General features: G+C 34.2%; 38 protein-coding genes, 1 long non-coding RNA gene and 3 other non-coding genes across 65 annotated transcripts in view; 21 read left to right on the forward strand and 21 right to left on the reverse strand.

The window, feature by feature from the left end:
• LOC116344543 (moesin/ezrin/radixin homolog 1) overlaps window positions 1–2572 on the reverse strand; it is a 20139-nt gene extending 17567 nt beyond the window's left edge. Inside the window, exon 1 of one of the 2 annotated variants that reach the window (XM_031773155.1) lies at window positions 2286–2572. The gene's annotated coding sequence lies outside the window, so the exon portion shown is untranslated. Of the gene's footprint in view, window positions 1–1708; window positions 1822–2285 lie in introns of those variants that run through there. The other variant, XM_031773153.1, reaches the window with a different exon arrangement.
• A 1277-nt stretch (window positions 2573–3849) lies between these two features.
• LOC116344391 (integrin beta-PS) lies at window positions 3850–13774 on the forward strand. 3 transcript variants are annotated; one of them, XM_031772897.1, is made up of 11 exons: window positions 3850–4080; window positions 6224–6822; window positions 6912–7140; window positions 9343–9427; window positions 10263–10311; window positions 10374–10495; window positions 10571–10834; window positions 10904–11295; window positions 11355–12083; window positions 12157–12268; window positions 12347–13774. In XM_031772897.1, exons 2-11 carry the CDS (start codon window positions 6258–6260, stop codon window positions 12413–12415), a joined length of 2616 nt encoding a protein of 871 aa, XP_031628757.1. In that variant the 5' UTR covers window positions 3850–4080; window positions 6224–6257; the 3' UTR covers window positions 12416–13774. The 3 variants fall into 3 exon arrangements, with proteins under 3 accessions (XP_031628757.1, XP_031628755.1, XP_031628756.1); XM_031772895.1 differs by lacking the exon at window positions 9343–9427 and adding an exon at window positions 7398–7482 and having other exon boundaries at window positions 3851–4080; XM_031772896.1 differs by lacking the exon at window positions 9343–9427 and adding an exon at window positions 7398–7482 and having other exon boundaries at window positions 3867–3908.
• Window positions 13775–14143: 369 nt separating this feature from the next.
• Window positions 14144–20093, reverse strand: LOC116344392 (V-type proton ATPase 116 kDa subunit a). The gene is made up of 11 exons (XM_031772899.1): window positions 19859–20093; window positions 17344–17497; window positions 16751–17261; window positions 16407–16672; window positions 16004–16325; window positions 15391–15940; window positions 15194–15333; window positions 15023–15132; window positions 14630–14954; window positions 14492–14561; window positions 14144–14400 (listed from the first exon to the last, which is right to left on the reverse strand). The coding sequence occupies exons 2-11, from the start codon at window positions 17458–17460 to the stop codon at window positions 14304–14306; spliced, it is 2508 nt and encodes an 835-aa protein (XP_031628759.1). The 5' UTR covers window positions 17461–17497; window positions 19859–20093; the 3' UTR covers window positions 14144–14303.
• Window positions 20094–20510: 417 nt separating this feature from the next.
• On the reverse strand, window positions 20511–23647 carry LOC116344321 (E3 ubiquitin-protein ligase RBBP6-like). Of its 2 annotated transcripts, XM_031772802.1 has the most exons (5): window positions 23346–23647; window positions 22658–23254; window positions 21473–22603; window positions 21246–21392; window positions 20511–21182 (listed from the first exon to the last, which is right to left on the reverse strand). In XM_031772802.1, the coding sequence occupies exons 2-5, from the start codon at window positions 23241–23243 to the stop codon at window positions 20914–20916; spliced, it is 2133 nt and encodes a 710-aa protein (XP_031628662.1). In that variant the 5' UTR covers window positions 23244–23254; window positions 23346–23647; the 3' UTR covers window positions 20511–20913. The 2 variants fall into 2 exon arrangements, with proteins under 2 accessions (XP_031628662.1, XP_031628661.1); XM_031772801.1 differs by having other exon boundaries at window positions 21473–23254.
• A 1376-nt stretch (window positions 23648–25023) lies between these two features.
• On the forward strand, window positions 25024–33821 carry LOC116344090 (leucine-rich repeat serine/threonine-protein kinase 1). Its single transcript, XM_031772484.1, is given in 22 exon segments — window positions 25024–25268; window positions 25349–25502; window positions 25643–25808; window positions 25898–26013; window positions 26078–26740; window positions 26807–27373; window positions 27439–27770; window positions 27836–28143; window positions 28206–29020; window positions 29102–29209; window positions 29273–29410; window positions 29501–29737; window positions 29805–29925; window positions 30001–30162; window positions 30246–30311; window positions 30375–31040; window positions 31112–31194; window positions 31335–31434; window positions 31515–31885; window positions 31959–32888; window positions 32960–33266; window positions 33335–33821. Coding segments are annotated over 22 exon segments (6738 nt in total). The 5' UTR covers window positions 25024–25246; the 3' UTR covers window positions 33641–33821.
• Window positions 33822–34548: 727 nt separating this feature from the next.
• Window positions 34549–40490, forward strand: LOC116343766 (kinesin heavy chain). The gene is made up of 10 exons (XM_031771988.1): window positions 34549–34565; window positions 34730–35474; window positions 36800–36971; window positions 37043–37598; window positions 37705–38372; window positions 38448–39162; window positions 39255–39356; window positions 39417–39534; window positions 39619–39958; window positions 40030–40490. Exons 2-10 carry the CDS (start codon window positions 35328–35330, stop codon window positions 40134–40136), a joined length of 2925 nt encoding a protein of 974 aa, XP_031627848.1. The 5' UTR covers window positions 34549–34565; window positions 34730–35327; the 3' UTR covers window positions 40137–40490.
• A 1752-nt stretch (window positions 40491–42242) lies between these two features.
• LOC116344553 lies at window positions 42243–42361 on the reverse strand. Its single transcript, XR_004201420.1, has one exon. It is a non-coding gene; the product is annotated as a 5S ribosomal RNA (ribosomal RNA).
• A 375-nt stretch (window positions 42362–42736) lies between these two features.
• LOC116344557 lies at window positions 42737–42855 on the forward strand. Its single transcript, XR_004201424.1, has one exon. It is a non-coding gene; the product is annotated as a 5S ribosomal RNA (ribosomal RNA).
• Window positions 42856–45017: 2162 nt separating this feature from the next.
• Window positions 45018–45136, forward strand: LOC116344558. The gene has a single exon (XR_004201425.1). It is a non-coding gene; the product is annotated as a 5S ribosomal RNA (ribosomal RNA).
• A 1481-nt stretch (window positions 45137–46617) lies between these two features.
• Window positions 46618–55204, reverse strand: LOC116343949 (basigin). 2 transcript variants are annotated; one of them, XM_031772280.1, is made up of 8 exons: window positions 55085–55204; window positions 51165–51449; window positions 48291–48405; window positions 47997–48163; window positions 47498–47608; window positions 47177–47395; window positions 46967–47102; window positions 46618–46880 (listed from the first exon to the last, which is right to left on the reverse strand). In XM_031772280.1, the coding sequence occupies exons 2-8, from the start codon at window positions 51250–51252 to the stop codon at window positions 46856–46858; spliced, it is 861 nt and encodes a 286-aa protein (XP_031628140.1). In that variant the 5' UTR covers window positions 51253–51449; window positions 55085–55204; the 3' UTR covers window positions 46618–46855. The 2 variants fall into 2 exon arrangements, with proteins under 2 accessions (XP_031628140.1, XP_031628141.1); XM_031772281.1 differs by lacking the exon at window positions 55085–55204 and adding an exon at window positions 52992–53012.
• Window positions 55205–55384: 180 nt separating this feature from the next.
• Window positions 55385–60154, reverse strand: LOC116344326 (rab3 GTPase-activating protein regulatory subunit). Its single transcript, XM_031772809.1, has 10 exons — window positions 59996–60154; window positions 59684–59895; window positions 59399–59624; window positions 59194–59332; window positions 58916–59092; window positions 57493–58812; window positions 57210–57420; window positions 56484–57122; window positions 55727–56422; window positions 55385–55623 (listed from the first exon to the last, which is right to left on the reverse strand). The coding sequence occupies exons 1-10, from the start codon at window positions 60069–60071 to the stop codon at window positions 55426–55428; spliced, it is 3894 nt and encodes a 1297-aa protein (XP_031628669.1). The 5' UTR covers window positions 60072–60154; the 3' UTR covers window positions 55385–55425.
• An 8132-nt stretch (window positions 60155–68286) lies between these two features.
• Window positions 68287–79360, forward strand: LOC116344227 (protein mab-21). The gene is made up of 3 exons (XM_031772681.1): window positions 68287–69689; window positions 69788–69982; window positions 78419–79360. The coding sequence occupies exons 1-3, from the start codon at window positions 69137–69139 to the stop codon at window positions 78766–78768; spliced, it is 1098 nt and encodes a 365-aa protein (XP_031628541.1). The 5' UTR covers window positions 68287–69136; the 3' UTR covers window positions 78769–79360.
• Window positions 79361–85655: 6295 nt separating this feature from the next.
• Window positions 85656–86559, reverse strand: LOC116344305 (cytochrome c oxidase subunit 6B2). The gene is made up of 2 exons (XM_031772783.1): window positions 86424–86559; window positions 85656–86083 (listed from the first exon to the last, which is right to left on the reverse strand). The coding sequence occupies exon 2, from the start codon at window positions 86057–86059 to the stop codon at window positions 85799–85801; it is 261 nt and encodes an 86-aa protein (XP_031628643.1). The 5' UTR covers window positions 86060–86083; window positions 86424–86559; the 3' UTR covers window positions 85656–85798.
• Window positions 86560–87014: 455 nt separating this feature from the next.
• Window positions 87015–88847, forward strand: LOC116344304 (pentatricopeptide repeat-containing protein 2, mitochondrial-like). The gene is made up of 8 exons (XM_031772782.1): window positions 87015–87119; window positions 87200–87274; window positions 87342–87679; window positions 87742–87939; window positions 88002–88042; window positions 88168–88405; window positions 88473–88580; window positions 88648–88847. The coding sequence occupies exons 2-8, from the start codon at window positions 87217–87219 to the stop codon at window positions 88729–88731; spliced, it is 1065 nt and encodes a 354-aa protein (XP_031628642.1). The 5' UTR covers window positions 87015–87119; window positions 87200–87216; the 3' UTR covers window positions 88732–88847.
• A 1280-nt stretch (window positions 88848–90127) lies between these two features.
• LOC116343560 lies at window positions 90128–99374 on the reverse strand. Of its 2 annotated transcripts, none has more exons than XM_031771690.1 (9): window positions 99138–99374; window positions 97383–98411; window positions 96860–97157; window positions 94998–96750; window positions 94445–94920; window positions 93998–94379; window positions 93819–93936; window positions 92898–93752; window positions 90128–92777 (listed from the first exon to the last, which is right to left on the reverse strand). In XM_031771690.1, exons 2-9 carry the CDS (start codon window positions 98307–98309, stop codon window positions 90204–90206), a joined length of 7383 nt encoding a protein of 2460 aa, XP_031627550.1. In that variant the 5' UTR covers window positions 98310–98411; window positions 99138–99374; the 3' UTR covers window positions 90128–90203. The 2 variants fall into 2 exon arrangements, with proteins under 2 accessions (XP_031627550.1, XP_031627551.1); XM_031771691.1 differs by lacking the exon at window positions 99138–99374 and adding an exon at window positions 98481–98821.
• Window positions 99375–99796: 422 nt separating this feature from the next.
• Window positions 99797–100445, reverse strand: LOC116344413. The gene is made up of 3 exons (XM_031772935.1): window positions 100230–100445; window positions 100046–100167; window positions 99797–99989 (listed from the first exon to the last, which is right to left on the reverse strand). Exons 1-3 carry the CDS (start codon window positions 100435–100437, stop codon window positions 99849–99851), a joined length of 471 nt encoding a protein of 156 aa, XP_031628795.1. The 5' UTR covers window positions 100438–100445; the 3' UTR covers window positions 99797–99848.
• Window positions 100446–102463: 2018 nt separating this feature from the next.
• Window positions 102464–103705, forward strand: LOC116344154 (ribonuclease H1-like). The gene is made up of 4 exons (XM_031772579.1): window positions 102464–102678; window positions 102769–102880; window positions 102952–103190; window positions 103277–103705. Exons 1-4 carry the CDS (start codon window positions 102638–102640, stop codon window positions 103671–103673), a joined length of 789 nt encoding a protein of 262 aa, XP_031628439.1. The 5' UTR covers window positions 102464–102637; the 3' UTR covers window positions 103674–103705.
• A 314-nt stretch (window positions 103706–104019) lies between these two features.
• On the reverse strand, window positions 104020–107355 carry LOC116344153 (solute carrier family 35 member E1 homolog). Its single transcript, XM_031772578.1, has 4 exons — window positions 106604–107355; window positions 105312–105646; window positions 104870–105109; window positions 104020–104754 (listed from the first exon to the last, which is right to left on the reverse strand). Exons 1-4 carry the CDS (start codon window positions 106923–106925, stop codon window positions 104524–104526), a joined length of 1128 nt encoding a protein of 375 aa, XP_031628438.1. The 5' UTR covers window positions 106926–107355; the 3' UTR covers window positions 104020–104523.
• A 974-nt stretch (window positions 107356–108329) lies between these two features.
• Window positions 108330–123120, forward strand: LOC116344104 (death-associated protein kinase related). Its single transcript, XM_031772515.1, has 6 exons — window positions 108330–108891; window positions 118760–118943; window positions 119559–119947; window positions 120207–120307; window positions 120546–120766; window positions 121157–123120. Exons 2-6 carry the CDS (start codon window positions 118807–118809, stop codon window positions 122595–122597), a joined length of 2289 nt encoding a protein of 762 aa, XP_031628375.1. The 5' UTR covers window positions 108330–108891; window positions 118760–118806; the 3' UTR covers window positions 122598–123120.
• Window positions 123121–124266: 1146 nt separating this feature from the next.
• Window positions 124267–134722, reverse strand: LOC116343637 (myosin heavy chain, non-muscle). Of its 4 annotated transcripts, XM_031771832.1 has the most exons (18): window positions 134044–134722; window positions 133434–133986; window positions 133203–133279; window positions 132721–133057; window positions 132567–132627; window positions 131840–132487; window positions 131465–131768; window positions 130843–131277; window positions 130603–130745; window positions 130343–130495; window positions 129680–130192; window positions 129267–129379; window positions 128114–128216; window positions 127780–127941; window positions 127154–127662; window positions 126387–127065; window positions 125973–126227; window positions 124267–124955 (listed from the first exon to the last, which is right to left on the reverse strand). In XM_031771832.1, exons 2-18 carry the CDS (start codon window positions 133610–133612, stop codon window positions 124854–124856), a joined length of 4773 nt encoding a protein of 1590 aa, XP_031627692.1. In that variant the 5' UTR covers window positions 133613–133986; window positions 134044–134722; the 3' UTR covers window positions 124267–124853. The 4 variants fall into 4 exon arrangements, with proteins under 4 accessions (XP_031627692.1, XP_031627694.1, XP_031627693.1 ...); XM_031771834.1 differs by having other exon boundaries at window positions 132570–132627; window positions 133434–134722; XM_031771833.1 differs by having other exon boundaries at window positions 125973–126224; window positions 133434–134722.
• A 185-nt stretch (window positions 134723–134907) lies between these two features.
• Window positions 134908–136624, reverse strand: LOC116343638. The gene is made up of 5 exons (XM_031771835.1): window positions 136606–136624; window positions 136123–136420; window positions 135896–136037; window positions 135514–135669; window positions 134908–135331 (listed from the first exon to the last, which is right to left on the reverse strand). The coding sequence occupies exons 2-5, from the start codon at window positions 136416–136418 to the stop codon at window positions 135161–135163; spliced, it is 765 nt and encodes a 254-aa protein (XP_031627695.1). The 5' UTR covers window positions 136419–136420; window positions 136606–136624; the 3' UTR covers window positions 134908–135160.
• Window positions 136625–140169: 3545 nt separating this feature from the next.
• LOC116343804 (prostaglandin reductase 1-like) lies at window positions 140170–141588 on the reverse strand. Its single transcript, XM_031772048.1, has 3 exons — window positions 141374–141588; window positions 141190–141292; window positions 140170–141049 (listed from the first exon to the last, which is right to left on the reverse strand). Exons 1-3 carry the CDS (start codon window positions 141570–141572, stop codon window positions 140248–140250), a joined length of 1104 nt encoding a protein of 367 aa, XP_031627908.1. The 5' UTR covers window positions 141573–141588; the 3' UTR covers window positions 140170–140247.
• A 486-nt stretch (window positions 141589–142074) lies between these two features.
• Window positions 142075–143858, reverse strand: LOC116343698 (perlucin-like protein; the record flags this gene model as incomplete). Its single annotated transcript, XM_031771907.1, has 5 exons — window positions 142075–142430; window positions 142500–142608; window positions 142773–142888; window positions 142991–143021; window positions 143820–143858. Coding segments are annotated over 5 exons (582 nt in total), but the record flags the coding sequence as incomplete, so codon positions are not given.
• A 79-nt stretch (window positions 143859–143937) lies between these two features.
• LOC116344139 lies at window positions 143938–146033 on the forward strand. Of its 2 annotated transcripts, none has more exons than XM_031772559.1 (8): window positions 143938–144085; window positions 144146–144268; window positions 144332–144461; window positions 144531–144705; window positions 144788–145015; window positions 145085–145172; window positions 145234–145502; window positions 145617–146033. In XM_031772559.1, the coding sequence occupies exons 1-8, from the start codon at window positions 144026–144028 to the stop codon at window positions 145819–145821; spliced, it is 1278 nt and encodes a 425-aa protein (XP_031628419.1). In that variant the 5' UTR covers window positions 143938–144025; the 3' UTR covers window positions 145822–146033. The 2 variants fall into 2 exon arrangements, with proteins under 2 accessions (XP_031628419.1, XP_031628418.1); XM_031772558.1 differs by having other exon boundaries at window positions 144329–144461; window positions 145617–146032.
• Window positions 146034–146656: 623 nt separating this feature from the next.
• LOC116344102 (multidrug resistance-associated protein 4-like) lies at window positions 146657–155623 on the reverse strand. The gene is made up of 18 exons (XM_031772512.1): window positions 155030–155623; window positions 151768–152095; window positions 151635–151706; window positions 151423–151573; window positions 150826–151334; window positions 150268–150505; window positions 149894–150185; window positions 149631–149835; window positions 149176–149576; window positions 148904–149092; window positions 148692–148835; window positions 148435–148631; window positions 148090–148364; window positions 147879–147962; window positions 147616–147784; window positions 147370–147553; window positions 147093–147311; window positions 146657–147024 (listed from the first exon to the last, which is right to left on the reverse strand). The coding sequence occupies exons 1-18, from the start codon at window positions 155212–155214 to the stop codon at window positions 146745–146747; spliced, it is 4122 nt and encodes a 1373-aa protein (XP_031628372.1). The 5' UTR covers window positions 155215–155623; the 3' UTR covers window positions 146657–146744.
• A 480-nt stretch (window positions 155624–156103) lies between these two features.
• On the reverse strand, window positions 156104–158105 carry LOC116343699 (zinc carboxypeptidase-like). Its single transcript, XM_031771908.1, has 9 exons — window positions 157819–158105; window positions 157551–157752; window positions 157278–157481; window positions 157132–157219; window positions 156701–156858; window positions 156593–156631; window positions 156444–156528; window positions 156288–156377; window positions 156104–156221 (listed from the first exon to the last, which is right to left on the reverse strand). The coding sequence occupies exons 1-9, from the start codon at window positions 158103–158105 to the stop codon at window positions 156112–156114; spliced, it is 1263 nt and encodes a 420-aa protein (XP_031627768.1). The 3' UTR covers window positions 156104–156111.
• Window positions 158106–159207: 1102 nt separating this feature from the next.
• On the forward strand, window positions 159208–160148 carry LOC116344142 (protein CREG1-like). The gene has a single exon (XM_031772565.1). The coding sequence runs from the start codon at window positions 159375–159377 to the stop codon at window positions 160068–160070; it is 696 nt and encodes a 231-aa protein (XP_031628425.1). The 5' UTR covers window positions 159208–159374; the 3' UTR covers window positions 160071–160148.
• Window positions 160149–161089: 941 nt separating this feature from the next.
• LOC116344341 (sulfotransferase 1 family member D1-like) lies at window positions 161090–162339 on the forward strand. The gene is made up of 3 exons (XM_031772831.1): window positions 161090–161300; window positions 161389–162024; window positions 162131–162339. The coding sequence occupies exons 2-3, from the start codon at window positions 161435–161437 to the stop codon at window positions 162249–162251; spliced, it is 711 nt and encodes a 236-aa protein (XP_031628691.1). The 5' UTR covers window positions 161090–161300; window positions 161389–161434; the 3' UTR covers window positions 162252–162339.
• A 226-nt stretch (window positions 162340–162565) lies between these two features.
• On the reverse strand, window positions 162566–165403 carry LOC116343879 (heparan-alpha-glucosaminide N-acetyltransferase). Of its 3 annotated transcripts, none has more exons than XM_031772172.1 (6): window positions 165259–165403; window positions 164815–164964; window positions 164412–164536; window positions 164202–164320; window positions 163630–164036; window positions 162566–163564 (listed from the first exon to the last, which is right to left on the reverse strand). In XM_031772172.1, the coding sequence occupies exons 2-6, from the start codon at window positions 164935–164937 to the stop codon at window positions 162614–162616; spliced, it is 1725 nt and encodes a 574-aa protein (XP_031628032.1). In that variant the 5' UTR covers window positions 164938–164964; window positions 165259–165403; the 3' UTR covers window positions 162566–162613. The 3 variants fall into 3 exon arrangements, with proteins under 3 accessions (XP_031628032.1, XP_031628030.1, XP_031628031.1); XM_031772170.1 differs by having other exon boundaries at window positions 164815–165028; XM_031772171.1 differs by lacking the exon at window positions 165259–165403 and adding an exon at window positions 165029–165249.
• A 191-nt stretch (window positions 165404–165594) lies between these two features.
• On the forward strand, window positions 165595–170271 carry LOC116343950 (syndetin). The gene is made up of 8 exons (XM_031772282.1): window positions 165595–165824; window positions 165898–166191; window positions 166358–166973; window positions 167041–167132; window positions 167206–168393; window positions 168455–168781; window positions 168994–169106; window positions 169178–170271. The coding sequence occupies exons 1-8, from the start codon at window positions 165777–165779 to the stop codon at window positions 169530–169532; spliced, it is 3033 nt and encodes a 1010-aa protein (XP_031628142.1). The 5' UTR covers window positions 165595–165776; the 3' UTR covers window positions 169533–170271.
• An 11-nt stretch (window positions 170272–170282) lies between these two features.
• On the reverse strand, window positions 170283–173498 carry LOC116343951 (serine hydroxymethyltransferase, cytosolic). 2 transcript variants are annotated; one of them, XM_031772284.1, is made up of 4 exons: window positions 173095–173498; window positions 171871–172076; window positions 170768–171704; window positions 170283–170696 (listed from the first exon to the last, which is right to left on the reverse strand). In XM_031772284.1, exons 1-4 carry the CDS (start codon window positions 173311–173313, stop codon window positions 170433–170435), a joined length of 1626 nt encoding a protein of 541 aa, XP_031628144.1. In that variant the 5' UTR covers window positions 173314–173498; the 3' UTR covers window positions 170283–170432. The 2 variants fall into 2 exon arrangements, with proteins under 2 accessions (XP_031628144.1, XP_031628145.1); XM_031772285.1 differs by lacking the exon at window positions 173095–173498 and adding an exon at window positions 172200–172333.
• LOC116343955 lies at window positions 172972–174569 on the forward strand. Its single transcript, XR_004201364.1, has 3 exons — window positions 172972–174127; window positions 174223–174291; window positions 174374–174569. It is a non-coding gene; the product is annotated as an uncharacterized LOC116343955 (long non-coding RNA).
• Window positions 174570–175183: 614 nt separating this feature from the next.
• On the forward strand, window positions 175184–177699 carry LOC116343953 (fatty acyl-CoA reductase 1-like). Its single transcript, XM_031772287.1, has 7 exons — window positions 175184–175380; window positions 175444–176127; window positions 176611–176927; window positions 177010–177080; window positions 177156–177349; window positions 177424–177490; window positions 177549–177699. Exons 1-7 carry the CDS (start codon window positions 175308–175310, stop codon window positions 177661–177663), a joined length of 1521 nt encoding a protein of 506 aa, XP_031628147.1. The 5' UTR covers window positions 175184–175307; the 3' UTR covers window positions 177664–177699.
• Window positions 177700–177764: 65 nt separating this feature from the next.
• Window positions 177765–180331, forward strand: LOC116343952 (putative fatty acyl-CoA reductase CG5065). The gene is made up of 7 exons (XM_031772286.1): window positions 177765–178259; window positions 178322–179005; window positions 179247–179563; window positions 179646–179716; window positions 179795–179988; window positions 180062–180128; window positions 180196–180331. Exons 1-7 carry the CDS (start codon window positions 178187–178189, stop codon window positions 180308–180310), a joined length of 1521 nt encoding a protein of 506 aa, XP_031628146.1. The 5' UTR covers window positions 177765–178186; the 3' UTR covers window positions 180311–180331.
• Window positions 180332–183344: 3013 nt separating this feature from the next.
• Window positions 183345–190488, reverse strand: LOC116343954 (actin-5C). 2 transcript variants are annotated; one of them, XM_031772289.1, is made up of 3 exons: window positions 190218–190488; window positions 184475–184987; window positions 183345–184274 (listed from the first exon to the last, which is right to left on the reverse strand). In XM_031772289.1, the coding sequence occupies exons 2-3, from the start codon at window positions 184977–184979 to the stop codon at window positions 183649–183651; spliced, it is 1131 nt and encodes a 376-aa protein (XP_031628149.1). In that variant the 5' UTR covers window positions 184980–184987; window positions 190218–190488; the 3' UTR covers window positions 183345–183648. The 2 variants fall into 2 exon arrangements, with proteins under 2 accessions (XP_031628149.1, XP_031628148.1); XM_031772288.1 differs by lacking the exon at window positions 190218–190488 and adding an exon at window positions 186431–186595.
• An 8565-nt stretch (window positions 190489–199053) lies between these two features.
• On the forward strand, window positions 199054–200953 carry LOC116343847 (39S ribosomal protein L38, mitochondrial). Its single transcript, XM_031772118.1, has 6 exons — window positions 199054–199263; window positions 199395–199559; window positions 199623–199768; window positions 199865–200073; window positions 200143–200298; window positions 200395–200953. The coding sequence occupies exons 1-6, from the start codon at window positions 199119–199121 to the stop codon at window positions 200831–200833; spliced, it is 1260 nt and encodes a 419-aa protein (XP_031627978.1). The 5' UTR covers window positions 199054–199118; the 3' UTR covers window positions 200834–200953.
• LOC116343846 (xenotropic and polytropic retrovirus receptor 1) lies at window positions 200843–206172 on the reverse strand. Of its 4 annotated transcripts, none has more exons than XM_031772116.1 (9): window positions 205922–206172; window positions 204542–204900; window positions 203159–203561; window positions 202787–203038; window positions 202548–202719; window positions 202269–202467; window positions 202045–202192; window positions 201618–201982; window positions 200843–201525 (listed from the first exon to the last, which is right to left on the reverse strand). In XM_031772116.1, exons 2-9 carry the CDS (start codon window positions 204608–204610, stop codon window positions 201109–201111), a joined length of 2025 nt encoding a protein of 674 aa, XP_031627976.1. In that variant the 5' UTR covers window positions 204611–204900; window positions 205922–206172; the 3' UTR covers window positions 200843–201108. The 4 variants fall into 4 exon arrangements, with proteins under 4 accessions (XP_031627976.1, XP_031627977.1, XP_031627974.1 ...); XM_031772117.1 differs by lacking the exon at window positions 205922–206172 and adding an exon at window positions 205610–205915; XM_031772114.1 differs by lacking the exon at window positions 205922–206172 and adding an exon at window positions 205552–205915.
• Window positions 206173–206958: 786 nt separating this feature from the next.
• Window positions 206959–209134, forward strand: LOC116344003 (transcriptional protein SWT1). The gene is made up of 4 exons (XM_031772361.1): window positions 206959–207409; window positions 207498–208121; window positions 208199–208345; window positions 208700–209134. Exons 1-4 carry the CDS (start codon window positions 207169–207171, stop codon window positions 208894–208896), a joined length of 1209 nt encoding a protein of 402 aa, XP_031628221.1. The 5' UTR covers window positions 206959–207168; the 3' UTR covers window positions 208897–209134.
• A 201-nt stretch (window positions 209135–209335) lies between these two features.
• Window positions 209336–211453, forward strand: LOC116344037 (transcriptional protein SWT1-like). Of its 3 annotated transcripts, XM_031772402.1 has the most exons (6): window positions 209339–209516; window positions 209600–209899; window positions 209963–210231; window positions 210301–210481; window positions 210574–210726; window positions 210970–211453. In XM_031772402.1, the coding sequence occupies exons 1-6, from the start codon at window positions 209465–209467 to the stop codon at window positions 211164–211166; spliced, it is 1152 nt and encodes a 383-aa protein (XP_031628262.1). In that variant the 5' UTR covers window positions 209339–209464; the 3' UTR covers window positions 211167–211453. The 3 variants fall into 3 exon arrangements, with proteins under 3 accessions (XP_031628263.1, XP_031628262.1, XP_031628261.1); XM_031772403.1 differs by lacking the exon at window positions 210970–211453 and adding an exon at window positions 210830–210933 and having other exon boundaries at window positions 209336–209516; window positions 209963–210481; XM_031772401.1 differs by having other exon boundaries at window positions 209963–210481.
• An 8094-nt stretch (window positions 211454–219547) lies between these two features.
• LOC116344314 (potassium voltage-gated channel protein Shaker) lies at window positions 219548–261603 on the forward strand. 3 transcript variants are annotated; one of them, XM_031772793.1, is made up of 13 exons: window positions 219548–220117; window positions 229646–231251; window positions 246724–246847; window positions 247066–247234; window positions 247472–247568; window positions 248138–248333; window positions 248630–248751; window positions 248892–249045; window positions 249148–249319; window positions 250362–250491; window positions 256078–256268; window positions 256359–256622; window positions 256827–261603. In XM_031772793.1, exons 2-12 carry the CDS (start codon window positions 231106–231108, stop codon window positions 256613–256615), a joined length of 1758 nt encoding a protein of 585 aa, XP_031628653.1. In that variant the 5' UTR covers window positions 219548–220117; window positions 229646–231105; the 3' UTR covers window positions 256616–256622; window positions 256827–261603. The 3 variants fall into 3 exon arrangements, with proteins under 3 accessions (XP_031628653.1, XP_031628650.1, XP_031628651.1); XM_031772790.1 differs by lacking the exon at window positions 250362–250491 and adding an exon at window positions 252685–252814; XM_031772791.1 differs by lacking the exons at window positions 219548–220117; window positions 250362–250491 and adding exons at window positions 220145–220383; window positions 252685–252814 and having other exon boundaries at window positions 229890–231251.
• A 6876-nt stretch (window positions 261604–268479) lies between these two features.
• LOC116344315 lies at window positions 268480–271580 on the forward strand. The gene is made up of 5 exons (XM_031772794.1): window positions 268480–268576; window positions 269678–270320; window positions 270541–270711; window positions 270831–270908; window positions 271122–271580. Exons 1-5 carry the CDS (start codon window positions 268562–268564, stop codon window positions 271307–271309), a joined length of 1095 nt encoding a protein of 364 aa, XP_031628654.1. The 5' UTR covers window positions 268480–268561; the 3' UTR covers window positions 271310–271580.
• Window positions 271581–272144: 564 nt separating this feature from the next.
• LOC116343882 (inositol polyphosphate-4-phosphatase type I A) overlaps window positions 272145–279119 on the reverse strand; it is an 8470-nt gene continuing 1495 nt past the window's right edge. For 2 of the 3 annotated variants that reach the window (XM_031772180.1, XM_031772179.1), the window contains 11 exons: window positions 278475–278576; window positions 277385–277543; window positions 277057–277257; window positions 276489–276643; window positions 275926–276321; window positions 275741–275841; window positions 275324–275671; window positions 273680–275264; window positions 273399–273613; window positions 272777–273337; window positions 272145–272672 (listed from right to left, as the gene is read on the reverse strand). In XM_031772180.1, the coding sequence (XP_031628040.1) occupies window positions 272540–272672; window positions 272777–273337; window positions 273399–273613; window positions 273680–275264; window positions 275324–275671; window positions 275741–275841; window positions 275926–276321; window positions 276489–276643; window positions 277057–277257; window positions 277385–277543; window positions 278475–278576 (3956 nt within the window). In that variant the 3' untranslated portion in view covers window positions 272145–272539. The remainder of the gene's footprint in view (window positions 272673–272776; window positions 273338–273398; window positions 273614–273679; window positions 275265–275323; window positions 275672–275740; window positions 275842–275925; window positions 276322–276488; window positions 276644–277056; window positions 277258–277384; window positions 277544–278474; window positions 278577–279119) is intronic. The other variant, XM_031772181.1, reaches the window with a different exon arrangement.

Below are 279119 nucleotides of genomic sequence, written 5' to 3' on the forward strand. Positions count from 1 at the left end.
GCCTCTTGCGAATCGACAATATCAATTTTACATATTGCAATTGTTCCGATTATCCAACAGTCAAAGTCTAAGAGCGATACGCCTTGAAAATTAGATTACTGTTCACAACTCTTTGTTTAAATCTTCTTTATTTCTCCTACAAATATGAGCTCTAAAATCAGAGGTCTTTATGAATACATGTAATATGAAATAATGTATTATGAAATTTTCGAATATTGTGATAAAAAAAAGTTGTGTGATTTAAAAACACATCAAAGATAAGAAGCCAGAGTATGTTGAAATTCAACAGTTGAATGTATATTTTGAAAATATTTGAACGTCACATATTGAAGAAATCATAAATTCAGTAATTTCAGCACAAATGGTAATCGACGGAAACCACCGACAATTTGCACAAAAAGTGATTTGTATGCAAAATTCAAAGCACTCACACTTCAACATACGACGTTAATAATTACTTTTTCACAGCTTGAAAATTTCACTCTGCACTCACAATATAGTGGGTCAAATAAATATGCGTTTGACTAAACACACATATGAATAAGAAACAGTAACACGTTCGTTAAAGTTTGCACATTCGACCAAATTAGCAGATCATAGTAAATGAAACAAAATATCATTATAATAAACTTAAAATAAAACAGAAAAACTTCCACCTCATTTCTTATGTCAAATGTTGTTGTATTAATATTATTTTTTGTGTGTTTCTTTTTATGTTTCGAATTGAAATGCACAAACAATAGCGCAGAGTCGATGCAACTGATTCATACTGTTGATATACGCCTTTCGTTGGTTGTGTGAATTGTACACGAGTATTGTGCAGACGTGCACGTTGAGCCATACGATTGAAAAAGACAGCAGATTTCGCTTTTATAACAAAAAAAAAAAACATAATGCACACAAACGAAATGTTTCGTGGCGAGCTCGATGTACGATTTCATGAAATGAATCCACACAGACGTACTTACACACCGCCACTCACATGATCATCGTTAATTGCTATTCAAAACATCATATATATATATATATAAATACGTGAATAATCAAATCAAATGATTTTTCTCTGTGCGCCACACTGACACAATCTCATCTACACACCAAACTGAACTAGGTGATGCTGTTGTTTTATTCGTTACGGATGGATAGAGGATCTGCTACTAGATTTGTTTTCAATGATAAACGGGGAAAAAATGACCGAAAAAAACATGGGAGGATACACCAATTTAATTTAATTATGATCAAATTTGTCCATAGCGGAATCTTTTGAGGTGAAATGGCACACTCTGTTTTTTTTCTATCATCAAAGAATGATGATCATTCCACCATTCGCAAGGTAAGAGAAAATTGAACAATTTCAAATCATCACGTGCTCCATATGGCACTTTCAGTTCCATTTTTCATTATTTTTGGCCATAAAAAGTGGGTAATGATGATTATTTTATTCTGGTGCGATCATAGTTAGGCAAACTAAGCAATGCAAGTCCATTGATGACGAAAGCGCGCACATTAAAAATGCTAAGAAAGGCGAGGTTCATCTTTCAATGTATTCGAATATTTTTTTGCTGAAGAAGGTTTCGTTGGCACAAGAAATTTAAAACACACAATTATAATATCGTCGTCACAATAAATTTAATCGTTAGCATAATTAAAACACAAAACAAAAAAAAATAACTTTTTCACATATAAAAAAAAAAACGTAACGAAATACCTGTTGTTTCGATCGAATGTTATAAACTAAATAGCACTTAATGGAATAAATCCGTGATTTTTGTTTCTCAAACGATATACAAAAACACGTATAACAACCAACCGAAACTCTATAACTAACTTTGCATGAGAAACGAATAGCGATAACAACTCTTCGGTTTCGATTCAGTCGGTCTCCGTGAATATTTGTCATACATTTTAATACAGTTGTATTAGCCGTTTTCTATTAGCTATACGTGTGCACAGTGCCATGAATATGTGTATATAATTGGCTGTGCGGTATGTGTATGTGTGTGTGTGCTACTCACATACATGCACACACAAATCGTTTCGTACCGACATTTCAAGTAAGTGGAAAAAACCTCATCACAACAAAATATTATTAAAATAAAAAAAAAACTTTGAAGTGAAGAGACAAGTGAAATGAAATGATCAAATTGTTTTACATGTATTCTGTATCTTTAGATGTAAATCAATGCACTGATAGCGGCAAGAATGTTCTTTATAACAAATTAAGTTGTGGCAAGCAAAAAATATCTAAATCTTATTGTTAATTTTGATAGTATAGAATATTTTACCTTAAAATATGGATCGATTTGATGTGAATTGTGTTTAATTCGCTTTTGATCGTTTTCGATGCACTTTAATTCTTTCTATGAATGCACTAAGCCAAATAAGTCAATGAAGACAAATCTGCAACAATAACAACAACAACAATTTTTCCTTAGCGGCTTAACAATGTCGATGTTGTGTATCTATTTCTGACACACTAAAAACGTTCAACAAAAAAGTGAGAATAAAAAACGTATCAAAAATGTTACAACAACTGTTAATAAAAGATTAAAGAATCACAACAAACAGAATTCACTGAATTTAAAAAATAAAATCAATTAAAAATTGATTTTTGGATTCTCGGTGTAAATGCCGATGTTCTGTATCCAACAAACCGCATTTGAGTAATAAAAAAATGTGTAGACTCCGCATACAAATACACTTTGACAACTCATTCCATGCAGATGGATACACATTAGTGTACAAAACGAATGTTCGACCGTTGCAACTGATGCTCGATAAATTCACCGCAAGCAAGCAAACGAAACCAGACACACAGTGTCATGTGAATGCTAAAGAATGAGATGGCATGCATTTTTTACAATCAAACAATGTTGATCATTTTAAACAAACAGTATGCTTCCTTTGCAATAAGTGAAACTGGTAATTTTGTGTTTAAATAATTTTCTCAGTTTCGAATGAAGGCTTTATATTGTTCTCGTTTATTTAACAAATATTTGAATCGGGTTTTCAGATAAAATATATCTTACTGACTGAATATATCACTTACTGACACATTGAAATTTCTACTGTGAATAGATCATAAATGATTTGGTTTGAAATGCACTTAAATTTCTATGAAAGCCGTTAGATAAATAAAAAATTGCATTTAAACTCTGAAATAGATGTAAAATTACTTGTTAAATTTATTACAATTTCTTCTGAAAAGGCTGTACATTTATTGTTAATCGTACAACAATAAATTAAATTTATCATATATTTCTCCTACATTTTGTAGATGGGACAGAAAAAATTTCAATGGAACTTTAAACATCTTCAATGTATGATTAAGAAATCAAGGGACTTATCTCTAAATGACGTTCTTTTAACTGTATATTTCCAAATATTTGTTTACTCTATACCTAAAAAGCAAGCTAAAAAGAGATTGAATTCATTTATTCAATCTAAAACAAAATATGTAATTGTGTACCCAATAAGAATCGAGAGCGTTGAAAAATTGTTTTTTTTTTCATAGTTGGTCAAATTTCGAAATACATTTAAAAAAAACGGGTTGTATAAGTCATGTTAATGTTATCTCTTGACGATTTGATGAGACGAATTCCAAAAACATGAGATGATTCATTTGTTTGACTCCAAATTGACACTTGGACATATCCATTATTGTGAATGGTGCATACTGAATGATTTCATAGTTTATTTCGATATCTGTCAAAACTGCTTCTATTGAATGCACATGTGTGTGAGATACATACACGCACAACTACACTCAAATTTTCAACACACAACATACTGAAACACCAAAACCGACGAGACATGTTCGAAGTCTGACATAATAACATTCATCGCCATAAGACATTTATATTTAGTCATCGTAGTAAAGCTGTTCGAGTGCAAGCATTCAAGTCCAAGTGAGTGTATAAATCACCATACGAGTGAAGTAAGAAATATGAATAGTGGGCGACAATAATTACGGATTTTTTTCCACCATTTTTTGGTTCATATTTTCGACAAATTCGATAAATTTATCGAAGGAAAAAATACGATCGTGTGTATTTCAATTGAAATTTCCGTCTGCTGAAGGTAATTTCTTGAACGGTGTTGTTTGATTCAAAACAAGAAAAAAAAAATTTGTTTATTTAAAGAAAACAGGAAGAGTTGTAATAATATTCGTCAAGTATTAGTAAGACATTTAAAAAATTGCAATTGGTGTTGAAATATATTGTGTGTTTTGTAAATTGAAAGAAAAATATCGTCAGCAAGTATTTTTTTGAAGCAAAAAAAGTGAAGCGCGTTTGTTGAGTGACGGCAACACATTCCATGGAGGGATTTAAGAAATTCTCCTCTAATTAGAGAAAATCAGAAAGACGGCTACTTTTGATGTAATTATCGTAAAATTTTCGCTTGTACATATGCGTTAGTGCAAATTTCTTTGTACACCGAATACGAACAAGCATAAATTAAAGCATTTAAATACACATACGGGTACTCAAGTCAATTGACAGTGCAATTATGCGATGTGTGTGTGTGTGTGTGTGTATGTGCGGGATGTGTTATTGATATATGTACATTGAAAGAACGTGAAAGAAAATGAGCTACGGAAAAACAAAGAAAACTAACTCCCATTTACGTTCCTAAAATAACAGCACATATAGTTAGTTATTGGTGATAACAGCAACGACATAAGCAGAAGCACAAACGCACAATGATCTCTACACGAAATAAATGATGTAGAATTGACTTGATTCTTCTTTTGCTATGTAGAAAATGATGTTGTATGCCGTGTGCTAAATGCGTGTGTCATCGCCGTTTCATTTGAAACATTAAGTGAACATTCAGCGAATTTTATCGAATGAAACTAGGTGCGAGTGTATTGTTCTGTGTGTGAATGGGTGTATATGAATCGAGAGCGCGCATGAAAAATAAACCAAAATAAATAGAAAAACACAAGCCAAACATAAACACTATGAAAAATGAAGTAAGCCTGCTCGTCCGACTTACTCAACGGAATCTACACATCTATAGAGAACAGTCTTCGGTGTAATATGAATCATTTTCCTTCGTTAATACTGACACCACCATCGCTTATACTCTACAACACACGCATCAATAAACAAAGTCTTGAATACATATACATAGTACTATATATAGCTGATAAATGAATTTGTAAATAGAGAAACGGGATTGGTGCGCCATCGTTTCGTTTTTTTCTTTTTCTCAATGGAATCATAGTATGATTAAATCAGAAAAAAATGAATATCGTCTTTTCGAGCGACTGATTAATTGAATATTCATCACTAAGCCGTTTCATTGGACAATGCTAGTCGAACACAAATCAATGATATCATAGAGAATATATGCGAAAATGCCACATATGTTCGATGTTTCTGAACTAAAAACGAGACACGCTCTCGCATTGTATGGCTTATGGTATTTTTTCGGCTTCGTTGCAGTGAGGTGTTACTTGATTTCTAACACATTGCACCGCACATGCAACTTTATTCCATTCACTGTACTTTGAATAAACAAACTTATTTGAATCGGTATGAATGTATGAATTTTGAGTCTCTCTGTAGAGAAATCGACTGTGTTCAGACTAAGCATGCGAGCACAATCTCATCCAAACCACTTTCAACCCACATAATTTTTATGCTTTCGCTTAAAATGTATTCTATATGCTTCAATCATGATGCCGTGATTGTCTTAAATTGACGGCTTTTTTGTGCATCATTTTTTTGGTTTTATGTTTTTAAAGTGCATCGAATTAATGATCTTGAAATCAAAACCATGAAATTTACTAGCGAAAGTAAAGCGTCAGTTTTGAGGTATAAATTTCGTTCGCTTCATGGCTAAGTTTGTAGAATGAGTAACCAATCTCAACAGGTTTGCACCTTATTTTTAGCTGTTCCAATTTTTTACAAATATTTTTTTTTTTTTTTTCAAATGTTGTTTTCAAAAATGTTGATGGAAAGTGTCAAGCGTCCAATTCTTCACAAAAATTTCAAGGGGGAGCGACAGAAATAGTGAAAAACATAAGCACTACATCGTCACCACACAAACTGCCTTCCATTTTGACCGTCTATTTTAAATGAAATTCAAAATATGTGGGCGATTTTATGAATCAAATGATATACAAGACCTATTATTACAACATCTACGAGCAAAAAGCGATAAAAAAAACCATTCGATTTGTTACATTCGTTTGAATTTTATTTCTTTTTTACAGAGTGCATTTAAATTGTGAGTGTCAAAAAAACCGGATGAATATGGCAATCGAAGCAATATCGAGGCGGAGTCTGTACTCGTGTGCAGTGCTCTTATTAGTTGTTGTATCCGCAAATTTTGTGCAAAGTCAATTTGCAGAGAAACTTATACAGAATCCGTGCGTAAGTAAACAAACGTGTCATGAATGTATGCAAGCAAAGAGTTGTGCCTGGTGCCTACAACCAGATATTGGTGATAAACCACGATGCTTCCAACCCAGCCTTACACCTTTAAGCGGTGGCTGTCCAGAGGAATATATTTTTAATCCGGATAATGAAGAGACATTGGTTGTTAAAAAAGAATTGTCACGTGGCGGCAGTGCTACCGCTTCAAGAGGTTCATCCGGTCAATCGGCGGCTGCTGGCGAATATTGGTCAGCTAATCGCGAGGAAAGCTATAGTAAAAACGAATATACCGAAGAAAGTTGGGATACACAACGACAAGAAGCTATTGATCAATCAAGCCGAAAAAGTGGGAAAAAGGTCAACTATGGCAGTTACTCCGAAAGTGGAAATATTGTGCAAATCTATCCACAAAGAGTTCAACTTAAACTTCGTATAAGTATGTGCAACGCCATTTATATAAATTCAATAAATTTGAAGGTGAACCACCAATTTATGGATTAATCATTTTTGATGGCGAATTTACAGATCAAGAACATCGACTAAACATTCAGTATTCACAAGCTGAAGATTATCCCGTTGATCTGTACTATCTTATGGACTTGTCAAAATCCATGGAGGACGATAAGGTTAAATTGTCAGCATTGGGCGCCAAATTATCAGAAACTATGCAAAATATTACATCAAACTTCCGTTTGGGTTTTGGTTCATTCGTTGACAAAGTGCTGATGCCATACGTTTCAACTGTTCCAAAGAAGTAAGTTTCATTTTCGTTGTTATCTTCTCTGTTTACGAAAATAAACTCACGATTTCATTTATAAGACATATTACAAATACGAATTTTTCGGATCAAAATAATTATTTAGCAGGGAAAATTTAAGATAGGATACCTGCAGGACCGAATAAGATGTTTCAATCATGTCATTGACATCTCAATGCAACCGAATAAGATTTTTTTTTTTTTTTGATAAGATGACTTTTTTTATTCTGATAAAAATTTTCAAATATAAACAGGTTGGAACATCCTTGTGATAAATGTGAGGCACCGTATGGTTATAAGAATCATATGTCTTTAAGTGAAGACACACAAACGTTTACTGTAAGAATCGCCATGAAAATATATTTCGATAATTAAATACATTTAGTTGAATGTTGCTAGATGTTAGTTAGCATATTTATGTGGTTTATGTCTGCGGTTCAGAGGGTTATTCATTTTATTTTTTATCGTTTACCAATGTTTTGGCCCAGAATTATATGGCTGAGTTTATTTTTTCCCATACTGATAATGTTAACTGCTCACAAAAAGAAAGCGGATATTTTAAAGTACAAGACTCGGTACAATGCAAAAATATTGAATAAATTTTTTCGCCTTTTCGACTCTTTTTTTGCTGTTACTGGGCATGTTTATATGAAACTCCAACTCGGCATAATCTCTCAGAAAAGACGGGAAAAAAAATTCAAATATTTTTGTGCATTATACCGAGAGTAGAAAAGACGAAAACAATTTAAATCTCAAATTTAAGTCTTATCTGGTTTTCCGGTTAACTAAAACCCAGAAATCATTCCGCTGTGATTAAAACCGATTTCTGGATTCAAAATATCCGCTTTTTTTCTGCGAGTGCTGAAATTTCGTCTCATTTTATCAAAAAGCATTTGGTTAAATTATTATGGAAAAAAAGACAAATAAATTCAGCACTATATTCACGTTTCAACTGATTTTTTGTCAATTAAAAGGAAAATCATATTTTTTTGATCAAGTTCTTCAAATATTCCAAATCATTTCCTCAAAAAATCGGTTGCATGATAAATTAAAATGAGATTTCTTATTGCTTGCGAAAAAAAAATGAAATATGAAAAATTGAAATGTCATCATCATCATAATTTAACGGAAAAGTCATAAGAATTTCGTTTTCATTAGATATGGCACGATGCACTTTATATTTCAATGAACAGGTTAGCTTATGGTACTGTTTCGAATCTGTAGCATTTTTTTGTCGTGGGTTTATTTCACTGTGGTCATCCTAATTTATATATCACACACACACACCTTGGAATGTTATTTACAATCATGATTTCATATGGAAAAAGGAACATCTGATACATTTTGACTACACTATGTCGGAAATCCATTTAAAGAGATCCACATAATATGCATATTCATCGAACATATTCATTTTGGTTTCAATGGACTATATGTGACTCGCATTTTTAAAATAATCGTTTTTGTTCTATTCAAAATGTCAAGTGAATGCTTTACGTTCAATCGACACTGCACGCAACCGAAACAAACACAATCGATTGTCATTTCTTTCTATTTCTCAAACGATTCATATTCCGTTTTATTGCTCGCTTCAGAATAAAACTATCCCTGTGACTTCGACATGCACAGGAAATACATTTGTTGTCTTTTTCTTTCCGTTTCTTTCATTCCATACCTGTCCACTTGTCTTTTATCAGTTATTATGGGGAAAATATAAATATTTCTTTTTTACTATCTAGCATGTGAATGTTGTCTCGATGTACTATTAGTTTGTTTGTATTTTCTACTATAGACTTCTACATATTTTATTGTATTTACATGTTTGGGCTCTATTTTATAAGTACTATATAGTATATAGATGTTGTGATTCAATTGCGTTTAGCATTTTAAGACTGTATTAAAGTTCGTACTTATTTTATTCTTATCGAATTTAAAAAAAGATTCATTTTGATATGGCATGCAGTAGCCAATGCTCAAAAGTAAACAATTCATTCATATAAAATCGGTTGATTGAATGATCCAATATAAAATATTGTATCGTCAAAAATGAGATTAAAAGGGAAAAAAATGAGGCGATTGAAACTGTTGAGATACGCACAGTCTGACGTCAAAATTACAAATAATAATAATAATCAATAAGATTTTTGGAAAATGTCCTTATTTTTGAACTAACGATTATTTTATATGTATGTAAAATAGCTTGGAAGAGCCTTGTGCTTTTTGTGCCAAACCTTATGGTTTTAGGAATGCAATGGCATTAAGTACGGACACTCGTAGCTTTACAGTAAGTTCCACTAGAAGATAGACCGAAATTAAAAAAAAATACCGAACCACTTACAACCATTTCCAAATTAAAAACAAAAACAACATAAAAAAACTGACCCATAACGTTTCATAATCTTCAGCTTTGCCCACTAAATTGTTTGAATGGCATGAATTTCCCAGCCAATTACCGTAATTCACAAACATTTGATGACAAGAAAAAATCGAATGAAAATCAGCGAATGACCTAATTCCTAATAATAATCGATATAAATCCCATTTTACGAGGATACAACGTCTAATTTCACGTAATTTTATCGTTTGATTAACTTTATCAACATCGGCTTGATGAATTGGCTTGACGAACATAAAAGTATCAGCCTTAGCTAAACAATTAACCGCAAAACGTCCGCAACATATATGCACATCTTAATGCTGTGTCTTTGTAAATATGGCTAGTAGACTTAGCTTGGAACCATTAACATTAGCTTTGATTTTCCCACTAATGAATGTAGCTTTGGCATTGGAGTTTTTTTTGTTGGACTATTTGATTGCATGACTTTATGGTTAATGGTGATGTTTGAATGCTAACATCAAAAATACAACAATATTCTATTTCACTGAAAATCAAAATAAATTGAAGTCAATTCATTTTAAATAAGTCTTTTAATTGACTAAAAAAAAATCTCACTGATTGAAATGGAGCTATAAAAATATGTTTGTTGTTGTACTTTTGATATGAAACAATATTGCTTAATGGGAAACTATCTATGGTGTTTTATGGTTTTCTTTTCTATATTGAACGGAAATCAGGTCTCATGAATGGTTGAATAACACTTTTCAAATAAAATTTACAGACAAACGTCGAAAGAGCTGCGGTCAGTGGAAATCTTGATGCTCCCGAAGGTAAAATTGATTGAAATATCAAAAGAAAATGAATCCAATTATCAATTTGTATCGTTATCTAGGTGGTTTTGATGCCATTATGCAGGCTGTTGTGTGTCGCAATCATATCGGTTGGCGCGACCAAGCACGACGCTTGTTAGTGTTCTCAACTGATGCAGGCTTCCATTATGCAGGCGATGGAAAGGTTTGTTTACTCTTTGACTTCGATTAATGACCGTCATTATTTTATTTTTTATTACATCGTTTTCACATCGTTTAGTTGGGCGGTGTTATTGCACCAAATGACGGACAATGTCATATGAGTTCGAATGGCGAGTACACACATTCACAAATTTTGGACTATCCAAGTATCTCACAAATCAATTTGAAAGTTAAAGAAAACTCAATCAATGTTATCTTTGCTGTGACGGCTCAGCAAACTGGCGTTTATGAAAAGTTATCGAAACACATTGAAGGCTCGACCAGTGCCACTTTGTCTGAAGATTCATCGAATGTTGTTGAATTGGTGAAAGAACAATATAGTGTATGTAGTTCTTTTTCTCCGTTGTTCATTCTAGTTAATTTAACAAATATCTCTTTTTATAATTTATAGAAAATTTCATCTTCGGTTGAAATGAAAGACACAGCTTCAAGTGCGATTAAGGTAACATACTATTCATCGTGTTTGGATGGTGGTGCTTTGACTCAAACATCAAAATGCGACGGTTTAAGAGTTGGTGATGTGGTTAGCTTCCAAGCCGAAATTGTTGTTACTGAATGTCCACAAAATCCAAAAGATTGGCTCCAAACATTCCAAATTTATCCAGTCGGAATCAATGAAAGTTTAACGGTTGATTTGGAAATGCTATGCAGTTGTCCATGCGAAAACAAATTGAATCCAACATATGAAGCAAATTCGCCAAAATGTAAAGGACACGGTACATACAAATGCGGAATTTGTGAATGTGACAATATCCATTTCGGAAGAAACTGTGAATGTTCGATGTAAGTTTATATTGACTTTTTTCGATTTGTTCATTACTGACTTGATTTTTTTCTTCTAGTACCGATGTACACAGTGAATCAGAACGGGATCGTGGCTGCCGACCAGATAATACAACAATGACAGATTGTCATGGCAAAGGGCAATGTGTATGCGGTGTTTGTGAGTGCGATAAGCGAAATAATCCAGAAGAAGTCATCTCCGGCAAATATTGCGAATGTGATAATTTCTCGTGCGAACGTGATCAAGGTTTGTTGTGTGGTGGACCCGAACATGGTATTTGTGAGTGTGGACACTGTAACTGTAAACCAGGTTGGACCGGAGAAGATTGTACATGTCGTGCATCAAATGATACATGTATGCCACCAAATGGCGGTGAGATTTGTTCGGGCCATGGTGACTGCGTTTGCGGTGCATGTAAATGTCAAGAGACAAGCGAAGGACGGTACTCGGGAAAATTCTGTGAAAAATGTCCAACATGCTCGGGCCGATGTCATGAATTTAAAGAATGTGTGCAATGCCAAATGTATAAAACTGGTCCAATGGGCGATAATCCCGATCTCTGCGCCAAAAATTGTACACAATTTGTACCAAAGGGCGTTGAAACACTCAAAGTAAATGAAGAAGACGGTGACCATTCGTGTATGTTCTACGATGAAAATGATTGTCGCTTTGAGTTTGTCTACAATGACAGCAATCTCGATGACATTAAAGTTTCGGCTAAAGAAAAACTTGAATGTCCAACGGAAATTTTCATTCTTGGCATTGTAATGGGTGTGATTGCATCAATGTAAGTTCTTTTTTTTATTTTTTGATAAATCCATTTCGGAATTATTCAACTGATTTGCTTTTCTTGAACGTAGTGTGCTCATTGGCTTGGCATTCTTATTCCTGTGGAAGATTCTGACGACCATTCATGATCGACGTGAATTTGCCAAATTCGAAAAGGAGAGACGATCAGCCAAATGGGATACGGTAAGAATTTTGAATCTTTAAAAAACCTTGTATGTATTCAAATTAATAATCGATTTATGCTTTTTTGTATATTTTCAGGGTGAAAATCCAATTTACAAGCAAGCCACATCCACTTTCAAAAATCCAACATACAATGGTGGTCGTTAGAGTGTGTACCACATAGCCAAGATATACTTTTTTGAATATTCAAATATGAAATGGTTTCGCGCATATATTTTGTTTGTTTCTTAAGCATGATGATTAATTTTAAGATAAATCATCATTATTACCGAGATGAGATCATCGTCAAGTACTCGAATACAATTTTAACCCGACTAATAATAAGTAAGCGATCGAATTCAAAAAAATTTATATACACCGATGTGTGAAAGAGAAAGTAATATTTATACAAGATAAAAGAACGTCATATTAACCAAAGATCGATTTTGAACAAAAGTGCATTGTATTTAATGAAACAAAAAATAAACACAAAAAATTAATATTTTTTTTTGTCGACTTTCTTCGATCGTGAGATCTGATGATTTTGTGCCTTAGAAATTGTACGGGTGAATAATTAAACGCACAATCATAAAGCCCATAAAAATTTCATACTGCCTTATTAACATCAGTCAATACGATCTCTACATGTTTCGAAGAAATTATTATTAATTAAAAAAAAACTAATTCGACTTGAATAAAACAAAATCTATTTTTGTTTTGCTTTGTGAAAGGGTAATAGTTTACAAGAAGTAATTTTTGTCATTTGAGTCAAAATCGCCCGATCAACCGTCTCTTCTTGATCAAGGGCCTAATAATTTTCTTAATTATTTTATAGATATATCGAATTTTACTAAATAACGTGTACGTGCATGTCGTACAATCATTTATTTTGTATAATTTTGCCATATTTTACGGTATTATTTCTTTACTGACATTATAATTTGTATTTAGCATTAAGTGTTTAATGTGTCAAGACTAAAAATCAAATATTTAACAACGCAGATCCAACATAAATGTTAACTATGTAACTGAATTGTTTGTGAACCGTGCGCTTTATAATCATTTTTCTATATATTGAAGGTTAATTAAATAAACGAACATAAATGCTATTGCACGGCCAACAGATTTGAATAAACTAAAGCCTTAAATACTTAATTTTGGTTGTCAAATTAACGTTCTCGTTTGTAGATTAAAACTTTATAACGAATATTTCATAATTTTGTGAAAATCTCCTTTTTGGAAAAATGTTTGATAATTGGTAGAAATAAACATTGACTAATCCTGCCAAATTATTTGTTAATTGCAACGGTTTCAATGTCGTCTTTACAAATTTGATGCCTTGACGTGCTACTTTAGGTGTATAAACATTTGCAAATTTTAAGCTACAAATCAAGATTTATGTCTTTTGAATTGCACCGTGCATAGTAATGCACTGTTGATAAATTGAAAATCGAAATAAATGTAAACTTCCATTGCAAAAATTGTCAGCCGAAAAATCAATTAAAATAAAGATAGGAAATAGTATAATAATTGTTGTTTTATTTTCCTTAATCCTTTGGTGGAACCATTTGCATAGATTCCGAGGCTAGTAAAATAAAACGTATGGTAGAACTTTTTTTTAATTCTGAAGAAGAGCTTGTTCTAGATTTGCAATTGTTCACGATTGCTGCATCATAGATAAGAGATAAATGTCTAATATCAAATGGTTTAAATATGAAATTTTTTGTATCAAATGGTTTCCTCGCAATTTTGGGGACGACATAGATCTTTTCTCTCTTTCACATGACTTGAAATATACTTACCTTTTACTCAATTCAAATATTAAAGCATACTTATAAAGAATTATTGAATATCGAATAATTGAAATATAAAAAAAATTGAAACACAATTTTTGCATCTTTAAACGAACACATTTGTAAATTTATTTTACAATATTGAAGTCAAAGTTAACATTGTCTACTATCTGCACAATTTTAAATACAGATTAATACTTGGACTATGATATAATTTGATTATGTGAACAAAAAATATTCATTAGCATTATGTTTGTGATATTTTATTCGCTCATCTCTTCGCTTTCCAAAATAGCGGTGAAGCTGAATGGCTGGAATGCATATCCGACACCTTGGTAGAATTTGCTCATGAATTCGACCCTGTGAATAAGTTCAAAGAAAATTTGTATGTTGAATAAAACTGAAGTTCAAATGGTTGAACGAACGCATTAATAATGAAATCGATAATTACCAATGCAGACGAAGTGTATGCAAGAAGGCAGAAAGACCTTCCATCATGACCAAAATGGCTAGTGTACAGGCTATTAAATAAACAAAATGATAAGCTTTTTCAAAACCGAAAATCAATAAGTATTAATGAAATACAAACCGGCCCAAACAGCAAAAATGAAATACAAAATGATGGATCCGCTAACATTATCGCTTTGCAATCCTTTTGACAAAACCATGTTCCATAATACTTCTGAGAGTTGAGCATGAGCCAGAGACAAGGCCCACAAACGAAGATAAGATGCCGTGTGCGAAATGGTACTCAAAACGTATTCAATTGTGTGAATGGATTGATGAATGAAAACCTCGCTCAACGAATGATCTTCGTCGTGTCCACCACCAGCGGTGTCATGGTGCTCATTGTCAACAACTGCCTGTGATTCTGACATTTCGATATCTTGAGTGACATTTCCATTTACTTTGGCCTTTTTATTGGAAAAATCCGTTATTAATTGTTATGTTTGAAAAATAAAAACGGTAAAATATCTCATACTTCGTGATTGGTTTTTTTCGAGCACATGATGTACAATGGTTTGCCTAGCAACATCCATGGGATGCAAATCAATGCAACCGAAATAAAGACAGTTTGAACGGTTGCTTGACCTGGAATAAAATTAAAACAGTGTATTAACAACCACAACGAAGACAGTATTTTCTTTATTACCTTCGAACATGAATTCATTGCAGCCGGGCAAAGGCGTCGAATCTTTGAACAACATCATGTTGATGAACATATTCAAAATTGAGGGAGCACATCCTGGCGTATAGATTTGTGGAGTATCGACATTTGATTTAAACAAAACCCTGAAATGGTAAATAATTGAATGAACAAATACAACACATACAAAATGATTGATTTACCATTTCAAGAACATGAGGAACACCATGTATGCAAAAAGCAAAACCAAGAATAAAATTTGTGGCAAGAATTCCAACAAAATGCTCATCTTGTTTCGGAAATGAACCATATTCACTACGCTCATGCAGACACCGAAGATCATATGAATCACACCAAAAATGATGGATAATTTCATTTTGAATGAATTCAAGAAGATAATTTTATTACTGGCAAGTTGCCAGACCGGATCAATACCGAAAGGATAGGGATCATTCCCTGTGTCTTTTGTTGGATTTAATTGGATGTCTTTGGATGTCATAATCTCTTCCGGACTGTATTTATTCAACCATGCCGAATTGAATATATTCGCCGATTTGGAGAATACATCGTTATAAATAGAACCGGTGTACATCGAAAACAGACCCATCAACAAAATGATGTAGCGACCGGAGAAGAAAATATTCCAAATTTCGTTGTTGGTCTTTTTTGCGGACAAAGATTTTTCCCAGATAACCATCCAAGCACCAAAAAGCATCATAATTATTCCATGACCCAAATCGCCGAACATAATTCCTATAGGCAGCAAATTTCATTGAATTAGATGGAATTCATATAAAATAAGAAGAAAAATCTTACCGAACAAGAATGGAAATATAATGATTGTGTAAAGTGCTGGATTCACTTCACGGTACGATGCAACTCCATATGCATCGATCAAATTTTGGAAACCACGTGTAAACTTGTTGGTGCGGTTAAAAGTTGGTGGATTCTCATTGGTTGGGATTAAATTCAAAAATGATTGAATTGTACTTCCGACCGCATTCGAACCATCGGTTAGGGCTTTGCGCACAACTGGTAAATCGTTTACTGGTACCCAGCATTCGCCAATCAAACACTTCTTCGTAACATCCATGTTGAATAAATTCAATGTGTGATAAATGGCCTTCATTTTATGCACCTACGAAAAACAAACATTGATCAATCTTTTATTTGCTCATATTGATTAATTTTTAATTTTTCAAATGAGATTCACTCATACCATGATGATCCATGATGGGAGCTCTTTGGCCACACTCAAAAGAACACGTTGTCGATGATCAAACGTTTGATTCAACACCATTTTCAAGTCTTCCAAACGGGTTTGCACTCCTTTCAACATATCTTCACGTTCTTCCGGTGCAGAGGGACATGGATACAAAGATGCGTGATAACCTGCACATACTTTTTTAATGCGCGATTTCAATTGTTCGCCCTGGAAGAATGCAACGAATGCGGTCTTATACAGTGGATTTCCGGTTGTTGGATCTTAAGTTGTGAAAATGTAAGAAATCGAATAAAATAATCGATGCTGATAAGATGACCGTTTGCAAGAGAATAGTTTACCTTCAAGAGTGGTACCGATTTCAGCTTGTCTCAAAAACACATTACCACGAGAAATACGCCAGAGCATACGTTCGAATCCAGCGACACGTTCACGTTGAATCACTCCCGCCACAAAACCAAGACGCCCTCTGGAACCTTGAACCTGTTGCGTTTCTTCGGGAACCAAAGTTTTGCGTAACGAATCCAAATTCAAAGCGCCCTCTTGTTCAGCAAAAAAACTTTGTGTTTTCTCCAACACTTGCTTCAATTCAGTCAATTCCAAAAAGTTTGATTTTAAATTGACCGCATTCTGCGAAAATTCCAAGATTTCATTTTCCGTTTTTTCGAAACGTGCCTCCAAATTTATTATGTCTCTTGGGTTGGGTGCACGTGGCAATTCATCCAAATCTGGAATATTAACACCATCTTTGCGAACTTCGGCTTCTATATATCGCAATTTTCGCTCCATTTCGTCACAACGGCGCACTTCGTTCACGAATTTACGTTGAAATGAATTGACATCGGGGTTTAACTAAAGATCAAATCACAACATTCGTTTTATAAAAATAATCGCTCATTTTTTTGTGTTGAATCTATAAATTTCATATGCTTACATCACGGAACTGTACGGTACCCGATTCTCCCAATTCAGACACCGACGTATATGCTGCTTCTGGCTGTATAAACAGCTGGCAGAGCGCCATTTCCTCACTCCGAAACATCGAACCCATGACACTTGCTTTTTAAGTTTATCCACACTATCTGAAACTAATGGAAAAATATACATTTACTAAATGGATTAAACTACCGACAAACAAAATTGAATGTCGTCGCAAATGACAGACAGTTGATATTGAATTTTCATTGATTATTTCTCCGAACAAATATCGAGGTATCACGTAAAAACTAATCAAAAATTAAAGATCAAATAAAATTGGGCAGTTCGCGTTTAATATGTTTGTCATTAGTCGAGCGCACGCAAAGCATAGATAAAGTGCACCATACAATCGGTGTGTGTCTTTAAATAATTACTTCACACGTTTTCAAGAAAAACGAAAAATAATGAAATGTTATTAATGTATTTCACAAAACGAATGACGAAATATATATATATAATATACAATATGTAATATTTATAGAATTTTAGTAACTTTTCTTTTTCTTCGCCAGCATTCACACATACTATTCACATTAGAACGATATATATATTTTTTGTCAATTTCGAAATGTGAATCATGAATTAAAAACGAAAATATACTTGAGAGCCAAATTTAACTCATTCTCTGAAATAAGAACTGTCATGGAAAGATAGTCTGGTGACGTATTTTTCTCAACTAAATAAAAATTTCTATTTTGATTTGCTTGCCACAAACCACAAATAGTTGTGGCAATACAATATTGGTTTTCGGTGTTTTTTTTGGAATCATATTTAATGAAAACAAGAAATGTTTCACTTCATCGACTTTTTGAAATTGATTTGATTGTTCCTATTATGCCTACATAGATAAATAGCTGTCTGTCATTTGAGCCTAATTTGCATTTTTACGGGTTTTGGGATCGTTTTCATTTTCGCAGTACGATAAACATTATGTAATTGTCAAGCAATGAAGTCATATGACACAGTATGATGAGTGGACGCATTCAATTCGAACAAATATCCACTTAAATTTTACAAAAAGCTGTTCTTGATTCAACATGCAAATCTTCCTTTAATATTTTCGAATAAAAAACCGACAAATGTTTCGATGTGTGAATTAGCCGCTATAGTTATTCAAGTTACATACTCGTTCTTTTGTCATGAAATTGTGTTAATTTTTGCAATTGAATATAAAAAAAAGTATCATGTGATACGCTTTTGATATGGAATGTATACATGTGAATTGATTTGAATGTGTCAACGGAATGCATGACACAATGAACGTTAATTTATACGTTTTCTTCATACATTGAATAAGACTCTAGTGATCTATGTACTGTATATTAATCTAATACATAGGTTCTTACGCACTATGTGTATTCATGCTGACTGACGAAACCTTGGAGTTTTCATTATCTTACTATATTCAACTTGCTCATGAATTAACCCATCTCGAAATGTAGCCATAAAAACTCGCATATTTAACCAAGATAACCATTTTTTTTTTCAACTAAAGAACTCAAACTATCAAGCAAATATATACGTCAAATGACAATCCACATATCATCCTATCACATGCCATCACATGATTCATTTTGATTTTTCTTTGCACCGTACCGAATTGGGTTAAAAGCGTACATTTTTTTGCTAAAATTTCATTTTGATGTTTAGCTTTGATTGACTGTATCATTATATTTATTTACAATGGCGAATCACAGAGCAATAAAATTCTATCAAATAATAAATGATTTGAAAATCATGTGCCCTTGAGTATATATACTCCAAAATTAAAGCGATTTAAAAGAATGAAAATTCATTCGAATGCATTTTTGAGTAGCGCAAAACTCACTGCACAAATACAAAAGAATGGTATAATGCATCAAAAGTTGGACTATGATCGGATGTGTTGTTAATGATAAGAACAAAAGTGAAAAATACAAAAGTCGCCGAAATACAAAACAAAATCTGTAGGTATAATATTGGGAAAAAAAGAGAAGTATACCTAAAAATAGTTCAAAAGTCATAAATTCGCCTATTTGCTATTGTTTTTATTAAGTCACATGACCATTCCATAAATTACTTTACGTTGCTCCGTCTGAACATTTGATCAATCACGAGTTCCACTCAAGCGCTCACACAGAACAAAACATATGACCGTCCGTATTTTTTTCATTCGTGTCATCCGTATTTTTCTATGTTCGTTCGTTAAATTTCTCAGAAAATTGGAAAATATTAATACTCTCATTAGGTCGATAATTAACTAGACGAGAAATAGATAAAGTCAAAATAAGGCGCTAATTTCAATTAAAGAATATCCTGAGCATTACACATTTTTAAATTTAACAATAGCTCACACATTACAACCGACGATCACGTGACACTCATTTCGAAGAAAAAAAATTTTGCAAATGAAACATTTGCCTATACTTTTATTGTTATTTCATTATTATTAATATTTTTTTTTTTTTGTTTTAATTGTAAGGAAATTATACCTGATTAGTTTTTTGATTAGAGAATCCAAACAAAACAGAAATAATCCGTGCAAAATTCAATTCACACTTGGCACGTCAATCAGTAGTGTGATGTTTATCGTCGGTCGCGCGTTTCACATTCACTGTTGTTATTAAAAATCTTTTTGCCTCTCGTTCTTTGAAAACTTCAAACTGCGTATATGTGGGTACCAGTCCGTTTGCTGCAGACGGCAACTTGTTACTGTGATCTCTCTTGACAAATGAATTGCCCGTTGAGCTTTCTCACTGAAACGCACATCAATGCGACCAGATGCACTTGTGTTAGTGTGACGTTGATGTTGTTGTTTATGTTATTTATTTGTGTATCGGTGTGATGAACGACTCCGACATTGAACCGAACACGAATAGAGACGTTTTCTAAGTCGTGTGTACGTATAGTCATATACTATAGCCGGGTGATAGTTGCGCTTATTTTGCAACTGATATTGCCATTTTATTATGTGATATGTGATAAGAATTGGTATTAAAATAAAAAAGAAAATATGATGATTTCTTTATGGCAGTGTCAGATGCTTGTATTCGTCTGAAGTATTTTTTTTGTATTGAAAACTCAACTTTATTTTTGACAATCAAATTTTTGAATTCATTGGGAATTCCAAGAAAAAGTATTCGGTTGATCATTTGAGTTTTACATTTATTTATTATCTCAAAAACGATAACAACTAGAAATTATTTAAAAATAGAAATTAGGTAAAAAAAATTAGATGATTTTTATGCTTATTATTCGTACTTGATGAATTTTTTATTCTCTTATTCGCAAAATTTTTCTCATTCAGAAAAGTCTTATTCGCAAAACAATGACTCCATAGGTAGACCGAATTGTGTGTTGTAAAATAAGACATTGTACATTTTCAATCAATCGCATTGCTTTGTGCAGTATAGGCCGCAATGCCGAGAAATTTTATTCATTGTGTATTGATCTATATAAATGGAACAGAACTATTTTCTCTTTTTTTTAGTTTTCTTTGAAAATGACAAACTTATTTTATTGAAACGATCAGTACTACCCTGAAGGGTTAATTTTTCTTCACTGCATTGCGATTTTTCATCATTAATTCGAATCGTCGATTCATACGAACTCCTTTTATCTCTGGAACAATATTCTTTGACGCTGTTGTACGTTTCGATCCTTGTTTGAACAATTGCTTGCGCCGTTCTTGACGTTCTTCATCATTCAATCGTTGTCTGTTAACATGTGCCAATGGTTTTCGCTGTACCGCGTTATTATCAGTATTGACATTCAACTGGAATTTTGGAATTTTTGTGGCCGATTTTGGATGGTTTTCTGTAAATTCAAATGACGTCCATTAGAATCTATGTATTTCGTTATTTAAAACAGTTATCTTACTCAGTTCTTGAGGTGGTTTCTTGCCGGAAAGAAGAATTTTGGCTCGTTCAACTTGACGATTTCGGGCTTCATCAATCGATTCGGCTTTCTTAAACATCTGCTTGTGTATATTAGTGAAATTTGGCACTGGTTTGACATTCGGTTTGCCTATTGAATGTGTAGAGAAAAAAAAATCACATTTAATTTACTTTACACATATCAGTACAGAAAATGTTGACAAAACTTACCAATTTGCGGATTTTTCAAATGTTCAGAGACTAAACTGAATCGGAATACGGGATTTTGCTGATTTTCTGTTCCAAATTTGAAAATCTTCGATTTTGGTGATTCAATCGTGACTCTTGTTGCTTTGACCTTTTCAATTTCTTTGTTGACTTTTGTTGAACTTATCAAATTGACGGTGGCTTCAGCAACTTTTGCTTTTTTGGCCGATGACATCTTATTTGATGTATTCAGATTATTTTGGATCTTCGATTTCGAAAACGGTGTATTTTGTAAGCGTTTCAATGGTGGTGAAGACTTCTTTTTGCCAGTAGATTTTGCTTTCGTTTCCAATGAAGCGCGTGTTTTCAATTTTGCTGGCGTTGCCTGTTCTTGTTTCTTTTTCGGTGACTTTTCAACACTAGTTGATGGAACTGGACTGAACGTCTTATCGTTAACTGGTTGGAACGTCGTTTCATTATTACTTTCTTCGGTGAATGTTACATTCAACACACTGGTATTCGGTTTAGCCACTGGCGAATCGGTTAAATCGATAACTGACATACGACTCTTACTCTCCTTAGCTGCCGATGAGTGCTCGCTTGTACGCTTGTTTGGTGTTGAAGATGAACCATCAATTGAGGCAATGCTCAATTTTGATTTACGAGTCCGAACAACTTCACCTAGTGTACTGCCTAATTGGCTAACAGAAGCGAAGTCTTCATCGTTTGACTCGACTGCATTTGTATTATTTGCCTCGATTTGTTCATTGAAACCTTCTTTCGATTGTCGAGGACGAACAAATTTACCAGATTCACGATTCTCTTCTGCTGGTTTATCTAAAGCCAAATCATTGACAATGGATTCGATAGCATTTGTCATGCTTTGATTTGACTTACCAGCAGATAAACGTTTGTTTGGTGTTGGAACCGGAGATGAACGATACTTTGAAGAAATGCTCAATTTTGACTTACGAGTCCGAACAGTTTCATCCAGTGTACTCATGCCCAATTGGCTAACAGATGCCAAGTCTTCATCGTTTGACTCGACTGCATTTGTATTATTTGCCTCGATTTGTTCATTGAAACCTTCTTTCGATTGTCGAGGGCGAACAAATTTACCAGATTCACGATTCTCTTCTGCTGGATCATCTAAAGCTAAATCATTGGCCATGAATTCGTTAGCATCTTTGATGCTTTGATTTGACTTACCAGCAGATAAACGTTTGTTTTGTGTTGGAACCGGAGATGAACGATACTTTGAAGAAATGCTCAATTTTGACTTACGAGTCCGAACAGTTTCATCCAGTGTACTCATGCCCAATTGGCTAACAGACGCGAAGTCTTCATCGTTTGACTCGACTGCATTTGTATTATTTGCCTCGACTTGTTCATTATAATCTTCATTCGATTGTCGAGGGCGAACGAATTTACCAGATTCACGATTTCCTTCTGCTGTTTCATTACCAAAATAGCTTGGTTCATCATTGTCGGGGCGCACGACTGACTTTTTCGACTTTTTCGCCGACGATGTTGATGCAATTGTTTTTCGCTTCGATGGTGTAAAAGCTGGTGGTGGCATATCGTTCAAAGTTACCTTGGCCATCGACCGTGTTGTTCGGCTGGGTGTACATATTGATTCCACATTTATTGATGTCTTCGCATCAAAATCTAGTTGTCCACGTCGCGGTACGTCCAAAAAATTTCTTTCCACGGTTGGTGTACTCAACTTTTTCGGAACGGTTTTCGGTGTTCTCGTTGATTTGCGGATTTTTTCTACAGTTGGTGTCTTTACCATGATTTCTTCGACTAAAACAAATGTAAAATCGAACGAAATAATTAGATATTCATCCGATTAGTTTCAAATTGGTTATTTATTTTATGTTTGTTTGTTACTTACTTGCTTTCGGTCAAAAATATAAAAGAAAATTCAATCCCCGTTCCAAGATGGCGAGAGAGAAAAACACAAAAACTAATGCAACAAACAGATCAAAAACTGCACCAATTGATTTTTTATGACACAATGATGAACACAACTCACAATTTTCTCTCTAGTAATAGAAAACGTTTTTTATACTTAAAAAAACACAACGATACTAAAAATAAAAAAAAAAATCTCTTCGATTCCGTTATTCTTGATTGTATTGATGTTTCGCTGTTTGGCGTTCAGCTTACTATGTTCTGCAATGTTCGGATAAGAAATGAAGATGCATAAAATACGTTTGACTTTAAATTGATTTGAAACTTATCCACCGAACAAAAATTGCGCGCGATACAAGCGCCCGCTATATCACATTTTACCGCTTTGACACATTGTACTAAAACCATCATATGTATTGAAATTCATTCAAAATAAAGAGTAATTTCAACATTTTTTACTCGAAAAATATTTTATTTTAAATTATTTTTCTCGAAAAAAAATGATAATTTTTTTAACGAATTAAAATGTTTATTTTTTCGTACAAAATATCTAAACTAAACGTCTCAAAGCAACTGAACTCAAAGTTGACATTGAAATGTAAAGAAATGTCATATGATTCATAGAACATAACCAAAAACTCACTATTTGTTTTGCTAAAGAAGTAGTCACATACAAACTTTTCGAGTGAAAACTTCAATTCTAGTGGGCTAAGAAGAAAAATAAAGAATCCTCTGTAAATATGAATACTTCTAAGTGTCGTTTAATTTTTGTTCAAGTTTCAATTTTTGTTCCAAGAATCAAAACAATGTCCTTGAACGTGAATTAATGACGTTGTTTGCATTTTTCTTATGCAATTTTAAAATGAATTAACCAATCGATTTTATTCCGACTTTTTTCGCATTTAAACAGATAAACAATGGGCAGTTCTGAATCGAGACCAGCATCGAGCTCACCAGCAGAGGAATCGAGCTCACCAGCGCCAGTAACAGAGAAGCCAAAATGTAAAGCATGTTGTGCCTGTCCAGAAACGAAGCAAGCACGCGATAAATGGTACGTTTGACCGTTTTATGTCATATTACAGAGATATTCCTCAAATTTTAATTGGATTTTTCTTCTCAAATTTTTATTTCAGCATTGTGGAAAAGGGCGAAGAGAACTGCACAGAACTAATCGAGGCGCATAAAAAGTGCATGCGAGAACAAGGATTCAATATTTAAATTATCCGAAGAATAATTAGTCAAAACTATAAGCAGGCACATACTTAGACGATTGTGATACCTTCAATGAAATAAAAAAAAACCTCATTGACAAAAACAAATCGAAGTTTTTTCATTTCCCGCTTTTTAGCTGAAAATACACATCATATTTCAGATTTGATTATAAACTGTTATAAAATGTGCTATCTACAATCGTTCGCTGTTATACGCATCTATCAGTGTGCAATTATCAATGTAAATGTGAAATGTCACATTTGACATCACTTTGACGTTTGGCGTAAATAAATAAAAAAAAAGAAACACTGTGTTTCATTTATCGTCGAAGTGAATTTAGAGAATTGTCGACGAAAAATGTAAAATATGCATATGATATTGCAATAAATTTGAAACGTTTCGTAATATTTCTATTTTAATTCGTTTCGTGCAATTCGCCTTTGTTCGTGTGCATTTTGATTGCCAACAAAGTGTTGACCATTTCATGCAATATTGTTGTGAATGATTTGCGAATATCATATATGACTGTCTCTTGATAATTGGTGCGAATCGGAAATGTTCATCCATCACCAATTAAGTTGAGTGCAATTGTGTTGAACGCGAATTTCGCATAGAATAAAAACAAATTTTCTCAAAATTACGATTTATCGTTGTGTTGATCGTACAAATATGGGAATTGATGAAGAGAAAGGTAGGAATATGGACATTTTTTGCATGCAATTTCCCTTTCTAATCTACAATCACATTTATACTTTGATTTGAATTGTACAGCTTACGAAAATCTTGTCACTGAGTACGAAATTTTACGCAAGGCTATTCTCGAAAACAATGTGAACATTACCAAACGCATAATAAACGATTTAAACATTGATAAGGAGCTCGTTGTAAATTTCACACCAAAAGAAGATAACTCTCTGCTATTCATGTGAGTATGGCACATAATGACAATTAACAGCGTGTTAATTACAAATAAATACACACGTGATTTAGAACCATATTACAAAAACTCACATCTCATTGTCAAATGTAAGCAATTAAGTTTTTGATTCTCATTCATTTTTATAGAGCATGTCAAAATGGTTACCATGAACAGGTGGTTTGTTTAATTAACGCCGGTGCTACATGCACTCCTCATAAAAGTACCAAATGTACACCTCTATATGCGGCAATTCGAGGCGGGCATATTTCAATTGTGAAAAAACTCTTGACTCATTTCCCTGAAGCAATCAATGTAAAAGCATTTTTTTTTTGCAAAACTGTCTTAAATTATCATTTATAGCATCTATATGTAATGATTGAAACTATGGTTTTTCTCGAAAGGTTATGACATCTGAGAATTGGTCACCACTTCATGTGGCTTGTATCAATGGCAAAAACGATGTCGTTGATTTGTTATTGGCGTATCCCTTTGCCAAAGAACTGTCACAAAAGTACAGGTACTGTTCAAAACTAAAATTACTTGAGAAAAAAATGGTTCATTCATAAAAAAATCTTTTCTAGGCTCGGTGAATGGGAGTATGAATGTGCATTCGATCCAAATCAATTGGATAATTTCAATCAGACACCGTTGTACATCGCATGCTTGTCCGGAAATGATTACATCATTGAGTCTTTGCTAAATTGGAGATTAACGTGTACACATACAACAAGACAAGAAAGTCAGATGCTTCTATCTCCAATCGATTTGAATGTGCAGTGTGCGTTCGTAAAAGAGACGGCTCTAATGGCTGCTGTTCGTGGTGGATTTCTTTACATTGTATTTTTCTTGTTGCGAAATGGAATCAATCCAAATATTTACAATAGCAATTTAATTGACGATCTGGGCAGTGAAGACAGCAGCGGAAACTCAGTGCTGATTGAAGCCGTACGCCAAAAATCGTTTCTCATGACTGAGCTTCTTCTTCGATTTGGAGCCCAAGATACAAAATCGTGTGCAATTAAAATTGCATGCACAAACGCAGATGAAGAACTAATTCATTGCCTTCTCGCAAGGCATTCACACGAAGATATCGAGCACAAACTTAATGAAACTGATTTGTTAACCGGCTGCAGTAATTTGGGACAAACGTTACCTTCGTATTGCAATACATATTGTAATTTATTTCCAACGAATCCGACTGTGATCGACTGGAGTTTTACCAATTGTCATTTACAAGAAATCAAGTGAGTCTCTTTTTTCACCCATCGAATGAATGACAATCGATTTTAATTTCTCGTTTGATTTTCCAGAATAAAATGGTTAGTTGGAGCGGTGGCAAATTGTAATCCAAAATTAAAAACGTCCTCAACACTGAACCAAATATCTCTCGGCGCAATAACCCGCATCGATATTTCACACAATTCGCTTACACAGCTTCCACCAGAGATATTCTCAATGTGTAGTTTAACCCATTTGAATGCCGCACAAAATAAAATCGAACGATTACCCTCACCAACTGAATCGTCGTACAATAGTCCCGTTTTGGAGGAGATTTATTTGCAAGACAATAATTTGGAAGAAATTGTAACGCAAATTTTTCGATTACCATCTCTTGCTATTTTGGATATTTCGAATAATAAGTTGCAAAAAATTCCGTTTGATATGTGGAAGTCGCCAAAACTTCGTGAACTCAATATCGCGTTTAATTTGCTCAAAGATCTTCCAACCTCTTCTGAAGCTGTAAGTATATTCAACAGATATGTGTGCAAAAAAATGCAAAAGATTAACTTTTTTTCATGAAAATATTTCCAGAGCGATTCACCGACGATATTCAAATATAAATCGACTGGATTGAAAAGAATTTCCCATCGACCAGCGTAAGTTTTATCGAATTTTGGTATTTAAAATGTTTACTGAGAGATTTTCCTTCTTTGGTTTACAGTAAAAATGAGCTGATTCATCAGAATATTTGGTCAAAATCACTTGAAATTGTCGATCGTGATACAACACAATTTTCAGAGCTTCGAGGATCATCTGCATTGCGCAATTTAAATTTATCAAATAATTTATTCACTAGCATTCCGCCCGCACTTCCTTGCCTTGCCGAAAATCTTTCCCGCCTTAATATGTCTTACAATAGCCTCCGATCAATGGGACATGTGACATCATATCCAGTATTTTTGCGTCAGTTGGATTTAAGTCACAACGAGATTTCATGTTGGCCCAGTTTGGTAACAGTTAATTCAGGAGATCCATATCTTGCTTGCTATAATGGTACATATTAATTTGAAATGAGCTTGTGACAATTTAATGACATTGAAATAAATGTTTGAATTTAGATCAAAGTGGTGGCAGTGATAAATTTAATGGATCACACTCAAACGCTGTATTGGAAAATCCACAAACAGACGTCTATCAAAATTTGTGCTGTCATAAGAAACACTTGAGACTGGAATCGTTAAAAACTTTGATATTAGCCGATAATGCGCTCACAAAAATCCAATTATCAACAGATGACATCACAACATTTAGCGAAACAGAAGAAACGGAATGGACCATGTCAGAATGGACCAATATTGGTGTGACGAAATTAAGACTTATTTATCCAAACCTATCTATGTTAGATATAAGCAATAATTGTTTGAAGGTAATAATTCATAATTCGAAATATATTTCTAAATAATTTCAAATTTTTGATACTTTTTCCAGGAAGTACCGCAATTTCTACACAAGCTTACCAATTTGAGTATATTAAATATTAGTGGAAATGTTGAGATAACGGAATTACCGCCGAATATGGGTCTTTTATATCGCTTATGGAATTTAAATACGAAAGGTTGTTCATTACAAGGCTACTTAAACACAATGATCGAAAGCAAAAAATTCAAAACCATGGAAATAATTGGTTATCTAAAATCAATATACGAGGATGCAAAACCGTATGCGCGAATGAAATTGATGGTTGTGGGAAAGCAGGGAATTGGGAAAACGAGTATTCTTGAACTTCTGCGTGAAATGTATCCAAATCAAAATAAGAAAATTCTCGGCGATCATTGGACCAAGCGAATGGGTGCGACCGCAGTGAATTCAAAAAAGAAAAACTACAATATTTCCACGGTGGGAGTTGACATCGGTGACTTGGTGTGTGAGGAAAAGAAAAAGAATGGCGGATCGTTGTATGGGCCCGTTGTATTTCGTACTTGGGACTTTGGAGGGCAAAAAGAGTATTATGCCACTCATCAATACTTTTTGTCGAAACGAAGTTTGTATTTGGTTGTGTGGCGGATCGATGAGGGCAAAAATGGTTTGATTGAAGTTCTACAATGGCTGGGAAATATTCAGGCCAGAGCACCAAATTCACCCGTCATCATTGTTGGAACGCATCACGATAATATTGGCACAAACATCTCCGAAGTTGAAGCAATCTCTTTGCAACAATATATTCGCGAGCGATTCATTGCTGTTACAGATTCAGAAAAAATTGGCTTGCCCAAAGTTATGAGCTCCATTGAAATCAGTTGCAAGTACGTATTGATGAATTATTTCTTTATTTCGTTTCATTCCATTTACCATTTATTTAAAATGATTCCATTTACCCTTTTCAGAAATCACTTTAATGTCCGCGAATTGGGATCGCTTATTTATGATACCGTGTTTTCACTGAGATCACCCGGCTCAAAGGAATTGCTTTTACATCAGAATGTCCCGGCGAGGTTTGGTTTGATTTCTCTTACTCAAATAAAATGAAAACTAATTTTTTTCTCTATTTTTTTCAGTTACTTGGCGTTAGAAGATGTCGTTGGTAATATAAGCAGTTATTTGAAACAAGTTGGTTCCGATCCAGTTTTGAACTATGAGAATTTCAAGCAAATGGTCTACCAAGAAATGCACTTTCAAAACTTCAAATCATTTCGGTGGGAAATACTTCTTCTTTAAATTTTGAATATATTTTTTACCCAGGCCAAACATTTTACATAAATATATATATAACATAATTTGAATAGAGATACACTCGAGCTGCACAGTGCTGTACTATTCTTGCACGAAAATGGAGTTCTTCTGCACTATAACGATTCGACACTGCGAGATTTTTACTTTTTGGACCCCCAATGGTTATGTGATATGCTAGCTCAGGTTGTGACTATTAAAGAGATTAACCCTTTTGTTAAAAATGGTGTGATGAAAATTGATGATATCAATCAATTAATCAAAACTACTGGACAAGCCGGCACTGACAGAAAGTAAGCCATAGTCGAGCTAATTTTATCAACATATTTCGCATTTTTATTTTCATTTGATTTATTTTAGATACATTTTGAGTTTATTGAATAAATTTGAAGTTGCATTGACTTGGGACCTCCGAACATTGTTAATTCCATCGCTATTGCCGTTGACAGAGGATGAACCGGAAAATACAATCACTCTCAAGGTTAATATCAGGCATCCATAACAATCGATTTTACTATGAATAAAAAAATCGAATAAATTTTCTCTTCACAAAAAGGTTGTGTCAAAATCTCCGAAACGGAAAATGTCAACATCAGAATCGCACTTTCAATTGCAAACGAATAACCGCTCATCTGAATTATTTGGAACATCAACCAAACCGCTTTCCCGCTTATTATTGATTTCATATTTTCCTTCTGGGTTTTGGTCGCGTCTCATGGTAATATATATTTGAAATTAAATTGAAAAGAATGTTGAACTGTTAATCAAACCTGTCATAATCACTTTTTGTAATCAAAACAGATTCGCATACTTGCCGACAATCAAATCGGTGAAATAGCGCAAAATATTTATAAAATGCCACAAGACGTAAGTTTTTTTAAGTGAATACCTTGAATTTGAATACATAATAACTGAAAGAATATTTTCTAGGTATCTTTGACAAATAAAATACATTGGAAGCTTTGGCAAACTGGCATGGAGCTATACGTTGATAATACGCTTATTTTCAAATTAAGAGAGATTGCATTAACATGCTTAAATTCACCGTATCGCAATGAATTGAATAGATTTAAAATCAAAATGGACGGCATTTGGTCAGATACTGATCTTTCGAGGTCAAGTATTTTGGAAATTAATTTTCCACTCTTAAGGTTGATACAAACCGATGATGATGGTGATGGGCACGCATATGATATTCCACCAAATATTCAAGGCATAACAAAATTATTATCTGCTTGTGTCGATCATGTTGATATTTTGTTGGAAGATTGGTATCCTGCTCTTGGAACCAGGTTCGTGCACACTTCTGAAGGCAGATTTTTAGTTACGCGCCTAGTACCGTGTCCAGTGTGTATAGAACGTACACAACGAAAACAAATCAATACAATTTCAATGAATGGATCATTCAGACAATCAAACGAAAACTTACTGGACGGATCGTCGAGCAATGGCATAGATGATAAATCCTATTTGCAAACAACGGTTTGGAACTATCTATGGACCATTGAAGAATGCGTTCTCTCAACATATGATAAAAAAGTTTTAGTTTGTCCCATTCATGGTGACGTTTCTGTCACTCAAATTGCTCCTGATTTGGTATGTATAACGCAGATATAAAACCATTTAAAATAATTTACGATTTTCCTTAATTTTCTTCCATTTCATAGATGTTTTTGGATTTAAATGGAGAAAATCTAATCGAAGTTAATGAAATCAGCAAAGGCAATTTAATTGGAAGAGGGGCTTTCGGGTTTGTACAATTTATTCAGCTCAATACTAGAAATACTAGTAGAATATTTTTGATTGTACACTAAAAAAAAAAAACCTAGAACGAACTAAAAGAAACTAATCGCATATTAAATGAAACTAAATATACTGTCTATCCCCTAGGTTTGTATTCAAAGCAACACTTCACAAAGTGGGCGATGAACCAAGATCAGTTGCGATGAAAATGCTTCAGCCCGTCCAGCCCGGCATACGAACAGGGAAGGTGAGATCAACTTCAATACCACACATCACATGATCAATCAATGTTACGGATTTTTTCAAGAAAAATAAATATCATTTCAGAGTGCATTAATGGCGTATAAAGCTGCATTAGAGAAATGGCGTCGTGATCCATTGGAGAATTCGTGTAAAGCTTATTTTACAGCACGTCAAGAGTTGACGGTCATGTTAAATTTAAGACACTCGAACATAATGTCGTTGATTGGTGTATGCATGCAACCGTTGGCATTGATTTTGGACTGTGCACCAAAAGGTGCATTAGATACAATAATTCAAAAATATCGCCGAAATGGATCACGCATTGGTCCTTATTGTTTCCAGCTGATTGTCCTCCAAATATCTCGAGCCATTGAATATTTGCATCGAAGCCACATCATATATCGTGATTTGAAAGCTGAAAATGTGCTTGTATGGAAGTTACCAGATCCCAACGAGTGAGTTTTTAACCAAAATCGATACTGAATTATATCTTTCAGACGATGTTTTAACCATACCATTTATTCACAGAATTGATTCTCCATATAATCCTGTTCACATTAAAATAGCCGATTATGGCATCAGTCGAATATCATTACCAACGGGTACCAAAGGATTTGGTGGTACTGAAGGTTTTATGGCACCTGAAATTATTTGTCATAATGGTGAAGAGGAATACACTGAAAAAGTCGATTGTTTCTCATTCGGAATGCTCATTTATGAATTGATTACACTTCGCCAACCGTTTGAAGGCCACGAAACGGTCAAAGAATCTATTTTGGAAGGATCACGACCTGTGTTTACATCACGTGAAGTAATGTTTCCCAGCTATTGCCTTGATTTAATGGTTTTGTGTTGGGATCATCAACCAAAAAATCGACCTTCAGCCAGTCAAATTGTTTCAATTGCCTGCGCTCCGGAATTTACACATTTAATTGATGTCATCCTATTGCCACATGGCGATGAAGTGAAGGCAATCGTTACACTAAACAATCAGAAATTCCAACGTGAAAGTTCATTCAAACTTTGGATATCCATTGAACGTTGTGTCGAAACTATCACAGGATTTGAGCATGGCTGGATTTCATATCAACGCTATCAACCATCACAAGTGCTACCGTCGATAAAAGGCGGTAATATGCCATCCAAGATGACGGCAATGTGCAGCGTAAAGTTGAATACAATTTGGTTCGGTGATAATCGAGGATCGATTCATTCGTACAATGAATCCGAAAATACATGCGCATTCTCTTATGAATTGGATGGTGCGGCTGTTATAAAGATTGAGTGTATTGCTGGGACTAATTTTGTGGCAGCCGGACTTGAAAATGGTCGCATCTACATTTTGGATTCGACATGCTATCCGATCAAATGTATGAATGATAAAGATGATTTCGTTCTTGCCGAAGCTTGCATCAATAGTAAATTGTCCAGTATGGCCACATTTTGTAATAGTATGAGGTAAATAATTGAATTTGAAATTAACTCCCAACTGATGTTTTTCAACAAATTATTTTTCGTATTTGAAACAGATCGTGTACCATTTGGTGTGGTCACAACTATGGAAAATTGACGGTTTTTGAATTTAAAATGGACACCTTTGAGTCACGCCAATTCAATTTACAACATGTAAATTGCGGTGCTGAAATATCCGTATCGATTCTTGCCACATCACAAAATTCTATTTATTCATATCCATCGCCTGGATGCACCTTATATCAATGGAGCACGCTGTCGAAGAAGCCGATCAATCAATTGGACTGTTTGAAATTGGTGCCGTGCTCAGAGAGTTTGGGAAGTATAAGTATCGACAAGGCCTTAAGCGTTGGAAGATGTCAGGTAAGGAATTTCAACGAATTTGAAAATGAAAATTTATTTTCATTTTGGAAATTTTATGTCATTTTTAGATTACTGCCGTTTGTGTGCTCAACGACAACATCTACGTCGGTACGTCGTGGGGTTGCTTGATTGTTGCCGAAAATACTACACTTACACCGATCACAGTGTTTCGCCCGTTTGAGGAAGAAGTTCAGTACATAGCGGCAGTACCGCCAGAGTGTTCATCAAATACGCCCGTGATTCTGAGTGTGGGCAAAGGTTACCGGTCACTCATCAATCGTTACACCGATGTTGATCCATCAAAGACCAAAGAAAAGAAAAATTATCAATCCAACTGCATATTATGGCGAGCCGAACATTGGACACCAATTTAAATAGGCAGATTTTTATCGAAAAAAAAACACAATTTCTACCAAAGAAATTTTTCCTACTTTTTGTGAAATTCTCATTTTTTTTAATTTTATTGACTTATTTTCTTAGAAATGAAACATTCCTACATAAAAATACTCATTATCGTAGAACAATTTACAGACAATTAACTTATTTTATTTTATTTGACATTATTTGTCATTTGTAAAATTTAGTTTGAAAAAATATTTTTTTTTGTGTTTTGGTGTGATCGAAATAAATCATGATTTCCTTTTGTATACATAATTGTTTATTTCAAGTGTTATGCATTTCAATTAACATCGTAGTAGTTACAAAATGTGCAGGTGTTTCCCATCGATGAGTCATTCTGATCATTTATTATTTATGCAATTGGAATATCAAAGACACAAACCATTTGCATATGAACAACACCCCAAACGTATTTACAGCTGAGTTAATGTGTTAAAATGGATGTTTATACCTTCATATGAACAGATTCATCAAAAAATTTCGAAAAAATGAGCAAAAACTCACTTGAGTTCAAAGTTTTGTTCATTAATGGATATAATTTGTTACAAAGAGAATGAGACGCACCCATTTGGAATGTTTGTAAAGAGGTTATTTAAAAAATGATGAGCTCACCATTTTCTTTGCGGACATCTTTACTATCGAGCAAAATAAGGGAAATTATAAATTAAAAAATCATTAAAACACTCATTAGGGATGGTTTTCTGTCATTAAAATGTCAAATGTAAAACATTACCACTTTAAACCGCATCGAAAAGAGTTTGGTTTTGGAAACCGACTAACGTCATTTCCATCATATGTGCGCTTCACCGTGACATTCTGGCAAAGTGAGTTTGGAAATCGAATTGACGATTGAGTAGCAGAAAAACGACGACACGCAAATCACACATACTCTGTTCTCTAGTTGGTTTTCCGTGATATGATTAACATTTATATTTCGTTAAAAAAATAGTGTACTATATTGAAAACATAGTAAAACTGTGTTTTAATCAATTTTCAACAAAAATTATTGTGTATTTCAACCATTTTGTTCCAATGAATTGCATTTCACTTCAATTCATTTTCAGATATTATATTTTCGGTTCATTCCCAAATTCCAAATAAAACACACGCATACATTCAAAACTCGATTTGGACGTATCCAAACGAAACAAACACACACACACACACGGTAATCGCATCATCTTATTTGGTGTAGCACACATCGGTTAATGTGTGATGTGTTTTTTTGTTGCTGTCAGTGTTGAACTGTCAGTGTATGTGTAGTAGTTGCCTAGTTGAATTGCGTATAGAAACAAACATAGAAAGGAAAACTCCATACAAACATAGACACGAATATTGCTACGAATAGTGTAATAGAATCATAAGTGTGTGTATGTATCTAAAAAAATTGAAAGAAAGAAATTCAGTCTCAATTCAATAGTCATTCGTTCGTATACAACTCGGAGCTCACATTCTCGATTTTGGAAGTGAAATCTTGTTTGGATTGTGTGGAGAGTGAAACATTTTTGAATAATTACAACGTTTGCCGATTTTTCCCCATAAAATTGGCGGACAGCAGGCAACAAACGAACGCAATTGGTTTTGAGTGTGTACAGAGAGAATCAGGAAAAGAAAAACGAGAACATCAACTTTAGACGAAGTACTAGTGTGTGATAATTAAAAATGTCGGCTGAACGTGAAATCGCAGCCGAGGATAGCATTAGAGTGGTTTGCCGTTTTCGGCCGCTAAACGATAGCGAAGAAAAAGCTGGATCCAAAGTTATTGTCAAATTTCCAAATTCCCAAGAAGAGAATTGTTTATCGATCGGGGTGAGTGTTTTGAAAAACAAATCAATTTCCAATTCAATAGAAACACAATGGCACCGAACATAATATGTGGGCCTCTTCGATAATTTTGCATTCAATGAATTCATAGCAGCGCAGCTTGCAATTGTGTGAATATTCAGTTTTGTGATCGGTTTTGTTTTTTTATTTTATATTATTTCAATCAGCGAATGGTTTTGCCATTTCATCATTCATGTATTACCAAAGGGAATTGTGTATGTGTTCGTATGCATAAGAAACCAATAAACATTCGTCAATATAACTTCGGGGTATACGGTTCTATGAAGTGTGGTAATAACTATTAATGGAATATACAAATACAAAAGTCGTTTATGCAAGTTTAGAATTTCAACAACAAAAAAAACTTATCGTCAACATCAACCTTTTGTAATAAAATGTTATTTCATGTTTGCGCACTCTTCCTCCATCTCTTTCATTCGTCATCTGATCTTTAACCGATGAATAAAGACATTCTCTCTCTGCCAAATGAAGAAATGGTGACGGTGATGAAGATTAAATTTAGTGTGAACAAAAAAAAACCATACCCGAATGAATCATTGTAACTATAGCACACGGTACGCATTCAGTACTGAATTGTTTGCTGTCTACGTAAGCTTTTTCTGTGTTGCTTTTGCTCTTCTATTCTCACCGCGATATGTACTTTTATTCGCTGTCGGTTCCATGTAAACATCTTGGCTGTAACTACAATTTATGTTTTTTTGTTGTTGTTGTCAAATCATATGCTCGGCTATTTTCCGTGCCGAAACAGTTAAAGCTTTTTCAACTACTATTAAGGTCAATGATTTTCTTGAGTTTCTGCATGCATATCGCGCACAGACATACCTACGCTACATTGCATATATTGTGCCATGTATGCATAAGGAAATCATAAAATGTTATGGGCAAAATCGATATTCATCACTTACCATAAAACTGTTTATATTTAATAGAGCCATCGATTTTCGAACTATTCAAATATAAACAACGAATTTTTGTTCTGTATGAATCGACAACTGATGATATTTAAACGAAAACGATTTTTTTTTTCTCGCGAAAAGAATTTATCGTATTCATTGAACTCAATTGAGAATCGAAATTTGAGATGCAAAAATGTCGAAGAGCGAAAATAAACACATGCTGTAACAAACTGAGTTTAATAAAAACAGAAAATATATGTATACAATTTTTATGTGTTTATTATGGCATAGTAAAGGTGTAGTCTCGGCTGTTTCTAAATAATTTTAAATTTCTGGATTTTCTATGAACTAAACAATATCTCTTTCCATTTTTTCGTATTTTCATCACAACAGGGAAAAGTTTATTTATTCGATAAAGTATTTAAACCAAATGCTACCCAAGAAAAAGTATACAACGAAGCAGCCAAGTCCATCGTTACCGATGTTCTTGCTGGCTACAATGGAACAATTTTCGCCTACGGTCAAACATCTTCCGGTAAAACGCACACAATGGAAGGTGTTATCGGTACGTTTTATAAATAATTCAACAATTTCGATCCATAACCTCATGCTGTTCTAATTTCTTGTTTGTTACAGGTGATCCGACGAAACAAGGTATAATTCCTCGAATTGTGAACGACATCTTCAACCATATTTACAGCATGGAAGTGAATCTTGAGTTCCACATTAAAGTCTCCTACTATGAAATTTATTTGGATAAAATTCGAGATTTGCTTGATGTGTCGAAGGTGAATTTGAGTGTGCATGAGGATAAAAATCGTGTGCCTTTTGTAAAAGGAGCCACTGAACGTTTCGTATCGAGTCCAGAAGAAGTGTTTGAAGTGATCGAAGATGGAAAATCGAATCGACACGTGGCCGTTACAAACATGAACGAACACTCATCACGTTCGCATTCAGTGTTTTTGATCAATGTAAAACAAGAAAATTTAGAGAATCAGAAAAAATTGTCGGGTAAATTGTATTTGGTCGATTTGGCTGGTTCGGAGAAGGTATCGAAAACCGGAGCCGAAGGTGCTGTGCTCGATGAAGCGAAAAATATCAACAAATCGCTTTCAGCTTTGGGTAACGTAATTAGTGCATTAGCCGATGGCAACAAATCACACATTCCCTATCGTGATTCAAAGTTGACGAGGTATGGTTAAATTTACCACTTAAAAATTACATTCATAAATATTCATAACGTGTTCGAAAAACCAACAATATTAAAAGTTATTATGTTTTTGTATTTATTTTTGTAGAATTTTACAAGAGTCCCTTGGTGGTAATGCACGTACAACAATTGTGATTTGCTGTTCACCGGCCAGTTTCAACGAATCCGAAACAAAATCTACGTTGGAATTCGGTAAACGTGCTAAAACCGTTAAGAATGTGGTTTGTGTTAATGAAGAGTTGACGGCTGAAGAATGGAAGCGTCGCTATGAGCGTGAAAAAGAGAAAAATGGCCGACTTAAGGGCAAATTGGAAAAATTGGAACAAGAATTGGCCAAGTGGCGTGCAGGTGAAACGGTGTCCACCGATGAACAAGTTAATTTCCAAGAAATCATGGAAGCAAGCACATCGACTTTGGAAGCGACCGAAAACGATGTTGCACGAGCGAATCTACCGAAACCACCTGTAACCGTTATGGAAGGCTCCGTTTCGAACGAAGAGCGTGCTCGCTTAGAAGCAGAACGTGAACGTTTGTACCAACAATTGGACGACAAAGATGAGGAGATTAACCAACAATCACAATATGTGGAAAAACTCAAAGAACAGATCATGGACCAAGAAGAACTCATCGCAAACGCTCGACGGGATTACGAAAACTTGCAGAGTGAAATGTCCCGCATTCAACAAGAGAATGAAAGCGCTAAAGAGGAAGTCAAAGAAGTTCTTCAAGCTCTCGAAGAATTGGCTGTTAATTACGGTTAGTTTTTGTTTGAATATCAATTATCGAAATTAAATTACGAAATTTCCTTTAAAAAAATGTATATATTTACAGATCAAAAGAGCCATGAAATCGAAACCAAGAACAAGGACATTGAAACCATTAGCGAAGAGTTGCAACAGAAACAAACACTGTTAAATACCACAACCACAGAATTCCAACAACTTAAAGACATGTCAGCACACCAGAAAAAACGTATCAACGAAATGCTTACCAATTTATTACGCGATCTCAGTGAAGTTGGTCAATCGTTGGTCGTCGGAAACACTGAAAATGCTGTCGATATGAAAATCAATCCGGAAACCGTTGGCACGGGTAAAATGGAGGAGGAATTCACTGTGGCTCGACTTTATATTAGCAAAATGAAATCGGAAGCCAAGAATTTGGCTCAACGTTGTCAGAACTTGGAATCGAATCAAACCGATTCGAACAAGAAAGTTTCGGAGTATGAACGTGAATTGGGCGAATGTCGACTACTTATTTCGCAGCATGAGGCTCGCATGAAATCGTTACAGGAATCGATGCGCGAAGCAGAAAACAAGAAACGTAGCCTTGAAGAAAATATTGATGCGCTACGTGAAGAATGTGCAAAATTAAAGGCCGCCGAACATGTATCAGCGGTCAACGCAGAAGAAAAACAAAAAGCCGTAGAATTGCGTTCTATGTTCGACAATCAAATGGATGAATTACGAGACGCCCACACAAAACAAGTGGCCGAGCTACGTGATGAAATTTCGGAGAAACAAGAAGTTATCAACGAACTTAAAGAGTATGTTTTGTTAATGCTTCACCATAGCCTACACTAATATTCTCTGATTTATTCGAAACTATTTATTTATTTGTGTGTTTTACCATTCACAGTTTCAATCAAAAGATGACACTCGCTCACCAACAACTCAGCAGCGATTATGAGAAATTGAAACAAGAAGAAGCAGAGAAATCTACTAAATTACAGGATCTCATGTATGTATTTATATATTTTGCGTTGAATTTCAGTTTTAAAATAAAACATTTTAATTTCAGCCTAGCGAATGAACGCCGTGAACAAGCGCGGAAGGACTTGAAGGGTTTGGAAGATACCGTAGCAAAAGAACTCCAGACACTTCACAATTTGCGTAAATTATTCGTGCAAGATTTGCAGGTTGGTTTTTTTTCTTCATTTTTCAAAACCGAACATTTTTCCATTGGATCGTAAAACTAAACTGGCGTTTGTGATATTTTTCAGGCTCGAATTAAGAAGTCAGCTGCTGCTGAAGAAAGTGAAGATGATGGTGGTTCATTGGCCCAGAAACAGAAGATTTCATTCTTGGAGAATAATCTAGAGCAATTAACGAAAGTGCATAAGCAACTGGTTCGGGATAATGCCGATTTGCGTTGTGAATTGCCCAAGCTGGAGAAGCGTTTACGCACCACAATGGATCGCGTAAAGGCATTAGAAACTGCGCTGAAGGAGGCTAAGGAAGGTGCAATGCGCGACCGAAAACGATACCAATACGAAGTGGATCGCATCAAAGAAGCCGTCCGTCAAAAGAACTTGGCACGTCGTGGACCTCAGCCACAAATCGGTATGATTTTATTTAAATCAACACAATTCATAATTTGACATTTAATAAAACGTTTTTTCTTCCTCTTGCAGCTAAACCGATTAGAGCCGGGCAGGGACATGTTCAAGGCGGAATTCGTGCTGGACAAGGAAATCCAGTAGCTAAATCAGTCTTACCAAAAACCTTCTCACAAAACTAAATCAACCAGTGAATGTTTGTATGTTTTACCGATCGAATTGCGATTTAATTTAGTGGCTAATTGTAAGTGACCGAGACACTGAAACACATCGAGAAGGAAGAAAATACAAAAAAAAAAAAAGATGCAATCTACCATAATAAAAAAAAAAACATTTTTTTCTCGCGCTAAAATCGATCGAATCCATTGTTTCGAATGGATCACGTTTCGGTGTTGTTTTTTTTGTAAGCAAACTTGCCGTGCTTTAATTACAATTGCAAATTTATTATTCTAATCGAAAAAAAGAGAAAAAAATCTAGAAGAAAAAATTGTTATAATGTAATGCTTGTTTGAACATCAGCAAAAGAGTAAAAAAAACACAAACACACATACGTATTCACTCATACTCAACCTCACTCACAATTATTACTATATTAGTTGTTGCTTACGACCCAGTTTAGTTCTTTCTTAAAAAGAAATAGCTTAAATTTTTACACTTATTCAGGTAGCAATACTAATCATTGTGAATTGTTTTTACTGATATATTTGTTCCTTTCTCTTCTTTCTTTCAATAAAATGACGGAAAATGTTCACTTTATTCATAATTTATTGAAAATGTGCTGTAGACATTCATTTTCAATTGATTCACGATATTCACTTCTAATGCCTTGGTTAATATGGGTCATCTACTTCACACAGTTTCTGTAATCACTTTAAAAATTCACTAAAATATAATTATAATTTAACGTAGGTCAGTATGATGTTGAGGTATGGAATGTGATGATTCTATTTCAATAGCCGATATTAAAGTATAAAAACACATTTAAAAAATCTTGCGGTCGAATTTTTGTGAACCGATTAGAAAGAGGCCCGTCTTTGTTAGACATGTCGTATGAGATGAGATACAAATAAATTGGCACACGAGGATTCAACAATACATTTATAGACGATACAATTTTTAACAAAATAACAAAAATCAAGCACACAAGCAAAGAACACAAACTATTAACACTAAAGTAAACCACTTCTTATTAAGAGCTGATTAAACCGCAATGAAATTATGAACATATAATTTCAAATTGAAGCTATAAAATGCCAGTGCAGTAGAATTGTTCGAATGAAATGCAATTCATTTAAAAAAAAGATTTGTTTAATTTGTTTAATTAATGAAAAATAAATTGAGAATGCAAATTCGAACGGAATAAAGGCAATTCCGATGGCTGGTGCAAATTTATATATTTATTTACATATTTAATTGAAATTGACTATAATTATAACTGAAATGCAAACAAAAAATTATATGAATAAATGAAAAATTCATTTTTTATGACAAGTTCTGTTTCACTTCTATCACACTCGAATGACCTACTTTTTATTGTATATTCATGATTTGCAACATTCGAAAACAAAAAACTGAAAGAATCGATCGATTTTTTTAAATGTCCTTGGCTTGGTAACAATTCGATGCTTCTGATTTTTTTATAGGCGGCTTTTTTCCTAAAGTGTCAAATAATAATCATATTATGTTAAATTCACATATTATTTTTGATGATATTTACAAATATATAATTGAAAAAATACGAAAACAAAACAAAAATTGCTTATATTTTCTACTATTTGTTTCATGAGTTGTTGCTAGAAAAATAATTAAAATTATTACGATCTTCCTATGACTCTCGCAAAGTAATTGCATCTATAATCTCCCTTTGGATTTTTCGATTTCGACTTTTGAATAGATTTTAAGGTTTTTTTAGTTCTTTATTCAAATCATCTATACATTTATTAGCACCTGGTGATTTTTTGTGGTTGTTCTTGATGATACCTTTCTTTAATTTCTGATTGGACAGTAAAGAAGCTGTTTTGTCTGCTGTTTTGTCGTCAAAAATAGACGCGAAATCCAAACATCAATGATTCTCTGAATTGGATGAGGCCAACAAAAGTAATCAAATTAAAACTCATCACAATTGTCTCAGTTGACCTTTGTTGGTGATGGCTTATCATTTTTAGGTAAAACTTTTAAATCGACGAGTGAAAATTCGGTTTAAATTTATCAACATTTAGATTATATTTGAATGGAAGAATAAAAAAAATAAAAAAAATTATCAAAAAAGAATTAAAAAAAAGAAATGGTGCCAACGACACATGGTGTTCCCAGACGGTCACCCATTCAAGTACTAACCATGCTCAATGCAGCTTAACTTCAGTGATCGGACGAGAACTGGTGCTTTTTACATGATATGGTCGTTGACGAATGTATAACCCTTATTTGCGTAGACATTCTTCAAATATAATATCTAAAACACACTTTTGGAGCATATATAATGTTACTTAAAGACTATTTTTAGTTTTAAGTGAAAGAAGATGCCTTTTACTTACAGTTTTCAATAAAAAATTTACCATAATAATGATTTACGGACACATTTTTCACTTTATTTCACTCATTTTGATTAATAATACCAAGTTAACCATATCGATGATAAAAATTGATTTGAAAACTGCAAGTAAAAGGCATATTCTTTCACTTGGAACCAAAAAAAGTCTTTAAGTAACATTATAATTGCTCCAAAAGTGTGTTTTAGATATTATATTTGAAGAATGTCTACGCAAATAAGGGTTATACATTCGTCAACGACCATATCATGTAAAAAGCACCAGTTCTCGTCCGATCACTGAAGTTAAGCTGCATTGAGCATGGTTAGTACTTGAATGGGTGACCGTCTGGGAACACCATGTGTCGTTGGCACCATTTCTTTTTTTTTAATTCTTTTTTGATAATTTTTTTTATTTTTTTTCAAAAAATGTATGATACTTATGGTTAGTTGGAATGATTTTTTATTATTTTAAAAATCATTTTTTTATTCATTCAATATGAAAAGTATACTTGTGTACCTTTTTGTGTACACCATTTTGATATTAATGATGTGACAAGCCTCTGAAAATCAAGTAATATGAGCAAGCTTGTTTGAAGAGCTAAAAATAAAATTAACAACAGATATTTCATATTTTCAAGTAAATTGTGAAAAGTGAAAATACATACATATCCAAAACTACTCAAAGAACATCTAATAAGATTTAGTCCGGTGAAATATCTTGGCTCATTCGAACACTGAATTATTAAAATGAAATACTTTTGTAGCATTGGGGGATATTGATACCAATTTGAGTCATAACCAACTGCACCAATCGATGAAATCCGTTCAGTTGTTATCGTTGCAAAATAGCAAAATAAATATACCCAAATCAAGGATGCAATCAAGATGACAATGTTAAAGACAAACTTAGCAATGACAAACGTTGACTGAAAATAAATTGGAATATTTAACTAAAAAAACGAGAAAAGAAAAACAAATATCTACGTGTTCCACGTTGTACAATGCCAAAGCCAAAAATAATGTATTAAGTGGAAGAAGTGAGAAAATCGTTCCACTATTTATATCTGCCACCAATTTAAAAACCCTTGTAGAAAACAAAATAGCGCTTAATTCAGATAAAATTTAATTTTGAACATGTATTTGATTCACTTACTTCAGTGCCTTAATATGAATAGCAATGGCTTCTGAAAGTTGATTTCTCATGGAACTTTTCTTAGTCGAATGCATTAATCTTTTGAAATATTTACAAATGCCGTCAATGTAAAAGCAACAACTGATGAAATATGATGTAGTTGAAGCAAGACATAAGGAATATGCCATACCAATATTTGCTTCAATAAACCATAAAAAATACCATCCATATAGAGATTCAGTGCTAAATGGAACCACTAAATTTACTGGTAAACTCCATGTAGAAGTATTGAAATTTCCGTTGAACATATTGTAAATGGATGTCATTGGGCTAACTAAAATCATCAATTCATCATAAACTATGAAGAGACCAATAAATATTGTAATTTTTCGACATTTTTGCTCTACTTTCCAGAATAAATAAAAAATCTCGTCATCAGTGATTTCATCAACAATTCTTTGTAATTTTAAATGTAACAACTTTACACTTCTCATTTTCAATCCAACACTTATAAACACACCAAATGCTTGGCATCCTCCAATGGCAATTAGGCTCGCGCCAATGGCTTCGTCTAACTTTGATAAATTTTGATAAGCAAACAATGAACCAGAAATTGACAGAAATGTTACAAAGAATAAAACATAGTAGGTGACGATTCGCTTGAAAAATTCGTTGGTTGATGAAGTTAAACGATACGAATAAATTCCAATAAGTGACATACATATTTGGTTAATTTTAAGCACATTAAATCGGTCCATTTTCTTCGGTATACTTTCAGTTTTTAATAAAGAAATTAATGGTAGAAATTGAAGAACTTATATGGCTATTAAAATAAGCAGCTGTTTTTAATTGCAGTTGTTTAGAAAATGTCCACTTTCTTGAATGTCTAACAACCAACTATTTTGTATAATTTTGTAATAAAACCTACCGTGTTTAAAAAGTCAAGAGAATAAGATTCCAAACTTTTTAAATTCAAAGCGAATATTTAATTTCATCCGAAAGTTTCGACAATGCTTTCATTAGAAACTACTGCAGTAGTACATGTACATTTAGATGAAATAGAATAATAAAGCATGTAATGTCACATTTGAAATAAGAAAATATTTTTTATGGAATCACAAAGTTTAGAAGAAATAGATTAATTTATATGTAACAGCAAACACGTATACTTATTCCATTTCATGACTTTTATTCTATTTCTGACACTTAAAATATTCAGATTGTAACATTTACATGTTATTGTTCTACTCCTCCTGCATGCAATCAAATAGTTTTTCTAAACTTTACGTTTTGTTGATAACCACTGGAAATGGTGTGTATTTGGAATTTGTACACTTATAAATATGGTAAAATGTATCAAATCGCAAAAAAAATGTCTTCGCAAATAAGAGTTATACATTCGTCAACGACCATATCATGTAAAAAGCACCAGTTCTCGTCCGATCACTGAAGTTAAGCTGCATTGAGCATGGTTAGTACTTGAATGGGTGACCGTCTGGGAACACCATGTGTCGTTGGCACTATTTCTTTTTTTTTTCCTTTTCCTTTTTTTGTCATTCATTTTAAAAAAAAATGATTGCGAGATTTTATGTAATATCAAAATAAATCAAAGAGTTCAAAAAATTATTGAGAATAGCGTTTCAGGACCCTCAGCAAATTTTTACAAAATCTTTCGATTTGCTAGTGTTTTTTGCCGACAGAAATTCTTTCGATTTGCTGAAGTTTTTTGGCCTGGAGACTCCCCCTTTATTTTCGCCTGGGACTCCCTAGATTTGCATTATGCGATAAATATTCTGTAATACGAACGTATAAGCATTTACTCAGGCCGTGTTCTGTGTTCATTCCAATTAAATTTAACACGATAGTTTTAATTGGAATGGAAAAACGTTCATGTGTGTGTGAAAGAATGTGTTATTCTTTGTCCATAGATGTTGACTCGGCCGAATCAACGAGATGATTCAAGCATAACGCCTGCGTGTGCATGACGAATGATATGTCACTCGGGCATGAATTTAAACTAACAAACAGAGTATAATATGATTAACATATGAAATATGATATGTGTGACGAATACTCACACTCGTTGTACTCAAACTAACTGAATTTGAGAATAAAGAATCACAAAATCTATGCTAAATGAAGTAAAATATCAAAAAAAACATGAGTGTTTAGTGGATTTTTTAGTTTTTTTATTTTTGTTGGTTTTTATTTTCAATAAAATACAACTGTTCAAACTTAATTTTATTAATATAATTTAATAATAATAATCATCATCATTATAATAATGGTAATTCCATTTCTACCGAAACAAATGTTTTTTTTTATTCTCAAAGATTTTGTGGCTCAAAATTTAAATATTTCGAATTGGTTGTTGTTTGTTCTGCTTGTTTTTTTAATGTTAAGTTTGGATAAGTTGCATTTTTTTCAGTTGATTTCAATCTATCATATTTAATTATATATACTAGCTGCTATAAATCTGTTTTTATAATAATTAATCTCCCTTTTTTTGTGTAGTTTATTTGTTATTTATTTCATTTATTTTATCTCTTTACGAATTTACTATAAATACTTAGATTTGTTGAAATTTGGTGCGATTTTCGAATAAAATTGTTAAATCTAGTGTTAATTTATCCTCATAATTTTTTTTTTGAGTTCATTTATTGTTGAATATGGCGGCGATGTTGTTTGTTTTAAATTCTGTTTTGTTGTTGGTGTGTTTATAATGTTAGTTAATAAGTGATACATGCCGAAATGTTATTCTCTTATTAATAAATGTCTAGCATGTTGGTTTTAGTTGTTGTTGAAGTTTTTGCTGCTGTTGATCAGAAAGAAGAAGGGTTTTTCAGCATTTTAATTTGTTCTTCATGTATACCAAGTTAGCAAGGGTTCAAAAGTGTATGTGTGTTTGTTTGTGAACAACTTGATGGGCTGCAATTTTTATTTCATCTAATAAATTTTTCTCTTACATTTATTTGAAAACAAAATTCGGTTTAGACCATCGTTTATGCGTGTGTATTTTATTAGTAAATTTCATTTTCTGGTGGCTCATCTAAGAATTGTATTTCTTTGTTTGTTTGTTTTTTTTTTGGTTGTTGGTATCGTTTGCTAATTGTTCTCTTATGAAACTTTATTAAGTTCCTTGCCTCAAAAAATTATAATAATCATAAAACCAAAAATTAAACATTCGTTAAATCATGAAGTGAATTTTAGAGCAAATTTTTTTCTATGATTTACTCAAGTTATTTGCCGGTCTTTAGCTTTTCTCTGTAGGAATGAAACGAAAAATGAAAAAAAAATTGTAAGAATTCATTCGAATGGCTTAATTGCAATACAGAATTGTTCACACTTACTGTTCGGGACTTTGATCTGTATCACTTTCATCTAAGCCTTCCTTGTTACGCCGCTTTTCGTAGACTAAAATAATGGCACATAAGATGAATACTTCGGCGCAAATGCCCAAGAATGGCCATAAGGCAGCTAATTTTCCTAAAGAGATAAACAAAAAACTCAGTGTTAATATGCTGCGCAACGATTAAGTGTAACACACAGATCAATTGTACCTTTAACTCTCACAAATGTATGCTCGGATTCTTCTGTCAATATTTTAGTGACACCTTGTGCATCTTTTAATTTGATTCCAACGGCTTTATTTCTAGCAGTGCACGTGTAATTGTTTCGATCTTCGAGTTCGGCATGTTCAATAATAAGTATCGCATTTTTGACGTTTTCCTCGTCCTCTTTGAATGTAACATGCGTTAGGTTAAGCTCGGCTCCGCCAACTATTTTTTTTTGTTCGTCGTTTCAAATAGAAATATGCAAAAATAGAAAAATATTTTTCAGTCAAATACGTGAAATGAGGCATGTGTTTCTGTCAAACTCACCAAGAGACCATTCGATTTCGGGAGCAGTTCCATATGCTTTGCAATGAATTGTAAGTCTTTCACCCTCAACAACAGACAAATTATTGGGAATTTTCTTCAAATAAACGGCGGCTGAAAAATAAAATGAAGAAAATTGGTTATCTTTTTTTTTGTGTGCAAAAAGGTATGGCTCTGTCGTTGTTTTTAGAGATTAGTTTTTTTAAATGACAAGAGATTATGTTATTTACAAAAGATTTAATTATTTAAAGATTACAGTGTTGAGTGTCTTGATAGTTCACATATCTGATTTAAAGACTCAAAACTTATGTATTCAAAGAGTTTTTAAATACAGTTTTTTTTTAAATATCATAGCTCGTCTCTCAAAATTCAAAGTTTTATAAAAAAAGATCAAATTTTTTTTAAATCTAAAAACAGATGTTATTGCTAGAAGATAAAACATGATCTGATGACGTTAACTTTCAATTATTTTTGCCTTATTATTTCAACATGTTTCACTTACAAATTACTTCAATATGTTGCTCCTCATTAGTTTCATCAATTTTGCAAGTGTAGTTGCCATGGTCATCGGGATCAGTGTTTTCGATTATAAAGTTGCTGTAGTTATCCTTGATAGCATAGCGACCTTTTAAACTGTCAACTTTACTCACATCCTCTCCGTTCTTCTTCCTGTATACGTGGATTAGAAAATGAAAGCAATGATTAAATTTTATTTTATATCAGTCATCATTAACTCTAGCAAAAAAAATGACGTGCGTCGCTCATATGTTTAGCGACGATCTCAAAATATGCTCACCATTTGATCTCGTAGTTACTTTTAGTTTGTTTGCAAGTTAAAACTAATCCACTCTTATCTCTTGCATCGAAATAAACTATTTTATTCGCTTCATCTGTATATTTTGCTTGTAATTCTGAAAAAAAAATTAACAAAATTATTAAAAATTGATTTTTTTGTCTTTCTGTGATTTCATCATTATCTTTTTGGTTTCAAATTTCATCTAAAACATATGCATGTCATAATTTGGGCGTATTCCATTACATAGCATTAAGGAATTACGATCGAAATGGATTAAGTTCCGATGTTTCTAAAATCTAGTTACACGCAACGTTGATTGAACTTGGAAGGTTATGCCCGGATCTAAGGCATCTATTTATAGCACACAAATTATTTAACATGTTTATTCAACTGTTCGGATTTTCAGCATGTAATGATTGAAACTTAAAAAAAAACATGCGTGAAAAGGAATGTGTAACATTTAGATATATTCTATATCCGGAAAACTTTAAATGGATGTAATACGGTCTTTCATAAAAGTGGATCGAGACAATGTCATACACTAGATTAAATCTGCTTGAATGATGTGCGTGATAGCAGCGACAATATATATGATCCACAATAACGACATCGGAATACAATTCGCACGACAGCGAAAAATAAATCCATTTTTAAGCGGTCGTAAATATTTACTAGCGGAATGAGCTCAACGATGATAATTTCCATCGGCTTCGTTTTGTTGAATAAAGAAAATACTGATAAAAAAAAGATAAGGCTGTGGAATAAACACAATGGAGTGATTGATGCGTACGTGATAAACGTGAGACAAATCATGCCGTAATTTGATTTGCTTGCAGTCTGTGTAATGGGAATTTAATTTGTCAGACACTAAGTGCTTATCAAATATCGTAATCAATTTTATTTTCAAAGACGATGTATGTGGGTTGTTTTGGTAGCGAATCTCTCACGTCCTCTCCATGTCTTTACTAATTGTTTATTTGTTTTTTCTCTGTATCATGCCGTCTTTTCAAGCAAAGTTGATAAAATTGAATTGTTAAAACTTTTTAACGGGCCTAATGAGATCAATTAAACTTGTGCAAATACCATTTCTGTGTGCTCTGTTTGAATTCCACTTTGGTAACGAAATGCATTTCCGTGCAATACTGCATTCCTGCTGCACAGCAACATAATGTGGATGATTCATTTCGAGTTTCGATCGAGAATTGCAGCACATCAACAAAACAAAAAAAGCAAACAAATATTTTTGCCATAAAACCGGAGACTCATTCAATTAAAGTTGTCTATTGTTATCGACATGTGCATGACAGCGGGGATATTGTAGCATTCAACACACACCATAACTTGATACCGACACAACGAATGTACAAACATCAATACAGCGTATCTAGCCTAGTACATGTTGACGATGGGAGAGTGAGAGAATGAATGAGAGCATTCAAAGTGAGGCAAGAGTTGAAAGTTCGCTACTTTTAATTGAAACTAACACACACAGAGAAAACCTCAACTTTCACACTGTTAACGACAGTTCATCGTCATGATGTTGTTTTTGTTGCTTTTATCTGTGTTCACATTGGACTGAAACTAAAAGACAAACAGTTATTTGTAGTTTATTTTATGGCATTTTAAAATGTCAATATTGTATACATTCGTTGGAATGGTAATTGTGTGTAAATGTCTTGTCATGTCTCTCTCTCTCTCTCTCTCTCTCTCTCTCTCTCTCTATCTCTGTGCACTTTCTAGGTCATCATTTTTGTTTGAGTTTGAAAAAAAAACAAGTTAAAACTTTGAATTTTAAATGATTCCACATGATATTCGCATTGAGAGTTTTGAATTGAATTGTTTTTGTCATCATGCCTGTGTGCTGTGCATTATATCTGTCGTTTTGGCACAATCAATGGTCGTTGAGTGTTGTTTCATGTGACCACATGTCCAATAAACCAAAATATATTGGAATGCCATATTTTTTTCAAAATGGTGAAAACCAACCGATAAAATAAAACATCGAGAGTGAGTGAGAGAGAGGTTATGTGCAATAAATGCCGAAAAATGAGTGTGTGAGAGAGAGAACGAACATCGAACTTGAACTATTCCGATTATGACGTAATTAATGTTCCCATTTTTATCCCTCAGGTTGCTCTATAAACAACTATTCGCATATCTGAATGTCAATAGACGATGGGTCGTTTGTTGTATGTGCAATATTTCCTGTTGGCTCTCTTTCTCCTTCACACTCTCCATCTCTCGGCATTGATTTGCATTCGGTTGCCAACTTACGCACATCACAACCATCAAAGTATTTAGTGTGGCGTTTTGATTACAATTTATGCCTTGAGAACGCAAACGAACATTTCTCAAGCTGGCGCACTAAATGATGCACACCACATAAAAGCGTAATAAATCAATATGCTTTCTATCTCTTCGTTAACAACGCGAATGACATCATTTTGTATACGTCATTTTTAATGCACATTCGAATCGAATTCAATTTCATTGGACAATAAAAAATATATGTATAGGAAAATAGTGTTCTGTTTTTTCTACTCATTTGAATTCAAACATAATTGTTAAACTGCCATTTTACATGCAACAAACGAATCAAATGAAACAAAAGTGTGTCGTTTCTTTTGAGCAAAATAAAAGGCACAAAAGATAGCACCTATGAAAATGAAATAAGGGCGCGGATTCATCAAATTTACAAAATATGCCTCAAGAGAGACTATAATATGTTAACTTTTAATTTAACTACACCCTCGACAAACACAGTCAATCTAAATGAACATTGCGCTGCTGATTTTCTTTTTTTTTTTTTAAGACGGAAAATTCAACACCCAAAATGACCATCGATAAAAAATAAATAAAAAATGGTTTGCTTACCTGCTTTAACTGTGGTGCTGACTATAAATAAAATCACTGTGATGTATTTTAACATTGAATTCAGTTTAAAATGTTTGTTGAACTCCATTTTTATCGTAAGAGTTTTAGGTTTATGTGTAAGTTTAGATCGTTATTTCTCGAAACAATTGAACGTGTATCGATTAAATTTAAATGTAAAACACAGAAATCGATGAAATGGGCTTAGAATACACTCGCAGGATGTCACTCACTGCACACTGCCGATAATTCATTAACTGATTGCGTTAGTTTTCTCTGTCGTTCTTCCTAATAAGTGTAAAATAAAAAGAAAAAAAGGCTTCCATTAGCGAAATGAACGATAGAAAATGTTATAAATTACGATAAAGTTGCAATTGACAAAGAACATTGAGAATGAGCAATTAACACACACGACTGTATGAATAAGCGAGAAGATAAAAAAAATGTCGCATAGTAAAAATAATAATTTATGCACAACACATTCAAGATATGAATTAACAACAATGTTTTTGTAATTAAACGGAGGCGAGTGAACATATTGAAGGGAAGAAGAAAAAAAACTCGCTCAGAGAGTAGATGCAATATCGCGATGCTTCAAGCTTTCTTTTCGGTTTTTTTGTTGTTGTTTCGACGAAAACGACGACGACTTGTTGTCCCGATACACAATTTATGACACAAAGTGTTGGTGAATCAATCGATGTAAATAAATCGTTCGAGCGAGCTCGAGTTCTTCTTCGCGGCAAGCGCGAACTCATTCTGTCGCATTGTCATTATATATATTTTTTTCTTTTATGCATATACATATCAATTGCTTGTTGAAAAAAGATGATGTACACAAATAAAAACGAAACCAAACTCGTTGCCAATAAAAATGGCAGCCTTATAGTCGTATCGATTTCACCACTTTCGACCATTTTTTTGTTTCTGGAGTTTATTACTGTTGGTTGTTCCATTTCGATTCTAAATTGCTTTTGATCAGCACATCGATTAGTTTGATTGGTATTGATTACGCTGTTTATATTTCAGTTGCGCAACGAATTCAGGCGCTTCAAGTCACACATTATTTTTTTTACAAACTCCATTACTCCATCATTTAATTGATATCACATGAGTGATACAAAAAAAGCGATTAAAACTGAACCTTTCACTCTCTTATCCGAATTGAATCGGCGTCTCATTCATGAATGGAACGATTATTATGCTGGCGCTAGTGTTCGCAAGCCAGGATTTCAATGGCATGAAAATTAGAATTTATATTGAATTTAATTATAAATAAAAAATGCTAATTTTTCTTTCGTCTTCTATTTGCAACGCGCACGCCACAGATTGAATGCCCCAAAGAATATTTCCTTCGCACATTAGCTTACGATAGCTTTTTTTTCGCTTGATGCAAATGAATCGCACATGACAAACAAATATCAACTGCCGCAAAATGAAATAAGAACTAAAAATAAATTCTTCTGGCTTCGTCTGTGTTTCGTCGTTTTTATTATCTTTCTTTCTTCTTTTGTTGTCGCAGTCGTTCTGTGTTTTTTTCTTTTAATTTCAAAATAAAAAACAATGTTCTTCTTTCTCTCTCAATTTCTAAGCGCGGTTGGGTTACACGTTGTACCTCTTTGTCTGTCGATATTAAATGCGTGATTTTATTTTCAAATTTAATAGTATCTTGTTCACAACAATTTGTGTCACTTGAATACATCGTTTTTATTGCAGCTATTTTTTTTAGTATACGTGGTCCTTTTTTGTGTCTGTATTTTTGACCGTGGTCGAGAATAATATGTATCATGCACGTTCAGTCGTTTCGATTACACATATACACGGAGCACATACCAGAAGCAAATTGCTAGACCGCACGATTCGATTGTTGTTGGCAAGATGTAGTGTAATACACTGTTTATTGCCGTCAACCAAAATCAAATGAGAAATATAAAATATAAATGGGATAGCACACAACATACACACAGTGTTTGTGTAATGATTAGAAAATTATGTGCCGACCAAGCGAAAAACACACACACCACTGATGACTTCAACCGTGATGGGACAGTGTGTGGCAAAGGCAGACAAGACTCTGAACTTTCCGATAGATCGAAATTTATATATACATTGGATGGCTATAATTTTTGTACATTAAAAAAGATATATTAGTTTCATAATGTGTGAGCTAACGCGAGCGTCGCTATGACTGTGTATCGAGTGATGACTTATTTTGCAAGAGATAGAGGGAGAGAGAGTAAGCGTTTGGGCGCGTGTAATCGGTCGTCCGCATAGTGGCGTACTAAAAAAGAGCCCATATCGTAACTCACAAACGCTAAGTGAACTCGCTTGTTCACTTGTTATTGTTGCTAGGAATTTTCCTTTTAGCAAATTGTGTTGCACACACATTCGTGAACACATGCAAATGTGCCGAGTTCCTTTTAAGTTGTTTTTTTTTGCTTCTTTTCTCCTTGTAATACACTCTTTCGTTGCGGATACATATTCATACAATCGAAAAATGTTTCCTTCGCAGCCACACACAACAGAAAAAAATGATGAAAAACGAAGAAAATGTCGCTGATAAAAACGTATGCTGATAAAAAGCGATATTTCTCTTTCGTTTAGTACATCGATTTTCTTTATCTTTTTTTTAAATTATCGACTCGATCAAAGTGCACATTTTGTTATTGATTTTTTTTTCTTGGGTCTTCTCGTTGATATTTCATTTTATACGATAAAAGGCATTGAATAGTGTGTTTATTTTTATATATGTATATTCATGAACTCGTTACGTCGTCCAATATTTATTCACTGTGGTGATAATTGGCACAAGTTAATCTTTCCTTTGTCACAAACAACATTTCTGTATCCAAATCAGAAATTCCAATTAAAATGAAACAACAAAAAAACCACTTGACGAGTAATTTACAATGAAACAAATACACATATTGTCACGAACACATAACAAAATACCAGTACAGATTAATATAATTGTGTGTACTTTACGCTTAATTGAAATGCAAAATATATTTTCAACTTAAAAAAGATGGTTTGTGAATGATTGTGAAGATGTGTCATTCAAGCGCAGAAAATGGCATTTCTTTGCTCGTTCGCTATTGTGTGAATCGCGATTTAATGACAACGATGCCTTTCTTTTCGCTTGTTTTTTTATTCGTTTACAGAATTTTGCATATTTCTTCCTTCGGATATCAAACTATTTCTCAACTGTGTTTCCTATTTTCATTTGGTAAGGTGCCTTTTTCCATATTCACGAATACAAGCTCAGCGAGAAAACACTAATATATACCTTTCAGACGCGCTTACTGACACTGACCATACCAAGTGCATGTGTGTGAGGGAGAAAGAACAAGTGGAGGCAGTATGTCGCACATACACTTGCACACACAGAAATACACATACACGTCGGTTTGCGTTTTCCTTGATTTTTCTTTGCGGAATTTATTTTCACTCTTGTGCCGCAGCGCGACGTATCTCCCGTATCGTACAAATACACAAATGGCGACCGATTACGTCAACATTTACCAATATTTGGATACATACGACCAAACCATCAAAAAAAAAACTAGTAAGACAGCTAGCTATGTGTATAGCTCTTCTTTTTTCAATCTTTTTCTGGCTTCTTGGTTGTGTGTGAATATGCTGATCACGAGACCAAAGATAATTTTCTCAATGCAAAAAAACATACACCAACAAAGCAAAATTACACTCGAAATAACTCTCTTTTTTTTGCTTTTTCCGCAAAGCACAGAATTTTCATGGACTCTCTTTTTTCGGATTAAACTTAATTTGCTTTGCAATCAATTCGTTGGGCTTTGTCAGTTGTTGAAATACGATTAAAATGTGCAAACAGATATTATTTTTTTTTTGTTTCTTTTCCTTCTCTCTAGAGATTATAATTTTTTTTTAAATAGAAATATGATTTTTACCACACACACCAACACCGAACACACTTATCTCACACTGTCAAATTCGAACTGACGACAGATGAAAAAAAAATCTATTGTCTTTGCATTTGGATTGCCGTGAAATGCCATTACTTAGCAGTCAATGCGAGTCGACATTTACTCTAGAACTGTCGTGACAAACTTTAAATTAAGTAGCACATGCCGACAGATGGCGATGTTGATGCTTGTCTCTTTGGATATGTCTTTGTTTTGAAAATGAAGAATTTATTCTTATTCGATGTTTAAACTCAATTTCAACTTTTTTTTTTGCTTTATTTATTTAAATATAACAGTAATTGAATTTATTTCATCATTGGAATAATCTAGGGGGCTTCGATTGAATTGAGGTATTCCTTAACTTCAGCACAAGCATCATGCAACTGGGCCGCTAATTTTAGTTCGGAACTCTCTTGTTTGGCCAAACATTCGTAGGTCTTTTTTGCAAGTCGTTGTAATCGATTAATATAGGTCAAATCGTCTACTTCTTCGGATTGAGCTGGCAATTTTAATGACGATTCATCCTGAAAAATGTGCAAAGAAGTTTCTGTTAAAAACGCTCCATTCCCATGTCAAATCTATGGTATCTTGAAATTGACCGAAAAAAATCGATTTTCTCATACATACCAATTGTTCTAAATACGAGCTCACGCGAGTTCCGCTGGTCAAGACTCTTGAATATAAATCGGGTTTATCTTTGACGAAATTATTAAGGCGGGTGCCTGTGATCGACAGCAATATTTTTCCGATCGACGATAGTTGTGAAACTTCTTTTATTTTTGATTCGGCACATTCGTCCCAACCACGCGTATACAATTGAACTACTTGATATTTGACTAATTCCTCCTGATTCAATGTCCATTTTTTGGCTAACAGCATCACTTTTTCAATCCACAAATTGAAATCAGTTAAATATACATCTTGAAAGTCCTTTCGTATCAGGTCTACGGCCACATTTATGGTTCGATGTAGGAAATGCCTGCGAGATTTGTTAATTGCTTCGTCTGGCCTTGAAATCGATTCGTTCAACTCTTTGCTAATGTCACATGCCAATAGTTCACGTGACACTTCATTGAACAATGAATTCATGGTGCCTTTCACACTCACATTCAATGAAGAAATGATCAACATCACCTCTAACAGTTGTGAATGAAGTTCAACGATTTGTGTATTCGCGCGACGCTGTTTATTTGCTTGCGATGTTAATGCGGGCTCGGTACCATCTTGTAGCAGCACTTCAAATTTCAATTCAACCAGTTGACTGACCATAGTTTCGGACATCATATCGATGAACTTATTACAGTGCGTTACGAATTCAGGGATCTAGAATTAAGAAAAATGATATAATCTATGTATGTAATCGAAAACTGAATCTTCTTCTTACCATCGTGTCATTAAATGTTGAGAGTGATTTTGATTCTTCGCTGTTTCGGCCGATGTTATTCAAAAGTTTCATCGACGTTTGAATGTACTTTCTCAAAATATTGTTCCAAATAATGCAACAAATGCCATGTTTCAAAGCGAAATCTGGTTTCTCGAATAAATTCAAATACTCAAGGGAAGTCTTGAGGTATTCAAACTTTTCCGTATTATTATTCCATGCATTCGCATATTCCCATGCTAAGTGGACAAATAAAGCTCCAGGTCGAAGACTGAATGGAAAATGTTTACGTAAGAGATCAAAATACGTAACCGCTGAATGTGGTGTATATTGTTCGGTTAATTCCTCTTCGTTGACGGGAGTGAAAAGTGCGCTCGCCTTTACTCCAGTTGATGCAATCCACTTGGCGACTAATTCAGATACAATGCCATTACCACCGCTGAAAATTGTCATTAAACTTATGTCAGGTATGGTGTAGTCAAGCACAACCACATCAGCAGCAGGCGAAGTGACTTTCGGAGTGAACGAGAGAATTGAACTCAACGCAGCAATGTCATCCAATTTTCCAATTAAAAGAGACCATTGCGCAATTTCCTGAGATACTTGCTCCCAGACCTCATCTTCGCCAGTACTGTCTTGTCCCTTCATGCCGAAAAAAGAGGAAGATTTAAAGCAAAAAACATCGTTTTGAAAATAATAGCCTTTTGAGGGAAATATTTTTGAGCTTACCTCTTTCTGGCGATACAAAACCGATAAATCCCGACATAAAAGCGCTGCCAGAAGGGATTTAAATACATTCGAGCATTGAAGTAGCATCTCACGAATATTTTGCCACCACGGTGATAGGGCACTGTACTGATGTTCGGCGCATCCACGATCCAGATCACAAATGGTTTGGACAATGTGCGTAAAACTAACCAAATGATGGATTACTTCATTTCTGTAAAAAAACAAAAAAGTTTTTTTCCATATCTTGTTTCGTATTCGTTTATTCGTAATTATAAACACTCACTTATCATCATACGCAATGTCATTTTCCATCCAGTACCTTAAAAATAGTCGCAACAGTATTTTATTCTTCAAAGTGGAAATCGTTGCAAGTTTATAAAATCCATCAAAAGTCGTATGATGTTTGATAAAACTATCGAATAGATCAAAGCCAACCGAGGTGAATCGAACACTTTTGGATTCATGCAATCGAATGTGATCACCCGATGCATCAAAAACTGATAGATATTCGATAAAATTATTGTTCGAAGATGATGGACTCAGAATGGAAACTTTTTTCGACTTTTTGAATGTCAAACACCCCTTGTACTGTTCAATAACCTTTAAAATGTCCTCAAATTCAGATTCTCTAACTTCATCCGAATCGTTCAAGTCATCGTGCGTTGCTTTCTGTTTCATTCCGTTGTAAAACAATAACAGTCTTTCGTATTTATGCAGAAATTTTGACAAGCGTGCATCGCTATACGAATCATTTTCCACCGTGGTTGGTGTTGATTCATCTTCTTGATCTGAAGTCTCTGGTGTTCCTTCGATGCTCTTTAAAAATGTGCTTAAAATGATCGAAAATATTTCGGGTGTCAAGTATCGACTTTTTATTAACGATCCGATGCATTTAAATCGCATCTCATTCATTTGGATGCTATCACATAGATCGACCAATTCGGACATATTTTCTTGATCAATTGTTTTGAGGTCGGCTTTAATTTGATTTATAATATGAATATCTTTGGATTTTTTCGTATTCGATGCATCAAGCGCATAATGAAATGGTATGGCAAGCTCTTTAATCGTAAGATCTGTTGGATTCAAAAAGAATGCACCGGTCGATGAATGGTAAGCTGGTTTCAATACAACCGAACTTGTACTAGAACTTGCCGCACTGGAAACGGTTGAATACGAATTTTGTTGAATTAATTGGCCATTTGGACCGGCCGGAAACACAGCCAACTTTCTTCCACGTTCTACATTCCAAATGTCAACAGTGGAACGCTTTGGAGAGTATATTGCTATGAATAAAGCGTGTCGTCGTTTTTGTTGCGTTGAAGTTCTGGAGATTTTTTCATCGACTTTCATAAAACTGCACTGTGCATCACGGTAACCTTTCCAAACACGTAGCACCACATTATATTGACAATCCACCAGAATTACACGACCCAAGTTGTCGGAAACAGCTGCTAAACGATTATACGGTGACAACCAAATTCGATGTCCGGTTCGATGGTCGTCGTAAAAACCATAGCGAAGTATCATTGATTCAGTTGAGATTTGCGGAGCTGGCTCTGATACGGATTGGGGCTTTTGAGCTGCCCCGGGAAACCATGAGCTGTGAACGGAACAAGGAAAATGCAAGAAGTTCATGTTTCGATCAATACAAAAAATCAATATTACATCAAATGGAAAATCAGTTACAAGCTAAGAATACTCACGGTAAAGCATTTTTCACTTGACTAGCAACAGCCTGAACAATTGCCACCGATACTAAAGGTTGAACGATAATTTCTTTGGCATAATAAAATGCAGCAAATGGCCTCATTCCAACCGATAAAACGGCCATTTGTTGTGGTGCTGAACTTTTATACGATGCATAAAATCCACCTTCCATGCTATAAAACCAAATATAATAAGATCATAAGCGATAAATATTGGTTTGAATGCTATTTTATGTGACATTTACAGCTTAAAGTAAATGAAAATGATAAAGTACCTTGCCGCCAATAAATGGTCGAACAAACCAATTTTTTTCGATCCAATAACTGAACTATGAACAACTTCCGAACGTCCGTATGAGTCATCATACTTCCACACCCGACATGCAACACTTCCCAACAGACTATTTGTTCTATCTAAAAAAAGTTTCAGCAGTTTATAACTAAACAGAATGAAATTATTTGGTATGTAGAATGTCTTACTCAATTTCTCGACGTTCCTGAGCGATTGCATCAATTGTTTGCTTTGTAAAATACACACACATGTTTTATACATCACATAAATTTCTTCGATGGATTTCTTTTCATTGGGCAATTGTATACTTTGCACAGCTTCTGGGTACCATTGCTGTGATATAATAACTTGACCACGGGTCGTGATCAACTGGCACAATCCTGAGTTGAATCCAATTAGAATTCCAGCCACAATCTACAAATATTTTCGTTTTTGATTACAATTAACATTGATATACGATTGAAATGTGTTACTTCTTCGGCTTCATTTGTGATGGGTAAACAAAGGACGGCAGTAATGTCATCGTATGGAGGTAGCTCATCGGACCAGGTAATTGAATATTTTGATTGATGCAAACGTGAATCCCATTTCAATGATAAAACAATAATTTTTGTCCGATAAGCAAACACCAGACAACCCGTTTTCACAGATAACGTATAACGAACACTATTTAACCAATTGCTATCTGAAAATTGATTCGTAAAATTTCAATGAATTAATATACGTCACAATTTTTTTTTCTCTCGTCATTTAACACACTGGAATATATTGTACACGTAATTTACCTTTTTGTAAACCAAATATTTCGGGTATTTTCCTTAAACTTTCAACACAACAAATTGATTTTATTTCTAACACCATTTTAACTAAATTCTAAGACAGATGAAACTGAATTGAAAACAAATTAAACACAAATCAATGTTAGACAACGAAAATCTATTCTTTCCAGTTTGGTAAATAAAGAGTTTTTGTTTTGATTCGCATAGACGTCGAAATAGATGAATGTTTTTAAGTATTTTTGAAGGTTTCAGCTGTCAATGAAATGAACACATGTGGTGACATCTATTGTAGGTCAATCTAAGCCCGAGCCATACTCATTGAAATCATGGGAACATTCTTCTATTCAGAACTTTTAATTTGATTGTAATTTAACCCTTTTTTCAATTCATTACACAACTTTATTTGATGCTTGAAACAATAGCAATGCAATCTGTCTCATTTTAAATCACTTGTGCAGTGCAATGAGTTTTTTGCCCCCCGACTATGCAATGCAGACCAAAAATCGATGCGCCTGTACATAACGAGAATATTCACTCGTATTATTCCACAAAATTTTATTGCTTTATGCTTTGCACGCAACGAGACAAGCGATCGTATACTGTTTGTGGGATAAAATTGGCAGGAAACGCCCATGTACTTCAAATTTGCCGCACACAAAAATGGATGCAACACATTTATCGATTGAATTTCATGCGACTTTTCGTTGGATTTATGGTTTATGAACTGAATTAATCGCCGTCAGATTCGAAATCCCTTCATATATACAGCAAGCAGTAGAATGGTTTAATTTATAAGAAAATTGTTTCGTTAAATAAACCAAATGAATAATTTCTTTAAAAAAGTCATTCCAAACTAGAAAAATAAAATCTGATACGATAGCAAAATGTAGAAAACAGTCTTTCAGACTTTAGCAATTACACATTTGTTTCTCAAAATCACATTTCTTTTGGAAAGTAACTAGAAATTTATTTGGAAATTTATAACTGTTTTCAAAACAGCATTTTGGGGAATTTAATTTACTCTTATCTTTTCTGCATAACAATCGATTTTTTTATTTATTAGCGAAGGTTAAATAAATAACTTTTTTACATGTTGGCCGAACAAAGTTCCTTAAAAACGGATTTTACCCGGGCATAAATGATGTCCAAAAGGCATTTTTATCGAGCTAAATTGGGCCGATGGCCGTTAAAGCTGGTCTTGCCGAAATTCGACGGGATTTTTTTATAAAGTATGGTGGAAGGTACCCGTTAACGATAGGTGGTAAAGTGATTAAATCTAATAATTCATGAAGTCTTTGAAATAAATGTGCCTTTTGAACCAAAAGAACCTACAATATGTAGCAAAATTATGAATACACGGCCTACATTTCTAGTACATAATATTTTGATCTGTTAGTTAAAAAAATAGAAAAATCTTCATTTGGTTTTTGCGAATATTGCATTAATAAATAATTGTGTTTAATTTTCAATTAAAATGCAAAGAAATATGTGACATTCACAAATCGTTCGATTGAATGTTGCTTTTAATCGGCGGCAATAATTCACGATTGAAACATAAAATCGTGTCATCAGATAAGCAAGACGTATTTATGGCTTGAATGTGAGCTAGAATTTTACGATACTTCGAGTGAGATCTTGCATTTTGAATGAGAAATGCAATCCAAAGTTAATCGAAGTTAGAAATAATAAAGGTAATAGAATCGCTTTTAAGAAGAAAAAAATGAAACAGAATTAAGAATGTGAAATGATTTTCTTAAGATTGACAAACAATCCAAATACAATTTTTGATTTTTCATATGAACAATACTTCAGTTGAACAAAAAAGATCCAAAATCTACATTTGCATTTTTCTCGAGAAGTAAAGAGATTCTAATAACGTGATTGAATGAGTGCAACATGTAAATGGAAGCAGATGTGAAAATTGTCGCCCAAGATGGAATTTAATAGTGTCATTGCTTTAATTAACGCAACAAATAGCACTTGCATCTTTATGTCAATCTTGTATGGATGAAACAATTTGGCTACGGCATGTACACTCTATGTGTATTCGGATGTCGCTTAATGGTTATATCCCTTTCAAGTCTTGCTTTTAGCTCTCAAGTGCTAATTATGTCAACTATTAAGTGAAAATGAGCAGTTCTGAAGTGCAACATGCCATTTAAATTCCGAAATGTGTAAAAAAAATGAATATTATGTACGATCTAACGAAAGAAAGGGAGCAGTTCTCAGCAGCTCCATGTGTCGGAACGTACAGCAGCAATTGACTATTTGCATTTTGGGCTGGCTTGAGTGCCTTTCGTGTTAAAACGTGTTTAATCGATTCATCTTGCGCACGTTTATGTTTGTTTTCGCTTTTATTTGCTACTTTTTTTCCTTCTCCAGTGCGATTGTATTTACCCACTCAGTCATCGTTGTTGTTGTTGTTTGTTCGATCTTGATATCGTGCGCGGAGTGTTTGATTGAACGTGATTTATCTACCCTAAATTAACATGCACTCGAGAACATTATTACATGCACACCGAAAACAAAATGAAAAAAAAGCCATCCATAGAGAATCAAATATCAATAGACACACGGCAATATCTGAGCGTTATTCGAAAAAACAAAACGGCAGCACATTAAAGCAAGTTTTATTCAAGAAAAAACAACACACAATTCGGTTGATATATTTAAATGCTCGCCGTATTGTGGTTTGGCCATGTGATTCATGGCTATGTCATGTTTTTTGTTAAGTTTATTCATCAAAAAATGTATGTTCTATTCATCTGAAAACTCAAACCAACACATTTCGGGCGATGACAGATGCTCGGTGCAAATTAGAACCGTTTACCGCTTTATACACACATCTTTCGTTTGATCCGGAATTTAAATACTTTCTCATGATTATGTCATGTTTTGTCAACTTGATAACAACATTAAAATCCAAAACCAAGTGAATTTTCTCATTAGAAAACGCATTTGGGGTGTAGCGAACAAGAGTCAAAATGTTACAGATGGTTTTTAATCATGATATTTTTCGCACAATGCGGTTGATATTGTGATAGAGTGAAAGCAAATCATCGCCATACATATCGAATTCGAATAAGTGCCACTGAGCAAACATGCAAAGCAAAAATATGAGCGAGAATTTGTTTTGAGTATATTTGTCATTAGATGCGGAGCAGTGATATGGGTTTTGTGAAGAGCAAAGTGCAATGCCAGTGATGTGATAGATTCGATTAAATCTCTTCGGATGTGGAGGGCGAAATGGCATCGGCTGGTTTGTTTGCTTTGCGTGAGTATACCTTTTTAGTGTTGTTTATTCGTATTTATGACAGTGAAAATCACATTTACCAAACACACACACACACACACACAGTTCGAAAGGGACGAGCGTACGAGTTTAATTTGAAATTGAATGGAGAGACTGGTGTGAGTCGGTGTGCTTGTAGCATATTTAATTGTAATGCGTGTTTCGATGAAGAAAATTGCTGATGTTTGTGTTGGCGAATAAATTCAAGTTCCGTTACAAGCAAAAACACCATGTATCTATCTCCCTAACATCACTTGTACGAGATATAGCACATTCACCGAGGGTCCTATGCTCACAATTTCACCCGATGTACATTTCTCAGCACATTTTATGAGAGGGATGGTGTGTGTTCATCTTGTCACCATTATTCATCGGATATTTTAAGTGCGCGCGTGTTTGCGCCGGAAAATAATCAAATAATATTCTGTTTCCTAAATTGAATTAAGTGTTGTTCTCTTTTGTGTGTGCATAATGCATTTTCTCCCAAAAAACCGAAACGAATTTCACGAAATACTCACAAGAGAGTCAGCGCGAGTACATTAAAGGTTCAGACGATTGGACATTTTATTAAGAAATATGATTTTTGTTTTGTCGATGTTTCTTTTTTCATTTGATAAGTGTTTTACAAACGTTTTGGTGCTCCCAAGGGATGAAAAGGCACATTCAAATACACATTCTGTGGAGAACAACAATTTCAAAGAGTAAAATGTTGTTCCGAAAATGATTTCTCCCTAAGCACAAACAAAATCGACTGCATTTTCCGAAACCATCAATGGGTTTTATGGTTTCTTTTAAATTGAAATACCAAAACACATACACTTTCGTTTGAAGTTAACATTGAAATCATAATTGAAAATATTTGACGACAAATTTTCAACTAAACATATTCAACGGCGACGAATGGAGTGCTGAAAAATTTGTTTCCACAACTTTAAACTAAAGTGAATGGATCGGTTTGAACCGTAAGCATCAGCCATTTAGTCTGGTTTCGCTCAATTTAAATTGGATACAATTAATTTCTTTAATTGATCGATTTTTCTGTACACGTTGAATGAGACGAAATAAATGATCATCACATCGTCTTGCTTCGATAAAGAATCTTTTTTCCGTTCAGAATAGTCTTTTAACTATTGAAAATAGTCAATATCAAATGTGATTCGTCTGAATATTCAATTAATTATAAGTTTTATCTGTCACTTTAATCGGTTGGCTAAGCTCAATATATCCCCACACACACACACACACAGCATATATCTTGCTGAGAATTTTTTTGTTGTTGATGCGGTGCAACAGTCAATCCCATCAATATTATCTCATCGAGTCTATAGTAATATAAAAAGAGAAATCCATTTAATGTGAGACAAGCACACAATAATTAAGACACAAATTCTCTTAACGAAGGCACAACGAATATAAAATATGTGCTTGCACAATTCAATGAGCCAAATCGCTCGTACATACATGATTGCCTTGAAGAGATGAAAGAAAAAACAAGGAATTGTGAATACATTCCTGTTGCTCAAAATCAAAATACACATCATAATAATGTGCAGAATTTTATGCGCGCTTGAATTCAATCGGTAATCTTGCTTGAAAATGTGAACAAATGGTGTGCGACTGTCACAGCGCCGCTCATGAACTATTAATTTTAATTAATTTTCGGTATACGCACTTTTTGTCAATTCTCTCAGAGATTCGGAATCAGATCTGTTTTCTTCCCGCTGGCTTCAACTAAATTTGGCTAATTTTAACCAACACACAAAAAAAACGCGTTCATTTCCTTTTTTTACCTCTTTACCAATTAACTGAACAATCTCTTTTATCTTCGACGACAAATCTATCTCTTAGTCGTCGTTTTTTCGCTTCACTTATGATATTTTTCATTTTTTTCCTCTGCGCTATTTAAAATGTTGTTTTTTCTTCGGATTTTTTTCATTTTAGTTGTACCAAGTTAAAAGTGATGCCACAGCAAGTCCTGTCGCATTTTGAACCAAAGCCGTAAATTTCATGAGAAAAAGAAGAAGATGAAACAAATATGCTTCTCTGTTCGAGTTAAACGAAACCACGTGTTACGATTATTTTATAGACAGTCAAGACGCGCGCACTTTTCAATTTTCAACGGCATTTTTTCCCTCATCTCCCAGATGATCATATCGGTATCGTGTCTCCGTACAGAGTGAAAAGAGGAGTGAGACAAATGCAGCAGAGGATGTAATTTTAAATGCATTTTTTTCATAAATACGGTGACATTTAATACGCGATACATTGCAAATGCATGTGTCACACTTTGGAATAATAATTGCACGACGCCATAAGTTGTTATCTCGTTTATTTCAATGGCTCGATTTGTTTGTTTAAGAAAACACATTAAAATTGTATTCGAATTATGGAATAAAAACGGAAGATTTAAAAGCACCACAGCTCGGCACAAGAGAGCAAGAGAGAGAGCTACGGATAAAGCATATGTGCTATTCAGTTGGATGTCGAGTGTGTGTGCGGCGTCGTCCTTTTATGGTCTTTCAATTTTCGATGTTAAAACTTGCAATTTTATTCATAAATTCTGTCAACTATGAAAAAAATGCCGCGCCATCTCATTCGTTTTTATCATATCAAACATTGTTGCGGTTCAAAAGCCGAGCAAGACACAGTGGCAGCGCATTATAAATTTTATTGGATGGCTTTTTTTTGTTTACTTTGCCGTTTAACTTTTTTTCTTCTCTAAATAGCATTTAATAAATAGCTGTCTTTAGTATTTGTTTCTTCTTTTTTCCTATTTTTTCTCGTTCACTTTCAAATTCGTTTTCCATTTAACGCTTCCAAATTCCCGAAAGGTATTCCCTTTGAACCGACAACAAATAGCATTCTGTGATTAAATACTTCCGATGTGAGTATTTACAGCAAAATAGCGCACATTTATCACTTATCATTTCGATGTAGTGACAATAACAGCAGCGACGACAACCAATCCACTCCGTATCAAATGCAGCAAACAATGTTTGTTTTCAACTGAAAATAAGATGTCATTTGAATCGAGTGATACAAATGAACATAAATAAACCACTTAAAAACTTATAAATAACATTTTAATGTTTTAAAATGCACAAAGAATCGCCGGCGTTGCAACAAGAAAACAGAAACATTCCGAACGATTATAAAACAACAAACATGGAAATGAGAATTGAAATGCAAATGCAATGCACACAACTACTTTTCACAGTTTTTCCACTCGATATTCTTTCGTATCTTGCATTCGCGTTTTCGATTGCTGGTTAACACATCCTATAGAGATATCTCGTGACGCACTGCATATACAATGAGTAATAGTTTTCAATATGCATAAATCTCACATCTCCCAATGGTATAATCGAATATCTCGGAAATATTTATTGGTCGGATGTGCAATGAATTTTCCATCTCTCGCTCCACAAAACGTGCAGTCAATGGTAATAGTGCGCACTATTTTTTGGTCGACGCTTCAGAAGGAAACAAACAAAATGGAAACATAAACCTCAGAAATTGAAACTAGCTGATGAAAAATGACCAATTTTCCGATATTTATTTCTAAGTTTGTGAACGCATTTGATCAAAAGCAATTTCTTACATTTTAAATTTCATACGGAAAATATAGTAAGTAAAAACAATTCATAATTTCTAACACAGAAAATCACAAAACAAAAATTCATATTTCTTCCGAAGAAATTCTTCTAATAGTGTCTTACTTGACACAACTGCATCTAGCTTTACCTCCCAAAAAGTTTTTAAACTGGTATAACATCTTTAAAATCGGATAGAATTTCAATAAATTGCAATAAAATCCATTGATTGAATATCGAATGTGACGAGTTCAATGATTTCAATCATTGGTGGCATTGAATAAATACAAAAAAAAACTGACGATGAAATCATTCTCATTGAATCCAATTTATCGTATATACTGTCTGTTAAAGATCAATATTTGCGATAGCTTATTTTCATCGATGGTTTGTTTGTGATGTTGCCATCCAAACCGTGCTTTAATTATGATATCGAGATGCAGAGTGAATTGTTGTGAAATATAGACATTTTATGGATCTTGATGGCGTAACTCACCATTTCGATTACAAAAAAGTCTCCGAACAAAGTTGTTCAGAATCGTGAATTGACTTTCGTACTTTTTTTACATCTTCAATTGGCAACCGAAATGGCACAGTTTTTGCAATCGCGACTCTTTTTCTTATATACCTCTGTAAATAAACACATCATAAAGAAAACGCAATGGCTATCGAAAATGTGGCGATAACATATATATTTAACGGAGAAAATGCCATGTATGCTATACTTAGCAAACGAAAATTCAACATTTTGGGAATTACTCTCGGGAATGTGTATTAAGAGAAAAAAAAAATGTTGTTTCCAGTTGAGTGAATTCTAAGCGAACCATCGTTAGAAGTAAGAAAAATGGTTATCATTTGTATATTAAAACACTGTGAAATATTTCCAACCGAAACGATTGCCAGCAAGCATATAATAGCGATGAGTATATAATACTACACGCACAAAAGATCGAGCCGAGTCCTATATGTTGCGAATAGAATCAACGAATAAAACGGAAATCGTGGAATATGACACGGCCCATCACACTAAAAAGTGGGTGGAGCCAAATGTACGTAGAACGATACATGTACTACAGTGTTACATACTGCAGTGTGTCTGCATATGGAGCAGCAACGATGGTCTTTGCCGACGCATATTTTATGTATGGTATAAATGCGTGCATAAAAACAAACAAACGGATAATACATGCATGAGCACCGATCTGGAACCAACGATATATTCCCTGTGCAATAAACATGTCTTTCCATGGGATACATAGGCCCATGATCCACCACAAAAAGAGACAGTAACCACAAATACATAAACGGAAATCGAAAACTGCATCAGAAGCAGCAGCAAAGCAGACAACGAATGAGTGAGTGGCAAACGAGAGTATTGGATACTTGATATTGTGTACTGCTGAAAGCGCCATATATACATATTCACGGTAGACGTACGATTCTAAAGTCAGTGGCCTTTAGAACTTCACAACGTACGGTTGTTTTAATACCGTCGCTATATCGTGTGAATAAGTGTGCTCACCATATCGTTTTTAGTTTATTCTTCACAAGTTTTGCACGAACGATTTACATTTTGGAGGTGAAGAACGAAATTGCTCAGTGTGTATGTGTGTATGAAAAAAATGTGCAAAAATATATTTAAAAGAAAAATAATAATATCAAAATCTATGCAAATTAACCGTGTTCACATTTTTTGTGCTGTACCGGCCAGAGAAAGATTTGTGTCGTTTGTGTCTCATTAAAACGCGCGTTCTGCTTTGAACAAATTTATGATAAACGTGGAGGTGTATTCATCATTTTCGTATACTAATTAAATTCATCTCTATGAGTAAAGAAGAAAACAGTTTGCGACGACAGATAAAAAGATTCGGAAAAAAATTGCCAAACAAAATTTGAACAAATTAACGAATACAAAATATTTACATATTGCTTAAAACGTATATGCAATATAAATTCTTTATTCATCTCTCAGCGAAATTTATTGAACGCATTTTTAAATGGTCTGTTAATAGCTCCGCAGCCAAATGCATAAATTTAATAAAAGTGTCGCATAAGACAAAAAAATGTGTTAAAAAGTTGCCAGAATAATTTGAAAATGTTAATTAAAGAAAAGTGAAAACAAGCATTCTTGTCACATACAAAAAAGCGAAGCAATAAGAATTTAATTGAAAAAAAAATTGGAAATAAAATTGGCCGAACAATTTTTGCGACACTCCGATTTTTTGGTTAAGTTTTAACATTTATTTTGTGAGTGCGGAAAAAATGCTTGTACCATCAGACATGATATCGGCACAGTCAAAAATGGTTTATCAAATGAATAAATATTTCGGTGAGCGTGTTCAATTGCGCAAATCCGGAATTTTGAAAACGATTCAAGAGGTATGCCGAATCGTACAGGATGTACTAAAAGAAGTTGAAGTACAAGAGCCGCGTTTCATTTCATCGCTAAATGATTACAATGGCCGATACGATGGTCTCGAAGTAATTTCACCAAATGAATTCGAAATCATTATCTATCTAAATCAAATGGGAGTATTGAATTTTGTCGACGATGGCACACTTCCCGGTTGTGCTGTGCTGAAACTAAGCGATGGCCGCAAGCGATCGATGTCACTTTGGGTGGAATTCATAACGGCCAGCGGCTATTTATCGGCACGAAAAATTCGTTCTCGATTTCAAACACTGGTCGCACAAGCTGTCGATAAATGCGCTTATCGTGACATTGTAAAGATGATTGCTGACACAACCGAAGTAAAATTACGAATACGAGAACGAATTATTGTGCAAATAACTCCTGCTTTCAAATGCGCTGGACGTATGTGACTTATAATTATACAATTAATACTAATAGAGCGTTGTTATGTGATAATCCGACATAAAATCTAATGGATTTGTTGTGTTTTGTAATTACAGTCTGGCCAAGATCAGCTTCACATTGGCCAATACCATCGATTCCATGGCCGCATCCGAATTTGGTGACTGAAGTTAAAACCGAAGGTTTTGACATGCTGTCGAAGGAATGCATTGCGCTGCAAGGAAAAAATTCAGCCATGGAAGGCGACGCATGGGTTCTCAGTTTTAACGAAGCCGAAAATCGATTATTACATGGTTTGTTTTTTTCTTCTTCAAGTTAATCTATTTCATGTGTGAGGTAAAACAAAAGCAAAAGGGTTCCTCTGTCCTGAATAACCGACGTCAATATCAAAAACAAAACACACGTTACACAATTCAATTTTGAATCAAATATTTACCCGTACGAACTTGATTTCAATCATCACAATTCACTGGAATGTTATTCTCGTTTCGATCCATGAATGTAAAATGTAGTTCAATCAACTATCCAGCAAAACCACATTTCAATTCGTCGAACGGACGATTTTTTTCCTTCTTCAAAACCGTCAATGAAAGAAGACAGACATTTTATGCGCGATGTGGGATTAAATTTCCAAATTACAACTCCTTTATTTATTTCACAAACAAAAGATTTAGACCAAATGTTTAGCAAACAACAATAGAAACTCGAGAACAACGATTTTCCTCTTCGGTGTTTTTACAAAATAATTTTTTTCGTTGTTAATTGAAGCGTTTTATAATCGAAGCTCCGTTTGAATTTCTTGAACAAAAAGAAACGGTTGAATTTTCTCAAAGGATTTAACGTAATTAACGAAAATAATATAATACTTTGTGCTATAAAATGAATAGTTTTTATGATAATTCTATTAAAGTCGACAACGACCTCATTTTTCGCCTCAATAGGTACTGAACTATAAACAAACATTGTAAGAAGACATTGAAGTAAAATAGATCTATAAAATGAATGTAATAAAATCGCCGCCTAAGCCAATGGCACACGCATCTTTCTAAATGTATCAATTTTCGAATTGAGTGAAATGTACTCGCCATCAACATTCAATTTACATCGGATGCACTTTCATGAGCTGCAACTACGTTTTAAGATCCAAAAGAGTGCAATTGATTTGACAAAATCTCATAATTATGTTGCTTGTTCAATTTTATGGCGAAAAATATCAAAAAGTTATAAAACGATGGAAAAAAAGAAAGAAGGAAGAAGAATACACAAAGTCACACCCCGACGGCAAACGAAAAATTGTCATTAAATAAAATAACCATAACCACACAAAGAAGAAACGAATATCCAATTAGTTAATATTTTCGTAATCTGAACACAATGCGTGAGATAAACGGGCGAAACGCCAACGAGAAATTGAAAAATCATCACCAGGAACAGAAACGACATAGATCTCCCCACTTGCAAGAGAAAGAGAACCATATAATGAGAGAATCCGAAGAGAGCGAGAGAGAGAAATCTGAATCTCTTTCTCATTGATTCAAATAATAATAAATAGGGAAAAAAGGTAATATTGAGTGTGTTCATCGTTTATTCTCAAATAAAATATCGAATGTAATTACGATTTTCATAAGCTTGTTAACAAGATGTCGTTTAATTACGTACTTTATATTTATCAATTCTCCAAACCAATGCCAATAAAAATGATGGCTTTATAGCAACAACGTTGAGTGGACAACGACTGTGCGTACGACAAATCGAACGTTATCTCAAAACCAATTTCCTATATGTGTTTTTCTTCTCTCTTTCCACACTCACTCAACGCGGAGATGATCTCTCGTACACACATCATTTGAATATTATTGTTGTTATCAAGAATAAAATGACGACAACCATTGAAAACGGTTATGACTTTCATAAAATCACATCTCGTACCTGTAATATGATTTCATTCGATTTCTTTCTCTTTCTCGTCATTGTTCTGTTTCTCACATTTCTCGTTTCACTTTCGATGCATTCGAATTCGTTCGTTCGTCAACCCGCGCACATTCTTCGTTTTTTTTCTTTATCCAGCCAGAGAGAAAGAACTGGCAAGCCATGGTGGCTAAGAACTCATCTCATTAAAATTGCTCAGCGCGATGAAAACCATCGTCAATGGTTTTCAATTAAACCAAAAACAAGCAAAACAGGCAAGAAGGCAACCAAGTATATATCTACTGTTTGCATCTGCCACATTTGACACTGTGATATGGCCAACACAGTGCAGCAAACACACACACGACAGACAGAACTAAAACTCACGCGACCGCAAGTAATTCAGTCGAGCATTTCTCACTGTATATGGTCGCACTTCGGCTATTATACCTGTGCATCAAATTCAATAATATGTAAATAACCGAACATCCAACAATATCATAAAGATAACGAAATAGATTCAAAGTGACAGTTTTTTTATACCTCATTCAATGTCGTCGTCGTTGTTGTCAATCGACACAGAAACAACAAAAATCAAGTTACATTTCGTTTGAAATGGTTTGACTGCTTGGGCGATTTTAAATTCGTTCATATCGTTTGTTTCGTTCGACTTTTCGAAATTTATTGCTCCGAATTTACTCTCTTCGACACAAAAATATCTATTCAATTTATATTTGTGAGAATTGTGCGCGCGCGATTCGGAAATAGTGTGTGCTATGCGAAAAAAAGCCACGATTCTCATGATTATGATTCCCATGGGTCAGAGAAAGAGAATAAAATCGTTAATAGGATAAATATTGTTTGTTTGTTTTTTTTTTTTTTGTCTTCGCCACACAAATATCATGATCGGCACACCGTCGATCAGATAACAGGCGAGTGGACATTTTTCTTTTCTCTTGCGTTCTGGTTATTTTTTTTCTCATTCTTTTTACCATTTTTTTCTGCATCTCTGAAAAAAAATCTTCTTTTTCTTATCTGATGTAAATGGATATGTCGTATTTTTTCGTTCGTGGTCGCCGTTTGACTTTTTCGTTCTTTATCTCTCTCTCCCTCTCGCTGGCGTATGCAAAAAAATATGGTTTGATTGTCATTTCATTCGCCAGTCAATGTTTGCAATATTACAATGTTAACCAGTTTATTCTCTGGTGCAACTTTTTTCTCTCTCGATCGTCGCTATATTTACATTTTTCAACGACAAAAAAAGACGATCGACCTGGTGGTTTTACACCGTTAATGACTGAAATATGATTATGAATCGTCTAAACGCAATCTAAATGTGCATACAAATGTGCATACAAATCAATTATATCACACGCCATTTAAAACAACGTGCATGTACAATGCGAAAATTATTCGTCGTTTTGTTTTGTTTTTAGCATTCATTTAAAACGGCAGATCGAGTCTCGATTAAACGGCATGATGTTTGTGCCATGTGTGCAATATGGCGAAATATCGCGACAGAAAATGAAATATCAATTCTTGACATGTTTGCGATGCTTTTTCTCTTCTCTCTCTTTCTCTCTCTTCGTCTCCTAATTGCAGCAAACAAGACAGGTTCAAAAATAAACTTTAAATTTACACAAAATATTGCTAATTGACAGGCAAAACAGTAGGTAATCCGCAATTTGCAATTATTATATATGATGACGATATGGTGAGCATGCGATAGAGCAATAAAATTGCAAAGTTCACTATCAACGTCTAGATGAGACTCTGTCTTTCATCTTCGCCAAGTTGTGGGTGAATTAACGGGTATGAAGAACGATTAATACTTTTCTAATGTAATCATGACAACCGTTTCGAATTGCAAAATGGCATCGACCATTTTTTTCGCACCGAAATTGCAATACAATAGAGTACAGAGTGAGATATTTTCTTCCACCTTATTTGGAGCTACCACAATTCGAAATCGTTTAACGCCAAAATCATTTAGGAAAATTATTAATTTCGCTAATCCCACTCTGACGCACAATCGGCTCGGTATTCAATTAAGTGGCTCCTTGTTATAGAGAGTGGACGATGATGAACAGTGTGAAAATGGTACGCGTTTGATTGAATATAAAATCCACTTAAAAATCTGAAATAAAAAACACCAAATTTAAGAATGAAAAAGAAGCGTTTTACCACAGGTAACAGGGGATTGTGGTCGCTGTTGGAGCCATCAATAAATTTTTATTAACATCCGAATAAAAGACCATACAAGCCCATAAATTATATTTGAGGTTTTTTCGGGTTGAATCGATTTTAATTGCTTTTTAAAAACGGCTTACAATCGTACAGTGACTTACAACACAATGAAGAACAAGGCGCACAACGACAATAAGTGTGCATTGATCACGACAATAATAAACAAATCACTTATACGGGCGAACACATATCATCAATAGATCATAAAAATTTAACTATAAAAACGGTGCGCATTCGTGAATTGAAACGAGGATGGGATTTTGAGAGGAAGAAGAAAAGCAAAAATCTTAAAAAGAGAATCAGATAAAGAATAAAATTTGAATAAAAACCATTTTTGGTTTTAAAATTTTAATTTCTTGAAATTAAGACAATGAGTGTATGTCTTCGATCAATCGATCAAAATCGATTACGTATGTTTAGCAAAAAGATTGATTGAGATCATGATAAAAGATATGCATTTTTGATGTATTTTGTCGTGAGGTAAAAATGACGTCAGTTTAATTAGAAACCATACGATATGCAAGGCCACCATCCATGGTGCGACTTGGTCCGATCACTTTTTTGTTAATTGAATATTAACGTAAACGAATCAACAACAAGAAAAATAAATCGGCCACAATCACGGGCATCTTTTGAGCAGCACAAAGAAAAAAAATAAGCGAGATAAACGTTCATATTGCATGATATTTTTTTTTTTTGTGTGAGTGTATGCACTGGGCACATACTATTTTAAAGAAAATGTATTCTTCCTAAGAAAAAGAGAGAATTTTCGTGCGTATCGATCAATCTAATTTTAACAGAGCGCGCAAATAGCGCTCATACAAACTGCACCATAAATTTCGATCTACTTGAAACTGAATGAAACAAGAAGACAGAAAGAAAGAAGACGAATGATGAAGGGTAACAATGCCAACTAAGAGCATTACAAGCAAAAGAGTGAAAGAGAGATGTGTAGTAACAACAACAAAAAAACTGTCAACATATCCTTAGAACGTTAAAGCTATAATTTGTAAAATCGCCTTAAGCTGAATGTGCTGAGAGACGTGGCCGAAGCAAACTGAGCGTACAAAATTAAATCGGCTGAAAAATTCTGCCAAAGCGAAATGCAAAATGCTCGAGAGAGTGAAAAAAGGCTCATTCTTGGCGAATGAAGCAGAAAAAAACACACCACACCGAGAAAATGCTGTTGATCGACGTTAAATGCACGTTGTTGTGCCAAAAAAAAGACGCGTAAACACACACTGTACGCTTTTCGTTTGGGTTGTTTGCATTAGGCATTACATTGTGCACACCACATTCTGCCGCCGTGCGCACGGTATTATTATCATCGAGAGAATGAAATATTTTTTTCACACACAGGCCAAAGTAAATGATCGTTTTGCTATATCAACGACCTGATAAAATAAATATCAAGAGATCGCATCCGATAAAAAACGACGAACGAAAAAAAAAGAAGAGCAAACAAACCATGCCAATGCAATGGTGAGTGAGCTCGTTTTGTGTGGCACACATAAATAATGCTCGAAAATTATCGGCTTTTGTTTATGTATTATTAATTAATTAGATTGTAATTGTAGCCAACTCAAATTTTCGATGCCGGAATTGAATCTTGGCCCCGTACACATCGATCATGTGCACGGTATTGTTGTGGACTTTGCGCTACATAAATTATGCAAACAATAAATAAATCATCAGAAATCTGTTGATTATAAAATCAATTTAAAGAAAAAGAAAAAAACGGAGAACAAAATGTGCCTTGCGGTTACATCGCTCATGATTTTCATGCGACTGTTGCATTTCTGTTCATCTGCCATACGGTCCTATGAGGTAATATCACTATTCTATCCATTATGATGAAACAATGATTCCGTAACATTCGCATCGTGTCATATGTTCCGTGTGGAAAATAATGAAATTGTTTCGATATTGTAACGAAAGACAAAAATTATTCACATGTAAATGGATACTGTTTTCTTTTTGTTCGGTAAAAGATCAATAATCACTTATCCAATAATCGATTGTATTTACTTTAAAATAATAATTTCTTTTACCACAAAACCAAATAGCCCGAGCACCATAATCATCGGCTAATTTAACGTTCGATTTATTAACCGGGCGCATTTGCCAATCGCTTTCGAATATGACATTTAAATAGTTTCTTAACAAATTTCTCAATAAATCAATTCGATCGAACCGAAATCGGCAAACTCCAAAGACCGATAGACCACACAAAATCGAACATCGGCATGATAACAAACGATGCCGTACAATTAATTATCAATAATATCCAAGCAATTGGCAATTGGTTTTGCATTAAAATCGACACAATACAAATGGTACAGACTTTAATAGCAAACCATAAAAAAGAGGCATTCTCGATTCTTGCGAGCGATGCAATTCGCAGCCAAAAGAGAACAGAAACCGCAGTTTAACTGAACAATACAATAACCGTGTGTGTGTGTGTGTGTTTGCTTGAAATGAAAATTATTTTATCGAGAAAATTGCATGGTTTCTGGTTAAAAGTCTGAAAGTTTGACAGATCAGTTTGGTTGGCAATATCTCCCAGAAATCTCTCGCGATCTGGTGCGCACATGAAGCAATCAGCAACAACAACAATAACTAAAAAATGAGTAATGCAAATAAGGGAATTGAGAAGCGAAAATAAAACAATCAAACGCACCAAGGCTGCTGCCAGGCGAAAGAATTTGCCGTTGAATTTTATTGCAATTCTATTGCTGAAGAGCATTGCATGAGCATTTGCATGCGGCCGATCTGCGATTCTCTTTCGTTTGTTTGTTCATCGATGCATTTGGTTTGGAGCGGATTAAATTATGCGGATTGCATCAAAGACGAATATATATATATATGCTATATGGCGCCTTTTGATGCACAACAGGGACTCTTTCTCTCTGTTGATGTCCACCAAACATGCGCTGCACACAACGTCTCTCACCTTCATTCTCTCTGTATTTTGAATATTGCATCCAAATCAATTCACCTTAACTCATACCATTCTTTCGCCTTCTCTTTCTCTCCCTCTCTCCCACTCTGCACTGTGTATTCTCCATATCGTGTGCTGTGTTTGTTTTTAATAATTTTCGTTTTCAATAAATAAATTTAGTCAATTTTTTATGCATTCAATGGCATTCACAGAGACAAACACTCTATTTCACATCGCTCAGCGAATGTACACACGATGATGACGACGGGCCTTCCTTTTTCTTTCTTCCTTCTCCATCTCATTGTTTTTGTACTGTTGTTCGTTTCGTTGATCTTGTTCATTATTGAAAAATCGACCAATAAAAATCACATATTTAGCCATACTTTTGGTTATTATTGTCGTATTTATTTCGATAAGCAATTAATTTGCATGTCGAATAAATTGTGGCGCCTGCACGCATCCAATACACAACCATCCAAACATCCAACGATATAAATATCAAACAATCATTTCACGCACACATAAAAATCAATGAAGAAAGCCAGTTTCGCCTCATTTATTGCTTCAAGCAATATTCACGTATTGACTAATAAGCCGAACAGAATTGAACGGGTTTTAATTCGATGACAAATTCTTATGGAAAGATTGTAATGGGAATTGCATTCAAATTGATAATTTTTGACATTTTTCTTAATTTCGCAAAATTATTTCATGGGAACGAAAAATGAATTCAAAGTCGCCGATGACGCAAAGTCGATCTCATTTAAATCGTCCCATAATAAAATAAGTTTCTTTCACTTTTAAATCATTATCGCAATATTTAAGTGAATTGTGATGTTTTTTATGGAGTGGAGCAGCGAAACGAAAATGCAAATGTGGTTTCGTCAAATTTATTGGCCAAAAATGTGTTGCAAATGTGAATAAAAACAACGATAAAACACTGACCAATGAATATCCTGACAACACGAAGCAATCTCGCGGCTGTAAGCTTAATTCTCAACAGAAGAAAATAAAAACAAAGATAACTTTTAAAATTAACCATTAAAATATGCAACGTTTATTTTTTTTTTCAATCTCACTTACACGTCGGAAATGATGAATTCGGAATGTCACATTCATTTGAAGCGGAGTTGAGTCATTTGTGGTTGAATTTTTTCGTCGGTGTTAAAAAGTATTTGTGGTGAATATGCTATTATATTGTTCCGATGAAAATCAACGCTGTTCGGCATTTCATCGCATAATTGCTGTAGAATTCAATCTATTTGAAGTGTTTGGATGCGCGAGAAACATCCAGAAAAAAAAACCAGCTGAAACATTTTCAACACATAAAAACGTTATTATTTCCATTGGCACATTGCGACCTTTTTGATAAAATGAGATACTGAATAAAATCGAATTTTCGACGCATAACTTTTTGTGTTGTTTCCGACACAGCGACAGAGAAATTCCTTTTGCATAGCAATTAATACGTGTGTGCGATAAACTTATTTCGTTCGGTTCAATGTTAATTTCTTATTTTTGTTAATTCACATTTTTATTCGGTCTGTCTTAATTCCGTTTTTCTTTCTTTTTTTCCATTGGTTTTATTTTATCACTGTAAAATGTGAAATTAATGCAATGAACAAACCTACAGGTGCATGCCGTCGACGTTGTTTGAGTATATTGAAAACGTTGCGCGATCGACATTTAGATTTGCCGGGCAATCCAGTCACGTCGTACCATATGAAAACGTTGCTATTATACGAATGTGAAAAACATCCGCGCGAAGCCGAATGGGAGGATAATTGTATCGCCGATCGAATAAACGGTATATTTATGCAATTGATATCGTGCTTACAGTGTCGACGATGTCCGCACTATTTTTTGCCCAATATGGATCTTTTCAAAGGCAAATCGCCGGGAGCATTAGAAAATGCAGCTAGACAAGTTTGGCGTCTGCTTCGCATTATGCTGACAAATACAAGGTGTCTGGAGGAGCTGTAAAGCGGCGGTAAAACAAATACAATCGATTTAGACAACTCGACCCAATAATCAAATCAATGAGTATTCATTTGGTGAAACGAAGGAAAAGTCATCCTTTTTTGTAGAAAAATCGCTCGGAAGGGAACTGTTCCTTTCATGGCGAAGGTTTTCAAAAAGGGAGTCTTGTCTTCTCGAAATGACGTCTAATATCAAATATTAGAATAATCTTCAAGCAAACATTTGTATACAAATTAAGTCTCGTATGTATACGTAACTATCGAATTAAGTATATAAATTATTTATAAATAACTTTTAGCCAGTGAAAATAACAAAAAATTATTTGAGAAGTTTTTTTTTAATTTAGAAATTTGCATCGCCAAAAAATGCTTTGAACGTAATGCACAGAATAAATTTGTTACTTTTCACATACACACTTCTTTTTCGGATCGAATTTTAGAGAAACTGCAGGGCGCAACTTAAAAAAACTGAATCGAATTCATTTAATGTATACGAAAGAACATTCTCATTTAATGAAGAGAACAAAAACACATTTATAAACTTAGCCAAGATTCAATTCTGGACATTATTACATTTATATTTTTAAGATATGTAAATGCTTTTTGTGCAATTCTTTTTGAAAAAAAAAAATTAGTAAATAATGATAATCTTTCTGGTTTTGTTTTTAATGACAATTTTTCGGTTTCTCTTTATGAGAAGTGATTCCTTTTGCAAATAAATCAAAAACACATCTCTCTATTTAAAATGCAAAACTGAAATTGGATATAACGTAATAAAAATTGACCATTTGTAGAATGACAAACGATATTGGCCATTTATTTTGAATAACATACAACCAACAAATAATTTCGATTGATAAATAAGTTTTCAGGTTTTGAAAATATAACGTTTTCATTGAAACAGTTGGACTTTTGTCGATGACAGAACTACATTGAATATCGATTTTACGAGGAAATTTTCGACCAATTAAAATTGATCTTATCAGACGAGAATCTTGAAATGTGTAGGTTGTTTTCACCGGGCACAACAGTCAGTGTCACCACGATATCTGTCACCTGGCCTTTTGTTCGATAAATCATGACCTCGACAGGTAGGTAACATTACTCATTCGGGTTTTCATCGGTTTCATTCTTTTTCAACTCTCATTGCTTCCTCTTTGAAAATAAAAGAATCTTTTTGATACAAAAAAAAAAAAGAAGAAAAGAAACAATGAACTAACGAGATGATGAAGTAGCTAAACGGTAGACCAATTTGAATTTGAATACGTAAGAAATATACAATTTAAAGCGAGAGTTTATTAAAGAAGTTAATCTACAAATTGTTTTAATGCAGTCAAACTGCACTATTTTTGCTTTTATTTACTTTGTTCGTGTGTAATATAAATCATTTGTGTGTGGATTTTGTTTGTTTTTTTGAAAATTGAAATTTTCTCCCCATTATATTCGGAACAACACAAAATGTTGGAAAAGATAAATTATCGTATCAACCACAAAAGTATATACACAACGATGATGATGATACCTGTTCGAATTTGAACAAAAGGTATTTTTTTTTTCAGTTTTGATGTGTATCATATAAATGATGTTGAATCATGCAACATAATGGTTTTGATATGTTTGTATGTGAACAAGTGAGCGAGTGAATCGAATGCGGTTTGAAAGAGGAGGATGAGAAAATTATGAGCGTGCCTATCATTCATTTTGAAACTAATAATAATGATTGCTACTGTGTGCCAACCGTCCATTGATTTAAATGATACATTCTAACCAGAATGTACGGGCTCAACGTCATTATCAATTATCCTTCGAATTACATATCTTTCGTTTAACCCCACCAGTATTGAAAAAAAAAGAATCCATCTCACAATCAGCAACTGTAATTTGACATCCGTCTGGTCATTGGTCATTCACGAAATTGTTTTCAATCGACAAATCAGATTTTACTGTAAAATTATCGTTTGTTTTTCATTCAATTCTTCTCAATCATTCGTATATCGAGCATTCTGAAATTGGCAAACTTTGAATTATTTTCGAAAATACAAGAAAATCTTAATTTTGAAGTGAAAACACATTTCTCAATTTTCAAGAGGCGGAAGATGGATATTTTATGCCAAAATATAAATTTCAGCTTCGCTGCACACGGATGCAGTACGTCTTCAATGAGTGTAGTGTCGCACCCTTTGTTAAAAATGAATCACATTGTGAACGGTTGCTTCTTCTTTCTTTTTTTCAATCAGTCACACCACAGTAATTCCTCTGCTACGCACTGCATTATTTTATAACATTGGAGCCACCCGTAATCTGTCTATATCACGAGGGTGATTCCGTTCATATTTTTTACGCTGTTCGGGCTGCTTATCCGCATGAATTTCGATTTGTGAAGAGTAATGAAAATATTAGTACATTTTATTGTGATTTTCTCTCGATGTGCACTTAAATTTTGCTACCGAATTGCAATTTGTATTCGAATTTTTATTGTTATTGTTGTTGTTTTGGTGTCATGTGAAATTCGACACTGGAACTGGTATGTGTGTGTGTGTTTGCATTTGTGGTAATCAAATTTAGATTATATTGATGATGATGTTTTTGTTTCCCTTCATCAACAAACGACCTTTAGAAGAATTTACTCGGGCTACAGAGGGGATGGCAAGTGGTAAGTGTACTCTGTGCGCCCATTCGAAACGAGATTCTTGTTTTCTATTTTGATGCGCATCGCAAATTCAAATGCATGTAATTTAAAACTTGATCTCTGCTTCATTTCAAGGATAGATTTTCGAATAAGACCATCGCTAGAAGATTAGAGGGATACGCACCGAATATTGTATGCTCATTGTACCTTTGCAAACTAATTCCAGCGGCTGTGATAGATTATTAAGCGAGAAAAATCCCAATACAATATTCTACCAGAGCAAAAAGGCCATTTATTGCTCTTTTGTGTGCTTGTAAAAGGAGTCATTTGTACTCTATTCTAGCGTAAGTACTCGAATTTGTTATTATTTGCGATGCCTTTACCATGTGCCTGCAATTTTTTCTCCTCTCTATGATTATGGTATATACGAAGCAGACTTCATGCTCATTCATGTTCATCCAAGCGAATTGAATACACTAGATTCCACATGCGACGAACACATATACCAAATATTTTAATCCAAAGTGATGGCAGACAATGATGGCTCTCTCTCTCTCTCTCTTTCTCTAAAAACTCAATCATCAAATGCTGAATGCACTCTCATCCGTACGCGTAATTAACTTACGCCAACAACACATTCCAAAAAAAATGGATCAAATTACATTCGCTTTTGTCTTCTTGTTACATCTTTTTATTTACTTCATTCCAAATAAAAGGATGAACACATGAATGCAAAATGTGCATTGTCTCTTTGTGTTTGAACATTTTCTTTCGATTTTTCATTCAATTTTTTTTTGTGCAAGATTTTTGCTTGGTTACAGATAATAATACTCTTTTCCCTTTCCACAACAATTCGTGCGTTCATCGATGAATCATTCCAAAAACGAACAAAGGTTCATTTACCTTTTATTTTCTGAAAATCGGTGCACATAAATATTTGAATCTCATCCAAATTGACTTGTCTCGAATTTTTCCGAATTCTTGGAAACCACGAAAACCAAAAGGTAAGTCAAATGCTCTTTTTATATGTTGTTTGCAAGAGATGACAGTCTGCATAATGGCCACATTTCTTGAGAATTTACAAAAAGACGATGGATTTAAAAAGAAAAAATGGATACTGGATTAGTGATGAGAGTAACCCTGGCTTCTTGTATTTTATTTTTCAACTTGATCGCGTCCAAACGAAAACTGAAAACAAAAGTTTGCAAATAAATAAAATCTTAAAAGTTATTATTGAATTTAATCGAAAGTGACAGTCGTTGCGCTGCAACACGATCGTTGGAAAACTTTAATCGCCTAATTTTTCAATAAACACATTTTTAGTTTTATTCTTGCGTCAGTGAAGAAGTGAATGGATGATTTTGTTTATTTTTGCATAAATTACCATATCACAAATTTGACATGGCGAACAAGGAACAAGGAAGCTGAAAAAAAGAGCTAAACAGAGAAAATGAGTGAAATTAATGACATCATTTTCAATTATGACAAAAGTTATTTTCAAACAAAAACATTTTGGCATTCAATTCTAAATTTGGTCATTTGGTGCGATGATTATCGCTGTTCTGTTCCATGTTTTTTTTTCTCTTCTCTTCACCAGCTCAGAAATTTATGTTTTGTTTTCATTTAATGGCAACGATCAACATATAAATGAATGTGTTGAATAGTACATAATATTTAAATAAAAAGAAAATTAGTGAAAAAAATATGAGCTGATAGTCGTCGTGAGCGCCACACACACACACATACCTTGGCACTGTTGTGTGACTTTTAAAATAGAAAGACAAAAAAAAAGATGCAAACAAGAACCCCGTGAATTGTAACCACCGCTGGTTTTATTTTGTATAAATTCAAAATTGAAGTGATCATTGAAAGTAAATAATAGAAAATTCTTGATAAAAAAAGTGAGTGATGAGAACGAAACGTGTAAGGAAAGAAAAAAAATGAAGAAAGATACAAGCGAGAGAGAGAGAGAGAAATGAAGAAACCATGTAATCTGACCGGGCCCCGAAACGGTGAGACAGTCGAAACATGTCGAAATGAAAATAAATGAGATATTTTCAACAAAATGCAAATGCACTGCATGTTGGACAGGGTTCTCGATAAATTCACCGGCCGAAGAAAAAAAACGAAACAAACAAACAACAACGGTGATGATGACCCAAACGAACCATCAGCATCGAACAGCGAGTGCGACATTTAATTAATCAAAATTATCTTCCCATAGATAAGTTGCGCTCAAGTGTGTTTGTGATAGATAGAACGAGAGATGAGTGAAATCAACTCTCGTAACTTAATCTCCATGCCACATGCAATACGGTATGCATATGGTACTTGGATTTGAATCGATCGGTGAGTGGCCGCGCTCACCCATAATAATTGCCAAAAACGAAACAAAACAAAACCAAAAAGAACAAACAAATATAATATGAATAATTTTTTTTCTTTTTCGTTGCTTGATGGGTAGGTAGAAAGGTAGACGTAATAATTCATTGCGTTTCGTTGACAGAAATACGCTTTTTTGGTTGACTTTTAATTTGGTGTTGCTTTTGTTTCGACAACGACGTTTTTTTCTCGTCATATGCTGTAGTTTCCATTCTTTTAGCTCTAAAAATGAATTTATAAAATATTTTCCATACCCGAAATGATCAAGATGGCAAGGAGACAATACTTATGTAGCAGAGATGACATTTTAAGCAAAAGGGAAAAGTTCGCGCAAAAAAACCCGAAAATAAACGCTCGCAATATCGGTCATCATGAACAAGATAAAGCATAAATGTAAGTTACGTTTGAATGAATGCAGAGTTTTTTGTTGCTGCTCTTTTTCGGGAATTTAACGTGAATTTCTGGACTTGATGTTGTTGGTTGCCGGTAATATAATACCATTTTTCAACCATTTCGTTGTATAAAACAGGCGATTTTCATTCTCTTCCAAATATTCATTTGGTCAAAGTAGATGCAATGGCAACAGCAGCAGCCGCAGCACCAGCAAATATTCTAGAGACAAAAGCAATAAATATTCGAACATTGGAGCAAAGAGAATAAAAACCAAACAAACAAACGTAACAACGAAAGATATCAAGCTAAGATAAAGACAAGTTGTGATGCTCTCTATGTCTGAAAGACAATCCGGTGTGAGTGTGCCTTTTGCTTTCTGGCCACTTACACACACACACACCGCTTCGATATGTCTTTTTCTACACATTGCGCATTGAAAATATCGTAATTAAAAGCGAAACGATCGGCTCAGGAGGAGAAAAAAAACGACAATTTATTTTGACAATGAAAATGAATTTTCTGAATAGAAGTCACATAGAAATTATTTGTTTTCAGCTTCTCGTTCTTTTTTTGTTCGAAACGCGGTGGAACGTATTTAAAATAAAATAATCATTAATTACACATGTTAAAAAATCAATATAATAAACGATCGAATAATGTAAATATCATGTCATTAGCATGTTGGTTGCACTCTACGTCTCTCTCTTGTACTTGGATAGGAGACAACTGGAGAAACAAAAACTACAAACGAATTTATTGGCCAAGAAGCAGAGATATTGAACACACATACCAAACTCCATAGACAATGGGACACAAGAAAACACTAAACCCACATGATTGCCAATCGAATATATTGAACGTTTATGCATTTCCAACTGAGAGACGGACACAAACACACACACACATTCCAAACTCTGTAGACCAACTCTTGCCCGTGCAACATTCAAAAACAATATTTCTCCAGAACAGAGAAACATTTTAAAATAAAAAAAAGCGTTGCATAATTAATTAGCCGCGAAGTGTAATTCGATATGGCATTGCACTTTTTTCTCTCTTTTTCTCTATGGTAATTTCGAATGGTTTTAGATTTTGTTGTAAAATAAAGTGTTAAATAATTCTTTATTCGATATTTGTGTATAAAACGGACAAATAAGATATCCACATATTTTCTTTCGAAAAGTCGAATTTTCTTTGAAAAATGTTTCCTTTTTTTAAATAGAAATTGGCCGTTGATTTGCAAAATAAACAAAATTGGACGTTTTTTTAACAGTGTACTTTCAAAGGCTACCTAACCTCACTTTTAAGCTCTATTCCAAATAGGGCCATTTCATGTTTAGGTATCAATTATGGATTTTCTTTCATTTTTACATTTTTAAATGTTGCATCAACGCAATACCTAAAATTCAAATCAAATTGAAATTTCTGCCTCTCACACAACATGTGAGACACAAACAAGTCCATTGAAAAAAATGAAATAAAAACACGTATTTTGTAGTTGGTTTGGACTACATTTAATAGCATTTTTCTAAATACAACAAAGCCATCATGTTTACACACTGTTGTTGATTGTGGTGCAAACGATGTTGTTCATAATTAAATTGTGTGTGTGTGCTTAGTATAAGACTTTTTTTTAGATTTTAACTGGGAAAGTTCCGTTGGCCATTTGATCTTGCCATTTTTCTACCCAGGAATTTGGACAAATGTTGTGGAAAACCTTTTCAAAGTAGTAGCATGGTTCGTAGTCTGTGCCACGCAATTTCTGGCATCTATAAAAATCGATGAATGATTGAGTACAATATTTGGTTTGGTTGGTATTTGGGAACCGTGGATCAAATGGAGCGCAGAATGGTACTTGAGCTTCCAATTCTTCTTTGGTTGGTTCTTTACCCATCTTTAATTCGGTTTTTGTTTAAATCTGAAAAATATAAAACAAAATTCACTTCAAATTCAGTGCCATACTGTCCAATGAAAGAATGAAAAACACAATTTCAATTTAGTTTGAATTTGATGGTGAACATCAATTCAACCTAATACACCAATAAACTTGTGACATAACACCGAACGACAGATTGAAAAAAATGTACTTTGTATAACTTGTGCGATTAGACTGAACAAAAGGTCACTTTTTATTTTTTCAAACATTCTATGCACATTTATCACATCGCTGGTGTTAGTTCATTCATTTTTTGGTGGAAATAGTATTGATTACGTAATTTCCAAAACAATAATATTCCCGAAAAATAATTCTTTTTTACCTTTATGAAAAATGTTCGACAGACTGGCATACAGAATGACAGAAATCAATGGAAAAATTTCTTCGTAGCCATCTTGAATATATCACAGCAATGACAACTTCTATCAAAATGAGTGCGGTTAATGTCGTAGAGAGTACGGCCTGTTCACTTTTTTAATTTAAAACATTTATTTCAATTTATTTAAATTTCTGTGGGTTTTTTTTTTTGGTTTTGAAATCAATAAATTAAATCGAATAATTTGTCCTCTAATGAACAGTTTCTTCGAGGATCTTCCTTCGACGTATGCAAAGTAAAATGCAACTTTTCAACATTTTTCAACAGACAATAGATGTTTTTTTTTCTTCATAAACTACATAGAATTATGATAATTTGATGAGTATCCTGAGTTTTGGTGGATTTTCTTGTGATAATCTCTTATTTATGACTTGTTTGAATAGTCAATTTGTGATTTGTCTAAATCAATATAAACAAAGAACCGAATGACAATTCGGTACATGAGTAGTATTCTGTTTCTTATTTTCCAGTGGTTTTCAATTAAATCACAACAAAAAATCAAAAAATGCGTATTTTCAATCAACAATTAGCCACATTGGTGTCGATTACAAAAATTCCACCTCAATACGTGTAGCTGTTTTACAATTGTTTTGAATTTTTATTTGAATTGCGTTTTTCCCTTCAATCAATTGGAACGTACAGGTATGCGTGTGAATGAGTCTATATTGACTGTCATATTTGACGTTCATATATTTAGGTTCTGTTTTTAATTTTTTTCAAAGCAAACGAAGTTAGCAAAATGTTGATTTTAAAATATAATTCAACAATTTACAAAGAATTATTGAGAGTAAATGCCGGTAAGTCATTTTGTGTTTACCTATTTCACAATTTCATTATCTTTTTACGTTTTCATTATTATCACAGTGGTCGGCACTGCGAAGAGAACTTTAATTTCCGAACAAAAATTGGGAATAACAGCCTATGAGAATAATCGATTTAGGACACAGCAAATCATTCGCAAAGTTGATCTAAAGACTTTGGAATCGGCAATACGCTTCAATAATATGACAATCGTGAGTGATATAACAAAACGATGGTGTCACATCATGGACAGGGCCGAATGCGAAGCAAATTTTGAATTATTACGTAAAAGTTTAAGTTTCATTTATTCAAGTTCAGCACTATCTTCGTCGTCGTTTGATTTTGGTTCTTTGACTATGCGGATGTTATATCATTTGGATTTGCCAGAAAAAGCACTCGAGGTAAGCTAGTTTCAAATAATCGCGTTTTTTTATTTAGTATTTGATTTATATCGATTATATAGTTAAACGATGATTTGCATATCGGAGGAATGTTTCAAAGATTAACCTGCTCGTTGGTGCTGGGAGATTTACTGTTTAAAAGGGGCATGTATGAAAAACTACTTGAAGATATTCGGGAAAGACGCGATTTACAATCGAAACAAGAAAAGGGGACATCAAGATTGATGAACTATCTCGCGATGGCCGCTTACTATAAATTGGTAAAATATTTAAGCCATTCTTTTTTATTATTAAGATCTTATGATATCGAAATGATTTGTAGAACACACCAAAACATCTGGACTATGCACTGAATGTGTGGGCGTAAGTACCAAGGCATACTTACTTAAAAATTACTATTCCATTACTCTACAATTCCTGATCCATTCCTTCGATTCATATTCCATTCTGTTCCATTACTTCCATTTTTTTCTTCTGATTATCTCTAGGGATTCAGTGAAGGAACATCAAATGGATCAAAGTGCCAGCTTTCTTGCCATGTTAGCTATAAATCAAAGTAAACCGGAAATCGCCCTGGAAGTATTACCTCCAGATAATAAACGATTTTCAACGGCGAATGTACGGCTCATAGCACTCAGCGAGTGCGGTCGATTCAATGAAGCAGGAAATACAATGAAAGATATTTTATCCACATATGAGCGTGGATTTAAAATTAGTGCAGAAACTGTAAGTAACATTCTATTCTAATAAAATCGAAACATTTTATTTATGTTTCATTATTTTTATTTTATAGATAATAGGAGTACAAAAGACTCTTCAAGACAATTTACTAAATAAAGATGCAGTCTTGTGTATGGATCTTCTAAATGAAATTGTTCAAAAAAGAAACATTTCGAACATGGTAAGTTTCGTGAACTTTTTCATAAATATAATAATAAAATATTAACGAGTTGCAAAATAACTTTTAGACGATAGACGAAATACTATGTTGGCCAGTGAGTGAAAACGTTGATCGTAATGACGGTGAATTAAAGAAGTTAAAAAAACAATGAAAAAAGATTTAGAGTGACCTCGAGTAGTTGAATTAAAACTCAGTAATTAAAGAATATTGGCTGAGTTTAAAAAAAAATGCAAAAAACAGCAAATAAAATTAATGACCAAAATCAAACTAATTGTTTTTCTACTTAGTACTTTGTTGAAATATTTTCCTTTTAGAAAGATAAAGCAACAACAAACCCGGATATTAAAATCACAGTTTCTCATTCCATGCATTTATCCCCTCTCCTGCCCTCCCCTTGTGGGAACCGTTGATCCTATTCACTATCACAATTCAAAATTAAAATGAATAACTGCAAATGTGATTCGATGTGCCGATTTCATCTTTGGATTTGGCGAGTAAGTTCTTCTCCGATGATAAGTTGTCTTCGTATAAGTGAATTTTAGCATATTCACCAAAAATGAATAAAATCATTCAGCATCTGTGCCTATAAATCAAATTTCTCTTGAAATGAAATCGAATTTCGCGTAAGTTAAGAGTAAAACTACATGATTTTTCTTCACAAGCTACTCAATGAATAATATTTATTTATTGAATTTGTTCTGTAGAAGTTGATTCGATATTTACATAAAATATAATTTGTATTATTTTCGGTACGAATTTAGAATGCAATAAACAGACAAACAAAAAGAAAATAAAATGCTCGTAATAGTCGAGCGTGCAATCGATTACAATTGATAATAGTAATAATAAAGTTATGGTATTATTTTGTGACTATGATTGAATAATTTTGCTGTTGTAAAAAAATGATCAGTAAATCTAATAATATAATCTCACATTCTTCTAAAGACTTATGTAAATTTGTTTGAGTGGACAGTAAAATTTTTATATATAAGTAGATTTTGCCTAAAAATGATTGTTATTATTTCTCTATTTGTGAGATAAGTAATGTAAATGTCACTCTTTCTTTTCAAAATATGCTAGCTAAGTAGAATAGATTTTGGCTTGAAATCGATCGTGCGAAACATACATCGGAATACAATGTTCATCAGTGTTAGCTGTCTGATGCGGACTGTATTCGGATCGGACGCAATGAAAAATCTGGCTGAAAAACTCCGTTCAAAGTTCTCTCTCATTGTCAATGCTTTTATTTGAATTTATTGATCGACTAAATTCCGAAATAAAAGGATTGGTAATGGATGCACATCTTTATAATGAACTTGGTACAACGAACACTTTTCAGTCCGATTTTTCTAATCTATCAATTCAAGACCGCTTTATTTTGACTTAGACATTGCAGATAAATAATATTTTTTTTCTTCTTTAAAACGATAATAATAATAATGAAAATGAATACGCTGTGTATATGTATGAGTGAGTTTGGGGCGAAAGATTACTTTCACCATTAAATATGCCTAAGTTTATGCGTATATAGGAAGCTTAAGAAAACAAACAAAATAAACGCTTTTTGAATATATTTTCGCTACTCGCCCAGTTGCTGTTGTTCTTCCCCTTCTAGGCGAAGATTTACACTTTCATGGTTCGGCCATTCGTTGAAATGGTACGCGGTGTAATAATTCTTGATGCTTTGCTGGCTGGTGATGTTTTTGTTATTATCTTACCAGTTGATTTTGTTGCAGCACCAACTGAGCTGCCAATTGATTCGCGACTAGTAGTTTTTGTGCTAGATAATTTCGTAGCCGTGGTTGGTAGCGGCGATATCTTTTTATTCGGTGTATTTGTCCACCGATTAAATATACTTTTACTAGTTGATGGTGAATCAAGACTTTGGCGTGGCGATAGAGATCCGCGTGATGATGACGATGATATTTGTGATGTGCTTGATGCACTTTTTATTGTTCGCCGAATAAATGTGGACGACGCATTTTTCTGCAATGGAATTTCAATGTTTGTATTGCTTTTCGTAACTCCGGATGCTTGCAGCGATGTAGCACGATTGAATGGAATTCTTGAGACTAGTGTTTTGGTTTTTTTCGGTGATGTGGGTTCGGATACGATCACCGGAATTTCCCCTTCGGATGATGGTTCATCTTTAATGAATGTTCCTTGACGGACCAGCGTTTCGGATGATTTTGTTGAATCAGACGATTTCTGACGGTCCAATAATTGTTTCTCGCCTTTCTTGGTTGGACTTTGTTTGCTCAATTTTGATGTGAATGTTGGTCGCATTTTCTTCAACGATTCAGCACTGCGTTGAATGAATGATTTGGCTTTGCTTTCAACCGTTTTTGAACTTATCGGTGGTGTTTTGGTTGGCTCCACTTTTGGTGACACAACTTTGTTCGGTAATTTTGGTTTGTTGATCTCTTTCGGCTGTGGCGTAGACTTATTGAGTTTTGCCATTGAATACGGTGATATGTATGCTGGTTTTTTACGACCACGAATTACTTTTGGTTCATCCGGTTGATTAGATGAATCGATTTTTTCTGTCGCCGCCATCGTACTGACAGTCGGCTTAATAACTCGTGGTGATTTTGTGATGTTACGATTTGGCGAAGATGTTTTGCTACTTGTATTGGACGATGGTTTATCCATTGGTAAACTTTCATAGAAATCACCGCTTGGCATTGGTGATTGCAAGCAATTTTGAATGCTGCCTCGTGGTAGTTTTGTGTACGTGTTTGTATTTATGCTAAAATCCTTGTGAACGCTCACATCGTTATGGATGCTAATATCATTCAGAAAGGGGAGATTCTTTGTGAATGCACGAATCGATGACATTTCACCGTCGGATGAAACCAAGCTAATCGCATCACTGTCATTACCATTGATCAAAAGTGTATGATTGGATAAATCCATTTCAAATATGCCATGTTTTTCCCGGATGGCTTCATCCACACCATTTTCCGACTGTTGTTGCGCCTCTGCGTTATTCGTCGAAATGGTGTACGTTTGATAACGCTCTTTGGTAAGTTGTCGTTTACGTCGTGGTGTTAACGATCGACGTCCTTTTTTCGGTGTCGATTCAACGCTGCTGAAATCCGAACCACACGGTGTACTACTATTGCCATCGTCAAATGGTAAATCAGCGCAATTTTTTAACGTTTGTGTCATGTCATCGCATTCGCTAAACGCCGTTTCATAGTTTGATTGTTCTTCATGCTGCTGTTGTTGTTGCAATGGTGGTTGTTCAACCAATTCGGATGCGATGCTATCAACACTTATCATTGAATCAAGTAAATCGTCCATTATTGATGGTGGTTTGACTTTGTCTAAATTAAGGCTTGAATTAATGCTATCAGTGCTGCCAAGATTACTGTTATTGCCATTGTTGTTTAAGGCTCGTCGTGCCATAAATCCTTGGGTGAGAAATCGTGCTGGCGAACGATTCAATGACGATGCGCCGCCGGTTAAGGAATCGCAACAACTGGAATTGTTCATTTTATCCATAACGGAGGGCGGACGAATTTTATCCAAACTGATCATGCTGTCAGTTTTATTCTCTTTCATCAGTTGACTTCGAATTTTATTCGCTTCGATTGCAATAATCGTTGAATTGGTCATTGTAGATGTGGTACTATTCGAATCGAATCCATTGCAATTGAATGTGCCGCTATTCATGTTTACTTTGCCACCAATTTCAAATCGTAATCCATTCGAATCAATCATTATTCTATTATTGTTGGGTGCTGAATCTTCAATGAATTCGGAATTGGCCATCTCGTATCGACTGCCATTCAGTTCACTGATTGTTGTATCATCGTCCATGGATGCAATTACCGGAGCTTTTTTGCTCATTTTCGGAAATGGAATGGCATTTGGATTTGTATCTTCATTCCATGTATTGTTAGACTCGCTAAGCGTATTTTTCGACTCTGTGATTGTAATGTCATCGTCCAATGAATTTGCTGTGCGCAAATATTCAGCCGTTGAAACCAATTCATGTGTCAACCGTTCAACGGATTGCAGCATTAAATTGGGGTCTTTGTGCTTGTCCATTTTGGGTGGTGATAAATTTTCAAACAAACATTCATTTGACACTTCCATGTCCACACTTGAACTGTGCTGCGAATCGTAAATACTTTCATTTTGTCCCAATTGAGCTGGATATTCATTAGAACGTTCGAGCAATGACAATTCCTGGGAGGGGGATGAAATGAGAAAAGAAAAAATGGAAATAATCGAAATTAATCAACAATTAATAAAGAGAATGCGAAAATACTCGAAAGTAATGAAATAGACATTTTTAAGTGATAATACCTTAGATAGTTCGCCCATGTTGAAACTGTTATGGCTCTTCGTCGACATAGTGGATGTATTCAATTCCAAATTGTTATATCCAGTCTCGATTGCTGCCATTTGTGTTGTTGTTGGTGTTGCTGTTATTTCGAAAGTATCGTCGGTTATATGAATAATGTTTTGGTCGCGTTCGTTCTTCGAAATCATTGATGATGCTGAATTGACGACCGGCTGATGTTGAGCGGGTGCGCAAGCGATGGTGCCTCTTCGTGTGTCCGTCACTACGTCTGTGGCACCGGCAGTATGTAATATCTGTACAGTTGCAGACGTAGTTTGTACGTTTTTTGACGGCAAACATTTCAATTGCGACGATGATGATTCGTGGCGATGTTTTATTGGTAAATTTGGTAAACTTTTTTCGATGACAGTCGATTTTGAACGGACATTCATTTCGATGCCAGCATTAATGCAATCGTAAAGACATTGTTTGTCATCTTCACGTTTCGTAGAACGTGATCGATGATTCGATGTTGGCTGTGCGGACGCTTTCAGTGTAGGCAAATGTGATTTTTTTGAGTGATTTACACTTGCAGCAGCACCCAATTTTGTAGATGGTAATTTTGATGATGTTTTTGTTTGAGATACAGCGACTTTGCTCATACCCATATTGATGCACTCTTGCAGCAGATTCATTGCATTTGAATCATTCGAATCGATCGAACTGATTGAACTGTTTGAATCATCTGATTCTGTATCGGAATCTGGCTGTTTAACCGTACTCACATGTTGTACAGTTGCCGCACTCGAACTCTGTGATGAAGTCGCGTTTGATGCTCGTTCACGTGATAAAATTCGAGCTTTACCAGCAGCAACCGCCTATAAAAGTGCATGATTGTATGAGTTTATTTGGATAATTAATCGAAGCAGAAATCAAACATTTACCTGATTTAGCAAATGACGATTTTCCTCGGAATTTACTGATATTGGACTAAGAGAACAATTTTCGTTTAAATTTCCATCGGTCTCCTCATTGATGTCTGATTGAATGCTTGGTATAAATCTGAAAAGTTTTTACATTTTTCTAATAATTCCATCAATTTTATTTAGTTGGCACAGCTTACCGGTTCACTTTAAGCATTTCCGATCCCACCGTCAAATCGGACAAACCGGACGCAATGGAAAAATTGCATGGGCTATCTTCAATATGAAAGCGATTTGGTTCATCGTAATTTGTTTCAATGAATGAATTACCACCTTTGCGCAACATTCCGATTGGATTTTCTTTGTTGATCATTTGTTGTGGCGGCAATCGAATTCCCCTATTCAATTTACTTCCTGAAGGTATTCCTGAGGTTTCTGGTTTGATTGCTTTCTTCGTGATGCCCGATCGAATGCATTGCTCCAATAAATCGGCTGCACTCCCACCGAGATCATCATCTTCGGAACTTGAATCGTCTGGCAATATGTCATTTGGTTCAGGTAGAGCAGGTGGTGATTTGATATCTTCAAATGAATAGTTGAATTAATAAATGCGGATCTATTTCGCACTCTTTAATCGCAAAACTTACCTGGTTCAATGATTTTCGCCTGTATTCCCATCGATATACAATTTTTGAGGAGGCTATCATCGTCGTTGATGGATTCATCTGAGTCGGAAAGTGCTTCTCCAGCATCGCAATTCTCTGCAATTGCATTCGAAATCAAATTTGAATCAACATCATTCTGGTCAGCTGATGTTGATGCAATTGGATTTGGTTCGTCGTCCTGTTCATCTGATAAATGATGCATTAATCTCATCTCTTTGATTAACAAGTCGTTTGCAATTTTCGGTTCGTCGTCCAAACTGAGATTACTTAAACTTGTAGCGCATGATATTAACGCCGGTGTATTCTCGACACCAAATGTCCGAACTTCATCGTCGAATGGTAAACGACGTTGGTTGGCTGCATTTTCACGTGAATGCTTTTGTCGTGGCGATTGTGGCATCGTTTGTGACGGCGAATCAGGAATTTCAGACGGTGAAATGATTCCACTTGGCATACGGCTAATAGAAGTGGAATAGATAAAAGATATGAAAATAGACTTCAAATGTTTGCAAATTTTCAAAATAAGAGTACTCACCTTGTTTCACTAACAACCGAACCAATGTCATCATTTAATGGTGGTTCATGGCTAGCAAGTGAGCCTAATGAACTATGACGAGAAAACATCATCGGTGTTTCCAAGTTGAATTCGTTAAATGTCACCGTTTTCGAGGCACATTCACCGGGCGTCGTTGGAACCGTGCAATTGTTACTGTCATTATTTTCATAATCTTGTCGACCTCTATCTACACTACGTATTTGATCATTTGGTGCATTGTTACTGTGCGCTGGCAAAATGTTGATTTGATTTGATTTGTGCTCTGAATCAATGTCATCTTGAATAAATTCAGCCTCCTCATGAAGGCTGCTAAACGAATCACGTCGACTAAAATAGGCTGGCGTTCCTTCTTCGCAGTAGTTAATCGGTTTCTCCGGTGTATTAATGCCCGAATTTTCGGTTGTTGTGCGTCCATTCTTTAAATGTCGATGCATATTATTGTGCGAAATGTGGTGCTTTGGAAGATCACTTATTGATGTTGCTGTCGACATCATTGGAGTATCTTCGTTCACATAACACTTAACCGTATCTTCTTCGGCATTCGAAAAAGATCGATTCTTTTTCTCTTTAACATCCCGATTCTCGGGATGATTCTCTGAATAAACCAATGAGAAATTTGTAATTTGATCCGAATCATTTCGGACGACTGTGGGTGCATTGGCTTCAGCTTGAATGGATCGTTTTGGTATTGTACCAGTTGGATGTTGTACTGGCGCTTGATTTATATTAAAATCATTTGATGGAAATTGTTTCGTTTCCCAAAAGTCCTTACTGTTTGATTTCGAATTGGCACTTGTTTCGTTCAAATTGCATTGCAGTGATAAGTTACCGAAACTGCGTTCAATATACTGTTGATCTCGTTCTAACACCATTAAACTTTTGGCTGCCTTATGATGTAGTGGTGGCGTTTTAGTTACTTCAAAATTTTCACACGTCTCCGATAGATTCTCAGCCAATTCATCTTCAAGCGCACGTTGTTTTCGTGCGCTTAACGTTGGCAATTCGGTCAGTCCCATCATTTTGGCAACTGGATCCAGTCCGCTTCGATTCATTCCGCCTGGTCGAAAGTTCACCAAATTCTTTAGTGCAACTTTACTACCGTGTGAAATCATTTTGTGCTTGGAGTGAATGAGCGATCGAAGCATTGGAACTGCACCATTATCCCAAAGAAACGTTTGATCTTCAGGGCATCGAGCTGATAAATTCCATAGTGTGCCACATGCATTACTTACAATTGTCAAACTTTCCGATTTCAATTGTTCCAATAAAATGCCCAAACAATTTCCTTGACGCAAAATTTTGCGGTAATCTTCATTCACCGCAATTTGACTGGAAACGTTATGCAAAATTCCACCTGCATTCTCAATAATTGAGACATTTCTTGGTGATGTTTGCGATTCATACGTAAGCATTTTAACGAGAAACGCCAATGCACCATCTACATTACAAAATTCAGCTTTATTTTGGCTGTGTGCCGATAAATTCCATAGCGCCGATAGAATCGCACGCAATGTATTTTCATTTTTCTTTTTCATTGCGGCCAATGTCAATGCCGTTACGGTACCAATTTCATTTAAAACGGTTTTCATATTGTTATCCGCACGCCACGACAGATTACGTAAACAATTTGCCGTCACTTGTAGCAAATCATCAGCATCTGTATTGATTTGGGCAACCAATGCTTTCATGAAATCTCGATTGGCACATAAATTTGCTTTATTGTTGCCATCACCTGTGAAAACATAAACGAAAAAATGTTTATTGAAATTAAAAAAATAATGAAACCAGTGAAATTTGAAAAAGAAAACTAAAAAATTCAAAAATTTCGTTCTGTTTCTTACCAAACGTCATGTTCGTGAGCGCAACACCGGCATATCGTCGCAGCGATATACAGTTTGGGTCTTTTGGATTTGTTCCATGCACAGCATGATCGCAATAAACTAAATTCGCAATGGTTTGTAGAGCGCCGAGTGTGCACATCGAATGACGAAATTCTTCATCGAAGCTAATTTTCATCAATAGGCCCATCGCTGACAGTGAATGATTTTCACCTTCCACTACTTTGGTACTATTTTCATTCTCCTTGGACTTTTTCATCAAGTCACAATAGTCCATAATTTGTTCGATGCATCGCAATACCTTCAATTTAATCAAATTTCTTTATTTATTCTTTTTTTTTGCTTTTGAAAATCAATAAAATAAATCGAATAGTCAATGTTATTTATTTAAATAGTCAGGACTTTCCACCGTTTTGAAATGAATTTTCATTCAGTATTTTATAATCGTTTCAGTATAATTCAAGAAAAATGAGTGTCTCTATGGAAAATTAACAAAGAAAAAAATAACCATACAAATAATACATACCTTTGCTTCTCGTCGGCCAACTTTATCGTCTGGCAAATAATTAACAACGTTTCTTAAGGCTTCCCGTGCCTGTCGTCTGGTCAACTCATCATCACTGCAGTGAATCATTTGAACAAGCAATGGAATACATTGCGAGTGTCGTAAGGTGGCACATGTATTTGGCGATTTCGATAATTCCAAAAACTTTTTTGACATTTCAACTGGATTGTTGCATCCAATCATCGATAACAGTGAATATACATAGTCAACGTTCGAATTTTGTGTACCACTACGATCCGTCAATGAATTGGTGCTGAGATTTACATCGCCCAATTGCACTCCATTATCGTTAAATTGATTAATGGCGTCATCTGTTTCCAAGAATCGAGACAATGTGTAGCTCGGTTCTTTGCATTTCTTTTGCTTTTGTCGATCGACCGTATGGCGTCGTCCATCAAATTGCATTTTAATGGCATTCACATTGTCTCGTTGCTGTTGTTGGTGATGGTGTTCTTTACGTTCGTAAAGACGGTCGGTGCTTGTCGGTTGTGGCGGACGGTCATATTCATAGTCGGGTCGTATTGGATTCTCATCCAAAAAATGCTTTTTAGCACTGCCACCACTTTGACTTGGTGATGCAGATGGCACGTTTGCATCGTACATTGGCACATTATCAGCACTGCGAATCATTTTGACTGGTATCGATGATCGATTGCGATTCAATGGCAATGGCAAACTATTTGTCAATGGATGTCTGGGTGGAATTGGTGGCGGTTGATCATTGGTTGATTCAATTGAATACGGATGTATGTAGTCTAAAAAATGTGGCCGCTCCATTTGAGCCAATTCTTGATCCAATGACAATTCGTTCAATTCATCGCTCGATGAATCCAACGGAGGTGTTGGACTTCGCAATGGAATACAAGAAGTCTTTGGTGTCGTTGACATTTTACGCAATCTATTTATTTTTTGTTAACGTTGCGATTTTTTTTTTGCAAACAATGCTTGGCATACAACTTAGACGTTTAGCTTATAAACACAGTAAGTTTCCTGCAAAACGAAAGAAAATAAATTCATTCAATCAGTTTTTTTCTTTTTTTTTCAATTCAATACGCTTACTGCTTATAACACATTTCGCATACAAAATCAATGAATACAGCACTTTCTTTATACATACACTTCTCTCATTCGCAAAAGCAATTTAAAAGCAATTAGCCGCAATATTTATTATTTGCTTCAATATGTTTCCATTCTATTTACTGTCAAGTGATGTTTTGCTATTTTATTTATTTATTTTTTCATTTAGAGTGAGTTTTCAACTTGAGCACTGTGTCTTCTTTTCTTATTTTTAGTCGTTTTGTATTACTTCATTTCTACTGTCATCCATTTTCTGATTCTCCTGTGCATTCTACTCTCTACTATTTATTATACTATGCTTATGCGTATGCTTTTCTTATACATATTCAACCTTGCGCAGAATGATATGGATTTTTTTTATATTTGCTTCATGTGTCGCCTTCTCTCCTACTATCATTCTCTGCATGGATCTATGTGCCGAAAATGCACTCTCTCTTTCATCAGTCTGCATACCACATATACGTACAGTTATGAGACTATGTGTATACGTGCGAGATGCGAACCAACCCCATTCTCGAAACGAAAAAAAAAACACAAACAATTTCATGCGCACAACTTCCAACACCAAGTAAAATGTGGAAAATATGCGACTTGTGCAAATTTAATACATCCCAAATCTCACATCAATATTTTACTTACTTTTCGTGGCAAATTCATTTTTTTTCTCTCCCTTTGCGTATTTAAAACGCGTAATTCACTGTTTGTTCTAAATTAATTTACAAATAAATTTATATTGATGATATTTTTAGGCAATTAATACGGCTGCATGCAGTACCAATAGCGCACAGCGACTTTAATACAAAAAAAGGTGAAGAAAAACATTCACTAGACAAGATAATATTTATTGTGCTTATGGCTTCACGACCAAAACCAAACTATATCGAGAACACAGAACACAAAAATACACTGTATCTGTGAGACAAGTACAAGTGATACAATGCGTGAAAAGACGCATACAAAAATAAAGAGAAATACAATGAGATAAACAGCGTTGACAGCTGATTCACAAAACATTTCTTGAATACAGGTGGCGCTGCATAAACATACATTCGTCGAAAAGCGCCTCATTTGAATCGATCCAAAAATCGATTCGACGTGATATAAATAGCAAAATTACTTCAGATTAAGAATTGAGTTTTTTTTTTGCTGCACACAATTCAACTGATACAATCAAAATTTCGATTTCAAGTACACCAAATATGGGGATACGATTTCATTGTTATTGTTTAATTTATTTCTGTTAAATGACATCATCGCGTCATCAATTTAAAAATATTACTAGAGAATACTAATTGATCTGAGTTAATTGAAAATAAAAGCGGCGCATAATGTATATTTTAAAATCATCATCTACATCATTACAGCATTTTGACCATATATAAGCATTTTATAGCACAATTTTATTGTATTACGAGCTTCAAAGCAAAATAGTATGCCTTCAGACATCCTAAATCCGCCTTCTTTAATCCATGCTCTTCCAATGTTCGAAGTCTGCGAAGTGAATGAAATAGTCAAATGATTGGTAAAAAAATATTATTCATAATAACCTGTTCTGTTCTAATATCAACGGCGGACACGAAATAATTGCTGCGAACACAAATTCGACTCGCTTCCACACCAGTTTCACTATGGTAGATGCAATCAGATTTTGAAAAAAATTCATGATCACCTAAAAACAGATTTTTTTTTAAGAAAATAAACTTCGAATAATATTCACTCAATTTGTTTTACCATTTTCCTTTTTGCCAAGCTGATAAGTTTTGGATTGATCTTTTGAGGCGGTCATGCCATCTTCGTAATATTTGATATTTGGATATTCACTTTTTATGGTTTTCTTGTAAACATATGTTCCTGTATAAAACAAACTTTTTGAACCATTAGTGAATGGTACAAATGCAAAAAAAGCAACAAAAATCAAAATAACTGCTTTGCAATACATTGTAGACAGTCTTTGTTATACTTTACCAAAATTGGCTTATATCCTCTCTTATAAAGAGAGACTTTCGTTAATCTTATCAGATCATTTTAGCAGGTAATTATCGCTTTGTGATAAGTATTTTTAATATTCAATAAATTATGGTGGACAGAATTTCAAACTTTCGAAGTTCCGTTGCGTATTTATCTCCTTGGATGTGAAATAATTTTAAAAAGGAAAATTCAATTACTTTTCATTTCGAAACTGTAAATAATTTTCAATAATTCAATTAAATTTTAACGAAGTAAATTTTAAAACAACTTCTTGCCAGGTTTTATGAAGGTCAAATTTATGTAGCATAGTTTTAGGGAGTTTCAATGTTTAGTGTTGTTAAAAATACAAATATTGCTCGCTCGTTGATTGGTATTTTTTTGTGAGTGTTTGACAATTTTTTTGAGAATCAAGTTATGCAAATAATCAATAAAGAATTTCATTCATTAAGGTATTTATAGCGGAATAAGTAATAAAAATAGCCCATGCCTTATTATATATTTCATAATACAGGTACAACGATATTTCATTAAAAAAAATTCCATAAATAAATGTGACTTACTATTTTTAGATGAATACAAATTATTTGTATTTTGCATATAAGGTTGTATCTTGCATAAAATGACAAAATGTGTTACTCTTTTATAAAAGGAGATATATTTTTTTATTTGCCGAATATTCATAATAAGTGCACTTTTATGATTATTATTTCAAGAAATTAACAAAATCATTGATCTTAAACGAGTACATATGTTGTTGTTGTACGCGTAGCTGGGACGAAAGAAAGTGGTTCTGGATAGAAGTATTCAACCCATACCCATCGTTTTGCGCGTTTTGTGTCAATTTCTGCGTTTTCTTCTATTGGATTGGGCTCGGCTGATGCAAGAGTATTTTTATTCTCATCTTTCTGCTCTTTCTGTAATTCCGTCAACGGTGGAGCTGCTGGTTCGCTTTTGCCCGGTGGGAAAGCGGTTGCAGCGACAACGAATAATGCAAATATGATAAGGATTTTCATTTTTGCGCTGAAAAAAATTGAAATCAACAAAGAGCAAATCAAATAATCATAGAAATTTTAGCTAACGCAATTTTTAAATACCTAAAATGTAATTAGCTAATCAGTTGATTTTTTGTCCTTATATTATTATGTATATCAAATCACTTTTTTCAGTACGAGATAACTTCAAGCATCAAAGATTCACGTTTCAAATAAAACTTTTACTCTGATCTTTTTACTATTTTCAAAAATTTACAAACTTACTTTACGATAAACTCTTCGGACGTGGTTAATAATGGTCAAATCTCAAGCGTCTTCTGTTGTTATCAGAAAATAAAGTGATTGCCAAATGTGCGGTTTCCCTTTTTTATAGCGTAGGCTCAAAACAAAATGTGACGTCAAATATCGGCATTTTTTAACGAAAACACTTTATATTATAAAAAACCAAATTTATTGTGTTTTATCAGAATAAGTATAAATACATCCGGCCAATAACAACACATAAACTGTTTGAACTTTGATAACGAACTTTGTTTGATTAATCAATTAATTTGTTTATGAAATCAAAAATAATATTTTTAAGGTATACGTAAATTAGTATGCAAATTATCTGCACAAGACATTTTTCTGCGTCAATATTTTCTGTATTTTTTTTTGACGTGCAATTTCTTCCATTTATGCCTTAATAGACAATATTGTTGATATGAAAACATATTTTTATATAAATATTATATTAAAATATTTATTCATGTAAATTCATCTAGATTAGAGAATATAACATCATGAATCATGATAGAGACTTTTCGATTTAAGGTTTCAGAAAATCTATTAATGTATTGAAAAACAAACAGGTATACGAAGTAAATAGACCAAAATGCTAGTCGATACTAAACGATATGTAACGATTTTTGTTTTTGAATTGACATATATGTCAAAGCACACACAAAAGACACCTAACCTCAATATGAGACGATTTGACATAAAATTCAGTTTATCCGAAGTCTCATTTATTTTTTCAATATTTTATCGTCGAAAACACGAAAAAAATTAAACACCAATCAACACCAATGAACATAACCTCACAAATATCACATCAATTTAAAATCGCATGAATATCGTGGTAATAAAAAGAAACATTGTGAAATTCCGAATTCTATTTAATTTAAAATAAAAATCAACATGAATGTTTGTAGACGATTGTTTTCAACGCTGAATAAATTGTAAGCAATTAAATATTCTATAAATTGTTGAGTGAAAATGTTATTTGAATGTCAATGCTATGGTGATACATAAAAAAATCATTTTTTCAGGTCTGCGCTCCCGAAAATCCGAACAATAAATCATAGACCGGTGCTAAGCATAAGTCTGAATCAAAAAGCTGCCTTTTGCAGTCGATCCAACGATGGTGACAACAAAGATGAAGTATGTATTAACTATTGTGCCAGTAACAGTATTCCGGTTGTTAACCATGATTATTTATTATGCATTCTTAGAAACCAAAATTGGGTCTGCGAAGACGAAATCTAGAGCCATATCCACATATCGATTGTGTCAGAGAACTAAAACTTGAAAATTATTTACTCTCCTCTCATAAACTCGTTAAGTATGGTGAACACGAATTTTTGGAGCGATTTGATGGATATGTATGTGTGTTTATAAGTGGATATCATCATCCACGTAATCTTGATACCAAATCGGGATATTCCGTCTATTTCGGTCCGAATCATCCATTGTAAGTTTCTAAAAGCTGCATGAGTTACTACCAATATTTGCATATTGAAAAATGTTCTACATTTATACACAATGTATTCTCTATAGGAATTTGCAAGGAAGTGTCGAGCGCCGGCAATCATTGAAGCATGCAAAACTATATGCCTTCTTGAAAGCAATGGAACAAATTCCAAAAGATTCATTTAAAAAATTGTCCATTCAGATGGATGAACTTCCACTGATTAGGTTCATCGATCAAAGCTTACGAAGCATGAGTGAAAATTCATTTCGCAGTGTTCACACCGGCAAATTAAATAAGGACGTACAAACATCCATGGAAATAAATAAAATTCTTAGATCGAGACAAGATCTGACATTGCAATTAATGATTTGCCCGAATGATATTGGTGTTGATGGCATGTACCGTGCAGTAAAAATGGCAGAACAAGCTGCTGCCACAGCTACAGCAGACGCTAGAAAACAGAAATGCTATAATTTAGAGTAAATAAAATCAGAATAAAATTAAATTAATAAGAATTTCATTTGGAAATGTTCATTTAAATGTATCGATTATTATCGGTATAGCCCATCCCGTTCAAAACTTTTGTACAAAAATATAGAATTCACAAAAGGGCAAAACATATCACACATGGATGCGGTTGTCTCTTTCGTAATAAATTCGTTCTTATCATGTTCCGCCATTGAGTCATAAAAATGTGAACAACCTAAAATAAAAATAATAATATTTCAACGAAGAAATGTTTTATCAGTCCAAAGACGTCAAACAAATGATTTGAGAACACGTTTTAAGAGGTCTTATCAATTTCATGTGACATGAAAATTGCACATGCTTCATATATATTTTTTTTTATTCATGATTAAAAAGACATTTCTTTTTTTCGTCGTGTGTAAGTATAATAAATAAATTCCATATGATGTTTGCGTTTTGCCCTCTTCTTCTTTTTACAAAAATAACCTTCTATTAAAATAACAATTTGCTAGACAAGATATAATTTACAAAAGTCTGACCAACTCTCTAACTATTTTAGTACATACATGATATCTGTACGTTTTGCGGCAAAAAACTCTATCTAAAATTGATTGTAGTTTTTGTTATAATTCCTACGATTCTTTGTATTATGAATTTAAAAAAAACAAATCCCGAAAATGATTCGTACGAATTTTCGAAAGCCATTCAGATGACTTTTGTTTTACAATATTCACGAATCTAAGCTATAGCTCTATAGAGTCAATGTAAACATCATTTTTTTTTCTTTATCTAATAGTAATAATATTTTACAAATTAAGCAATCAGTTTGTAGAAAAATCGTAGAGCGAATTAAATTGTTTTGTCTTTATACAAATAACAGTTTATTATTGGCATTCACGGTGAAATTGTGATGATCGGCGGTGCCATTGAGCAGAAGATTCGTAACGGTGCCATTTTTCGTTGCTGCTATACGTGACGTTAAACCATTGTTATTCATATTCATTGGCAACGGTTTATATGGTATGGTGCCGCTCTCCTTTCGATTCGGGAAAAATGAGGGCAATACATTTGCCGATAGTTTCGATAGATGTTTGGCCTGAAAAATAGATAAAATCCACAAATTAAAAAAAAAAAAACACCTCGAAAATTATACAATTAAATGCATTAAAACAATTTGAATATAATTAACATTATGTAATGAGTATACTTACGCGGTTATAACATAGTACACCGAAAATGGCGAGCATCATTCCGAAAATGTTGACCCATGTGACTGGATTACCGAGCACTAACAATGATATGGCAATTACAAATATTCGCTTTGATGCCGATGCAACAGCATACGTTAACGGCGTCACCAATGACAATATACTAAATGCAATGATATTTTGCAACCAATTTAGCACACCATCAGCGAACAACAGCGCTATAACTTTGTAGTCACCATTTGTCTGTAAATAAAACGAATCGATTTGACTAATAATTTGAATTGGAGCAAACGTAGACAACAAGAAAAATCTTGACTCTTTCATGTTCAAGGAGATTCAATTTTGAAAGTACGAGAGTTAAACGATTCGAATCGTGTCCGATTCAAGTCATTGGAAATGCAAAATCCTTGAAAATGTGGAATATATTGAATTGGGATTCACTTACAACTGTTGGTTCATGAATAATTTTCGTGAAATCCATGTACAGCCAAACGGGAAGGAAGAGTATCAATGCCAAGCGGCCGAGCACGTGTAACAGCCGCAAATGATGTATGCCGGTATCTTTCAATACTTTTTTCGATAGAATATTTTGCAGTGAGAAACCAAGGGTTGCGGCAAGTGCACAAACCAGTCCCATCATATCGAATGATAATTCAGTCATTGTGGCAATTCCAACTCCGGTGATGATTGGCACTAAACTTAAATACACGGATGTCGGTTGTTTCTCTCGAAAGAAAATCCGTGTCAAAATCACCGTAAACAAAGGCATCGTCGCTTTAACTATAACAAATAAACAGAAGAACGAAAGAAAAACAAACAATGTAACAAATGTGCTATTAAAAAAAAGGAATGTTTCACTTTTAATGTATAATAAAAATGTCAATTGCGTCATAATGACGCTAACCAAAATGAGCATATAAAAGTGAGAGCGTTGTGCGAAATTAAATTACGTGAATTTTAGTGATTAATCATGTTAGTCAGACAACAAATATCATTTGCAGCGAAAAAAAAAACATATGCAAAGTGGGATAAACCCAAATCCACGATAATCAATCGATCTCATTTTTTTTTGCTTCTGATTTCGAAAACAGTAATTTTCAATTAAAATCTGTGATAGCAACAAATAACATTGTTTTTATTACGAATACTGAATAAAAGAGAAACGAAATGAGTGAGAAGAAAGAAAGAAATGAATTCAGGTAATAGCAACTGTAACACATAAATAAAAAAAACATGCGAATAAATGGCGCGCGCGCCAAATAGAAACATAGACGACGGGCACGAAGTCATTCATTATTTTGATTTTGTGCAAACAAAAAATGCACACCGATTTGATTTTGTGTATGCATACATGTATGCGGACGGATTGGTTAACATTGCGAATGGTCCGTTTCGGCGGTCAGTGTTAATTACAAAGTAAAAGTATGTGTACAATGCTGTGTGTATGACCTTCAAATGGTTTAAATTTGGATCAATTTGAATATTGAATATATACTGTTTGTTTTTTTTGCTTACGTTACAGTCATTTGGTCTGAACACTATGATGATGTATGTAAACGACGTCTACAGATGTTTTACAGTTAAAAAATTTCTTTACATAATAAATTTCCTGCTTACGCATACACATTCAATACCCGCAGGTTTGACATATGGGAAATTAGGCTCAATTTAACGAAGAATTTTAATCAATGGATCATAATCTGTTATTAAATACGCGTTTTTTAATTTGGTACCTACCCGTGTGTGCATACGAAACAGGCACTTTCCAAATTGATATATGCGATGTAACGGACGAGAAAAATTTCCCCAACGCCAACGGAATGATCAATTTACAATAATATTGCCACGACATATCCGAATACTTGCGTACACCCCATAAATTAAAGAACGGACCACTGTACAGTGTGATTGATGTGAGTTGCACCATGGTTACGGTCATTGGATAAGGAAAGCTCGAAAGTACCATTTTTCCTATCACATTATTGCTCGACGATACAACATACCAAATCAGGCACAATGACAACACATTGAAAATTTGCTTACTCTTTTCTACCGTCATTTTTTTTCTATTTATTTTATTTTACTCTCGCAGATCACACAAACTAAGCACTTGACAGAATCTAAACTAAATTTATTTATTTATTAAATTATTTACACGTTTCTCCCCATATTTCTTTTAAATTAAAATATTCCAAAAAAATTGCACTAATCCGAACGGTGAAAGGTGGCAAAACTGTATGTTATTTAGATGGAATTTCAACCATTTTTACCATTTGGTATGAAGCAAGGATGTGTTACGTGAGCGTAGAATTTCACGTTAATTATTTGTTGGAAGATAATTTTCCACAAAATGTGTCGTTGTTAAGTGAAAACTCGTATTTTTTTTTTGTTTTCACTATTTTGCAATCGTCGTCACACAACCACACTCACATACAACAAATCACACGACGACAATACACAAGTGCTCGACGATATTTGACACATCTCGGCCCAGTTTTCTTTTCTGTGTGTATTTTATTTGGCATCGTAATCAAGATAACATTGTACACGCTTACACACGGCATTCAATGACATTCCAAATAGTTTCTCTTGTTAATGTTTACTTTTTGAATACTGTATACATCCCTATTGGTAAAATGTGACTTGTGAGACGATATTTTCTTGGAATTCGGAGATTCGGCTTCATTTCTTCGAAATTTTTCAAGTTTAACAAAAATGTTGCTAATATGAAACTTTACATATTCAAAGAATACAACATTTAAATAAAAATTATTTAAAAATATCTCAAAATATCGAGAATAACAAACGTCGAAAAAAAATCAACAGTGCGTCTCCACTTGTATAAAAGAATATATATGTAATTGAATTGGAATTTGATTTTGTTTGGATTCTCACATGAATTATGCGTTCGATTCGTGCATGTGCACGGTCGTTGCTTGACGATATTTCATTATTGTCTCTGTTTCGATATGTAAGTGTGTGTGAGTGTGTGTGTATGTATGTGTGAGTGGTGCATGGAGTTGGAATGTTAGTATTTGGACGCGTTGTCATATGACGGGCACAACTGTTGTTGTGTTAAAACTGTACGGGTTCGATCGTGTGTGTAGAAAAGTTTAGCTGGAAATATTCTCATTGGTTCTCTTCATGTACATACACGACCGTGCATATTGAGTGCGAGCATGAACCTTCACATTCACTATTAATGAGTTGTGTATGTATGTGAGTGTATTTATGAGTTAGGGCATACTTAGATCTGTGTGTGGTTTTTTTTCAACTTCTTTTTCAACAGTCCATTCGTTCTCCTACTTATGCGTCCGCTGTCATTTTATTGGTATTATATGCAGCAGCGACAATTTCAACGGTCTTTTTTACACACATACATAGAAGCAGCGCGAGGCGAACAGCATTCATTTATTTCGTCGGTTATACAAATAATAAATTTAACACCATTGAATCAGTTCATTTACAGCGTTTGAAACGGAAAGGCTGTTTGGGCGCAGCGACCAAAGGATCGTGACTTTTATTTGTTTATCTGATGTTTTTTCTTTTAAATGTAATTTTTTGGTCGGGCGTGGTGTAAATAGAAAGATATATAATAATCGAAAAAATATTGCAAAAACACAACATTGATTTCAAATCAAAACGACGAAAGAGAATTGTATGTGATCGAAATACGAGCGATTTAATTTATTTTCATGTGAAATTAAAAACAAAACAACAACAAAAAAATTTTGAAAAGTAAAGAAACATAAAAATTGTTTGATGCGATTTCGGAATTTTGTATATTTGTCGATTTGCGTGCGCGAATATTATATATATGTATTTAAAAAAAAATTGAGTATTGATTATTGAGAAAGAGAGTGAGTGAATTTTACAACGAGTGAAACGGCAATCAACTATTCCAATATAAATCAAGTGGTCCGAGTCTGACTACCCAGTTCATAATAGTATAAATACACAGAACCAACAACAGATATTACGTACAACAACAGCAAACGCCAGAAATAAGACAACCTAATCGAAACGTATGTAAAATTAATTGAGAAGTTGAACGAAACGAAATAAAAAAAAAAACATTGTAAAATATTCTACACATTCGTCGGTCGATCGAGTAAATGTCGAACGAGAAAGAAAGAGATAAATATATTGTGAGATAGAGATAGTGACGAAAAAGTTCAGGGCGCTGGAGAAAAAATAATATTAAGAATATAAGCGAGTGATTGTTTTGTCGTGAATGTCGAGAGAGTGAGCCTGGCTGACTGTATTGTAAGAGTGTTTGTGCATGCGAGAGAGTTCGTCGGAGGCTAAATAAAATTAATATGAAAAAGAAAAAGAAGAAGAAGAAGTGAAGTTGAAATTTAAGCTAAAGAATGAATCGTGTCGATGTTTAACTTTTTTCCCTCTTATTCTGCTTGAAATTATTTTTTTGTTCGCTCCATTCCAATATTTACTTCGTTTTATACTAATTTTTTTATGTTTTGCGGGAAGCGAAAAAAAAATCCAGCAGAAAGAAGCATTCTTCGGGTCGTGTTTTCCAACTCGTTGTCTGTGCTTGCACATCAAATTCACCAAATTCATTGTTGTTTTTATTTTGTCATCGTTGTCGTCGTTGTTTTTTGTGCTTTGGTCGCGCAATTCCAAGAAAATTGTTTTGTAGCGAATGGAGTTGATGAAAAAAAAAACATGCAACGACAAATTTTTCTGTTTGACAACTGTTCCATTTCGTACACACGAAATCATCACGTTCGGATTTCAAAACTTCAAAGCGACAGCAAGCCAAAAATAAAAAATATAATAAGTTTGACGAAAATGCCAGAGAAAAAAAGGTCTAATAAAAGAGCCGACGATGAAGAATAAACATTGTTGGCACAGGGCAATAAGTACTTGGAAGGTACAATCACCCAATAAACGTCGAATTTTTCCAAGGAAACGAAATTAGACACTAACAACTGCACTGCAAGCCCATTTGCCATATATATATATTGAATATGCTCTGCATACATATTGCGAGAGAGAATATGTGATGTGGTTCTGTGTTTTAACACATACGTAAATGAGTGAGTGTATGTGGTTTGCGTGCACATTTTCACTCATACCACAGTGTATAGCACATAGCAAGGCACATTCATTTCCATGCTCTTGTTCGCTCTGTTCCTGTGTCTATTGGCTCTGTTGCTGTTTATTGAACGTCGACTAACTCACCAAAAATTCATTGTCGCACCATCTTTTTTATTCAATGTTCTGTTTGTGATGATGATTTGCCGTATGTACATGTTTTTTTTTCTGAGTATCTTTCAACAACAGCAACGACGAACGATGAAAAGATCCCCCCAAAATAACGTAAAGGTACACACAGTGAATGGAATATATGGCTTACACATTGCCATTGAGAGTTAAAATTGCAAAAAAGAAGAAGAAACCGAAGATGAGTTTGAAGAGATGCTTGTCAATAGATTCATATGAACAGATCTTTCTCGCGCGCGCGCGCGCGCGCTCGCCTGTGTGAGTCCGCTCGCCCTCGTGTATGTTTGTGCGGTCATACAAAATTCGTCACAGAAACAATCGAAAAATAAAACATGTACTACAAAATAATATGTCTATATAATGAGAAATGTTGTGCTTGTGGCAATTTGGGATTTCTTTTTCGCTTGTCGCCTTTTTCCTCATTGGATCGCTTGTTATATTGTTGGTGTTGTTTTTTTTCGTGTATACATTTTTCATTACATTTTTGCTTCATTTTTATATTGTGTGTGAGAAGTATTGCGTTTGTAAAATAACGACATCAACCATCGACGGCGACCATGACGGCAACAATGCGCGAACACTCACGCGCGCGCGCGATCACAGAAATGACGATGAACTAAGAGTCGATTTTCTGTATGTGTTTGCAGCCGTTGCTGTTGTTGATTTTTTTTTCGTTTGTTCTTCTCTTTCTCTTAACTTTTGCTTCTCCTATATATCGAGCCATCGAACGGCTGCTGCTTTGGTTTTTTGATCTTTCGGTTTAAATGTGCCATGAACCAGATGGAAATGAAATGAACAAGAATAGAAAGAGAGTGTATGTATGCGAAAAAGAGAATAAGAACGAAACGATTTGCAACGGAAAAACGAAAAAAAAAAAAAAATACGAACAAACCAGAGAGAAGTGTATTGGATACATGTCTCGACGCGAGTTTGTTTAGAGTTTTTGATTTGCACACAGTGTTCTACCTTTTTGTTTCGCGCAAAGGTTCAATGCGTATATGAACTTTTGATGATGGAAATAAAGAACCATGCCTATTGCCACCATGAGTGACTGAGTGTGTACATAACGAGCCATCATCGCCGAAACGAAGAGAAAAAAAGTAGATTCTTCTTAGGGAAAAAACACCATAAAGCCAAAGACGAGCAAGAAAAAAGAAGAAAAAAATGCCAAGCGAACCCAGACGAGAATCAATCAATTTTCTATGTTCACGATAGTGAACATGCATGAAATTCATGTGTGAGAGGATAGTGCTCTCGAGCGAGTGTGTGGCAGTGCTGGGGCCACCGCGTGTGTTAAACAATGCCATAAAAAATCCAGACTTGACAAAGTACCTACGACTTTATACCCATAATGTTGTTTTTTATTTTTTTTTTTATTGAAATTTATATTTCGATTGTTATTCATCTATTTTACAAGGTTCACGCAATGGCGAACATACAATGCATTACTTTACACATTTTCAAGTATAAATGAGCTATAGTATAATTAATTTATTTTCGGTGTTGGATTTTTTGTTTCTCTACTCTCACGCCCGCCACAACTCTTTGAGCTCGGATTATGTGGCGTTAATGCGTTCGTGTCGATGCCATTGGCTGTTGCAACAGTCATAAAATCCAACTAAAATCCAACTAAAATCCAAACAGAAGAATGAAAAAAAAAACCAGGCCTAAATTATGCACGGAATGGGATTTTATATGGCTGCTTTTTGCTCATTGAGAGCGATTTTTTTTCTCTTCTGTTATTACGGCTGCTATGCCGTCTCGAGTTCATCGACAATTTACGTTTGTGACAATCGGAACCGAAAAAAAAAACGCAACACCGAAAACGGTGATGAAGAAGAAAATGAGAAAGAAAGATTAAAAAAAAACGTACACACACGTATGTATTTATTCGGGAAGGTAACATCAGACGGCCTTTCAAAGTCATTAAATACGTTTTTGCGTAATTCACATACAATTGTGTTGTTTCGTTTCGTTGCCCATGTTTTATTTCGTGTTGTGATCCACAAAAAAGCAACAACAACAACAACAAAAACGACACATAATAAGAACAGAGCAACACAGAGCACACCGATCAAGCAATTATACTGATACTTGAGTCTCTCTCTCATGTTTTGCGCGAAAGCTGCGTAAATACGATGGAAAACAGAGAGAAGCGATATAATGAGATGGAGAGATAGAGAGCAAAGAAACGAACGAACGAACAAAAAAATCAATCTGCACACAAAACATACACACATACTTTTAGTCCGATTAAATTGCAATTCGCGCGAATGATATTCGGAACAAATGAGACAATGAGATACAGATATGGAAGAGTGAAAGAGACTGACTGAATGAATAACGCGATAAAAGACAAGCAGCCCAACATATGAAATGTTGTGTAAAATTGTGAAAAAATGCATATCTCGGTACATTTGCATTAATCAGGCATCTCACATGCAAAGACAATAATAAAAAACAATAATAGCACCCAACAATGAAGTAGATAGAAATATATATAGCATATACATATATGCACAAGGCAACTCAGCCTACCACATCATCAGCATATTACATGACTGCTGTTGTTTGCTGCGAGATACTCTTACTTCTTACTATCTGTCTTGACATGAGGTGTTTGATGGCTATGTTTTCTACATAACACATACATGCATACAAATATAATATCAATCGGTTGTCTCTCACTTAAGTGTGCTATTGCAAAAGTATGTCTGTGCACAGGAGCACAGAAAAAGACACAATGAATTCAAGAGCCAGCGTGCACGAAATGCATTAAGTATTGAACGCACAAGCGCATATATATAAAATGACGATGACGACGACGACGACGACGACGAAATGAAAAGAAAGAAAAAGCTCGGTAAAAATATGCAAGTTGATTAGTAAGAGCGCATTGCAATGAGTGCGAATATTTGAGTGTTGTGCGAGAGTTTGTGAGGAGAAAAGTATGAAAATGCGACAAAGTAAACTTGAAGCTGCAGTAGCAGGGGCGGCGGTGATGGCGGCGGCGGAGGCGACGATGGCAGCAGTAGAGAAAAAAGCTAAAAGCAAAAAATAGGGTCAAAAAATCTGAATTATTTGTGCTCTCTTGTTATGCTGTTGCCGTTGCTGCTTCTCTAAAGTATGCAGCATTCTGTGTGCTGTATATACGGCACACAAGAAGTAAGTGTCGCCGCGCCGCCTGTACATAGATGTGCACATATTGTGGACGAAGTTGTTGTCGTTTTCTTTATTATTATATTGTTGCCTTTCCTCTCGTCGTCACATTGGTGATAGTCGCATTCTTTTAGTACATTAACCATACCAGCTCGCATTGGAACATAAAAGAAGAGAGAAAAAAATGAAGAAAAGAAAAGAAAAAAAACAAGCAATACACGGCATGAAACAACCGCAATTCCGCGCAAATGAATGTGGAATTACATGACGGAATATAGGAAGATTGATCTGCCGTTTCAAGTGGCACAGTCAGTCGGAACAAAACTCGATTAGAAAAGACTCTTTTGTGACAGAGAGTCGCAAACACACGAAAAATATAAAAATTGCAACAGCGGTAGTGGCCAAAGAAGTAGAAAATAGTTGGCCCAATCGAAAATTGTCTTTGATCGTCGTCGTCGAAGTCGTTGTTGTTGTCATGAAATTGCAAACTTTTTACACGAACGTGCCGACAACGCGCACGAGAGAGAGTGAGAGAGAAAGATTATGTAATGAGGCCGTGGTGTGTTGCTGTGTTGTTGTTTCTTTTCCCGGCTACTCTCTATCGTGCACCACACGATAAACGCTTATTCAAATTACACTTTGGTTTGGCCAATGCAATGCAAGCTGTACTACCATGTAATAGAAAATGTAATATAATTATTTTGTAATCGAATCGACGTGCTGCTTTTTCTTTGTCCGTCTCTCTCTCTCTCTTTATTTAGTGGCCCTCTCGCTCTTGCATCAAACCCAATCTATGTCTATCTCACTTCAATTTGCTGGGGCTTCGTGTGTTCCGTTTCGGGCCAGACCATTTTCGTCGAAATAGAAAATTATATTACACACCAATTCGAAATGAAATGTATGCGAACTACTTAATTCGCATTCGAGACCACATAACTTCATACCAAACATACAAACATTTTTTCTTCTTTCTGTGCTTTTTTTTCCAATTCAGTTTTTAAACTAAATTTATACGCTACGTTAAATGTGTACTGCAGCAGCAAATGACCCAATGCTTGGTGTGTATTCTTCACACACATTTAATGCGAGAGAGTAAGTGAACAGCAACAAAAACGATCATTCAAAATGATGAAATCTCAATTCATCTAAAGTAACTAATAAAGAATTTCGTCAAATGCGGCAGCTCAGCGCATTTCGCTTGTCTGAGGAATTCGGTCGAGAAACACAAAAACACCACATACATTAAGCGAAAGAGAGTGAGGGGGAGATAGAGATAGAGAAAGAAGAGAAAAAAGAAACCCGTATACCTGAACAGAAAAAAAAACAATAGCCTATTTCATATGCAATTTACAAAGAGGAAAAAAAAGAGCATCCAACAAAATTCAAATTGTCCATTATACAATTCTATTGGTTTTTCCATTGTAATCTTTTGTGCCGTGCCATTTTCAACATCTTCTTATTCATTTTACTCATTTGAATCCGTCGACAACGATTTGTGTAAGTGTGCATGAACGCCGTCGTGTTTCTGTCAGCATATTTTCCATTAATGCCAAGTTATTGTTCTTGTGTTTATTATAATTTGTAACGTTTTGCTTCTTCATTACGGTGTGTATTTGCTCTGTTTTCTCTCCTAAATTTGGCGAAGTGATACGTGTATGTTTTTTTTTTTGTTATTCTCTCCTCTCGATTCACCGTTATAATTTTCGGCGAGTGTTTTACACGCCACCATCACATCGTCATCAATAAGATAATATAAAAACGAAGCTAACAACAGAATCGAAACAAAACTCCAGAGCCATGTTCGTGCTTCTTCTTCTGTTTTTCATTCATTCTTCATTGTGTGTACTTGCCATGCGGTGGCATAGTGCAAATGGCTAAATGAATTTTTAATTATATGATTTTTGTAAATTAATATTCTATTGTTTACATTTTCGAATGCCGCAGAAGTAATACACACTCACAAAATCTACATCGAAAGCGAGAGAAGCATTTAAGCATGCTATTGCTTTTTTTTTTTTTTTTTTTTTTTTTTTTTTTTTTTGTTGAAACCGTTTCTCTCCATTCCATGGAAATAAAAGGGAATAGTAAGCGAACAGATTAGCAACTATGATTTATTATTTGTGTTTCTTTTTACTTTTTGTACACGTTTATCGAATGAGATCGCGAGCACGCGATAGAAAGAGAAGGTACACCAGTTCGCAAAGTAAAACGCGTTTCTTTGCACTCTTTCTCATCGTCGTCATCGCCGTCGCCGTCGTCGTCGTCTTTTGTTCGAATATTATTCAAAACATTCTTTGTATGCTGATTCAGTGAATAAATATGCAACGATAATGTCACGTTGTGTTGTGCAAAAAAGACACTTTGACTATCTTTTAATTATAGACGGTGTGTGCTGAGTGAGTGCGGGTTGCGCGCGCGCACGTGTGTGTATGTGAGAGAGTCGAGAAAAAAGAAAATGAAAACCATTTGGATTGAATGGCGTGCGCTTTTTTGAAATAAGAAAGAAAAAGGCAAATGTTGAAACTTCTAATGCGACACATGAACGAGTTTTCGAGAGCTACATAGAGCATAAGACAAGCTATTGATATATTGACCATGCGCGCGCTCGCACAAACTACCGAGATGCTAATATTATTATGTCGAAGAAAAATGCCACCAACAAGTCAAAATATAGCGTTTAGGCGACATATTTGTGTGTGCCAATGAAGGCAGCCAAGCAACGGCTCAAAAATATGCAACAGCAAGTTGACACATACCGAACTGAGCTGAACGGCAACAACAACAAAAAAACATTCTTTTACACAATAATCAATTCACACCAAAAATAAACGAATTAAGATATGCGCTTACATTTTATTACAACAGCGCATACACCGACTCATCTGACGGCGACAACGGTGGCACACACGTACGCACACACCACATTCATCCAATCTCAATCTCATTCCATTGAAACAGTGTCGGACAGAATTTACGCGCTGTGCCTTTTTTTTCGACCTCAACGAAGATAACACCGAAATCAGATTCAAAATATTTATGAAAAAAAAAAACCGTTCACATTCACATGAAGATCATTGTATATACACATTGTAATAGTCGTCATATCGTTGGCATCATCAGTTGATTTGATCGTGGGTAAACGAGATATGGATGTGTCTTTTTGTGCTGTTTCGATTGCCTCTCTCGCCAGTTGTTTGGAGTATTTCGTTAGCGCATAGTTTTTTTTTTGATCGTTCATTGCTCACTCCATTGCCGTTGCCGTTGTTCATTTTTGGTATTGTTGGCCACCAAGTGAATGGACCAAATAAATTATGAATATTTACACACATCATTTCATTGTTTCGTGCATTATACGTACACACTATTTTAAGTAGTATGGCAAACGCGTAAAGTAATTTTACGCGTTAAACCATCATCAACTCATACAATTGTCCGTGTGTTTAATGCAAAGCACCCAATGGCCGTACGATCTGTGTGTGCACTTTAAGCGGCAGCTACTTCACCAAATTTGTACATCTCGACATCAACAAATCGCTTCCTTTTTCTTTTTCCTATTAAGAATTATATTGCCTCTTTTTTTATGATCATCGTGTATAGTTTTTTTTTTATGAGTATCTCTCCGCTTACTTTGTTACACACTCACACACTTTTTGACATTCTCAATTGAAATTCTTGAAACATGTTTTACTAAGTTGTTAATTTTTTTTTGTTGTCTATTTGGTTATTGTTGTTTGTCAAGTGTTATGTTTGCTCTTTGTTTTTTCGCTTCGAGTGTGTTTGATTCATGACGTTAATTTTGGAATTAGCTAATGCTAGTTAGTGTTTTTGTTTCGTTTTTTTTTCTCTTCGTCTCTCTCTATTTCAAGTAGCTCGCAAATCATCATCATTTTTGGCAACGGGGCGAGAAAATACAATAAATTTTGTTCAAAGCGCCAAATACACACTTGTCTTCTCGAAACGATCGAACAAACAGATTTAAAAAAAAAATTACATGATTCACACAAACGGTCGAATCAAGAAAACTTCATCGCTAAATTTGGCATGTTGAACTTTTCGTTCGATGTGTTATTTTTTGCGCTAGACTCTGGTATGTGCTCGCTCCAAGTTTGAATTTAACAAAGCAGCCACTACTGAATTTGTCTTTATTTAATTTTTTTTCGTTAATCATAGCCATAAAAGGTCTTGATGTCTAACGAACAAAATCATTTTTTCTCTCTGTGCTGAACGTTGTTTGGTGTGTGTGTGTCCCTCCTTTGTTATTCGTTTGCGTGTTATTTTTAAAGTTATTTTTGTTCGTTTTTAGATATTTTGGAATTCAATTTTTTTTCGATTCAGTTTATTGTCTGATTTGATATATTCGCTTCGACTATGATTAATTTTATAGAAAAAATGTTTTCAATTTTTAACATCAAATTGACCAAAAAAACTGTGTGAGTGTGTTGATATAAAAAAAGCGCCAACGAATCAATACCGTTTTTTTCAGTCGGTCGATGGGACGGACGGGCGATTATTTTCCATTGTATTGATGTTCGAACACGCGTCGTCTTATTAAATATGTGACAATAAATTAATACCCAACGCGCTTTTAAATTGCATATATGTTTGTTTTATAAACTTTAATGGTTGTTGAAGGTTGTGATTTTTTTTTGTGTGTTCGTTCGTCGTAGTCGTTGCCTTTGTCATATTTGTTTAAGAATTTGGTGGAATCGTACGTGTGTGTGGAAATGTGCGCGCATAATGCGCACAAAAGTGAGGGCACGATGGCGACAATTCGAATGAACGAACAGAAAAAATGTTTCACACTTTTTGCTACTGTTTTCAGATACCATGCCATAACTGTATGACAATTTTTTTTCGTACATCAAAAATGATATTATATTTCAATGAAACAATTATTTTTTGGGAAGCATAAAACTCAAAGCGTGATTAGAGTGCTTGTAATGAGTCTTTCAATCGATTTTTTTCTTTGTCTTTTAATACATCCGTAATATTTGATTTGTCCGCTATTTTTTCGTCGTCATTTTACAATAGCGGCAGCAATTATAACAAGCAATATCGATACGTTATAAGTGCGCAAGCTAAGTGAAGTGTTGTGTGCGTAAATCAAGCGCATTTGAATTTATAATCGAATATTAAATGTTACCATATACACTCGGTGTAGAGAGCGAGAAAAAAATGTCAAAGTAATACCATTTATTTTATTACTAATCAGTTAATGAATAATTGAAATTTCCATTCAATTAGCGAAACGAAGCGAAAAAAAAACCAGAAAACAACGAAAACAATTAAAAAAACATTTCCATAAAATCAATTTGTTTGATTTGCTGTTCAACGAGTGACACTTACACGATGATCGACAATGTGTTTCTTTTTTTTATTTGATGTCATTTGCTAGTTTCTACTCTCTTGCTGTGATGTGTTTTGCCTCTTTTTTAATTGGTTTTGTCTATTTCTTTGTCTTATTTTCTTCATTTATTTCTATCAATTTAGGAAAGTAGTGGAATAATAAAATCTAAAGGAATCATAGCGCGTGAAAGATGTTTGTCGAAGGGGCGAATGGCGTTCGTCCGATCGGTGACGGCCTATTAGAAGTGTCTGATGCAAGCTTAAGTAAATTGATTGCAAGCGGTGATATCAATGAAATTTACGATGTGGAACACACACCATTTGCAAGGTAAGTGAAATACAATAAAACACACTACGTACGAAACAAATAAGTATGAAACGTCCCCCTCGTTGCGCGCGTGCGCGGCAACATTAAAAAACACAATACAAAAAGTGCGGGGGAAAATATGAGTCAACAGAAAGCTAATTTAGATAATAATTGAAAATGAAAAAAATAAAACGTCAATCGATTTGCGCAAAAATGACATCAATTCGTTTCTATTTAATCAATTCTATCGATGCACATATTGTTATTATGTTTGTTGCTGATACATTTCGATAAGAGTTGAATTGTACACTAAATAAAATACACATGTGACGTCGTCACTTTGATTTAATATGTGTATGAAATTTTTCCACGTTTGTGCTGTTTACTTTATGGCTGTGTTTAATTATTATTTTTTTTCACTATCTGTCGCAAGCACTGCGAAAAAAACCGTTCAATGCCATCGATAACATTGATGAAATAACACAAAAATGATGATTAACCACATTTTTCACTCACGCATTGTTTTCTCTCCGCGTTTGCTTCATCTTGTTTTGATTTTGTTGTTTTTGTTTTACATATATTTTAAAATGAATTAATTAATTTCTTTTTTTCGATTTTGAATCGGAATATTTTCAGGGGCAAATTTGCAACCGTTCGACGTGCGATACATAAACAGACCGGTGTTAGTTTTGCAGCGAAATTTCTAAGGCGCAGGCGCCGTGCACAATGCACATTGAAAGAGATTCGACACGAAATTGCGATATTGTTATTGTGCTCAGATTCGGAGCACATTGTCAAATTGCATTCGGTACATGAGACAATGGTTGAGACAGCGCTAGTATTAGAAATGGCAAACGGCGGTGAATTACAAAGTTTACTCGACGAGGCCGGTTCGTTGAGCGAACACCAAACCATCATTTGCATGCAAGAAGTCTTAAAAGCATTACAATTTTTACACAAAAAATGTATCGCTCACTTGGATTTGAAACCGCAAAATATTCTGTTATGTGGCAAGCGAGTTGAAGGTTCGTAACGGATTTTTTTTGTGTTTGTTATTACTCTCTTTCTCCCATTTAATAAGAATGGGGATTCATATGGTTTTAATACGAAATTGTTGCTCGTATATTGCCTGCGCACATATATGTTATACATATTGTGAAAACGGTTTTTATCAAAATAATATTTCGTTATATTTTTTTGTTGTTGTTGTTGTTGCTGTTTCTCTCCCATCATCATTGCGCACTCATGCTTACGCTCACGTTCATCTTTCCCGCTTCCATGTAGATGGCCTCAAATTATGCGATTTCGGCATATCGAGAATCGTCGAAGAAACCGGTAGTAAAGTTCGAGAGATATTAGGAACACCAGATTACGTAGCGCCAGAGGTATGTGTGTTAATAAGATTCATGTCGCTCGCGCGCGCATTTATTTTAATGTTCGAACAGGCATATCAATTTACAATTAGATTCGTTTCAATCGGTATTCACATTATACATATTCCGAAATGAGATTAATTTAGCGGCTGTTTTATTTGATTTACGGTGGCTGATTTCGTTTTTTTCTTTTTCTCGCTCAATCATTCGGGGCATTGTTTGCTTTTGCTGCTGCTGCTGCTCTCTGTAGGTACTTTCATATGAGCCTTTATCTCTTAAAACTGATATCTGGTCGGTTGGAGTGCTTGCCTATGTGCTTCTTAGCGGATTTAGCCCATTCGGTGGTGATACAAAGCAAGAAACATTTTTGAACATATCACAATGTAATCTTAACTTTCCGGATGGACTGTTCGAAGACGTTTCAGAGGATGCAAAAGATTTCATTAAGAGCGCTTTGCAAGTCGCCGCTGAGTAAGTTGAAACATTCATACATTCTTATTATCGCATGCAATATATCCCCTGTGGAAAAAAAAGGTGATTGACTTAACTACTTTGCATTTTGCATTTGTATGTAAAACAATCATAGATTGTTTGAAATTGGGAAATAATTATAGTCAACTGCTTACTAATGATTTTGGTCGATTGACAGACATAGACTGTTTGGTACGATAAAAAATCAATCAAAGTCAGTCAATTAGGTGTTCCAAATTAGTCAGTCATTTTTTTTTTGCATACGGGGAAACGATTGTTTTATTTTGAACAAAATTTACCTACTGTTTTCATAATTCTCATTTTATCTCTTTTTTCTTCTTTTTTTCTTTCTTTCTTTCGCTCGCTCGCTCGCTCGTTCGCTCAATCAAGGGATCGGATGTCGGCTGTTGAGTGCCTTGAACACAAATGGTTAAGTGAATCAAGTCAACCGTTAAAGGCGTCGATAATAAAAGACAGTACAACAACGAAAACAAATGTTATATCAACGAACGATATTATACCGGAAAATCATCACGTCGTTATCGAAGCGAAAAAATTGCAACAGATCGATAGTGTTGGAACATCACCGACACCATCACTACCGTCGCCGCCAAAAGCAAGCGCTGGATTTTTTCTACATCAAACTCCAAAAAATGGAACAGCATTGTTAGACGAAGTGCTGTTCAGTAGTTTAAACAATGGTTTCAATACAACTGCAAACAATACAAATGCTTCCAAAACATTGAACGGCATCGATCACCATCATAACCATCATAATCATCATCATCAACAACAGTATCATGCGCATCATCATAACAATCATTCGATGGAATGCGCAAAACAAAATACCACATTGAACAATAATAATAATAATAACAATAATAGCTGTAATAATATCAACAATCCAAATGACAAAAGCGATTTGCTCAAAGACTATGCGACAAACAAAGAGAACATTAACCTAAGTAAAATTCTAGCAAACCGAATTGCACCGCAATCGACAGCATCGACGGTCAACAATCTTCAATTAATCAGTAATTTAACAACGTTGCACAACAATAACAGTAATAACAGTTCGAACAATGGTACAGTGACGATGACAACATATGCCGATGAATCATCATCATCATCAACATCCACAGCCGCCACAACAACGACCAATAACATATCATCCGTGTTAACAACAGTACAACAATCAACCGCCAATGCCGCCAGTGTCGCTGCAAATAACACCAACACCACCGCCACCACATCAGCCGCTCAAACAAAACATGAAACGGTTTTATTTCCCGATGCACCAACAACGCCCAAAGTCCTAAGAAAATCAAATCAATCTGATGCCGATCATCATACGCCGTCGTGTGTTGCGCTTGTCAAACAATTTCAATTGAACAATGGCACTCTATCGAATAATCAACGTATCGATTTTGATGAGATTGTGTCATCGGATAATGTTGGACTGGTGTCAAGCACACAATATCACACAACACAATCAACGCCACCAAATCGCAGTAAATTTGCCAATCTAACGACAGACCATAATCGTGAAATTCTACCATCGTATCGATTATCAGCGACAGCAATCACAACAACCACAACGAATACCACAAACGGACATCATTCACTTGGTTCGTCAACATTGAGCATTAACACATTGACCGAGTCATCTGTGGGTGTTGTTACACAACAGCACAGCAACAGTACAATAACAATGAATTGTTTGTGTGGTGCTGACAAGACTGTAAATTGTTGCTGTAACAGCAGCAGCCGAGCGGCATTAAATTATCGCAAAAAATCATTGGCTGTTGTCGATAGTTCGATACTCTGCTAGCTACGACTGATGGTGCAGAAATACATTTACCAATGTTTTAGCTGCACCTGTCATCAATGACAATCAACTAAATCAACTAGTGTATAAATTTATCTATAGTAGAATTGAGAATGAGATGTTATAGTTTCGGTAACGAAAACAAAACAAAACGAATTGAAATAAGTAAGTATCCAAACCGGAAAAACAAAAACAAAATGTGTGCGTGCGCGACAATAATTTGACAACAAAACACAAAAAAAAACGATCGCATTGTCGAAACGCACATATAGATACATATTTATATATATATATATTTCAATTGCGTAGTTTATCGTCTCTTGTAATAGCCTAATTGTTATTTAAATGATGAACAAAAAAAAAGTTGAAGATAACGTAGAAACGTAGTAGATATCATCGAACAAAAAAAAAATGTTGTTGAGAAGACAAAAAACGGATATATAGAAGCATATTGCAAATCGTCTCTAAATTATTGAAAATATATAAATACGACAAAAAAAATAGAAGAACGTTACAAACACATTGATATATTATTCCTATTGCATATATGGGAATTATCTCTTATTATATACATATATAAATAAATATCATTATTATTAGCAAGTTTTTTTCTCATCTTTATTATTTTTCTTCTTTGTTTTTTTTATACATATTTTTTTTTTGTTTCATCTTATTATTTTTTTATTTTAATTTTGTAGAAAGAGGGATATTTATTAACTAGGAATTCCATTTTGCTCTAAAACATAAATTTAATGTTTTTCAATTTATTTTATTTTCTTCATAGATTAATTCTAACATTTTTGTTTCTCTTGTGTTGCGCCATTCCGCGCCGTTCCCTCTTTCTGTGGATATATGAATAACTTAACACAAAAAACACGATTGAATTTAAGAAAGGTCGATTTGATTCAATGTCATCGACGCTCTCTCAAAAAAAAAATTGAAATTCGGAGCAAGAAAACAAGATTAATTAATCAAATCACCAAATAATGCAACAATTAAAACAAAAACCTATACACACTAATTTATTGCAACAAATTTATAAAAGATATCTAGAAAATGTGTGGAAATAGATACACATAATTAAATTAAAAGATGAAGAGAGCTAAAGAAAGAAAGAAAAAATAACCAAACGCGGTGTACGATGTACGAAGTTCGCTTTGCATTATTATGAGTTCTATTTTTCTTGTTTTCTCTTCGTCATCGTCGTCGTTGTCGTCTTCATTATCGTTGTCGCCAAATGTCCAATAAATCCAACACGGTTACAATTTATTGAGATATAGATTTTTAATGTTTTAAGAGAATTTACAAATGTTTGAAAATAATTAAAATATGACAAAAAAAGACAAACATAATTTATCATGAAAAAAAAAGACGGAAATTGAATATCAATTAGTAGAATTGAATTAAATTTTTTAGACTCAATTAGCAAAACGAAGTTTTTTGTGAAATAAATAGAGAACAAGAAAAAAAAAATGATTTCTAATAATGTAATTTCGTGTACGGTGTTTTTGTCGCGGAAGTTATATACACAATTTAGATGAAAAATCCAACCAACCAACAATATATTATATAAAGAAACAAAAAAGACCTATATACATATTACAAATACAAATTTATTAGAATAAAATGAGAAAGAAAAAAAAATAAACAAATATATAAAAAAACTGTGTAATAATACAAAAACGGATTGATTTGTTGATTGATTTTAATATTTCCATTGGCAGCGGGAAGAAAAACAACACCAAAAGAAGGAAGACGAAAGCAACAGCGAACAGAAAAAAATATCGAAACAACTGAGACAAAAACAAATAATGAGTTGCATTGCATATATTCATTTCCAATGAAAGAAAGAGATTGGGCCATGCTCGCACACCGTTCTTCTTGCTGGTCTGCATTGAATAAAAAAAAAGTTCAGCCGTAAATGATATTTGCATGGACTTTGAGTTCTTGTTTCTTTTTTTTTCTTCTTTGCCTTTGACGAGAGCAACTAGTGTGCACCGTATTTGGAGTCTTTCTTTCTCTGTTTTGCGCACATTTCAATGTGCAACATTCGATTGTGTATATATATGGTAATGTTGCTTTTGCTCTCTAACATAATATTTAAATATTATTCGAATTATGGGCGCTGTGTCGCCGTCGCCATCACTTCATCTCTTGCTCTAACTCTGGATTATTCCATTTGCTCTATCGCTCTGAATTGTTATGGATTTCACTGTGTGATTTGATGCTGTCGTGTGTATTTTGTACGTTTGCTCATTTTCATTTTTTATTCACTCGCTTAACTAACGTAGGTGTTTTCGACGAATTGCTTGCTTCCGCCATCGATACTCTTGGCTGTGGTGACGCTGATGATGAACGAATCTATAACAATAATACAGGAAAATAGAAAAATTACGCAAAATATAAAACATTGAAGAGAAGAGAAAAAAATGACACCAACAACTCCTATAATAATAGTTACATTGAAGAAAGAAACATATTAATATACAGAAAGAAAAACATTCAGAGAGAGAAAAAAAAACGACGAGAGAATTGTTTCTGTTCCATCATTAATTCAAATCGTTGTTCGATAAAATAAAAACAAAACATCATCGAGCAACAGCAGCAGCAGAAAAAAAGCACAGCAACGAAAAACATATTGTTGCTGTAAGCAAAAATTGAGGTCATACACATCGCATACAACAAACCATTTCCATATGTATATCGATATGTATCGAATGGAGCAAGCCTTCTTCTACCTATATAATGTGTGTACCAAAGAAAAGACAACAGAAAAAAAATAAAGTCGCATGATTTTTGTTGTGTTTTTTTCTTTCTCTCTCCCTCTCTCTCTCTCTCGATGGTTTCCTTCGTTTTGCGATTTTATGCTTTTCAGCAAAGAAAACACGTAAATGATGACATTTACACTCTGTGCAATGGCACATATACATATCGAGAGCGTTTAGCGGCATGAGCATGTATATTCAATCATTTCATTTTGGACACACAGAAAACAGACGGCCCATTTGTGGGTCTTGGTGAACACGCCGCTGCTTGTTCGAGATCACGTTCAAAGCCTTTTGCTACAGTTATTCATTCTCTCTGTTTTTTTTTGTTTCAATCAAAAATTGTGTAAATATATTGTGCATTTTCCCTCACTCCCTATCGAGAGTGTGCAAAAGATTTTTTTCTGTTCCGTCTTAAACCATCGATCTATTTTCTTTTTGTTTCATTTATTTTTTTCTGTGTGTGTGTGCTTTTTCTCAAATAACTGCGGCTGCTTTTTTCTTCATTATCGTTGTTGTTGGCGTTTTTTTTGTTATGTTTTCACTTGGATAGAAACGCTTTTTTTATTATTATTATGTTCGTTCTCACAGCAAGTGATAGTTGTACACTTACTTGAACCGGTCTTATTGTTGCGGGACTTTTTTGTCGTGACGAAAGATTTGGTGTTGTGGATCGACTGTAAGCGCCAGTTTTATTGCTTGAATCAACCGTTACAGTGCTTCCACCACCGCCACCATCTTCGCTATCATTTCGCGATGCTGACGCCGAACGGCGAAACATATCCGATAATCGACCTTTTAGATTCGTCTTACTTGATTTGTAATCATAATTGACAAGGCTGATGTCCGAATCAGAATTTACTTGCTGCTATCATACGCACACATTGACGCACACGCACATTCCACACAAACAAAACCGCATGGAATTTGAAAAAGAAGAAGAAGAAGAATAAAAATGACGGAATAATAAAGCGTTAAATTTAGTTTTTTTTATCTTCTAAGAATGAGGAAGATAAAAGAAACTCACCGAACCATCTGTGTCATTATTTTTGCTGCTCTTTGTTAAGCTCTTAAGTTTGCCCATGAGTCCGCGTTTCTTTTTTCGTGTACCTCGTGGTAAATCGCTTTGTGTTGAACCACCCGATAATCGTGAATCTAAGCTTGAATCTCGGCCATAATTGCCGCCTCCGCCATACTGTAATTCTGAGTCAATCGATTGTATTGATGAATTGCTATCGTTTGCATTCCGCCAAATTTTTGGATTTTGACCACTCAATGTCGATTGATCGACCGATAGACTTTTGCGATATAGACTACCGTTTTGTGTGGACGATGATGATTTCGATAACCGTCCACCTATGGATCGTTCATTATCACTGACACCATTCTCAATGGAAGTGGCACGTCGCATACTACTTCGACGCATTCGCTCTCGTTCACGATCGTCGCCGAAACTCTTTTGGAATTGTCGAATGTCATCGGAGGCAGCCATTAGTCTACTAATCAGACTCGTCACTTGTTCCATGCTGCCCGAAAATTGATTATCGGGCCGATCAACTGAAGTGCTCTTCACTAAGCGTCTTTGCATATTTGGTGTTGGCGGTTTTTTGAGTATTGAACTTTGAACAGAATCCGGTGACATCTTAAACAAATCATCTACTAACTGAAGCAATGAATTCAAGCGTCGATCCAAATTGAGTTCAATGCTAAATGGGAGAGAGAGAGAAATGGTGCCATTTTTTTAATATAGTTTTTATCTTTAATTTTAAACAAGGTAATTTCGGTAATAAATACCCCCTTCTGTAGAAACTATCTCGCTCACGTTCGTAACAAGTTCGTTCAAGTCGTAGCTTTTCATTGGATGTTCGAAGCTTAGCATGAGCATCACGCAATTCCAATAAATCACATTGAAGTTCAGCAATTTTTTTCCGTCCTTCATCCAAATCTTCCTCATTGTTTCGTTCCAATTGTTCAATTTTACGTCGATTCTCCAGCCGTTCTTTGTCTCGTTCACGTTCAACTTCGAGCAGCGTTTGACGTAAATCACGTGCCAGCGTTGATGTTTCTTGCAACAAACGTTGATGCTCTTCACGTTCTTTTTGCCATGAAAGCTCTAATTTTGTCTTCATTCCAGGCATTTTTGTTCGTCCACTGCCCAACAATCGTTCTTCTTCGTATTCATTGATGCGTGATTGCAGTTCGGACAACTTAATTTCCGCGCCGGTCTTCTCTGACACCAATTCGTTTTTTAGTTTGCTGGTCTCCAGCCGCGTCTCGCATAATTCATCCTCTAAATTTCCAATCTTGCGAATGAAAAAAACAGGCAAAAAAAGAAAAAACGGTTGTCACACAGCATGTTCTTTTACACTTGAGATAAAATCAATTCAAATTTATAAAAAAACACACAAAAAACCGCTTACCTTTTGCTCCAGTGTCAATATTTTCGATTTATCATCTTCGTCACCGCTAGACGCTTTGCTCGTGCGTCCACTATTCGATTTAAGATCTTTGATTGTTTTTTTGGCCGCCTCAAGTAATTGCTTAAATGAATCGCGATCACGTTTAAATCGTTCGCATTGTTTCTGCAACGTCACACAGCGCCCCAAAAAAAAAACGGCCCATCGAGGGAGAACGAGAGAAAGTGAGAAAGAGACAAAAAAGAGATTTGTTTTCATTTCAATTTCGATTGCATACACAAAAAAACCAGAGCACACAGTCGACCGACAAACAACAAAAAAATGCCAAATGTCATACTTGCTGCGAATTGAGTTCCGTTTGCATGTTGTAGACTTGTTGTTCGTATCGCAATTTGGTTGCAGCTTCATTGGATTTCGAAACCATTGCGGTGCTTTCCAATCTGCATTGGGCGCGAGAGTGCAAAACAAAAGAAAACGAGTTAAACGGAGAGAAAATCATTTAAGAGACGAGAAAAAAACCCACAAAATTTGTTGCATCGTTAGTTAGGTAAAAGCGCAGAAGAAAAAAAACAACAATGTAATATATTTGCATTTTATAACATAATTTGCAAGAATCGATAATTTACTATTATGGCTTCACGTTAAACCATTAGAATCCCATCTGTACATGCATACACATTGTAAGACTGAAAAATGTTCGCATATTTGTGCACATTACGAGCCAACAAAAACACGATACAGCCAAATCAATTTATAAATATACGAGCGCGCGTTCGCGCAAATTCTCTCTCGATGCCGCATGGATTTTATGGGCAATCATGCAATTTTCAACTGAAAACGACCGCCTTTCAACTAAAAATAACATACACACACAATGTAATTCATCTTATTATTTAGTCTTTTCAAGTCATCTAGTTTCGAGTTACATGATCGCCAATGTGGCCTCTTTTTAATTTAGAAAAAAAACTAGCAAACAAAAAAAAAACGACAAAACGCAATTCACATTGTGGCGGCACATTTGACGCGAACGACTGAAGCGGTTTTTTGATGTCAGTTAATCAAATGATGATGAGACGAAAGTAACAGAGAATAAAAAAAATAACGAAGAAACAAATGAACGGAATGCAAAGCGTTCATTTCGAATGGGTTGAGCGCGTGCTTGGCGCATTATTGGCTTTGCATTTGTGCACTGTGTCGCTTGCATGGCGCAAAGTCAAAGAACATTTTTCTCTCGTGTCACTTTTTTTTGTCTCTTGGCTACCGATAGAAACAGAGTGATTTTTGCAAATTTTATACGCATTGAATATCCGCAACGAATGAGAGCGGCAAAGAACGAGAGAGAGAGAGAGAGAGCTCAGATGTGATTACAACAAGAACTTGAATTACACACCCTGTTCTCGATTTTTTTTTTCTTCTTCCGCGCACTCGCTCTCTCATTGCATTTACATAGTAACTAGCAACAACAATAACGATACCATCGATTCGCTTACTTTGCTTTCAATTGTTTAATTTCTTGTTCGAGCGACGAGTTATGATCATTTAGAGATGTTTGCACTTTGTTCACTTTATTGAAGTCACCCAATTTTTTTCGCAGTTCGTCGTTCTGCAACAAGAGAGAAGAGAAGTAAAATAAAATCAAATGAAAATCGAAAGAAATTGTTTGAAATTAGAACACACTGTTGAAATGTGTTGGTTAATGTGTGTGTGCGCGTTTAGGATACAATGAGCACAAGCAGAAGAATGAGCAATAAATGGTTTTTAAATGGCCTATTCAAAGTGAAAAAAAAAACCGTCATTTAATGGAATATCACTTTGGAAAAGAATGTGTCACGCGACGACAAAAGAAACGCGCGCCTTCGTTCAATTATTTGTATTCAATGCGTATATATGTCTGTTTCGTTACCTCTTTTTTCAGCTGCACACTCAAATCTTTGTTCATTTCATTTTCACTGACCAACAATTCGTACTGATGGCTTTTTTCCTGCAGCGATGAGAGCAAACGCTTGCGTTCATGCTCCACAACTACATTTTGTGAACTTTTGCTCTCTAAATCTTTGCATTTGTTTTGCACATCGACTATTTTACGGCTCAAATCGATATTATCACGTTTAAAACGTTCTACATTCGTTTCCAATGTGCTAATTTTTGCTTTGAGCGCATTGTTTGATGTTTCTAACGCCTCTTTGTCGCTTGATAACTGAGCTTTAATGAAAACATGCTGCTCTTGTAATTGTTCATATTTGCTGGTGATGTCGGTTGTCTTTTTCACTTCGCTATCGATTTGAGCCTGCAAATCGGTATTTTGTTTTCGAAGTTCGTCCATTTTTTTGCCCGGCAAAATGTCTTTTTGGCTCTTTAATGCAACTATTTCCTTCTCGAGTGCCACCTTTTCCGTTTGTGTCTTTCGTCGCAACGTCTTAAGTTATAAATACATACAGCAAAAAGAAAAAAAAGAAACATTAATTCCAATTAATCATTCCGTCCGCTCTTCTAACTCTTTTTTCCGTTTTGCTTTCATTTCCGAACCAAAAACGAAAAAAAAATGTTGATGAATCTTTAAACTCACATTCAAATCCGCATCTAAATCAGCTATTTTTGTTTCCCAGCGTCGATTCTCATTTTTCAATTCGTCTAATTCCTTTTCAAGCTTTGCCGCTCGCCCTTTCTCATGTGTTACATTGGTTTCGCCGAGCGATTTTGCTGCTTCTAATTGCTTTATCTATAAATAACAGAGCGCACAAATCAACACGAAAAATTAAGTCCGAATCTTGAATTATTATTATTAACAAGTACAGTCTTTTTTTCAGTTCAATTTCATTCTCATACCAGACTCTCTTGTTTATTCAGTTTCTCCTCGATGGTTTTGACATCGGTTAATGCTTTCTTCTTCTTTGACTCATTGTCTGTGCTCGCTTTTTCCAATTCCATGCATCGTGTCTCTTGTTTGGCAATGACACTCTTCAGATTTTCTACAGCGATAACATTTTCACATAAAATTTGCATCAACATTTTTGTGTTTTTGTTTTGTTTGAATTTTAACAAGTAGACTTAAGTTGAACAACTTACTGATCTCCGATTTGTACGTATCCATTTGTTCGCCCAATGTTTTGGCATCTTGAATTGCTTTTTTCTTTTCCTCTTCTAGTTTTTGATAGGTTTGTGTTCCAGCCTTGGACGAACTCTTTCGCAATAGTTTCATTTCTTTTTCCATATCGACAATTTTCTTTTGTAGCTCAGCGATCTCTTTGTCTTTTGCAATGGTCGTTTTCGATGTTGATGTTGGCGCTTTTGGCGTTTCACGCATCTCTTTCAATTGCGTTTTAAATGTTTTGTTTTCTTGTTCGAGTTCATCCACTTTACGTCGCAACTGTGATGATTCTTGTTCATTCAAATCGAGCAATACTCGCAACTCGGCCGGATCTTCTTCATCTGATATTCCTTCATCTTTATCTGAAGCATCGACGGTTAATCGAGATGGTGCTGATGGACTTAATTTTCGACCTGTGTAAATAATCAACATTGCACAAAAATAACAATCCAAACAATTGAAACGGCAAACATTTTGAAAGAGGTGAAAAAAGTGAAATCAAATTGTTTAAAAGCAATTTTGCTGTTTGTATTTACAAAACACATTGAAAACTATTTGAGTATACACTTAAGTTACTCTAATTCAATCAATCACACTCACTTCGGGCCTTCGTTGCCATTTTTTTCAATTGAACCATCAACGATTCATTTTCGTCTTCGAATCTTAATACTTTTTTACGTAAACTTTCCGCTTCTTCTTCGGCAAATTTTAATTGTTCTCTGATGTCAGCCTCACGTTCAATTGAATCTTGTAAATCACGCATTAACTGCTGTGGATCTTCTTGTGAACTACCGCGAATTAATGATGAACGTGATATTTTGCCATCCATTGAATTCGATTTGCCAATTGAACTCAACGTTGGTTTTCCATTTGATGGGGTTTGTTGCGCTTTTTCTGCTTCAATCTGCAACAAATTCGGAGATTTTAACAATTTTGTTTGTTTAATCGATGAAAATATTCATATTTTTTCTTTACCTGCATTTGTTGCAATCGATCGTTTGAAATTTTCAATTCTTCTTCCAATTGTTTAATTTGACTAATAAGAGCGGCCGGTGCTGATGATTGTTTATCGGCCTCCAATTGTTCGATTTTTCGCTCGGATTTTTTCAATTTGAACGATAAAATGCGGCAATTTTTCTGTGTCATTTCCATTTCTTTTTTCAATGTACTGAATTCATTGGATTGATCTTCACGAAAATTATCCTGCATTTCATCGATTTCATCTTCCATTCCCTTCAATTCTTTTTTTATTTCTTTATTTTCATCCATAAGCTCTTCACACAATTGTTCGGCCGCCAATAGTTTTTTACGTAATTCTTCTTCGGCCGATTTCGATGCTTTGATCGCAACGCTCTTTTCGAGATCTTTGATTTTTGTTGTCAAATGCAATTTTTCGTATTTTAAATCTTCCAGCTGTCGACTCAAGTCGTTTACTTTGAATTGTAATTTTGCGCTGTCGTTTGTTTGCAATTGATTTGCTCCTTTGTCGGTGAACGCCAAACGCCGTAAAGAAATCTCATTTTTATCATCCTTTTGACGACGTGCACTGCTCAGTTCATCACTCAGTTTTTCCACATCTTCCACATGGTTTGTAACTGGCTTTGATTTCGACATTTCTCGACCCTGAAATTATTGGGTGTTAAACACATTTGAATTGAGACAAAAACTATTAATATTTAAGCATGGCAACAAAAAAACTCACTACCGAACTACGTTTTGAGTCAGTTGATTCAGTGCGATTTCGAGGCGAAGGTGATTGTTCCCTGTGTCAAAACAAAAAAAGCAATTAATATTCACAAACTATTCTCACAGACCATTAACACTGTAATTATTTTTTCCATAAAAAACAGTCTCACTTTTCAATACTCGACTGACGTGATCGCAGTTCTCGTTCGATGCTGTTTTGTTTTTTGAGTAATTGCATTTTTCGCACACGTTCCGCCAATGAATCACTTCGGGATATGGTTAAATCTTCGGAATCTTGTTTGATGATTGGAGGTCGAGGCGGTTTACGTAATGTAAAGGATTCTTCAACTTGTGGGACCTCTGGAATTATTGCGGAAGTATGCCGACGTCGTGGCAATGCCACATTTACTTCGGTGGATTGTGTGGTTTCAGCAACGGGTTCAGGCTTTTCATTTTCATCCAAATCGGTCGAAGTCCATGAAATTGGCCTTCGCCTTCTTGGTGGCGCTTAACCACGTTAATTTTATTGAACATTTTCATTTAAAACAGTATGTGAATTATTCGAAAAAAGAAATGAAAGAAGAAAAACCAGATGCAATATTGATTCGAGAAAGTGTAAGTAGAAATTGTTTTGAGCACAAAATTCGCTTACGTTCTTTTTCAGGTGTTAACGATGATAAATTCGATGTCGACGTCCAGCTACGGTCGGTTGGTTTCTCCAACTGAACTCTGTGCGATAATTACAATAATTCCATTTAATTAACTTACTTTTGATTAACACATTTTCTCACATAAAACAAGCAATTCCGTTATTTTCATTGATATTCTTGTTTCTTTTTGGCAATTTTTCTAATTTTCTTTCGATTCATTTGTGAAATTTTACCGAGTTCGTGATGTGTCTGTGAGGCTGGGCGACGAAGCGGCAATATCGTCACCTCTTTTTACGCCATGATCTTTGTAATCTCGAAAGCATCTTTTACATCTGGTTGGCCATCTTACTTGTGGATGAAAACCTAACGGACATAACTGATCGCCTTTTGACACTGGATATAAATGATGCATATTCTATTTATGTGTTTCCTATCTCTCTCTTTGTATCTAATATTTTTCTTATCTTCAAAATTAATTACACAGAATTAGATTGTATAACCGAGTTTCTGGTATTTATCGCATTGATAAGCATGTGAATATTTTGCTTGGATTTTTGCTCTTTAATACATATTTTCTTTTTATTCAGATCATTTTGTTACACGAAACGAAATCACATACACATTTTTTTCGGTGCGCCGTTGTAATTTTTGGCCACTGGCCTCTTCATAAATCATAATAAACATTCGTAGAATAAAATCACTGCGGCATTAAAAGTGTCACTGATAAAAGAGATAAATCTCTATTTCGTCATCACGGAAACACATAGCAAAACACAGCAACAGACACTGGGGGAAAGACTTGAATGAATATTGATAGAAATGTACCCGAAACAAAACACGCACCAGAAAATAAATTCGCTAAAAATTTGACTGCGGTACTGGTTGCTTGTTTTCTGCTATTTAATTTTCATATAATTCGTAGAGCTGAAATTGCCGTTGCGCTCTATTTTTAAAAATATATATTGGACTACATTTTTTTCTATTAATAAGCACGGTACATGTTGAAAGCGTAAGGCACCATATGCCGATCAAATTCGGTCTGTACTGTGTGTGTGTGTGTGTGTGTGTGTGTGTCGTTGAAACAAGTGAATTCACAAATTTTGTGAAAAGTTTTGCACAAAAAACACACACTTTTTGTATTTTTTTTTTTAATTTATTCAAATTTATTCTGTTTTTACGTATTTGCATGAAACTTAAAAACCAACTTCCGTTTGAGAGAATTTTGATCACAAGTTTCAAAACTTTTCTTTATCGCGTTTTCAATTTTCACAGAAAATAATACTGTGCGAAAAAAAATACGTTTTGCGTATTATCGCAGGACTATATCGACTGGCAGTTAGAGGCTGATCAATGAAATGACTAGATTCAATTTGCGAATTTGACCGATCGGAGGCTATTTTGAATGGGTGAATCGGGCCGAAGCGATCGACTGACATGCGCAAAAAGTGTCCGCACGGAGTGCGCATGAACTGTTCGCAAAGGAGGAGAAATTTTCTACCTAATCCGAACTTGAATTCGTATAATTTCGTCTAAGTGAAACAAAAATTGCACCTATAATGGGTTAACCAGTTGAATTCAACTCGATTTAGGTGTAAATTAAAACAAACGGTTATATTTTTTTTTGTTCGATTTCTTTTGTGCTACAACAATTTTTCTCTGTATTTTTCGTATTTCGCATATTTTTGTATATTTCGTATGAAATTTGTATTGTAAAATTCTAAAAAAAACTGGTCGTTTCTATTCCTGTAAACTGGAAAGTAAAACTTATCTGCTATGATAAAATTTATAAAGAATTACATTCGATTTGGATGATAATATAAATATGCACGCGTTGACGATATGTACGTACAAACTTTGTGGGTAAAATGCATGCTGCACCGTCCACACTAGTTTCGATATGTTTGGCGATGTAATATTATTCGGGTGCCGAGTATGGTGCAAAATAGAAATAGCGTGATATTCAAGATATGGTACATTCGCAACACATCATCGTATAGTAAAGGCATTTGACGGTTTTATCTTCCTTTGATTTTGTGCATTTTGATTTTGGTCGCAGACCGTTCTGATGCGACAGTTTCGGTTGCCCGTCCAAGTCGTCAATACGCTCGATCGAGTCGAAATCTGTGTCGAACTTTTTTGTTTCGAAAAATAGAAGAAGAAATTCGATTAGTAAAAATGAGTTAATGATGTGACGTTAAATTGATTAGAATTTCAAGCTGAAATGGATGCATAAATAGAATAATAGCTTAAAAACAGAAATGATCACCAATCACTACTATCATAATGGAATTTTAGTGTGTGTTTATGATTTACTTTTGTGTAACTTCGTCCAGCGCTATCAGGGGCGCTCCGTTTCTCATCACCATCACCAACATTCGTTGACTGTGCGCTATTTTCTTTAGCCGATGTTAAACTTTGTAGACTATCTCTTATATTGTATTTTACATAGTGAATGTCCTTAATTACACACTAAATCGTATATATACAAAAATAAATGGCTGTGAATTATCTTGAATGATAAGAATTTATTAGAGAAAAAAAAAATAGATAGATGAAGAGAGTAAGTAAGAAAAAGAACGTGCATAGATTCAAGTGAAACTGAAAACTGTGCAACAGTTATGTATGAAATATGAATGAGTTTTTTTATTAGATGTGCTTTGTTTTGTTTGCTTATCTGCGTGATGATGATAATTACTTTTTCTAATTTGATTTCGGATTCGGATCCGGAGCAGTTGTCGACGGTGGTCACACCCAATGTAGCGCTTGGTAAAATATTTGACGCTGGTGTTGATGCCGGTCTCGATGTCAACGGATCGCAATGATCTTCTTTGTCACTGCTTTGGAATGTTACAAAATATGAGACATTTTTTAAAAATAAATTTCAATGTTTTTGTGTACATAGTAATAGTTCATTGAACTCACCTGCCAGTAAGTATGTCTTCGTGTGATTTTGAACCGCCTAAGTTCCACGTCTCATTTTTTCGGTCTCCGTGTTTATGCTCAATATTATAATTGGTTGGCTTGTAGGCACCTTTATCGTGGTGTTTCCTACGCCCAGGAATCCAAAGAATTCTCAATCCCGAGCCACTTTTGCTTTTTAGTGGTAGTGACGATGACGATGTCGGCATCTGAAACGAACTGCTGCCGCTTTTGATTTTTGGCGATGTTGGAGGCAACTTACCGCCACTGGCGGCTGGCATTTTTGCTGGCCCAGGCATATCTGAAATATTTAAAAGGTTCAATTAGTTGAAATATGACGGACATTCAAATTCCTTTGATCATATGCAGACAGTGAAAAGAATTTAACGACACTGTCGATGAAAAAAAAATGTGTTCTTCAGATTTTCGTAATTTTTTCGAAAATGATGCAACCTCAACAAACAAAATAATCGATCGAACTAGTACTTTCGTGATACAGTCTCAATTGATCACAAGATCTCACAGTGGAAAGAGACAAACTTAATTAAAATTAATTGCTTGATTCGTCGACCACAATAAACCATTTAAAAGAGTTTCGTACTGATTGAGCACGAAATGTATGCGTAAATTGAACCGTATATATTTTTTTTTCTCACGAAATTCTATTAATATAGAATAAAACAACAAGACGAGTTAACTGTTATGAACTACAATGTGTAATTACTTTGAAAGCCGTAGACAGTGTTTTGTCGTGCACGTACTTAAAATTCGTTGAGCGATTCCAGCTAACAAACAAAAACCCGCACGTACTGGATTAACGAAATCCGATAAAACAACGATTGCGAAATAGGCCTTATTGAATCACACAACTGCCTTGAATTCACATACAAACAATGCCAGCGACTGTACTCAACAGAGGTTTAAATTTGATTTTTTATCAAACGCAATAAAAAAAACCATTACATAAACAAAACACATTCACGATTCAACTTGATTTATTTGTTGTTCGATCATTTTTCGTCAGCTGGTCGTAATTTGATCTGTACATTTTGCGACAGCATACCATAAATATTCATGAATTGTCGTTTACTTATTGTAATGAGAATATTTTTTTTTTTTTTTTGAAAAAAGTTGCGCCGATTGAATGATTCTACTCCGTTTCTGCTTTTATTCCCGTGTAATTTTAAAGTTGTATCATTATTCTTATGCGAGAATAAAATTGTCGAATGTTAAACAGAATTTTCATTCACGTAAATATTTAAGTCATTGGCAAATATTAAACAAAAAGCACACATCACTTCAAGTCAACAACGCTTGCCAACTCGTTTCACCCAAAATGATTCACAACGATGTAAAACTGGATTTTTTCTTACTCTCTCTCTTCGCCACAGAATGAAGAAAAAAAAAATGTGTGAATAAACTTCTTGTTATGGCTGATTCGATTCCAATTGACACGGGTCCGATAATATGATGAACGAACGTTGAACTAATTTCGCATTTCGATCGCCTCCTCGCTATTTCTTGATTTGTTTAATTGAAAATAAATAAAATAAATTCAATTGAATTGACAAATTGGCCTTTCAACACAAGCAACAGGTATGCGTGATTTTACGTCGAAACTGATTTTTGAATGTCGTGAGAGAAGATTTCACAGACGCACAAAATAAGTATACAAACAAAACTGACTAACTCTACCGAGAAAGAGTGAATATGTGAAAAAAAAAGATGTTTTTATATTTGTCAAAATTACCTTGACTGTTTTGTCATGATGGTTGCTTGTTGTGCACACCAATACAGACACAGGCACGAGAAACGCGACAATGACGACGACCAGCACAATGTTAATATGTGTGTATATTGTCGAATCGAACGCATTTGCGTTGTGCATGTAGCAGCGAATGAAATATTTGCAATCATGTTTTCAATGTTCGAACGCAACCCAATCAATTCGAATATAAAGATGTATTGAACTATACATTCTATTCTCCGAATATTCTACGGTGATGCTGTCTGCCTATGGCTTATTCAGTATTCAGCGTGATAGACAGAGAAAGAGCGCATTTATGTTAGTTGTATGGCATTGATGTGATCATCATCGCTGTTTGCCTTTGTGTGTTTTGCTGTCACTGCTTACGCCATTCTCCGCACACAGACATATATCAATGTTCAAAAACAGCTGACAACAATCTATGGTAAAGCGGCTTGTGTTTATTAACTTTTTTTCTTCTGCTTTATATGTGTGTACGTGTGTGCGTTGCTCATTTCACCGCCAAAGAAACATAGATTCGAATATGAAAAAAAGAGAAAAAAATAACTCAAGCTATTTTGGATGTTGATGTTTTTTATTCATTTATTCAAAAATATCAATGTTAAATTGTCACAGAAAGAATTCCGTTTGGAAATCACAGTGATTTATCGCTTTTATTTATTATTAAATTAAAATAAAATCTATATTCGGATTGTTGTATGGGAATTATTATTGAAATTCAAATTGTAACAATCCGAAATTTTTACCTTGAAACATGTGAAGAGATATATGTGGCATATTTTCAAAGATATTTGTAACGGTTTCACGATATTTTAATTTTACTACTGTTTTAATTTAATTATTGGTGCAATGCCATCGATAATATTTGATCAGAAGATGCTGAACGACAAAACCTTCTAATTTCAATTACTTGAAAATGATTGATGGCGGAATAATGATCACTTTTTAGACAATTACCAGCCTACGAAGAATTGTATGACGAAATCGATCTTCATACTGAGACATGACTAGAATCCGTCATTTGAGGTAGCCGTTGAACTCCATTCACCATCAACATAATCAAAGAAATCATCAACACCTTCTAGGGCATTCCTCTACATTTCTTCACTTCTTTCGGTTGAAACTTTTCTAATAAACCAAAGTATGCCGAATTGCTAGGCATTCCCAATTGGCCAAAACCAAGTGACAGTATGTGGTACTGAATATGTGTCAGTGATATTTGGATTGAAAACGGTATGAGTTCGCCAACTCATTGATGAGAACCACTAAGCGGTAATCTTTGCACGTTCTCTTTTTAAATTTCAACATTTTTTCATACTTTGCCAACCATTGTCGAGCCATTGGAAGAAATTCATCATATGAACACATGTATGGATCAACACTTAAGGAGAGTGCTTCAATCAAAATATCTGAATAACAATTAGAACAAAGAATGCTATTCAGAATGTAAATGTTAATTTTATACTTTTCGCACATTCAAACAGCTAGCATTCAATTTTATATAACCGAAACGGGGTTTAAAGGTGTGAAATTGGATGATTCTACATTCTTTGTAATCAAGAAATGCATAAAACTTTAAATTAAAAACAAATCTACATTTTTAAAAAAAGCATTTCTTCATCTAAACGAAGATCGCTAACTTTTGGCATTCTTTCACATTTTTTGCAAAAATTCATCTTTTATCTGAGTCGGTGCTCGTTTTAACATTTTTTTATATTATTTTTCAAATAAAAAAGATGATAAAATGATATCTTTTCGAATACCAAATGCCAATTTGAAAAAAAATGTAAATAGCCAAATAAAAGAAATCTAGAAAGAAATTATAATTGATATTGAGAAGTCATTAGCAAATGTATCGTCTTTTTGTTTGCGTCTACCTTCATACACAAATACCGGTGCTATACTGTGTAAGTACATACTAATTAAGTCGACACTCAGTCCAGTATATTCATAGTGAGACATTCAGACACATGCACATTGACAACTCACTTAAGATAAGAATTGCGACGAATTACCGATAATGATAACAGGTTTGTTTGAAGTTTGAACTTTACCCGTATGGAAAAATCCAAAAAAATGTAAGAAGTTTGTTGGAATTAGAATGTAATGGTTTTACTTATCTATTTTGCTGCCTAATTTGAGACAATTCGACGACATTTTCAGTTAACCGCATTCTCTTCCGTACTTATTCAGGTAATTGAATTTCCAGTTTTTTATTCAAAAGTTTCCTGTTCTAGTCGATTAGGTAATTTAAGTATTTTCAGACGATGAAACACATGCAATGATTGCCAAAACAATATTTTTATTATATTTTTTTATTTTCATTCCCTGTTATTTTTAATATAATTGTTTACAATAATTCAGACTTTAACAATTGCTTTTCCTGTATTTTGACCTTGAAGCATGTCAATGAGTGCCTGTGGCATGTTCTCAAAACCATTTGTAACGGTTTCACGATACTTAAGTTTTCCTTCGTCTGTCCATTTTTTCATACATTGAATGGCTTCGAACCATTTGCTACAAAAGCGACTTACGATGAATCCTTCCATTTTCAATTGCTTAAAAACGAAAGTTGGTTGTAAAATTGGCACTTTTGGCCACTCAGCAACCGGTGTATTGTATGATGAAATCGAACCACATACAGAAATGCGACCAAAATCACGCATTTGGTTGATAACAATGGAACTGATTGCACCGCCTACATTGTCAAAATAACAATCAACGCCATCCGGTGCATATTTCTTCAAAACTTCAGCAACCGATTCCGTCTTGTAGTTGATGGCATGATCAAAGCCCAATTCACTAGTGAGCCAGGTACATTTGTCATCGCTGCCAGCGATTCCAATTACTTTGCATCCTTTGATTTTACCAATTTGTCCGACAAGATTACCGACAGCACCGGCAGCACCAGAGACAACAACTACTTCACCTTCCTTTGGTTTGCATATATCCAAGAAGCCAAAGTATGCCGTATTACCAGGCATTCCCAATTGACCAAGGCCGAGAGACGGTGGAAGACCACCAAATGACGGTAAAATATACGTTTTAATAGCATCATCACCACTGACCTCATTTGGATTGAATATAGTGTGTGTACGCCAACCTAAATATCCACAAACAAGAGCATCTTTTGGATAAGCGGAATTCTTCGATTCAATCACTCTATTTTAAATGAAAATTAACAATTATTAACAGTTCGAAATGAGCTTGATATATCGACATGCTCGAATAAATACAAACTTAAATACGTTCAGCGAAAAAAGTGCAAATCATTGAAAATAAAAAGGAGATAAGTTACATACTTTGCAATTTGGCTGCCAATCATGGTTATTCCCGTCGGATACTTTTCGCTATATGGCCGCATGTATGGATCAACACTCAAGTAAATTGCCTCAAGTAGAACCTCTGATGAAGAAAAGAAATTATTTAATGATTGATAAAGCGGTATTTGGTTAAACATTTTGAATAGAACATAAAGAAACTAACCTCCATCTTTCAATTCTTCAAGGACTTCTTCTTCCAAGCGAAAATCGGTGACTTTTGGTAATCCATCAAAACGCTTAGCGAAAATGAATTTTTTTGCGTTAACCATTTTGTTCGTAGTATAACTACTTTGTTGTTGTTGAAATATATTTTTTATTAGCAAAAAAGAATTTGCAAAAAACACGCTTCGATACGATTTCATCGAATCATCCAGTACAACTGAACGACATCAGAGACATTTATACGTATATATATTATCTACTTTATTGACCGCATTATCACATGTGTTAGTGCTTGGACTTGTGCTCGGTATTGGGTTTCTTGTGGTAATAATAAACTCATACAGAAAAAAGCCATACCAAATACATTGATACAGTGTTCGCGATAAGAACAACAATGATACGCGTTTATATTTCAAATTCAAATGAGTGTGCATATTTTGGACTTAAATTATGATTGCCAATGTATTTTCACTAACAGAACTCAACGATGTGAAGTGAATTTCTCAAATATAAAATGTCTTGTATCGTACAACAATTTATGATTTTATGGCTCGCGATGCAATGTACAAAAGAAACAAAGTAGACTTTTAATTAGCTTGGCGATAATTGATAAAAATTGAATATTTTTTAAACTGATCATCTTTATCAAGTTTGTTAACAGACTTACATAATTTTGTTTAAGTCTATAAAAAAGGAGCTTAAAATACACAACAAAGGAAAAAATCATGGTCTCGTTAAAAATATGATTTTTCTCTTATTATTTTTTTGATCTTAATTTGTTATATTTTTGATGTGAATATCGAATTCTAACAATCTTGTCGAATGAGTTCCATACAATGGACTTTCGCAAATTATGTTACAATTAGTATTGCAACTTTCATCATTCCAACGAAAATTGTATTCACTCCTCAACTGCATGCATTGTTCTTGATTTTGATAATTATCCGGTTGTCCATTCGACCAATCCGTATATCTGAATCTAACATCGTCATTAATCCAATAGTAACGCGTGTCACCCAATATAGTACCAGCTGTCCAAAATGATTCGTCAACGAAGCCTGAGTAAAAAAAACATTCACTTATATGAGTACAAAACATTCAATTCAAAATCATTTCAATGGACATACCTGCATCTCTAATAAAAGTCAACACGTCCAAATTCTCTTCATGTGATTTGATGCTAACCAAATCCATTCCACGAGATCTACAATATGCATTTGCTTTGTACCAATTAGTCTAAAAAAATAAAAATGTTAATCCAGTGCAACATTTATACGATGAATTTCGAAGTTTTTGTTTTTGAACTGATACAATTAAAAACTGATTAAAATATAAATACAATTTGAAGAAAATCATCGTTCAGTGTGTAATTTGATTATTAATTAATAATATTTGTTTACCTTAACAAATGGTTCCAAATAATATTTTTTACTTCGTTTGCGGCTTGATTCACTATAATCTGAATTATCCGGACGATCTGGATTGTTCGATTGGCCCGGATGGCCCAGGATGGACACTATCAGGATTGAAATGAGAAAATATAAAGTCACTTTCATTTTAGCTCTGCTTTGCAAACGAGATTGAATACAAGAAGTACAAACGCTTCTTTTATATTTACGTTTCCCTTGTGAAAAATAAGATGGTGGGAGCTAAAGAAAGGTGATTAACTCAAATAAAAAATGCATTCTTGTCGTGAGTAAAAACAAAAGGTGGATAACACTTTAACACCCGAAAACTGGATTATTAACAAATAAATATCCTGATCTTGATAATAATCTGGTTTTGATTGCAATTCAATTAAAAAGTTATCGCCTGCATTTTTTAGGCATGTCATAAAAATTGACCACAAACTGAAAGGACATTAACATATTGATATACAAATTCCAACTTCTAAGTATTGTACAGTGAGTGGTAGAGGTTCATTATTAAGTTAATGCAATGTTTTCGATTTGGTGAATTTCTTCAGCGAATAGTCATTAAATAGCATTCCTCGATGCGCCTCGATGAGAAGATATTTAGCAAAAGAGAAAAATCATAAATTAATTTTGATTTCTAACCGAATCTTCTGCAAAAGAAACACACCTTACAACGGTTGTATTTCGCTGCAATCGACTTTTTGTAGATTTTTTTTTTGATTTTAAACAAAGAAAAAATATATAAAAATAATTTCATAAGAATTCTTGTAAAAATACAATTATTTGCCGGCTTTAGTCTTTGAGATTATGTTATTGTGTTTTATGTTCGAGCATATATTTTATGCTACGTGCTCATTGGTTTGGCGAGCAAATTCTTCCAATTTTTTGGAATGTCTTATACATTAACTTGGATCGTGTTATACAATTCAAATTCAAATACTCGAATACAAAAAAAAACAATTTCAATAATTAGAATTTTATTTTATTATTTGACAAAGAATAATTAATATTTAAAAAATGGATATATCACACTGAAATTATGACAAAATTATAAAATGCAAAACTGTCGCACTGCTAGCGCCACTAACTGTCTGTTATTTGAAACTGAACAAATGTCACTATTTGGCGGCAACTTAGTGACAATGACAGTTCATCTGTTAGATAAACAATAATAAGAAAATATAACGATATACACAGTAGCCACAAATAAAAATATTGTATGTTTTGTCCTGAAAAATATGAAATTGCATATATTGCCACATGTGTTGTTTGATGAGTTTCCAGATCCGGAAGATGAAGTATTATAGTAATCAATTAGTTTATTTTATTCAGCTGTTTTTATAAAAATACATTTTCAGACCATCATTTACTGTTTTTTTACACAACCAAAATGTCATCCCTATACGGCCAACCAGTCAAAGTGTCCAAATGCGAAATTCTACTGCAGTGCAAATGCATATCCCGTTATGGTTAAATTGAAAGTGAGTTTTTTATTTTGTAATTTGAAAAAAATTTGTTCACGTTTATATTTCAATTGAAAGAAGTCGCCAACGTTTAATGTGATTACGGAAAGGCGAATAAGATTTAAGAAGAAAGGTGCAGTTGAATTTTCGGTTCGTTGTGTTCCAACTGGAAATCCATCCGGATCGGTTATGTTGCTAATTGAAATTGGTGGTAAGCACATAATTATATTATAATAACTTTCGTAATTGGAAAGTTTAATTTTTATTTCGTCTAAATTAGACGAAGTTCACCTGTACACAGGCCAATTCACAGCGTATCGAGATGTAATAGATAGTCGAGCTATTGCGTATTACAAAGACAGATTAAATGATATTTATGTAGATAATACGGTAGCCCGTTTGAATGAGTTTGGACTTTTGAAAAAAGCTTGCCAACAAATCGAAGAAATTGTCAAGTAAGCAATGGAACCATTTCCATAAACATTTTTATTCGAGATTTTATTTCAACTTACACGAATGTAATTTTTACTTTTCTAGTGATAATATTGGATCTACTATACTTTTGCATACTGATATATTTGGATATGAAGAATTGATTCACCGGCTAGCACAGAATGGCATCAAAATTAAATTAAACACACTACAGAAAATCTTATTCGAACAAAACGGACATTCTGATCTTTTTAATTTTGATGGACAACCACAAATAAAGATTTATTCACCTATTGGTACAATTAGAGAACTGAGCCAACGACATTACGAACTGTAAATAACTATTTATAATTAAAAATGTTTAGATTTTTTTTTTCAAAAATAGTTGAATCTTTGTTATAGGTTATTTGAAAGACGGATCATTCACATCAAGTTAATACTCATCAATCATGAAATGAACAAATTGGAGAAAATCCCGGGCTTATTTGTAGTAAGTATATAAAAAACACATTAATACTAATTTTTTTAAAATAAATATATTAATATTATAGGTCCCATATACACCACATCCTTCAAGAAATGACCTATTTTGTCTCTTCAAAGCAATCGAACCAAAACGAATATATCCACTCTATCACAGTGGTTTCGCCGACGATCCTATGTGTTTGATTCCCAATGATATTCTTCCCGAGGATTGCGAAGTAATGGATCTTAAAAAATTAAACGATGATAAACCTCCGTTTTTTGATGAATTAGAGGAATCACAGGAATCACTGGAAGATTCATCGGAAGGATTATCTCCACCATTACAAGAAACATGGTGAGTAAAGTTTGTATTTTTGAATTAGTTAATATTTAATAATTATTATATATTCTATGAAATGTTTTAAAGCATCTATTAATTTTCTTTATATATTTTTAATAATATTTGCAGCAATAAAACCTATGATAAGGATGTGAATTCAAAATCCGACCCTGTAAAGTCCGTTGAGATTCAGATTGTATACACAATTGATGATGATGAAAAAGACGACGATCCGAAAATTGTCGCAGATTCAAGCTCTGTAAATGCCAATATTGATGATGATACTGATGATACTGATGACAGCGAATCCAACCTCTTAGTATTTCCCGATTAGAAGACTAATTCATTCCAATTTCTTTCTCATTTTGATTCACCCTTAATCGACTTTTTTCCTTAATTTTTTGTCGAAAGACAAATAAAAAACGGGAAACCAATTAAGAATAAATACTCATGGTTTAGATTTTTAAGATGTAATGTTTCGTTACCTAATTTATATGCACTCAAAAAATGGTTGTTATTTTGAATAAAGATTATGCATGCTCATTGAGCATTGCTCATGAGACCAGAGACTCTTTTTATACAAAAAAAAGCGTTTGTATAAACTATCATGCACTGGAACAAACTGGTATGTCATTCATTTGGAGATATGTTTATGGAATATAGATTTTAAACTTTATAAAGTTTGTGTGTGTTTGTATTTTCTATGAAAACCATTTCAATCAACGACCAATTCAAAGCTGTCGATTTCATCAAAGTGTTCATTGATTTGGCGCACAAATTCTTCCAGTTCCTGTGAATTAAATAAAAATGTGTAAATATTTAATATTTGTTTTAATCTTTGATGAATTTTCTTCGAAAAATCATGAACAACCAATTCCCCAGATGCAATCGCTGTATTTTCTGAGCTATACCACCGAATCAAAGTAAACATTGAAGCTGAATTAGAGCATTGCTAACGTTGCATTAAGCCAATTTTACGACTTTTTACCACTTTAACTTGCCTCTTTACTTTTGTAGTGAAATTATGTGATAGTCGATTCGTCGTTTATTACATCTTTCAACTTTGAACATTCCATCCTTCGATTTTTACATTCTATTTTACATATCAATGCATATGCCGCATCGAAAAACGAGATCTATTTTATAAATTTAAATAAATGCCAAAATAGTTTCTTGTTAAATAAATTGTCTTTTATTATTCGCATTCCACAAAATTAAATTAAATATCTGCAAATATTCTACAGTTTCATAATTTATTTATAGGTAACTGTGTATTACTTGGTTTTGTCTCAAAGCCACTTGCGATAGTCGTATGAATTCTTGATCTCCCAATGCCTTGACCATGCCATGGAATATGCCATTTTCATTTTGCAATAATATGTGAGGTTCATCAAATTCGGCTATTTTTCCAAAGTCCATGACTAATATTCGATCTGAATCGATGATTGTGTGCAGTCTGTGTGCAATTGTCAAAACAGTGCAATCGGTAAATTTATTACGGATTGTTTGTTGAATTAGGGCATCAGTTTGTGGATCTCTGTAAAGGCGAGAATAAATTCATTTCATTTTCTACATTTAATTAAATCGAATAAATTTCCAACTAACACATTAGCAGTAGCTTCATCCATGACAAGAATTCGATTTTTTCGCAAGATCGCACGAGCTAAACACAGCAGTTGACGTTGGCCAACCGAATAATTGGCACCATGGGGCAGAACTTGAGACTGCAATCCCAAGAATTCCGATACAGCACTTTTCAGTTCAACGCTTTCCAATGCATTCCAAACATCTGCATCTGAATATTCTTCAAATGGATCTAAATTTCTGCAAATATTATTTTGTTAGATGAACCGTGGATGAGAACGATAATAATGGCTCATACCTTCTTAATGTGCCCGAGAACAACACCGGATCTTGGGGAATGATGGCTATTTGTCTACGCAGATCTCTCAATAGAACTTCAGCGGTATTAACGCCATCAATCAAAATATCACCTTCGACGCATGCCAAACGGAATAACGAACCAATCAATGAACTCTTCCCAGCTCCCGTTCTACCAACAATGCCTACAATTATTATTAAAATATAATTCTCCATTGAAAATTGTGTTCATTGTTTTTTTTTATACCAATTTTCTCCATGGATTTTATAACAAGTGATAAATCGCATAAAACCGGCTCTGCTTCAGCTGCATATCTATAATATACATTTCGGAACTCGATACATCCCTTTGATGGCCACTCCTTGCTTACGCTAATTAGTTTTTTTAATTGTTTTTCTGGTTCCAAATCTCGATACTTGAAAAAGTTAATAAATAATAAGTTTTGATACAATTCCATTGAGTGAACATGTAAATAATATTGGATATTCAAGAATTTAATTTGTATTTACTTCAAGCACACGTTCAACTGACATCATTTGATTGCTAACTTCAGATAACTGGCGAACACCCCACTGCACCATCCCATTGAGTCCCTTTTCATAATTTTAAATTAGAGTTTTTTGTCAGTAATTGAAGCAGAATGTTCGTACCATAGCTTGGGTAGGATGGGAAAATAATAAACTTATAAATGTAATGAAACAAAAAAAAGATTTCTCTCACCATCGCCTGTGTAATCGCTAAACCAATTTGATCACCCGATACATCACGTCCGAAGAACACGTAATAAAAAATGATGCACGATGTAAACATCAGACAGATCATGTCAATCGAAAGACCAAATACAGAGCTTGTAGATATAACCAAGTACCAACATGCTGAATGCAAATTTTGATGATTGTCAAATTCAGTTCGTAAAGTTTTTTCCGCGTTGTATGCACGAACAGTCGATAAACCGGTCAAAGTTGATGATAAATGTGTATAGGCGGGTGATTTTGCTATGCATATTCATAAATGAAATAAAAATTCAATATTTTTGATATTTTCTTTGGCGGCTTAATTCATTACTCATTCCTTCCAAACGTTTCAAATTCTTTGACGTTTTTAAGTATATCCGTTGAATTATTATTAAAAAGAATCCCAAAACAATCACGGGAACCATTGATAATGGATTTACAACTGCAACTAGTACAACTGAACCAGTTAGTGCCAATAAAATTTGTGTTGCGTCAAAAAGGCATCGTGGCAGCATTTCATCAACAGCTCTGGAAATATTGAAGTTAATAATTATACACAGAAAAAAATCGATCAAATTTGAAAATTACCCAATGTCTTTTGAGAAGCGATTAAGTGTTCTACCCAATGGATTGGTATCAAAGAATCGCATCGAAGTTGAAATAAGTCCATTAAACATAGCATTGTGCAACTTATGGGAGACTCTCACACAGATTACATAAAATCCAATCGATCTAAATATAAAAATTGGAAAACATTCGAGACATTTTGAAATACGATAAATGTGAACAATTGTGAATACCTCAAAAACGTGAAGATAAAAAGAGCTGCGATCAAAGATCCAAAAATATAAATACATTCATCTGTGCTTAGCGTAAATGATGTGATATCAAACATTAAACTTCTCATATCATTCAGCGATCTGGATTCCTGTAAAGTACTATTGAAAATTGCATTTTTTTGGAGGGCACGAGTTTCTTCTTGGTTGGTCCTAAAAAAAGTTTCAATCTAGTTAAAAGCTGTGCTATTTAAATGAAAAGTATACATTTTTTTAATTTATAAAAGTTTGCGTACCATATGGAGACCCAATAGTCCACCAAACTTGCTATAAGTTGAACAAAGACAAAAGAACCAAACAATAGTGATAAAACAGGCCAAGGAGCGCCGGCCTTGAAATAATTCAATGACACTGATCCTTTCACTTTTCCCTTGGAGCTACTTTCCATTCCAACACCTTGATCGATTTTCTCATGCGATCCGGACATATCGGCTGGGATATCGCCGGAGTTAATGGATGGTGCTATGGATGTTTGTCGCGACAGTTGGCTTTTTATTGATGACGTTGATGATGTTTGACGCTTGAATACTTCGAAGTTTTCGTCGATTTCCGGTGTTTTAATTTCGCCAACAAGTTGGACATAATCAATACCCGATCTCGATAAGGTCAACGGTGATCCTTGAGCTTCGATTTTTCCCTAGTTTTTTTTTCAATTAGTATTTATGTAATTTATAGAATCTTGTCTACTCACATCTTTTAAAACAATTAGCCAATCAGCTTCTTTCAGAAAATGTACTTGATGTGTCACTAATATGCGTGTCGCTTTCATTTTGGCCAATCGACTATTTTGGCCTATACATTTGTTGAATATATGTGTACCGACATGCGCATCAACAGCACTCAATGGATCGTCTAACAAGTAAGTATCAGCATTTCGATAACAAGCTCGGGCAAGGCTTAACATTTGTTTTTAATTAGAATGAGATAAAAAGTATTCATAAATATATCACTTACTTGATACGTGCCTTCTGACCACCGCTAAGACTTGCTCCACGATCTCCTACAATTGTAAGATCTCCATTTTCTAGTTGCTCAAAGTCTTTCGTCAAAGAGCACGTTTCAACGACGGCATTGTAACGATTGCGATCATATTCAGTTCCAAATAAAATATTCTGTCGAACGCTCGCAGGAAATATCCACGACTCTTGACTTGCATACGAAATTGAGCCATTTATATTGATTGAACCGGATTCTAATGGCAGTTCACGTAAGAGAGCTTGTAAAAATGATGATTTTCCACTGCCAACTGAATCAAAACCATCATTAAGAAAGGAAACATCAATAAGTGCAAAATTATTTTCTTTTTTTACGTCGAAAATAATTCGTACCTGGTCCAATTACACCAATTAGCTTTCCTTTGGGTAAACTAACATTTAAATTGTCTAGAGTTTGTGTTTCGATGTCACCTGCCGCTGATTCGTCATTTTTTATTTCACCATTTTGATGGGCTGTCGCACTTTGATCCTTAGACGAATATTCTAAGTTTCCGCTACTCGATATCCAACGCGCACTCACATTTTTCATTGAGATTGATGTGTTTGGATCTTCAGTCGCCGAAATATTTACCTTTTATGTGATAAAAATACTATAAAACCTGACGTTTTTATCATATTTCACACAGTAAGAAAATATCAGTCGACGCTATACGCAAAACCGACTGGTACGTGCGCTCATACGTTTTTACATCTTTTACATCTAGTGACCATACGATTTTTCGACTGTGCGAAGATACGCACAAAGAGTAACGAATCAGTCGAAAAATCGTATGGTCACTAGATGTAAAAGATGTAAAAACGTATGAGCGCACGTACCAGTCGGTTTTGCGTATAGCGTCGGCTGATATTTTCTTTCTGTGCAAGAATAATGTAATACATTTTGTCATTTACCTGAGTTATTTTTTCAACTGATCGGTTCTCAACCCCTTTTGAATTACCATTTTCGATTTGTGCGGGTATTTTTTTCTCCTCCAAAATTAAAAGTTTTTCCAATCGTCTCAAAGCTACCAAAATTTCTGCGGTTTCAGCAAAACTACGTGCAAACCCCATGGACAATACTTGACTGATGATTCGAAAATACGATGACATCACGTATATTTTGGCAGCATTAATTTTGTCTGGACCATCGACTAGTACAATGGTTAACATTGCACAGAAAATTGCCAATCGTGTGGTAATGACTATGAATGTCATTTGAAATGCTGCGATGTAGGATTTTTTACGTAAAAATTTCAATTCCATTTTTCGTGCATAATCGATCAGCTTGGCGAATGGTCGTTCCCAGCTATACATTTTTATAACTTGAGCTGCTGATATAATTTCATCCATAAATCGGACACGTTCATCGGTTCGTACTGCCATTTTGCGACGGTATGTGGATGTTAGTTTTCCTGCATAGCCTATTTAAAATTGTTTATTGCTGATTAATTAATTGCGGCATTTTCGTTTGTTTAAAAAATGAACTTCAATCACTGTTGAAAATCTTACTTAATATCGGAACGATGAAAAAGACGACTATCATGCCAACAAGTCCACCCACCCCAATATCTTTCCACATCAAACAGCCAATAACAAGTGTAACTATAGGCGATGTCAGTAATGAATTGATAAACAATGAAGCCCAATCGAACCGGTTGACCTGAATATACATAAAAATGAAAATCAGTACACATATTAAAGACACAGTAGCTTATACTTACATCATTGGACAGTAAATTGACAACTTTTCCAACCGGTGTTTCTCCAAGTGCCGTTTGTGATATTTTTAGTGCCTAAAATTCAACTAAATTATTACTTTGTTCATTTATTCAATTTTCGTTTCTCAAGTAATACCTTTCTATAAATGACGCTGCACACCGAAACTCGCACCTTCATTCCATTGTGAAAAGACAGCAACATGACATTACTCGCAACCAAAGAGCTTAAACCATTAAGTAGTACAAATCCAGCGGCATACAATATTGCCATATGATCTTCAATTCCGGAATCTTTGCGAAAATATTCCAATAAATAGCCCAAAAGAAATGTCGGTCCCAAGCGCAACACAATTTCATTGAAAAATGACAGGGATATCAATAGAATGTAATCTTTCCAGAATGTAGCAACGATCGCTTTTAGTAGCGCATTGCGTTTTGGTTTCAATGCTTGTTTGTTCCATTGTCTGCAAAATCAATTTATTTATTTTTATTCAATTTAATCAAGTTATTAGTTTCATGTCATGTTTTAAGTCCGTAGAGAGAGGTGGTTGAGGGTGCACCTATGTCTGATCCCATCAAAATGTTTGTAATTTGAAAATGTTTACACTCTAGCAAAAATTTGTGATATGGTCATTAAAATTTGTTTATCAAAGAGATGAGAATTTTGTATTGCTACCGTATCAGTTTTTATAAATGCCTCTGTATTTTTAATTTACGATTCCTTATTGGATAAAATGGTGTCGCGTTCGCTTAGAGATAAGATTGTATAGTTGTATACACAAGACAGCAATATGATGTAAACCAAAGAAATTTGAGTAATACAGAACTTATTAGAGTACGAATGTTTACAGCTGAATATGCGCATAGTCAACCATTTTACGTGGCGTGTAGGAATTTTAATTTAATAAGAGAAACATTCTTAGAATCAGCATCGAGAAGCATTTTTAGAAATAGTGTTGTTAAATTGGACAATTTGTTATTTAATGTTCGGTAAAATAGACTAAGAAAAATTGTGTTATGTTATGAATATAGTAATATACAATGAACACAGTCGATATCTGCTGCTCCGAAGTCGAAAGGACTGGCGGCTGGTATTCGATCGAATGAAATAAATAATACCAACACTTATTGTACACATATTTAAGACAATTAATTTTTTTAATAAAATGTCATAGTGTAATAATGAGTAAGCAGCACATATATTGATTCTACCATCACTTACAATGGCAAATAATGTAAAAAACTGCATGATGGCGCCATCTCTATGTGCTCATGAAAATTAGAACAAAAAGTTTGTGTAGAATGTTAATTGTTTGAAGTTTGAATACGGAATCATTTGTTGTGACGTCTGTCATTTTACGCTCGATAAAGATATACCGTGTAAATTGAACAAAAACCGATTTATTATTTGTATTTAGTGAATTTGTGATGGAAAATAAATTGAAATTACTTTGCACAGTTTGTGTCATCGAAATTAACTGCGAGGACGTTGCATATCACATGGTTTTTCTTCACACAAAATCAGTTGACATTTTTTACTTTTTCGCACCAAAAAAATAAAGAGTCTTACGGGAGTAAGACGAACTTTTCCGCACGGTGGTAGTTGCGTATTTTATTAAGAAAGTTCAAAATAATATTTGCTCGATTCTTCAAGTCTTTCAAGCGGCGTAAAGTTCGAGACCAAAAAATATTTTTCAACTTTGGCAACGAAATATTCTTTAATTTAATAGCAGAAGTACCCGAGAAAAGATTTTTCACACTTTCATGATGAACCCATTTGTACGACATTTGAAAGTATTCTATTTTCTAACAAAATACTATAAAAAATATGTCTGACGTTAATTTTGCCATAAAGATTATTTTTGAAACACTTTTCATAACTAAAGTCACAACAGATTTGGATTTTTGTATGGGAGCCATGTCTGTATGCTACCTTAATGGCGTGAAACTTTGCACAGGTTATTTTTTTCACAAATAACATTCGGAGGGTTTGGAGAAATTTCAACCAAAATCAAGAGTATCTCCCATACAAAATATTCGTTTTTGAGCCAATTGAAAATTTTGTATGGGAGGTACCCCTAATTTTAATTGAAATCTCTTCAAATTTTCAGAATGTTATACTTTTGTGTAAAAAATAGTCTGTGCAAAGTTTCACGTCATTAAGGTAGCATACAGGCTCCCATACAAAAATCCAAATTTTTTGTGATTTTTTCAAGGAAACTGTATTAAAAATTGATTGTATCTCAAAACTAACGTCGGATTCGGTTTTCTCGTGCCAAAAAACCCCCCAATACATATTTTTGAGTGTTTAAGTCTACATTAAGTATGACTTTTAGACGAAAATTGGACTCTTTTTCATAGGTATCACTCCAGGCATGGAATTTTTTTCCATCAACCAAAGTCGCTCAAAATCTGATGATTTCTATTCCTGGGGACCCCCAATCATCCCGTGAAGTCAGATTTCAAATAACTTTTCTGGGTGGTGAGAAAATCGATGGACAAATTTTGCGTACGGCGGACAACGTACGACGTACGACGTACGACGTACGACGTACGACGTACGACGTACGACGTGGAAGCGACCCACAACAACCATGCTCAAAACGGCCTGATTCGGGTTCTCTGACCTCAGAAACGTCCAGAAAACATGTTTTTGAGGTTTCGTAAATTTTGACCTATTGCAATACTTTCCCCTTTCACACTAGGTGTGTGCGGAAAAGTAAAAAATGTTTTAATTGCCTTTGGTGCTCGTTTGGATCGCGAGTTCAATGCCAAGCACATAGAGATGTCGCTCGGAACGTGAAGCTCAAAAAAAATATACAGGTGATATAGAAAGCAAGTGAGGGTAGTATTGATTACTATTTACTTACTTTACCGCTGAGATTAACAGAGCAAAATAGAGTGAGGGGAAAAAGAATATACGCTTTTGTTGAGTCACGCGAAATTGTTTACAGATACAAGATAACACATGACAAAGCTATTGAGACTTCGAAAATTGTCAAGCTTCGTAAATTTAGTAGCACACTCTATCCGTTATCTGTGAGCACCGAAAATTAACAATACTTTTGTTTATTTTACTATACTTTTTAAATAAATTAAAAAATATTTTAAACAAAAAAACTTTATACAGCATTAAGCGAGCACTAAGTTTATACGATAAAATAGTCGGATGTTGGCAGCACAATTGACCATGATAATATGATATTGTATTAGACATAATTTGATCATTACATGGTTGACACTCGATAATACTTCCACTAGCATTTTTTCGTTATCTTTTGATAGTTTTGTAATCAGTTCCAATTAGAGTTGACACAATTACATGATTTTTCTTCTTCTTTCAATTGATGTTTGTTCCGAGTTAAAAAAAACTAAAAAAGTATATTTTTAGAACTTACGTTTCCAGTCGATCTCCAAGCAATTCAGATCTATCACATTTCAAAGGTTGATAAATATCGTCTAAGTGAAGAATTTTTCTATAGCCCTTCCGGAACAGTGGAAATGTCCACCACAAAAATATTTTCGAAAAAAAATTAGCAGTTTCCCTTGGATTTGGCGGAAGTTTTTGTTGCGCAGATTCCATTTCATATGCACAACTATTATTTTTATTCGTAACACATAAATACACTTAGGTTAAAAAATCTTATGTCTTCTATCGTTCTCATTTAATATTCAAAGAGAGAGAGAATGATTCGAAAAAAAATTGCAATCGATATTTTTTATTGAGTGACCACAAGTTAGCACTTTATATAGTAACATCAGTTGTACTTCGTGTTTATCTTATCTTATTTGTCATATTAAGTATAAAAACTGTTCATGAAATGCCTGTATTTAAGCGACGCACAAGTAATAAAATAATATCAGCCAAAAATATATCCAAATTTTGTTTATTTTTATTTTAAATTCATGTCGTTCGTACTTGAAGAATACGCCAATAATTCAAAATCAGTTGTAAGTCAATACTAAATTCAATTAATTCGCAATATTATTCTAGCACGTACTATACGTGCAGTTGTTGTAGACTGACTAACATTTTTCTCAGAATCTTTGAAAAAAATGTCCACTCATGTAAACCGTTCCACACAATTAAACAGAAATTTTATCTTTCTATTCATTCATTCACTCATATTGTAGATATTTATATATTTATTACAGTGTGTATGTAGAAAAATCAAAGTAGTTGTATCACGTTGCTGATATGATATTTATTTGATTACTTGACGGATTAGATAAACAAAATATTTCATTTCTATTAGTCAGACGTTTGAACATTAGTTTATTTTTTTGGGAGCTACTGTTCGTTATATATGTAGTTTGTAAAATGTGTTCAATGCGACAAATAAAACAATTTGATCTTTTTTCCAACTATTCTAGTTAGAATGTGGTATTGATATTAAGCAAATAATGGATCTTTTTCGGTTAATATTTATTGAAAATATTCGTCAATAATGTATATTTAAAAATCGATATTGGTTGAAGTTCATAGATATCCTCGTAGATTTGCTTCTTTGATCATTACCTTTAGACCGTCAATTACTTCAAGTGCATTTGGAATGATTTGTTTCGGTGGCAATATGAAACCGTTACGTCCTGTATTGAACAAATAACGATAAGTTCTTAGTCTACCATTGAATTATATCGATAAAAATAAATTACCATTGCGAACATCGCGAAATTCGAAAATGTAGGAGAGAGAAACATTTCGTTTTGCATACACCCAGTCGGCAGAGGTTCCAGATGCAATATCTTAACAAATTCACACGTTTTAAGGCAATTTTAACAGAAAAAATCAAATTATAAAAAAAAACTTACATAAAACTTCAGATGTGGGCCCAACTTCATAGATTGTTCCAAATCGTTTTTTTATTGCTTGTGCGCTTTTCAATCCAATTTCCATCTAAAACAGTTATAATGTTTGAATTTACTGCGAATTGTCTACTTTTATCAATTTTCTTTATTACCAAATCCTTATAGTTACCAGATCGTTTCTTTGAGTGTCCCTGAAAATGATAAGTTAGTATGACCTACTCTGGATAATTAATAAACTGATAAAATAAAATTCGATTTACATAGGGAAAAAGCAACATTTGTCCATACGAGTGAAATGAAAGGTATAAGCTGATGTTGAAGTTTTTTACAAATTCTGATAGCGCAAAAGTTTCTGGTTCAGAAAATGCCTTGGCACCACCATACAATTCGGAGCATGGATCTTTTGATCCACCGCTTTCTGAAAATCAAGCGATTAATAATAAACTTAAGAATACTTGAACTCAAGCGTTCAGAAAGACATACATTTATGCGAGCAATTGAATGATGCTTGCATCATTTGATGCGCATCGATTGTGCTGTCGCCGTACATTCGGATCTTCGGCAGCGCACGAAGTGCTCCGAACGCACAACGAAAGCACTAGCGATGCGCATCAAATGATGCAAGCATCATTCAATTGCTCGCATAAATGTATGTCTTTCTGAACGCTTGCTTGAACTACGATGAACTCACGTGCATGGTAAAAGCCAAAATTGCGATTTCCATCAACGCCAACGCACCAATTTGATTGTGGTCTTCGATTTTTACGCCACATTCGATTCTATGTGAAGGGCGCAGCCGTCATAAGTTTAATATAGATACTGAATCAATCTACTTACGTTGGTGTGTGAATAGACATATCCATCTGGATTGACAACTGGAACAAACACCCAATCATAGTTCATAGCCAATGGTGTAATCTCTGGATCTTGAGGTCTCGATACACTTGCTGTCAGTAGTGCGTTCAGAAGATATGTCGCAGTTGCCGCAGTTATCCATTCACGTGCATGAACCGTCGACTCAACAAATATGATTGGATTTTTCTGAAAGTGAATACGTAAAAGATATCAAAAAGCTATTTAATACCATCGAACAACCTATTCACAAATTACAAGCTCTGGTCTCGTTGACAATTTCAGTGCTCGAATCGTTCGTTTCTCATAACTTCTACCAATATCATAATTGGTGAGCACGCTTGGATATTGACGCAGCATTTCATCCATCCAGTCGTTTATTTCTTTCAGGGTATTATATCGATTCCAACCAAATGCTGCTCGTGATGAAGCCCCATCCGACTGCTCTTCATCGATCAAACTACAGTTGAATGAAATTTCATGTATTACATTCTATAAAAAGTAGTTGTTCATATTTTTGAAGTACCTTTGCAAATTCTCGATTTTTATTTTGTTTTTCATTTCATATTTTTGGAAAAGTTCACCAATGTCTGAAAATTTATGGGGTGGAACTAGAATATCCACCATTGTTTGATTGGCAATGGGAAGTGTCAAAAATAAAAGACCATCCTGGTGATTTTCTAAGTCCTGCATTACTTGCAATTGGTCATCATTTTCAATTTCAATCGAATACACACGATAATAATCAAAACGAGCCTTTTCACACAATATATAAGTGAAACTAATGAAAAAAGTAATTAAAACTGCCCTCATGTTTGCACTTGGATGAATCTTTTACGTAAAATATATTTTATCGCCGAAAACTAGATTTTCTTCAATTTAACAAATTATTTTGGTTTGAACTGATCGTAAGAGTCGATGATTACTGCTTTTATAGCAAATTTTGATGGCGAATTTATTGGAATGTGACTAACCAAATGATAATGCATTTGGGCGCGTTGCTTTGTTCGTCAATTTGCATTAAAATTATTGTCGGTTCATTCCAGGTTATTCTTATGATCACTTGGGCTTCGAACAATTTGATTATTTGGTACATATTTGAATTGAATCCATCTTACATAAAATCTGTATCACGAACTCTCCTCCTACTCCTTCTCTCTCTCTCTCTCTCTCTCTCTCTCTCTCTCTCGACTGAGTTTTTATGGCATCGTGACTTGTTACTTAACCAGCACATGATAATTCGAAATTATATTAATAATTTCACTGAATTGGACAAGAAAAACTTAAAATACATGATATAAAATAAAACGTGTCATAAATAACAATAAGAATTTGCATCTCTTGCAAAGAATCCGAAAAAATATGTTTTGCTTGAATTATGCGTGGTACAAACTAACCGAAAACGATTTCGAAGCTTAATATTACATTGATAAATGATTGATCAAATACAAAATTTTAAACAAAGTCAGTTTTTTCATTGGATACATTTTCGTCTTCATTTACCATGGACGATTATGGTCGTTTTTCTTACTTATTTCTCATCTCAAACCTTAAAAGCGATAAAAAGTGTTTCAAATCGTATCAAATTCCTACAGTTTTGCTATAGTATTACTTTGGTATTACTTTGGTATTAGCCAGCCTTAACTGATCTACGAATTTACCGACCACCCTCCCCTCTCTTGAAATTTGAAACTATTAAAAAGGTGAATTGCTAGTTATTCAGCTACTTAATGCTTCTGATAAGAGCATGTACGTGACCTGTTGTCAAGACAGACATTACTCCTATTTATTAATTTATCAGCACGGATATCGATTGATATATCACTTCAGGCACTTGAACTCAAGTGTACGAAATTGTATTTTGGCCATGTTATAATCAAAACCCTCAAGTTCTCTTTTCTTCAAATTAATTTCACATATTCATTTAGAGTTTATTCGTGGAATGATCACGCAACAATTCAATTTTAATTAAATTGAAATATTTTATTGAAAAAAAGGTAATAGGGAATTTAAACAATTTTTCGAAAGTGAAGAATATACATTTTGTATAAAAGACGCCGAGTAAATTGCAAAGAATCGAAAATGATACCGAATCAAAGTATTTTCAATTTGTTCGTGTTTATTGTGTCAATCACATTGGTGGGGAAATGCGTTGGTCAAGTGAATTTATCGAATCGGCCACCTCATACCGATTATGCAAAAATGGTCCGTTATTTGGTGCATAAATCAAATTGGACGTCAATGGGAACAATATCAACGGTGTCATCAATTCAAGGCTTCCCAATGGTGAACATTAAATCGATTGCTGATAGTGCTGTAAACGGAAAATCAACGGGACACATTTATTTTTTGTTAACCAATTTAGATTTCACGGGCAAAGATATAAATCAAAGCAATAAATGCACCGCTATGTTTACGGAAGATCAAGATTTGTCCTGTTTAAATTCGGGCCTTGATACACAAGAGCCAAAATGTGCACGTGCCATTCTGAGTGGTCGCGTTGAACGACTAAATGAGGACAGTGATGAGCATGCCAAGGCCGATGAATACTTTACCGATCGTCATCCAGCATCGGTTAATTGGCGCAAGCAACACAAATTCTATTTTTGTAAATTGCAGATTGAACTTATTGTTTTGATAGATTTCTATGGCGGTGCAAGATACGTGTCTGTCGATGATTATTACAATGCCAACTATGATGCGGTCGATAGTGATATTGAATCAAGATTTGAAGCCGTTAAAATACCATCGGTGATTAGGCCAAAATTCAACAATTAATTGAATAATAATAATGTCTGCCGAACACACAACAACTGTTTTTTTAAAAATTATTGTCACAACAAATATTTCAATAAAATACATTTTGCATCTTTACATTTTTATTGAGTTTTTTATGTAATTTGATTCGATTCCCTTTCAGGGTATATTGAAGTCAATTGAATCCAATTTATTTATTAATTTGTACATCGTTCAATATTCGATTCAACATTTTGACGTAAGTCGCGATTAACTTTTGTAAGCAATGGTGATTTGCCGCAACCACATAGATTTGTGAAATCATCAAGATCAGGAGCCCACACCAATTGCACCACCCAAATTGAATAGTTGCATAAAAAAATCAAAAAGGATCATGAACCAAGCAAACCAGCCAGAAGTATTTCAACCAGGTCGATTGGAGTCAAAAAAAATATATTTGTATACCACGGAGGACACACAGCTTTTTGCTATGTTTATGTATAGGAGAGAGCCAATCGAGCCGACGTTTTATAGTTAAGTGGTCAGTAGACACGAGAGAGAGAATAAATTTATTATTATTGTTTATTCGCTAAGCATTCGGACTCGGAGTTTTTGAGCAAACAATTTAAAGATAAAACTTCCAGGTAGACACATGTTCAAAATGTAGAATCCACTTTTAGTCTCGAAAAATATAATTTATTTTTTGAATACATCTTGATTCGATGAATCTTAAAGCTTCATAAAAAATCACGGTTTAAGTGATTACGTGAATCCAAGATAGCAGAATACAAACGTATCGAACTACACAAAGTCGAAGAAATTACGCACAAAAGAGAATAAAAAATCCACGCAAAATGTGGTTCACTAGTCGTTTTTCGGCATCATATTGGTGCTGTGTATACTAATACAAACATGATACATGTTATTTTGATTGCACATATATTGCGTATGTATTTATAAAAATAGTAACACGAAGAATATTTCAATATTGGCGATTACATCACTAATCGAACATTACGAATACATGTACATCTACCCTCTAGTAAAACTCATCAAAAATCGTTCGCAACGAAAAAAGAAAAAAAATTAAGTGTCGAATTTAAGAAAAATTTAATAGTAAACAAAAGTTGAATCTATTCGATTTGCAAACATTCATTACGAAATGTTGCAAAGACCAAGCTCTGAATCAAACAAAGCCGAAAGTACGTTCAACAAGTGAAAACGCCTATTAACAAAGATTCATACAATGATAATACAAACACTTACCTAAAGGTGAATACAAAACCGTCGGAAAATGAACATTTACCACTTCCAAAATCTTATAAATTCGAATCGTGTTTTCTGCTTCCTCAATTTGAAGTCGTGGCCAACCAATTGCAAGCATTCAAAGTAAGAAAAGACGATGTATGGGTTATAGCATTTCCAAAATCAGGCACAACATGGACCATGAACATTGTTTGGCAACTAAAACATGGATTAGACTTTTCAAAAGAACCGGTACTCCCACATATTTTGAACGTGATGCATTTTTAGTTGATTATGGCCAACTTGAGAAACTGAATAACACACCATCACCGCGAGCTATAAAATCACATTTGCCACTACATCTGTTGCCAGTAGATTTGTGGAGAGTACAACCGAAAATTATTTATATTGCACGCAATCCAAAAGATGTGGCCGTGTCAACGTTTCATATGATAAGTGATGGACACAAAATATTTTCGGGATCCATTGAAGATTATTTCGATTTATTCATGGATAATAGGACTTTATTTGCTCCACATTATGCACACGTTCTTGCCTATTGGGAGCTTCGAAACTGGGATAATTTTCTATTTTTAACTTATGAGCAACTTTTAAATGATCGATTTGATGAAGTTAAGAAAATCGCCAAATTTCTCGAATCCAAATATGGAGAAGATGAACTAAAACAACTCACCGAATATGCTTCATTTGGCAATATGCAGAAATTACACATTCCAAAAAATGATTATCAGTAGGTATTCAGATAGTTGTAAAAGTTTCATAAATAATGTAAAAAATGTCTCAAATACTTTTCTTTTATTAATTAATAATGAAAAAACGTATCTTATCTTCTTTAGGTTCTTTCGAAAAGGAAAGGCCGGTGGATTCTTTGATGAGATGACTGAGAATTATATCAAGAAATTTGATGAATGGACCACTGTTCATTTCAAAGACTCGGATTTTAAATTCGCCATTTGAATTAATACGAAGAACAGAAATTGAAACAACCACAGTCTAAGTTTGGATCTACTGGCCAGGTAAAGTTCATTTGCAGCGATACACTATACAGCTACATGTTTTTTTTGTGTAGATAATTAATTTGTTGACACAACTTTTCTAAATGTAGAAATTGGTTAAACTGTATATAAGCTGCAGTTCTTTGATTGGCTGCAAATCCAAGCAAAAAGTTTACAATAAAAAAAAACTTTTGAAATATGATTTCCACTAAAATATTAAATCTTTATTTTATTCCACAATCCCAAAATACACTTGAATTTCAAATGATTGGCCTTGCACTAAAAAAAGTGCAGTCTCTTTTTTTCTCTACTTAAATGTCTATATTACAATGAGAAAAAGAAATTACGTATATATAAATAATAAGCAACAAATGTCCATGCCGCAGCTGTCCACAAATTTGACAATAAGAACATAAAGTGAGTATTCATGCCGTTAAAATGCCAATAAAACGGATACATTCGCCCAAACAATTCGCTACCAATGTACATGAGAATTGCATTCATCCCAGCGAACGTTAACGGTTTGCCGCTCCAATAGCACTTCACATCAATAATGACATAAAAAATGGATAGAATTAAAAATGCTACTGAAGTCGTGACCAGAACAAATGAAAGTGACCATAAATTTTTGTTGATTGGAATCAGGCCGTCATTGATAGAAAATTGGCATAAGCAGCCGCCGAGTAAAAATGTGATGATACTCCAACTCAAAAATCGCTTCAAACGATCAATGGGTCTTGTGAATAACAACAATGTGTTGCCGCATTGAACTCCAAAGAAAACTTGGACGATTGTTAACAAGCATCCAAACGGACCTTCCGGATCGAATGGCATTCGTTCGTCGTAGATCGCAGTAGCGCGTGGTCTTTGATACAAGTGTCTTGTACCAATTATCAATCGATCAACGTACCCTGTTGCGCCGCCAATACAATTATTGAAACGTCCCATTTCGTGAATGCCACCAGGTCCAAGGTAGCCCACGCCACAATTTGGCACCGGTATAAAGAAAATTACGATTAAATGAAAAGCCGTTATGACAAGCATTATGATCCATTGAGACGACAATGATGTGACATCAAGGAATGAGATTCGCCATGAACGTGAACGCTCCTCTGAATCGATTGCCACTTGTTTTCGCAGTAGAACTTGCAGCGAAGCAACTACGAGATAAGAAATTCCAAATCGTTGTAGTACGCCCATGATGCGAATGTCACGTATGTCTGGGCCATGCGCAGTGTGAATTAGCAAACCGATGAAAAAAAGCTTAACAGATCGCTGTACGAAAGAAAAGAAAATTAATTGGTCGAATTCACATCGAATTTTACCAATATTATACTCACAACAAAAATATTGCTAAGAATATCCGATCGCGGGATATTTTTTGCAAACTGTGACTTTAACGAAATTGGAATGCAAACACCCATAATCCATAGAAATGATGGGAATATAAAATCAGCCGGATGTATGCCATTCCAACTTGCATGTTCCAACCAATGATATTTACCACATCCACTATTTGCAAAAATCATCGTCACAATGGCCAAACCGCGAAATGCATCCAAACTACGCAATCGTTGCGATGTATTCTTTTGAATGGACGCATTAACCGCTGCAACTGTTGCATCACCATCGAGTTGACTCGTTGAAGCGGTTGTATTTTGTCGCTTCAACCAATATTGTCGGCCACTTTGTAACAGTGTAAATGCCACATATACCAATGCAATAAACACCAACACCAATATTATCGCTAGAAAATTGAAACATTCATTAAAAATTCATCAAAAATAATCATCCGCTTTATTTTTCAATTTAAATAAAGCGGCACCATATAAAAACTAAAATTAGACTCTTTATGATTCATAATAAAGATATCGTTAAAAGCGTCTGTACACGAGTGACCGATATCACTTACACAAATCTCGATTGACTGGCGTTTGATGTGTGTTAAACGAACAGCCTTTATCGTCGATAGTCAAATTGTAAATGCCAAATTGGCCTAAATTGTCCGGACTAATAACACAGTGTGCGGTGCTACACGAGAAGTAATAGAAATCGATAGTCTAATTTAATTCATTCAATGGAAAACAACTGTGAATAAAAATAAGAGCAACAAATAGCTTACGTGTTTTCAAACGCATATGGGCCAATATTAGACTTATATAATGACCATTTAAGTTGGGTTGCTGTATTGATTCGTTCAACGATATAGCTTCGTGCCGGGATTCTCTTTAATTTTTTATAAGGACACTACAAAGGAGACAAATAGAAACTAAACATGTGAACAAACATACTTTGAAAAACCGAAATCAAATTTACTTCGAAATGAACTGTTAATTGAAGTATAAATAAAACAACATAAAATTTTAGTAAATTTGAAATAGCTATCAAAAACTTTCATGTTCATTCAAACGATTCGAAATCGATTATTATTATTGTTGTAAAATCAATTTTGAAACGATGAAAATAAAAATTGATCTCTTTTTTTTTCGAGTGTTTAAAGCGAATAACAAAATGAAAAATCTCACCGCAACACATTCACTCGAGAGTTGATAAAGCCACAAATTATCATCCAATGTTGAGCTTACGTTGAGCAATGCTTGATCAACTTTCAATTGCTCTGTAACGGAATCTTGCGAAAATTCCCACATCTTATCACATCAAAATGCCAAGTGGATCTGTTACAAAAATAACCGCGTGAACTAATTGAATTATCGAAAAATATGCACTCTGTTGACACACCTTGATGCACAAAAGTTATCAAAAGAAAAAAAATCGATTAATCGTTCCACCACTAAATGCGTAAAATATTGTCGTAATAAAATGTAAAACGTGTTTTCGTGCAACCAACAATAAAATCACAGTGAAATTTGTGTCAGATGACTTTGGTTCACCAAAATGTGAAACATTCACGACGAACAACACATAAGCGACTGCATTGTTTAAATCATGACAAACGACTGTTCACCCACCGTTTACAGTATCATTGAGGGAGTGTGTCAAGTATTAATAGATTAATACGATGTCGTCGGATGTCGTGTACTGTCTGGATTGTAAAGTAATATTTGATTAGTCTGATTCACATCAAATTGTAAACAATCCATCCATGGACATGGAAAAACAATGTACGGAATTGATGGAGAAAGAACTGTCACACATGTATTACGTTTTCACGTATGTGTGAGTGCTTGACAGTTGGTGTATTAACAGTGTATTCTACGAAATACGTAATATTTACGAATTTCTATTCAAAACTACTGTCATATGAGTGTGACAGTCTTGCCATTTCCAATACAATGACGCATAGGTGAGAGAATGGCAGAGAAAAAGAGTCATTAGAAATGAAATGTATGTATATTATACACATAGTAGCATAAAAGTCTGTAAGGTGTCATAATACAACATTTGGTAGGCAGTCAGTAGTAAAATACACGCATTCCATTTCTCGTTGTGCGAGAAATAATGTACAATTGTGAAATTTTATGACACAATGGACGAAATCAAGCACAAATTTCGAGACTTTCTCGATAAACATCAGGTAAGTTTCGTGGCCTTGAGATAATTGAAATCTGTGCAAATAGTGAAATAATTTTATGCTTGGTATCCAACAGAATCGAAATTTAAAGATTCCACAAATGGGATTTACCGATAATTACACAAAGAAAAAATTGTCGTCAACAGTAAGCGATACAAATAAACGTAAATCAAGTGTAAACGAGGTGCAAAGTACAACGGATGAATCAATTCTTTTGAACATATGTGCGATTGCCGCTGTCACAGCAGACGATGGCGATGATGAATTTGCTAAGCGACAAACTTTACTCATTCCCGACCAAGAAATTTTCGATTCCACCGAGCCCATTTATTTTCAAGAAAACGTCGACACTGGCATTTATGAGCTTAATGTGAGTTTATAACATTTTTATTGGAATTAACATCATTATTTATTAGCTACTGACATTTGGCATACGTTTTTATATGCTTGAATCCATTAAATTTTCTTTTACTTCGAAACGAATTACTTCACATTCAAGAATTGAAATTTGACATTTTTTTTGTTGAATTTTGCAGAAATTCATCGAAGGTGATATGGACGAAGAGTCTGTGCAACGTGCAATGATGGTGCTAAAGCAACAGCACAAAGTTATCTCGAAGAAAGTCCTTCAAAATATACTCGAGAAGCAAAATTCATGCAATAGCGAAACAAAATCAATCCAAGAAGCAGATGTGATGCTCCAGCAATCATTGTTGGAATGTAAAAAAGCCCGTTCATACTTGAGTTGTGCGAAAAAAAATCTAACCACCACCAATTTACAAATATTGGCCATGTACAAAAAGCGAGAAGCAATGCAAAAAATGCTACGAACTTTGTACAAATTGAAAAAATTAAAATCCACCGAAATTCAATTGCAAAAATTGTTGGACACACAAAATTATTCCGGTGCAATTTCATTGTTATTGGAATGTAAACGATTGGCAGCTGAAAATAGTCAATATGTTTGCGTTGCTGCATTGGCACAAAAGCTGCAAGACACATTGCTGATGACTGAACTACAATTGGACACAGTGCTCGGTGATGTACCGCACAGTTTTGATGTGAAGACCTATTCGAATCTACAGGACGCATATCGTTTGCTGGGAAAATCAATGACAGCCATTGATCAATTACACATGAATTTCATATCAAGTAAAAAAATAAACATAAAAAATATTATAAAAATTATTAAATAAATATTATTTTCATTAAATTTTAGCCATTCATACACAAGCCTTTACTGTACTCAAGGAGTTTGTCGAACGCAATGGTGAGGAAAAGCAAAAATGTCTCTTTGAAGAATTGTGTGAGGTAAACCAAATCATTATTGTTCTCATTTTTGCATCATCATCTCTTGATATTTGTCCGTCTTTTTTTCTCGCAGAATATTTCATCCGAACGGTTCATTCCGTGTTTGATAAAATTGTGCAAATCATTTTGGTGCATTCTGGTATGTTACTATCAAGTGGCACTTTGGCATCATAACACCCGACCACCGAAGTTAATCGCCGAACGGGATGCCGAATCGGAAATCGAACAAAATACGTACACACAACAAAAATTTAAAACTGGCTACAATCGCATTTGGAACGACATTCAATCAAAACTGGCGGTGTTTTTATCGACTAGCCCAACACTGCATACATTAAAATACGAACAATTTATTCAGGTGCTTTCGATAGTGCAACGTTTACGAAAAGTTGGTATGGAATTTTGCAATGAACCATCAACATTGCTGATCGAATCGATGAAATCGCAGAGTGTACAGTTTTTTGAACGTTATCACAAGTCTTCATTGGATGAAATTCGTTTGTTTCTTGACAACGAGGCATGGATGCCGATTCATTCATTCAGCAATTTGATTCAATTACAAGAGTTTAATGCGGTTAAAAGTTCGTTACAACGATTCCTACGAAGAGATAAGATGGATTCATCATCGGATCCACTGTCGACTGGTACTCGAATGTCTCCATCAAAGCGACTCGCCGAACGAAAGAAGAGCTACGAAAATCAATTGGCCGATGAAAATTTATCGAATCATTCACAAGAAGATTGCAATAGTTCAGTGTATGGTTCGTGCGGTTACTTCTTACGATTCTCGGAGAAGAGTTCACCGTTTGACGGTGGTTTTGATGTAACGATGCTCGAAGAGGATATTTTAGCTGGCATTGCCGATGAATCGTGCTACTTTTCCGAAGAAAGCGAAGAAGATAATCAGTTGAATGAAGTGAATGCAAATGTGAAAAGTGATTCCAATGCAAATGTAGAAGATACAGACACAGCATTAACACCGACCTCAAATATGACCGTGAACAATTCCAGTTTGAATGTTTTACGATGTATTGGTCGTTATCTACAAATGTGCAAACTACTCCATTCGATTTCACCGCAAATCGTAAAATGTATGATGGAATTGATTGAATTCTATATTTATGTGGTGCATAAATTGTTCGCATCAGATTTATCGTTGTCCAGTGACAATTTGTACACGTTCAACTTAAGAGATCAATTGAATCGCATTGCAGCTGAAATTGTGCCGAAAGTGAGCAACTGGCGATCAGAAATGTCCATTGTAAGTTGATTCAATCGTATAGGTATACGAAAATTTCACTGATTTTCTATTTTTAACACAGATTCAACAAGATTTGAATGATCCAGACACAAGCTATGGCCTTCTGTCTCGTATTGTCGGTGTTGAAAGTGCAATTACGTTAGTACAACAATTCGCCCAAATTCGTGAATATTTGGAACATTTGCTGCAACCGAATGATAATCGCTTTTTGGCAGCGTTTTTCGATGAAACAAACGTCAATTTGCAAGAGCTGAGGAAACCAATTTATATGTGCGTCGCGGCCAAGGTTAACGATTTGGATGGTATACTCGCGTCTATGGCCAAGGTCAAGTGGGATATAAATCATGTGAATGTCGAGCACAGTACTTATGTCAATAACATGAATCGAGTGAGTGTGCCATTTTTAGCAATCATTTAATAATTCTTTTTTTTCTTTTTTTTCCAAGTAGTTAAAGGTCAGAAATAAATTCTGCCGAATTGTTGTTTGAATTGAGCATATGATGTGTCACCCGCATCGAATTATTTGTATAAAAATGATTGGGCGATATCATATGCCAAAAAAGAATTTTTACTTACAACAATCAAAATTTACCTTTCCAGGGTCTTCAACTGTTTGCAATGCGTTTGGAAGAGATTGAGACAATGTTGTCCATTCCAAAACAGCCCATCTGGGACTGTGTTGCTCATGTTATGACACACACATTGGTTGAAGGGTAAATATGCACCTCTCATCGATTTATCCATTTGCTCATGTAACTTTGTATTTGTTCCGCCACACTTTCAGCTATTCAAATGCGAAAAAATGTTCACCAGGTGGTCGCGCCTTAATGCAATTGGATTTTGCACATTTTATGTCAATTTTGGAACTATTGTCGGGATTAAAATTTCCACATCATCATCGCTATGTAGATGGTTACATAAAAACTTATTATTTGCCGAAAGATTTGTTGGAAACTTGGATCTATGAGGAGAAGGCCAAGCGCACCTATTCAACAAAACAATTGGCCGCATTGATAACGTGTACATGCTCGAACGATAAGAAAATGCGTCAAAAATTGATGGCGATGCTCGAACAGGATGGGAACATTTCAATTGATTTGAACGACTCCCGTGCATCAGATGGTCGTCCAAACTACTAAACTACTATTATAATTTGTAATGAGCGAGCTTTAACTGAGTGAATTATCGTCTCTGTCCTGTTACTATCTATAAAAAAAAATCTCGAATGACAAAATTGCTATACATGCACATGTACAAGCTGAGTAGTGAAATAATCGAAGCCACAGCGAACAAAATGTAATAACCTGAGATTGATGAGACTCTGTCAAAGTCCAAATTAGATGTTTATTTTGTACTATTTGTTGTGTATGTTCAAAAACTGATGATACTTAAGTGATTGTATTATTTTGATACATCAAGATCTGTTATTCAATCGAAACTCTCTAATAACTAATCTCTATGTATGCACAGGCACTCATTCACACTGTGTTATCAAATTATTATCAATTTTCACATTTATTTTTATTAGCATTATACTATCTTTTTTTCTTTTTTTTGTTCTTTTCGTATATGTTCGCACAGTTCTTGGTAGCTGTTGTTAGATTTATATATTCCCCACCCCCAAAGTCAATCTCAATCACATTCCACTTGAATTATAAAGACTTTCTCTCTATACATTTTCCTTTCTTGTTTATTGCAGTCGGAAAAAGACATTTTTAATATACTACGAGATATAAGTAACAAAAACCGATAAAAGGAAACAAATAATCTTTTTTTTTTCGTTTGTCTAAGACTTTTATTTTCACAATGTTGTATAGAAAAAAAGATGTATTATTAACACAATCGAGTTTTTGTTCTTTTTAGTCAAAAAAGGCAAAGGATAAGCGTGATTTGATAGTATGAAAAATCATTAAATATATATTTTTTTTTGATGCATTGCAACAACTTTGTATTTGTTCTTGATTATTTTCACATTGATTATGGCCAGGTTTTAGTTCCGCAACGGAATGAACGATATTAGAGAAAAAAAAGTCTTAAATTTACAAATCGGCTGTACCAGGAATTGAGAATGTTGCGCCAAAGTCTTCAACCTCCTTACGCAAAGCAGCAATTTTACCACTGAATTCTTCGGAATGGCAAGCAGCTTTAAAGTCTACCAATTTTGGTCCCGAAACCGTAGCGATTTCCTTGGACAATTTCAAACCGCGATCGATCAAATCAACAACCAAATCAATGTCGGTTTCAACCAAACCACGTGTTGTTAATGCTGGTGTGCCCAATCGAATGCCAGATGGATTCAATGCCTGTATGAAAAATGTTTATTATATGTATGTCTTATTGCAATTATTCATATAAATATTCATAAAGTTCTTACCGATTTATCTCCTGGCACTGTATTCTTGTTACAAGCAATTGAAATTTCTTCTAAAATGTATTCGGCACGAGCACCAGTAATTTGGACATTGCGCAAATCAACCAAAATCAAATGAATGTCTGTACCACCAGTGGTAATGTTGTATCCACGACTGATCAAACCTTCGCAAAGACGTTTGGCATTGCGAACGACTTGTTGTTGATATTGTTGGAATTCGGGTGATTGTGCTTGTTTCAAAGCGGTTGCAATGCCAGCAATTGCATTATTGTGTGGACCCCCTTGTAAGCCTGGGAAAACTGCTTCGTTGATTTTCGCTTCTAAATCGTACAATACTTTGTCACCGTTTGGTTTCACCGATCGGACTCCTTTGCGATAAAAGATAACACCGGCACGTGGCCCACGCAATGTTTTGTGTGTGGTCGTGGTGACGATATCGCAGTGTTCGAACGGGCTTGGAATGACCTTAGCAGCAACCAATCCAGACACGTGAGCCATATCAGCGAATAGATATGAACCGTTTTGATTGGCAATATCACGGAAACGAGCGTAATCCAAACAACGTGAATAACAAGATACACCAGCTACAATGACACGCGGTTTGAAAAGGCGCGCTGTTTTTTCCAATTGTTCGTAGTCAATTAGTCCGGTGGTTGGATCGACTTTGTATGGCATGCTCTCGAAGAAAATTGATGTGGCTGAAATTTTTTTGTTTGGCGTAAAGAAACCGTGAGTCAAATGACCGCCGTCGGGAAGGTCAAGACCCATAATACGACCATGTGGTTCACAAATTGCAGTATAGACTGCGAAATTGGCTGGTGAACCGGAGTATGGTTGTACATTGACACCCCATTCTTCTGGATTCAAGCCATACGTTTCAAGAGCACGTTTTTGACACAACAATTCAATTTGATCGATAAATTCGTTGCCACCATAGTATCTGAGTGGAAAATGATAGAATTGAAATATTTTTTTATAACGTTTGTTTATATTTTCGAAATTATTTAAAAATAATTCTTTATTTAATAATATTTCTTCTTTGTTTTTCTTTCTCTTTTCTCTTATTGCTTATTTGCAATAATAATTATTCATAGCTGTATATGTACCTTTTTCCTGGATAGCCTTCGCTGTATTTGTTATGCAAGCATGAGCTTAAGCACTGTAACACTGACAACGATGTGAAATTTTCACTGGCAATCATTTCCAGACCTTTGCTTTGACGGCTCTTCTCCTTTTTGATCAAATCCGTCAATTCGGGATCACTCTCCCACAAATTTGTGTGCAACATTTTTGATGAACCAGACATTTCTCTCTGTGATGGAAAAAAATCATAAAAAAATTTATTGAAAATATTTTTATACTTTTACAAAGTGTTCCAAAAATTGTTGAAAAAATAAATAAACTTAAAAAAAATGTATGAAAAAAATGGAATTACTTTGGCCATTTTCGTATCTTGATCTAGTTTCGTATAAAATAAATAAAATTTTCCACTTAAAGAAAGAACTGATTTGTTAAATGATCGATCTGCCTGCAGCGACGAATAACACGTTATTAAATGGAATCATTAAATTGATCGTGTATTTTAGATTGAAAAATGTTTTGTTGTCGAGTTCATAAAAAGTGCGTGCTATCAATACGACGATGTTCGTTAGCAGATTTGGGGTCATTTGTTGAACTTATGTTTGTATAAATCTTTTTAAAATGAGGGAAACTGATAAGAGAAGCCTTCGAAAAATATGTTTTTCCATTGATCAATTGATATAATAAAAGAAAAACAAATGCCATGCACGTCAACAACGTCGTTTGTTGTTACCCCCAACGGAATATTTATTTAATTTGCATAATATTTATATCAAATAAATTTATACATTAGACTACGAAAACAACAAAAATGATAACGATGATGGTTTTTTTTTTTTTTTTGCTATAACGGTGCAAACTTATCAACAGTTCAACAGTGCGACAATAAATCGTATCTTGTTAAGGAGCACATTCAATTTAATTATCAATTATCAGCAAAAAATCAGCTTGAAAATGTATTTGGTATGAAACTTTCGGTCGCGACTTGGGGATTAAGTAATTTTCGATTTCAAATCAATTGGAATTTTTTTTTTGCATTGATGTTATGACATCGAAAAACACACTTGCTTGCTATGTTGTTCTGATTAATAACAGGTTGCCGTAGCCACTTAATTGATTCTCGTCTGGTTGATCATACACATCGACATGTGCTAATCACTTTATATATTTTTTTGCACTGTTCAACACTTTTCGTTGTGATTTGATTTTGATGTTAAAAAAGTCAAATTTCAATTGAATTCCAGACTTACCGTCAATAAAGGTGCTCCCAAAGATTTAACGTTAAGAAGAGACGATATGCGACTTTGTTTGGATACGGAATAAATGGTGGTTGTATCGTGTGCGTAAGCTAAAACTGAATTTCGACGCACATGTATTTGAGTGGTGCCGCGAATTACCGTCGATGTCAATGATATTATCGGTTGCCGTGATTGAGCAAAATTGCTGTAGATGGCACACATTCCAGTCATTGTCAACACTTTATTTTATTCGACTTTTTTGTATCTATTTTTAATATTCTTCAAAATAAAACGACTAGCAAGTGTCGTTGAGAGACGAGCTATATTTCAATGAGATTACGGAATTCCACCAATGTGAAACCACATGTGTGTTTTAATTCATATCACAAACAGTCGTGAACGTCTTTACGACGATAATAACAGAGCATCCAATCGTCTTTTGTCACTTTTGACTCTGAAACTAACACAAACACTTTGAATCTCCATAGAAAACAAATTCTTTATCATTTGAGATGAGTTTCTTATTCAATTTGCTTTGCTAATCGGCCCATTTCGTATCATTTCGGATGATTGAATGCTTATTGCCGCACTGTTGTTGTTGTTGTGATGTTTCTTGTTTTCAATCTGATTATATGTCAGATGTGCAAATGTCAATTTTTGGGCTAAACAAAAATAGGTTGCGTTCTTTTAACCGTTTTACGATGATTTCGTTCGTATGATGATATTGAAAAAAGCTACCGTTGTCTATTAATCAATATTAACCTGGCCTACCTTGATTTTTACTTATTTTCATTATGATTTCTTCACTTTTAAAATCAAAAGTACAAAATTCATTGAAATTTTCTTTTTCATTTTCAAAAATGTTTTCGAACGGGTCGGAGAGGCGGTGGTGTCGCTAAGTTGATACTATTTGTTTACATAAATAAAAGTTCGAATTGGATTTAAATATAAACAAATTGAAATTGAAACACAGATACAATACAAGACGCAAGTGAATTTTAACTGGTTTTCCGTACTTTTAAAATGAAACTTAGAAGTGGAAGAGGTAAACTATTACATTTTTTGTTAAAAGAAAATACATTATTGTTTATTATTATTGTATTCATATTATAACAATCAACACCTTCGGGATATTTACAGTAAAAGGAGAAGAGCTCGATGATAATATCTTTGAAGACTCAAGACTTTTTCGCGCATATGTCAAAACAGGTATGAATTCTTCAATATTTTTCTTTAATTTTATGGCACTGATCGGATTATGTTGAAATTAATATTCGATTAATGCATTCAGATCCAATAGCAAACATCAACACCAGAGAAATGTTGCAAGATGAATTCATCAACTCGAATAGTGATGCACCTGATGGTTTGGGTCCAATTTCGCATTCAACGAATGATGATAATCTAATGTATGACATAATGGCATGGATGTTCTATACCCTTTTATTTTTATTTATTGTAACACTTTTACTTTTTATTTGGTATTGAGGAAGAAAATCAAATTAAATAATTAACGCATATTCTACAATACATAAAATATAGACTATTGCGTATTATTACATTTTACAAATTAGATGAATTCTTATAGGTTATATTTATTTCACTCTTCCTAAAATGGTGCAGTGAAAATAGCGGATATAGTTATGGATTAATTATACAGTCTGTGCTCCACGAAAGAGAAATAGAGAAACGGGAATTAATGATTAAAATAGCATTCCAGTTGCATTCTCTTGGTAAATCGTTACAACTGTTTCCACCTTATTTGCACGTTTTAAATTAGTAGAAAATTCATTAAACAATCCTGGGATCACGAAAGCGATTAAAATCCGAAATAAGTTCTTACGCAGTGATTTCAGGATACAATGCAATGATTTTTAAATGTTTTAATAGAATTTTATTGAAACTGGATCATTAGGTTACTAATGAATGGAATAAATAAACTAAATACTAAATAAAGGTTAAGTTATTTTTTTCCAATTACATATTTCCATAAGAGTGCATATTTGAATTGTATTAGAACACAGTACCGATTAATAACTAATACGCAGCAAACAAACTGTGATCAAATTGAATTTTCATTTAGCTTAACAGTATGATTCAAAGGGAGAACGTGTTAAGAGCTATTTTCCGGTCGTAACGGTTTTGAAAAATTAATCGAGTACGGTAAAAATAAAACCGACTTAATTTATATTAATCTGTGTTCTAAAGACAAAAATTGTGTAAAAATGGTCGATGAAGCAGCACCGGGTATCAAAGAGTTTTTCAAGGGTCGTGATATTTTTATCACTGGCGGTTCTGGTAAATATTCACAATTTATTCCAAAAAAACAGTGTTAAAGTGATGTTGTGCATTTCTCAAAAGGTTTCATGGGCAAAGTGCTGATAGAAAAGTTATTACGATCGTGCCCCGATTTGAATCGAATTTTCATTTTGATTCGAGCCAAAAAAAATAAAACGCCAGAGCAGCGTTTGGTAGAATTGGGAAAAATATGTGTATTTGATCGTTTACACCAAGAGTATCCAAATCATTTTAGTAAATTATGTGCCATCAACGGTGATTGTACGATGAAAGGTCTTGGGATTAGTGATGAGGATTTGAAGCGAATCGAAAATGTATCGGTTATTTTTCATACGGCAGCATGTGTGAGATTCGATGATTCATTGAAAAATGCTATTCTTCTGAATACTCGTGGAACCGTTGAGGTGATGCGATTGGCCGAAAAACTTAAGCAAATTCGTGTTGTTTTGCATGTTTCTACCACTTATTGTAATCCCGACAAGAAAGTCGTCGAGGAGATGATATATCCACCAAATGGTGATTGGGAAATGGCTATTAAAATTGCTGAAAAGTACGATGAAGAAACGTTAAATGTTTTGACGCAAAAGTTTACAAATGCCGAACCAAATACGTATACTTTTACAAAAGGTTTGGCCGAACAAGCAGTGAAGGACTTCAGTAACCGTTTACCCATCGTTATTTATCGACCATCGATTGTGGTTTCATCTTTAGATGAACCCATGCCAGGGTGGATCGATAACTTTAATGGTTTGTACAAAATAATTAGTTTCCTTAAAAGAATACACCGAAAAATTTCTTTAGTCTTTGGACAAACCTTTTGTATATATAACAAAGTAAAAAAAAATTCGTACATTATACAAACGATTCGTCTAATGTACAAATTTATTTTGGTATGTGAACAAATAAATCAGAAAATTAACAAAACGTGTTTAAAAAAACGCATAAGTATCGCAGCGTAAAATGCACTACCATTTTTGTAGTATGTAAAAAACTTTCGTTATTTTCCACCACAAATCCATTCGTACATGTTACGTGAAAAAGAAACTCAAAACATTTCGTGGAATATAAGTGCAAAGTTACAAAGACTTTTGTACAAAACAATAGAAAATTATCTATTTTTGAAACGATTTGAGAATAAAAAATAATGTGAACATTTTAGTCTTGGCTAGACATTTAAATAGCGCTAAAAATATCGATTAAACTCTGTATAAATTTTTCTTAATAATTTAGGTCCAACTGGATTATTTTTAGCTTGTGGTTTGGGTATACTTCGTACCATGTACGGTGATCCCGATGTTGTGTCCGATTTCACACCGGTTGACACCTCAATCAAAGCAATGATAGTCGCTGCATGGAAGCGTGGTGTTGAGTCCGAACCACCTGAATCTGTACCTGTGTATAATTGTTCGACATCGATTCAGCGCAAATTTACCGGCGGTTTCATTTCGAAAATGGGCGTAATGATAGCTTCGAATGTTCCCATGGATAAAATGATTTGGTTGCCTGATGGAACCGTCACCAAATGTCGATACAACTACCTTTTTAGGGTAAATGTCCAACACATGCAAAACCAACAAGTCATCTTCATGCATTATTCATTTTTAAATGACGTTGTGTTTTGTTTTTCAGTTCATTTTATTCCAATTGCTTACCGCATTCTTCATAGACTTTGTGCTTAAATTAATGGGCCAACGGCAATTGTGAGTTTCCGGTATTTTTGGTGTTAACATTCTTATTATTATTTAAAATGTCATCTCACTAAAAAAAATTCTTAGCGTAACAAAATTACAACGACGTATTTACGGGGCGAATATGGCATTACATTACTTCACTACGACGTCTTGGATATTTAAAAACGCTAAGTTTTTGGCACTGAATGACATCATTAAACCGCAGGACCTAAACGATTTTCGCTTTGATCGTTTTGTCACCGCTGACTTTTTAAAGTATTTTACTGCTTGCATGTATGGTATGTGCTGCAGAACTTAAACTTTTTAATTCAAAATTTGAATGGAAATTTAATGTGATGACACACATTTTTAGGAGCGCGCCGATATTTGCTGAACGAAAAGGACGAAAATCTTCCACTAGCCAGACGCAACTACAAAAGGTTAATGACATTCATGGTTTTAAATTTCAAACAGACCATTTTCATCTTTTATTTTTAGATTCGCATTGGTCCATTATACGGTAGTCACGGTGTGGTACATTTTCCTGTTTTATATGATTTTCATCAAATACAATATTATCGGGCAAATATGGGAATGGACTGAATTCAATTAGTATTGCGTAATAAAATATGAATTTAAACAAAATGTTTTTTTTCTCTTTTCTTTCTTTTAAAAAACGTGAAAGTATCACTACTTATCTTTTTCAAAATTCGTAAGAACCTATGTTCAAAATTTGTGCAAATCATCATTTTAAAATGGAAATAGAAAAAAGGTTAAGTTCAATTGTACAGTCACATATTTCCATAGGATTGAATATTGAAATTGTATTTGTCTGTATACACATTCATCCAAATGTTCAAACCGCGACTACTAGTTTTTTTTTTAAGTTCAAGTCTGGGTTCGAATAACAGAGTGTCGAACGTTTATGCAAAAACCCACGAAAACTGACGCAGCAAACAAACCGTGATCAAATTGAATTGTCCATGCGCCAAACAGTATGATTCAAAACGTGAGCGTGTTAAGAGCTATTTTCCGGTCCGTTAGGGTTTTGCTAAATTTATCGAGTACGGAGCAAATAAGAAATAAATAAATAAAACCGATTTAATTTATATCTGTGTTTTAAAAATTGTGTAAAAATGATCGATGAAGCAGCACCGGGTATCAAAGAGTTTTTCAAGGGTCGTGATATATTTATCACTGGCGGTTCTGGTAAATATTCACAATTTATTCCTAAAAACAGTGTTAAAGTGATGTTGTGCATTTCTCCAAAGGTTTCATGGGCAAAGTGCTGATAGAAAAGTTATTACGTTCATGCCCCGATTTGAATCGAATTTTCATTTTGATTCGAGCCAAAAAGAATAAAACGCCAGAGCAGCGATTGGAAGAATTGGGAAAAATACGTGTATTTGATCGCTTGCACCAAGAGTATCCAAATCATTTCAGTAAATTATGTGCCATCAACGGAGATTGCACGATGAAAGGTCTTGGGATTAGTGATGAGGATTTAAGGCGCATCGGAAATGTATCGGTTATTTTTCATACGGCTGCATGTGTGAGATTCGATGATTCATTGAAAAATGCTATTCTATTGAATACTCGTGGAACCGTTGAGGTGATGCGATTGGCCGAAAAACTTAAACAAATTCGTGTTGTTTTGCATGTTTCTACGACTTATTGTAATCCCGACAAGAAAGTCGTCGAAGAGATGTTATATCCACCAAATGGTGATTGGAAAATGGCTATTAAAATTGCCGAAAAGCACGACGAAGAGACTTTAAATGCTTTAACGGAAAAGTTTACAAATGCCGAACCAAATACGTATACTTTTACAAAAGGTTTGGCCGAACAAGCAGTGAAGGACTTCAGTAACCGTTTACCCGTCGTTATTTATCGACCATCGATTGTGGTTTCGTCTTTAGATGAACCCATGCCAGGGTGGATCGATAACTTTAATGGTTTGTACAAAATAATTAGTTTTCTTAAAATAGTATCTATATTTAAAACGAATTGAATGACAAACAATTTGAACATTTTAATCTTGGATTGACATTTAAAAAGTGCTAACGAATATCTATAAACCACATTACGTCAATTGATATGCAAAAAAAAAAAACATCTTATTTTTTCCACGCTCCATTCCACTTTCCAAGAAATCTCATGATTTATCAAAAATAACAATTTCTCATACTAATTTAGGTCCAACTGGATTATTATTAGCTTGTGGTTTGGGTTTACTTCGTACCACGTACGGTGATCCCGATGTTGTGTCCGATTTCACACCGGTTGACACCTCAATCAAAGCAATGATAGTCGCTGCATGGAAGCGTGCTGTTGAATCCGAACCACCTGAATCTGTACCTGTGTATAATTGTTCGACATCGATTCAGCGCAAATTCACCACCGGTTTCATCGTGGAAATGGGCCGAAAACTAGCACCCGATGTTCCAATCGATAAAATGATTTGGTTGCCCGGTGGATCAATCACAAAATGTCGATACAATAACTTTATTAGGGTAAATGTCCAACACATGCAAAACCAACAAGTCATCTTCATGCATTATTCATTTTTAAATGACGTTGTGTTTTATTTTTCAGTTTGTTCTATTCCAATTGTTTACTGCATTCTTCATTGACTTTGTGTTTAAATTAATGGGCCAACGGCAATTGTAAGTGTCCGGTATTTTTGATGTTAAATTTTTTTCATTATTCTTAAAATGCCACCTCAATAATAAAAAAATCTTTAGCGTAACAAAATTACAACGGCGTATTTACGGGGCGAATTTGGCGTTACATTACTTCATTACGACGCATTGGGTATTTAAAAATGCAAAATTTCTGGCACTGAATGACATCATTAAACCGGAGGACATAAACGATTTTCGCTTTGATCGTTTTGTCACCGGTGACATTCGAAAGTATTTTATTGCTTGCATGTATGGTATGTTCTGCAGAACTTAAAGTTTTCAATTCAAAATTTCAATGGATATTTAATATGATAAACACAATTTTAGGGGCGCGCCGATATTTACTAAACGAAAAGGACGAGAATCTTCCGCGAGCCAGACGCAACTACAAAAGGTTAATAACCTTCATTATTTTAAATTTTAAACAGAGCATTTTCATTGTGTGTGATTTTTACTTTCAGATTCGAATTTGTTCATTATACGTTGGTCACGGTGTGGTACATATTCTTGTTTTATATGATTTTCATCAAATACAATATTATCGGACAAATATGGGAATGGCTTCAATTTAAATAATAAATTTGATATTTAATAAAATATGGATTTAAAAAAAAAAACATTTCTTGATTTTTCAATTGAATACAACAACAGACTCAACCCATATGCATATATGAACGAGGAATAAAGTGAGCTCAAATCCCGATGAAAATAAAGGACCAACATGCATTTTTTTTTTGTATGAATTTGTTGTTGTAACAAATCTATGTAAAAAAAATCATGATGCTTTTGTTTTCATCGGGATTTGAGCTCACTTTAAACCTTACCCATTCATATAACCTATATGAATCCATTACTTTTTTCATTCCATAAGTACTCTCAATTTACTTTTTATTTTACTATTTTTAATACAAAAAATGAGAATGACCAGCGCTATATTGGTTCAAATTACTGTGATTTTCCGCTTCCAATGTGAATATTTAAGTTAAAACAATTCAAAATAATAATAAAAAAAACTTTCATTCGAAACTTTTGTGAGCTTTTTCCAGGTGTAAAATAACCTGAAGTTGTTTGCAAATGAAAGCTTCGATGTGAGGTGCTTCAAAAGAAACAAACAATAGAAAACGATGAACACATCAATGATTTAAATTAATGGAATTATACGTTTTGATGATGTAAAGTGGCGCTAATTGTTAGCGAATATTGAACACATGTTCGGCATTGGAATACGTCGTGTCTATTAGTCCAATAGAATGATACAATTTATCAATGTCATTTAATTGGCAATCAAATACATCACAGAGTCATGGTTGTGTGTTTTTGCTAAAACTTGAATAAACATTGAATAAGAGGTAGTCACTATATACAGTGGCCCACATACACATTGAATACATTGAAAAACAAAGTGTTCTCGTGGCCAAATGGAAGAGAACACAGATAACAAGAATGTTATTTACAGCCGTGATTTCATATTTTTTTTCCTGTTTGAGCTACTGCTTGATGTGTTTGCACCTTGTAATGTCCACGATTCAAAACGGAAAAAAATGGCAAACAATCAAAGGAAATAGGAAAAAAAACTATTTGTATTCTATTGCAAAAGGGGTTGTATGGCATATGCACACAAACGAAAAAGTGAGAGTGATGTCATCGTCGCTTGAAGAAGCGCACATAGCGCGCCCTCATTTGCATGCGTATCACATTTTTCCGTTGTACAAAGTCGATGTTTTTTATTTTTATTATTAGTTGTTATTGTTGCTACCTTTTTCCTGTTGTTGTTGTTACCTTATTCGAGCACAAAAAGAGTAAACACACTCTGTGGTAATGATATTGCTTCTGGCGCCACATACATAATACATTACGATTGTGTTTGTGTCTCTCTATGAGTACCTAATCAAATGAAGATGAGATAGAAAATCCAAATGAATTTATCGCCGGCGAAAATCATGTGACCGTTCAATGAGCAAACAATATGAAATCTGTGAGTTTTAATTAATAATCCACCTGTTGCTTGCATTCCGTTGATCTAGGCACAAACACAGTGCACTAACGATTATAATGAAATTGTAAGCCACTTTGTGGCAGATATAAAAAGCTAATTCTGACGTTAATCGACGTAATCATATCGTCAGTTTTGTGCTTATATAATAAAGCGAAATTCGTCAAAGTTGCTTTTCGTTGCGGCAAAAAGATAACCCACATTCGATAAGATTAAAATAACCAATTACAACGGAGTTTTTTTTCTTCTTTATTCATATTATGTGCATCTCTTTATGACACGAATAACGTTTTTTCAACTTAATATCCATTGAAGTTCTATTCTCTCAGTGTTACAATGGGGAGATAGAGGCAAGAAACGGAGAACTTTGCTCATTATTTTTGCACAAACGGTGCTGGCATGAATAGAACGCTTTTGTCTAATAGGGCCGATTATTTCCTATATCGTCCAATTGAATGCACAACACCGATGAATTAAACATGAAAATGAACATAACAACAAACACACGGAGCCTATTACAACGGTGAATTGATTGTGCACAACAGCAACGGCGACCGAACAAAGAATAAACGATCGAAAGGTATTTATAGAGAGAGAGAGAGAGAGAGAGAGAGAGATAAAACTTTTGAAAATTAGAAGTAAAAAAGACTCGAGATTTTCTCTTATTGTTTATATTTATTTCAGATGTTCTTAGTAGATGAATGTGTTTTTTTGGCATTGAATTAATAATCATAATAAAAAATGACATTTTTCTTTCATTCTGTATGTCTCTTGCGTTAAATATGGAATGTAGATTAAGGTTGATATTCGATATTGGTGCGGTATTTTTGTGTATGTGTGTTTGAACAAATGTGTGATGATTCAATCAAATTGACAAACAATCAAAAAATGCTTACTGATGCTTTTGAATATGGTTGATGATTAGCGTTTACTCAATATTTGTTTGGCCAATTCAAATATGCCAATTTGATTGCTTTTTTTCATCTTTCTCTCCTTTTATTTAAATGTGCTGTTATTTCTGTTGATGTTTTTTTCTTTAAATGAAAGTGCATTTGGTTTTACATTTTTTGTATGAAATTGTTTATTTTTCGACTTTTTATTTTATTTTAATTCCAACTTCATTTGGTTTCAATATTAATAATTATTAATTTTAATCATACGAATGTGTGTGTTTCTCTTTTTTTGTTGTTGTTGTTGTGTAGTGTATGGAAATTGGAAAGACCATGCAAAAACGAACGAACGAAGAAAAAAAAAAATTATGCAAAATATCTCTCAAAACGAAAAAACAAAACGACAAAAAAAAAATACTATAAAAAATACTTTTGAAATGAAGAAAAAATGCTTGGTCGAAAAAAAGAATCAAAAACGATAGAAATGAAAACGTACAAACTAAATCGACTGGCTTGCAAAGAAAATGGAATTGCGTCAAGACGCAGTTCCTTCTTCTTTTTTGCATATATAATACTTATTCAATTTCAAATCTCAAATGGAAAATATCGATTTTCGTCTTTGAAATAGGAAAAAAGAAGAAGATTTCATTCATCATATTCATCGTTCTGATTGATTTTTTCTCTCTTTTTTTCGTTTTTCTCTCGTGTTTCTTTTTATTTCTCCTTCTTTAATCATACATATAACGAAAAAAAAGTAGTAATTAAGTATATGTAATGTGTGAATGCGCATGTGTTTTTTTTTGTTGTTGTTGCTGTTTCTTTTTGAGAATATGTGTTGGTTGTTGTTGTTTTTTTTTTAAATGTATTTTTTGAATGTATTTTTTTTATCAATTTTTAATATTATTCTTGATGATTTTGCTGTAGCGAACTGTGTTGAATTGATGATGCAGTTGTTAGAGTTGCTACGGCCTACGACTGATCGATTATCGACTGCGAGGTGGTGCGTGTGTTGTTGTTGTCGCTCGGCTAGCTTAGAAGCATTTTCTGTGTACAATTGATGGGCCTGATTCGTCGTATTCTTGTTTCGAAATCCACATCTGTTGGAATGTTGAGAGCGATGCCAAGATTGAACCACCGATCCATACAGAGTATTTACGTTCTGGTGGTGCGATGATCTTGATTTTCATGGTTGATGGTGCTAATGCAGTGATTTCCTTTTGCATACGATCAGCAATGCCTGGATACATTGTGGTACCACCGGACAATACGGTGTTGGCGTACAAGTCCTTTCGGATATCGACATCGCATTTCATAATTGAATTGTATGTGGTCTCATGAATACCACAGGCTTCCATACCCAAGAAGCTTGGTTGGAAGAGTGCTTCTGGGCAACGGAAACGTTCATTTCCAATGGTAATGACTTGTCCATCGGGCAATTCATAGCTCTTTTCCAATGAGCTTGAGCTGGCTGCGGTGGCCATTTCTTGTTCAAAGTCCAATGCAACATAGCACAATTTCTCCTTGATGTCACGGACAATTTCACGTTCGGCTGTGGTTGTGAATGAGTATCCACGTTCAGTCAAGATTTTCATTAAGTAATCAGTCAAGTCACGACCAGCCAAATCCAAACGAAGGATGGCATGTGGCAATGCATAACCTATATTCGACACGTACAAAAGACGAAGACAAAAGAAACAAAATAGATAAAAAAAAATATTTGTATTAGTACACAGCATTGTTTGTTTATTTCTGTCTTTTTGTTGTTGTTGTTGCATTGACGCAACGACCAAACCAAAAATGAAAAAAAAAGACAATCGCATCAATTGATGCAATGTGAAGTTAAATGGCAACAATTACCTTCATAGATTGGTACAGTGTGCGAGACACCATCTCCTGAATCCAAGACAATACCAGTGGTACGACCGGATGCGTACAATGACAACACAGCTTGGATGGCGACATACATAGCCGGGGTGTTGAATGTTTCGAACATGATTTGTGTCATCTTTTCACGATTGGCTTTTGGATTCAATGGGGCTTCGGTCAAGAGAACTGGATGTTCTTCTGGGGCGACACGCAATTCATTGTAGAAAGTATGATGCCAGATCTTTTCCATATCATCCCAGTTGGTAACGATACCGTGTTCAATTGGGTATTTCAATGTGAGGATACCACGTTTGCTTTGGGCTTCATCACCGACATACGAGTCTTTTTGGCCCATACCAACCATCACACCCTGGTGACGGGGACGACCGACAATCGATGGGAATACGGCACGTGGTGCATCGTCTCCGGCAAAACCAGCTTTGCACATACCGGATCCATTGTCAACAACGAGAGCAGCAACTTCTTCGTCACACATATTGAATTCTAAATTTCCACCGAAACAGAAACGAAACGAAAAAAAAAATAGACAAAAGACACAAAAGCAATTAGATCAAATTAATCTTTCGATTTGACTTTAAACATGCAAATAATGTGACGGCAAACAAAAGAATCGAGCAGATAATATGTGATCTTGTTCACAACAACGAACGAAACGAAAAATAAACAGAACAGACAACCGACGACTAATTAACTTCATTTTATATTAAATTACTTGCGAAAAATTATATTTGTTCAACGGAGTTTCGAGACAAAACGAGCACACAGCAGATACACCGAAAACAGCGGAAAAAAAATCGTATCGTATAAAATGGGAAAGATAACGAAGAAACAATAGCTACGAAATGTAGAGTACTTTCTAATAAATTCCGTTTTGAATGTTCAAGAGCAGCACGAAATATGCACAGGGAGAAAACCGTTGCAAAAACCGACGCTTCTTCTTTTTTTGAATTTCTTTTGTAAGTGAATAAGTTCTCTCACTCTATCGCTCTCGCTTCGTCTCTTTTGGTCGCTTTTTTTGTTTCTTTGCCGCGTCTCTTCGTTTTGGAATACGTTAAATTTGTTGTCGCTTTATACCGGTTTCAACCACACAGAAGCCGATGGTTCTGATGCTTAAATACCAAAAACGACGGTTAATTCACATACACACAGTCGCACATATGCTCACTCTCACACGCACACGCACACGGCATCGATTGTTGAGCAAATCTTTCTGGTAAATTCTGATTCATGCGTATGCGTGCTTATGCTGCACCCATACACGCACACACACACTCATACACATACACACCCCGAAACGTATAAAGACCATGGACGCATACAACCGAAAACCGAGGAATCAAAGCCGAAAATGGCGTATCGAACTTCACACAGAAAAAAACCGACAAAAATCCATTTTATTGGATCGACATGTTGGGAAAAAGTACGAAAAAATCGTGGGCGATTGGCTTACACAATGCTTGGATTATTTTAATTGAATTATATTTGAAAAAATTGATTTGAAATTCGGCTGCACTTATGATACCAAGACAACGCCCTAAGACAAGTGGTCGTTCATGAAAGATATCAGTTTGGAAAAAAGGAAGTGAGAGAGGCAAAAAAAATTGATATAAATCTCTCGCTTTGCTGATGTTGGCAGCAACCACTTTCGGATTTTTTATTCTTCTTTTTTCTTCGGTTTCTTATAGTCTCGAGACGCACGATACGAACAAATTTATTCCATTTATGGTAAAAACACAAATTTCTCTTTGCACACCAACAAATCAACAAATAAAAAAAGAATCGCCGATTTTTTTTCTTCTCAAACAACTACTTTGCTTTTCTCGGAACAAATGCAAAATTTCGAAACGAAAATCGAAGAAAAAAATAATCTACGCTATTTTTAAGCAAAAAATTTAATTTTTACTGAACCAAAAATAAAAATAATACCTTTTTTTGTTTTAAGTTTTCACACGAAAAATATACACGGAGAGCGAATATGGAATTTCTTCTAGTGTTTTAATTTGTTGAGAGTAATGCTTGCGCACAACAGAAATAAAATGAATTTTATTCCTAACACTTCTAAGGCTAAACGACAAGTGACGCTACAGTATGCAGAAAAAAACCGTCGTTCCGATTCAATTGCCGAAGCGAAAAAGCGCTACCAAATATGAACAAAATATCCCCACCAAAAATTACAACCACTTGGAAATTGGAATCATATCGGCTTACGGAACGCATACAGTCATCGTAGAGCGATGACGAATACGCTATATGTGTGCAAGCATTTGTGAGGATTTTGAATCATCATTGCCGACACATACACGACTTTATCCGGCGTTTCGGTCTCGCGTATGTTCGAACGACTGAACTATATGTACACACTTTGTATTGGTATGGGTGTGTAAATATGAGAGTGTGCGCGCAACAAACGATCAAACATTTTCATGACCATATAAGGCAATGTTTTAAAACAGAATTCCACGTAAAAGTGATGAACATGACGAACGAAACGGAATGGAAAAAAATAAACCGAAGAAGAAGAGGCAACAACACAATAAAATTGGAATGTTTTAAAATAAAAACGATACGAAGGGAAAAAAGAGTCAGCATTTCGTGTGACTCGACCGATACAACAGCATACTCTTTCTCTCTTTCACTCGTTCGCCCTCTTACACTATCGTGGCAAAAATGCTTGATGTTTTGTGCAATCATAGATTATTGCAGTTCAATCTATATATATATATATATGTTCAAAGCCATCTAGAATCAATGCAACCAATACGTATTTGGTATTATAGACTCTTTTTTTTCTTTCTTTCTTTCTCATTACTCTCATGTCATATCGCTTTTGTGTTAGTCATTTGCAATGTTTCTTTTTCGCAATGCACTCGCGATTGAATTTCATTTATGCGAATGCCATATACATACAGAGCATGATAGGTGCTTAGTTAGCACTCGATTTGAACCATGAGCAGAAAAAAAAATTATTGCTTGTCTCAACTCGATAGTGCGACCGAAATAAGTGTAATTTTTTCGTTCAAAATATTTCTTTTCCGTGATGTTTTTCGCTTACTATGTTTGTTAATTCAATGGTCGCCCTGTTTTTGTTTTTTTTTATTCATTCTTCACAGAAACATATTACTATTTACACAATAAATTGCATTGAATGTCGTTGGCATTGCCAGAGACAGAGAAAGAGAGATAGAGAAAAAGAATTAGGCAAAGATTATGTATGCGTGTGTCACATATTATAGACTTTTCGAAAATAATAAGGCAGCAATGCGCGTTTCTTTCTCCGCATTTTCTCTCTATTCTTTGATGGTTCTTTTGTTTGGGGGCCACAACTTCATTTAAATGCCAAAGGAATAGTGTCTAACTGTCGTTTTGTTGAACAATGCATGGGTGTATTTTTTCTCCATTCGAATAATATCACATATATATATTTGTTTGACTTGAAAATATCTCGTTGTTGTTGTTGTTTTCTTCTTTAATTTGCTCTCATATGTGTTGCTGTTCTCTTTCCTTAAAAAAAAAGATACTATCGCACACATGAATACACACGCGGAGAAAGAGAGAAAGAGAGTGAAACGTAAAACGATAACTGAATGATAAAAAAATGAAATGAGTTTTGTGTGTCGTTTTTTCCGTTTTGCCTTTCATGCTTCATATATGCCAACAGTATATTGTTTCGAAAAATTGAATGTTTTTTTTTTTGTTGTCTTTCGATTTTAAAAGGAAACTGTCATATTCACTCGAAAATTGTGTTTTATGGCCTTTTTCGTTCGATGTGAATACGAAATGATATGGAACCGACAAAAAAAGTCAAACAAATCAACAAATCATGAGAGACGAAATGAGAGAATGGATAAAAAAAAGAAACATTGATTTTGGATGGCAACAACAATTACACCATCAACGAAGTTGTATTTGGCGAAACAAAAGAGACAAAATTGGTTGAATTAAATGCGAGTTTGCAATATTCTTTGGCAAATATGGGAGCAGCTCCCATATCAAATTGGCCCGAAAACAAAATGGAATTAAATTAGATCGATTTATGCATACAGACATTCTATATGATCGAAACCGATTCGGTAATGCGACGAAATATATTGTGACGCAGCGACATGAGGGGATAAAAAAAGGTAAATTGAATAACACACAACATTTGGTAATGTATTACACCAACAACACTACTCTATTAATGGATTGCGTGCATTGTGTCTTTTTTTTATTTATTTAATTCGAAGCATTAATATGTCGAAAAGCATTAGTATTAAAAAGGTGTCGGGCTGTTTCATGTCTGTGTGTGGCAATGGTGTACAACAAGCCGAATATGGATGAATATATTTCGAATAAAATTATTGAAATAATTTCAGTAAAACGCCGTATTGATCGCATACAGATAGCTATCAAAGAGCATTGATGAAGGTTTTCTGCATTCGCCTGCGCCAAAACAACCACTTTTCACGTAGGATAGGTAATGTGTGTCGGAATAGGAATGAGCAATTTTGCTGCTTTTTTTTAACAAAAAAAAAGAAACATTTTCAAGTTCAATTGAAGCGAGAGCACAGTGGTTGGGAATATCTATTTATGGCTAGAGACTCTCACACATACGCGAATTTACATTTAGTTGGATTTGCATCACATCACGGTAGTGAATATATCGTTTTACTTTGTTGGATTCGGTGAAGGAAAACCAGTGACGCCGACACTTGTTCGTTTATTCATTCATGTTCGTATATCTATTTTTGGCAACACACCCATCTGTGAACGCCACACATGTGTCGAAATATCTACTAATTTTAGCCATCTACAGAATAATGGGCATCATATTTCACATCACATTTTAACCATTTTTTGCTCTTTCTCAGACTTTTTTTTCCATCTCTTTAAAATGCCGGCATTTCGTCACATGGTTACCGTATGTAAATAAATTCTAAAGGTCTTGTTTGTGATGCCAAATGCATAAAAGAGTATTGTTTACTAAATGTGCAAATTGTAAACCATGTTTTTTTGTTGTTTAAACTGAGACAGTTTCAAAGACTAAACAATAGAATCGATTGAAGCTTGCATGTTTTTTTTCTTCTTCGACGTTTGCATCTCTACTCTAATTTGCTTTCAAGAGCGGCCATTGTAAATAGAGCGAATGAATGAGCAATAGCGAATATGGTGAAGGCGAACACTTGCCACGCGTACTTGCTGATAATTTGCAGTTGAAAAAAACAATTCGTGATATCGGCCACGTTAAATAAGGAAATGTAGAGCGAATTAACTATGCCAGAGAACGCGCACATTTGAAACCAAACAACACGAAAATTGTGCGCTGTGTTGTAATCGCATCGATTGCTATGGTCTAGTACATTTGTCACACCACCAATTAAAAATGTTTAATTTCAACGGAATTCGGTTTATTTTTCGCAGTTTTAGCTCTGTTTATCGTTTTTCTCTCCTTCTTCTTCTTTTTGGCGCTTATTTGCCGCTACGCACATTTGTTGACAAGAAAATTATCACTACCAGTATCCAAACACTAAACCTCATATCTTTTTTTCTTGTTTCGTTCGTTATTTTCTTTTCAATAATTTATCTGCACTTTTGTGAACAAAAAATTTTCGTAAACAAACAAATTGAGCGGTGATTCTACTAGAATGAGTAATTTTGAGCGGCGAACCAAATTCGGAGAAATTCTTTTATGTATACAAAGAGAATATTTTGTATTGAAAGTGTTGGTACTTACATTGAAAATTTGTTGAAATTTACGGGAAACAACTAGATAAATAAATTTTTTATGCACTAATTTGTAATCCTAGTGTGTAATAATATCACGAATTTTTCTCTTCTTTTCGTTTTATATTCACCAAAAAAATAATCCGCTGATTTATGGGGCTCTTTGTTTCACTTTAACCGAAAATAAATAGATCGTTTGGAAAAGTGTGTACACTTTTTGTGTTGGTTTGATTGAAAATTTGGTTTGTTGTTCACTTGATGAGAACACAGATTGTAATGATGAGAATATTGAACGGGCAACAAAATATATAAATGGATCCCCACCGGAGAATTTGAGCGTAACGGCCGTGTGTAGTACAGTAAAAACACCAAAATCGAACAGTACACACTATCGCCGACAATGATAATAATGATGATGATGATGATGAATAAGCATGTACAAAATGATGATCGTGTGCTTTTCTTCTTCGTCTTGTCTTTTCTCTCTGTCTTTCAATTCGCTGTCTCTTGTTTTCACGCGTGTACGGATTGAGACATCGTCTGTTTTAACGAATTCACGAATTCGAATATATGTACATAATATAGCCAAAGCAGCCAGTTAGTCAGTGAACAAACGATTGAACGTTGTGTGTGTATTGGTGGCAACAATTGTGAGTGTGAATAACGTAACCAGTACAGTATGTTTCATTATAGAGAGAGGTTGATTTTTTATAATAAAACTCAAGAGTTTTACAAAATTATTTTATATACATTCTATTTAGTATCTAAGCTACGGCGCCACAAATTAATATTTAATCCATTCTCCTGCCTTCTCGATCACACAGGCACATCTATTCGGCATACTTTTGCTCAAATTTTCAGCATATTCGCCTTGAAAACCTTTTCACTGGCGCTGAATGAATGAACTGAGCTGCTTCAAATTGCGGTATGTTTTACCACGAAGCCATGCCTTAATAATAGCCCAAAAATTTTCGTTCGGATTGCAATCGGGTGACTGTGGCGGCCAGTCCATTTGTTTAATGTCATTTTCCTCTTTCCAAGCATTGCATAGACGACTTTTGTGTTTTGGATCGTTGTCTTCTAATAGAAGCCAATTCGAATTGTGGTTGCCATAGAACTTCTTAGCGATGGGTAACGGTGTCGATGAATAATGTTGGTTCATCCTCACGGCGCTTGGAATCCCCGTGAATATGGTCAACTTTCCAAAACCAGCTTCACAAAAGCAACCATAAGCATGCACCTTTTTCGGATACTTTACCGTGCGAACGACCATTCTCTTTTGGGCTCTAGACTAGGCATGGGTAGTGCTATTCACCAGCCAAAAGAATGACTCGTCAGTGTATATAACTTCGCTCCAATCTCTTGTTGAATTTTGCTTTGCCCCGTCAGTGCCTTTTTCTTCTGGTTTTCTGTCAAAAGCGGTTTCTTCAATTTACTGCGATAACGAACACCGGCAACATCTAATTTTCTCCTGATAGTAGAGCGCGAGACCTCTATTTTAAGACGGCGTAGCCGTTCAACACCTTGGCTCAACAACATACCTAAATTTTTATCGAACAACTTGACTCTCCGTTTATCTTCCTGTTGCGAGGAGGCTCAGTTTGGCTTCAGATTGGGCTGGTCGTTCACTTTTTTTTCATGCTTATACTGCTGGATTCACTTTATTACGAACCCTTTTGACTTTTTAATGTATTTAGCAGTCGATGTGATCGACATTCTTTGTCCTTTTGGATGCAAATGCAGAAAAACGGCTTCAAACCGTGAATGAAAATGTTCGGAAATAATGTTTTCGTTGCACAACAAACACTGTACTGATTTGAGAGCTGTCTTTGTTAATTGGCGTAGTAGCTTAGAGTCTCATATGGCAACACCAAAAACATTTTTAGGATATTTGAAATTTGTGGTAGTTAAATCAACCTCTCTCTATAATGAAACATACTGTACGTTTGCAAACGGCTATGCTGTTAACAATGTTCAGTCTGTTGACTCCCATGAAAATGCGAATCGTCTGTCTAAATTTTTTACCATATATGGAAATCGATGCACGCCGAACGAGAGAGATCCCCATGCACACAACTTTACTTGTATTGTGACTGTGAATCGGGCGCGACTCATTCGCTGGTATTATGTTTGTATAGGCAGCAATCATAGTGCGCGCTCACACTGAAAATGGATTGAAAAAGAAGAGGCAGAGAGAGAACAGGCGAGACAACAGTTCGACGCTAATGGAATACTTGATGGAAAATTGGTGGTGTGTGTTGGTTTTTTTGTTTGTTAATATGCACACTGCAGTGAGATGATGATGATACTGGTGCTGTTGCTGCTACTGTTGAATGCGCCGATGTTTGATGATGATGTCGTGGCGATGTTTCATTCATGCCCATGAATTCACTAGGATTTTCTACATTTTCTTTTTTTTACAGTTTTTTTCGTCTTTATTTTTTATTTTGTTTCTATCTCGTCGAGCCGGTACGCCGAACACATCGTGGCCTATGAAATTTTTTTGTATTGTTTGATGTGTTTTCTTCACATTTATTGCCATTGTTTTCTATCTTTTTATGCATATATTTGTCTGACACTTTGTATTTGTATATCTATATTTGTCTTGTCTCGAGTCTCGTCAGTTCAATGAGATCCCATGAAGCGAAAATGAATTACCATTTGAGTTGAGTAGCAAACGACACATAACTTGGTCATTGAATTCGATTGCGTATGTGATAATTCAACATGAGTACAAGTAATAACAATTCGCGTCCCCTGCATCACCTTTCGAAGAAAGCAAATACATGAAGAAAATAAAAAAAATGCCGTTGTTCATTTCTTTTCATTTTGGAAGGTTACTTTATATACATCTATTTGCGAATGCAAAACTGTGCGCGCCGGAGATCAATGGCATACGAAAGTTCAACGTTAGCATAAAAATAGCATCATCGCATAATAATCTTCAAGCTAAGACAGCGAGAGATGATACACCCATATGATAGATATAATAGGCGATGTCATTAAATACGAAAAAGAAGAAAAAAACAAGTCGAAACGGTATCAGTGCGACCGTAAGAGACCGTGCAAGATGATACCGTGATATTGAAAAAAGTATACACTTGGCTCTTGGTGGTTTTTTTGACGTGCCATTCGTCTTCGTTGCCACAGCACGATGTGGTCCATTTCAAATCAAATTTCTATTCAATTTTTACACACATATTTTCCATTGTTTCTCTCTCTCTAGACATTTCACTCGCATCACAGATATGTGTGTTATACATTCTTTTCGATCGAAATTATTTTTGGTCCACTTTTCCATTGGAATGTTTCATCAGCGGCAAGTCAGCGATATACCGACGAAGAAGACTTTTTCTCAGAATTTGAAATCGCAATTTGAGTATGGGAAAAAAACAAGCAACAAATAACAACAGCATCAGCTCAAAAATTACATGTAGAATAAAAACAAATCCGTTTCGAATCACTTAACTGCCTCTATTATTCTTCAAATCTTTTTCTTAACGGAAGAAAAAAGAAGCTCTTCTAGAGCGATAAGTAAAACATGTGAATTTCTATCGGAAATTTTTCGATACGTGTTTTTTTCACGTTTCCAACAAGTGAATTTTCGTGTTTTGCTATCGAACGATTAGTGTTTGCAATTGTTTAATTTTCGAAATGCTCACACGAAAACGAAAAATTAAAAAAAAACATCACATTAATATCAGCGATAAATCAACAACGCTGTTTGATGTGTGCATCAGCATATCTTTCTTCTCTCTTGATAGATATCGATCACTTTAAATCATGGTTTGCTTGTTTACAAACCCAATGAAAAATCAATAATCATTCGCACACAAGAGAAAATATCTTTTTATTTTCGGTTTGCATCGTTTGCCAGCAAAATTTTGTGCATTCGTGAAAACACAACGAAACGAAAATTTCTTTTCGGATATGCTGTTGTTGCTTTTTATTTATTTGTTCGTTTTGTTTTGCTTTTCGTCCAGACGTGTGCGCGTGCATATTTTCTGCGAAAGGAGGAGCGAGAATGATGATGATGAGATGTTGGAAATCATGTTGAGTTATTTTGTTAATATAATTTGCTTTTATTTCATTCGCGCGACTAACTTTTTCTAATTAGCTCTGATCAAAGTAGCAACAGCAGCGGCGCATTCATCCGGGCCACCACACGAGAAGAAGATATGGAAGCACACTTAATCGCATGGGTGTGGATGGAATCAGTCAGAGTGTGTATGTGTTGATGAATTGAAATTGAATGAACATTATATTTATTTATTTTTTTGAAGGTGTGCTATACTACATTTTGCTACCGTTAAGCACACACTGTATGGTTACGATGTTCCAAATGCACACACAATACACACATGTTATTATTCATCCAGCAACCAAATAGTTGAAAATCTTTTTGTTTTGCCAAACGAGAGAATGAACGAATCGCTTGCGCGCATTCTACATTTTATTTTTTCCCATTCAGGCAAATTTTTAATTGATAGGTGCTGCTTTGGATGATTTTTTTACATGATTTCCAGCAATTGCAGGTGCATAGGCAATTTGATACTGTTATACATTTAAAATGTATCAACTTCAAACAGTAGCTGGCTGGCTGCGGTTGTAGAATACAATTTGCAAATTACATGAATTGAGAAGCACAAGTACAAGAAGTAAATGGAAAAGAAGAGGAAAAAAAAATCGTATGGAAATTATGCACATTTATCGACAATGTTTCACCGATGTTAATCTGATGTTGAATTCCAGTTGAGAGAGCGAAAGAAACAAAAACGAAAGAAGAAGCTTGCAGAAAAAAAGCACGAGCATTGTATTAGATAAACATAAATATTGCTATGCAAACGCGTTTATTACGATTTCTTGAGATATGTAGACTTGCATTTTTTTGCATAAATAGCGTACACACTTACATACCGCAGGCATTTTGCCGTCGTAATATTGGTATTTGTTATGCATCATCAATTTTCATTAACGTGTAAAAGTGATTGAATTGTATCTCTATCAGCCTATCTCTACTTCATCGCCTCTGAATAATATTTAACGAAACAAAATTTCTAATCAGAACGATGAAGAACGCAACCTGTTCGCAACAACATGCCGAACATGAGAAATATAACCAAAGAAAATCGCAAAAAAACAACACGATGAAGAAAGAAATGACTCTTTGTTCATGTATGGAGTGAAACCGATAAAGGCAACTGGTTTATAAATCTCGTTGTTACTGTTATTGTTGTTGTTGTTGCCATTTGCTTGTTATTGATATTGTTGTCGATGACGATGCTGACGTGATGATTATATTTTATTTTATTTTCGTCGAATGATGTATCATGCCTTACTGATATCAACATTTTATTTGTGTACTCGTAATCAAAATATGTTTGGCATTTTCACGAGCACTTTTACAAATTTAAATGAATTTGTTTTGCCCTTCAACGATCTTCTGTATCGTTTATCGTGTTTTGGTTGAATATCATATAACAGTTGGACATTCCATGTATGACTCATCTAATTTCCGTCCGAGATAGATGGCGGAGGAACCGCTTGTCGTTCGTATTATTCACTTGTGAGCAATGTGCATTTATCAGCAGCAAGTTGACTAAGAGGGTTTGAACTGATTTGTGCGACAATGTTTCTTTTTTTCAACGTTCAATGTTAACCATTGTTGTTGTTCGCCGTTATACGAGTGCATATATTCGTACGTATGCACATGTATGCATGAGTGTAAATGTGGATTACTTGCGAATCGTATTCCATATGTACACATGAAATTTGACTAAATATGGAGTGATTCAGTTTTCTTTTAGAGTCTCGGTTTAATTTGTTTTCTGTTATGCTCTTTCGAGTATGCGTATGAACGTGTTGTTATTGTTGTTATTGCTTTTTATTCAGTCAAACACTGTTTGCAAAAACTGCATAAATATGGGAAAAAATTGTTGATGCGAAACAAAAAGGATTCAATTTATTAATTGTTGGGCGAAACGTCTATTGGCAACGATTGTTGAAACTTACACAGACAAACAAACAAAGAAACAATAATCCGATTCCGATTTATTGTACATATATACAAATTTGGTGCGGAGTCTCGTTTTGTCAATGCGATTTCGGAACCAATATTGCTCCATTTCCAAAACGGTCGATGTGTGTTTTGCTTAAATCGTTAGAATTAAAAGCGCTGACTCTGATTTTATATCGACAATCGCATATATGGTTATTTATTCATATTGTTCAATTTTGACTTTGTGTATAATTTTTTTTCGTTCTCGATCTCGTCAAGGGTCTTTCACATTGGCATGCCGGTTGACACTAAACACTAAACATTATATTTTGTATGTGATTTAATTGTTCGTTTTATTTTATGGCAATCATAACAATTAGATCTATTGGTTGGGATTTCCTGTTTAGCGAAAAATACATGAAGCGTCTACTTTTATGGTCACTGCTTATTCAATATCTTAATTTGCTACGTTTATGTTATTTTCCCATTGTTGTTGCTTAATTTTTTTTCGCTTCGGTCGCATTCATTCAGACTTCTGTCTCGCTCGCAGTCTCTTGCCTATATGTTCCATGAAAACGCCAACAAAAACAACGAAACAAAACCACAAAACATCAATGCTCAATGTTCGAGACAAACAATGCAGTAATTGGCCTTTTCGCGAAGGCAAAATATTGGTTAATTGTGTTTAAAATGAAATTTAATTTCGAATCTATGTGTGATTGCCATTAGACGCTGCGCATCGTTGCCATTATATCTTTTTCTTTCACACGAACTTCGGCGGCTATTACATTCCATCAATTTATTTGGCGCATCAGAACAACTCAGATGAAGAAAATCAGGCAATCATCTGTCGTGTTTAACGTAAAGATTTGTTTCTTTCTCTCCGGCTCCGGATTTTTTTTTTTTTTTTTTTTTGAGAAAAGAGATAATTTGATTAAGCAATTAAATTAAATTCCATTAGTTAAGCTGTTGTGGCAATTGAGCATGGATAAGAGACTGTTTTTGCTTCCAACATTCATTCGGGTGCAGTGGTCTGTTGCGACCCGTTTTGGTGAAAATTTTCGTTTTCGAATATGCCAATTTCAAACTTTTTAATTTTTCGTGAGTCATCCAAGCGCCGGCGGAGAATCCGGGCCAAAACTAAGAAGAGAGAAAGAGAAAGAGTAGACAAAACCACCAAAAATCTACGATAGCGATAAATAGAGAGGCCAACACACATTTTGCTACACATATAAAAATGTTTTTCCTGCTTTTTGTTGTTTAAAAGCATTTAATCGATGATAAATTACTATATTTATCGAAACACATCGATGCTTCGGTTACATGTTATCGCGCAGGCATATACATCGGGGAACAAACATATTTACTAGAAAAAATATTTTTTTTAAAAAAACCACACAACCTTGCGATAGTGTGATGAAGAGAAAATGCAAATTCATAACAGCAATAATTGAATTTGTGTACGCGAAGCGAAATATAAGATTGTGGGCCTCGAGCGTGTGTGTGCGCACTCACACGATATGAGTATGGCACGCGAAAAAAGATAAAGACAAACATACCGATCATATTTCATCGAGTGAAAGATGTAATGATGAGAAAAGAGCTGTGCATTTTCATTTCGAAAATAGCGCTACTACCTGATTTTTCTTCATGTTTTATTTGCAAGTTTGTTTACGAACAAGTGCACAATTAACACACAATTCAAATGCGAAAACGATTCTAATGTTTGCTCATAAAACTTGGTTTCGTTTCTGTTGTTGCTGGCTGGTGTTGCTACAAAAACAGCAGCAGAAACAATTATCATCATGAAATGGTGAAACACATGGAAAAATGTTAATACATTAATTGGACAACGCAACACCTTCACACGCATACATACACCGACAATTAATTAATGATGATCAACGATTTGGTTTAAGTCAATCGCATACAACATACTTTTTTTCGCCGTTCCTTCATGTTCGTGTTGCTTGTACATTGCCCACTTTGGGCGTAAATTCGTACCGTGCTGATTTTGAAATCGCTGAATATTTTTTTTTTATGCTTCGATATATGGTTTTTTGTTTTTCTACTAACTGATAAGATTGAAATCATGTCAATTGTTTGTACGCTATCTTACTTATTTGTAATTGCTTACATGGCATACCATACGACTGACGTATGTGAAAAAAAGAAAAAAAAATCCAATAAGAGAACATTTTTTTTGGAGGACGAAAAAAATTGGTTTTATTAAGTTATAACACTTCGTACCCGTATGACGACATCGGGCACACGGGCGATTTTAATACTCGTTTATTGTTTTGATGAATAAATCAAGACAAGAATTGATCAAGTGCTCGCCCGCCTTGGTCAAACTGATAACAAACAACTAAATTAAAATAACTTTGTATGAATCACTCATAGACCTGTGCGTTCAATCAAAGAGCTGATTCATCAACAAAGAGAAAAAAAACACAATTCTATAGAAATCACATATGCTTCGAATGATACATTTCAAGTATGATTTATACCTTTTCCGAGAATGTTTTTGGTTTTGGAAATTACATAAGAATTTATGGTCGATGGTCAAAAGGCCAAGTTCTTTCAACATTCATTCGCATTTTTATAATTTGCAACAAGAAAAGCCTGCAAATGAAAATATATGCACACGTACATTTCTCTCTCTCTCTTCCGACACACCCATATTCGAACATGTATATCTGTGCAACATGCACTTTGGAATTCATTTCAATGATAACCGTATTATACACATATCACTCTCTCGTTGAATCGTTTTACGTATTTACGTATCACATCCCTGAAATGGATAGAATTTTACTGTCATCGCTTTCGTAATGTGAACTGTCAATAACGGTCTGTCAATAGAGGTTCATGTGAACGCGAGGAAAACATTGATTTTCACTTGCAACAAAAATGTTTGGAAATGCAATCGCCAAACTACCACATCAATGTGGCATCTTGAGAAATGTGTGTCCGGCACTCAGCATCTCTCAGCGTGGTTTTCTAACTCGTGGTAAACCGCCTGGTGTTGCGAAAAACATTAAACAACGATTGCAATGTAAGTTGGAGTCAATTGAGGTTATGTTCATTCCGTTTGATTATTTATCTTTCACTTTTGCTTTGAATCAAATGTGTTTATTAAATTGAATTCTCTGCCATTTATGAAATATGTGAAAAATTCCGTTTCAGGGGAGGCACAAAATAAACAAAAATTCGCTGAAGAAAAGAAAGCTGTTGACATTGGATTTCCATCTAATCGATTGACACGAGCTCAACAAACTATATTAAAAATTGAACGTCGCGATGTATTGAAAAATCAACCGGAAATTGAAAAGCTTTCACGAACCCTGAAATGTATGTTTCTTTGATGATTCATCTATGACCTGTTCTTAATTGATTGTTTTTGTTGATATTTAGTGGAAGTTAACACTGATCAAGTGAAAAAAGATTGGCTGGAGACTGAAGGACTGTTTCAAATCAAGAGCATCGCACAACATTATGGCATTTATGAGCATTTGTTTGGATACGCCTATTTTTTACCACGAATCACTCTGGATATCAAGGTAGCATTCATAGTTAATTTAAAAGAAAAAAGCCATTTCCCAAGAATTGATGTCTTTCAAATTAAAATATTGACTAATCTTTTTTATGGCATTTAGTACGCCGTATCGGAAGATGAATATGCTCCAGTTTATTATGGAAATACACTGAAACCAACGCATGCCAAAAATCAGCCCGAAGTTAAATTTGATGCGAAGAAAAAATTGCTCGATGATCAACCCGACGGTGACTCATTGTGGACACTCGTTTTAACAAATCCGGACGGTCATTTTACGGAAAATGATAAAGAATACGTGCATTGGTTTGTGTAAGTATTTAAATTGAGTGCAAGCACAAAAGTGAAAACGAATACTGACCCATAAATTGTTCGATTTAGAGGGAATATACCAAATGGAGATGTTTCAAAGGGAGAAGTAATTGTACCATATTTGCAGCCATTCCCTCCAAAGGGCACTGGCTATCATCGACACATTTTCATTTTGTACAAACAGGATAAGAAACTCGATTTCAGCAGCTATCGAGTTGATGAAGTGTAAGTTTTTGTTTGCAAAATTGAAATTTAGTCAAGAAAAAATGAACTGATTAAAATTAAATTCTATTTTGATTTGACAAATATATTTCTTTTCAGTTACGACTTGACAAAACGAACATTCAAAACGTATGACTTTTATCGAGAATTGCAAGATAAAATTACTCCAGCCGGTTTGGCATTCTTCCAATCCGACTATGATACAAATCTGACCGAATTTTATCATAATGTATTAGAAATGAAGGAACCGATATATGAATATGATTTCCCAAAAGCATACCATCCACAGGAGAAATATTTTGCATTGAGACAACCGTTCAATCTCTATCTCGATAAATACAGAGATCCAAAACAGATAAACAAAGAGTTTCTTGTACGCGAGTTGAAAAAAACACATCCGTTCGATGGCCCAGAACCTCCACTGCGATTCCCAGGCGCTCATTCATTGAAGAACATCCCACAATGGTTGATCACCGAAAAGAAGAAAACACGTTTGGGCCATGGGCGAATCAATGAACTTCGCGAAGAATATCGCTAGACACACAAATCAATTTAGAATTATTTACAGTTTATTGTCTTTTGTTGCAAGTTAATTGATTACGATTATTGTTTTGAATAAAGTAACAATTTCACAATGAAAATTTGAAAAAGAAACAAATTTTATGGAATTTCTCAAGTATATAAAGCCGAACAGTTTTTCATATAAATTGGATAAAGGAATATTCTCTTTTTTTCTATGTTTTTGACTTTTTGTGCTTATTGCAATCTTCCGAACAAGAAAGAAAATTATATCGCTATAGAATTGAATTAAAATTAAACTTTCTTGCTTTCGCCCAATTCAAGTCTTAAATCGATGATCGAATCATTCAACGGTTGAAGTAACGCCTTACGCTCGGGATCTTTTTGTTTTCTCGATTTCGGGCGATTGCCTTTTGTATATCTGTTTTGTATGCCATCCATCTCATCCATCATGTGTAAGATTTGGTTTTGATCCGATGCATCGATCGGTGCTATGCTAATATCACGCACCGCTCTGAATTTACCGCAATTGTTCAAGTGTTCGTTTTCCAATCGGAAAAAGTTCCAAACAAAACGACGGAATACTTCAAGTGGTGCTAAAATTGAGGTTAACATATCACCGGGAATTAATTCTGCTTCAGTTAATGCAAAACCAAGTAGCCAAACGTAACGTAGGATGAAATCTTCAACAATTGCAAAATAATAAAATGCCTGTGGAATGATAAAAGAAGAAGAGACTTAGAAAATAAAAAAAAAGATTTTTACGGCAATCAAAATTAAAATAAAATAAAATAAAAAACTACATTTGACGAGTAAACGACTTCTTCGCGCAAAAATTTATTATCGCCAGCATTACTATCGAATAAGCCCCAATCCATCTTTATATCCCAAATATAGGCATAGGTTGATGCGAGCAAATTGCTCAATATCCAGCAAATTGTATACGGATTATCAAATGTTGATTTATATTCGGCGGCGTGGATGGCTCTAAGTGTGGAAAAAATCACAACCAAAAACGTTGCCGAATACTTGCCGGCGTTGACCAAATGTGGAAACGCTTCACGTGAATCACGATACCGACGAAGGCACTGGGCAAAACGGAACCATGCTGGTAAACAATTTACAATCGGACGATAGGTAAAATTCGTCTCAAAGCATTCGGACGTATCTGAAATTATTAATGAGTTTAATGGTTTTTCAATAGAAAAAAAATAGAACGTCATGACTTACTTCCAGCATTCAACCAATCGCCATTCACAACGAAAAAACATGCCAAATATTGAAAATCTAGCAAAGCTGTTACAAGTGAATTCAACTGATCTGCCAGCCAGAAATCAGCAAAACCAACGTGGAAAAATGGCGCTGCTATCATTCGACCCTTTAAAAGAGAGAAGAACAATTAAAACGACTTGTTGTAAAAATCTGAATTTTACCGAAGAGAAAATTTATCTTACCGATATCCGTAGTAGCCAAAATCTGGCGTCATGCCTCAAAATTTTCAGCGGATTAATTAAGAACACGAACATAATAATGGCCAGTGCAAGTGGATTAATAAATGGAGGTATGCTTAAACTGGAACTGTACAAAAAACTTAAAATGCTCAATGTCCAAACGACGCCAAAAATAGCAGCCAATTCCATTAAATGTTGTTCGCTTAATGGATCAAGGTAATTATAGATTAATAATACAAAGTGATTTTATTATAAACTAATTATTATTAAATCTATAATTACCTCAAATGATTTCTAGGGTCGATTTCAAAAATGAGCACATGATTCACACCTGAAGAACGCCAACCATAGACATTGACGCCGATTAAAAATATAAATTCAATAATAAGTAACGGTCCTCGATACAATCGGAATGCAATTTTTAAATTTTCCGTCGTTACATCGTGAAATATAGCTGAAAAAATTGAAGAAACCAATGTTTTATTCCAAATGAAATCCGAATTCCTGACTTGAATACCAACCCGATAATACTACAGAAATGAATAATACTATGAAGCATCCTGAAAATAGTCCAACTTTAAATGTTGTCCATGGGCTTTGTTGTTCGCCTAACGGTGGTACTCGTAATCGTTTCATTGCCCTTTGACGATCACCGGCCTCCAATTCATTTGTGACCACCGTTTCGGTCTCATTTATAATACGATCAATGTCTTTGTTGGTAAAGAAATGTGTCGACTCCACGTGTTCTTGTCGCCATTTAGCACCATGATCAACTAAAAAAAAGTGTTCAACAAGCGAATGGCAAAGAAGTTACAAAAACTGAACAAATACAAACTGATATAGCAAAGACAGATAAGTTGTTGTTGGTTTTTCACTTTTTACTTCATACAAACCTCGTAAGAGTTTATCATGTTTTTTCAAGATTTTCCGAAAGCCCGTATAGTTTAAATTCTGATAGTTTTGCAATAGAATCAAACTCAAATAGAATTCGCTAAATGCTAATTTCAATTCTTGGACTTTTCGTTGTGGAATTTGTTGTTTTTGTGTGGAATTCTTTTTCTGTACACGTTGTGCGGCTTCTTTGGCCTCTTTAAGTTTGGCCGATAGCGCTGCATATCGTCTCGTTGCTTCCGCCAATTTTTCTGAATAGAAAGTATTGATTTTCTTTAATTCCTGATCACAATACAAAAAGAACGTTTCATCGAAATTGGCAAAGTGACGTTTTAGGATTTCTTCTTCAACATTGTCAACGGATGGCGCTTCTTCAACGGCCAAATAAATTTTTGCTTTCATTTCCTATCGTATCATCATCATGCATGCCCAAATGGCCCCGGCACCGGGCACACCAAAAAAACAATATTCAGAAGTGTGTGTTTGTATTTGTGTATGTTGGATATTGTGTGTCGGTTGGATATTTTGTTTTGGTTATTGGATCAGAGGAGGAACAAATCATAACAAGAGAAGAACAGAAGAAAGAAAAAGAAAATATTTGAATAAATAATAAAAATCGAATTAATGAAATAGTTTCACAAAATGAAAAAAATGATTGACATCTAAAATAGAGAAACTGTGCACATAAGCGAAAATGATAAATTGAGAACAGATACAATTTTCGGATGAAAAATGAAATAAAAATAAAATGAAGGAAATGTTTGATGAACGAAACAAATGAACGTCCGAATGGAATCTTCAATTACATGTAAATTGATTTTAACATGTAACATGTCAATGCGCCATGGTTGCCAGTTTATAAAGCAAGCGAATGTTGTATGCATACGATAATTTGCACGGGTTTTTCCTTAAATACTTAAATCCATTCGAAATGCGGTTCTGTTGGTCGTTTTTTCTCTCTCTCCTTTCGTTTGAATGGTAAATCAAAAAGCCATTTCAATTTTTTTTAAATGTTCAATTCAATAAATTTAACGCTAAATGTATACACATTCCCTAAACGTTTTGTGAGTATGTTTTTATTTCATTCATTCGTTTATTCGTTATGCTGGTTGGCCTCTGAATGTCTTCGCAAGGAGTATAAATTAATTAATTGTGTATACTATGAACAGCAATGAATTGAATTGAAAAGACATAAATAAATGAATGGGAATAAAACAAAACAAAAAAAAAAACAAATACCCGAACTGGTTAGAAAAAAATGTCGAATGAGCGAATGACGAAAAAAGTATGTTGGAAATATGAATGACGACCAATTGATGCGATAGCAGCAAAAACAAAATTCATTGCATTTTGTTTGATCGATTATTATAATTATACACACAAACCTCATAGTTGATGTAGGCTGCTCGCCATTCCGGGGTGATGTGTGCGCTTAAATGCTCGGCAAACTTCATGATGTTAAATTTGTGTTAAATTTCATCAAATACGGGATTCACAAAACCCAAAAAAAACTATGACTGTCTTCTTTTATTTGGCGCGCGTGCAATCGTTTATCTGTCAAACCCCAAACTATTAATATTTTATAAACTATTGCCGTTTCACTCTGGTCTTCGATGTTTCGTTTATTTTCCCTTCGCTGCTTCTTTTGTATTCGTTGCGTGTGTGTGTTATAATATTCCCGTTCTATACGATTCGGTGTTTTTGCAACTGTGACAACGGCGACGTGTGTCTACACGCATGACACCTTCAAATTTGTACAGAAAAAAATAAACCCAAATAAAATGGCATAAATTAAAAATAATGTTTACGCAGAATCAATTTTGATGTAGAGAATTTACGTTGAAAGTTCTTTTTTTTTTTAACATAGCGTATCGATCACGTGCATTGAAAAATCTAAAAACAGAATACACCTAATGATTTTTGTGTTGCACAATTGCGACATTATTTTCTCTTTCGCTCACTTCTCATAATTTAATGTGTATGCGAGACAGAAATCCAATCAGCCATACGCTGAATAGGAAGACGAGATTTACGGCACTTCGATTTCAAGAGAAGACTTTGAGAATTTGTGTAATTTGTTATTATTTATTATCGCACTAGAATGTGCGCCGATACCCTTGAAATTTGCAATTATGATTGGTTTCAATTGGCTGTGCCAACAAAACAACAAAACTGAGAATATTCGAAAGGAAAGTTTTGGCTTTCACGAAATCGCAAAAGAAATTCGATCGACTTGAAAAAAAAAAGAGTAATTTGTTTTGCTTCAGTGAATATGTTGTCTCTGTTGTGTTTCGCCCACAAAATAAATATCAATTTACCATTTGACGCATGTTTACTTTCGAACGAAAAACAAAACTGAAGATAAAAAGTAACGAGGTGATAGCACACAACACACCTAAGAAGCTTAAATATCGACTCTTTGTTTGTTTATCGCATATTGAACGTTCACATACGGGTATCACATAATTGGTTCACGGCAATATTCCATATTTATTTTCTCTCCTGTTTCAAACTTATAGCAAATATTATTCCAAGTACTCGGCTCGTTTCTCACTGATTTTCTTGCAGATAACAACTACACAACACCACTGATTACATTTGCCTTCCAATATATGGATTCTTTTTCAGACGGTCTTTGCTTTGTATATTTTCGACTACTTAATTCAATAACTTTTTTGTCTGTCTGTACTTTTTTTGTAACCCTTCTTCTTATAATTCTTTTTTTATATAATACTAGTTTTGCTTCAATTTTACTAATGATTAACCTTTCGACAGAATTCGAATAATTTCACACGAAATTTTGATGTCAACCAATTTTCAAACATTTAAAATTCAAACAAAGACATTAAATTGACAAAATTGAAACAATAAAAAAAACGTCAACGTTTTGTATGTGATGACGACGAGAGCGCGGTGTTATCTTTTTTAAAGTGCACAACAACAACTTTATGATTGGCTTTGTTCGATTGTTATGTAGCAACTGAATTGTCGTGCATTCGTTCATTCAGAATATATGTATAAAAGGTAAATACTATGTTATTATTGGAATTTTTCTACATTGTTTTGACATTTTTCGTTCAGTTGTGTTGAGCATTGAGCGAACGACTCAACGAAATGCTACAAGTGATTTTTCAACGGTTTGACAGATGACAGAACGGATTTTAGTACACAACTATTTATGCTGTTGATAATAACAAATTTACACTTTTTGAACAATATTCTTTGTAGCAATCTATTCGCAATGACGATAAATAAGTAAAAGAATCTCTTCATTGAATGCATTCCGATTTAAAACTGGTGTTTTATACTATCGTCACTATCTCCAAATTAAATATTTACAAAACTCTATTAGTTCAAATGGGTATTGAACTAAATCTACATCAAACATGCATAAAATTCCTTCAATTATTAATCGCGAAATAGAGCTAAGTATGCCAAGCGATTTAAAAACATAGCCGTAATATTGATTTTATCATTTGTTTTTTGTTGAAGAAAAATTGCAAATACTTTTCGTTTGAATTTATTGTCGTAAAAATATGATTTTGCTGCGATGGTTGGTGTTGTGGTTTGTTTTCTTAATTCTTCCGTTTCAAATTTTAATGTGCGCATTGTCGACAGTTGGTTGTATATTCATCAATTTTCCATATATATTTCTGGTGATAGTAACGTTTATTCTTATATTACATTTTTTGAAAGAGATTTCAACAGTTGACATTCGTCATTTTTAGTACACCTTTCATATGATTGACATTTCGTTCACCTATGTGTATGTATGTGTGTATGAAGTTGTGTTTAAAAAAGTGTAAAAGTCATCAGTATCTCATGATCACCTCATAAATAAACAACCAATGTGCTCGAAATAAATATTTGGTCTTTCGAGGAAAAACAACGGTAAACAAATTACAACAACTTCAAATAAAATTTAACTATAAAAAACGTGCCATCACTGCAAATTGAATACAACACATGGGAGAAACGACAAAATACCATTTAGTTAAGTTAAATCAAAAAAATGGATACACATTCGAAAAAATTGCCTGACGGATGGATAAAACGAGAGTCCACAAGCCGTGCGGGTCGTTTTTATTATTTCAATACCAAAACGGGCAAAACACAATGGGAAAACCCAACAGTTGACAAGGAAAAAATGGCGTTGCCTCATATTGGGACTTCATCCAAAAGTGATACACATACCAAAGGTCAATTCTCGGTGCCAAATGCAATGAAAATCAGCGAAAAATCAAAAGACATTGGTGAGTGAAGATTTATTTTCTCTGTATTTTTTTTTTTTTTTTGTTTTTTTTTTTTTTTTTGATTAAATTAATTTCATTCCATTTTTAGTCAAAAAGTACAAATCCAAAACGCCAGCTCAGGATCGACTCCAACGTATGGTCACGAAAAGTAAAGAAGCTGCGAAATTAATGGCCAACTCGAAATCCACTTCAACATCACCAAACAAACGCAAAAAGATATCAATCAGCAAAAGTTTATTTATTGTTCCGTCGAGAGATAAGCATCAAACAATGGATTTTGTTCCGTCTTTTGTGAACAAAGACACCATTGAAGTCGATTGCGAACAGGATGTCCGACAACATTGTGTTGATACTCATAAACATTCATCAGATGATATTCCAACATTGTTCCCACCAAAAACTCCGGCACAGGATCGATTGAACAAATTGCAACCGAAAAAATTGCCGGCAACATCATCTCCGTCTCAGAAAAATAACGATTTGTTATCTGTTATTTATAACGGTTTCGGTATTGAGACTCCAGTTGTGGACAATTCGGTTGAGCAAATGGATTGTGATGAGATGATGGAATGGGATGATGACGAGACGTACAGTTTTGAGCAGCTCGAAAGTATGGTCATCGACATTGTCTCCACTGACTCAGCATACGTAATACCTGATACAAACGTTTTTTTGGATTCTTTGCAACCCATCAAACGCATCATTGAAAAAGGTTCGTTTCATTCACGTGCTTTGCTATCAATAAGACTCATTCAGAGTGAAAATAAAACAATTTTCTCTCCCATACAGATCAATATAGCGTTCTAATTCCTTTTGTTGTTCTTCAAGAGTTGGATCAAATGAAGCATAAAACTAATAAATTATTGCGAATAAAGTCGTCTAATGCTATTCGATACATTTACAATATGCTAAAAATGAAGAACTATCGTTTACAAGGTATTTGCATTGTTTTTGAAGAATATTTTGCAGGCTCAGCGGAATGAAATTGCATTCCGAATGAAATGTTCAAAATTTAAATGGAACAATTGATTTTAGTATTTTGCATTTTTTTTGCATAAACAAATCAATAGGTATATTGCCCGGAATCGGTCTCCTATTGTCTGGAGCTGTTAAAATAGCACTGCTGTAGATGTAGTCCAATCTTTTCACTGATATTTTCGTAAAAGACAAATTGAAAAATATATTGCTAAAAGAACGCACAGAAAATGTATGAGTGCAGAAACAAACACGCTGAGCCTGTCATTTGAACGAATCATTTTGAAAATAATAACTGTAAACCCTTATGTTTAGGTCAAAAAGCAACTGAGGACAACGATCACATCATCGAAGTAAAAAGTCCAGACGATAAAATTCTCAATTGCTGTCTACAATTGAAAAATCAATCAAAAGAGATTATTTTGCTCACAAACGATATAAATCTCAGCAATAAAGCGCTTGTTAACGGCATTGAAACCATCACATCACATAAATGTTTGGAAACATTTTAGTTGAAAAATCGTAAGACTGACAAATGAAGATTTTGCCTTAGAATTAAATTTTACATTTTTCGCAAGATTACTAATCAAAGAGATATCGCAACTATTTTGCTACCTCAGTTATATTATTATAGAGAAAGAGAGAGAGAAAGAGAGAGAGAGAAATTGGAGATTATTATGTTATAACATAAAAAATATTTTATAAAATTGAAGAGAACATTTTCTGTTAATATATACATAACCACATTGTTGAAAATTGATAAAAATATTGAAAATAAAGAAAATAAACATAAAATCCAAAAAAGCGGTCAACTATAGATATATTTTGCATTTGTAAACAATCCCATACAGAGATGATGACGTTTCACAATTTTTAGTACACGTTTCAGCTGACTGACAGTTGTCATTGTCTGCACCTGTAGTTGTGCACATCACAAAGAATGTCAAGCAAATAACTGATGAATTAGAACAAGTATAAAATGTGCATTTTTGACCCACGGACTGCATAAATATCCAGTTATTTACATGATTAAAACTATCTTAGGTTAATTTATTCATATATATATAAAAATATATCAAAATGCATAATAAGAGTAAAAAAGAATTTAAAATCAGTGGAAAATTCAAAAATGGTGAGCAAATTGACAAAACTCTGTTTTTGTAAATGTTTTTTTTTCTACAATACACAATTTTTTTCACCTTTTCGAATTTATAGTCACAAAGTTCAAATCGAAGACACCGGCGCAAGATCGCCTTCAAAAATTTCAAAAAGTGATCACTTCAAATATTGACGACTGTAAAAAATTACTTGATGAAAGTACTGTTGTGAATAAGCCAGCTAATATCACAAAATCCGGTCCAATTAATATTGTTCCAAATGAAGAGACCATTCTCAACAATAACAAAACTTTTAGCGGAGATAAAATGACGAAAATAAGTAAATTCAAAATTAATGATACCAAACGTCCATCTCCTGTTCAAAGTGGCTTGAAAATCAGTGACAAATCGAAAAACGGTATCTTTTTACAGTTTTTATGATCAAATTTCGAAGATAATCATTTTTATTTCTTCTTTCTAGTTAAAAAATTCAAATCGAAGACGTCAGCTCAGAATCGTCTATTGAGTATTCCAAAATTAATATCAACAAATCTAAATGAGATATCGAGTACATCGCCGGGCGCGATTAAACACAGAATTAATGAAACTGATTCGGAAAAATTGGTTGAAATCAGAAAGAATAAAATCCATTGCTCTGTAGATTCAGCACAGAAACGAAATATCGATAAAATTGATAAAAATGATGGCCAATTGAAAGAACCGTCGACGGGGTTCGGTAGTCTGTTTATAGTAAGGTTCTTAACTCGATGTTCAGAGAATGGAAAAAAATTGTACAGGAAAATTTTCGACACATTTCAGCATGTAAAACCTTCGAATGTTTGTGATAAAAAAGTGGAGCCGATAGTCGATTATTCAACGTTGAGTTATCAAAAACTCGAAAGTATGACTGTGGAAATTCTATCGTCGACATCTTACATTGTGCCGGATACGAATGTATTTATCCATTCATTAGCATCAATCAAAACGATTATTGACGAAGGTCAGTTTTGTTCATGGTCCTCGTGTTTTCAGTTGAATAATTTTTCATTTACAAATTATTTTAATATTTTGACTACATTTTCCTGAAAACAGGCTCAAATTTGAAAAAGCCAAAAATGTTTATTCCATGTGTGGTGCTTCAAGAACTGGATCAATTGAAACGCAGAGAAAATACTGCATTCAATGCGATACGTGCAATAGGCTACATTTATGAGGAACAAAAGTCGAAAAATCCACGATTGCTAGGTAATTAAGAATAGTTTTCGAAAGAATCATTGGAGCGATATTTTTTTTTTAATTGTTAAAGTAACCATTTTAACACTTTTTCGGTTTATTAATTGATCACCAGTTTTTTTGAGACAAAGATTAACAATTTCTATTTACTATTATTGGACTTGTCAATTCGAGAGATTCGAGATAGGTCGGAGAGGTTCTTAAGATTCAAAGGAACTTACTTTTGCTTACAAAAAAAATCTCATTTTATTTCAGGTCAAAAAGCGACGATGGACAGTGAACACCTAATCGAAGTAAACAGTCCAGACGATAGAATCCTCAACTGTTGTTTACAATTGAAAAATCAATCGAAAACTGTGACTTTGTTGACCAATGATAAGAATCTCAGCATCAAGGCGCAATTTAATGGCATTGATACCATCACGGCGAAGAAATGTTTAGAGATTTATTAAATGAAAGATCGCAAAAAGACTGACTTGATGATTATCCGTGTTAATTGTCCAAAAGTAGATTGTCTATAAACAATGTTCGAATTTGTTTTATCCAATTTAAGAATTTACCAAAATGTCAAACAATATTTTTTTAATGTATATCGTAACGAAGTGCCAGAAACAGTTGTGCATGACCACAATGTTCAAAATTAGCATATAAAGTACAAATGTTTACAATTTGCTGGAATGCAATAAAAAGTGAAAATAAAAGACAAGCAAAGGAATTGTATCTAACCCTGAAAATAGAATATCGCTTTCGTATTATTTTTTTCGTTTCATTTATAATGTGGACACTAAAGTTCAGCGACAAATCGAGTACTACTGTGTTATTTCCGTGTGCTTTGCAACTGCATATAACATGTTCGCGGTCGATGCGTATACGGCTAGTGTTTCATTGTGACCTTTTATGCTGCTGTCAACAATAGCTGCATCACACACCACGGAACATGTCCTGCAACAGCAACAACAAAAACACCAGTTTCACTCATTGCACACAACAATATTAAAAATAGGCTATTCTATTTACGTCGCAGATGGTGAAAGTGGTTTTGGATTTTGTTTTCTTTTTGTTCCGCTTTTGTCAATGTCTATTTTTCAATGCCCATGAGAATGTTCATTCATTGGAGAATTGTGTGGAGGTTCACAATCCGATTCACGATAAAATTGATAAATTCAAGCATCGGAAAAATCAAATGAACGATTTTTGAGAGAAAATAGAAAATAGAAAATAATCGTCTTTAGTCTACCTTGGCTTAACTGTTGCTGCTCTCTTTTTTACAATATTAATCAATAGGTAACGGCTTTGCTGTAAGTATAGGTAAATGTAATCTATGAAATATGGTTGAAACATTGGATTTTTATTGAGAAAGGAGATGGACAATAAAAAAATGCCATGTCAAAAAAAACGGCCATAAACAAAAGTGTTTTGTAAAGCACGATGGTAAGGGAAGAGGAGAAAAAAATAAGCCACGAGAATGTCGTAATAGAAAAGTTGAAGCAAATAAAAATCAATGAAGTGGTTGGCTGTGCCGTTTTGTTGTTGTTGAGCCGTTTTTGCACAAGCAATTTATGAGGCGACCAATACATGACTTCAAAACTGACCGACAGCACAGATTTCTTCGAGTTGCAAGCGTATTTAAATTATTAGCAACAAAACAACGGAAAAAATTTTTAACGAGAAAATATTGTTTGTTACTTGGTTGTATATACTTACTCCAATGACCCGAATTTCGGTGCAATTTATCATTTTATCAATTCGAGGTGAAACATAACGTAGCATTTTTTAATCGTTTCTCACATAATGTTGTGTGAGCGAAAATTTTTACACCAAACACACAAAAATGTTGGTGCAACGAACAAAAACAGTGGCACACCAAACGAGAGAGAGAGAATGAGCGAACGAATGAACGAATAAAAGCTGTCATATGCAATAGACTCAGCTAACTGTATTCATAAATCGTTGTTTGCTAGTTGTAAAACGCTTAAAGCTTTAATGATTGTGTGTGAGTGTTTGAGTTCTTTTTTTATTCAGTTCAATTCATTTTTCTGTACAGTTTGCTTCATTTTATTTCTGTTCTGTTTTGCTTTGCCACCACATTTTATAACGTGGATTTTGAATACTGATTTGTTGCAATGTAAACTATTTCACGATGGTATTTTGCACAAAATACCGTACATTTTTCCGAAACAGTTTTACACAAACAACAACAACAGCAATTGAAAAAAGGCAAAAGGCATGATATTAAACAGTAATTGCTGGTAATGAGATAGCCCCATATATTATGAACTGAAAAAAAATTAAGAAAGAAGCGCACCGTGCAACATTTCCTTGATTATTACGGAAATGATTTAGTTATTCTGGTCGTGTGCTAAGTAAAAAAAGAGTAAAAAATAACGACGTAAATGCGCTGGGCATCAAATTGCCAAACCAAATGAAATAAGAGATAGAAAGAGCCAAACGAGTCGTGTAGATTAAATAAAAATGAGTCGCAAACTTGATCATAATCCACCATAAACGGTCAAAAGGTACACATACATTATGCTTAGAGAAGAGTTTTATAGTTGAAACAGACGAAACCGATAGCAAATGTCGTAATATAAATCCCAACTCAAGTGTATTATACACTGTATGAAGAAAGGCAAGTTTCGACGATAACGTTAAAATGTCCATTGCGGAATAACTAACTTACATGCAGATGGAATGCGTCCTTATACACTCTATACATATATTGAAGTCATATTCTGTATGTGCATAAAAATATCTATGTGCGATCTTTGAGCCCATAAAGTAATGCATGTAATTTTCATTGATGATACCGAACATTTCCACTGCATACCATACACGCAAACATAACGGGGCACAATGTAAATTGTTAGCAATACACTATGACTTCATTCGAAAGAGTTTTTATAGCTGTTGGCGAGTTTACATAACGAAGCTAATATTAGAAATAATTGGTTGGCTTTATTCAATTCGATTTTGCGGAAAATATTCATTCAAGAATGATATGGTTAACATTAAAGAGAGAATGGTTTTCAACCAATTCCATTGGAAATAAAACACACAACGAACAATACACAAACGATGTAGCATATGTTTGAAGACAAAGCAAACCGAGAGATGGAACACATTCATCGGATGTGACAATGTTTCTTGTCGTCTACATGGAAACCGATTATGACATATAATTCGTTTAGTTAATAAAAACCAAAAACGTGACCAATAATACAAACAATTGTGTATGTGCCGTCCATCCATCCATCATTGAGAGTATGCTATTTGCGAGGGTAACGGCAAGCAGAAAACGAATTTAAATACCATTTCAATGTACATTGCGTATTGGAACATGGTTTAAAGCTCTTTGTAATCCGACATCCGCATCAATAGTAAAACTCTCAGCGGTTATTGTTTTTTCATGACATTCTGATACGCCTTTATTTTTCCCATCACTTTTTAATGTGTGCAAAACCGTCGAACAGCCCGAGGATGAAAATTACGCATAAATGTCGAATTGAATATGTCGGAGAACCGGACGGTTTCTATTAGAGATGATTTCCTAAAATAAATCAAGGAATATGTCTGACTCAGGCAAAGATTTATCATTTTTCTCTTATCTAAATCGCACGCTTTCATCTCCAAATCCTTTATCCTTTCCCATGCAATGTCTCAATGAATGTATTCATTATGATTAATCCGATTTAACTTTTTCCGCCACATTATTTTGTGAGTTGTCTTTCACAATCGGCACGTCAATTTACAGTCAATAAAGTTATTTATGTATGTGTGTAGGCGAAAAATGTAAATACAACAACGTAATGACGATGATAATACCCGTTTTTTGTGTGGATTTTGTGGTATTTTCCACATATTTTTTTTTAAATCGTGCTTTCAACCACCTCGTCAGCGCGGTTTGTTGGTTATTAAATACCGAATACGTGGCCACGAATTTGATTCAACATATTATAATAATGACTGAAATACGTACGCAGGAGAGTACGAAAAAAAAAACAAACGAACTCGTTAAATACTAAACAGAATCAATTCGACTAAAAGTAAATTATAGCCTATTTATGGAATAGCAATGGAAAAATTATGTATCCCTTCAGCACACATTCTCTCGCTCAGGTTCTCGTTCACTATCTCACTCTGGCTCTATTACTCTTGAGAGCTTGCTCGTTCAGTCTATTTTATACGCGGGTTTTAATTCACTCTTGTGTTTTGCTCGTAAGAACACGGAAACGGAAAATATGAAAATAAACTTTGCAGTATTTATATCAGAACGCAGAGCGAGAGAAAGAGGAGAAGCGAGGAGGGAAAGAAAAAGAAATAGAGAGAGAAAGAGTATGGAATACGTTAAATTAATAAACAACGTATGAATTACATTTTAACACGTTCGTTCAGTCGGGTGGCGCATAGAGAATAAATACATGTGGCAATGCTTTAAATTGTTCGACGGAAAATATATGGTGTGTGTATTATGACGTCGTTAAATCCTCGATTGAACGGAATATAAACAGAAACGAACGTGCAAAAGCAAAGAACAAAACATTCTTTTGACGATTTTGATGATGCCAATTCTACACTCGATACTTGTCTTTGTTAGTCTTTTTTTTCTTTTCTTTCTTTCTTTTGATCGGAAAACAACTCTTTATGATTTTATCTTTCTAAAGAGATTGAAAAAAATTGATGAAATGTTAACAAGAAAAAAGAAAACTGAATCACCTACAAACAAAAACTCCCTTTGTGATGATCGTCTGACAAGATGTGCTTTTCCGTCAATCTATATGTATATCCGACAACATTTATTCAACATAATGCACACTATCTTCTTTATCTATGATTTTCCGGAAATACTTACGCGTAACGAAGAAGAAGAAGAGTATTCGGTTTTGTTGTTTGAGAGTTTTATTATTGTTTGTATTTTGAGTTGCACGTAAACATCTCTTCACTCTGATAAAATATTTATTTCGATGCTTTTATACATACACATGTAAATCAAACGTTAACGTGCTTTTGCAACGCTCATTCATCTCCTTCGTTTTCTCTTATGAACACGTTTGCCGTCTATTTTTCATTCTTGGAAAAAAATAAAATAAAATTGCCTTTTCTCGTCATCATCGTATATTTTTCCTTTACGGTCAATAGAAAAACTGATTAAGCTCTTGCAATAATCCAACACGAGTACAAGTGCAACAGTAACAGCATCAGCTCTTTTGTTTTTAATGCTGCCAAAGTTTACGGGCAACATAACATCAACACACATATGCACGCTCACAAACACACACTCGGCGGCACACATTTATCAATATTTTATTTTTAGTTACACATTGCTGAGTTTTATGCATTAATTCAACATTGGTTTTAAAAGTGGAATGAAGTAAGTATATGGAAACTGTAACGATACTGTAATCAGAAACAGAGAATTATTTGTGCGCGCAAGGGAATGAATAAATGTTGGAACTTAACAAAAGTGTATACAACACCAGCGGCATAAACAAGAAAACACACAAAGTGAGCAACAGCAGGCAACAAACAGAAAACACAACTGTTAACCAGAAAAAAAGCGCACACCATCATCAAACACAGTAACAACATAGAGCAAAGCAGTTAAATAAAATGTGAATTGTCAGCGATAACGACGACAACGGCGAAGGTGACGGAACGGAGACGATAACGACGAGGTCGAAGCAGCAACAACAAAAAAAGCTCAAATAAACCACGAGTGTGGGGCTGAGTAAACACAGGCTGACTGTCTGACTTTGTTGGTTTGGCTTTGGCTTTGGTTTGAATATTGTGTTGCGCAAAATGTGAAGGAATTTAAAGCGCGGATGGTGCGGGATCCAGTATCACTTAGTTCATTTGATATTTTGGAATACACCAAGCGAGAGACGACGAGGAGGAGGCTTCTAAAACCGCCGTGACTTTCTCTCCACTTCATGAGGCAGCAAGCCGCGAATGATGATGATGACAACAAGAAGAAATAAAACTGTAACGCCGTTCCAACGGTTAAATACCATCAAAGAGCATTAAACGAATAAAAAGCGCTTTCGTTTAAATAGACATTCGCACACAGACAGTAGCAGCAGCAGCAGCAGCGGAAACAACACAAACGGCAGCGGCAGCAGTTAAAAAAGACAGAGAATCGTTATTAAAGCAATAAGCCTATATATACCAGGTGCTTCATAGGCACCACATGCAGTGTGGCAAAGGATAAAGCGCGAGCGAATGCTATGTAAATAAGACGACGACGACAATATTTGATTACAAGATTGAATGACACGATACGGGGGTTCAGGTTGATATTTGTGAACTTCCTTTGATTGAAAAATTATGAACGCAAACAAACGAACGGATTTTTCCAAGATAGAGCATAGTTTCATAGAGTAATTTGAAGAATATAAGGCAGGCGAATGAGCGTATAAGTGAACAAATACAAACAATCAAAATGAAGGGAGTTCGGTAAAAGCGGAACGTAAATATATGTAGACGAAGCGTGAGGAATATAATAAGACTACATTATGGCATTGTAAGTAACGAACTCGTGCCGAGAGAGCCGAAAGCAATGAGGTACAGGCCCAATTCAACTTAATAATGTAAATATGTATAAAATAGCAGAGAAAGAGAAAGAGAGATAGACCGACAATTGCAATGAAAAATTCACAATGGAATGAATATGCAATATGGATATATAATATATTCGAGTTACTTGCTTCATTCTTTCTTTTCTTTGCCTAATTCGTTGTCTTGACTTCTGACGTCTATGGCAATTTTTCACCAAAAAAATTCTTTTTATTGGCCCATTCAAATGCTATTTTTCGATTCTGGCTATCTTTTGAACGGACCCACTTTCCATTGAATTATTGGAATGGAATTTTATGTGCTTACAACGAAATATAGCCTGTACGTATGCCTTGGGTACATAAATTTTGAACAACATTTAATGGAATACATTTGAACTGTATTGTACACTCTCGTGATACACTGGCCAATGACCACCACTTTCAATTGCACATCGGAATGGGTTATTTCATAGATGAATTCGTTGTACAGCGTAATTTTTCTGGTTTGCTGAATTTTGGCTTTTCGCATTTTCGCAATATGAATTTCTCGTTTTATTATAACATTAGAGAGGACGGCCATCGGTGCAAAAACAACAATTCATAAAATCAAATTAATTTTGCGTATCTGATTTCCTTGCGGCATTTGCACTCTCAATAGCACGTGCACTGCCCATCATCTGTATCATCGATGGTTTCGTATTTCTGTATTGGAGTGTTCATTGTGCAATGATGGTGGTTTATATTGCGACTGCTGCTATTCAATGGCGTTTTGGCTGTTGACGCAATTCACTTCTTTGAACAACCGAAAAGAGAGCGAGCGAGAGAGATGGAAAAATGGAGAAACAGAGACGAGAGCAACTCCAAAAACCAGCAGCAAGAAATATCTATGCCGAAATTTTTTTTTGCGCATACACACTACATTTCACCGTGCTACAGTCGGGCAACGGCACACAGATGCAGTTTGACGCTGTGCAGTCAGTGTGCGCGCTCTTTCTTCAGCTGCATGATTTTGATCACGTCGCTGAAAATGCAATGTTCAAAGACGGATCTGTGTGTCTGATTTGTCGTCCCTTGATGAAGCAATGCCGTGTACAACGAAGAAAAGAGAATAAAAAACAATCGGCTCATATGCAGTATAATGTCACTACATAAAAATTGGAATTTTCTTTTCTTCGTCGTTTTCTCCCCCCAATGTATACACATTAACACACCGTATTGGCTCCTACCGCTTTGTTCATTGCAGTTCGCAGCACATTTTCATTTCAATTTGGAAACAGTGTGTTTTTTTATTTTATAATGGTCAAACATTTTTGAAGTAAAAATAGAAAGAAAGCTGTTATATTAAGTACATACACACATATCATGTGTATGCTTTTATTATGAAAAGTGCGTTGGGGTGCTAAATGCATTCGGTTGCAATTCGAATACAATGAATGGTTGAGCGAACGAAGTACCATCAGGAGAATGCAATTATGCTTTTGAATGATATTACCGTCCATTCAGTGTTCAGTTACAACTACATGCACACAACATCACCAGCATAAAACTTAGGTGTGCATTATTAAATCGACCGACAAATGTGCGCTACTATGTGTTGTTGTTGATTTTTTTCCTTTATTTGTGTCGATGTGTGACCGCCTTTTTTTCTGTGTGTTTTCAATTTTGTGTTTTATTTCTCAGTTTTATTTTTTTTTTTTTCGTTCTGTATGCGATCGGTCTAGAGAAGAGCTCGAATAAATTCAAATAAAACGCAGCATGATATAGAATGAACGACTAAGCTACGGCTAAATGAACCGCATATACCTAGTATACCTTGTTACATACAGCAACAGCACCAGCAGTACCGCACAATTTTATAATATATGAGTTTGATTCCGATATATATTCGAAACGGACGCTAGAGCAGAGAGAGAGAAAACGAGAGCCAGTAGCAGCAGAACCACCAACAAAACAATACACTACAATATGATTTTTCCAACAATTTTGCTCGCTAGCTTTACACATTTAACTCTCTCTCGCACGCACACGGCCAGCCTGAATAATCGCATTGCTGCTACAGCTTATATTGTTGTTGTTATCGTTGTGTCTATTGCTGAACCATTTGCTCTCGTTGTCGCGCGCGTTCTACGGAACCGGGCCACATACACATTGCGACAGCATTCGTTCCCATATCTCTAACACTCACTCACTCACTCACTCACAAAAGCTTCAATCACATTCATTTTCCACAGGCATTTTCCCATCGCTTCGAACAAATTTTAATTCAGTCGAAACATGCGCTCGAAGTAGTCGGAAGTCCGTTTTTTATTTTGTTGTTTTTCAGTTTTTGTTCTCTCTGCACAAGTACACAGTTAGAGAGAACAACACACCAAACTAAACAAAAAAAATTAAAACACAACCACACACGATTTAAAACGGATAGCTAAAATTATTATGAATAGAGAGAATCACAACTCCAAAAAATAATTATATTATTATAAACGAACGCAAAACACGAAACCAACACAAAACAACAACAAAAAAACCAACAAAAGCTAATTATAATAAAATAAACTCTTTAAATTTATCGTTCAAGAAAAAGTAAGAAAAAAAGAACACAAATTTGAAAATCGCGCGCCCGCGACCAGTTTATTGAAGAAGATTTACGCGACGAATAAAAATGTTTTTAGTTTGAGCCCATAAAAAAAATTAAACGATTACCATCTTCGAAATTATTTCAACAAAAAGTTGGCCGCAGAGTTATTCGACACATTCAGCCAACGAATGCAATTAAGTTCGTTTAAAAGGAAAATCAAGCGAGAAATATAGCGGAAATAGCAACGGAAAATACTAAACGTTAAAACAATTTTAAAGTAAATTAAATGTGAATTGTAGTTAATTTTTGTTTCAATGCAACCGTAAAAAGTATTATGTGTGTTTTTTCTTAATATATATGTTTTTATATTTGTTGAATTATGATGATACGAAATAATTTCGAATCAGAAGAGAAACAACGACGACGACGACAACAATAACGACGACGACGATCAAGAAGAAGAAGAAGAAAAGAAAAAATGAGAGAAAAAAATGCAGTCATGGAAAAATTATGCTAAAAATATGTGGAAATGATCAAACAACAGTATGAAAATCGAAATATGATCGAAAAAATTTATTTTTAAAATATAGAGAAAAAATACAAGAAAGGAAGAAAAAACAACAAACAAACGGAACAATTCACAAACTGTTTGAGGCGAAAAAAAAAAATTGAACATAAAATAATACTAAAAAAAAGAAGAATTTTCTGTTTCGTTTAAAATTTATAAACATTTTCAAAATGCTTGCATTTTTGAGTGTTTGTCATGTTATTTTTCTCGTCCTCCACCATTGAATATAATTGACTGCTCATTTTCTTGTGTGTGTGCTTGTTTAGTTTTATTTATTTTTTTTTTGTTTTGTTCTATATTTTATTATTCGTTGTTGGGAAATGTTTGTTCGAATTTCCCCAAAAAAAAAACTGTCCATACATTAATATGCAGCAAAAAAGCCAAACCAAATTTTTGCTCAAATCCGCTTAGAATGTTGCTGTTGTTGTTATCTCATTGCATTTTATAATAGTCCATTAAAATTTATGTGTGCACATCTATGCACAAAACTTTGCAAAGCCACGTCAAGCAAAACAAACCGAATAAAAATTATGCAAGGAGCAAAACAAGAAGGAACGAATAGAGACCCGCTAGAGATGTGAAAAGTGCAAAACAGATGAAGAAGCAAAAGCACTTTGGTTTCAACTGTGTGTTATTTTTATGGTTCTGGAATATATAAAACGCTCTTTCACTGCTCGGGCTACAGTAATAATGCAATTTTTGTTCTCTTTCTCTCCTTTTTCACTTCAACATCTTGCTCGTTTGTTGTTTTTGTTGTTGCTAGTGATTGTTTGTGTAATTCCGTATTTTTTTGTTTTTCGCTCTGTCGTCGTGTTTGGTTTTTATAGCTTTTAATGAAATTGCCATGTAATGCTTGATCGCCTCTCAAGTATGCACCATTTACACAATCTTATGTTCCTCGCATCAATTTTTACCCCTTTCCTTCTCTCGATTTTATTCGAGAGGTCTAGAGCCACATTTTTTTTTCTTTGTTTCGTTCAATTTAGCATGCTTTTATATTGTCTTATCTCCTTTTTCACAATTTTTTCAAGTGTATACTTTTCGGTTCGTCATCATCAGCTTTTGACAACTCATTGAACATTTAACATTTCGAGATGTGTGTTCAAAATAATAAAAAAACACACACACAAACACTCGGTTCTTATCTGAAAAGAAATTTTAAATTCCGTTCGATTTTTTGCTCCCATTGCAAAATGTTTGATTTGTATGTGAACGAGAGAAAAAAAAGCGTCCATCATAAAAGCCAAGAAAGCAGTTCGTCTTCATTTAGACGTTTTTTTTTGTTTTTAAATCGATGGAAAACGTTCTCGCATTGGCGATTTATTGAAAAAATAAAAGGAAAAAATTCGACGAGTCATTTTTTCTCTATAATCATTTTGGATTGTAATTGACATGTGCGCGCTACCAGCACAAAATAGCTTTGTATGACATTATTTATTCAAAGACTTGCGTTCTATTTCATCGAGACTGCAAAACATCGACAAGATCGTTCGTTGTCAAATTCGATTGAAAATAATCGAAGCACATCGGAAACCGTCGAGCTCGTAACGTCCGTAATGGGAAGTGATTGAAATTCATTTTCACGTTGATGTGTGTGTATATATATTTTTTCGCTCATCAAACAGGGTAAATACTAAAAAAAACGAAACCAAAGTGAGTGAGAGAGCGAGAGCATAAAAGAGAAACAAAAAAAAGTGTATACATGCACAGTGGTTGAATAAATGAAAACGACTTGTTTAATGCGGCAATGATGTTATTACGTCCAATTGCCAATCCATGCATACATGATTATTTGGGGCTGCTGTTTTTCTCTCTTCTACTTCCTTTAGCGCCATTCTATATGCGAATAAACGGTACATACATTGATAGATAAACAGATGAGTGCAAGTACATTAACGGCATTTTTCTTCCGTTTTTCTTCGCCGTTTTTCAAAAATCGTGCGTCAAAATCAACCAAACTCCTGTTCCGTGTGAGTGTATGTGCAAGAGACTGTATTTGTGATTTCCAAATGAATACCGAGTTCGCTGCCTGTGTGCATAAATACGGAAATTTTATCCGCATGAATCTTTGGAAAAGAACAAAAAAAAATACAACAACACACAACGGTCGGCCCGCAGTATAAAACACTAGCAACCTCATGACATAAATATTTAGTTGGATCGAACTCTCTGTCTTTGTGTGAATCGAGTTCGGAACTTTTTTCCGCTCGCTAATGCTTCTTACCGTCGTCGTGTGGACGTCGAACAAAATAGCAGCATTGCACATGAAAACAAATGGCAAAAACTATTTTTTTTTGCGAAACAGCAATCGACGATGAAAAAAAACAAGAACTGGAAAAGCAAATTCCTTGAAAACTGAATCGATTTAAAATGACAACTTAAAATGCTTTATGAATTGTTATGTCACGAAGGATTACTATATTAAACGTAAAAAATTCAGTTTGAACTGGCAAATCCTTGCCTGTCACCTTAAATTTTTCGCTACTCTTCACACTTCTGTCTTCTTTTGTAATTTTCTGTCTGAAATGCCCTTCGCACTCCTTTCTGTCTGTTTGGCACTTTTGCTCAGATTTTCAGTTTGACAAAGTGGAAAAAACAGCGAACCGAAAAATCACTTCGGCAAATCGAAATGATGGAAAAGAGACGAGCAAGCGAAAAAGTACACCAAAAATTTAATAACCATCATACATTTTGGCGAGGAAAAAAAATAAGTGGAACGATTACAGCATAATTTTGATTGGAACTGAAAAGAAAGTGCACCGCAAGTGAATAAACCGAAATCTATCCAGAAATGTGGAATTGTCGATGAGTCGAAAAAAACGCGACGAAAAATTGGAAAATTGATTAGCATTTAGGTTTCATATAATCAACTGAATTATTTATTTGAACTATTTCTGCGAAACAGCAGTAACATCGACACAATAACAATAACATCATGAGTTCTTCGTTCGAGCACAATTTCTCATTATTTGAGCCAACACAAAAACCATCACACACATTTTCATACACATAAACTCTTTCGTTTGTTTTTATTTGCTCGTTCGATCTTGTTGTGCTTATGTAAACCGATGCAAGATATATATTCTCTCAAATTGCTATTTTTTTGAATCCTCTTTTGTTTGTTTGCCAATAAACTTTTCCTCTGCTATCCATTCGTATTTCGATCTCCAACAATATTTTTCTTCTTCCCTTCTGGCTCGATAGCTTTTGATTGTTCACCGCAAGAAAAAAAAACAAACAAATAATCAACAACAACAAAAATTCTTCTTCATCGGCTCTTGCACGTTGCGCTTATTTTCTTTTTGTTTCATGGAAAAAAATGGAAATTACAAAAAATACAATAAAGTGTCTTTTATGCATGTGTGTTGAACATCCATTGTAATATTCAAAACGTCCAGTGATGTAAATGATTTTCAAATGGAATAAAAATTATGTTTGTTGGTGTGGTTGTGACGCGTTTTGCAGTAGCTTATTCTTTCAGAACTTCTTTCTTCTTTTGTTATAGCTGTTTGTTGATTTTTTGTTTCATTTCGCTATGTTCTTTTCATCATCGTGTGCGAGCTTCAGTTTAACGCTAAGTATATTGTGCGATCGTACGAAAAGGACCCTACGGCTTAATTCATTGCAAATCAAATGAAATGTGAAATAAAAAAATAAAAAAGGCAACAAAGAAGAATACACACACAGAGAGACACACTGAGGAAAAGAAGAACCCAACGACAATGCGAATAGTACGGGCAAAGGCCCAAACGCAACAAACATGTGTATGAAAAAAAATATATATATGGACAATATGATGATGGAGAAAGCGAGACTGAATATACGAATGTGATTGAGTGAAAATGAAAATGGGAGCGAAAGAGCAACCAGATATATATCGCATACATTTTCATGGCGAATGTGAACGTGAGAGTGTAATTGTGAGAAACATGTATCTGTTTGAATGTCTACACTAAAGCGAAACGAAAAAGATTATCTGCATTGCAACACATTTTCGGTGAAACACACAATAGCAATAACGGCAATGGCAGCAATAGCAATAGCAGCAGCGTCGGCAACTCGCACACACAAAGCATATTTTGAGCAATAGCAAAAGCACGGCACGGCAAAACTACTAAAGCCAAACCAACTGACACGCCAACTCTGGATAGAAAAAAAAAATCAGAACCTGAAAAGCGCACACGAACAGAATGTGTAAACGAGGAAGTGAGTAAAAGAAAGAATGAGCGAGAGAGAATTCTACGAACAAAAAAAACCGTACTATAGCGCCAATCAAAACGACGTGTTGGTGCCTTTTCTGCATTACTTTTCTAGACTATGCACACACGATCAAAATTCATCGCAGTGCGAGCGTCGAAGACAAAACTTTTATGCTTTGTTTGTTTGATTGGCTTTGTTGCGACATGAAAATGAAACAATATTGGTTTTTTTTCGCTTCGCGCGCGCGGTTTTCTTCATTCTCCCAGTAAACAAACCGAAAATTTATATGAATAATTTTCAGTCGCGAATCGTAGGCCCAAAATTATCGTTCGCTCCTTTTGTTTGTTTGTTTGTTGATAAATACGCTCTGGTTGACTATTTTGTAAGGCGAAAATGTATGAATTTACTCAACTTGTTCAAATTATATTTCATGTTTTCAACAATTTATACTAGTCGCTTTCAACCTCAAGCAAACGAAAAAAAAAATACCACCGAAACATTTACACGCAAATTCTTCAGCCCAATTTATTATTATATCAATCTCACTCTCTCCTTTCATTCGTACTTACTTATTATTGTTGCTGCTGTTGTTGTTGTTGCCTCCGTCGGTGCCTTCATCGTTTTCGTCTCTTGGATAAAGTAAACCTTTTGTCGCCAGTCACCCAAAAAGCATTTGCCACCCCGTGAATTTCGAATAATGTGTATTTGTGTATATTTTACCATAATATTGTTTACATTGTTGTAAATCGTTCGAATTGTGAATGGTAGGCAAACACTTTTATGATGCCTGAAAATGGCAGCATCGAACGAATGGTAAACAAGTTTTGTGAACTCTGCTGGAATATGCGTTCTGGAAAAATATTCCAAAAATTAGAAAAATTGTTGTGTTTTTTTCTCTAAAACGCGCGTCCTATTTCCAAAAGACGGTTGAGTGCCAAGGTTCACAGTCAAATAAGCAAAAGCACACATTCCTTTGAAAGAACGTCAACATTTCAAAGCTGTCAAAGTACATCTCTTGCCACCATCACAAATACACACCTCGAAAAGGATAAAGAAAATGAGATATCATGGCGGCACTGACACCATCAACAAATGCGCTTCTCACATTCGGCGTAAAAACAGTAAAAGCTTCTGATAAAGGTATATATGCGATATGGAGGCTGAAATACAGCAAATTTTTATGTGCTGTTCTATGGCCACAACCAAAGAAAAAAATCATGAACGCAAAATATGTTTGAAAATTCCAAGCTACATCGTCATGCATGACGACGTTATAGCATTATTATTCTGCTTATGCTGCCATATTCGGTGTGGCATATTATTTGGGTATGCGTGCATTGCGATTCGCATGCGAATCAAGCACACCGCATTTCACCCAGAAATACACATACACACATAATAGAAAATAAAGTCTCCGGCTAGAGAGAGAAAGATTCTCGGGGTCGCTGCTTTTTAGTTGATTTTTCTTCAACAAAAAACGAAATCGAAGTAAGAACGAAAGATACATACACACATAAACCGCTTTGATACTTTGATTTGAATATTAACAATGGGTGCAAAGAGCATGTTCGAAGGAGCGTTTTGAATAAATTTCTCTGAATGATGTTGGCACGGTGTGCTATTCCATTGGCATGTGTGCATGAACGAGTGAATAAGTGAACGATTTGAATGTATACCTTTGATTTTTTCTTTCTTCAGCATGAAAAAAAAAAGAAGTTTAAAAAACACGACACGTAAAGACACGCTAAATACATATTCATAGTCTCGTTTTTTTTTCTTCATTCAATTCACACCGAAATAAAGCTATTAGAGAAATAATTCTCTGGAATGTTTGATGTTTTACAAATCATATTCCCATCAATTGTTATAAACCGAACACACACATACAGCACATCAAACATTTACGGCGTCAAATCGTATTTGCTTATGTTGCCTACTGCCTGTTTCCGGCTTCCTGTCCAAATCAGATCACTCATTATTGCTGTCGTTTTTCATCTCTCTGTTTACTCCACAATGCAATGCTATTATGGTTTTAATATGTGCACACATTTATAATCAATAACCATTAAGTACTCGCACTCAATCTAACCATTAATAACAATCTCTCATCGGTTGGAAGGAGTTTTGTTCGTGCTGGTGCGTTCATTTTCTTCATTGTGTTACGTACACACGATAAATACGTAAAGGCTGGGTTGGGAAGGCTGACCGCAACAAAAGGCCAAACAGCACGACAGACTTTTCCTCATCACCCGATGTCCATACAGTGTACATATTCTCTCGTATGATAAATTATGGACGTTTGATGTGTCACATGCGATTTGATGTTCGAAAAACAACAACGACAACGCGATTAATGAAACAACCCTCTCTCTCGCTCTCTATGCCATTCACTTAAAACATTAGCCGAGCAGAATATGAACTCGACAATGTGCACTATTTTGTTAGCGAGATATATCATGAAATTAATTACGGTTATAATCCATCCGACACACAAAACAATTGTCTCGAAGCTATTCTCACCAAACACATACTCACGCTCACGTTGTCATGAAATGTTCGCTCAAACGCACATATAAAAATTGTATTATTATATTCAACCATGTACACAAAGCAATACATATATGTATATTGACATTTTCGGCAGGAGATTATTCCCTTGCCAAATTTATTCCATAAAGAACATTTTGTATTGTCAGCCAAAATCCTTGTAAAAGTTACAAGTTATTACACCGCCACACAATCAACGGAACAGAGAAAAAAACTGAAACTGAGAGCGCCAAAGAATAAGAAGAAAATAAAACGATTACATAAATGCATGGACGATCACGAAAGATACGACTTTTTTTTCATTTTTCCAAGTAAACAAAAAAAAAAAAATGAAAACGACCACAGGGAATTGTGCCAGTCAATTTTTTTTCTTGTGACGTTCGAATTATGCGCACACTTGTGCATCGAAGTAAAATCGAACACATAAAAAATATTAATGCTTTATTGAAGGGGAAAAATGAATGAACGAATAAACGATGAAAAATATTGAATGTAATCAATCACTAGTTGCGATGCCGTAACGAAGTGCATTAAATCGCATTTCATTGCACAGAGCGAAATACACACAAAAAATACGTAATATTTTTATGATTATATGAATGAAGAAATTTTCGAATCATTGAAAAAAAAAATAGATTGAAAAACGCATATTGCCGAGCAACTAATACAGACGCACACATGAATGACTATATAATTCGTGTTCAATTGAATGCGAAATGCGCACAATTTCATTTTCACGATATTTGGATTTTTACACACGCACATATCATCGGTCAACACACCAAAAAACCGAAAACGAATATGTGGAACGTGTGCCAACGAAATGCACACGCTTAATTGATATGGAAAGTGCAAATTGAAATTAAAATTAAAAGCGTTTTTCATATAGAAATATATACATGTACGTATATAAAATATATCTGACGGTGTTTTTTTTGCACCAAATTCAACCTGAGAGAGATGCACTCACACATGCTTTCGTCAATAATATATAAGCACTGTTCGTGCGGTAGATGAGAGGTAGGCGAATGTGTATATATGACAGAGAGGCCGTATGTACGATAGACGCAGCTACCAGCCCGAAAAATCTGTCGTTTATATTTCGATGTTCATATAAACTGCATTAATTTAATTACGTTATTTCTAACTTAATTGTTCCATCTACCTTTTTCTCCCTCTCTCTCTGTCTCTCGCATCGAATCGATTTTTGACTCTACGATCTTTTTCATTGTCACAAAATTTACTCTGTCATTTATTTCATTAATTTTTCATGGCACAAAAAAATAAATACGGTGCTTAACAATATTCAAACTCTATAAAATGTTTGAAACAAAAGCTTTTCTCTGTTGACAATATGAAACATAAAATGCTTGCCATCCACATCATCTTCGGCTGACTTTGGTCACTGCTGCTGCTCTTTTTTGTGTCTGCTTAGGGCAAACGAAAGAAAAAACCAATTCCACAGTGTTGTGTGTGTTTGTGCGCCGAGGAGGGACTGCTGTAAAATTTAATACTAAATGAATTAAATTGTTCTGGTTGACTTCGTTCATGGCAATTCAACACATTGAACGTTATAGACATATATATAAAAGTTCGAGCTTTTGTAATAAAAGTTTGCATTTTTTGTTAACCAATTTTGTGTTTAATCGCTTTCACCTAAAGTCAGAGCAAAAAAAAAAATTTTGCAACACACATTGAATTTCCTCGGCATTGTTGAATTTCCAATGTATGCATTTTATGTCCATGCAAATAGCCGCTTCGTTTATTTGCATTTCAACGTATGGGAAAACTCATCAAACATTTCCATTCTCTGCAGAACAAGAGAGAAAAACAATGGAGAGGAAGAAGAATAAAATAGTTTTTTTTTATTGCAATTTTGCTGATTGAGCTTTTTTCTTTGTATCCATTATCGTCGTGGGTATATATGAATGAATTTTGTTTTTGTGTCCGATTCTCTTCTTCAAATAAATGTCGAATATTGTGTTCAGTTTTGTTTTGTTCATCTCATAAATGTGAAATCCGTTCACCGAGCACATTTTGTCTAGCTCTTGAAACAAAAATGAACTCAGCCGTGCACGAAAGGCTCGTTAAATTGGAACACTTTTTATCCAAACAATTTTATCGAATTTTATGTTTTAAAAAAAAAAACTGAATTATTTATCGAGATGCAATTAGAGCAATGATGATTTCGATGTCAACTGGAATATGCTGAGTTCATTTTCAATTTTCGATAGCCAAAACCATTAAACCACGCATATATAAATACACATATATATTTTATCACTCTCTCTATCTCTCTATGCATATTTTTGTCCATGGTGCGAATTCAACCAAAAAACCATTTTTTTATATTTGTACAAAGACATATATTATTATACAATTTCAATTGTTTTTTGTGGGAAGAGAAAAATACATCGATTTTTTTTAACTTGTTGCATATATATATTTTTTTATACATACAATTTATCTTTCTCTAACTTTTTTTTATAGCTTTCGTATTGTATTTTGTTGCCATTTTATCTATGCTTTTATGAAGAACAAAATCCAAAAAGTGTATAGCCAGCCATGTGTACACTATGTACACACATGTATTATGTATTATACCCTTCAACATAAAAAGCAAATCACACGCAATTTTAAATGTCCGTCGCATTGAGTCGAATATTCTTGTGGCATACGACGAATAATAATTCTCGATTTAAAAAAAATTCAACGTTTTATTCGGTGAATTCAGTTGAACGAGACGAATTTTCATCAACTTCATACACCCGATACACACACTGCCGATATAATGTACTACGATGAAAAAGACATTGCGTCATGACGACAACACATTAAATAAAATGTGTAAAAATAGACAAATAAACACTTTCAATAAAACGACGCTTTAAGAAGAAGAAAAAGATCACAAAGCAAAAAAAAAGAACAAACGAATCAAAAATCAAAGAAGAAAAAAAACCAAATGATATAATGGTGGTGATTGATGAATGTAAAGAAATATGGAAATGACAATATTTAATGTTCAACGCACATTGGCGAGCCCCATGAGCTGTCGATAGGAAAAAACAAACAGTTTGAAAAGTCAACTAATAAATAACGGCGGGGAAGGACGAAAGCGCCGCATACACACAGTGTGAAATAACGACGAAAATACACTCGGCACAGAGTGAAATTTATCGCGATATAGAGAAGAAAAAAAGAGTTAAAAGCGAATAGAAGCCAAACCAAACAACATGAATGAATTGTGTAGCAACAGCATAAATAATGGGATGCTGGCCAGAATTTTGATAGACGATAGGATAATGACACAAAAACTGACTGCACTCCACTGTTGGAAATTGACATGAATGCTGGACACGAGATCGGGGCGTGTAAGAGAACGACGGATAAATGCAATCAATTGAAGGAGGAACACCATTCGCATTGAAAAACTCCAAGTGAGTGAGTGTGTGTATGACAAAACGACCAATTAGCGTTAACGCTTCAATTTACCAATAGCTTAGCTATATATTTAAAACAAAAAAAAGTACAGCCATTGTAGATAAAAACCAAAAGCCATTTAAAAGTAATCGTAAAAAGTAATAAAAAAATCAGTAGACAAAAAAACACAATACTAATCCGAAGTACGAATGCATCCAGTCGAAGACATCGCCGACCACAAATAATATCCATGGTTGAATTATGTAAACAAATCGACACACTCACTTAAGATGGCTTTAATCGACTGGGACCGATAACATTTATACAATAGACACAATCGACACCAACAACAATAACGAAACAAAAAGAAACAGAAATAAAAAAGAACAAATCCAAAATCCTAAGCAGCAAAACAACAGCAACTCATCGACAACAAATTGAAATTGGATAAGAATATTCCATTTGCAGTAATACACTTGAAAACAATAGCTTTACCCGGAGAATAGAGAGAACGAGTTTGTGTAAGAGGCATGGCTGCTGTAGCTGGACTCTATGGCTTGGGTGAGGAAAATCGTAAATATCGTTTGAAACAAGCTGCATTGGACCGCGAACACGCTAAGGCTAAGGAAGATGCACATAAGCAAAGCGATAAAACACCCGATGGATTTAGCGAACCGTAAGAAATATCTCATAAACACTCTCACTTCAATCATATTTCACTTACATTATTTTTCCCCCACCACCACAATAAAACATTTTTCTTTTTCCTATATCTAATCGCTTAACAAGAAAAAAAAAACGAAAATCAAAGAACAATTTTTGTTTTAAAAGTTAAGATAAATGCGATATATGACAGTTAGACAGAATCATATGAAATCAGGGCAAAAGCCGAAACGAATGAACGATAAAAAAGAACAGATAATAAAAAAATTAGCAAAACAGACGCACCGACAAAATGAAAATGTGATATATTTTATACACAATTTGTATTTTGTCCAATTTGATTGTGATTTTTATTTTTAAATTTCCCAAATTATTACGTAGCCATAAAATCAGATGTTGATGATGATGATATTTTGATATCGGATACGCGCTCGTTTTGCCACTCGATACGACATCAAATGTGAATGGCATTTGATCCGGGCTGAGCCGTGCTGCTGGGCATGTCATACACGTATACACACAGGATAAATACCAATTTTTTTTAAATTTCATTTCATTTTTCATCGTTTAATGGCATGTCTCTTCTCTCTTGAGATATCATAATATTTTCTATTTATTATTCTAATATTGCCAGCTCGAATACGGCTCAGCTGTCATATCATCTTGGCCAATTTTTCCTGCAATCGATGGGTGTAATAGATACACGCTGTTTATTTTGCGTTACGGTCGATTCCTTTTGCATAAATTTTGAATTTTGTTATTGCTGTTACCACAGTGAATGGATTGCTTTTTAAATGGAAAATACGACCGTGGCATATTTGTCGCACAACTATTGCGGGTTTTAAAGCAAAAATTTTCTCTCTGGATTTTTTTATTCCATTGCCTTTAAATTGAATCACGAAAAAACGGAAAATCACACGAAGAAAAAAAAACGTACGAAGAATTTGATGTTTGTGTGTTTTCTTGCTCAAATAAATTTTTACGGTCCGAATGACGTTCGATGTGTACATACTTCAATGTATACTTGACAACAAAATGAAATGGATATTACGTTACACATATTTTGATTTGAGGTTGATTATTTTCCGTACATTGTTTTCAATCCATACAACTTTTTTTTTTTTTTTGATTATTTATGCATATCATTTCCGATGTGGGTTGTGTCTGTGATTTTTCAGAATGATGTTCTCTGTCACTTCGAGTGCTGAAAAAATACAAATTGTTTACTTAGTTCGATAGGATAGTACCGCATTTGACAATTTTTACAGCTATCGGTATATCTAGTCTATTGTCACAATGTGTGGTTGAATTTTTTGATTCGCCGAATAATATTTAGAGAACTTTTTTGTTTTCGAATGCCAACAATAATATTGTTTTTGGTTGTCACTTGAGTTGTAGGTGAATTCACATTTCATTTTCATCTCACCCAACAAAAAAAAAATTAGATATATAAATTCTATTATCTTTCATTAGCCCGCTGATGGGGAAAAAATCATACGAAGCGTATTAACCGTCATCATCTTATCACTTACAGCCTATTAACCGAACTCCTCCTCCCTCTCAGAAAATCTAGCGAAAAATAAAAAACATAATATGATATGAAAAAGCACTGTCCTTTGTTGAATTTGAAGTAGGCACGATTTTTTGAATGTAGTCAAATACACGATGATAGATCGAGAGATTGTGTGAATGTTGTCATTGACAATAGGCATGATTTTGACTATTTAAGTCCGTATACGATTTGTGTAGATGTTATTGACACATATTTTTTTGTTGTTCGTTGATAATAATGATGTGTCGAATGTTCCTTTTTCTCTATTGTTGAAATTCTATCTTCGATGTAATTTATATTGTGAAATTGAAAATCATAAAATATTCAGCGTGAGAAAAATAAATAAAAAAGAGAGATTCATAAAATATTCAATAAGCTAACCGAAAAATATATTTGACGAAAACTGACAAGCACCCATATTAAATGAACCCAATCATAGATTGACTTACTACGTATTTTCAGATGGAAAATATTCACCCCATTTGTTATCGCCTTATTGATTCGTAATGGTATGCAATAGAGAAATTGATATGAACCCTTCGCCGGAAATTGAAGGCACACATTACCCCTTACGCAAAGTGATGTAAGATAAAATATTTCGGTATCTGTTACATTCATTGTCTGTCTGTGTTTATAATAGATAATTTGTAAATAGGCGTTGAATGAAATTAGCAACCAAATCCAAATCCAAATTCAATAAAATCTGTTGTAAATCGTATAGTCGCAGTTTGAAGCCATGAGACGTTGATTATGCGCCGTTTAGGCAGTTCTCAAATTACCATTTATGTTAATAATTACTGAGCAATGTCGATTGAATCAGTTCGTTGCTCACTCCAATTCACATCAGACACACATGACTCGGTCTGATCGATAAACAGATTTCAAATTCATTGTCTCTTTTTATTTCATTGGTTGCTGTCATTCGATAACGTAAGTACCAAGCCGATTTTGAGATAAACGAGTGTGAGAAGCGACGAAGAGAAAAGTTTTCAAAGTAGAAAAAAAAAACTTTCAATTGAATTGTTCCATTTTTGGAGAAAAAACTTTTACGAAACTACTTCGTCAAATGAAAAACGGCTAAACGTGTCCGGCCTGCACACCAAATGTTCCGAATTGATTCCATTACGTATACCATTGAAACGACGTACCTCAACTCAAACTACAGTTTAAACTTTAAAATTTGAAGCCATTTAATTTCAAGCCAACATGAAAAATCTAATAGCATTACGTCGAGGCAGGTGATTGGGGCAATAAAATTTTTTGTTGTGTGTGTGGGTGTGTGTGTGTGACAAAATGACCGAAACGACAAATTTGTTTAACGACAAATGACCGTAGATAAAAATGTCCCATTATTAAAGTCACAGTTAAGTTCATCTCGTGAAAGAAACGAATGGATTATAATCATACCAGCCAACCTTTCGTAATAACAAAATTAATTCTCATTTTTCCGGATTTAAAATTATCAACAAGAATGATGTTGAGCATTCATTTCAATTTTCAAGCTTTTTTTGCATAACGCATGCTAACGTACTGCAACGCACAGTCCTTTGTTTTCATTCCGCCGAACATGTGGCCACAGTTTGAGAAGCATTGGACATTTCAAGTCGCGTGAGAGAAATCTTACAAAGACCGAGAGTGAAAAAAAGAGAGTCATTCGGAAAATATACAATTCAAAATCTGAGTCAAAAGCAAACAACACACTCTCTTACTCTCTCCTACATGTGTTTTCGTATCGCTTGAAGTGTATTTGAATACAGTCGAAAACTATGAGCAATGATTGTGCGCACATTTTTCACGTACCAGCATTTCAAATACACAACAATGTTTATTTCTCCGTTTTTCGTCGGTCGTTGTCGAATACATGATTTTGGCCAAACATAATTTTCAATACCAACACACATACACATGCGCCAACACACTAACGCTATACACCGTTCGGAAAATGCTTTAGCGTGACTTTCAATACCTCTTATACATGTCTCTGTCTGTTACACTACAACTGAACGCCAAACGTCATGAACAAACCATAGAGCGTGTTTTAAAACTCATTTTCACGTTTGTGTATGTATACACACATGCAAATGCTCAAAATTTCACTCACTCTCACCCACACATGGAAACTGACATGCATCACACGGATAAAAAATCGCACGCCTGCAAGCCCAATGAGAGTGAGCAGTTCGACTGGCGTGTGTTTCCGTTTGCTGTGTGAACTTCAAAAAAAAAAAACGCAAATAATCTACACACTCAATACAATCGCATCCGAAAGCTCTCCAACACACATTTGTGCTGCTCTTGTGAATTAGATGAGGAAAAAGGTTGTTTTTTTCGTTTTCTTCTCATTCGATTCGTTCGAGTTTTTCATACGAGGAGAGAGAGATCGACGGGCGCAAAACAAAAATTTTTTCTCTTTTTTCGTATGGTAAACTCAAGGCAGTATTAGTGAAAATTGTCAGCAGAACAACCGTATCAGAGAAAAACGGGAGACAAAAAAGAAAATATAAGAAAAGAAATTGAAAAAGAACGGATACCTTTCGGTGGTGTTGCAAGTGATAAATAGAAAACGAAACAAATATTATTTCGGTAAAAAATGGTCACATCATAAAAATTGATAAAAAAATTCGAAAGTTCTCGACGTAAAGAACAACATTCGTTGAGAATATTAACTGTGAAAATCGACCACAGTTGGTCACATCAGTATTTTAACTTATTTTATTTTTTTGCTCTTCTTATTTTCACAAAAAGTGTGAACAACGTCGTTCTGTGAATATAAATTGTGGGTCTGTGTCGTAGATATGGAGGATTTTGCAGACGAGATTTTCCCAGACGAATATAGTGCAAATGCGCGAATTCTGAATCAAAGCCATTACATAAATTTTCGTATTGAATCCAATTATCTTGAATAAAGGTGTTCACCGACATTCCAAACTGTGTGCAGTTTGATTCTATTTAAGATTCATTTTGCATAATTTTCCATTCATTTTGAGTTTATGCCTATTGAATCGTAAAACAACAAAGTTTGTGATTTAATGCGTTGGTTTTTCCCATTTTAAAATGACTTTTCAACAGAATTTCTCTTTCTATTTTCTATTCATTTCGAAGAATTCAAAGTCTGTTATTAGAATATTTCACATACAAAATGGTGAGAGAAGAATGTGTTCCACACCCGAATGCACGTCAAATCGAAAAAACGAACAAAATAGAAAAAAAAGTTCGACAAAAAAAAATCGGTGGTCACCTCTACGGCTATAGAATAGTAAAAAAATGGCATACGGGACAATAAGATGTGTGTTTTCATTTCCACACTTAACTTTTTGATATATATTATCTGTGAGAGAATTTCATTTGCTTTTTTCTGTAGGAGAAAAACACACATTTCGGAGTTTTGTCTACTCGCGCAAGAGAGATGAGACGAAACTTTTGGATGGCAAACGAGAGACTGACAGATAATATTGTGTGTGAACAAAGAGATAATGAAAAATTAGTGTGTGTGTGAGTGTGTGGTCAAAAGGAACGGAAAAAACCCCAACGATAAATGGTACGATACAACGATGATAACGCTAAGAAAGAGCGAGAATAAAATGACCGATGAAATCCTTTATGTGCAACCTCAACAATCGCGTACATATTTCTGCAGCAAAATTGAAGAATCAGCAAGCACAAAACAGCGAACGAAAGAAGAAAAAAAATTGAGAGAACAAAGACGAAAACACACCAATTTAACCAATTGGATGGCGCAACGTTAGTTGCAAATTACTATGTGTGAAGTATGTGTGTAGATATGTTTATGACTGTCGGCAATGAAATAAAACCATGTAATTTGTTATGGTCGACATATTTGTCTGTGGCATATACTAGAACACAATAGCTAAATAGCAAACAAATAACCAACACAATACAATAGCCACAAATTTTGTTCTGGCGATAAACGCCTTTTTTTCTCTCTCTTGAAATGTTTATTAGCGCAACCAATTTATGATTCCTGGGAATTCACTACAGTTTCAATCATAATTCATTGGACGCCAGACACAAAATAATCACAAAATTCAGAACTATTTTTCTATTTATTCGAACGAAGAGAAAAAAAATGAGCATTTGTTTTGAAACAAAGCATTTTTTTTATTCGTTTGCATCAATCGAGTATTGGTTGCGATGATTGAAAATGGTCAGGCAATCTATTCTATTGGTATCTTGTGCGTGCGCGACATTTCATTCGAACAAAAAAACCAACCGTTTGTTTGTCCTTTTCATCGAAATTGGTGTGTTACACCTTTCCATTTGAAAATACACGTTCTCCGCTAAAACTCCAAATTGGCTCGTATTGATTCGAAAGCCAACAATGCGCTTTTCATGATCACCTATTTCTCTCGCTCATCACTCATCTATTTCTCGCTTACCAAACATAGCAGCGCCAAAATTTTATGGCATTATCTTTTATGCCTTTTATCTCTCTCTCTCTCTCTCGCTCCCTCTTGGAATATTTATATACATACATGCAGAGAGAGAAAGAGAAAGAGAGAGTATACATATCGACATACACGAACAACATATACGCGATTGTGATTACTTAGTTTTGTACTCTTGTTCTGTTATGAAAATGGAAATGTATCGCGCGTGCCTCTAAAACTCTAGTCCATCAATTTTTCCAACACACAAAAATACTACACACATTTCACACTCGTTCGTGCTCGCTCTGGCCCATTCTCGTTAACAACAATACCGATGCTCTCATCCGTTCGCTCGATCATGTGTTATGTGTATCGAAAAACGTATCATTTTTCATCCTTGTCACTCTGACGCTATTGGCGTTGATATTTGGTGTATGGTGCACACATTGTGTCGCATGAGTATGTACCCATTCGTATATGTCTTGTTGTTGTTTCCTCTCTGTGTCGCTATTATAGCGGAAAACAGCAGCAATGTTACAGCATACTCATAAATATGTTGAGATGAGAGTGTTTTTTCTTCTTCTTCTGACTCGTTAAAGTAATTCTTTTTTTCTTAATATTTTTGGTGTCACTTTTTTTGTTGTTCAGCTCAATGGCTGCGTCGCGTATACACAAATCGAAAAATAAAAAAAGAAGAAGACATGGTGTAATCGAAAATTTAAAAATAAAATTGTCTCTCAAGCGAAAGGAAAAAAACAACAACTCAAATTTTCGCTTGAATTGAAAGTGAAAAAAGAGAACTAAAATGTATACTCGTGCGCCTCGTTCAGTGACAAAAACTACATACACACAAAGTTCATGATGAATATATATATATGTGCATTTCGTTGGGCGCATAAGAACGACATATTCAATTTAAATATATTTTGTGTTGTTACTTTCTACTTCAGATCACTCTGCAGAGCACAGTCAAAACCGATTTGGATGCGAATGAAGTGAATGTAATCACATACAATGTCACTCGCAAATCATTTATTCGCAAAACAAACGATAATCGAAAGTGAAATGTAAACGGTGGTGATGAAGGTGCATACGACTGAACCTGAAATTACACTTTTCACATCGCTGAACATTAGAACTCGCTCACTCTCTCACTGGGTCGTGCTCATTAATGTTTCTACTCTATATTCTGTGTTGGTTTTGGTTTGGCGCTCAGTCTCGCATATCATTTGCCTTTGTGTCATTTTGATGTTGTTATTTTTTTTTATTTGTGTGTGTGTATGTCACTTCCGACCTCGGCTTTTAATGACGTAGAGACGAGTGGCAAGAGATGAAAAAAACAATATTTTTTTTCTTCAATAAATTTTAAAAGAGACTTGGCAAAAAAAATTATTTGTGAGAAACACATCGAGACGAAACAGAACGGCAAAGAAAAAAAAATACATGAGTAAAAAAAAGCTATCCAAAAAGACATTCAAGACTTTGAAATAACACGTACGCGCGCACACAATGCGAAAAACGAAAAAGAAAATCGACCAAGCTTTTGTACAAATTGTTTGTTCATTTGTAAAAGACGCACAGAAAGACGACAAAAAACCCATGAGAGATGCACGAAACGATGGAAACACACATACACTCAAGGCACATTGAATTTCAAATGAACCTTGTCGGCTGAAAATTTATGAAAAATGAACGAAAAAAAGGGAGAAAAAACCATGACCATTTGTATTGTCGAATAACATTTGTCGTATTTTGACAAACTCACTCAAAACGTCGTAGCAGTTTCTATGGCTGCACACAAGCCACTTCCATACATTTTCCGTCCACCTTGCATGGGTTACATAATTTTCCGTTCTTACATACACACAGTGGATTGCTTGTGAAATGAAAAACCGAAACCAAAATCGACTTTTCACTTTCGTTCTCTGTCTTTAACTGGGTGCCACCAAATCTCATCTCTCTAAACATATTGTGCCCGACACACAATCTCGTGATCCCAATCTAAATCATCTTTCAAATTTCACACGCGCGTAACAAAGCGAATGTAGCAAGAGATGAGAGAACAGAAAAAAAAAATACAGACAGAAAATCCCATGAAATAAACGGGATAACATCCTGTAAAATAAACGATCGTGTTAAACAATCATAAAATGACACACATTGTTTGTGATTCAGAAGTGGCACATAAATTGCGTTACAAACGACGTAATCAACGATAAAAGATTATAAATAAAAGTTGGATTTCCATAAAATGCAAACCAATTTGTACAACATGACACAATAACATAGGAAAACAATCGTTAATGGTTGTGTACAACACATTTTGTACATGATTTTTTTGCGCTTATTCGTATTCCGCGGCAATAAATTCAATTCAACAGCATTTAATCTAGTTTTCGGCCAGATGACTTATCATTTTTCACTTTATCATGAAAAAATGACAAAAATAACACCGAGCGAATGTCGCAATGTGTACCCATTTCAGTTTTGACGTAGTTCGCTCTCACACCCAATATTCGCAATAATATTCGGTTGTTTTTTTTTTCGGTGAATAATAATCGCATAAATTCAATTGCAATTTTATTGGTTTGGCGCTTTGTGTGTTCGAAATAACTTCAATTCAATTAAATGGAAAATAATAATGAATTATTGAATACAGACACACATGCTTGATTGCGATACATGGATTGATTCACGATTTGCATTTGGCAAATTCTATCACACAAAATTCGTATTCACATAACGATATTTGAGGCACACAATTTACAAGTGGATTTTTAATGTTCTCTCTGTTTTATTTTATGATTGTGAACCAATTTGTAGGCGGCAAAAGTGAGTTTTATATTTGAAACAGAAGCGAAAAAAAGCGAGGAAAATTCTCAATCGTTGATGTTCTATGGTTGTATTAACAAGTTAACAAAAAGTGCAATGTTATAATTTGGAAACGAAAAAAAAAAAAAAAATTGATTGATCATGGAATGAACAAGAAAAAAAAACATATGAAAAAAAGTGCATTTTTGTGTTGTGCTTAAATTGAACATTGAAAAGTTCATTTGAGAATAAAAAAAATTGATAGAAGAATGATAGAAAATCATTAAATTCAACAATCAAATCAATACATATTCGAATTATACATATTTATCCATTTACGCGATAAAATAAGAGGACTGAAATTAGTTATATACACAAATCATGTTATATCGTTATCAACACTCCACTGAAAATATCATTGTTACGAGAGAAAAGGATGCTGTTAATTCTGTATTAGTTTAAAAAATCAAATTTCCATAAAAAAAAGAAACTGAACGAAGTGTGAATTAAGCGACGAAAAGAAAAAAAAATATACGTGAAAAATCTTCCTAAAAAAAAGCGCACACAAAACGTATCAAGAGAAGATTATAGAGTTAAAAAAGCCGTGACGCACAATTTATCAATTTGGTTTAAACGGCCACCTAAATGTATCATAGCCAGATGAGCATATCAATAGATGTACTTTCATAAGTGTGCATTGACAAGATAGTAATAATTGTACCTTGCACATCATCGTCAACCATTTCTCGAATCGATTTTATCGAGAGATGGGGTCTGACACCAGTTTTACGACCGAAACAAGAGCCGCCGTTCAGCGGTGAAAATCAAACAAGTATATCGCCCCCTCTTCTCACAGACAGGTAAATGCGACAAAACAAAATCAAATCACCAAATGCTAGAAAAAAAAAAACACAATTTTATCCTTAAAATTTCATGCTGTGACAACAACAAAAGCAACAACAAATGCATCCTAGAAGCAGAGAAATTGAATTTTCTCATTTCTAGATTTTATATAAACATGTTCTTGCTTTTTCTTGGATCCGATGGGAAATCATATCACTAACCACATGTAGTGTGGATGTATCAGCGAACAGCCAAAACATATCCAAATGTCTCTTTTTTAAAACCATTTTGTTTGACACAATTCGTGAGAATTAAAAGCTTTTCATGTGTCGGAATTATATGTGCGTATTTGTTGTTGCCACAAAAACCACCAACCAAACGATTAATAAATGTGTGAATATTGTAAAACCTTGATCGCGAAGCGACGGGGCCGTTTACCGTTTTTCAAAGTGACAGTTCGCATGACGTGAAACATTAATCTTGTTTTAGAGTACATTTATATGGCTTTTTTCTCATCTCAGTTCAAAGGAGCATCGGAGACAAATCGAATGTTTTCATTTTTGTAACATATTCTAGCAATTTTCGTGTACCAGTTCGATGGATCGAGTTATATGAATGTCTTGTTGTTTTTCTTTTTCGTTGAACAAAAGTTTACGAGGCATCAGGCATTTATTTTAGTTTTGAAAGAAAATGTGTGTGTGTGTGTGTGCGCTATAAATGAAAACAAAATATCGATTTTATTGGTTAAAGTCGTCATTTTCTATTCTAAGCAAAGTGAGATACACTTTGCATGGTTGAGCAAATTGATTTTCCGATGAAGTCGGGCTGAGGCATCGTTTCAGCTCAGGGGTATACGCGGTGACGACAATAACGGATGTGGCGGACACAAGGTTCAAACCTGAAGGACAGAAGAGTAGTGTATTGAATGAATCGGTTACAACGCGACATGAATATTAAATAATATTGACAATTCCACAACACAAATAAATCATTTGTCATTTTCGTTTAGAAATCTGTTATTTAATGACCGTTTAGTATTCGATAATAAAATTGATCCAATGGTCAATTCGAGCGCAGATAAAAAAGAATCATTCATTGAGTCATTCGTTTAGGAATCATAAAATGAAATGTGATTTATGGCAGTCTTTCATGAATATGAAATAAATCATTTAAATTAATAATTTTTTCGAATATCTGTTAATGGACACATTTGGCATTATCCTGAGTTTACGATCGATAAATGGGCGGTATACGATGTTTTAATACAAATATATTATTGTATATAAGATGTGATCATCATGTTCATCATAGTCGTGTGTGATTATTTGAAATATATTCGACACGATTGTATATCATATAATCAATTAAGATAGCAATACAACAACGAGGAGAGAGCATAGAGAGAGAAAATCAGATTAACACAGAGAGAGAGAGAGAGAGAGAGAGAGAGAGAGAGAGAGAGAGATAATAAGAGTATGTGTGCAGATGAAGTCGAATTGTTCTGAATGGTTGGAATAGTTTCATTTAAAATTGGTCCATTGTGTGTGAGACAATAAAACCATCAAGAGATTTCACGTTTTGTTGTTGTATTATTTCCGTTCAATTGTAATGCCTTGATACTCGATCATGTGCACGCATCCCATTCGATCTCTTCAAAATTCCACATATGCAAGCGATTAAACGAGCTTAAACCACTTCATTTCTTCTTTCAATTAGGACATTGTAAAAGAAGTGGAAAAAACAACAAACAACACACTTGAACTAACATAATCTTTGCCAACAATGCACTGTGAATCTTTCGTCAGTAAATGAAACGAAGACAAAATAGAAACGAAAGAAACAAAAACAAAAATGCGAGAAAATAATAGCATTGAAGTTCCCCATTTCTCCACGACCAAAAATATAGTAGTATACTCATGGCATCGTCTGTTTGCTTAGCTCGCATAATTGCGCTCCTTACACTCTCGACAATATATGAGCGCGTTGCGCCGCTCTCTTCTTCTCTGCATACCATGTGTACGTGCAATATTCTGTTTGTTTCTACATTGTACACGGTGTGTCTATCTATATTCGTGCGATTTAATTTATGAGTATGTGTGTGTGTGTGATGTTACAGTCCGATTGAGTGAGATGTCTAATTTTAGATGATCCGATGTATATATGTTATATCCAACGTTATTTGAATCAGTTGATTTCCATTTGAACCTAATTATTTATAGCCACACTCGATATATAAAAAATGCTATTTTTGATGAGTCGACCGAAAACAGCAACGTCATATCTGTCATTATAATTTGGTGCTATCGCGCGAATGCTCTCACACGCCGTTTATACAATGTTTGGCATGGAGTAGATGAGCGTGAGCGCAAGTGCCTGTTCTCGATTTCTCGGTTTTGTATGAATCCGGTGTATGTCAATGTGATGTGTGTGTGCCTTTTTGCATGCTGTTCCATTTGTTTCTATTTTTTCATTGTGCTGCAATTTTCGTCAATGCTACCCGATCAACGCCAATAATAATTTAATAAATATAATTGTGCATTTGGTTTGGTGTCGCCGTTTTTTTGCCACTTTTTGCGGGCATGCATTGGCATACACTCAAGCTATGAAAGCGCGCGCTCCGATCAACATTTTGCGATTGCATGCACATTTGCATGAAAAACCAATCTTCAAATGCTTTCTTTCAATCTCTGTGTATGTGTGTGTTTTTGTGCTGCACTCTCTTTCACATTCGCATAAGCTCCATCTTTCGTATTCCGTCCGCTCAATGCTGTTCGATGCTTTGGAGTTGAGTTTTGTTTTTTGTTCGTTCACATTTTATTCGCGTTGAATCTTGAAACGTGTACGCTCATGCCATGCTTATAAAAGTCTGCGGTAAAAATAGGGACAACATTGCACCTAAATTTATGTATGTGGCACATTCAATGCAATTGCAATTTTTACGCGCTCACGCTCATTCTTATTTAGCACACAACGTTTTCACTTAAAAAAGCATTAAATCCTGGAGAAATGGCACCACTCACACACACATACATTCATTACAATTCTTTAGAATGGAACAATTGAGTGAAATGAGCAAGAAATGTCTTATATTTGTTAATGAACCGAAAAAAAAAGAGCGATTATGAATTTCTAGTTCACAAATATGATTTTAGACTGTTCGTGTGAATGAGTCGGTTGGTATCGAGTGTGTTGTAATGGCGGTGTACTCTGCGAAGGGTATTTAAGCGAATGAGCAAGAATCAGAAAGAGTGAATATGAATGGAATAGCGGACCTAACAATTCAAAAAAAAAAACACTCCAAAAAAATAAAGATTGAATAGACATCGCTTCTAATGAATATTAGTCAGCGGCATCGAGTTCTTTTTTTCGGTTTTGAATGGTGTGTTGTTTTTCACGTAAATGCATACATTGTACATATACGTACATGTTTACGCCATTTTCATGGCAGGATGTGGCCATATTTCACTTCCATTTTTCATTTCTTAAAAATAGAATCGGTTTTCAATGAACATGGCAGCGTATACAACAAAAGTAAGCACAAGTGGCTCTCCAAAACAGAGCACAACAACTGCACCAAATTGAAATGTGAAATCTGTGCCTTGCAAAGCAGAAAAAGTAAGCACACACAACATGTGCAGAAAACGACACAATACATTCAAAGCCGAGAAAATCGAACAAAAATAAACGGTGAACGGTATTTACGTCACTAGTCAGACTTTTTCTCTCTTTTTCTCTCAAACTTCAAGTGGCATATACCCCATTTGCCGAGCAATTTTACTCGCCATAAAATGTGAGTGTTCAGCACTCGGTGTATGTGTGTGTGTCTATTTTATTGGCCTCTCTTTTATTGCATTGCTACATGAATTTTGGCTGCGTCGTTTTGTAAGGCGCTTGAGTGCGCCAGCTCGTTCTCATGAACGTTGCAAGAAATAATATGAATGCAAAAATACAAAATGTGAATGCATAACAACGGTATGATGTACACATGTGAATCAAGTAAGCATTGTCAATGTTCAAGCTTCTCTACTTCGTTGCTTTTTCCCTTTTCTCGTTCTCTCCATGTTCCCGTTAGATGTGCCATAGACACCAAACGCAATTATACCAATGAACTGACTACGAATGTACGTAAGCACGGCGAAATAACGATTTTCCTATTCCCTCTGTATGATGTGAATGTGTTTATATATATATAGGTCGAAATGACGTCATTCAGTGACCCAAATACCGAAAGCGCACATTGACGAAAGTCATCAATGAAAACGAACGAGAAAACAGAATGAAAAACCTAAATATGGGAAGCCCTTATCCATCGTACAGCGTTTTTGTGTGTGTGTCTTTGTTTGCATTTCGTTTCGCATGTATACAGTGCACAAGGCAGCGACCAAGGGGGACACATTTTTTAAAGCGAAGCATCGATTCGCACTCTGGTGTCACATACATACAGCCACATGCACTTTGTGGTTTGTGTTTGTGTATATTCCTGGATTAGCCATTGCGTGCTTTTTTTCCCTACGAAGAACAACCACCTCTTGAACTGACATCACACTCGTATATTTTCGTGCGAAAATCATTCAATAAAATTGCGATGTACGCAAACCGCATATATAACAAAAATTTATTAAAACAGAAAATTCACGAATTTTTTTTAATCCACATTGGAATATTTACTCTTTTGGTTTAACATTCATTCAATGCTCCAGAGAGAGATTCTGTTGCAAATTTTATGTATACTTTTCGGAGTTAAATAAGCGTAATGGATGAAAATCATCAAAATATAAACGAAAAAAAAAAAGCGAAAAAAACCAAAGGAAAATGTACAGATGAGAGAATATTAATGAACATTCAGGGCACCAATGGATTTATTCATACATGTGTGCACATGCACATATATATATTGTAATACACGAAATGAGAAAATTTTTCAGCAAATTTTCTCGTTTCCTGTGTGTGTCTTTTCGTTTTTCCCTTTTATTTTTTGAAATTTAACATTTCGCGCACGTAAGAAGGGAAGACGAGCATGGTGCGGGTTTTTGCACCATTAAACCTTTTCCCTTTTTTGCGATGTGGCTAATTAAATGCAAAAGCATGAAGTGGTGCAATTGTTTTCTGCATTATTTAAATAGTACACCTTCGTTTTATTGCTCGAATGGCGTGCGTGACCGCACCATTCGCGTCATTTTCATCTCTTTATAATTATATTCTTATTTAAATTCTTTTTCTGTTTTTTTGTTTGTTTTCTTTGCCTCTGTTTATGATTCATGTATTCAGTTTAAAAAAAAAATAGAAATAAAGATTTATGATTTCGAATGAGCGCTTCAGCATTTATGTTTGTTTAAAAAAACACGACGATTTACATCAATCGGTGTATGCACCACTCTCATTTATCATTAAATGGCAAATTAATGATTAATGATTTATTGACATTTAAAACATGTTTCCGATCGCATCAAAACAAGTTTATTATATTTGATTCTGTTCGATATTTAAAAAACATACAAATTAATCATGGTTAAAAGCTTTTTTCGGTTCAGCCTATTTTAAATATTGATTGACTTTTGTCATTATCACACCCATACACGCTACGGATGCCATACAAAATTTATGCACCTGACACACTGATTTCTCAAATTCATTTGCTAACCAATTTCTGTTTTTGGACCGAAAGAATGCCAATAAGGAGATAATGAAGCATCGATATGAAAAATGCATGCTGAATGCGATACTTATATTCAAACAGGATTTTGTTTAGATTAGATTTTGTTTGAATGTGAAGAAAAAAAAACTAAGAAAAACACTTAAATCACAATTTTTCTCTTAAAAAAAACACATACACCTATTTTCATTTAATAAATCAAGAAGAATTAACAAAACATATTAATGTAACATTTCAGATCATTACCCAAACTGAGCAGTCAAGATGAAGAAGGGGGGGCTGGAATTGGTTTCCCAACGCAGCCACAACATTTTGAACCAATTCCGCATGACCATGACTTTTGCGAAAGAGTTGTCATCAACGTACGTATTTTTTGTGTGTCTCCTATCATTTTTTTGAAGCGCGTGACTTGAATTTAGACAGTAAATTACGCAGTTAAGAGTTTGTACACTAGACACATGACCTTAAGAATGTTATTGTAGAAGAGCCATTTGATCGTGTTGGAATTTTTGCGTGTCAAAGCAATGACATTTTTTTTCTTTTCCATTTCTATGTTTTCTCTATTCGGTGGCCGCCGCAGGTAAGTGGCTTAAGGTTTGAAACGCAATTACGTACATTAAATCAATTTCCGGATACTCTGCTTGGAGATCCGGCCAGGCGTCTAAGGTATTTTGATCCACTACGCAATGAGTATTTTTTCGATCGTAATCGACCAAGTTTTGATGCAATTCTGTACTATTATCAAAGCGGTTAGTATTCGTATTTCTAGAGCATTTCCATAATTGCTTTCTATCATTATCATACTAAACAAATTGAGTAGCACCTCAATTTCTAGATCCACATAATAAAATCCAAGTTCTCATTAAACAATGTTGTGCTTGTTTTTTCTTTTCGCTTTTCTCCATATATTCCATATTACGCCAAAAAAAACCATTATCTTATTCCACACACCAATATTCGAATGAATTTGAACGTTTGCGACATAGGCGGCCGATTAAGAAGACCAGTTAATGTCCCTTTAGATGTGTTTAGTGAAGAAATTAAATTTTATGAATTAGGCGAACAAGCAACTAATAAATTCAGGTAAACCTATTCTTGCTGAAAACGAAACAATTTTAAGATTAAAAATAAGCGAATCGGAAGCTTATCTTCAATGTGGTGTCGCCGAACAAAGCACGCACCTCGAGAGTTTGAACTCGCAATACACGCACTGTTCAAATGGACGCTGACCTCTTTTTTTTGACGTTGACCCGAGTTCAGAGATAACGTGTTTTGCACAGATATCAATTCGTTCGCCACACACGTTCGCCTGCTCACCGAACGGGAAGTGAGCGATTGTTTTTCGATGTAAACATGCAATCAATAAATAGCGGGCGCGCAAGAAATGTGTGCGTGTGTGTGTCCATATGACGTGACGGCAGCGAGAGACGTGAGCATGGCTCGTGTTTGTGTGTTTGTTGTTGTTGCGCGCATCACATTGACGAAATCGATTCGTTTCATGTTACTTGAATGATTAGTGTAAATTGAGATTAATTAGACACAATCAATCACCAATCAAATCAAAATAAAAATAAAAACGAGTATCGACGAAATGACATATGAGACAATGCCAAACTGATAAAATTTCAATTTTATTTGCTTAAAACACACAGAGAGGATGAAGGCTTTATCAAAGAAGAAGAAAAACCACTACCAGACAATGAAAATCAAAGAAAAGTGTGGTTGCTCTTCGAATATCCAGAAAGTTCGCAAGCAGCCAGGGTTGTAGCCATAATTAGCGTATTTGTTATACTTCTTTCAATCGTTATATTTTGTTTAGAAACTTTACCCGAATTTAAGCACTACAAGGTAATTGCAATCATGCTGCTAGTTAAATATGTAGTTGAACAACAAAAACAAAAAATACCAATTGTTTGCACTCCGTGAGCGGTCTGCAATGCTTTTCATTTTTCATTCTCAATTTGTTCGTTTCTCTTTGTTTTTCACACACACACAACCACAACTCACATATACACATCCACGCTTTGTTTATGTTTCCAAACCTGCTCCTCCCCCGAACAAAAAAAAAATCCAATTTCCGGCTTTCACACAATACTCGTTCCGGTCGCCTGTGTGTTTTCGATTCCGGTTTGACTGCCAATCAGGTGTTCAACACAACAACAAATGGCACAAAAATCGAGGAAGACGAAGTGCCTGACATTACAGATCCATTCTTCCTCATAGAAACAATATGTATTATATGGTTTACATTCGAACTGAGCGTCAGGTAAGCATTTCACAAAAGAAAAATCGATTTTGCGCTTTTGTTCATATCTTTTACCACAAATATCAACTCGATTTCTAATTATCGATCGCGGTTGGATGCGGTTTGCATCAATCAATCTCTCTTTCAATTATATTATTCAGGTTTATGGCATGCCCAAATAAATTAAATTTCTTCAGGGATGTTATGAATGTAATCGATATAATCGCTATCATTCCTTACTTTATAACTTTGGCCACGGTTGTTGCCGAAGAGGAAGACACGTTAAACCTTCCGAAAGCTCCTGTTAGCCCACAGGTAAATACACATATTCCTCACACATTGCATTCTAATTTATGATTTCACCGTAATCAATCATTGATTTTCTTACTTTTCTTCCAAACAAAATAATGAAAACAGGATAAGTCTACGAATCAGGCGATGTCCTTGGCAATATTACGTGTGATACGATTAGTTCGAGTATTTCGAATATTTAAATTATCACGACATTCAAAAGGCTTACAAATTTTAGGACGAACACTGAAAGCCTCCATGCGCGAACTAGGTTTATTAATATTTTTCTTATTTATAGGTAAGTGTCAAGTTAATCTATTAGAACATTTCATTCTAACCTAATCCAATACCAATCATAATAATATCTCGATTCGATACTCATATTCGCGAGAAAATCATTAATGTGAATTATTTAAATACGTGTGAGTGGTGCACACGTTTAGTACACCAAAACCAGATTTAATTTTAGAACATGACCGAAAAAATATCAAATTAAAACGAGTATCTGTCATCTAAAAATATATTCAGTTCAGAAGGTTAAAATCGTATCGCTAGTGAATTCATGTTAAGGGATCAAACAGGGCCATCAATCAATATTGTCATATTGCCACGTCAACTCTCGATAATCAAATTTAGTGTTTTTCTCAGCCATATTTCAGTATATAATTTATTTAGTTGATGCCACAAAATACCTATATAAACCGCTTTTCTAGTTTGATTTGAAACAAAAAAAAATCACTAATTTTCTTTTAATGAAAAGAACTGTTCTTTTTAGTCAACTCACGGAAACTTGATCTTATATATACATTTTTAATATATATACATACCTTTTCATAGAAGTTCTTTGTTTTAAAAGCCTAGCTAAGAATCAAACTCTATTGATAAATAATCTAGACGAGGTAAACAATTATTAAATCTCTATTAATTACTTTACCATTTGTTTTCTCTTCATCATTTTGAATATTCATCGTTCGCTTCTGAAACAAAAACAAAAAAAAACAAAATTTAAACCATTCTGAAAATCAACACTCCATTTCGACCGATCATCAATCAATTTTACACAAATAAACACAAACACACAAATCAACCAACCAATTGACCAACAATCAAAAACACAAATTTTTTTACAAATAAATCGATTCAATGTCGATGCCATACAAAACTAACACACACCTACACATATACCATATCCCAAACAACGTGCTAAAATTTATGTAAAAAATTTGAAAATGAAAATGTGTGTGTGCGCGCGCGCTCGTTTATTTGCGGTCGAAACAAAACAAAAAACTAACACACAAAATCAAAATTTAAATCTAAATGCGATGCGGCACACGAAAAAGGCGTTGTACTATTTTCGTCCGCCGTATATTTTGCTGAGGCGGGAGCTGAAACGTCCTTCTTCAAATCAATACCAGATGCATTTTGGTGGGCCGTGGTTACAATGACCACTGTTGGCTATGGCGATATGAGGTACCAAAAACCAACAAATCTGAACCATATTTTTTTTTGTCTGAAAAGAGTGCAAAAACTGCAATGCCATAACCGAATAATATCAATCCAATTAGATGCAAACGAATGTTCTTTTTTTTATTGTGTGTGATACATTCTTCACTAATATGCTTAGATATCGAACAATGGATTTTTCAAGTGGTTCGGTATTTTGTGGCCAAAAGACACATCGCATCATTACCAGTGGTTGCACGTACCGTACTCTCAGCGCAAATTGTACGTTTCGCGTTTCAAATAAACGTGATCAAACCAAAACGGAAAACGTGTGGTGGAGATTTTTTTTTGGCCATCAAATACCGAACTGCTTGCAATATATGTCACTTTGTGTGGATTTTTTTCTGTTTCTTTCTTCTTAATTATATGTAGTCCTTCAAATATTATATTTTTCTCTCGTCTTTTGTTTTGCCATCATTTTTTTTCTTTTCAAATCGACCCTTCACTCTCGCTTCCGGTTCAAATGAAATTAATGAAAAATCCGAATATATATTTCACTCAAGTGCGTTCTTTTCATGCATACTTCAATTTGAGAGACGTTCAAAATATACAATGTAATATGCATTCGTCGGCAGTTTTCCACTTGGTGACTTACTTCACGAACAGTGATTTAAAATATTGAATGTTTCAAAATGAGAAGAAGAAAAACTTATGAAAAATCAACACTTTTTTTCTTGCTGGCGAATTTAAAAGTTATTTACAAACTTTCCTTGAACATGTTCAAAATTTATTTGATTCATCGAATTTCCAACTGAAGAAAAAGAAAACGAAGCGAATGATAAAAAGTGTACTTCAATAAGTTTTTCAATGCACTTTGGGATCTTGCTTCTTTTGAATAACCCATATTATTATTTTTTTATAAAAATTACAAGTTTTTCCTATCTCAGTGTCGTGGTCCTGTCACTTACTTTTTCTCCTTTTTTCGATATAACTTTCATTGTTTATCATATTCCTTTTGTATCATACTACAAAGTGACGGAGCAAGAAAAAAACTTTATCGTTCAAATGCTATTTTGCCGTCATTCACCTATTTTCCCCTTTTCTCTCTTTCACTTGATTTTGTACATTTTTGTTTTTCCGTTTTCGTTTGTCGTAACCAAATTGATTTCCATAATTTCGATCAATTTGAGCAATTGAACAATTTTCGTTAACTTATTTCATTTTTTTTTTGTTTTCATTTATCGTAACGATGTTGTGTGTGTGAGCCATGTCGTTCGTATAACTCGATGTCGTATTACAATTTATTTTCCAAACCAAAAATGCAGTAAATGAATGAATTCAATGATGATTTTAAATCGTCACACTTAATTTTTTATTTCTATTTTCGAAACGAGCATTTTTTCCGTTTCAATTGCAATTTTAGTTATTTTAGTTTTTAAAAAAAGAGTCGAATTTAGAGTTTGTAATTGATAGCAATAATTTATATTATTTTTTAAAATGAAAATGAAAGAAAACACCTAGTGATCGAACAACATTTTAGTGGAATACGTAAGTCTTAGTTAGAAGTACCATATAAGAATGAAATAAATGATAACAATAAAAAGCAACAAACTTAGGTAAACTGTTGTGGGAATGATCTGATTTGGTATTTAACATGCCAAACTATCGTTAAATTAGGTTATGCGAACGAAAAAATTGTATCTCCCCGATAAATCCCCATATCATAAATTCAATGGAGTCAGCAATTGAAAACTCTCTCTATTTCTCTCTATCAAGCAAAATCTATATATCTTTCTCGTGCAACATATGACACACGAGCAGGTTGCTTGATACGAATATGATTGATCACACTATCTTATTTTTCTGCTCTTGTTTTCTTGTCACTAAGAATGTGTCACCTGAAAACCAATTTGGCGCACTGAAAACGAACAGCCAACACTCAACATATACACACAGATTCATTACATTCGATTTTTTATCGTTATTTTTATTCTTTGTGTCAAGTAGGAGAAAAACCAAAAAAAGACAGGAAATTTAAAACAAAAGTGAAAAATATCAAACGAAAAAGAATTTAATTTAAAAAAAATACATGAAACAAATTTTATAAACAAATGCGAATAACCCAAAAAAAATCAAACACACAAAACTGCTAACCTCTATGTCTCTCGAAGGAATGCCGTGATATTCTGTGTTGTCTTTCTTTGTTGCAAATTTTTTTAGGCGTTGTACTCTTCTCATCGGCTGTTTATTTTGCGGAAGCTGGAAGCGAAAATTCCTTCTTCAAATCGATACCAGATGCTTTTTGGTGGGCGGTCGTTACCATGACTACTGTTGGATATGGTGACATGACGTATGAAAGCCAATTTATTTGCGCTTTTTTACTAACAAACTATTTGCCAAAAAAACAACAACACAAAACAAATACAACAACAAGTTCTCTTCTCTTCTTTAACACCTATAATAATTTTCATTTAACAAAAAAATAACATTGTGTTCCTTTGACATTGAGTTTCGTTGAATTGATTGAACGCATTTATCGTTTATTCTCTCTCTATCTCTCTCTTTTTAATGAAAATAACAAAGTAACCAACAACATTTTATTTTAACCACACACACACACCTCTCGAACGCAACAAACACTTTTAACAACAACACACACACTCGCTTCCACACATTTTTCTATCTCACACATACACATTTATCACATACGGCATTTTTATTGAACTTCTTCAAAAAAAAGTAAATTTTGTATGGCAAGATTCATTTCAAATTGGATATATAAATCGAATCAATTGATTAATTTAAAATTTCAATCAACATTTCAAATTTATTGAGTTTAATTCAATTTCAATTGACCAATCGTCACGTATTAATTGATGTTTCCATTCAAAAACTGACTTCGCAAAATTAGCTTGCACAAAATAATCTATTCATTCTATTTCTTTGTGTGTAAATTCAATTTTCAAATCGCATGCAATCGGAAAATTCAGATCCACGGACATTTTTCTCGGCTTTATAATCTATATATGTTTTTGAAGACCTTTCATTATAACATTCTGCTTTTTTTTATTTCAAAAGAAGTCAATTTCATTTTTGATTACCACTTTGCTTCTCTTCATTGTTAGACATCCACAAATTCAAAGAAATATGCCATTTCTTAAGCAACTGAACAACATAAACTACACCAAAATACACAGAAACACATTTTTCATAGCAGTTTTCATCATTTAGAGCTTACACAAATTTCCTTTGTTTTATTCTTTGTTTTAGCAAGTCGTTGTTATTTTTTAACTAGAATTTTGTCTTTCCAAGAAAACGTTACCATTCAAAATTCACCATCAACATATTAGATTTTTACACCGAGATGTTTTTAGAGAGCAGAAAATGCATTCAAACGTTGCATTCATATCGAACTCGCATATTCAAAAGCTACAACAATCAAATTCGAACAATTATCGCTGAAAACAACCCAAAATTCCTTCGATTAGATTTTGTTTTTCTATTCAAATTGTTATTGGAAATCACGTCGAAATGACATCTGTTTTCGCTCACACGAGAATAAAAGAATCGCTTTGATGTCGGTGCGAATCGAACGATCGATGTGAATTCAAACGAAACTGTCAAAATAGAGCATTTATCATTCATCAATATTGTAATAAAACAAAACTCCATCTTCTCACTTAGCCGATCGATGTGTTAAACGTGTTCAAGAAAAATCCGGTACGAATTCTCCCATTCACTTCCGTTTCGCATTGGTCGCATGTTCAAAATAGATACACGATGATGGTGTATTTGACACAGATTGGTTTCATTAGCGCAAAGAATGAGTACCGGCTGTTTTTCTTGAACAAAACAAACAAAAACAAAACAAGATTGCATTTATATTTCATTCCATTCGTTCGCATATAAATCTGCCGCTATTTATTCGATCCAAAACATTTTTTTTTGCACCGATTCGACCTATAATTCATCAGCAAGTAGATATATTGAAGCATCTATTGTTTTTTTCTTCTTTTTGTTGAATCATGTTTGTATTTATAGTATTGAATTGGGCGAAAGATTCGTTGTTTCAAAATAAAATTGTTTCTCTCTTTCTCTCATTTGAATTGATTTTAATCGCTTTTAATAGATAATCGGGTGAAATGAATCGTGTATCGTTGTCGGTCCAAAAAAATAAATCGACTCCGAGTCGACGATCGAATTTCACCCCAAAAAAAATTGTAATTGAAAAAAAATCCCACCCCCAAAATGCCACACAATTTTTAGTCACACAAAATGCCATTTTTAACGCATACAGTCAATTGCTGCTCCACTTTTTAGTCGAACAAAAAAAAACTAGCATAGATTTGTATGAGAGTTTTTTTAATTGATTTTTTCTTTTACTTTTTCGAATTGTCAACAAAAAGAATCGAGCTTTTTTCACATTTAGCTTTAAGTTCCTTTCAATTTTCTACACACACAAAAAAAATTCGACAAAAAATGTTATACTTTTGATTTCGTGATTGGATTTTCTTGGCTCGAAAATACTCTTCTTATTATTGCTAATAATCAAAAAAATATAATTTAAAAAAACAATCCTCCCACAAACAAAAACAGAAGATCTAGTTTATTTAGAAAGTTCAATGTTTTCATTCTAATCAAATTTACATTTTCGACAAGCATATTGAACACATACACGGCTTATTATAAATTGCGATAAAAATATTAATAATTGTAATCAGTCTATGTATTTCGGATGGATATCCATCCGAGATATTTTAGAATATCTGGATATTTAACGCAACTGCACAGAGCCAGAGCTGTGTGCGTCGCACATATAATCTACGGTATGTCGCTACACGTAAAATACAGACACAGTGTGACTGTGTACGTGCGACACTTGATACACATATACGTCGCAACATACCGTAGATTCTATTTGCGACGCACACAGCTCTGGCGCTGTGCAGTTGCGTTAAATATCCAGATATTCTAAAATTTCTCGGATGGATATCCATCCGAAATACATAGACTGATTGTAATAATGTCTGAATTCTATGATTTGTATTTAAATAGTTGGTAGAACATTGTATAAACGATTTCGGTGCCAAATTATAGTTTGCAGTTAATTCAATGTGCTTGTTTGAAATTAAGATAAATATGCCGAAGGAAAAAAGAAACGGATAAAAGTGAATAGCTGTTTGCACTTACAAATCCATTTGCATGTTCTGCCCGAAAATGTAATTTTAGATTTAAAACGAATGAACAGAGCGCAAGCAGGAAGAAAATAGAACTGTATATGGAAATTATTGCTTAACACCTGAATTTGACTACTTAACATTTTGTTGTTTTGTTTCTTGAATGCAATGTTTGCATGTTATCTGTAAATATCACAATTTTGTTTATTTTTGGGTGTTCTCTTCATGTTACATTACTATGTTAACACCATCACTGTAAAACAAAACAGAAATAAAACCGTAACTGAATCACAAATTATCTGTTGAATTTACGAGTTACCTTGTGTTATTTTGTTTTATTGCTGATATTAATTTTTTTTGTTTCGTTTCGTATAATTCGAATATAATTTGAAGTAAAACGATTTCATTGTTTCTATGTGTGTATCATATAATTTAGACCGGTCGGCGTATGGGGCAAAATTGTTGGATCATTATGTGCCATTGCTGGTGTGTTAACCATTGCTCTTCCAGTTCCTGTGATAGTTAGCAATTTCAACTACTTTTACCACAGAGAAACTGATCAGGAAGAGATGCAAAGTCAAAACTTTAATCACGTCACTAGTTGTCCATATTTGCCGGGAACATTAGGTAACGTAAATTGATCTGATTGGCTTAATTCAATAATCAAATACTCATTTGATTGTGTTAATTAATGTTCACTTTGTTTCCTGCGAATAGGTCAACATTTAAAGAAATCCTCACTGTCTGAATCGTCATCGGATATGATGGACTTGGAGGATGCTGTTGATACGACACCAAATCTAATGCCTGAATCGCAGATGCGTTTAGTTCCGTTTTTTGGAACAACGGCTACGACAATGGAGAGATCGCTGCAGCCGAACAATTGCTACAAGCAAACATCGACCAACGGTCATAATGCTCAACAGCAGCGTCACAACAGTGCGTTGGCCGTTAGCATTGAAACAGATGTTTGACTACTGGGTAAGTTTTTGTGGAAAAAATATTAACTAACATGAGTGAAAATATGTTCGAAATGCTTTCATTGAGACCGCTTCAAATAAATATTTATGATCGGCATAGTTAAATAATTGATTCTCTTCTTGCATGCGTCATTTGGCATTTTTTTTTTCTCGCGCATCTCCTTGCCACCCCATCAAAATAAACGAACGAATGAACAACATACAGGTCACCTAATTACGATTTTACCGAAATTTACCAAAGCTACTTCTAAATTCGCTATCACCTAAATCAATCGCAATATACACTTAGTTCAGATGATGAAAGAAAGACAGAAATAAAAGAGAGACAGACGAAATACCAAAATGTGAAGAGCAACCACAACAACAGCAGAAACAACAGAGAAAAAAGAAATCGAGATTGATTGACAGCTAATATTATTGAATCTGCGTGTAAATATATGAAATTTCAAAATGGAATCAAATACATTTTACATAAAATGCAATGCGAATAAGCGAGAACCTATAAATTAAACCCAATTAAAAACATGATAGACAAAATAACAAAAAAAGGATGAGATTTACCAAAAAAAATAATAATAATAACTAAATAAATACCATAGAGTTTAGTGTCTTGCAAAGCAGAAATCCCCCGATCTCTTCGAAAATACATACATGTGTTTATTAATATTGTTTATTATTTTTCGCTCCGCTCGAGACACCAACAAGATATTTACATGAAATTCGCCGCCATTCATTGAGATTTTAAAACCACACTCTATCCTCCTCCCCCATCGTTACCACATCTATATAAAAGCAAACAACAGCCGCAGCAGCAGCAGCTAATTTTATCAAATACGTAAGATATAAGTGAAGAATTCAAACAAAAATCCAAATAGCTTCTATCAGCGGCCGCAAACTGGATTTTACTTTACTCATCAACTCTCTCTCTCTATCTCTCTCTCGCTCGCTCAGCACCAAAAAAAAGCAATTAATATAATTTATTAAAATAACAACTCGGACTCAATGTTCAACATATACAAACGATGAATGGATTATCGAATCAAGCCTACTTCGAAACAATGATATGCATATGTCTATGTTGGTTAATAGAAAAACAGACACACACAAAACCAAAACAAATGCTGAGACTAACAATATTTTTATCAATAAATTAAAATGAAACAAACAAAAAACAACAGAAACTATGTAAAAACAAATCGTATAGAAAAGATTATCACCAAAAACTTATTCAAATTCAGAGACAATTTAAGCTAACAAATTAAAAATAATTTACGAATGTGAAATAGATGGGAAAACAAATCGAACGGGAGAGAATGAGAGAAAAGAATGCAATAACGGAAGCCGAGCGAAAAACAAAAAGAAATACCACGAATAGACAGCGACACGAACAAGAAATAGAGAAGAGTGAATGACGATGACGACGACGAAAATGAAATGTAACGAAGCAAATGATAGTCAATAGAGTTGAATGCCTATCATGCGATTTGCAATTTGCGCTTTAAAGGCTAGAGAAATGTGCAATTTACAATGTCAAAACATGCAATGAAAATTGGGCGCACGAACTTCCACACATACATCACAGATATTTTCTCGCTCTCACACACACACATAAATACAAAATAACCATTTCATTTCTTCAGTGGCTTGTTTTTCGTGAGAAGTAATGTAGAGAGAATAAAAATCCGCAAAAAAATCCAAACTTTAGTGGAAATCGAAACAAAAATAGAACGCTACAGGCAATAATATTACACAAAAATCCGATGGAAATATGCAGAAGCAGCTGTTAGTTATACTGTTTAATTAAAAAAAAGAAATAATCAAACTAAAGACATGCAAGATTTAAAAAGAAAAATATCGAAATAGATTCATTGAAAGCTCACACCGTACCAGAAAGAGACTAATATTAGGTGTTAAGCGGGGTGAAACTTGTTAAAATAATAATAAAGATTCACCTTTAAATACACCGTTTTACTGAATGAACTTAAACTAGCCGAAACAATTTTTTGGATTACAAACCACACATTTCGTAGAGAATATTCTAGATCAAAACATAAAGCCTGAACACACACAAACACTCACACATACAAAATGCAATTAGAATAAAGTGAAAATATGAAAAGAATGAAATATTGAAATGTGCATCGCATGACAAACATTCAAATTTGCAGTCAAATTATAAATCCAAAAGACACAGTACAATTTTGAACTTTGAGACTTTTGATCCCCTCCTTGTTTTCAGCTTATTTATTCATAGATTGTGTGTTTTCTTTTCGGATATACTCACTCCAACTTTTTGACATTGTGCATACACGTATTCATTGCATAAGAAGGACTGCAATTGATTTATTTTTTTCCTTTCAACGTCCAAACACATAAACACACATACACAAACTATTTTTGAAACGATTGTATTATACAACAAAAGAAAAATCAATTGTTTCTTTCAGAAACCTCGCTTATGAAAAGGAACTACTAAGATATGGACTATTTTCGAGTCGAATTTTTACATACAATATTTTTTGCGTGCCTACAATCTTTGTTTTCCATCCTACAATCAAGACAAAAAAAAAGAAACGCATCGAGTCTAATCACATTTTCTTATTTTACAACATTTTCCTCATGTATACGCTTGCTCTATCTATCTGACACTCACATTCAAACATAATTCACGTATTGGCGCATATGTCTGTTTTTCACTCCGAAATGGCATCCAGTGCACCTTTGCACCAACATAAAAGCGAATTTTCACCTTTCAAAAAGCACATCTTTTGTTCGGTAATATTTGATCCTCTATAAAGTCAACTCTTTCATCTCATGCGCTTCGTTCTCTCGAACATTGTTTGCTTTCACCATTCAAAGGAGAGAAGAAAAAATATATGAAGAAATAAGCCACTGCATAAGCCTCAAGACAAACAAACAAACAATTAAAATACAATGAATCTGCCCAGAAAACACTTCCAATAAGACAAACAAAAACTGATATTTTGACATGTTTTACAACGAGATATCATGCCTTACAACATGTTTCATTTACTCGATTGAGTTGAACACAAAAAACAACAGCAACAACATTCGTCTCTTTTATTCTTTTGAACATTCGCGCGCGTCACATTTATGTTTACAAAATGCATCACAATACATACAAACAAACACATACACGCATGTATGCATTTTCTTTTTTGAAACATTTCGTTTCAATCGCATTTAAGAATCATGAATGAATAGAACGAAGAAAAACTATAAATATCATCAAAAAGCAACAAAAAAATGGCTTGAACTGCATAGAGAAGAAATGTGAGCCAATTCATTCAAATTGTACTACGAACACAAAAACTAAATTACCGTTAGGCTTCCAAAAAATTGCAAGACTTTCATAGTTCAGAGTTTTATTGTCAATTATGCTCCGAAGCGACTCACTTAACTTATACAAGAGAAAATTAATCAATCCAATGACATGAAACGTTCAAAGTAAAAAAGAAAGCACTAGCAACTCTACAACGATTAATCGGATCTTAAGAACACTTTTGGCTTTGGTTCTTTCAATGGACTGGATTACTTTTCTTTGACCTGCCTGTTTCCTCTCTTTGACTTATTACAAAGAAGTTCTTCTGGCAATGCATCTTTTTTACAAAAGCAAAAAAAAAGTTTTTGACTCTTGAACAAGAAATTATCGAAATGACTAAAAGCAAACGAAGAAGTAATCATGAATTTAAAAAGACTTATTTTTCAATAATTGAAAACATTTTTTTTTTGGGGCTGACTGCACGGTCAGAGCTTACGAAATACATACTTTAGATAAATATCAAGTGGGTGTGACTGTGCATCGATCCAAGCGCGAATGAAAATCTTGACTTTAATTGACTTAAAGTGATCTGGATCGATACTATCACACACTCAATTTTTTGTTTAGATTTAAATGGTCCCTTCGGAAATTAGTGAATAAAAACAACACACAGATTTAACAACTTAAATGTTCATGAAAATTGAGAAAATAAAATAAATGTAGTGTCATCTATGTTTTTCAAAAAAAAAAATACTGTTCATGTTCACGTTTTCAATATAAAAACGATATTGTGTAGACGAGTTGTTTGGTTCCGTGGAAATCAAATCGGGTGTTTTGATCGCTCAAGAATATATAAATTGATCATTTTGTTTTCGGGAGCGCTGAAATTCTATCCGTGAGTTCCGTTTAAAAGGTCGCACTCAACTCGAACCAAAAATAAAAAAAATTACTGGCTATTATGTTAAAATATGTATCAATTGGTGTACTGTATGTTCAGCATAAGAGAATGAAACAAAAGAAAAAAAACTTATAGTGTCGATTGAATTTAGCAAAATGGTAATTCTGTACTTCAATATATTTCTCTGTGAATTCGATGTTAGTTTTCCTCAGATGAAACAAAATGAAAAAAAATATATTTAGATATATTTAATTTTGTTCTCTCTTGGACTGTAGTTATTTTTATCTGGCTAATCTATTTAAAACAAAAAATGCTTGTAAAATCTATTTCTTTTCCTGGACAGTCTATCCTGCATCTATCAATCACTCTCTCATTTATTCGTTTTGATCAAATTTATTTTTGTATTTATTTCTCTTATTTAATCTCTTTTTTATTTAATCGACAATCAGTGTACGGTTGTAAGCAACAAGGAAGTCGAAACTATCATTTTGACAAATAGTTCTAATTTTTTTTCTCGATTTAATTGTGAGTCTTTTAGTTTTGTCAATAATCAAATCTTCTTATTCACACAAACATATACCCAAAAACAACAATCTCGCGTCCACAAGGTCAAAAACGCTCTACATGGTGCAAACCACACACTATAAAACTAATAAAGTAAATAGATAAAAAAAAGAAAAGAAACAACAGAACATCCATTCACCAAAGAGAACATTTAATAAAAAAAAAGAATGCAACATTTTTTGAACAAATAAAATAAATAATACAATTTACCGAAGAAAAAAAAATGCAAAAAAATAGTTCATTCTATTTAAATAAAAACTAATTTAAAAAGTATTCTATTTAAACACTTAAAGAAAAAAAAATTAAAAAAATTTATAATTAAACAAAAAGAACAACAACAATGACACACTAGATATTTTAAAATATCTCATATCTCTTCTTTCATCATAAAAAAAATTAGATTCTATACGTAGACGAACAAACGAAAGGTACGAGCAAAAGACGAAAGCCGTTCGAATAAAATGTCAATGAACATAGCTAAAATGAATTTAATGCGATTTTAAGCAAATTAGCCAGAAAGATTTAAAGAAAACTCATTTAAAAAAAAAACTACCATATTTTTAGCGATTTCGATTTCGTGAAGATAAAACCATTTTTATTGATCTTAATCACATAAAATTGAAAATAAAATCACATTCACCAATGAATATTAAATAGAAAAGAAAGACAAGAATTCAATGCTCACAATGCGTTCGGTCTTCTTTTTTCACCGATAAAATTTCAACAATAGACGATACTGATTAGACAGATCATCAAAACTATTTAAATAGAAAAGAGAAAGAAAAACGTAAACACATATCGAGTAAACTAAACAATTAAACGTTTTTATTTTCGAATTTTACTTTTTCCTATTTTTTAAAAAAAATATGCTAATATGTAATGAATTTTATTTTCTTCGGTCCAGCAGCTGCATATTACGCCGCCATGTACGAATTTTTTGCAAATGCATTTTTGCCCTAATCACACACATCATTTTTCGAGAAATTCGGTTTTATATAGTCGATGAAAATAAACGAAACAAAAAATATCCTTTTCTCCAACTATATTCCTCCTCTCACTTCCTCCATTCAATTTAAAAAAAACATTTTTTGCCTGTCATCGTCGAGAGTTACTCGAACGATTTTAAGCGGATATTAAGCATTAATAAAAACGAACAAACGAAATGACAAGATTTTTAAAAAAATGCGCACATTTCACCAAACAACAAAATGAATATTTCGTTTGCCTCTAGAGACCGATGATGATAACACGTCCGGCTGTAGAAGTGCGATAAAGTGTTAGTGATGTGTGTTCTAGGCATTAACAACGACAGAGGCAAATGTACTTAGACTGCATATCACGAATAAACAACAATAATCTTTGAGGATTCATTTTTAGCAACAATTTGAACAATTTTTTTTCATTTTGCAAAAAAGTGCGCACATCATCATCGATTACATACATATTATTAACGCAAAAAAAGTACATGGACAATTAACGAAGCTTACACACAAAGAAGTGGAGTCATGAGAAGAAGTATTTTTCATGAGGAGGAGATGAAACATATTGCGAAAAATCAATTAAAGAAGAATTCAAAAAAAAAATCGATATGTTGAAAACATTGGAGAGAAAGGAAGCAGAAGAATATATGAGAGAAATCTTGTATTTCATAAAAACAATCCAAATACGATCGTATTCAAAAAGCAACTTAGTTAATTCAAATTGAATTTTTTCTTCATTATTTTCATAGCACAATCAAATCAATTCACCAAATCATATCCATTTTCAGCACATACTCACACATACTTCGAACAAAATGCGAACTTTTATTTCATTATCGCAATTCGTTTTAATTTTACTGCGTCAAAGAAAGATAGATATATATATATTAATACATTTGATTTTTCGGTTCGACCTTGTGCATCGCGGTGTGAAATGAACATTGTCAAATAAACACACACACACAAACTTACATAATTTTCATTGGAAATTTAGGTTTTAACAGAAATCATATGACTGAATAAAATATATAGATTTTAAACTAAGTTTCACAATTGTATTTTTTTAAAATAAAAAAAAATTGAACAAACAAATGAACGAAATGCAATCACAGTGTCACAATCCAAGACACAACAAAAAACTGAAACAATCTGCTTCTGTTTACTTTATTTCCTCATCATCGTTCGTAAGATCATATTCAATTGGCTCGAATCTATGTCTAAATTAAAGCAACATCAAATCATATCCACACACACACATCATCGAATTGCTTTTCGAATATTTTACCAGAATAATTTAGAATAAATTGAAAAAAAAAAGAATCATTATTATCGAAATCAATTTACCTATATCATTTTGCTCCAATTTAGTTATGACAGTGATCAGAATCAGAAAGCGCTTTTTAGCTTTTGTGCTAAAATCAATCAAATTAGTTTTTAAAGAAAAAAAATAAGATAATTTTTGTTAAATCGAATCAATTTGGAATGAAAGAAAGTTTTATCTTTATTTTCAGTTCGATCAGTTTTAAGAAGTATTTAAGTTTTTTGCCTTTGTCCGCTCCCTCCTGAATTTACTTCACATTTTACGAATATATTTGATATACGTTCATCAAACAAAGAAAAAGAGTAAATAAGCAAAGAAAAAACGGATCGGTTCTGCCAAAGAAACTATCAAATATGAGAAACAATACTGACAGTTTTTCGAACGAAAACCATGCTCTTGATATTATTTTTCTTTCAAATCAAGCAAAATAAACCGTCCTCTCATTTTTTTGACAAAAATCCATTTTCTTCTTCTTTTTTGAATGATTTGTTTTTCTCAAACTGTTTTTCAATTAATCTCTGTGAGTCTTATTTAATTTCGTCTTCGTCTCCTTATACAAAGCCAAAGGTGCTATTAATAGTTGGCTAAATCTTCAAAAACTTTGCATTTTTATCAGATGCAAATTCTGAAGAATGTAAAAACCAAAGAAAATGAATTCGATTTTGTTAAGCAGCTAAGTTATCTCTCTATCTCTCTTTCGCACACACATACTCACACAAACATATTCATATAATATTAGAGATTAATAATTGACATTCAAATCGAAGCTTATGAATAAAAGAGTTGAACATTTAATCAAAATTTTCATAACTCAATTTGATAAATATATTTTCGATAAAAATAAAGTAAAAACACACTTAAGGCCAAAAAGGATGAATTGTTTGATTCTCAATAAGAAAGAATAATTGCTCAATATAAAAAATACTTCTAGCACATGAATATTTAATCAAACCAGTGCGTTTGCCGTTTGAGACCAGTGTGCACAATTGTAAATACATACACATTGTTACAATTTTTCCGCCAAGTTCTTCATAAATATTATTTTTGGTCATAATACTAAGCTTAAAACATAAAACTTGATACACATACAAGATGGACTTTTTACACTCTCATACACGAAGATATCCTAATCTGTCTCTGATTCAAAAGAGAATAAAACCAAAACCAAACTCTGAAGGTATAACATTTCCGTCACTCACTTTTTTGAAGAAATCGTAACAAACAATAATGCGTAAGATTGCCAGCGAGCTTTTTAATGCAATAATCAACCACCCATTCCTTCACATACACATATATAGGAAAATTCAACGTCGCAACTCGATAAATCATTTAGACACGTTTGATGTTTTCTTTGGCGTGACCACGACACGATTCAAAATTTACGTTGTTTTTTTTATTTCATTGAACACAATGCATACACTTTGACTTGATTTCTTATGATGAAAATAAGTTCTACACTTTCATTTTGAACAACCAAAAACCAAAATAAAAAAAAATGTACATATTTAAGAAATGAAACCTTCGCTGAACAAATAAAATAAAAATTACTAGTATAAAACAAACAATTTCCAAACAACAAATTAAATTATAAATAAATTCGATATAATTCTTAAACAAAAAATAAAAATAAACATAAAATCCAGCAACATAAGATCAATTTTAATAGTAAACAATAACAAAAAAAATCGCAAAATAACCAAAGAGAAACGAGAATTCGAGTGATTGCAATGTGAAATAATATTTAAACAAGAAAATTTATGAAAAAAATGGTGAACCATGCTCAATACGTCCAATGATCGATTTTATTATTCGATTTAAATTAGATGCGTGCGCCGATAGATTCAAACAAGAGATAAATAATTGGCCGAATGATTTAGTTCGTAAACGGCCGGCATCGACAGAGGTGTTTGTCGCGTTTCTCTGATTCGTTCGGTAAACACGAAATTGAAACATTCACTACGCACATCCGATATCGATATGCACACAAACACCTCTGCCGATTCCTAGTATGCGTAACACAAACACAATTACACACACACACTCTCTCTATCTCTATCTCATTCGAAAAAATGTACGCAATTTGAAAATTGTGCGAGAAATGTTTCCAAACGAGATTTGGCTGTTTTTAGTTATTTTGCATTTGTCATTACAATGTTGAATTCCGCTTCGATAGGTGTATGGAAACATTTTGAGAAACAAAAATGATGCACAACTAAATTCCAATAGATGAACATAGACATCCAATAAAATCGCATACAATTGTACGTATTGATGATGATTTTTTTAGGTAGAAATACACACAATTCAGAGCAGCCAGAAACTTGCAATTAAAAAAAAACACATTGCATTGCGAATATTTTATTGACGAAATATGCAAAAGTATTTATTGAACTAACGAAACGGTAAAAACAGTTATGAAGGCGTACATAGGCAAAATTATTATGAATTTTAAATATTGTCCCCTCCTCAACCAAAAAAAAAAACAAGAACTAGCATCATAAACAACATTAAAAAAAGCAAAAACACAGGTTATATTAACGAATTAATTGAAAAGTTAATCAGTAAATTGAGAACAAAATTATTACAGCAACAAATATTATGATTAGCGAGCGACACACATACAATCACATAAGCCAAGAGACATTCACACAACATACAAGACAAGCATATAATTCATCTCTAACAAGTTACTCTCTCAACCCAAAAAATAAACACCGACAAGCTAAACTAAAGAAGAACTTCAGTTTTTCTGTTCTTCTTCATTTTATTGTTTTGAAGAAGAAATTGTTTTCATTTTCACAACAATGACGGGGAAAAAAACCAAAATGACCTTATGATTATTATTTAAAAAGTAAAAGAAAAATGAAACTGTATAAACCAAAAATGAAATCTCAGCATATAGAAACATAAAATAATATCGAGAGAGACAAAATAATGAATTATACGAAATAAAAACAAAAAATATCCAGGAGAAAATATATATATATAAATCAATGACTTGTATTTTAATTTAAAAGCTTATAAATTATGAATACACGTTTAAGCAAAAAATAAAAATAAAATAAAACAAAGAAAATACCAAAAAAAAAGAGAATAGATAGCTTGAGTCCAGCTCTCTGATCAAATTTATTTTCGAAATCGTTCATTGACGCGTGCTCACCGTTCTCGCCGCGCCACATTGACCGATCGGTTGCAATTTCAAGCAAATTATTTGTTCGAAATGACACAAACTCAATATTTCTCTCACACAGAAAATATTTTCGCGCAAAATTGCTGCTATTCAAATATTTAAAATAACAATGAAAACCAAATACACAAGGGACGAGTATGACAAAAATAAAGAATAAAACGACTCTTTTGAACACAGTAGAAGAATTCTTTTGATTTTGGTTTAGTTATTTTTTTTGGTTTCGTTTTTTTCATTTGTCACACCAAAAAAACGTAGAGAGAGGTAACATACACAAAACAAAAAAAAAATATACAAAGAAAAAATGAAACGACAGAAACAATTTATCTAATTTAAGTAAAAATGAGATTAAAAATTTAGAGAAACAAAAATTACCAAAAAAAAATGATGAAATAAAATTACATATGAGAATTAAAAAAAAAGATGAGAGAAGAACATAGAATAAAAAATGACGTTGTTAAGATATAAAATGTTTTATAATCGTTACAAGATATACGCTGCGAATAAATCAATCCACACATTCCTCCAGAAAAAATCAATAAAAAACGATATCGTGTTTCATTAATAGATTGACGCTTGAATATTTTTAGATTCTTACACGTATTTGATTATATGCAATTCGGCGACCATCCCGACTAATCTAGATCTAGAATGTGATTAATAACTCGTCATGGGTATGTTTTTAAAGTTTTCGTTGGTAAGTATGGCATTATATTAATCAAATACTAAATCAATTACGGAACTGAACGATTTTGTGCATTTTAAGATCATCTTCTCTTTGCCGATCTTATGCACATATTATTGTTCGAAATGTCAACGGCACTTACAAAAACGACAATGAGTAAAAAAAACTCGACCAATTTAACATGTTTTCGTCTCTTTCAGTTTGTGCACACCTTTCCAACTGATTCTAATCATTCACTCATTCGCTCGTGCTGTTAATGTTGCTCGTGCTATTGCGAAAACTGAATGCTTCCAGTTTTGGTTTGCTTTAGCATCAATAAGAAAAAGTTGATTCAAAAATGCTTTTGATCAATTATTTGTCTTATGTTAATTAGATTAAATGTATGTGTTTCAATTTACGGTATTGAAGCAAATTCTGTTTTGGATGTTTATTGAAACATTTTGAGAATGCTACTGCTTAAGCGATAATTGTACGCAACGGAATGGATGATGACCAAAGCAAGCACATGCCAATCGCCTGTTTCACACTGATCTCATACCGTAGTGCGAAACGGACATAATAATAGACAGATTATGTTGATGAGTTAAATGACTGACCCGTCGCCGTATATTTGCTTTAGAATATCACGCTGACGGAGAATCAAATGGACAAAAAAAGACACTCACACACGTTGATGGTAATGGCATTTTGGCAGATGAAAAAAAAACGACGGACGTGCGGCGTCCACCAGTCACATGGTTTGCAAAATATTGCCTTATATTGCCGCGGAATCCATACATCGCATACCTTTTAGCCATATCTTCTTTCTTACGAAAATACAGTCTTCTTCTTCTTCTTCATCGCCGTTGTCGTTGTTTTTTTTTTGTTCGTGTGTAATATGCTTGATTTTAATTAACGCACAACACGATGACGATAGATACGTTGATGACGTATTCTCGATGCGGATATAAAAAGCGAGAGCATTTTTTGAAACAACTATTAGTCTGCGGTATACATTGGTTGTGCGACGACGTGATCATAAAATGAGTCCTTTTGTGGTGAGTTCAGTGTAATATAAACAACGAATTCTTTGGAATTTAACAGGCAATTTATGTGAATGAATCTTTTTTAAATCCGGGTGTTTTGTTGCATAAAAAAAACTTATTGACGAAAGAAAGAGTTCTTGTTAAAGATAGTTGTTGATAAGAAGTAGTCTCGGGAGAATAAAAAATAATTTTCAAAAAATGTATCGATTGATGATAATCGAAAGAAAGAGATTAATGATAGTCCAGTTTTTTTCTCGTGAAATTCTCGACAAATTGCTGTAAAATAAACGAATCGATCAAGAGTGTAAAATAAAACTTATTCGCTTGATAAATCGATTAAAACACACATAAAAAATGTCGATTGACAAAAAATTTCGTGATTGAAACAGGTTTAACTCGACTTTTCGTCGTTGCTTGCATGCTAACCCATGCTTACACATCTCGAACTATGCAAAGCGAATATTGATTTAAAATCAACAAGAAGAAACAAAATGATTTCAAAAACATATAGAAGTGACATAGTTCTCACCGTTTGGTATCTTTTTTTTTAAAAAACAAAAGCCAAATACGGTCAAAATCAAACCACATATTTTGGATATTTATAACACGCCGCCGAATTTTCGAACTATTTTTTATTTCGCGGCTGTAAACATACACACGCGATAGCTAATAGCATAAACCTTTTAATAGCCTTCAAATTACCATGCTCGCAGATCGTTTGGCACTTTTGCGATGTTTGTGCGTGTAAACTTAGAAACAGAAGATTTGAAATTCAAAAAATTCGATCAACGCATATTATTCTTAACCTTAAATGGACCCAGATATTCAATCTCAAAAATGTATGGTAAATGCAAATCAATTGATCGATCACTGTGTGTTAATATGTTTATTTATCGATGCGTCCGCAATCAATGACATTTCAAAAAACTCGATTCAATAATATAATTTAGTTTTGAATGCTGTAACTTCGGTATGCTGTAATTATAGTACACGTCTTGATAATGATATGCAAAATATAAACAGACGCACCAAAGTAGTAAATTGATCTACTATAAAGCAAGAGCATTTGTCGGAAATAAATCATTTGATTTTTTTTGATGTGGTTCAAAACAGGTACCAGTAACTATTTTGGCAATATTGTCAGTAGCGAATGCGGACGTTAGCCATTTACAAAAACAAAATGGATATCAATATGCCAATCTTGGTCTAACGAGCAATTTAAAATTGCATACACCAGAAAACAACCCGGCTCCTACACAATATTTTGCCACATACGGCGATGAGAATGCCGCTGCCAAATTGCCAAACAGCTATGTGCCTGTGCCGGCCGGAAATCCCTTTGGTTCGGTAGCTCCGCTGCCACGAGCATATCTAACACCAACATCAGAACTTAGACCACCAATCCGTCAACCAACTCCAAGATTATCGGCTCCTTTACAAAGCCCATTGCTATCTGGACAACAATATGGACAGGGTCAAGTACAACCTCAAACAACCTACCAATTCCCAAAAGGTCGTTCTTTGAACGGAGCCTTCTCTTTGCAATTAACACAACAGCAGCAATCATCGGTACAATTTACACCACAATTGCAGCAACAACAACAGCCTCAAGCCGCTTTCAGTAATAGTTTCGGACGAAGTCAATCTCAATCTCAACCGCAACAAAACCAAGAACCAATTATTACCAAACATTTTTATGTACATGCTGCCCCCGATGATCCAGAAGAAGACGTTGCCCCAAGAATCGTGCAAATTGGTTAGTAACGTTTGAATTATAAAAATGTTGTTGACATTTTCACATGATTTTTTATTGAGCTCTTGAACTTTTTAAAAATTCACAAGAAATCAAAAATGAAGAATAATGCAAATTTTATGCCATTTCTTTTCTTCGTTACCAATCTTATGTCATCACGCGTTTTTTTAAGAAACATTTTCACACATTATTTTCTCAAAAATGTTATAATCTCCGTTTTTAGGTCGCCCTCGTAAAAACTATAAAATAATCTTCATCAAGACACCAACCTATAGCGAAAAACAACAAATCATTCCGGTACTGCCACCAACCGAGGAGAAGACAATTGTTTATGTGCTCAGTAAGAAACCAACATTCAATCAAAATGTTCAAATACCCGAACCAGCGCCAACACGTAAGTGTCATCACTCCAAAATCCTGTTAATCGATTTAAGGTCAATGAAATGATAATTGGTTTGGTCTTTAACATTTTTCATCTTCTTCCTCCACTTCACCGCACTTATGCATTTGTAGAACCATCGAAGCCAGATGTCTTCTTTATCAAATACAAAACCAAAGAGGAGGCAGAACAAGCGCAACAAGAAATTCAAGGTGAGCAAAGCATTTAGCATGTCATTTCAATGTAATAATTGTGTAATTTTGTCTAACTGTAACATTTGCAATAAAATCGAACATCAATGGGAACAAGAAATGTTATGCAAATGGCATGTGACAAATTATCACTTTTACTTCACACATAGACTGAGTGTGTGCAATCATAATAACTAATAAAATGTTTTGTTTTTAATTAACATCGAATTTTAGCGGCCTACGATCAAGCAAATTTGTTGGGCAGCAGCGACGGTATCGGTCAAATTGCGGCACAATTTGCATCTGGCGCGAGCTTCGGTGGCGATCAATCGGCGATATTTGGAGGTCAAGACGAAACACAACAAAATGTGAACGGAGGTCAATACACGTCTACGACTCACAAAAAACGGCACATCGCATAAGATACACTTAAAAACAATCACATTCTCACAAACACATACACACAATCTATCTATCACACTCACACTGTCCATCCAATGGATATGTACGGTGTATCACTCTTCGTTTGGATTGACGCCAATTTCCATTTAAACGTTTTACATTTTATGTGATTTTTTTGTTTGTTTGCTATGAAAAAAAAAATCTCTATGTCTCTCGCTCTCACGCTCTTCTTCAGGAATGTACTACTCATTATCAGAACAAAATAATTTTTAGAAAAAAAAAAAATGCAAATCAATAGAGATTCTAAAGAAAAAAAAAAGATGCATACAAAAACAAGACTCAGACAAATGTTTTACAAAACATTATACTTTAATGGAATGAATCAAACAGACAAAAAAAAAACCGTGCAAAATAAGAATTGATATTATGAAAAGAGAAAAATAAAACTCATTTAAAAATTAATGAAGTAAGCTTTTTTTTATTTAATGAATAAGAATTCGTTTCGGTGATTAGATTCGATTTCACCTTTGATTTTGATTTGTATTTCCTGAAAAAAATTGGGATTTAAATGTAATTCGATTGCTTTTGAAGAGACACCTCATCATTTGAACTCATCAAAGCCAAATTATCCGTTAAACATTTGGGGCGTTACAGTCGCATTCTGATTTACTGCATTCCATTTAAAAATGGAACCTGTTAAACTCGATCTCAATATTGCAATGAATGATTTTATTCAATCCAATTTTTTTTTGCTTCCAAGAAATCTTAATTGAGATCAACAATTAACTCGCTTTTGTATTGTTAACCTTTTGAAAGAGAATCATCTTCAGATTCACAGCAAAACAAGTATTAATCTTCAGGCTTAGACATTTCATTTTATTTGCATTTATTCACTATACAATAAATTAAAAAACAAAACAGAAAAAATTGACAGCTCTAGATTCATCCAAGGATGCTTTTTTTCTCTACATCATTCTTAAAAACCAATTTTAAAAAAAAAAGTCGATAATTTTGTTCTACTAGAGAAAGTTTAAGTCGGTGTTTTCAAGATCAAAGTACATATGTTAAGTTAAGTATATGTGGTAAAATTGGTTAAAAGGAGTTACAATTTTGGTTAATCACATGACGACAAAAAAGGTGAGACTTTTCATTTGTATACATGTATACTAAAAAATATATGAAATACTAGTTTAAAAAGAGGATTTGGCATTGTCTAAGAATTACAGTGATGTGTGGATGTGGAGAGGTTTTTAAGATTGTGCTTTGCCATAACTTCCAGTTGGCGGCCGATACACTTGTGGCAGACTCAGCACTTGTGGCAAATTAAAAGCGTATTTACGGAGACCGATATTCTTCATCGTGTTTTCACTTCGTGTTCCCTCACTGAAAAAAATCAATTATCACATTTTAATAAAGTTATCGATTAATGTGATTATCACATTTAAGTAAAATTTGGACAAAAATGAAATGAATAAAATAATACAAACCTCCGCATTGTATCTAGTACGACTTGCACATTATTTGCCGGCAAATGGAATTCTTTTTGTAAGATACGGCACTGTTCCACGGTGATGGACATGGCTGTTCGATCTTTGGCACTTTTGCAAGAAGTCAAACGTAATCCGTGCAAACCACGACAAATATCTTCAGCCAAGTGTAGAATTTTCGTATTTTTCGAAGCATTTTTGCGCAGCGATTCTTCCATTGCATTCAGTAAATCGGTGACGTTATGCAATTGTTCGGTGAGTGTTTCACTTTTACTTGGCGTTCCTTTTGAATTCAACATGATTTTTTTGTAACGGATAAAATATTGTTTGAGACGATCATAATTATCGAAATTGGAACGATGCTGTTCGCGGGTGTAGCCAAGCGTTTCCGACAATGTTGCATACTCGTTTATACCGATATTGAAGAATACCGGCGTTATTTTAAACGACGAAGACTCTTTGTTCGGAAGCATCGAATAAATATTATCAGGAACTGGGAGCAATACAGTTATCGATTGACGTGACCCAGTCACGCGAGGTACTGGAAAATATTTTGTGTTTCTGAAAAAAAAAATTAAATCCAACTCATGATTGATCCTTTTTGAGTGAGCAAATATTTTACCTTTGAATGTTACTGCGTATTAGGGTGAATGTGATGGCGCTAAGATCTTCAATGGCCACACACATATCGCCCCACATATCGGTTTCACTTCCATACAATGACAATAAACCTTCAAAATATGCTAACGGTCCCAGTGTGCATAAGATTTGTATATAGTTTTCGGTAATGGCTGAACCCCAAAGTTTTGCCATTAATGCAGATACGATGGCAGTTAACTGGAAAAGACACAAAGGATCACCATGAAAAATCTACATGCAATTTGAAAAAATGCAATGACTTACCGATTGCGATAAACAAACATCTCTGCGATAGATAATATTTAGAATTGTTGATGTTTTCTTCATGTCTTGTTGTAACCTTTGAACCGAATGCATTAAGCGTGCTGTTTTCAAAAGTCCATCCATGGCCGTCCTCAGTTTTCTCATCGAAGGTCGAAGTTCCGATGCCCAATCAGTTGTCAATGACAAATCTAATCCGTCTGTGAATTTGTTGCCTTTGGCTTTCGATACTTTTCGTGTAACACCATCGACCACATGATTCAGTGCTAAGTTCAGCTCTTTATTCGTTTCTTTTGTGTTTGAGATTGCATTATTGTTAACATTCACATTTGTCGATAAATTCGTGTTTTCCGATTTCGTTTCATTGTCGTTCACATTTGGATTGGAAGCATATGGTTGATTATTAATTGTATTTTGTATATTGGTAAAACCACGTCGTGTATTTGGTTTTGGTTGTCGCAAACGCACTGCCGGACTACCACAACGTCCGCATAAAAATTTCACTTTGCTCACCAAACACATAACACTAGCTTCAATATTTAACTGCGTTAAATCAAGCGGTTCGGGCTCTTCGGTGGGTCGATAGTAATTGGCCGATGGTGATGAGCTCATTGCTTTTGTGTCCAAAAATGTACCATTTTGACCGACAGCAATCGAACAATTTCTCAACCGACCATTTTCATCGAATTCATTTGAATTTAGTAGAATTTCATTTTTACTTTCATTCAATTGATTTTCAGTCACCAACACACCACCCAAATCCATTGAATTACATCGATCGTCTGTGGCATTTGATCGGATTTCAGTGCGCACATCATTTTTGATATCACGTTTCGGACACGCTGCGGCGCTATGAATCGTTTGTGTGGGTAGTGATGACAGAACTTCACCGCTTACATCGAAATGTGTTTCGCTAAACATCAGTCCGTCGTCAATGTTTCCCGAATTCAATGGTGGCAATGAATATGATAAATTATCACATTCAGCAGATGGGACATTATCCAATTTGATGTCTTCGAATAAATCTTTTGCAGTTCGAATATTTGGCTGATCACCATTGTCTTGATAGATTTTAAAATTTTGAGTCTCTTTGACAATCCCATTGTTGTTCTCGTTTCGTGGTATTCTTGGAATATCGACGCATGGTGATGTATTTCGGCGAGTATGATGTGACCATAAATTTGGCATTGGACCGGTTGGAGATGCAAAATCTTCTAAATCAGGCGATTTCAGTTCTAATGCACCCAACTGCTGAGTGATATTTCGAAATGGCGATAATTTCATTGAATTTGTTTTGGAATCGGTCGAATCATCAATTATACGATGCTTTTCGATGAAGGCAAATGCCTCTTCCACCAGACTAGGCTCCCAAATATTTAAGAGTGAGCGAGTTTTTGTGATCATTTCATTGCACAAAGGTAGCATTCCTTTTGGATTTTTCAACTTTGCCAATGACAATAATTGCGACATGATCTCCACAATCTCTTTGCGTAATTGCTTTATTGACTGAACAGCATCGTTGGCTGTACGCACTTTTACACCAATTTGATCGACTTTTGATGGAGAATCCTTCATCAATTGTAGCAATCTGGAAAAGTAAAAATGTTATTATCACATCAATTCATTTTATTTATAGACAACACTTACTTAATTAAACCGCCCGTTTTCGTCTTGCCCGAATGTTTCGTGAATGCGCCGACCGTAATTACATCCAAGAAACCATCACGTTTCAATGTGTCATTATATGCCCACATTCGTTGTAAATGTAAATTAACCGGTGCAAACTCAAGTGATTCGTCATTTTTACACGAAGATTGCTTGAAGAATTTGTTCATTGCACATTGCTGTAGGTTCTGTTTGGCTTGCGAGTATTCCTTGAGTAATTTCAAATGTTTATCTAATAATTCCATTTGTACATTTCGCCATTCGCCGCCCAATTCGCCCATTCCAGATATTTCTTGTAACAGTTCTTTTTCGCGTAGTATCCAAATCGATCTGAAACATGAATTAATATGCAAATGAAGAAGGCGTGTGAAACATGTTAATCAAAATACTATTATTTACAGCAATTGTTGTGGTATGGTGAAACATAGACGACTCTCCATCATTACTTCAAAAACACTTATGTCACCTCCCAAGCCTGAGTGCAAGCGATATGTTCGAACCTACAGCGAGTTAGTAAAAAAAAGGCATAAAAAAGAATTTAAAAAGAACTCTTTGAAAAGTGTTTAAAAAAACAGTTCACTCACCGTTGGATTTACGAACACCGAACTAAGTTTATATGGCGGTGGAATATTAAGTTTAATGCCAAGTTTAGGTGGCAACGATTGACTACGTCGATGGCCGTACCGTTGTGGTGGTTCAATTTGTCGGGCCGGTGACCGTGGATACTTTCGCTCTTGTTCCGGTAAATACGTTGTCAATGTGATAAAGCCTGCATTTCCCGAATTCGATTGCAATGGTATCCGAAGCCGTGCTGTTTCTTGAATTGTTCCTAATGTTATTTCGGCCGAACCGAGTGGCACAGCCGTTTGTGACACCTTTTCACGAACATCATAAACCGTAAAGCGTACTAAAGAATTTTTATGTAGGCCATCACCTGAACGAAATACAGCTGTACACCTGTATTGTGGATTCGAGCATCTCTGTTGTGAATATTTTTAGAAAAAAACAAAACGATGAGTAAAATAATGTGACCCACAAATGTTTTTCAATGTCAAGTTCAACAGTAAACTTTTTTAAAAATAGAGCCACCAATTAAATTCGGAAGCGAAATCAATTTGCATCTAATTAATTCATTCAAAAACATTACCTCAATCACTTCAGTGCGACCGTATCGAATCCATGATAAGCGATTTTGTTCAGATATTTGTACTATAACCGTTGGATTCGGTGGCCGTCCATGGCCATCACACAGTAAATTATCGCATGAAATAACGGCTTCGCATATCGGAACTTCAGAAATATCTGTACAATTTGCATAATTGTAAAATACAGAGAAAATATCAATTAAATTCTCGCTCAATAAAAACAATCCAATCAGAAACACCACTAAAAAAACCAACAACAAACCACAATCAAATCCCATTTGGTTAAAACAAAAAAATAAATAAATTAAAACTCATGTCATTTTCGATATGAAAATTTCCATCCATAAAACATTGAGATTTAAATTTATTCGTACCATATATATATAAAAAGAAATTAAATGCTATAAAATCGGTTACAAAATGAAGCGTTTCTCGGCGTTAAACAAAATAAATCGAATAACAAAAGAATTTTAAATTTTTTGGGTTAGTACAATTCGTGTGTGTGTTCTTGAAGTAAATAAAATACCCGAATGTGTGCAATTTAAAATTGAATAAGATCATCACAATCACCTATCTCTTTGCCGATTTGCAAACGCATCATATCAACGTCGATATCTTGTTTTGTGTCACGTCGATTTTCAATTTGTTCACGAAGAGATTGCAATTTTTTGCGCATCTCTTCGTACGATGCTTGACGTATGGCTTGTATCCACTCTGCACGCTCCGATTCGGTGTTTGTCGAAAGTCGTTGCTTGAGATTGTCCTGAAATTCTGTACAATCAAACGCAATGAGATGCAAAAAAAGAGAAGAAACACAACGAAAAATAAATCAAATTAAAGCGAATCAATCAATCAATGGAAAAATTGAATTGCAAATACGCTGTGAATCGTTGCTTACCGATAAAAAACACAAATCCATCGTGCTCTCGTTTTTCATTACGTATAACTGGTTCGCATTTTTCCAAAACTATTACACCTTGCGGCTCGCTAAATTGATCGCTTGATTTAAAGTAAAATAATAAATTTCCACGAAGTCGACACCATCGCTCCAAACTCACTGCGAAAAATGAACAAAAATGGAAACAAGAAAGAAAAAAACATACACATAAACATCAAATTTAAATTCATATTATGCGAAAAAGATGTATCTCATATGGGTGTTTGGAATGAACTGATACAAATACATTTCAAACATGAATAAAAGCAAATTGTGCAAAAATGCGCGCGCTCAACGAGCCAAAAGCCATGGGTATTTTTTTTGTTGTAAGCATAAACAGACATGGAGCATGTAAACAAAGATAGCGCGCGCAAACACTGAACGAAAGAGATGTGCGTGATAACATTAGTTATGTGCATAAAAAGTGAATTTCTGAACAGTTAATAAATTACGGTTTCAAAGAAACCCGACCAAATTATACACTGTGTGCTTACTATTCTAGTTATTATTATGATGAGAAGAATGTGCGAAGAAAAAAAAGATTACATTTATTCCAAGTGAAAATTGAATTAAATGTTTATTTGTTAAAGTAAACAATTGTTGTTAGAGATGATTGAGAGAGACTTCGAAAGCCATCTATAACAGTAATACACTGTCCAATCCAATGTTGTTAGTATTTTACACAAAAAAAATATTAGCAAAACAAGTTATTTGTTATTTTCGCCTATTTTTAGAGTATTAATCGAACCCAACACTTGGACTTGTTATCAGTTCGACAGTTTGTTTGGTACATTTAATGGCATATACGTTGTTAATAATATCTAGTATAATAAAGCGGTTTTATTGAGTAGTAATTGAGTTAGTACGGGAAAAAGCAATAAATGCGTTTTAGGTGAGCGCTTCAATTACGACAAAACTATTTTCACAACTCGTGTATGTGTAGTGTGGTGTGTAAATGGTTTTATGTGTCTGTGAGTGTGTGTGTGTGTGTATGTGTGTTTGTGTGAAATAGAGTTTTGCAAATTGTTTTCTTTATTTTTTTAGTCCAAACCTTTGTTCGTTCCACCCATACAGCCAATGTTGCGTCTTGGTTTCATTTTGAAAAACGACGACGATGAACTTGAAGCACATCCCGTCTCCGCGAAATCAACTTCTACAAAATTTGCACAAACCATCATTATTCTGACGCGTCGACTTAAATTGTAACATAAACTTATCACAAATAACACATTTTATCGTTTCATTTTACACCGAAATTCCATTTGAAAACTTTTTCATTCATTTTTCTTTCATTTTCAATTTCGAATTCACCGAGCATTAGAACATCAAACAATGTTAATAATAGTCTTGTGTATTTTGTTACATAACGTGAATATAAAACAAAAGTAAATGTGAAATTAGTCTAATACACGAATGATAGTAGATTAGAAATTGCGTTGAATTGCAATGTTGTTCAATCGTAACGATTTTCGAATTCTTGTCATGATGTTCGCAGAAAATGTTAACCATGCAATCACTTTTTGTTTATGTAATACAGCAATCGCATGGGTTAATTAGAAAATCATGAATACACCCTCAATGAGAAGAAAACCGAAACCGAATTCATTGTGTTTCTCGTGATTCGAGGTATTTAATGATGTATGATGAAATTATTACTTGCTCAATGATACGAAATAAAGGGAATTAGAGACGAAAA

Source organism: Contarinia nasturtii, unplaced genomic scaffold (genome assembly GCF_009176525.2).
Source record: "Contarinia nasturtii isolate CC-2019 unplaced genomic scaffold, AAFC_CNas_1.1 Cnas_scaffold_1037, whole genome shotgun sequence".
NCBI classification, from domain to species: domain Eukaryota; kingdom Metazoa; phylum Arthropoda; class Insecta; order Diptera; family Cecidomyiidae; genus Contarinia; species Contarinia nasturtii.

Bases quoted from the DNA above. Each gene is read 5' to 3' on its own strand.
- LOC116344391 (XM_031772897.1), top strand. From the start codon at position 6,258: ATGAATATGGCAATCGAAGCAATATCGAGGCGGAGTCTGTACTCGTGT. The intron at 10,312-10,373 runs GTAAAATTGATT...ATCGTTATCTAG, and splicing joins AAATCTTGATGCTCCCGAAG to GTGGTTTTGATGCCATTATG. The intron at 12,269-12,346 runs GTAAGAATTTTG...GTATATTTTCAG, and splicing joins GATCAGCCAAATGGGATACG to GGTGAAAATCCAATTTACAA.
- LOC116344392 (XM_031772899.1), bottom strand. From the start codon at position 17,460: ATGGGTTCGATGTTTCGGAGTGAGGAAATGGCGCTCTGCCAGCTGTTT. The intron at 16,326-16,406 runs GTATGAGTGAAT...TGTTTTTCGTAG, and splicing joins TCCCATCATGGATCATCATG to GTGCATAAAATGAAGGCCAT. The intron at 15,941-16,003 runs GTAAGATTTTTC...TGCTGCCTATAG, and splicing joins TATATTTCCATTCTTGTTCG to GAATTATGTTCGGCGATTTG.
- LOC116344321 (XM_031772801.1), bottom strand. From the start codon at position 23,243: ATGGTAAAGACACCAACTGTAGAAAAAATCCGCAAATCAACGAGAACA. The intron at 21,393-21,472 runs GTAAGTTTTGTC...CACATTCAATAG, and splicing joins TTTGAAAAATCCGCAAATTG to GCAAACCGAATGTCAAACCA. The intron at 21,183-21,245 runs GTAAGATAACTG...TTGAATTTACAG, and splicing joins GAAACCACCTCAAGAACTGA to AAAACCATCCAAAATCGGCC.
- LOC116343766 (XM_031771988.1), top strand. From the start codon at position 35,328: ATGTCGGCTGAACGTGAAATCGCAGCCGAGGATAGCATTAGAGTGGTT. The intron at 36,972-37,042 runs GTACGTTTTATA...TGTTTGTTACAG, and splicing joins CACAATGGAAGGTGTTATCG to GTGATCCGACGAAACAAGGT. The intron at 39,357-39,416 runs GTATGTATTTAT...TTTTAATTTCAG, and splicing joins ACTAAATTACAGGATCTCAT to CCTAGCGAATGAACGCCGTG.
- LOC116343949 (XM_031772280.1), bottom strand. From the start codon at position 51,252: ATGGAGTTCAACAAACATTTTAAACTGAATTCAATGTTAAAATACATC. The intron at 48,406-51,164 runs GTAAGCAAACCA...TTTTTTTTTCAG, and splicing joins CAGCACCACAGTTAAAGCAG to AATTACAAGCAAAATATACA. The intron at 46,881-46,966 runs GTAAGTGTGAAC...TCATTCCTACAG, and splicing joins ACAGATCAAAGTCCCGAACA to AGAAAAGCTAAAGACCGGCA.
- LOC116344326 (XM_031772809.1), bottom strand. From the start codon at position 60,071: ATGGTGTTAGAAATAAAATCAATTTGTTGTGTTGAAAGTTTAAGGAAA. The intron at 59,625-59,683 runs GTAACACATTTC...AAATATTTGTAG, and splicing joins TCACAAATGAAGCCGAAGAA to ATTGTGGCTGGAATTCTAAT. The intron at 59,093-59,193 runs GTACTTTATCAT...TTGGTTTTATAG, and splicing joins GACCATTTATTGGCGGCAAG to CATGGAAGGTGGATTTTATG.
- LOC116344227 (XM_031772681.1), top strand. From the start codon at position 69,137: ATGCTTGTACCATCAGACATGATATCGGCACAGTCAAAAATGGTTTAT. The intron at 69,690-69,787 runs GTATGTGACTTA...TTGTAATTACAG, and splicing joins TGCTTTCAAATGCGCTGGAC to TCTGGCCAAGATCAGCTTCA. The intron at 69,983-78,418 runs GTTTGTTTTTTT...ACAAACCTACAG, and splicing joins CGAAAATCGATTATTACATG to GTGCATGCCGTCGACGTTGT.
- LOC116344305 (XM_031772783.1), bottom strand. From the start codon at position 86,059: ATGGGTAAAGAACCAACCAAAGAAGAATTGGAAGCTCAAGTACCATTC.
- LOC116344304 (XM_031772782.1), top strand. From the start codon at position 87,217: ATGTTGATTTTAAAATATAATTCAACAATTTACAAAGAATTATTGAGA. The intron at 87,940-88,001 runs GTAAAATATTTA...AATGATTTGTAG, and splicing joins TGGCCGCTTACTATAAATTG to AACACACCAAAACATCTGGA. The intron at 88,406-88,472 runs GTAAGTAACATT...TTTATTTTATAG, and splicing joins TTAAAATTAGTGCAGAAACT to ATAATAGGAGTACAAAAGAC.
- LOC116343560 (XM_031771690.1), bottom strand. From the start codon at position 98,309: ATGTCAACGACACCAAAGACTTCTTGTATTCCATTGCGAAGTCCAACA. The intron at 96,751-96,859 runs GTAAGAAACAGA...ATGTTTTCACAG, and splicing joins GCTCACGAACATGACGTTTG to GTGATGGCAACAATAAAGCA. The intron at 93,753-93,818 runs GTAAATGTTTGA...GCACTTTTATAG, and splicing joins ATCGTCATTTGCTAAATCAG to GCGGTTGCTGCTGGTAAAGC.
- LOC116344413 (XM_031772935.1), bottom strand. From the start codon at position 100,437: ATGTATTGCAAAGCAGTTATTTTGATTTTTGTTGCTTTTTTTGCATTT. The intron at 100,168-100,229 runs GTAAAACAAATT...ATCTGTTTTTAG, and splicing joins GCTTGGCAAAAAGGAAAATG to GTGATCATGAATTTTTTTCA. The intron at 99,990-100,045 runs GTTATTATGAAT...TTCACTTCGCAG, and splicing joins TTGATATTAGAACAGAACAG to ACTTCGAACATTGGAAGAGC.
- LOC116344154 (XM_031772579.1), top strand. From the start codon at position 102,638: ATGAATGTTTGTAGACGATTGTTTTCAACGCTGAATAAATT. The intron at 102,881-102,951 runs GTATGTATTAAC...ATGCATTCTTAG, and splicing joins ATGGTGACAACAAAGATGAA to AAACCAAAATTGGGTCTGCG. The intron at 103,191-103,276 runs GTAAGTTTCTAA...TATTCTCTATAG, and splicing joins TTCGGTCCGAATCATCCATT to GAATTTGCAAGGAAGTGTCG.
- LOC116344153 (XM_031772578.1), bottom strand. From the start codon at position 106,925: ATGACGGTAGAAAAGAGTAAGCAAATTTTCAATGTGTTGTCATTGTGC. The intron at 105,647-106,603 runs GTAGGTACCAAA...TATTTGTTATAG, and splicing joins TGTTTCGTATGCACACACGG to TTAAAGCGACGATGCCTTTG. The intron at 104,755-104,869 runs GTAAGTATACTC...TCTATTTTTCAG, and splicing joins GTGTACTATGTTATAACCGC to GCCAAACATCTATCGAAACT.
- LOC116344104 (XM_031772515.1), top strand. From the start codon at position 118,807: ATGTTTGTCGAAGGGGCGAATGGCGTTCGTCCGATCGGTGACGGCCTA. The intron at 118,944-119,558 runs GTAAGTGAAATA...GAATATTTTCAG, and splicing joins GAACACACACCATTTGCAAG to GGGCAAATTTGCAACCGTTC. The intron at 120,767-121,156 runs GTAAGTTGAAAC...CGCTCAATCAAG, and splicing joins GCTTTGCAAGTCGCCGCTGA to GGATCGGATGTCGGCTGTTG.
- LOC116343637 (XM_031771832.1), bottom strand. From the start codon at position 133,612: ATGCATCATTTATATCCAGTGTCAAAAGGCGATCAGTTATGTCCGTTA. The intron at 133,280-133,433 runs GTAAAATTTCAC...ATTATCGCACAG, and splicing joins ACAGACACATCACGAACTCG to AGTTCAGTTGGAGAAACCAA. The intron at 133,058-133,202 runs GTAAGCGAATTT...AACGTGGTTAAG, and splicing joins GTTAACACCTGAAAAAGAAC to CGCCACCAAGAAGGCGAAGG.
- LOC116343638 (XM_031771835.1), bottom strand. From the start codon at position 136,418: ATGCCTGGGCCAGCAAAAATGCCAGCCGCCAGTGGCGGTAAGTTGCCT. The intron at 136,038-136,122 runs GTGAGTTCAATG...AACATTCCAAAG, and splicing joins GAAGACATACTTACTGGCAG to CAGTGACAAAGAAGATCATT. The intron at 135,332-135,513 runs GTAAATCATAAA...GAAACAAAAAAG, and splicing joins CTGGACGAAGTTACACAAAA to TTCGACACAGATTTCGACTC.
- LOC116343804 (XM_031772048.1), bottom strand. From the start codon at position 141,572: ATGAAATCGTATCGAAGCGTGTTTTTTGCAAATTCTTTTTTGCTAATA. The intron at 141,293-141,373 runs GTTAGTTTCTTT...TTTCTTCATCAG, and splicing joins TGAAGAATTGAAAGATGGAG to AGGTTCTACTTGAGGCAATT. The intron at 141,050-141,189 runs GTATGTAACTTA...CATTTAAAATAG, and splicing joins ATTGGCAGCCAAATTGCAAA to AGTGATTGAATCGAAGAATT.
- LOC116344139 (XM_031772558.1), top strand. From the start codon at position 144,026: ATGAAATTGCATATATTGCCACATGTGTTGTTTGATGAGTTTCCAGAT. The intron at 144,269-144,328 runs GTGAGTTTTTTA...TTCAATTGAAAG, and splicing joins CCGTTATGGTTAAATTGAAA to AAGTCGCCAACGTTTAATGT. The intron at 145,016-145,084 runs GTAAATAACTAT...TCTTTGTTATAG, and splicing joins AGCCAACGACATTACGAACT to GTTATTTGAAAGACGGATCA.
- LOC116344102 (XM_031772512.1), bottom strand. From the start codon at position 155,214: ATGGAATCTGCGCAACAAAAACTTCCGCCAAATCCAAGGGAAACTGCT. The intron at 149,093-149,175 runs GTACGCAAACTT...AACTTTTTTTAG, and splicing joins GACTATTGGGTCTCCATATG to GACCAACCAAGAAGAAACTC. The intron at 147,554-147,615 runs GTATAAAAAAAA...TAATAATTGTAG, and splicing joins AAAATCCATGGAGAAAATTG to GCATTGTTGGTAGAACGGGA.
- LOC116343699 (XM_031771908.1), bottom strand. From the start codon at position 158,105: ATGAGGGCAGTTTTAATTACTTTTTTCATTAGTTTCACTTATATATTG. The intron at 157,220-157,277 runs GTAAGTAGATTG...CCCTTCACATAG, and splicing joins ATGTCTATTCACACACCAAC to AATCGAATGTGGCGTAAAAA. The intron at 156,222-156,287 runs GTAATTTATTTT...TGTTCAATACAG, and splicing joins ATTTCGCGATGTTCGCAATG to GACGTAACGGTTTCATATTG.
- LOC116344142 (XM_031772565.1), top strand. From the start codon at position 159,375: ATGATACCGAATCAAAGTATTTTCAATTTGTTCGTGTTTATTGTGTCA.
- LOC116344341 (XM_031772831.1), top strand. From the start codon at position 161,435: ATGGGTTATAGCATTTCCAAAATCAGGCACAACATGGACCATGAACAT. The intron at 162,025-162,130 runs GTAGGTATTCAG...TATCTTCTTTAG, and splicing joins ATTCCAAAAAATGATTATCA to GTTCTTTCGAAAAGGAAAGG.
- LOC116343879 (XM_031772172.1), bottom strand. From the start codon at position 164,937: ATGTGGGAATTTTCGCAAGATTCCGTTACAGAGCAATTGAAAGTTGAT. The intron at 164,321-164,411 runs GTAAGCTATTTG...CTTCTCGTGTAG, and splicing joins CCATATGCGTTTGAAAACAC to CACCGCACACTGTGTTATTA. The intron at 164,037-164,201 runs GTAAGTGATATC...TCAATTTTCTAG, and splicing joins GCCAGTCAATCGAGATTTGT to CGATAATATTGGTGTTGGTG.
- LOC116343950 (XM_031772282.1), top strand. From the start codon at position 165,777: ATGGACGAAATCAAGCACAAATTTCGAGACTTTCTCGATAAACATCAG. The intron at 168,782-168,993 runs GTGAGTGTGCCA...TTACCTTTCCAG, and splicing joins ATGTCAATAACATGAATCGA to GGTCTTCAACTGTTTGCAAT. The intron at 169,107-169,177 runs GTAAATATGCAC...CCACACTTTCAG, and splicing joins ACACACACATTGGTTGAAGG to CTATTCAAATGCGAAAAAAT.
- LOC116343951 (XM_031772284.1), bottom strand. From the start codon at position 173,313: ATGACTGGAATGTGTGCCATCTACAGCAATTTTGCTCAATCACGGCAA. The intron at 172,077-173,094 runs GTAAGTCTGGAA...TTTCCATCACAG, and splicing joins TGGGAGCACCTTTATTGACG to AGAGAAATGTCTGGTTCATC. The intron at 170,697-170,767 runs GTAAGAACTTTA...TTTTTCATACAG, and splicing joins CAGTGCCAGGAGATAAATCG to GCATTGAATCCATCTGGCAT.
- LOC116343953 (XM_031772287.1), top strand. From the start codon at position 175,308: ATGGTCGATGAAGCAGCACCGGGTATCAAAGAGTTTTTCAAGGGTCGT. The intron at 175,381-175,443 runs GTAAATATTCAC...ATTTCTCAAAAG, and splicing joins TTTTATCACTGGCGGTTCTG to GTTTCATGGGCAAAGTGCTG. The intron at 176,128-176,610 runs GTTTGTACAAAA...TTAATAATTTAG, and splicing joins GTGGATCGATAACTTTAATG to GTCCAACTGGATTATTTTTA.
- LOC116343952 (XM_031772286.1), top strand. From the start codon at position 178,187: ATGATCGATGAAGCAGCACCGGGTATCAAAGAGTTTTTCAAGGGTCGT. The intron at 178,260-178,321 runs GTAAATATTCAC...ATTTCTCCAAAG, and splicing joins ATTTATCACTGGCGGTTCTG to GTTTCATGGGCAAAGTGCTG. The intron at 179,564-179,645 runs GTAAATGTCCAA...TTTATTTTTCAG, and splicing joins GATACAATAACTTTATTAGG to TTTGTTCTATTCCAATTGTT.
- LOC116343954 (XM_031772289.1), bottom strand. From the start codon at position 184,979: ATGTGTGACGAAGAAGTTGCTGCTCTCGTTGTTGACAATGGATCCGGT. The intron at 184,275-184,474 runs GTAATTGTTGCC...TGTCGAATATAG, and splicing joins CACTGTACCAATCTATGAAG to GTTATGCATTGCCACATGCC.
- LOC116343847 (XM_031772118.1), top strand. From the start codon at position 199,119: ATGTTTGGAAATGCAATCGCCAAACTACCACATCAATGTGGCATCTTG. The intron at 199,264-199,394 runs GTAAGTTGGAGT...ATTCCGTTTCAG, and splicing joins CATTAAACAACGATTGCAAT to GGGAGGCACAAAATAAACAA. The intron at 200,074-200,142 runs GTAAGTATTTAA...TGTTCGATTTAG, and splicing joins GAATACGTGCATTGGTTTGT to AGGGAATATACCAAATGGAG.
- LOC116343846 (XM_031772116.1), bottom strand. From the start codon at position 204,610: ATGAAGTTTGCCGAGCATTTAAGCGCACACATCACCCCGGAATGGCGA. The intron at 203,562-204,541 runs GTTTGTGTGTAT...ATGATACGATAG, and splicing joins CAGCCTACATCAACTATGAG to GAAATGAAAGCAAAAATTTA. The intron at 202,720-202,786 runs GTTGGTATTCAA...CAATTTTTTCAG, and splicing joins CATTTCTGTAGTATTATCGG to CTATATTTCACGATGTAACG.
- LOC116344003 (XM_031772361.1), top strand. From the start codon at position 207,169: ATGGATACACATTCGAAAAAATTGCCTGACGGATGGATAAAACGAGAG. The intron at 207,410-207,497 runs GTGAGTGAAGAT...TTCCATTTTTAG, and splicing joins CGAAAAATCAAAAGACATTG to TCAAAAAGTACAAATCCAAA. The intron at 208,122-208,198 runs GTTCGTTTCATT...TCTCCCATACAG, and splicing joins CAAACGCATCATTGAAAAAG to ATCAATATAGCGTTCTAATT.
- LOC116344037 (XM_031772401.1), top strand. From the start codon at position 209,465: ATGCATAATAAGAGTAAAAAAGAATTTAAAATCAGTGGAAAATTCAAA. The intron at 209,517-209,599 runs GTGAGCAAATTG...TCGAATTTATAG, and splicing joins CAGTGGAAAATTCAAAAATG to TCACAAAGTTCAAATCGAAG. The intron at 210,482-210,573 runs GTCAGTTTTGTT...TCCTGAAAACAG, and splicing joins CAAAACGATTATTGACGAAG to GCTCAAATTTGAAAAAGCCA.
- LOC116344314 (XM_031772793.1), top strand. From the start codon at position 231,106: ATGGCTGCTGTAGCTGGACTCTATGGCTTGGGTGAGGAAAATCGTAAA. The intron at 231,252-246,723 runs GTAAGAAATATC...GTAACATTTCAG, and splicing joins CCCGATGGATTTAGCGAACC to ATCATTACCCAAACTGAGCA. The intron at 249,046-249,147 runs GTAAATACACAT...TAATGAAAACAG, and splicing joins AAGCTCCTGTTAGCCCACAG to GATAAGTCTACGAATCAGGC.
- LOC116344315 (XM_031772794.1), top strand. The intron at 270,712-270,830 runs GTAAGTGTCATC...ATGCATTTGTAG, and splicing joins ACCCGAACCAGCGCCAACAC to AACCATCGAAGCCAGATGTC. The intron at 270,909-271,121 runs GTGAGCAAAGCA...ATCGAATTTTAG, and splicing joins AGCGCAACAAGAAATTCAAG to CGGCCTACGATCAAGCAAAT.